The 269,076-nt window shown below is 44.0% G+C and overlaps 11 protein-coding genes, 1 non-coding gene and 1 pseudogene across 25 annotated transcripts; 11 read left to right on the forward strand and 2 right to left on the reverse strand.

Moving 5' to 3' along the window:
• Positions 1-27,593: 27,593 nt before the first annotated feature.
• trnai-aau (transfer RNA isoleucine (anticodon AAU)) lies at positions 27,594-27,667 on the reverse strand. Its single transcript has one exon. It is a non-coding gene; the product is annotated as a tRNA-Ile (tRNA).
• Positions 27,668-28,551: 884 nt separating this feature from the next.
• On the forward strand, positions 28,552-33,552 carry barhl1b (BarH-like homeobox 1b). Its single transcript, XM_028973210.1, has 5 exons — positions 28,552-28,778; positions 29,064-29,151; positions 29,565-30,345; positions 31,735-31,957; positions 32,782-33,552. Exons 3-5 carry the CDS (start codon positions 29,919-29,921, stop codon positions 33,074-33,076), a joined length of 945 nt encoding a protein of 314 aa, XP_028829043.1. The 5' UTR covers positions 28,552-28,778; positions 29,064-29,151; positions 29,565-29,918; the 3' UTR covers positions 33,077-33,552.
• A 28,651-nt stretch (positions 33,553-62,203) lies between these two features.
• gtf3c4 (general transcription factor IIIC, polypeptide 4) lies at positions 62,204-69,907 on the forward strand. 2 transcript variants are annotated; one of them, XR_003749178.1, is made up of 7 exons: positions 62,204-62,643; positions 63,302-64,471; positions 64,781-65,359; positions 66,065-66,195; positions 67,075-67,163; positions 67,960-68,096; positions 69,509-69,907. XR_003749178.1 is itself a non-coding variant. In XM_028973069.1 (6 exons), the coding sequence occupies exons 1-6, from the start codon at positions 62,230-62,232 to the stop codon at positions 68,022-68,024; spliced, it is 2,448 nt and encodes an 815-aa protein (XP_028828902.1). In that variant the 5' UTR covers positions 62,204-62,229; the 3' UTR covers positions 68,025-69,907. The 2 variants fall into 2 exon arrangements, 1 of the variants encoding a protein (XP_028828902.1); XM_028973069.1 differs by having other exon boundaries at positions 67,960-69,907.
• Positions 69,908-101,833: 31,926 nt separating this feature from the next.
• tsc1b (TSC complex subunit 1b) lies at positions 101,834-117,928 on the reverse strand. Its single transcript, XM_028974431.1, has 22 exons — positions 117,851-117,928; positions 114,999-115,224; positions 113,463-113,566; positions 113,228-113,380; positions 113,012-113,156; positions 112,720-112,874; positions 112,384-112,457; positions 112,078-112,256; positions 111,832-111,932; positions 110,827-110,992; positions 110,282-110,397; positions 110,091-110,187; positions 109,916-110,005; positions 109,103-109,763; positions 108,242-108,285; positions 107,309-107,475; positions 106,748-106,930; positions 105,782-105,892; positions 105,462-105,584; positions 104,921-105,108; positions 103,977-104,126; positions 101,834-103,179 (listed from the first exon to the last, which is right to left on the reverse strand). The coding sequence occupies exons 2-22, from the start codon at positions 115,105-115,107 to the stop codon at positions 102,471-102,473; spliced, it is 3,825 nt and encodes a 1,274-aa protein (XP_028830264.1). The 5' UTR covers positions 115,108-115,224; positions 117,851-117,928; the 3' UTR covers positions 101,834-102,470.
• A 2,520-nt stretch (positions 117,929-120,448) lies between these two features.
• On the forward strand, positions 120,449-125,875 carry gfi1b (growth factor independent 1B transcription repressor). Its single transcript, XM_028973974.1, has 7 exons — positions 120,449-120,591; positions 121,116-121,237; positions 122,023-122,214; positions 123,732-123,964; positions 124,046-124,183; positions 124,802-124,967; positions 125,416-125,875. The coding sequence occupies exons 2-7, from the start codon at positions 121,123-121,125 to the stop codon at positions 125,592-125,594; spliced, it is 1,023 nt and encodes a 340-aa protein (XP_028829807.1). The 5' UTR covers positions 120,449-120,591; positions 121,116-121,122; the 3' UTR covers positions 125,595-125,875.
• A 5,478-nt stretch (positions 125,876-131,353) lies between these two features.
• Positions 131,354-140,571, forward strand: gtf3c5 (general transcription factor IIIC, polypeptide 5). Its single transcript, XM_028973785.1, has 11 exons — positions 131,354-131,595; positions 131,980-132,178; positions 132,298-132,496; positions 132,586-132,781; positions 133,052-133,156; positions 134,285-134,399; positions 134,513-134,593; positions 136,448-136,530; positions 137,035-137,117; positions 139,585-139,727; positions 140,356-140,571. The coding sequence occupies exons 1-11, from the start codon at positions 131,458-131,460 to the stop codon at positions 140,505-140,507; spliced, it is 1,494 nt and encodes a 497-aa protein (XP_028829618.1). The 5' UTR covers positions 131,354-131,457; the 3' UTR covers positions 140,508-140,571.
• A 144-nt stretch (positions 140,572-140,715) lies between these two features.
• LOC114786570 (bile salt-activated lipase-like) lies at positions 140,716-147,348 on the forward strand. Of its 2 annotated transcripts, none has more exons than XM_028973783.1 (11): positions 140,716-141,334; positions 141,545-141,695; positions 141,833-141,952; positions 142,044-142,241; positions 142,334-142,464; positions 144,848-144,955; positions 145,077-145,191; positions 145,440-145,626; positions 146,286-146,489; positions 146,643-146,840; positions 147,017-147,348. In XM_028973783.1, the coding sequence occupies exons 1-11, from the start codon at positions 141,272-141,274 to the stop codon at positions 147,198-147,200; spliced, it is 1,659 nt and encodes a 552-aa protein (XP_028829616.1). In that variant the 5' UTR covers positions 140,716-141,271; the 3' UTR covers positions 147,201-147,348. The 2 variants fall into 2 exon arrangements, with proteins under 2 accessions (XP_028829616.1, XP_028829617.1); XM_028973784.1 differs by having other exon boundaries at positions 141,633-141,695.
• A 2,741-nt stretch (positions 147,349-150,089) lies between these two features.
• Positions 150,090-167,688, forward strand: LOC114787130 (cholesterol 7-desaturase). 2 transcript variants are annotated; one of them, XM_028974921.1, is made up of 8 exons: positions 150,090-150,646; positions 158,524-158,712; positions 161,881-162,059; positions 162,278-162,403; positions 162,514-162,633; positions 163,591-163,767; positions 163,873-164,058; positions 165,292-167,688. In XM_028974921.1, the coding sequence occupies exons 1-7, from the start codon at positions 150,217-150,219 to the stop codon at positions 164,032-164,034; spliced, it is 1,383 nt and encodes a 460-aa protein (XP_028830754.1). In that variant the 5' UTR covers positions 150,090-150,216; the 3' UTR covers positions 164,035-164,058; positions 165,292-167,688. The 2 variants fall into 2 exon arrangements, with proteins under 2 accessions (XP_028830754.1, XP_028830755.1); XM_028974922.1 differs by lacking the exons at positions 163,873-164,058; positions 165,292-167,688 and having other exon boundaries at positions 163,431-163,759.
• A 4,302-nt stretch (positions 167,689-171,990) lies between these two features.
• Positions 171,991-199,646, forward strand: grin1a (glutamate receptor, ionotropic, N-methyl D-aspartate 1a). 11 transcript variants are annotated; one of them, XM_028970917.1, is made up of 24 exons: positions 171,991-172,621; positions 175,854-175,988; positions 177,010-177,186; positions 177,340-177,360; positions 179,644-179,706; positions 180,488-180,585; positions 181,050-181,171; positions 182,123-182,297; positions 182,901-183,045; positions 183,317-183,403; positions 183,672-183,819; positions 184,197-184,324; positions 184,911-185,075; positions 185,743-185,861; positions 186,151-186,263; positions 186,486-186,634; positions 187,476-187,633; positions 188,469-188,630; positions 188,904-189,013; positions 189,303-189,448; positions 189,689-189,739; positions 194,114-194,140; positions 194,772-194,882; positions 197,931-199,646. In XM_028970917.1, the coding sequence occupies exons 1-24, from the start codon at positions 172,304-172,306 to the stop codon at positions 197,997-197,999; spliced, it is 2,997 nt and encodes a 998-aa protein (XP_028826750.1). In that variant the 5' UTR covers positions 171,991-172,303; the 3' UTR covers positions 198,000-199,646. The 11 variants fall into 11 exon arrangements, with proteins under 11 accessions (XP_028826750.1, XP_028826756.1, XP_028826754.1 ...); XM_028970920.1 differs by having other exon boundaries at positions 171,993-172,621; positions 183,672-183,807; XM_028970923.1 differs by lacking the exon at positions 189,689-189,739 and having other exon boundaries at positions 171,992-172,621.
• Positions 199,647-205,168: 5,522 nt separating this feature from the next.
• On the forward strand, positions 205,169-219,041 carry entpd2b (ectonucleoside triphosphate diphosphohydrolase 2b). The gene is made up of 9 exons (XM_028973812.1): positions 205,169-205,328; positions 209,269-209,386; positions 211,699-211,849; positions 211,949-212,108; positions 212,663-212,890; positions 215,804-216,073; positions 216,262-216,381; positions 217,206-217,340; positions 217,451-219,041. Exons 1-9 carry the CDS (start codon positions 205,212-205,214, stop codon positions 217,643-217,645), a joined length of 1,494 nt encoding a protein of 497 aa, XP_028829645.1. The 5' UTR covers positions 205,169-205,211; the 3' UTR covers positions 217,646-219,041.
• Positions 219,042-220,450: 1,409 nt separating this feature from the next.
• On the forward strand, positions 220,451-222,385 carry phpt1 (phosphohistidine phosphatase 1). Its single transcript, XM_028973813.1, has 3 exons — positions 220,451-220,687; positions 221,470-221,597; positions 221,669-222,385. The coding sequence occupies exons 1-3, from the start codon at positions 220,543-220,545 to the stop codon at positions 221,759-221,761; spliced, it is 366 nt and encodes a 121-aa protein (XP_028829646.1). The 5' UTR covers positions 220,451-220,542; the 3' UTR covers positions 221,762-222,385.
• A 929-nt stretch (positions 222,386-223,314) lies between these two features.
• On the forward strand, positions 223,315-236,377 carry mamdc4 (MAM domain containing 4). The gene is made up of 30 exons (XM_028974012.1): positions 223,315-223,439; positions 223,851-223,973; positions 224,082-224,255; positions 224,695-224,820; positions 225,327-225,560; positions 225,645-225,764; positions 225,991-226,146; positions 226,295-226,395; positions 228,335-228,490; positions 229,259-229,349; positions 229,993-230,109; positions 230,207-230,296; positions 230,401-230,538; positions 230,774-230,913; positions 231,176-231,284; positions 232,262-232,366; positions 232,547-232,681; positions 232,834-232,961; positions 233,461-233,671; positions 233,819-233,956; positions 234,041-234,165; positions 234,245-234,335; positions 234,414-234,563; positions 234,656-234,781; positions 234,892-235,016; positions 235,228-235,327; positions 235,521-235,699; positions 235,833-235,897; positions 235,998-236,038; positions 236,187-236,377. Coding segments are annotated over exons 1-29 (3,609 nt in total). The 5' UTR covers positions 223,315-223,384; the 3' UTR covers positions 235,999-236,038; positions 236,187-236,377.
• A 21,957-nt stretch (positions 236,378-258,334) lies between these two features.
• Positions 258,335-262,544, forward strand: LOC114785567 (glutamine synthetase-like; annotated as a pseudogene).
• The last annotated feature ends 6,532 nt before the right edge of the window (positions 262,545-269,076 follow it).

The raw sequence follows: 269,076 nt of genomic DNA on the forward strand, positions 1-269,076 counted from the left end.
GCTGCCTTTGATACAGTTAACCATGAAATTCTTCTCACCACACTCTCTGATTTAGGAGTCACAGGAACCGTACTAGATTGGTTCACCTCTTATCTTTACGACAGGTCCTTCAAGGTATCATGGGGAGGTGAGACATCTGTCCTCTCTAGGGTAACCACAGGGGTTCCACAAGGCTCTGTCCTTGGCCCCCTTCTATTCTCAATATACACTCGCTCACTTGGTCACATCATCCAATCACATGGCTTCTCCTATCACTCTTATGCTGATGACACCCAGCTCTATCTGTCATTCCCACCAGAAGATGCTACTATAGCAACAAAAATTTCGGCCTGCCTCTCAGACATATCGGCATGGATGTCTGAGCGACACCTCCAACTCAACCTATCCAAAACCGAGATTCTGATCTTTCCGGGCAACAATTCTCCTCAGCAAAACCTTTCAATTCAAATTGGATCGCTATTGTTAACACCCACGGCATCTGCAAAAAGCCTTGGAGTTTGGATAGATAACAAACTGAGTTTGAACCATCATGTTGCTGCGATCTCCAGATCCTGCAGGTTCACTCTCTTCAACATTCGCAAGATTCGGCCTTTTCTCTCACAACAGGCTACGCAGCTCCTCGTCCAGGCAATGGTCATCTCCAAACTCGACTACTGTAACTCTCTCCTGGCTGGAGCCTCTGCAGTCACCATAAAACCACTCCAGATGATCCAAAATATGGCAGCCCGTCTCATTTTCAATCAGCCAAAATACACCCATGTTACACCTCTTCTTACCTCCCTCCACTGGCTCCCGGTAGCTGCTCGCATTGAGTTCAAATCCTTGATGCTTGCCTACAGGGCTGTAAATGGAACTGCACCCTCCTACATCAACACAATACTACCTAGATACACTCCTGCACGCTCTCTCAGATCGGCAAATGAAAGGAGACTAAAAATTCCTTCTTCACGGGGTCTCCGATTCCAATCATGTCTGTTCTCCGTTGTTGTCCCTGGCTGGTGGAACAACCTGCCCTCCTCCACACGACTAGCCGAGACTATCACCACTTTTAAGAAGAAGGTGAAAACCCTCTTATTCCAAAAATATTACAGACAAATCTAACACATACACATGCATACACATTGAACAAACAAATACAAAATGTATAAATACATTATAATTTTTCTTAGTCTAGCACCCAACACTCTCCGAGCATGCTCTTCAATGACAAGTCTAAGCCTTATCAGGGCTCTTAGTTTGTATACTCGATATTCTATAGAAATCGAACGAGAATTTGCTGGTGTCTTCACATTGTAAGTCGCTTTGGATAAAAGCGTCTGCCAAATAAAGTAAAGTAAAGATGAATCAAATGTTTGTTGGTTCTCTTCTGAGCTGATCCCAGTCCTTATGTTTTATTAAATAATCCCTTATTTGTAAATATCTGTAATGGTCCCCTGAGGGTAGATTAAAGTTGTTTCTTAATTGGGCCAAGGTTTTCATTACAAACCCCCCCTAAAAAGTTGGTTTACAGATTAAAAAAAATAAAATTACATTTCAGATCAACACATAGAAGTCTGATTGTCACGTCTATGGGGGCATGACGCGGCGGGTGCACAGAGAGGTGGACGAAGAGGGACGAGGAATGAAGGACGCTTTCACCTAACATCACGAAACAGGGGTTTCAATGGTGAATCACAGGACAGGGGAGACATCCGAGACGTAGACACTGGTGAACACGGAACATAACGTCAAAGACCTGACAGCGAACAGAAACGAACAGGGCAGCTTTATACAATTAACACAGGTGAAAACGATTTGGGAACATTACACAGGACAACAATTAAACTCCGGCCCGGATCCCGGACCGGAGTAACCCCCATTTCGGACCGGATCGTGACAAAATCCCCCCTCCTATGGCACGACGCCTGGCGGGCCAGACGAAGCAGTCCATGAAGGAGGGAGGAAAGTCCAAAACACAGTCTTAAATGGTCCGAGTGGACAGGAGGAATCGAACGGAATCGATTCGAGTGAACCAGGATAGAAACGATGAGCAGAGATGAATGATTAATGAATGAATGGTCCGGTATTCACGATGGACGAGCGGCGGTTCTCCAGCGCAGACGGCTTCGGGCCAGTTTGGTACCGGCACCTCGTCCACATGCGTCTGCCGCTCCCTGTCAGTCTCCGGCTCGCCATGGAAGGCCAGGGACAAGGAAGCTGGCGGCGTCCTCCCGGCGAGTCGCGGCTCCTCCGATCTCAGCGGGGCTGCGTCAGGTGGCGTCCAAATGTGGGTCAGGTCTTTCTGTCACGTCCATGCGGGCATGACGCGGCGGGTGAACGAAGAGGAGGACGAAGAGTGACGAGGAATGAAGGATGCTTTCACCTGACATCACGAAACAGGGGTTTTAATGGTGAATCACAGGACAGGGGAGACATCCGAGACATAGACACTGGTGAACACGGAACATAACGTCAAAGACCTGACAGTGAACAGAAACGAACAGGGCAGCTTTATACAATTAACACAGGTTAAAACGATTAGGGAACATTACACAGGACAACGGGATCCGGACCGGAGTAACCCCCATTTTGGACCGGATCGTGACACCTCTATGGTGAAGAAGGATTCCATCCCTGCATATGAACGTGTTTGAGCAGTGGCCATTACTTTCCCCTTGTCTTTAACTTGTTCCTGTTTTTGCGACCCCTTACATCTCAGGGATTATGCCATATTGTCTGAGTGAAAATTCGCCGAGTTTTATGCAGTTTAGTTAAGAATTATATTTGTATACAAGCGGAGCAAATTCTTCAAGCTGCTGCTAGCAACATGACGTCATGGCGCAGTTCTTTGAGTAAAAAGACATGTGCCTTCCTCAGACAGCTGAAACTGACGGCAGTTCTGCTGACCTTCATGATGTTTTCCCTCTGTGAGACTGTTGGTTCTGTAAAGCTATTAACAGTGGCAACAGTAACATGACTTTTTTTCGAGCTCGGGTTCATCTGACAGGTTTGATTGTACACCACGTCATGGTCCCATCCATGTAGGCCATGCCTACTTTTATTTGACCTTCACACGCACAAGACATCTTAACAGAACTGTTATACGTTTGAATTATATCATTGAGGGACAACAGAGTAGTGGTGTAGCAGTCTGAGAAACGCCCCACTTCCACACGGGGTAGTGGTTGGCCTAGCAGATAATGAAACGGACCCGTAATTGGAAGTCTATCAGTTTGAATCCAGAACTGTTAAAGTGCCACTGAGGTGCCACTGAGCAAAGCACTGTCCCAACACACTGCTTCATGGTTGCCCACTGCTCACAAAGGTGATGGGTTAAATGAAGAGGACACATTTTATTGTGCTGTGTTTGCTGTGCATCATAATGACAATGACTTTACTTTTATGTTCTCATAATCACTAGAAAACCACGCTGTACGATCAGGACATTTTTCCGCACAATGTCCCATCCTCCTACACACAAAGCAATGCAAATTTTTTTTATATAATTTACTTTCCTTTGCTTTTAAAAACATAATCAACCAGCTTCCTTATCTCATTTTCTTTTAACCTCCCCAAAAGCTGAAATTCTTCTTCCACAACTAAACATATTTCCCAGCTCCAGGAATCAAGCTCTCAACTTTATGACCTTCTTCTGTCAAGTACATTTCTTCATAAAATGAGATAATTCCGGACAAGAGCCCCTAATTGATAAGTTGCTTGGTACATCTCTTTATGGATAAACAACCACGAGACAGAAAAGTTTGTTGTACACACAAACGCATTTGGGAGGCCCTACCATCAAACCAGCAATAAGTCTCAGAGACTCATGTCTCTGCTTTCATTTTATAGTGTCCTGTTATCTATCTGGATAGACAATGGAACAGAATGTTTTCTTCGTGTGCAGTCTTTTCAGTCTTCTTCTCCTGATGCAGACTGCACATGACATAATACAAAGTATATATTTTGTTGAAGCATCAGAACAATACAGGATTAATAAAAAGCATAATAGGATTTCATAAGAGGATTAATCTTCATCATTATTCAAGATCATAAGGCATGAAGTGAAATCAACTTCATAATGAATTTTATCCAACAAGACAAACAAGGAATTTGATTCTGGTTGATGGTGTCTCTACACAATATACTCAAAAATACAAAGATTACACATTTTTGTGATAACAGGTGTAAATAAAGTGCAATTGTGATATGGTAACAAGGGGGTGATGGAGAGGGGAAACAATTTATTTTGTTGGGCTGGTCTTCCCTGCCCGTTTCCTGGTTCTTACCAGTACATACCCATACTCTGTTGGGTCTTTTTGAGGACAAAGGAGATGTTGGTCTCCTACTGAACACTGGACTGTCTGATATGGTGAGGGGGAGCAGTGTTGAAGCACGTCTTCTGAAGTCCACTGTAATCTCCACAGTCTTGAGTGTCTTCAAATCCAGGTAATGCTGACTGCACCAGAATGTAAGAATGGAGTCACCATCGTGAATAAGTTCAATGATGGTTGTGTAATCTGCAAACTTCAGGAGTTTAACAGTGGAGTTCATTGGTGTAGAGCAGAGGTGTAAAGTAAAAAATTACATTTACTCTCATGGTTCTTCAAGTGCCTTTTGGCAAACTCCAGGTGGGCTGCCATGTTCCTTTTACTAAGGAGTGGCTTCTGACTGGCTACTCAACCATAGAGGACTGATTGGTGGATTGCTGTAGAGATGGCTGTCCTTCTTGAAGTTTCTCTTCTGTCCAAAGAGGACCTCTGGAGCTCTGACAGAGTGACCATCAGGTTCTTGGTCACCTCCCTGACTAAGACCCTTCTCCCCCGATCGCACAGTTTAGATGGCCAGACAACTCTATAAAAAGTCCTGTTAGTTTTGGATGCTTGTGTTAACGGGTTAAAAAAGGACGACAAGGGAAGAGCAGGATAACAAGAAGAAAATGTAAATAAGGATCAGGCTTCCTTGGACGATGCAAAAACAGGAGCCGAGTCCTTTTACTGGTAGCAAGAACAAGGACCGAGCGATGAAGAGTGATTTCCACCAGCTTATATCCAGGGCATGTGAACGATGTCACGTTACAGTGTCCAGAGATCTACAACACGACATTATCGTCTTACCAAGAGTTTAGAAACCCTGTATTTTCTGATGAGCCTATGTCACACAAGTGCTGTATTTCTGCAATCACAGCATATCTGATAGAGAAGGGTAAACAGCGCAGCTTCTGGTTTACAGGAGTCACATCAAGCAATATTTTGACTTTATACATGAACCTTGATGTGAAGTCGAGACCAGCGGAGCAGTGGTCATCACCTGAGCCGAGGTCATGGTAGAGGGCTGCACAGTTGTGCCCTTGAAGCACAGGCCTGGGCCAATGATTAAATCCATTTCCAGCAGAGCGGTACCAGATTCGACAATGAAGAAAGATGTCTGACATGTAGAATCATTCCAGAACAGATGACAGGTAAGCAGCCAAGAACTACAATATATAAGCACAAGAGTAAGTCACTAACTTAACTGTTGCAGGTAGCAGCTGTTTTCCTTTAAACTGCTTTTTTGTACAGGCTATGTGTCAGAATGGATACTGAGGAATCTGAATCCACCGTGAGCTCCACAAGAGCAGTAGTAGGGAAAGCAGCAGAAGAACAAGAAGTCGGCACAGATGGTGTTTTAGAAGGCTTGAGCTGCATTTTACATTGGCGGCGCACAACATAGTTAATGAGTTGATATCATTTAAATCCAATAAAAGCTTCCGTTCTGCGGCATATTAGCCTACAAATAATTTTCCCGCATTAGAAATACAATGTGTGGCAGGAGTGCGTGACAAAAGACTAAAAAGAGTGACTATCACGCCCAATGCATGACACTTGAGAGCCCAGCTAAAATACCATAATATTACATGGTCATAATGAAAAGAATGTCACCCTCTACTATGTCCCTCACAACCAGTCTATCAAATAGATATCAAGAACAGAATGGGCCAGATTTGGTACACACCTACTACAATGGCGCGGTGCTGGCAGACATCGGAATGTTGGAACTGAGGCAAGCACAGGAAAGGCCTGAACTATTTCATGCCAGTCTGCACACTTTGATGTTTTGGGTTGATGTGCCCTAACAGGGTCTCTCTTGCCCAGTGGGGAAAATAAATCTGCCTGAATAAGCGTTTTAGTAACATTGTCTGGCTTGAGGTAGCCCAGCAGCAGGCCCGGCCCACGTGTCCACCATGCTATGCAGCCTGTATTTATGTATGGGCACGCATGCATCGGATGGCCTCTCGTTAACAGCCTCAGGGTCACCAACCGACCTGCGGTCAAAATGTCCGCTGCGCTTTGCCGGCCACGGCCTCCCCCGCCGCTCCTTGAGGCACGATTATCCGGAGAAAGTAAGGGGAACGGCTGCAGGACGCGCTGGACTGGCCCGGGACTCCGTATCGGATAATCCGCTTTTAATTAGGCTCAGGCAGGGGGGTGTGGGCTGTGGGACCCCTCCGGATTCGTCTCAGCACATCGACAAAAGCGCCAAGCTGGGACGGGGGCAGCCGGCGTGAAAAATCCCCACTCGCGCCCTACCTGGGATTTCACCTTTCCGCTCCCTCGCCGGTCCCACGTGGTCGTGGAGGATGAGGTACAGACACGCTCCAGCTCTCTGCCTTTCTCTTCCTTGATGCCTCTTAAGGCCACCTTTCATTTCAGATCTCTTTTCATTGCATTTAAAGAAATACATTTAAAAGATGGAGAGCCTGTTTAATTCAACAGCTGTTCCAATAGTAAAACATAACCTTTTTGTGCTGTTGAACTACCAGAGAGATTTAGCAAAACACCCACAGCCTGCTGAAATATGAAAGTTCGTCCACAAGTAACCTACAAATAAGCTGCTTTTACCGTCACTGCCATTTCAAAGCAACAGAGGGCGCTGTTGTCATTTAAACAACTTTTAATACGTAACGCTTCTCCATTAAAAAGGGTGCTTCCTTCATTGAATGTGATGATGATGATGATGATGATGATGGCGTGAGTGTGTGTGTGTGAATTAGAACGTTGAAATGTTTAAAAAGTCATATAAATATAAGGCCGTCTTATGCTGCCATGTATATTTAACTTTTCTTTGCCCTACCAGAGCAATATACCTGATGCCACTCGTTAAACGGGTGTTTGAACATGTGTTGCTCTGCAGAATTCAGCTGTCTCCCCCAGTGAATCACTATTGTGTGTGTGTGTGTGTGTGTGTGTGTGCATGCTTGCTTCCCACATATCTACTTCCCCTTGGACTCCTGTACATAAAACATAAAAGACCTGAATGAAAAATGCACATAGTGCTGCACTGTATCGTTCCCGATGCCCTGTTGCCGATAGAGAGACGGGAGGAAGATGATGATGAAGACACAAGGAGTGGGATAAAAAAATGAGAGGGACATAGAGAGAGAAGAGTTGGTGAAGAAGAAAAAGTATGTGTGCACACATGTGGGTTGTTCTGTACCAATAATGGCATATTGTATGTATATTTTATGTGTGTGTGTGTGTGTGTGTGTTTGTGTCCTGCTACTGCGTAAACATTTACACACCTCTCTCCCCGTGTTTGGCCATGCTGCAGAGACTCACCAATTTCTCTCCGCCCCCAGTCCAATTGCTGGTCGATAATGATATCAAATGGAATTTCGAAGGACGGGGGCGGACAGACAGACACTGTAACACACACAAAAAAGTGCCAATGAGACCGAGAGAGAGGAGGTGTTGTCTATAAATCTGGGTTTTTCTTTCATATCAAAATATATGAGTCAGCTGCTCCGGCTCTGGCAAGATGCATAATGTGGAATGGAACACAAATGCATTGTGTGAGGCAGATTAGAGAGATATGGATGATAAAAAATATATAAAGGACGACAGAAAAAGACGTGGACGAGAAAGAAAGATACATCTGAGATTGGAAATGTCAATGATGTCGCTGTTGGATTTACACACTTTTCTGACTTTTCTGCTTCTCCAAGACAACTCCACCCCACCAAAAAAAAAAAAAAAACACTAAAGAAAACACAACCAGCCACATCAAAATCACCCAGGAACTCCAATTATCCAGAGCCAAAATACTTCAGTGCACCGCATCGACCTGCCTAAAAACACCAGCCAGCAACATCTGCTCAATCAGATACATCAACAAACTGCGTGAGCCCACTGGTGCAGGCCTGTGAGCCCAATGTCCTTGGGGCAGCGAAACTGCCCACGATAAAAATCAATAAGCCCCAAATCTCTGAAACATTCATATCATAAAACATGAAAGAGGGGCACTAATAGGCTATAGATCTTGCACATGAGTGTTGCCGCCACTTGGGATTCTTTGTGGGGCAAAGAGAAGAAAAAAACAAAAGAACGGGCAAATTCAACCCCCAAAGAGCTGTGTTGCTTTGATTGGGGATTAGAGAAAGACAGTCAGTAAAATAGTGGATTGTGTGGTTATGTAGTATGAGGCTACATAATTAATGTATAATAGTTTGAAATTTGTAGGCATGCTAACCAGCAGGAAAAAAAACAGTTATTGATTTTCACAGATGTGAAAATCAATAACTGCTTATTAAATTAACTTTGTGATGACAAGTTACCTATGAACCGGGATGCATTGTAATGTCAGTATGTCAAATGTCAAAATGTTTGTGGGCTGCAATTGCAGAATGCAACTCTGGTTGCGGTATGGTGATGAATTTGACATTGTCATTCAAACCAGATATTATTCTCATACTACTGAGAAGAAGCGTAGAAATCCACGTTCCTCTATCCAAGAACAGGTCCTCCATCCATGTTGGTACAGTGGTTGACCTAGCGTGTAAGGAAACAGACCCGTAATCAGAAGGCTGGCGGCCTCACACTCAGCCTTTCGTGGCTGCACACTGCTCACCAAGGGTGATGGTTAAAAGCAGAGTACACATTTCGTTGTGTCACTGTGTGCTGTGTTTCACAATGACCTGACTTTAAGGTTTTTTTTTTGTTTGTTTTTTTTTTCAAACTTCTTCAAATGCTTCTTTTCTGCCTGCCCAAGCATACACATCCACCCAAACCCCCAGATCATATACATCCTCCTGCTCAAATTCACCAACAGTTCAGCATATGCACACATTCAGATCCATCAGCCATCTGGGCACATTCACAAAATATTAGCTTGCTTCATGTATGAATGTAGTGGAAATTAGGGGGTTAAGGCGTCCAACATGAGGCATAGACACACACACACACACAAGCACACACACACAGAAAACGATACTGGACATTTCAAGCTGAGAGATCGCAGGTCAGAATGCAACAAGACTCAAACGCACCCATCACCAGATTAACCCACACTGTCAAAATATGTCCTCCTGGAATCATGTCAGTCCCCTCCCTTTTCGCTCGCTCACCCACTCAGTCCCCTTCTCTCTCTTCTCTGTCTATTTAGCATTTAGATGGGAGGGCATGGGGGTAACAGGCTTTTCCCTTCTGCTCACAGCAGCTGAAGTGATGGGGATTAAGGCAAAAGAACAACACTGATGAGGAACAGAGAGGAAAGAGAGCGACAGAACGAGAGCGGGGATGAGGCAACGCTTGATTAACCGTGAGCTCATTAGCTGAATCCTTAACAGAAGTGATGTTAGAGGTGATTGGAGATTATCACATTTAGGTGGGTTCTTCATCCCTTTACCCCTCCTTCTCCTGCTCTGCCCTCGCCTGCTCGCTCGCTCGCTCGCTCTCCATTTCATCCAGGTCAGTTTGTTTTCAGCTCGGTCTCCAGGGTCCCCCGGAGGAGGGTGGCTCTGTGATAGGAGCTCCATGCACTGTCTGGTTGATCTCCTAATTCTGCTTCATTTAAACTTCATCAACTCTTCCACTGGACCGGAAGATGGGAAGAATTGAAACAGCTTGTGCTTTTTGCCTCCCTTTTGTTGTCTGATCTGATATTATACCTTTACAAATATCACCCTGCCTTCTGGATTTGAGTCTGTTAACACACACATACACACACTGTTTTGGTACACTTTTTTACAGCAATGTCATATTCTTTTCATACACAACAACACATTCCCACACACCTAGAGTAATAAATTGTGTATGTACTACGCCATCCCTAGTCCCAGCCCTTAACCTAACCAAAGACCAATCTTTTGTAAATATATATTTTTTTCATAGTGGGCACAAGCCATTTGTCCTTTTTTTACTGATGATTTTCCATTAGTTGTGAGAACATGTGGTCCCCACTACAATTTAAATAAAAACCACATGCGGAGGGGACTGTCTCTTTCACCCTTCCACCTGTCCAGCACCAGACAGGGGAATAAGGAGTTAATCCCTTGTCTCACTAACAATGTGTCCTGATCTGTGGCCTGAAAGCGTTAAATTTGCTTGGGCCGACAGGTCCGGGCAGAAAATGAGATTAGTCTATGTAAATGTGTGTGTGTGTGTGTGATGGAGCACTCTGCTCATTGATAGCCCCCCTGACTAAGATACCGGCACAATGGCCGTGCCAAATGTAAGGGTTTCCTTCTTTTTCCTCATATTTTTTTAACCTTCATCTATCTATACTCTTACATTCTCGCCCCTTGGGGATTTCCACCTCTCTCTCTCTCTCTCTCTCTCTCTGACATAAGGGTGATTGCTCATTGAAACCCTAAGCAGAGATCAGCAGAGCTCATTGTTTTTTGATTGATATAATCCCTGTTTCTTAGATCCAGTCCCTGTTCTCCAATGGACGTAGCCAGATGTCCTGCAGTCCATCAGCCAGGCTGGGGTTCCCTCAGATCCTTAATCTTTAGCATGGTGCTCAAACAGAGAAACAGTGCTGTGGTACATTGTTTAGTTATAAGGGTATTACAGTCATCCTGCTGCTGCCAACTGAAGAGATGAATCACTTGTATTTTATAATTCAGATTAAATCAAACGACATGAATGAACAGTATGAACTGTACAGAGTAAAATAGCAAATACACCCATAGAAATGTTAGTTGTGCATGCAACTGGGTGAACATACACAATGGAGTGAACAATAATGGACACGTTTAGTGGGTAAGAATGTTAGAAATAAGTTGAAATAATGTTTCTAAATTGTTGGTCAATCAACCCCCTAACTCCATCGGAAAAGGTATAAATAATTACTTTGTCAAAGTTTCTTTAAATTTGCTAATACAGAAACCTCCTTTAATGCACACCAATGAACTTTAGTCACAATACACCAACCAAACCACATCATCAATGCACCAACCAAGTAAATTGCCCCCAAATATACCAGGTTGTTCATTTAAATATACTAGGCCTGGGATCAGCAGCCTTCAACACTCAAAGAGGCATTTGGACCCAGTTTCCACAAAAGAGAAATCACCAGGAGCCGCATATGAATGCATATGCGGCTGTCAGGAGCTGTGCTTGGGTTTGCCATTGCAGACATTCCTGAAGAGCTGGGTTTGGGCTGAGTGCAGTTGTTTGGGGGTTTTAACAGTTTACCATAACGAGCACGCTGGTCGTCACGGAAGCGCACGGGTTCTAGTTACCGTGTAATCCGTTCGTTCAAAGCGGCGTGCTGGAGGTTTGGTTGGTGGGGCGTGAGCGAAATCGGGAAACGGGAAATCGAATCAGACACAGGGGTAAACCACAAGATGAAGTTCGGGGGCAAATGGGGACAAGACCAGTGTAACAGTAAAAAAAAAAAAAAAAACGCAAGTAGCACACCTCCATACAGAGGACGTTGCAGTTTTTATCTGTTTCTTCGCCCCCAGGGGAGGGTTCCAAGGGTGAAATGTAGAATGTAAAGATGAAAGAGCCGCTCCAGAGCCGAGGGTTGCTGACCCCTGTACTAGGCAAACCCATCCACCCTATAAAATACACCAAACCACAAACCACATCAACTAAATACAGAAATGGAACATAAAGGGGTACAAACAGATATATCCCTGAACATTTTTTATGTATTATGAAGAGGAAGACCTTCAAATAAAAGTGCAACAGGTACCCAGTGCAATTGTATCCAGCACAGAAATGACGTAATGCTTTTTTTTATTAATGAATGTCCTGAATTCTTATACCTTACTAATCTCAAAGAGAAAATATTTAGCAACGTCAATCTGGAATGAGAAACTAAAGTCTGTCATTCAACTGCTTGAAAATGATTTATATAGCATGTCACATATGTGTACAATTAAATTAGAGCCATATATGTTAATCTATTTTTATCTTTTTATTAATTCCCCTCTAGATTGTAAACAGTGACTGGAACTACAAAATAATAACAAGATTACAAGCGGTATACGGTATATCAAGCATGTGTGTGTGTGTGTGTGTGTGTGTGTGTGTGACTGTATGAGAATATATGTGTATTGTGCTGTAATAAAGATGAGCAGTGTTAGTAGAGTAATGCTGCATGTGGTGTTTTATTTCCATTTCTTTTCCCCATCTCTCTCTCGCTCCCTTTCTAGTGTCTCACATAACACTCCATCATATATGGGTTTTGCTGCCCTGGACCCTCCTCCACCATCACACCCCCTCCCCAGTCCCTCTCTGCTTCCCTGCTGTTTTCTGATGTATAGCTGTTCTGGTGCACAGTGACCAATAAATCACCGTAATGCAGCGCAGCCATGATCAGACAACCACACTGATGAAGCGTGAGACAGAAACAGATAGAAGAAGACCTGAGGAAAACAGGAGGAAATGTGAATAAATAGAATAATATATAAAGATGAACAGAAAAAAGCAGAAAAGAATACAAGGGGAGCATGGAAGAGAAAGGAATGATTGAGTCAAATTGAGTCTTAGCACCGTATTGAACTCTGGGTCCTGACCAGGATTTCCTGCTGCCGTCCAAAAGCGTGCAACCTAGGTGGACTAGTGACTCTAAACTGTCCAATCTTAACTGTAAAGCCACCGTGATTAGGAATAAACGATTATGGATAGAGGATGAATGAGTGATATATAAAGTCTGAGCCCTATTTACACAGTGGAATAATAGACATAGCATTTGGAGCTTATTTCCGAATGTCAAGGCAGTATGTCATCAGGTTTGACATAAATAAATAGATAAAAACAAGAAAGAACTTTGTGTTAGTTACAGTATCTGCTTCTTGAAGAGTGATTTTCAGCCCTTTTTATTAAGGAATTCTGTTTGGAATAAGGAATGTGACATTCCAGATAAATTCCTTATAAAACATAAACTTGTTCTTTCAGAAAAAAAAGCATTCCAAGGAAGCAACTGCAAAATTTGGGGACCTGTGACTCGGGGACAGGAGTAGGACGAATGTGCAGAAAGGCCAAGTGTGAGTCAGAGCTGGAAGGATTGATCCATTGTGCAGCAGTATGTTCTGATTGGTCTACATTGGATTCCTCCACGGTCTTTACTGGGCAGCCACCTGGTAATCCAGTGGGCGTGGCCTCCTCAACAACGCAAAATGACCTCTCTAAATCAGCAATTAATGCGTACATATGATTTTTTTAGCTTCAGTTTTTACAATGTCCTGTGTCTTATTTTTTTTATTTTTTATTTTTTATATCCCCCAGGTGGTGAAGTCTGGCGACAGATGTGGGAGAGTCATGACCTGCCTGTCACAAATGGCATGTGTTCGGGACATGTATTTTGTGCGGGCCTTTGCGATGTAGGCCCATTTATCCTGGGCCGGGTTTCAGGTGGTTTCATCAGTTTGGCCGGCCTAGCAGGTGGGCAGGCCGCGTCTCCAGAAGCATCCGAGCACCTTTTGTTTGGCCTTAGTTTACATGCTGTTTGTGGCCTGTTGCAAGCCCTGTTCCGGTTCTCTCCAACATGGCAGGGTTGAGTCAGACAGAAGATGCCATGTTGCGTTACTGAGAAACAGAGCAAGACGGAGCAGACAGAGAATATAAAAGATGAAAATTTGCGGTGAGTGATGCAACTACCTCCTCAGGCTGAGTTGAACATTGTTTCGCCAGTGAGCAGATATTCACCTGTCCATTTCAATCCGTCCGACCAGAGACGAGAGTCCCGTGACTGAAAACTCAGTGACCTCTGCATATCCAAGCAGTAAGCACCAGAGTGGATTATGGGATCAGAGTCACATTACGGGCTTTATTTTAACAGTACTAAGACTCAGCACTTCTATAAAATAAAGTGTTATATAAAAATAATAATAACGTTTAAAATATATATTCATTTTTGTATATGTTTGTATCATGCAAGAAATGACATACCAATTAGAGGAAATACAAATTATGAGAAATACGAGAAATACAAATTATGAGATGCAAATCAGGCTGAGAGAGAAATTGGGGAGGTTCAGACTCACATCCTCAATGCTCTACAAGCTTGCTTGTGCGAAAGAGGTGGTCCCACCCTGCCACTTACCCTTTATCCCTTCGTCTGAGGGTCTCCCTCCCTCCTTTTTTCTCTCTCTCTCTGCTTAATGCCTTTCTGATGAGGGGTGTAGAATAAATCCTGTTCCTTCATTCTTTTTTCTGTGCTTTGGAAGGGGCGGGGTGTTGCCTCTGCAGCTGCTGTGTGGACACAGTAACCAACACCCCCCTCCCCTTCCCCCATACATCACCTCCACCCACACACACGAACACTGCCCAACAAACACGCACAAAGTCAAAAAGACACTTCGACCCTGTATACCAGGTGTGTTATTTATGGAGAGTAGCTGGATCTGGAGCGGGTACAAAATAGCAGAAAAGAACCCAATTTACCAACACATGCATGTGAACATGGTGTATCTGTGCAATTCTGCTTGGGATTATGCGTTTATTGTGTTTATAAATGTGTTTTTGTGTTTGGAGCGTACGTGTGTTCTCTTGCTTCGCCTCATAGTGTTGTCCTACAGTCAAATGAGCAAAGCCATTGTTAAGAGTGGCCTGGCATGTCTCCCATCAGCACTGGAGGTCAGAGGTCAGCCCTTGAGACTGGCGGTGGCCAACCTCTCTGGCAGGGCGGCACATTGCCAACGGCGACAGCTGCATGAGGAGTGGCCATGCGGTGGTCTGTTGGTTTATGAATTTGTATGATATAAACCGTTTTAATAACAATAGCGTCTTTCAATTTAACATTCACATTTTTCTTCACTAGATTTCAGCTTATTTTACAAATCACATCTGACACCATAATATTTATTGTTGCAGAGCCTTAATGTTCATAATGTACATTCAACTGAAAATAACCTTCATAACATATTATAATATTCCATAGGAAAGAAATCTTTACATTAACTGAACATTAACACATTTCACATATTTTTGTATCAGAGCTCATGTAGTCTTTTGTCAAAACTCCTTTTACCAATGAAAGGATCAGAAAGAGACGCACAAAAGGTGTATCAAGTTTATTGTTATTTGTGTTGCAGATTTGTCCTACAGTGCAAACTGAGAATTAGGGCTCTTTGAGGAACTGACTGAAAAACCCCAGGTAAAAAATAACTGGATGAGAAGCAAACAAAGAAGCAGGTTTCAATCATGAACATCCCACCACAAGGATGAGCAGAATGTGAATCCAGGAGTGATGCTTTTGCCGTTTACGACATTTAGGCTGGTAGTAGCCTAGAGGGTTGTAATTTGCTCTGGATAAGGAGTTTTGCTAAATGCAGAAATGGAATGACATCCAATGTACTTATGTCCACCAATCAGAAGTTAAGCAACAAGTGTAACTAGACCAATACTACACTACCACCTTGTAGCTGTCAGTATATTATATTTTGTAGTCAATGTGAAATAGAACAGTTCACTGAAATTTAGTTTTAGTTAGAATGTACGTAGAGTAAGAGCTGTTCAGATTACAGATTACACAAACACACAGAGAATAACATTTTATTATATAGTCGTAATGAAGCATTATTTAATCAAAACTAAGCGTAATTTGGTGTTGTGTTGAACAAGCCCAAAGTATGATTGAGATCTCTGATGAGATTATAATCTCAGAGAAATGGCCGAGACAAATGATTGAGGTCTTGAGGCTTCGCATGTATGAGGTCTCGGGTTCAGTCCCCGGCACAAGGTTTGGGGAAGACTAGCGTTTTTAGGAAGCGGACCCATAATCGAAAGGTTGTGGGTTCGAATCTCGAATGGCCAAGGTGCCACTGACGTGTCCCCACACACTGCTCCCCGGACGCCGGTCATTGGTGATGGTTAAAAGCAGAGGACACATTTCGTTGTGTCACCGTTGTGTCATAGTGTTTCACAATGTCAATCACTTCACTTTCACTTTTTCTCACTTCACAATAGAAAAAACATCTATATTATGATGCACACTGAGTGCTGTGTGTTCATTGTATGTTCTGTCTGTCTGTTGTCCAAGTGGGTGTGGTTGTTCATGACCAGGTTGTAGGTGTTAACCTATTGTTTAGGGGCCGGCAGGGAGTATGTGTGGTTGTTGTGGTTCACACAGACACACACTCCCAGCGAGGCAGCCGTGTACTCACAAACACCCAGTTTATTCCCCACCCCAGAAGTTTAATGAACACTGTGTGTCGGAAGGTATACCATCTGGTATGTCTCATCATAAATGTGTCGCCTTTTATGTGTGTTTTATTGGACATAAATCATGATTCATCAGTGGCACCAAGAGTATCCAGGGACCACATTTATTTTATAATGGTAATAAATTACATTTGTATATAATTTGGTCATGTAGACTACATTCAGTACAAATGCGATTGTGTTGAAACACAATTTGTAAGTATGCATTTTTTTTATTTAAAATACTGCATGGTCTTCGCTGAACAGTTGGTGGTGCTGCAGAGGCAGGTGGCGCAATGCAGAATTTATTTCCACTCTGGGCCATTACACTGTGTGAAGCAATATCTGTCGTGTGTGTGTGGAAGTACATCACTTGCACTTCACACAGCAACACATATAAAATATATGATTCTTCACAACAGACTCCAAAGCAACTAGCTGTTAATTGGTGCGCAATACCGGTGTGAATTTACTTATCAGTTGGATGTTAATCTGCTAAAGCCCATAACAATGATGTGCTTTCCTAGAACAGAAAGTCTTCCATCAATCAGCTGTCAATAAAGTCCACAGCCTCTCAGCTCATTCTAAACAACATGTCTCCCACTTAAAAAAACTGTTTATCAGCAATTTATTATTGACCATAGCAGTCGCACTAAGCATAACCCTAAATCGAAATACTTCAAAGTCTCAGTAAATAATGCACGCACTTCCAGTAATCACTCTAATTATCAAGAATCATCCATTAAAGAGATTTATTTTTTTAAATAATGAGCGGGGTTTTTTTGTATACTCTGCTATTTGTTTACAATGAGATAGAGTGCAATTGTTCATTAAAACCAGAACAGAATGTATTATTAATTAGAATGGATCTCAGGAATCCTGATGGAGTTCTTGGGTGAGTTTCCAGGCTGCCAGCCTGTTTCTTCAGGCCTTGTGTGTGTAAAAGAAGGACACCCCGGGGTGACATTACTGGTAAGAAATCCTATGGGTTTTCTTTCATAGCAAGAACATGAGGATAGAGGTGTATGTTCTTTCTGATTTGTTGTGCTGCACCTGAAGCATGAAGGATTTCATATGAAGGATATATATGTATACACACACACACATGCATGAAGGATATATATATATACACACACACACGCACAAACACTTAAATAAGTCATTAATTAATTAGTTTCACCATGTGCTGTGCTGCAGTGTATCACAATCATTTCACTTTCACTTTCCATCACGCTGAACTTCTGTATAAAATCGTCAAACTGTGTTTGAACATATTTGTAAAAATGATGCCACCCACTTGGTCCCACTAAAGGCTACAGGGCTCAATTCCCATCCTGGAATTTGCATGTATCGTCCTCTCTTGGGAGTGGGAGGTAAATGGGAAAATATGTTGAAACTGGTTGGTTTAACCTGGAAACAAAATCCCTGTAATGTAGACGCTCTGCTCAGAATCTTCCAAAATGTCTTCCTTTAAGGGAAGAGATGTACTTACAACACTTTTCTCTTGAATGGGTTTTCTGTGTCCGCACAGTGGCATCATCTGAAATGCTGTCATCCACACGTAGACGCAGAGAACAGCCCAAAAGTGGTTTTAACCGCTGCCCCCTCCACACCTGTAAGTGGCGCTGTAACTCCCCGGTCTCGCATCGCCTCCGCAGTGAGTTAGACATGTCGTTGTTCTCCAGCCTCGTCCTTTTATAATAAATGTGCACCGTAGAGAGGATTTCTTGTAGTTGATTTATGAGGTTCTGCAGTGGCTGCAGCACAACTATGAATGTTTTATGCACCATTGTTTTATGTATGGCACATTTGGGGTTATAGGTCAGGTTGGGGGTTGGGCTAATTCGTCAGCATTTTCACAAAAATGCTGCTTTATCGTCTACATAGATACGCAGGGATAGAGAAATTCACTGTGAAACCGGTTTCAGGGTCCCCTGAAATGCAGTTTCCGTGTGGACGCAAGGCCAGGTCGAATAGAAATGTTGCCGTTTTAGAGAATATTCTTGTGTGGATGGGGCCTTGGCATTGTGTCACATATTCGCTATAAAAAAAAAAAAAAAAAAAAACACAGAGAGAAAGTGGTGGGGTGGGGGCATTGCAGCAAGGTGAGCATGAGATGGCCGGCTGTTAGCCGACTGTGTGCTTAATTACTCCTCCTCGTGGGAAACATGCACAAGCCCATCCCGCTTCGGCACATCTATGGGGGGTGGCCATGTTCAGGACGCCACACTGAGGGCTTTGTATCTGAGATAAACTGGACTGAATTGCATAGGCTCCTGATGGGTCATCCTTATCAAAACGCACCAGGGAAGAAAGTATTTGAGCGTTTGCCTGTGTGACTTTGTTTTGTGAATGTGTGTGTGTGTGTGTGTGTGTGTGTGTGTGTGTCTGAGGTCAGCTAATCCCAATGACTGGGACAATCCGAAAAGCACACAAGGCGAAGGACAATACACAAAAGAGAGTGACAGAGAGAGTGAGAGTGTGAACAGTCAGGCAGATCATGACCACGGCGCTTTCTCTCCGGTGGCGTCTCACAATCGCCTCTCTCTCCTTCTCCCCTGCTCTGCATGCATAAGTGGGTCCAGTTGAGTTAATTAAAACACAAAGGGGCGTGGAGTGGCCTGTAATCTCCTCCTTGTACGTTTGGACTCCCGTGTCCTCTGCGTCTCCGTGTGTGTTCTTTACGTTGCCAGATATGCGACTGGGCGTCTCAGCGTTTATACTCATGAAGGACACAACAGTTGTCTGTGCATGGTTTGTGCTTACGCGTGTGTTGTCGTTAGAGGTAGCTTTAGGTTAGTTAAAACACATTTAGCATTTTAGAAGATCTAACTATTTAACTTTTAAATGGCCTCCCAAACTTGTATGGTCAAATGCATTTCTGTTTTAGCTGATGCAGTGGATATATTCTCATTTCTAAATAACCCACGCCATGTTTCATAGGGGTAAAAATGCATTAAGTAAATAAAACTAATTTACTCAATTGGTCTTTATTCAACTAATGCTCAGCTGACTTCAGTTGGACAAAATCAAAACATGTAGACTTTAAAACACGCAAAGTTTCACAAAAACATATATGGTAAAGACAATAACAAAAAGTGTCCACTAATTCACTATTAAGTGAATCAATTCAGACATCATTAGGGTCCACTGGGACCTTTTGGTACACACCCACACACACACACACACACACACACACTCATTCCCTCCCCCACCACACTGGCTTATTCTTTTCACACATGACATTTCACAGCAGTCATGCAGTTACACACACAGTGAATGTGTCAAGACATGGCTGTTGTGCTCAGGAACGTCCTAATGGCTGTCACCTCCGCTGATTGATGTTTCCGTGGCAGGTTAATGACAAGCAGCACTCGAGTACGCTGTTATTTCACACATTTCTTACAGCAGCGAATTCAAGGAAAGTGTTTATTTATTCAAGGATTTCAGACAGGGTTACAGACTGTATATCGCTATATGTTTTGTTATTGCTGTGCCACCGGATTTTACACAGCCAATGACAAGAGAACGGAGGCTGGATGTCGAACTTCATTGGACAAGGGGGGAAAATGCCATTTCTATCATGGTGATTCGCTGACTGACAGATAGAGTGAATCTAAGACATTGCAAGGAGTGTTGTCAGCTCCTTGCAGACCTTGCAATCTCAGTGGGATGCAACCACAAACTTTTCTAGGAAATCCTACAGGGACTCGTGGTTTTTATCTGGGGTTCATGTAAAGGATGATCCTGGTATCAGAACAGGTTGGGGTGAATGGCTGGGAGAGGGTAGGGATTTTCACGGCTTCACTTTGAAGAGTAATGGGCTAATATCAGACGCAAATCAGAATCACTTCATCCAATGATTGCTGATTTTTGGATAATTATGGCATTAAATGCACGTCTCTGAATTGAATGGGTTCACTTTCACATGAATGCAGTGACATGGACCAACACCATTTTTTTAGAGGCCATATGATGTGGTTCCATCAATAATTCATTTGTTATTCCATCAAGGGCCACACAATTGGTGCATTACTATTGAGACATAATTATATTGTAATTACTATATTTTTCTAATAAGGCCATCAAATGAAGTGGATGCTGGCACCACGTGTGGCCTCATGAGCACATGTGTAGATTTTGGTGGGCTTGGCACCTACACGCACTTCAGACAAAACCCCAACCCACCGATGGAGGCAACAACCCGCTCACAGAGATCCCTCTTCACATGAAATGTTGAACACGCAGTCGAGAGAACGGAGTCAGGTTACTGTGTAAGGCCCACAGCACGTACAGCTTTTACCACCTGCGAGTTCACATCGGTGCCTTTTTTTACAGGTGCACCCTGTAATTTTGCTCAATTATTCAGCAGAACAATGAATGTTTTAAAATACAAGGAGCTAATAGCCATGATTCATTGGGCTCAGATTTTTTCCCCCTTCCTCGCTTTCTCTCTCTCTCTCTCTCTCTCTCTCACTCTCTCTATCTATCTATCTCTCTCAACTTTGGAAAGGAGCTTAAACTCTTTCCATTGCTGCTGTATGGCTGACACCTTGACGTCCTTGACAGTGAATTATTACTTTTTCATGACGCAACCAGATGCAATTACAGCAACATCCTCATGGCAAACGCAGCCCGACTGTCAGAGATCGCTGGGAATGGCAGCACCGGCGAGAGGTGAGACATCAAGCCCACCCAATCACAAGCTCACACAGACACACACATGCACACCACGCCATATATTTATGGGGTCTGGGCTGCATAGCCATAACATTTGGTCCTTAACACCAATTCCTACATGGAACGTGTAGTGTAACGTGGCTTTTTAGCATTATATATTCAATGTATGCAAATTGAACTTAGATCCTGTTCCCAAACCTAAACCAAGTCTCAACCAAAAAAAAAAAATGTCAATAGCCATTAGAACACACAGGCACACAGACCATTGAATCATAGTCGCTAGTGCTTTAATCACTTTACAGACCTACCTTAATCTCAGCAGCTCGGCTTGAGAAGCCCAGTGGACTGATCTCAGATCTGCTGCTCTGCCGCTCATTCAGAGGGTAACAGCGCTTTAAAGACGACGAGGAACCTCTGGGCTCCTCTTTCTCCTGTGCAGGTGTGTGTTGCCTCATAAACTTGTTTCATCCATGTGTGTGTGTGTGTGTGTGTGTGAGTGTGTTGTGCGTGTCTGAATGCTGTGTGGGAGTCATGAGGGGGACGATCGGGAGGGGATAGGGTGAGAAGCGTGGGGGCCTGGTTTTAAAGAGACGGGTGGATGAGGGGCAACGGAGAGAAGAAGGAACTTACAGACTGAAGAATGAGTTTTCCAACACAGAGACATATCGGCTCCAAGGGAGAGAGATAAACTTTTCTTGTTTCCCCTTGATCTCTCAATTCTGCTCCATTTTATTCAGTTCTGTCTGACTAATCAGAAATTAAATTATATTAATTGTAAATTTTCAATATTAAGTGTCAAGGCACACCGCTTTTTTTTTTGCTTTTATTAAGTTAACGTAATGAATCACACAGAATAACGTGTTTAATTTGGATTCAAATTGTGTTTGATCAACTTCATTTTTAAAAATAAAAAGTTGACCTAATATATTATGAATTTGGACATGCTAAATACACCGAATCATGTGGAACCAATGTCCATGATTCTATTAAGTAAATTCAATGATTTTTTGTTCCAGCGCCGAAATCAGAAGGACTTTAAAAATCCCAACATAACTGAAGAAATGCACAGCGACAGACACACCTCAGTGTCTTCTGCTCTCTGTCTCTCTCCATCTCTCTCCCTGCCTCGAATGTCTTGGCCAGTTGAGCAGCTGAACCACAGATGACGCAGCTAATGACACTTTCCAAGTTCCGGCTCTCCCAGTGCGTTCTCCCTCCCACCCTCCCTCTCTTTCTTTTTTTCTGCTCAGCTCCCCCCCTCGTCACTCCCTCCCCTTTTCTCTCAGTGTGTCAGACACAGATTTATTCTGCCTGTGATGAGAGTAAAGGAGGGCTTCTGAGTCTGAGCCTGTGTGTGTGTGTGTGTGTGTGTGTGTCTGTCTGTGAAAGGGTCAGTAGGAGGGAGGTGTGTGTACAATAAGAGATAAGATCATGGCTCCCCAGGGTCTTGTTTGGCCCTGTACCCGATCCATCAACCACCAGCTCCTGGTGCCAAGGTCAACCCTAATGAGCATTTGCTGGGGTCTTATTCCCAACACCCCATATTCTTTCTTTCTCTCTCTCTCTCTCTCTCTCACTCTCACTCTCTTACACACACACAAACATCACATCACACACATGTGCCCCTACACACTGGACATACATGTACAGGGAGAAAAAAAACACCTGCCTGTTTAAATTATACCAGTTTTCTGAGGAGAGCAGCACCATATCTTCAGAAAGAAAAAATATGTTTTCAAAATACTTTAGAAATCAATGACATTGGTCTTGAAGAATTATTCTTCATTATCCTCATTCTTCAAGTATCCTCTCGATAGTTTCTATTAAATTGAAGAAAGGGCACAGTTCAAAAAGTTATGTAATCTTTGAGACATCATTGAAACCAAACATGTACAAAATCACACACACACACACAGACATACACACACAGTCCAAATGTCCTGTGTGTTGAGTTGTCAGAGTTTTTCAGAGTTTATCAGTGAAAACTTGCTGTCTCAGTTTGAGTGAGTGGTTCTGTGTAACCCCGTAACTTCTCCCAAATGTGGCTCCAAGTGTCAATACGGCTGTTATTTATAGAGTTGATAGTCCTTCAACCCTGACACTTTCCAGTCTCTTGTCTCCTGCACTTCTGCTGCATGGAACAGACAGACCGAGTGCATTGATTTGCAACAGACAGGTCTTTGGCACAGCCAGGTATACTGGGGCAGTTTAACCCATTCAAGTCTGGATCTGGAGTGCTGGTTTCACCTGGACGGCGCTGTGCCTCATTTTCACAACAAATTGATATTTGTCCTATCATATGTGACTCTTGGCAGGGTAAAGATTATGGGAAATAAGGTTACTGTTTAGAAATGACCAGTAATTCCCAACCCTGAGGTTAAAAACATTACATTTGTCGATGCTTTGCTCAGTGGCAACTTGGCGGACCGGGATTCGAACCGGCAACCTTCTGGGGTTGGACGCACAGTGAAACACTGTACTTTAAATGTCCTGAAGGGTCAAGTTCCAGTACCTACAAAAACAGTGTCGATCAATGTGGATCTGTGGATCTGACCTTGTTCTGTTTGCTCTTGGTTTTGTTAATAAAACTTGTTTTACTTTACAATAAAAAATTACTTTACAGTAAAAAATTTGTCATTTTTGTTTTGAAGTGGACTTTTTTTTTTATTCAGCTTTTTTTTCTTCTCCTAATCTTCGAGACGTATGGATGATTTTAGGCAGTCTTTAGCACTGATTATTAGCTTGTTCCCTGTACACAGGATTCACTATTCATAAAGGATGAGCTGCCATGCTGCAGACAGAATGAAACCTTCACATGGCAGACAAAAGGCAGATACCTATCGTTCTATCACTGAAGGCAAAATCTTATTAAAGGCAAAATCTTAAAAGCAATTTAGATTCATAATTAGTATTACAATTACCATAAAATTTTCCACCACCCTTTGTATAATTTTCTGAAATAAAATTTTCTGAATTAAACAGTATGCATTTGCAGTAAAGAATCCAGAAGTGAACGAAATCCAGTTGGGTGATCACCACACGACCATAACAGCAATTTATTTATGTACATTTATTGTCTACTTTGTTTTGTTATATTTCAGAAATCAGAAATCAACCTACATCACTGAAATAGTCGTAGTACAAAACATTTTGATAATTGTGTCCATGAAAGTCATCTGATAAAATAGTCAAATATGTAATAAGTATAAAAATTTCAGAAAACCTATCTGGTGACAATAAAGTGGACTTTGACTTTGGTTTGAAGCAAACCAAAAAAATAGTAGGCAGACGTCTGGATAAATCAAATTGTCATATTGCAGGGAAAATATTTCATATCCAGAGTTCCAAAAGCTACTGAAAAAACTTTGGATGCTTTATCACAATTAATGAGTTGACGGTTTAAGCTTTGAAAACCAGGTACTGCTGAAGAAATGCAGCATCTGGACTCACCCGGTCACATCTGTCCTTTCTCACCCTACTACAAAAGTCCCATATGCCTGTTGTGCCCAAACCTTCTTTCCCATGCTGCTCTCACCAGCGCCTACGCTTCCCATGATGCCTCTCAGCCTGATCATATTTGCCACAGCACCCGGCATTAAACCATCCCGGTGATTTATCGATGTCAGGGCTGCCTGGCAGGCTGATCCCAGGTGCCCTGGTGGAGGAGCGGTTACGAAGGGGCATTCTCGGATTCGCTGCCCCCAGAAGTGTGGGGGGCGCAGGGGGCATGAAGGCCGTCTTCTGCCCTGTCCGACAGCTTGTCTGTGTCTCCCAGTGGCAGCTGGAGGAGACCCCACAGCGAGGCCAGAGGTCCCAGTCATTCGGTAATAACTTCGTTACGGCTTAACATTGAACTTTGAACCCTTAATGAAAAGGAACAGAAAAATGTTCTCCGCTTCTTCTGCCCTCTGCTCAACAAATGTATTGCTAATTAAACATTTTGCGTGAACATTAGAAAAGACCTTCCGAACTGCAACACCTTCAAAACAGAGAACTGGAGGAATGGAAGAAATAAAAACAGAAATGTTGAACGCGATTGGTGGGTGGTGACCCTGGGCGCGCTGCAGTCGGGCAGGAATGCCACAGCCCGGGGAGTAGCTGTGCCAGTATAGCCGTGCCAACTTCTAGTCGTTTAATGGATGGCTGGCATCAGAGTCTCTGTCCCCTCGTGGCCCCTCTACCCATCCGGCCCTGCCTGTGGCTCCCTATTGGCCTCCGCCCTCTACCCTCGTCCCTATTGGCCCACCTTCTCATACCCTTTTCCCCTCATAGGCAGATGTCTTCAGTTACAAACACCTGGCCATGCTGAATGGAGGACAGTGTGTGTGTGTGTGTGTGTGTGTGTGTGTGTGCAGGCCTCACTGATGTGTAATAGTACAATGAGAACCGGCTTCAAGTGTGTTTGGAATTGTGCAGGAATGTGATTTTATCCCATATTTGCAATGAGGGTCAGCTGCTTCCTGTCCTTGGCTGCTGGTCGCTCTCAGAGTTCCCCGTGTTGTCGGATTCAGTCCCTTCTGTCCCATGCGTCCCCCAGGAGGTGAAGTGTGTGTGCGTGTGTGTACTTGGAAGCATAGCACCACGGGAGAGCATCCTGCACCACTCCTGCCCAGATCACTCAGTGATGATTTCCTACTCAAATATCTACACACACACACACACACACACACACAGATTCCCCCGAAGCAATCCACAACCTCTCTCAAACACCCACCCACTGGCTGCTGCTCCTCAATGGCCGGGCTTCCAATTAAATCAAAAGTGGTTTGTTTTTATTGGTCTTTGCGCTGACAAGTGGGCTATCATCCTGACGGTCGGACCTGTCAGTGAACAGGAGAAAATCCTCAGTTGACAATGCCCAATGCTTCCAATTAGGACGGAATCAGACTCCTGCAGCGCAGGCCAGCTCTCCCGGTTCTCCCTCAAGACCCCGCGGTCCCCCACCCCGACACCCCAACACGGCCCTCACACACAACCACAGCCTTCCTTCTCTCTCTCTCTCTCTCTCTCTCTCTCACACACACACACACACACACACAGACTCTACCCCGCCTTGTAATTTCCCAGCCCCTCTCTCTCCCTGGTAGGAATGTCTCGGCTGCAAATTACTGACACGGAGCGGGCTGGCGTGCGGCACCGGTGAGGCCGGCTGGTCCGCGGCCTGTCAGGATTAATGAGGTGATGAAGGTTGCTACCTGACGCAGGCGTGTGCCGGCGTCTTTCTTGTGTGACAGCTGACTGGGAAATGTGAGTTTTAAGCTCATAAAAGATTCAACGCGGCTCATTATTTTCCGTTAAGTCCCGAACCTGATGGATTTAAGGTGCAGCATTTGCATCGCTGACTGGTCTGGGTCGCACCCGTCTTCTTCTTCCTCTCCTTCTTCTTCTTCTTCTTTTTTTTTACAGTTTGTTTGTTGTCTTAAGCCATCTTCTCGCTCCCTCGGTTGGAACTGTATTCCCCTTTCTTCTCTCTCTCTCTCTCTCTCTCTCTCTCTCTCTCTCTCTCTCTCTCATTTGACACAAACGCGCGCTTGTGGCCCAGAGTTTCAGAAAGACACGGGTGCCAAAGTTTATCCCGAGACGAGGCGCTCTATTCTTTATTCTTTCTTTCACGAAACAAATCGGTAGCGTCTATTCGGTACAACAGATAAACAGGATAAACAAACAGGAACGCGCGCGCGCGCGGGGGGCGGGGCGGAGCTGGGCGCGCGCGTGCGTGAGCGCGCGTCCCCGCGCGCGCCTCTGATGTCTCAGTTTGCTCGCGCGCGCCCGAGTGACAGATATCGGGAGAGGAACACGCCAATAAACACCCTCTAAACAACAAACACACCCACACACACACACAAGATGAAAGAAAAGACGCCCCCCACCCCCCCCGTATAACTCACCGCGGCGCCAATTTATTACGGGATTTAATTGGGTGGCGCGCGCTCGAAAATGTTATGCTTCGGCGTAAAAAAAAAAAAAAAAAACCGAGGCGGGAGCGCGAGGCGCGGGCACAACATTAATCACGGCGGAGAACTGACCCAGATGCAGCAGATGAGCTGCGACGGAGTAAACTCGGGGTGCCTGGATCCTGAATGGCCCAAGTGACCAGGGACGCTCACAGAAGAGGAAAAGAATGTCACCACGTGGGGGGTGGGTTTGGGAACATAGACGTTCACGCGTAGGAGATCGACCCAACATCTCAACATCTCCTTGTCGGGTCTCTCAGAGCTCCCTGAACATTTTTTTGTTCTTTATTTTGGAATGTGACCAGGTATATTATCCTGCCGAAAGAGAGCGGTGCCATCGCGAAAATGAAGTGATTGTCATTGTGATACACAGCATACGGTGCACACAGTGAAATGTTTCCTCTGCTTTTAACCATCACCCTTGGTGAGCAGTGGGCAACCATGACAGGCGCCCGGGGAGCAGTGTGTGGGGACGGTGCTTTGCTCAGTGCCACCTTGGCGGACTGGAAACCTTCTGATTACGGGGCTGCTTCCTTAACCGCTATAGGCCACCACTGCCCCAAAATTGTGGCCAGTATGGGGGTCGGACCCGCGACCTTGGCGTTATTAGTGCCACGCTCTAACCAGCTGAGCTAACCGGCCTTGACGAAGGGGATGTGGGTGGTCCGCAACAATCTTCAAGTAGGCGGTGCAAGACACCTTCTAGCCTCCTTCCCATTGTGCATCCTGGTGCCACGTGGTCCTCGGATGTAAAAACCAACCGGGTCACATTCTCCCACTGCCCCACAGCCCCGTCCTGAACGGGAAAAAACGGGGACCGGAATGCTCGGGCCTACTTCTCCTCATCATTTCTGCCGTCCACTGTGCACACAAGACCCGCTGCCCGTGGAGAGGAAGATGGGGTCCAGCCGTACAAGTCGTCCAGATCCTTCTAATTTCTCCTTCAGCTTCAGTAACCGACGACACGAGCTGACCAACACGTTCCTGAGATGACAGTCACGTCGCTCACAGTGCATCACCGTGTCACAGTTCAGGATGACAACACACGTGTGGTAGAAGGAGAGAGGAGGTTAAGAAGATTCATTGGAGGGGTGTAAATGTCTATAGTATCTGTGAGAGCCAGGAAACTTCCTACATAAAAGAGGAAATGCTGGAGATTAAAGAGCCGGGAACGGGACACTGGAAACTCCAGAATTAAAAAAAACGGATGAAGGGGGCAGCCTCCCTCCCATATAAGATTTCCGAAGTGGAAAAAAAAAGTGAAGTGTGCGCGCATCCCTCACTGTCACCGTCCCTGTCCCCGCCCCGTCGTGACAGCTTGCAGCCGTGTCGAGGTCCCCCGGGAGCGGGGAGCGGATTCACTAACCTGCCGGTGTCTGCGGCCGAGTAGCGTCTCCAATCTGGTGCAGTGACGGCGGGGGTGGGTGGGTGGGGGTTCGGGCTCGATTATCGCGCCCCGTCGGGGAAGGAGGGAGGGAGGGGGGGAGGGGGGGTCATCGGGGAACGTCCCGGAGAGAGACGTGAGAGGCAGGACAACGGCGACGCCGCCTGACGTCAGAAAACGCTGCGCTCCCATTATAGCCCATTAGCGCGGAATCCATTACCGCCCGACTATTACGCGACATGATCGCCGCGTAATCGCGTAATAGTCCTCCGCGCGCTTCCCGAGGCAGGTCCCCGTCGTTTACAAACCGATACCTGCACTTCTCGTCGAGGTCGTTCTTTACCACGTTACCATGGTTAAAAAAAAGCGGTTCGTAAAACTTCATTATAAATGTATAGAATTACTACAGACAAACCACACAACAATCTGGATAAATCTGGATCTATTATTTCAAACAATAATCAACAATAATTATTACTATTATTGTTGTTTTTGTGCAGTTTTGCTATTATAGTTAATATGGTTGTTTTTTAGTAATATTAACATTATTAGCAGCAACGCTATTTTTAAATACGAACATTATTATTAGCATTATAATTCAATCCACAATTTATTTTCGCATTTTGATTTCTTCTTATTGCGCCCGAAATGAAGAAAGGAAGGCACCAGAGGAGGCGACTGCGCGACGAGAGCAGACCTCCCGGCGTCGGAGATGAAGCCCATTATCAGCCTCATCAGTGACGTAATGAACGCAAACAGTGTGAAAATTGCCCATAAACACTCGGACCCGAGCCACCTAACGAATCCCGCGTCTCTTTTTAATCGGAGGGACGAGAGAGGAGACGGGTCGGGGGCGTGGGAGGTTGGGGGGGAGGGCGGGCGACACCCCCCCACCCCTCCCCAAAAAGCAGCCCTCAGCCAATGGGAGCGGGTCGCTGGGGACTCACGTGGATGAGACGCCCTTAAAACCTATAGCAAGTCACTTTTCCACAACTTCATGTTTAGCCCCCTTTTTTTCCCCGAGATTAACTTCCCCCGATGTGTCTGTTTAACCCGAATTACCTCGATTCTGCCGCAACTCGTTTCTTCCCTCCTCTCTTTCTCTCTCTCACTCTCTCTCTCTCTCTCTCTCTCTCTCTTGCTCCCCCTCTCCAGCCCGGCGGATCCAGTGTCGATCCCGCCCGGTAACTGCGCTGTCCGCGGTGCTGAACTGGACCCGAGGACGACCGGAGCTGGAACGGCGGTGGGATCCAGAAAGTGAGCGTTTTTAAAAAAAGATTTTTTTTTTTTTGGCAGGGGAGACCCTCCTTCTTCTTTCTGAAGACCGAAGAAGACCAAAAAAAAACAAAAAAAAAAACGAGAGCACGGGTCGATTTTGCTGGTCTTCGATGATTTTTTCCCGTCCCCACCTCCTGGATACTCCGGTCCAATTCCCCTTCCTCCCTCCGCGATTCCAGTGAAACTTTCCCGCCGCATCCCAATGAGAGTTTGAGCCCCGGGCTCGGCACGATGGAGGCGTCCAGCAACGGCTCCAGCTTCGGGATCGACTCCCTGCTCTCCCGCCGGCCCGGAAGCCCGGTCCCCTCCAGAGGGGACAGCGTGGCGGGGGAATGCCGCTCCCCGCTGGAGTTCAGCCCGCGCTCCGACCTGGAGAGCGCCTGCTCCTCCCCGCCCTCGCCGCGGCGGGAGTGCGCCGACGAGGCCGCCCCGAGGGCCGGCCTGCCGCCGCACCTCCAGGCCGGCCAGCCGCGCACCGTCACCTCGTCCTTCCTGATCCGCGACATCCTGGCCGACTGCAAGCCGCTGGCGGCGTGCGCGCCCTACTCCAGCAACGGGCAGCCCACGCAGGAGCCGGGCAGGCTGGCGTCCAAGATCGCCGACGAGATCTTCATCGACAAGATCCACAGCAACTCGTCCTCGGACAGCGAGTACAAAGGTGAACAAAAAAAAGAATCACTCATTTTTTACTGTACGTGGGTTATTCTGGGCCAATAATTTACAGTTCATTCAGAAAATCAAAAATACACCACGTTCTTAGAAAGCGAAAATAGCCACGCGCGCGGACACGAAGGCTCTATTACGCCGAGATTACGGGGTTATGGTGCTCGTTTGGTTTAGTTTTAGTGCTTGTTCTGGCAACGGTATCGAGGTGTGCTGTTGAAATTTTGAGGGGGACCGTCTGAAAATGCTATTAAAAAAATATTATAAACTGCCCCCCCCCCTCCCCTCGGGTCCAGCACCTTTAATCGTGATGACTTTGATGAACGAGTTCTTATTAACGAACGTTTGCTTATTGATGAAAATGAGAGCGAAGCTGCGCTCTTCGCCGTCAAAATAAGGAGGGATGAAAAGAGGAGAGGTCGCCTCCAGTCACATGCCATCAAAGATGAGCATGTAACACACACACACACACACACACACACACACACCTGGCGCGCGCACGCCGCAATTTAACGAGGCAGGGCCAGTAGGCTAATGAATGGGTCGATTATTGGCGCCATTTATTTCCCCGCGTTTATTCAACGTTTGGAAGAGATTTGGAGAGATCACGCGGTATTTCATTCCCTCTCTCTGCACCTCACAAGGTCATCTATCTATCTATCTATCTATCTATCTATCTATCTATCTATCTATCTATCTATCTATAATACTAATAAAACTGTGATAGATGATGCTTCTGATCGGAGCGGCCGCTCTTTATTTCCCTCTTATCCGCGCATCGCGAACTTCCGCCCGTCTCGGCCGAAAAGCTTCCCATCCCCTCGTGGCTCAATTAGGCGGATTATTGTGCGACCCAACTATTCAACTGGCAAGAGCTCTGGCTTCGAGCCCCCCCTCCCCTTCCTCTATTTCAGAGAGAATATATGTTTTTTACCCGCACGGATTAGCAAAAGAAGACAGAAAGAAAGAATGAATGAACGAAAGAAAGAAAGAAAGAAATCGATATAACTAGCTCATTTCTGCGAAAAGTAGAATATGAAGTTCCACCGAAACAGATCACAATTATCAAATCTAAATTGTTACACTTATTTTATTTTTAGCAAATCGATGGGCTATTCAAAAATATTCCGAATAAACATTCGTTTCACCCAAATTTCACTTTTTTTTTTGTTATGTAATTTTTCCAAATAGAAAATATATTTAATGTGCGATTCTGATCGTTCCGTATTGCAGAGTAAATACAACAATAACTCATCACAAAAAAAAAGAAAGAAATTAAGAAAAAATATTTACTGTCCTTTCACATTCATATTACAAAAACCATAGTCGTTTTGGGGACGAAGCCGGGCACCGGGCTGAACCCTCTCTCTCCCTCTCCCGACAGTGAAGGAAGAGGGGGACCGGGAGATCTCCAGCAGCCGGGACAGCCCGCAGGTGCGGCTGAAGAAGCCCCGGAAAGCCCGCACCGCCTTCACCGACCACCAGCTCGCCCAGCTGGAGCGCAGCTTCGAGCGCCAGAAGTACCTGAGCGTGCAGGACCGCATGGAGCTGGCGGCGTCGCTCAACCTCACCGACACGCAGGTCAAGACGTGGTACCAGAACCGCAGGTCGGTTTATATTATTTTCATACTTTATATGTAAATATGTATATGTATATATAAATGGTATGGCATGGTATACCATGGTATGGTATATAAATGGTGTGTGTGTGTGTGTGTGTGTGTACACAAACACACACACCAGGACCACAGATCACTTTATATTATTAACATATACGCATATATATGATACACACACACACACACACATAGTTATTTATTTATTTATTTATTTATTTATTCGGTGTCCGAATCTGTCCTGGAATCAACAGTTAAAGAACATGAACTCATAAACCGTAATAAATAAGCGACATTTGTTCACGCGCATGTGCATTTCGCCACATTATACTTATATTTTTGAACATACATCAACACATAAACCAGCAAGCAACTTAATTCGGCGTTTTTAACAGCGTATAACAGTATATTACGGCCCGGGTGAATTTATACCAGCTAAAAGTTGCGCAGCTCAGCGGCAGCCACCGCATGGATGTGATAACACAACACACTTTAGCATTAATAATGCATTTCCCTCGCATGTACGTTTTATGAATAATTGAGGCAGCTTGCTGTTGCTTTAGAGAATCGTTCAAATGAAAAAGTGAATCATTTATCAGCGAGTGGGTTTTTCACGTGTCCACGTTACACAAACATGGATAATCAGCCGGAAGGAAAGATATTAATTCATAGGCACGTTATTAAATGATTAGCTTCCTCGTGCTGGGTTGTGGCATCAGGAGGGAAACAGTAATAGCACCCTGATTAACTGTAAAACGCATTAGGTCCGTTTTACGTTTTCGATTGACTGTAATATTTTGTGGTGCTTTTCTAAGGACGAAATGGAAACGACAGACGGCCGTCGGACTCGAACTCCTGGCGGAAGCCGGAAACTATTCCGCCCTGCAGCGGATGTTCCCGTCGCCCTACTTTTACCCCCAGAGCCTGGTGTCCAACCTGGACCCCGGGGCGGCGCTGTACCTGTACCGGGGCCCCTCGGCCCCGCCGCCGGCCCTGCAGCGGCCGCTGGTGCCCCGGATCCTCCTTCACGGCCTGCAGGGGGGCAGCGAACCCCCCCCGCCCCTCCCGCCGCTGTCCGGGGTGCTGCCGCGGACCACGCAGCCTCGATGAGCCGCGACCCCCCAAACCCGGCAGCTTGGGACTCAAGAACAAATCAGGTTCTCCAAGTGTGGACGGACAGAACCGGGACGAGGAATTTCAGGACTTAAATCCCGCTAAAGCGCACTCTTACCAATTTATTTATTCTGTCCATATATTTATTTTAATATGCACCCATATATTTATTTACGCTGCGGTTTATCAGCGTTGAAATGAAGAGGCGACGTGAAAATGATAAGAACGCGCAATAACTCTGTCAACTGAGCACAGGTCGTATTGGGCCATTTAACTGTATTATTATTATTATTATTATTATTGTTATTATTATTAATTTAAGACCTCTATCAGTTCATTACATTGAATTTCTCATTCATATCCCGAGACAAGAACGGTTGCCTACATACGGGGCTTTTTGGAAAAAAAACTCAAAACAACAAAAAAAAAACAGTTTTTGAATATGTACAGATTAAAAAAAAACTATTTGTAAATAAGAATATTTTGTGTTATATTTAAAGACGAGATCTTGGTTTAATATATTTTCTCCTCACCTCGTGTGCGTTTCTATCACGACCCCCTCTTCCATCCGAGCGTCTGTGGCGGGCGCGATGCGGATTTCTGGGTGACGACGGGACTGAACTTGCATCAGATTGACTCCAATTCGATAAGCAGACAGTTCGGGCTGAATTGAGCTTCCGTGACAGACGCGTTTTTTTATTTATTTTATTTCTCAAACCGAGATGCGTTTTTCTAGAAAGTTCTCCTGGCTTCTAGACCCCCCCAAACCGGAGGACCTCGTCTGCTGATGGGCCACTTTAAAATTTGCGTAGGTGATGAGTGTTTAAAAGGCACAAATAATATTTCAGAATGGAGCATTTTACCCCCTTTATAATACAACAACGGGTCTGATGAAAATGATGATGATGATGATGATGATGATGATGGTGACGATGGTGAGTGTGTTGCCCGTTTGTCATTGGTGCTGCTGGAATAGGCATTGTGCACTTTTATTCTGTTTTTTTTTTTTTTTGGACCCCTGGAACCATCATCTTAACTCTTTTTGGTGAAGCTGTCTGTTGGAAATGGTCATTTTGTGAAGTGATTCTCGTATTTCCCCGTTTTTCCCTGTGCCAGATTTTTTATGTTATTAAAATAATAATAATAATAATAATTAAAAGAAAAAACCTGCAAACGGGAGATCGAGTGAAGACAAGATACTTTTCTAAATGTGCAAATAAAGAACTTTCATTACATAAGAACCGAAGCCGACTCAGGTGTCCACGCGTGTGTTCCATTCTGGCGGGTGACCTTGCTGTCGCCTTTAGGCCCCGCGCATCTTATCATATCGCGAAACTACATGCTGCGATTATTATGGATTCTTTGCCAAATGATCTGCGAGTGACGTCAGCAGACTTGACGCAGTAATTCGTGCCAGTAGGAACAGGGTCGCTCAAACGCCAGTAATCGATAGTCACTAATAATCAGTCGATTAAGAGATCAATAATTGGACGAGTTGTCCAAATAGTTAGAAACGGCTCGTTTTCCGTGAAATAAGTGTTAACGTTAATGTAATTTCGATGCTCGGGTTGTGGAAATGAAATGAACCTTGCTGGGAAATTCTATTAGTCGCTGTGAATCGTTTTAAAACACGCCTGTCTGACACTTCGCTCGAACCCCGCAGTGTTTGGTTAGCACGGCGGATTTCGTTTGCCTTTCGAACCCTTAAAAAAAAAAGAAAGAAAGTTATTAAGTTTGAGATTAATAACCTTTCGGAGGAGCTTTTTTTTGGGGTGCAGCTTACCCGTCAGCCGGGATGAAAAAAAAAAGCTTAACGCTCTGTCGATAACAGAAATGTAATCACGGCAATACGTTTTATTAACCGATTTCTATACTTTATTTATCGGGGATAAATCTTTCATTCGGCCGTCGCCTTCTCTCACACCCGTTTAAATAATTCGCAGCAATTAAAAATATACTTTTTAACTAATAATAATAATAATAGTAATGAGTTAAAATAGTTAATGACGTAGGTCAACGCCTCCCCTCTATTTGTCCTGTCATTTTATTCGTTTTTCATAAACAATGGCCGGATGAAATATTAATAGGGCGGCTAAGTGTGTCATTGTCGCCGCCCTAAATGATCCCGTTTGGAAGTGTCGCCGCCCTGCTCCTCTGCCAAAAGGCGCCAACAGCTGGTGACCGGGCGACGCCGTCGGGTGGGCCGGACCTGGGTGAGGACAGCTGGTCAGCGCTGCCGACTTTAAAGCGGGGGATATTAAAGGTTAGACAAAAGACTTTAATGGCTTTTAATTGAAAGTCGATAAGCGGTGCGGTCGCGCGCTCCCCCGCCGCAGCTCGCGCGTTGCACCTGTTATTACGCGCGCGCGCGCGCGCGCACACACACACACACACACACACAGCCGAGTAACCATTAAAACAGCGTTACTGCCATTCCTACAGTACCCAGGATACTTCCATACCCCCCCACCACAAAAAACAAAAAGTCGGGGCGCAGAGACCCCGAAGATCGGCCATTAATATAGACGGTGCGGCCTACACTGCGTCCGGGATCAGTATGGATGAAAAGGGGCGATTCTCGCCAGAAAGGCCGAGACGCCGAGATTTCTTTTTGCATGTGAAAAAAAGGCTTTTAGCGCGGATTGTCCTCGGCTCGGGGTTAATGAAGTGCGGACGGATTCTCCCGGAGCCGCCGGCAAACAAAAAGCGCGACACGGAGAGGCTCAGAGCCGGAGGATTATGAATTAAGAGCAAACAAAACAGCCTTCAGATGAAATTAAGAGGCGATCAAAGCGCCATTTGCATCCGGGTGCGAGAGGAGCGCACAGAAAAGTTGTACCAGTCGGCTGGAAAAAAAACCCAACAATTACCAAATTAACAATTTCATTCGTGACAGAATAAACCGTCTTTATTTTGCATCTTGCTTGACCTAGAGAAGTTTAAACCAAGGGTTCAATTTCATTCCCAAGATAAAAATACAACGAAAAGTCACTTTAAATGTCAGACGAATTTGTCGTTATTTGCTCAAGCTACAAAAAAATTCAAAGCAGTAACACCCCTGAAGGACAGATATAAACCTTTCACCTTGAACTTAAACTAGTACAACAGGGTGGAAATTCAGAGCAGTAACACCCCTTAAGGAATGATATAAACCTTTCACCTTAAACTTAAACTAGTACAACAGGGTGAAAATTCAGAGCAGTAAACCCCCTGAAGGACAGATATAAACCTTTCACCTTGAACTTAAACTACTACAACAGGGTGAAAATTCATAGCAGTAACACCCCTGCATGACAGACATAAACCTTTTACCTTGAACTTAAATGAGTACAACACGGTGAAATTTCTGAGCCATAACACCCCTGTGGGACAGACATAAACCTTTCACCTTGAACTTAAACTAGTACAACAGGGTGAAAATTCAGAGCAGTAACACCCCTGCGTCACAGACATAAACCTTTTACCTTGAACTTAAATGAGTACAACACGGTGAAATTTCTGAGCCATAACACCCCTGTGGGACAGACATAAACCTTTCACCTTGAACTTAAATGAGTACAACACGGTGAAATTTCTGAGCCGTAACACCCCTGAAAGAAAAATATAAACATTTTACATTGAACTTAAATTAGTACAACAGGGTGAAATTTCAGAGCAGTAAAACCCCTGAAGGACAAATACATTTTTTTTACATTGAACTTAAACTAGTACAACAGGGTGAAAATTCTGAGCCGTAACACCCCTGAAAGACAAATCTAAACATTTAACCTTGAACTTAAACTAGTACAACAGGGTGAAATTTCAGAGCAATAAAACCCCTGAAGGACAGATATAAACCTTTTACCTTGAACTTAAACTAGTACAACAGGGTTTCATTTCAGAGCAGTAACACCCCTGAAGGACAGATATAAACCTTTTACCTTGAACTTAAACTAGTACAACAGGGAGAAAATTCAGAGCATTAACACCCCTGAAAGACAAATCTAAACATTTAACCTTGAACTTAAACTAGTACAACAGGGTGAAATTTCAGAGCAATAAAACCCCTGAAGGACAGATATAAACCTTTTACCTTGAACTTAAACTAGTACAACAGGGTTTCATTTCAGAGCAGTAACACCCCTGAAGGACAGATATAAACCTTTTACCTTGAACTTAAACTAGTACAACACAGTGAAAATTCAGAGCAGTAATACCCCTGAGGGACAGATATAAACCTTTTAACTTGAACTTAAACTAGTACAACAGGGTTTCATTTCAGAGCAGTAACACCCCTGAAGGACAGATATAAACCTTTTACCTTGAACTTAAACTAGTACAACAGGGTGAAATTTCAGAGCAATAAAACCCCTGAAGGACAGATATAAACCTTTTACCTTGAACTTAAACTAGTACAACAGGGTTTCATTTCAGAGCAGTAACACCCCTGAAGGACAGATATAAACCTTTTACCTTGAACTTAAACTAGTACAACACAGTGAAAATTCAGAGCAGTAATACCCCTGAGGGACAGATATAAACCTTTTAACTTGAACTTAAACTAGTACAACAGGGTGAAATTTCAGAGCAATAAAACCCCTGAAGGACAGATATAAACCTTTTACCTTGAACTTAAACTAATACAACACAGTGAAAATTCAGAGCAGTAATACCCCTGAGGGACAGATATAAACCTTTTAACTTGAACTTAAACTAGTACAACAGGGTGAAATTTCAGAGCAATAAAACCCCTGAAGGACAGATATAAACCTTTTACCTTGAACTTAAACTAGTACAACACAGTGAAAATTCAGAGCAGTAATACCCCTGAGGGACAGATATAAACCTTTTAACTTGAACTTAAACTAGTACAACAGGGTGAAATTTCAGAGCAATAAAACCCATGAAGGACAGATATAAACCTTTTACCTTGAACTTAAACTAGTACAACAGGGTTTCATTTCAGAGCAGTAACCCCCCTGAGGGACAGATATAAACCTTTTAACTTGAACTTAAACTAGTACAACAGGGTTTCATTTCAGAGCAGTAACACCCCTGAAGGACAGATATAAACCTTTTACCTTGAACTTAAACTAGTACAACACAGTGAAACTTCAGAGCAGTAATACCCCTGAGGGACAGATATAAACCTTTTAACTTGAACTTAAACTAGTACAACAGGGTGAAATTTCAGAGCAATAAAACCCCTGAAGGACAGATATAAACCTTTTACCTTGAACTTAAACTAGTACAACACAGTGAAACTTCAGAGCAGTAATACCCCTGAGGGACAGATATAAACCTTTTACCTTGAACTTAAACTAGTACAACACGGTGAAACTTCAGAGCAGTAACACCCCTGAAGGACAGATATAAACCTTTTACCTTGAACTTAAACTAGTACAACAGGGTGAAACTTCAGAGCAGTAACACCCCTGAAGGACAGATATAAACCTTTTTATATTTTAAACTACAACAGGGTGAAAATGAAGGTTTTCTTTCTGAGATAACTGATGAACACATTATAAACTGCGTAGCTGGTGGCTGTAGTTGAACAGAGGGCAAGAGAGGAAGAGGGGGTGCTGCTCTAACACCCCACAGGGAAAAGGGGCAAAAGACACCCAGTGGGGGAACTTCGGAATGTCGGGGGTCAACGCAACATGGCTGGAGAAGCTCTAATTCCCTCGATGTCGGAAAAAGTGGTTTGGTGTTTGAGGTGCACGAGGCCACGCCTGTTTCTAAAGGTGCAAGGAAGTCGTGTGACTGAACCGTAAATGAAGTTGTAAAAGATTTGGGGCGAGATCCCACGTCTTATCCCTGCACGTAAAATGCTCACGCAGCCTGAAGGTGCCCCGGGAGAGGAAACCGTGTGTGAGTGTTCAGGAGGAACCCATAAATAAACGCTCGATGATGGCACTGACTGCAAAACACACACATTCTCAGAAACAGACACACACTCAGACATGCAAGCGCGTCCTCACCGAACCCCCCCCACCCCGTCTAACAACTGCCATGTTGCACAGCAGGGGTGTAAAGGATACTGCTGTTATGTGACAGAGTGATTACCTAATCAATAAAATCACACACACACACACACACACACACACACACACAGACCATGGTAAGTAATATCTGTGGTATTACATGTCAGGGTGATAATCTAATCAATACACACTCTCTCTAAACGGCCTCATATTTTTGCCTCACACACACGGACGCTTACCTCCTAAGCAGTTAAGTGTCTGAAGTGTGTGTGTGTATGTGTGTGAGGACATGATCGCACTTTATGTCCGAATTAAACACGTGCCCGAACTCCAGTGTGTGTGTGCGCATATGGAATCTCGGCGTATAGCAACGCCGAGCTCTGGCGAAAAGCGCAAAACTTGGACTGATATGTATGCTCTCCCCTGTTCTGGGCCAGTGTGAGAGTACATTAATCTAAAGGAAAACACACAAACAGAGAATTTGTGATGCAGGCGTCGGGTTGGACTCTGTATTATTTGCCCTGCAGAGAATAGCAGCGCCGTCCACCGGCGTCTGGCCCTGATTTATACTCCTCCCGTACAACAACATGCTCATAAGCAGCGCCGGCCGGAGCTTTGGGCTCGTTTACCGGGGCCGAGGTCAGGAGAGGGAACTTTCTGGAACTCCATCTCACCCCCTGGGGTCAGGGCCTGGCACTCGGGAACGCTGTGTTCCCCATAAATACAGAGGGGCGGCCATGAATTAGGGATGAGCAAACAAGTGCATGTATTTTTAACGCTTTTGTTGTGTGAAATCTGGCAGGCACTGGCGACTGGGGCGTGTCCGTGTGCCTGTGTGTGTTGTGTTGTGTGCGAGAGAGAGACTGTGTGTGTGTTTTTTACAGTGCGCGAGAAGTGGGGGGTTGTGCATTCACTAGTGGACATCTGTGCATATGTGTGCCCGTGAGTGAATTAATGTGCTCATGTACAGAATACCGGATGTAGGTTCTTTGTGTGTGTGTGTGTGTGTGTGTGTGTGTGTGTGTGTCAGCACTGAGTAACCCTGTGTGTTTCAGCTGCCACAAAAATAACCCCGCCATGGCCACAGGCAGTGCCGGGGAACATGTTTTAGAGCAGCGAACTTCCATGCCGCGCTGCCCTGTTCTGCCCTTAACAGGCCACGGGCTTTTAGCACATCAACCGGCGATTTCAGGCCAGCGCGCCGCAGCCTCAAACCTGATCAATACTGAAGCTGTGTAAAATAAACTGGAAAAAAAGAGCGTGTTTTTCTCCGCCCAGTGCTTTGGAGAGCATGTATAAAGCATTGAAGTAAACTGGCCGCGGCGAAGGACGGCCGGAGCTTTTTCTACGTTGGAACTTGGCTGAGAGTTGAACACTTGATTTGGGGGTTTTAATTGGCTGCATGCATGTTGGTGTAAAGTTCCGCTGAGGACAGGGAAGAAGCGCCATTAAACCGTTTGATTTCAGTGGCATCTGGATTCCTGTTTGATTCTTGTTGTGAACAGTTATAGGCCGACAGCAATGCAGAGGAGTTCTGAGTCATTAACAATCCATTTGCGCATTTACAATTACGGTATTTATCAGACGCCCTTATCCAGAGCGACTTACAATCATTAGCGCATTGGGAGTGTTTAATGGTGTTTAATAGAGTGTTTAATGTGATATCAATATGACAATATGTCCTTGATAAAAAAAAAAAATACTGCGATAAACAATGAGAAAACACTGAGGAGGAACTGACCACTCAATCCAAGCCCGTTTGTTGGAGGGGAGGAGCCTGTATAGATGATTGACATCTCTCACACACCCTGCTTCCTCATTCTGGACAATTTAGATCTGCTGTTTCCAACATATCACATGTGCAAATGTGACAGCAGGTCCCTTCTGGTCCTTTTTTCGTCTAGGTTTTTTTTCTCCCTCATCACCTCACTAACCATATACACATATAGAATTCCAGCGTCTGACATTTGTGAAACATTCTGCACGTCTTTTATGGAACCCCAGAACCCCCCCCCATATATATATATATATATATATAGAAAATGAAATACTATGTGCAATAGTGTTCTACATCAGAACCGGAGGTAAAAATTGTAAAAATACATTTTGGCCAAAGACCCACAGCATTCCTTTGGGCAAAGGTGGGAAGTTGAGTAATTCACATTTTGTACTAATTGTTTGTACAGATTGAAACATTTGTGCAGTCTTGGCGTGAGAGGCTGGCGGCTAAAGGTTGACATAGTCGTGCAAAAACCTGTTGGAAAAATAAAATCTATAAATATGTAAAGAGCCCGCCTTTCGACCCCAAAACAGAAGCGAACTCAGCGGTGAAGAGTGAACATTAGAGATAATCTGACTGTTAATATATCTGAATTCATCTGATGTTCCCTAGACATACAGAGACATGGCACAGTTTCAAATTTATTAACAGAAAGACACAAAATACACTGTGAAAATGAACACTGGCTAAGTAAGTAAGTAACCTGTCACACTCAGTATTTTAGCATTGATGTAATTTAAATAAACAGGTTACAGTTGATCTGAGTAGCAGTGACTTCTCTATTCGACAGACATTAATAGAACTACTACTACTCATTAAACAAAACATCTAGAAATCTTCACTATCACATAGTTATATATGCCATGCAAAATGAAATCCTTCATGCACTTTCGCACTTGTGAAAGACGTAGATAATAGGGTTAGGTTTGGGGTTGGGGGCAAGATCTTTCAGAAATACTGTTGTCATCAAGCCCTTCACAAGACTCTCCCATCTTGGCACTTCAGGTCACTTGTTGGCCTATTGGGCACCTGGTGACAGTCCTTATTCGTGGGGCGGAGGCCACATCTTGGACTGAAAAAGAGGGGGTCTCCTTTGACACATGATAAATCATGAACCTGGACTCCCCCCCAAATGCATCTTGAATCATAAAAAAGCTCCACCATTTCATCCATTGCTTCCCTACATCAACATTAAACGTTTGTTGCGCTTTTTGGCACATTTCTGACCCAGAAACAATTCCACTGGTGAATGGAAATGGAGTCCAAGTTACATTTGCTCCATTTTCAAATTGAACTACGAACTACACTAGATCCCTTGCCTCACGCCTGTGGCACATGTTGAACTGCTGTCCGCTTGGCCTCCCATCACAAACACACCAGTTCGGACTGGGGGGTATGATGGGAGGTCAAGCAGACAGTAAGTAGACCTGTGAGTTAAGCAGTGGTAGGAACGGGGGGGAAAAAAAACCCCGGGGGAGTTATCAACCCTTGACTTCCTGTTTGCCTCTGAGGACCCCCAGGGCTCCCCCACCAGCTGCCCGAAAGATAAGTAACTTCAGGCCACTGGCAGGACGAAGGATAACAAGGGTGCAGGGGAGGGGAGAGAAGAGAAGAGGAGAGAAGAGTCATACTAACCACACTTAGAATGGACAATATGAACCTAAAGAGAACAAAACACAAAGATACAATTAAGCCAGAAGTGTTCAGAGTTTTTTTTAAAGACCTATGCAAATTTTTTAAAGACTAACTGTCTTGAGATTCAATCAGTATTTATGCACAGATGGGAAACAGATTTATTGACTCTGCTACAATAGATGTCAATCTGCTTGTTAGTATTGTGCTTTTTCACCTATTTTTTCACAGACCAAAACTATAGCTCATTTAAGTGCCAGCAAATGCATGTCAAGCAGTGAATCTGATCACGTTTTTTACATTTTAAACATGTTACAATGCACACTTGGCTTATTTAACACATGAAACACACATCATCGCATGTGGTTATGGATGAGGGAATTTTGGAGCGCATACAGGATGCTTAGTTCCATTTACACATAGCTTGACAACATTACCTGGACATCCTAGTCAAATTATTTGAATTATTATTTTTTTTCCCACCATATTCAAAAAAGGACCCGTACTCACTCACCGGTACCAATTCCATTTCTTGACCACGCTGCCTTTGTGTCTGTTGGGAATCCCCCGTGTTTGATCATGGAGATGGTGTTCTTGGGGATGAATGCTTTTCCATTCTTCACTAAATGAAACTGAACATTCCTCTGTCCATACACCTCAGTCTTTATCTCATGCGACCACGAAATTGTAGTGGACTAGGAGCTGTCTTCTTTGTCCACACCGCAAGAAGTAGAGTGTAGCTGTTTTCTTTCTCATTATAGTAGTTAAAAATATATTCATTTGCTCTTTTAAAGTAAGCTGTCTAATTTAGGCTTATGAGGATTTTTTTTTACTTTACTATAATGCTACAGACAGGAGGTTTGTTTGGATTATTCACATTACATTAATGATAAAATATTAATTAATGAATAAATATGACAGATTAATGATTTTTTTTTTAAAGGTTAGCCAATACTCAGATGAGTTTTGAGTCTCAGAGAAGTGAAATAATCCTTGATCTGTTTTTATGAAACCTTGAGATTTGGTACCAAAAGTTATCCTCTCTTGCTACTATCATTGTCAGTAGACATTGCATTTTTATTAAAACTTACAAATAATTGTAAAAAAAAAAAAAAAGTCAGTCAAGTCAGGTATCATCCTGTTTTGTCAAATGCATTTGTCATATCATGGGAAAAATGGTCAAATAACAATTGTGACCCAAACACGGGCCAATGGTAATGATAATACGTCACATTTCACACCCATATTTAAATGAAAAGGCTCAGCAGCAACATTTCTGCAAGCTAATGCTCTTTATTTTCACTGCAGTCATCACTCATTAAGCAGTCACCAAGCAACAGGAGCCAGGGATGAGCGGGTGGGTTCCTCCTGCCTCCCTCCCTCTCCGAGCACGCCGGTGAGTGCCGGCTCTCGGCTCGTTTGAAGTCTGCGGAAGGTGGCAGGGAAGATGAAGACAGAGGAGGCCCGACGCCGCGTTAGACTGGCAGACACGGCGAGGGGGGGGGGGGTGAAAAAGGCTTCAAACGTTTATCAATAAAATTGTCTTTGCCAGGCAGGGCCGTTTAACCTCTTTAGCTCGTCAGTCGGCTCTTAACCAGCTCTGAAGTGCTCCTCACCAGTGTCTGTCTCATGGCTGTCTCCCCCACGACGCACAGCCCGGTGATGGGCTCGGAGAGCTCCCATTCAGGCAGGCGGAAGTCCCTTTGGAGTCACGTTCGGAGCCACATCCACACACACACACACACACACACACTCACAGGATAAAAAAAAAAAAAAAAACCACAATGTCTGTCTGTGTCTCTTATACACACACAGATGAGATAAAAAGTGGTGGTTATGCCGCTCGCTCTCAGACACACAGGTGCAAACACACGTACACAGAAATAAAAATAAGGAGTCTGTCTACCTTCCTTCGCACGCAGGGCTGAAACGGGAGAAGAAAGCTGCAGGAGCGAGCAGCTGAAGGGACAGGCGAGCGGATTCGGCTTCTGCCAGCTTCACGCAGACCCACCGACTCTTTATGGTTCACAGGCTGGTTATATATATATGACTGTAATTCTAAATGTAATTATTACTGCATGTGTTGACATTTTCACACCAAAGTCAATTAACTTTATCAGTGCCCATTTTTGAAAATATGATAAAATAGTAATAAAATAATAAAATAATTAGTGTTATTTATGTAATTTATTAAAATTAAGTAATAGAATGCATACAATGAATTCTGATTGGCATGAAATTCCTTTATTTGCAAAAATACAAGATAACGGAATGAAATGTTGTATGAGAACCAGACGGAGGAGAGGAGAGGAGAAGAAAGGGAGAGGAGAGGAGAGAGAATCTGTCTCAGGAATGAGTAAGGAACGAGTGGAGAGAGAGAGCTGCAGTTCTTGTCTCTCGTTAGGGACACATTTCTCTGTGATCCAGCGCGGAGGCAGGTCTCGCCTGACCACAGTGTTCCAACATACCAACACAATGACACGCACACACACACACACACACACACACACACACGCCGGTCCACCATGCATATACCTGAAGCCGGGCAGGTGTGTAAAATGTCAAGGGGCTGAGATCAGACAAGAGAGGATAACAGGCGTGAACATGACTCGGGGAGGAGTGGACACACTCACACATACACACAAATAATGGACATTCTTCATCACCTTCCCTGTCACAGTCTCTCACCCACAACATTTTTTTTTTTTACTTATGTTCTTGAAATCCAAAGAACGTTCCACTACTGTACTTTAAACACACGGTTATCAATAAATTAGCAGCTATCATGGAAAACGGGAATCACGATTCGTCTCATGCACGGTTTAAAAACGGATGCATGTTTATTCGGTCCTCGCCGGGTGGGGTGGAGGCGGAAAAGGTTAGATTCTTATCCGCCCCTGCGTGTAAAGGCGTCTCCCCGTTAACTTTAATCCTCCCGAGTTTACCGAGCGGAAACTTATTACGGTTTCCATATGAAGCCCCGCTCCCCGGGCGTCCCGGTCAATACCGGCGGCCGCGCCGCTGCCATTTGCCGGCCGCGCCGCTCCGGCTGCTTCCCGCGCGTCTGTTTGATCAAAGTTTATGGGAAATTTCCCGGGGCCGCGGGGGAAGCCCGTCTTTATGAAGTGTAATAAAAAAAGAGTCATTTTGGCGACTCGACCCGAGCAGGGGGAGGATTTGGGTGTTTGCGCGCGCCAGGCGGGGTGTGGTGGGCGGGGTCAGCAACATCAGCCCCGCCCAGCCTGGCCGCAGGGCTCATTTAAGTTCACGTTTTACATTTACATTTACAGCATTTATCAGACGCCCTTATCCAGAGCGTAGTTACAGGGACAGTCCCCCCCTGGAGACACTCAGGGTTAAGTGTCTTGCTCAGGGACACAATGTTAAGCGGGATTTGAACATGTTAACCACTAGGCTACTACCACCCTAGTTATACTTTACTTAATTTTTTTTTTTGACGCTTTTATCCAAAGCGACTTACAGGAGGAAGACACCAGCAATTCTCGTTCGATTTCTATCGATTTTGAGTTTACAAAACGAAGAGCCCTGATAAGGCCCAACTTGTCAGAAAAAGAACAAGCTCGGAAATTGTTAAGTGCTAGACGAGGAAAAGAAATTTAACATTTATTTTGTGCAGTGTGCGTGTGTGTGCGTGTGTAAGTGTTAGATTCGTCTGAATAGTTATCAATTAGTGTCGCGATTAGACACAAGGCGACACAGCAGAGGATTCATTTCCAGGGGAAAAGACGTGTAGGAGGGGGGGCGCACCTTATATGAGGTGGCAGGAATCGATGGGTGACCCGTAGTGACCTTTTCATGACACCAGATGATGCCTCGTGTGGCTGAAACTCCTCTTTACAGCTTTGTGCTTGGATGGCGGCGTGTCGGCGTAAATGACGGCAGAGGTTTGACAGCTTTATCCTTAATGAAAGTGTTGTGGGATAGAACTCCGAATATCCCCCGTTTCTGGTGTGGCGAAGGCTCCGGAATGCGAGAACACAGGTGATATTAAACTGTCTGTTTATTCTAAAGCGCGAGATGAAGCAGCCGAGGCACGTCAGACAGATTCCCGGCACGCCGGATGCAAAATGAGATCTTCAGAGCGGTTTGAAGACAGGAAGCCTTGTTTTGTGACATTGCTTCCTTTCAAACAGAGCGAGGATTCATAAGAGTGGGATCCGGGAAGAAGTGTAAGCCGCCCCAGGTCACCAGCGCCGCAGTGCACATCGCCACCTGATCCACAAAGCTTTGCTGTGACAACATTCCTCTTGTTCTCGTTCGAGACAAACCGGAGGTGTCACAAAATCAATGGCGTGCTTGCCGCTGCTGTCAGACTCCCACGTACACAAAAGCCAGCGCACCCAAATACCCGTATGGGTGCATGCACCCTTACACGGCGGGTGACCGAGGGTCGGAGAACCAGTGGTCCGACACCTGTGCTGTGTGGAGGGCGTCGTATCTGTCTTCGATGCATCAAAGCAAGCTCATCTCAAGCGCTATTTTTCAGTCAGGTCTTCCCGCACACGCAGAGTTCGCCTTGGTTCAACGTATGTTAATGCAACCCGCGTGTGGACTCAAATCCAGAAACGCAAAGCACTGCTCCCCGTGCGCCTGTCGCGGCTGCCCGCTGCCGCCTCAATGCGGAGGACGCGTTTCGCTGTGTGCACTGGGTTCGGCGCCGTGGCGCGGTGTGCCGGCTAAATCCACACTCTGGATTTGCGCCCTGTGCAAGTTTGCTTTGGAAATAACCTAATTGGCGTATTCATTATTGTTGCAGTATTGGTTATCAAAATGTGTTTATTGCGCTTTACTGGATTTTGTAAAAAATATTGTTGTGGTAGCAACGTGTCTCATCGTTAGCAGTGTCATCAACGAAATGGAAATAAAATGTCACAATTTTAGAGTAAATGTAATGAACATGGTGTGAACCATGTTGCACGTCTTTGAACGAGTAGGCAGATCTTAGCTACGTGCATTTATGTGACAGGCATAACCTTATAGATATCGGAACACATAGCCTCACTAACACACACACACACACACACAGACACACACAGACGGCTCATGCCACTCATGCGTGGCTAGATTATTAAGGTGGTGTCAAAGCAGAATAATAAAACAGGCTCTTAAGATTTTAATAAGAATCAAATGAAACAGAAACCACTGTGGGCCAGTAGGGTTAATCCTCACAATATTACTGAAAATATAACAGAGGGAGAGGGAGGGAGGGAGCGAGAGAATTAGAGAGAGGGAGGGATGGAGGGAGGGAGGGAAATGGAGGGAGAGATACTGTTGCTTGCCGTGGCAATAAAAGCAATTTATAAAATATAAACTGGAGATGGATGTATATAGTAATAAAATGAAAAAAAAAAGTGTGCCATGAGAAAATAGTTATTGCTCACACACACACACACACACACACACACACACCAAAAACGATACATATGAACACAGCCACACATCCCCACCCCACACACACACACACCTAACCTCGGCAGTCACCCACCCCCAACACACACATGCATACACACACACGCGCACACAGTGCACAGAAGTGGCAGATGGCAGGAGAGCGTTGGCAGGCTGGCTGCTACGGTCTGTTCTCTAATAACTGTTTAATTACAAGCATACGAGAGAATCAATCCCCATTCACTAATAACCTCATAATAATAACATCAGCCGCGGCGCACGTGCACGCACCGCGACGACACGCGCATCCACAACCATAACCCACGCGTCCAGGCCAATTTCAGAGCTGCGCTCGCATATTCCACCGAGCGCGGGTCGGCCCAACCCACTTCCACAGCAGGTGGGAATGTCATTATGTGGGTGATTATGCGCTAACATTTGCAGCGGCTCTTCCAGAGCACCCGTTCTGATGAGGACAAGGGAGCGCGGTCAGAGATCCCACCCGGCATAAATGTCACCCAGACGGTGGGATAAAGCTCAGTGCTCCGCCTTGCTGCAAACAGGACGCGGCAATGTGCGACTCTTTCAGCTTAGGCTGAACACTGGCGGGGAACTTTACTCCTCCACTGCGTATGCGGTCGGCTTGCGTTAATTCACTTGGAATTATATACGTACACATACATAACCGGGCTGTCAATCGACTTAGCAACCGATAGCAGTTCCTTTTTAAGGCTAAAACTATAATATTTTAAACTATCATTCATTTTGAATGGGGTGACATCATGCACAGCCGAATGAAATTGGTGTTGCTTGTGACAAGCAGAGGAGCAGTCACCAGCCAAACCTAATCCAATTTATCTCAATTATCTTTGGCCAATCAGTCAGCTATGTTATAGTGAGCGAATAATAAATGGTTGCTGCTTGTGTGCGCCCCACACAGAAAACAGGGTGCTGACATCACTTGTATGCAAGATAATAAAGAGCAAAGCAGCTCTGTGAAAAGCATAAATCGATTTTAACGTGCTAAATCAAAGCAATCAACACGTCAGGGTTGACAGCCCTAATATCTATGCAGACACAAACATACAGTGTCAGGTTAAGTGAATATCACTGATTGTCCAGATACCATGGCATCTACCAGTGGGTGGATGTGAACATTGGCTAGGTCTGGGGGCGCACGTGCAGACATAACAGGACTTGGATGGACAGGAGGAGGACTGGGGAATATGGAGCGTGGGTGCTTGGGGTGCAGGAGAAGCACAACAGGTGACGGAGAGTCTTGGGCTACCATGGCACAGCTGTAGATGAAGACGGCTGGCTTTACAATTGTCCGAATTGCAATACACAGAGGCGACGGGTACAACAGAGGCTGAGGCTTGATGATGGTCAGGGATGGAGTGGTGTTCATGTCAGAGGATCAGTCAAGGGGAGTTTGAAGAGAAAGTTATCGTGGTACAGGCAGTCGATATCAAGCAAGTGTCACCCTGTGTTTCAGGGAAGCTCTCCGTATTTAACGCCATCTGATCGGCCGGTGCTCAGTCATTGTTTGTCTCACGATGAATCATGTCATCCCCTCCTGCCTGAAAGTAAGCCCGATTGTCTTCCTTCCTCTCCTTTCTATTACCCGTACCCTGTCATCTAGTCTGTTGTTTCTGTTGGGCGAGTGTCAGCGTCCATGGGTGTTGCAGCGCAACGTGACACATGCTCACAGGTTAAACGGTGGACACTCACTGGCTCTTTGCGCCGCACCACAACTGGGTTACCACACGCCAGCGTGACAGCAAGTTTAATGAATAGTGAATTTTACAGCATTTACCAGACTTAGGGTTAAGTGTCTTGCTCAGGGACACAATGGTAGTAAGTGGGATTTGAACCTGGGTCTTCTGGTTCATAGGCGAGTGTGTTACCCACTAGGCTACTACCACCCCATTGTCGAATTTTTTCACTATTCATTAAACTTGCTGTCACATCTTCGACTACAGCTGTTCCACGGTAACCCAAGCCTCCCCTCCTCTACCATGTGGACGGCCTCCCACCCAGGAGCCGAACTCTGGCCCACATCAAGCCCCAGCGCACACCCTGTGGGCCCCCTGTGGGCCCGGCGGTGGTATGGCAGCCGTGACAGTGCTGCATAGTAAAAGACCAGACTAAGTTCCTACAATGGTCATGGACCACAGAGCTATGGCCTATGGTGCGATGATTTACATCATTGTAATAGCAGGTGTTTACCACTGTTGGCTTGGTATTAAACCTGTTCATATCATGCTAAATTAAAATAATGATGGTCACATGCCAGGAAAAAAAGATTTCCAATGGCTCAGTCACATTGTTCTCCCATAAAATGTCTACAAAAAAATTACCTTTAACCTTAAAATTGCCAACAATGGTGTGCACTGACAGTTTTTCCTGCATGAAGCTTGTAGGCTGTCCACAGACTCACACACACACACGAAAAAAACTCCCAATGGACTGCAGTACAAACACAAGTGTGTGTATGGGACTGGTGGAGGTGTTGCCTGGTTACTGTAAACTCTTGTCTGAATCCCACTAAAGGCGACCTAACCCCTCTGTAACCCTTCAGCAGCGTCCGACAGGCTGGGTGGCAGCAGCGCTCCCTGCCGCAGACCTGCCGCTACCCTGGGGTGGATCCAAAAGGAAATTAAAAGGGGATTATTGGCGCTGCACTCACCAGAGGATCCTCTCGCCTCACTTGCTTATTTGTTTCCCAGAATTCAGCAGTGGGGGTGGCGAAGGCGGGGAAGAGTAGGAGCGCCAGGGAGCCAGCTTACACTGGATCGTCACCTTCATCCCTCCTGCACCGCACGTCTCCGCTGCTTCTGCTGCGTTTTGTTAAGATGTGCACTGCTGTTCATTGTCCAAATGCAGGCCTGCGGCAGAGAAGAGCATTTATAAAAGAGGGTTTTGATACTGTCAACAGTAAATCTGAAGTGGGGAGCGTAGTTAAGGAACCCTGCTGAGGGACGGTCTGGTAGTGCTTAGGCAGCCATCTCCGCAGCCATTTCTAGTGACCTGACTGGGAGCTGAAACTGAAGCATTTCACGGAACCAATAGAATACAACATAAAAAGTGTGGTAGTAGCCTAGTGGGTAACACACTCGCCTATGAACCAGAAGACCTGGGTTCAAATCCCACTTACTACCATTGTGTCCCTGAGCAAGACACTTAACCCTAAATTGCTCCAGGGAGACTGTCCCTGTAAATACTGATTGTAAGTCGCTCTGGATAAGGGCATCTGATAAATGCTGTAAATGTAAATGTAAATAAAATCCTTTTGCTGGCTGGCATCACTCAGTGTTGTCATGATTATGCCACAGAAGATCGAGGAGGGAAATTCACCAGTTGCCATGAACAAGGGAGAATGGATCCCCTGTGGACAATCTGCTTCATGGTCACCTGGGACGGTTGACTCTGAAGTTTACACCACTGTCACAATGGCTGGACATGGCGAGGAAGAAGGACACATATGCACAATGTCACGAAACAGGGGTTTAATACGTGGTAGACAGGACCAAACAATGACCTGATGGCGAACAGACATGAACAGGGCAGCTTTATACGATCATACACAGGTGAACACGATCAGGATACATAACACAGGACGACCATGAATCTCCGGTCCGAACTCCGGACCCGGAGTGGCCCCTGCAGGACCGGTTCATGACAACCACGTTTCGCCACAGAGCACAGTTCCGAATGGCAGAGGGGGCTATGACCGCTCGCATCTGATATAACAGACAGGAGAGCTCTGGTGTCCTCTGACTACACAGCCTCCTTCCTCTGAAGCCAGCGAGGAGAGTTTGAGGGAGGAGGGGCGGAGAGGGAGATGATGACAGTGTTATCAATTATCCAGACTGGAGTCTTCCTCTGCAGCCCTGTGCAGATCTGGTGTTAAATTAAGTTGTCAGCGCTGTCTATGCGATTTCGCCCCTCAGACGGGTAGATGATGATGCAGAGCGACGGCCACTCACCGGCTCGCTTCTCTGGCTGCCTCGCCGAATCGCACCAGCAATTCATCAGCAGTGGAGGCACTGGCCGATGCCGCCAAAAATGCACCTTGCCCACCCCAGAAACTCCTACGGGCAGGGGAATTATCGCTATCTCTGACACTTTTTTGAAGAGCTGGAGAAACAGCCAGTTTTGTGGACAGCTGGGTGAATGTAAAACAGGTTGAGTGTGTGTATGTTCTTGCATTTGTCCTTACAATGTCATCATACAGAAAGCCTGTAAGTGTTGATAATGTGGAGACATATTCTCCTCTATGAACATGACAAAAGCACATAACACATTGCATTTCTTTGTTCTAACATTAAAGTGTCCAATCAGAAAATACACATTACACACCTTTATTCTTTTCATTTCATTATAAATGCCATGCCCACTAGGCAATGGTTTGCAGGCACGGCATTTATTTCCAACATTACACTAGTTTTTATTTTCATTATTATTATATTATTATTACATATTGTACCACAAATTAATGTACAGGTAATGCTTGTAGTATGTGCCCATTCAAGATTTTTAGGCCATTTATCAGACGCCTTTATCCAGAATGACTTACAATTGGTAGTTACAGGGACAGTCCCCACTGGAGAAACTCAGGGTTAAATGTCTTGCTCGGGGACACAATGGTAGTAATTGGGGTTTGAGTCTGTGACTTTGTGGACTTCTGGTTCACGGATGTAGGCTACTACCACTACCAGTTATGGGTAGTCTTAGGTTTAGGCTTAAAAACTCGTTTTTAAGCTCCCCTATCATGACAATTTCACTTTCTGAGAGTATTTAACATTAATACGAGTTTACTAATCTGTCTTAGTCCTGCAATGGCTAGAAATGGTGAAATATTCACCATTCAGAGCGTGGCAGCTCAGATGGAATTTTTCTCCTTATGACGTTGTAAGGAGAAAGGTTACCTCCCGTTTCTCATGCTTTGTCTGCCCATGTTTGGCTTTGTAGGCCAGCATCAGTATTTTGAACCTGATGCGTGCAGCTACTGGGAGCCAGTGGAGGAGGGGCGGTGTGGGAGAATTTTGTCTGCGCCAAACATTGTTGTGGGTGAATGGTGTTGATGATGTAATTTCCGCGAATGACCATCTATAGGCCACTCTCCTCCTTGTCCCACCTCTCTCCTTCTCATTAGCATTTAAAGCTACACACGCCAAAACAGCGCGTCCTGGGGAAATCTCATTGTGGGACTGGATCGAAGTGGTTTGCAATTCTGCACCATGACTGAATTTCACAAATGACACTAAGGGGACACAAGAACGAGATAAAAGAAAAACCAGGTAGTTAAAATTCAATATTATATTGGTCTACTGTGTGTGTTTGTGTTTGGACAGAAAGAAAAGTTATGTGCGTCAGAAGCCACCTTGTGAGAACTGAGAAGAGGGACAGTTTAAAATGCAATTGAACCGTTAGGAGAAGAGGGCAGGTTGGTAACAGAAGGAAGAATAAATGAAAAAGTGAGGCGAGTTGCACTGAAACAGCATGGCGTTAAACGCAGATCTCTCCCTGCTTAACTCTCGCCGTCTGATGTGTGCTAATGTTGACACACTGCCGGCGCTCCCGTGTGTCGGTGGTCGGCGGGAGACATGGGTGTTCCGCGCAGTGGTCTTTCCTGCGCCCGTCTGCCCCTCCCACTGCCCTCCATGCCAGCCAGGCGCAGAGCATTTCCCTTCCCAACGCTCTCTGAATTAAACATTAAACAGCCAGGCACTGATAGCAGTCTGCTGATTAAAGAAAAAGTCAAAAAGTTGGCTGGAGAATTGGACCAGCTGTCACAAATTCATGGTTACCCTAAAAAAAAAAAAAAAAAAAAAAGAAAGAAAGAAAGAAAGAAAAAAGAACATCTCGCTTTCCTCTATTTCCTTCTTTCTCGGGATCTGTCTGGATGCCACGGCAAACGAGGATTGAAATAAAAACACTTTTACTTCAAAAGAGATCTGAGGGTACTGGTTTAATGATGGGCTGATAGTGTGGTGATAAACTGACCTTGGCAAGAAACAGATTTTTCTCTTCCTTTTTCCTTCCACCCGCCTGTTCTCGCTCTAATAGACGGTGTTGCAGATGGTGCTGGTAAATCTTTCACCAAAGCCCACAAAACTCCCATGCCTCCATCGGGGTGCCCTGGGCTCAGAGTGTGTGGAATCAAAATGTGATCACGCAAGTGTGTGTGTGTGTGTGTGTGTGTGTGTGTGTGTGCGTGCGAGAGAGAGGCTGTGTGTGGGTACAGCCAGGCACTGAATCAAGAGCTAGGCCCGCGGTTGGCAGGGTCGAGTTCTGGCAAATCAAGCAGCAGCCAGCTCAGATCCTGCACTGCGATGGTGAGAGTAAAGGGGGGGGGGGGTTGGAGAAGATGGTGCTACTCATCTTGCTCAAGAGGGTATCATAGCGGAAGCTGTTCATGCTAACAGAGAACACACGTCCAGCAAACACGAAGGAAAGAAGCAAAGCGGCTGCTGAATGCCTGTGCTAGTGTAACACTCAGACGTTCCGTGCTTGTGGAGGTCAGAATGAAAATGTCTCCTTCTCCCTCGTGGATGAGAAACGTTCTCTAAAATGCGAGTTTTCTGTAACGAAATGAGTCATTTAGTAAAAAGAACTACAGGTAAATTATGGGTCTACATACATGGGTTTGGCGCATATACGTCTGCATTAAGACAATAAGCGTTGCAATATTTCAATATGTACTTTTTAAAGAAAGTTATCACTCTTGTTCAGTGTTCAACTGCACCGAGCTACAAGTAAAAGACGGAAAAAAAGACCTACAAAAAAACACAAAACAGCCCCACCCAAATGTACACTTGAGGGTTGTAATCAATCAGCAGCAATTTACTTTCTTTTCCTCGCCCTCTCTCTCTCTTTCTCTCTCTCTCTCTTTCTCGCTTTCTCTCTTTTTCCAGCCCATCAAAGCCGGCGTCCGCTAATCCGTCCCTTATATAAATAGCCCTTTGGAGTGGAGGACAGCTAGCGCGTCGCGATCTCACCCTTCTGTCCCCAAAGCTGACGCCAGGAAGCGCCGGGCGCAGGGTTGGCACGCGCCGCGGCCGGGGCCTGGCACTGTGCTGGATGGCCGTGCAGATGGAGGGCAGGGCTGGGCAGTGCCAGTGTGTCAGTCGGATTAAAACGACTCATTTATTCTCCCAAAGCAGCTCACAAAGAGACCGGGGCCGTGGCACGGGGAAGGCGTGGGGAGGGAGGTGTGTGGGAGGAGGCGTGTGTGCACGCTCATGTTTGTTGTATGTGACCCGGGCATTGGGGAAGGGGCTGAGCAAGGTAGATGTAAGATGTGTGTGTGTGTGTGTGTACTGCAAGACTGGCACTCGTGTTGTAGAGTATGTGTGTGTGTGTGTCAGCGTGTATTGATGTGCGAGTGTGTGTAAATGAGGGGGGTTGAAAGAGAGCGCCACTCTAACTGACCTCCATGCTTGTTAACATCCCGCTGATCGGCTCCTCTCTCGCACTTTTCTCCCTCCATCTTGCTACTTATCTTCCCGCGGATGCCAGGCGCATTACGGAGTGTGCGGAAAGTGGGCAGCAGGGTGGCAGCCCCCACGCGCCCGGGTGACAGATTGACGCTCCGCATTGGTGGCGGAGGAGGCGAGGGCGGAAGCTGATTGGCTCCTACAGCCAGGAAGTGAGCGCTGAGAGATGGCAGGATGGACGGAGAGGGAGAAAAAACGAGAGAGCGAGTGGGGGGATGGACAGAGAGAGCGAGCGAGAGAGCGAGGGTGACGGAGAGGTTAGAGAAGGAAAGAAGGAGGTGGAGAAATATGGAGCTCGACAGAAGCTAGAGGAGGAGGAAAGTGAGAGATCCAGAGGATGTGACCTTTCTTACTAGGGGAATTTGTCACGGCCGGTCAGCTTGCGCCTTTTTGGACTGGCCGAGGTGACATAGCTGCCAAGGCATCTGATGCCCGCTCGGATTTTAATGCAACATCTGGGAGGAGGCGCACAGGCATCAAATGACCATCATTAAATACCCTTTAACACAAACATTTAAATACTTCATCTCCACAACACTAATAATTCAAAACCCAAGCTGTACAAAGACGTACAGAAGTACAGAATAATAAGCTGAAATCTGGTCTTTGAGGTAATGTCATATTCCTTCAGTTACTACCCACAAGAAATGTGTGTCTTTTTTGTAACATAATACATAAGATATCACTACCTGCCACTATATTTCACATTAAACCCTTCAAAAGATGCTGCCAGGAAGAGTGGATTTTTTTGGACAGTCTGTTTTACATTTTTTTACTTATTACTAAGTCTGTTTAGTGACTTGAGTAAAACGTTAGGACGATTCTCTACATGACACTCTGAACAAGTGTGGCAATTTACGTTATGACAAAAGCCATACATGTGATGCACGGGACGCAGACAACTTGTCTCACTTGTTAAAACGAACTTCCACAATAAAGTCCATAAGCATTCAGACAAAACTATTGCACCAAATATTTGAATGTATAATGGGTGTCAAAACAGACAAAACACTTCAATAAAATAATGTTTATGCAATACCAATTTTTGCAACTAAAATTACCAAGATGGTGTGATGCACGGGACATATTATATACGGGACAAAAATGTCACTCTATCTGAGAACCCATCTTAAATATTAGGGTATTTTATTATTTTTATCATTAAGTAAAAGTGCAAATATTACAGAGATTCTTTTTAGCATTTTGGTTTCATTTTCCAAAGAATTAACAAACAAACAAAAAAAGTTTCATACACGTGTAACAGTGTCTGATGCTTTTAAAATAACCCTTATTTTGAAATCTAAAATGGTATGTAAGTGATATAATGCAGTACAATTACAACTACTCGTGTAAATGCCCACTTAGGTCAGAACAGTGTTAGGTTTGGCTGAGAGACAGATGAATTTCATTGAAAAATAATTTGGGATCTGAAATAGTTGACAGTCCACCTCCCTAAAAAAAAATTACAAATATATATTTATGTATATTTCAATATTTATCTTGACCCATATATGGCAACTTGGGCTATAAACCAAACTGTGCATTAATTTTCTTTGCTGAAAACCCCGGAATGCTGGTAGATATTTTCCCACTGGCTCCAGGAGCACAGAGGTCCAGGCCGGTCAGGTCAGACAGCTTCATTACTGCACACCGACGCAGTGACATCTGAGCAAAGCCCTGACCGACGCGAGAAAAGGAGGCCTAACACCGAGACCCCGGCGCAGCGCTGCAGGCTGACACGCCATTACTCCTGCCGGAAGAGCGCGCGTCCGCGCCGCCACGCGACGGACGGTCAGAGACGGGCCGTGTCACAGACAGGTTAACGGCAGGGACCCCGCGGGCCAGCAGCCCTCCTGCATTTTAAATCCGCCAATTCGCCGCCACTGCCAGGCAGCGAGCGAGCAGTGTAGGTGGTGGGGGTGATGCCCTGGAAGGGTTTTATCGGGTCTAATTACTCCCGATAGCTCTAATTTACAGGTCGACAGCGGGGGGAGATCGGCAAGATTCACACTTTCCGCGGGTCAGCATCTGTCGCCATTACGACGCGGTCGCCGCGGCGGACCGGGCCGGCCGGCGAGCAGGAGGGAAGAGTAAACAACGAGCGGCATGTGACAGATTAGCGGCAGGGCTAAAGGACCAGCCACTGACACCCCATTTCTCTCGGTCGCCGAGCCTGCCTCGCGGCAGCTGTCACCGATGAAGCGGGGTGGGGGGAGGGAGGGAGGGCTTGTTCCAGATCCGGAGAGGTGGGTGGCAGAGGAGAGAGAGAGATTCCGACTGACCTGCTTAGCCTTTATCTTCTCAAGGAGCATTTGACTGGGAAAGTGGGACAAGGCTGCGATGAATTCTGCTGATTTTTCATAATGACTCTCGTTTCCTTTATAGGCCCAGAGTACAAATTGCCCGTGTCACACTGTCGGGGTAATTTTAGCCGCATTTACATCAGCGTGTGAGGTACTGGGGGGGATACACACACACACACACACACACTCAAACACTCCTACAGGGGGATGCGAGCGTGCGTAATCACTTACAAGATTAAGCGCGAGGTCTTTCCAAAAACTCCCATGTGCTCACCCCCTCGCCCACTCAATCCCACGGCTGCCAGGGCCATGCCAGAGTGCACTGATGCCAGGCCGAGGTGAAGTTCCTGCTCCTCCGATGCCCACCGCGTCCACTCCGTCAGAGAGTGACTCTAATGGGTTCTGGCAGAGCAAGACTTCCTTCACCTACGGCTGAAGGGCATCCGCGCTGCTGTTGTCTGAAAGAGTGAGTGGGTTTAGCGTCAAGTTTGTGTGTTTGTGTGCGTGTGTTGCAACTGGACTCACAACAGAAATTGAGCACTTACCTTCGCAGAAAGTGCATGGATCTTTGGTATCAATTTATAAAAGGCAACTTCATGAACTTTTCACGTAGCAGAGGTTGAGTTGAGCATGCTAATATTTAACCAAAGTTCTATAGCTGAATGTTGTAGCACACTATTATATCTGCAATCAAAAAGTTGTACTATCGTTGTACACTAACTTGGCTTTAATTTACATGTGCAAACACAAATATGTATATGTGGGTATAAAAAAATGGCAAACAACTGAGATCAGGTCACTCACACTACAACGCCCATCCATACTGTCCCAGTCACTACCACTGCTATTCAATTACCCAGCTCATCAATAACACGGCTATCCGGTCACCCATTCCATACCGAACACAGTACTGGTCACTAACCCAGCTGTCCAATCGCTGAACCCATCAATAAAACTGCTGTCCAATCACCAAACCCGAACACCCCACCCCAAACACGCCGTCCCATTTTAACGTGCACTGCTCCCTACTGCTGCTGTCCAATCATTAAAGCAGTCCATTACACTGGCGCCCAATCACTGGGGCCATCAATAATACCACGTCTTAGCGGCATGGCCTGTCCGGCCTCATCTACAGCAGCAGGCGGGCCAGCGGGACTTTGTGCCCTCTGTGCCAGATGGGCAGCTCAGTCCTGCCCCATTAGCAATGGGGAGAGATAGGAGTGAAAAAGGCCCTCTGCCCGCACCCCACCCCTTCCCCTGGCACTGCCACAGGGCATCACCTGTCCAACAGCTGCTAAGAGCACGGACAGGACGCACGCGGACAGACATATACAGGTTGCCTAGTCTGTAAAGATCGGCACAAACATTGCGACCCGGATCATGGACTTACACCAAGTGAGAAAGAGAGCTGGAATCAAACAGAGATTTAGGATGGAATGGAACAAGTAAGAAAGAAAGAAGGTTGAGTCCATGTGTCACTGGATATTACTGTTGTGTTTTGGAGGTAGAACCCCTTATGGGACATCAAGCCCTTTATAATTAAATGCTGTAAATAAATGCTGTAGATAATTAACCATAGAAGGACGCTTCTCGTTTACTTCTTTACAGATTATATTCAAAATTCCAACAAATTCCTGCAAAAAACTGTCTCTGCATCTTGAATTCTGACTGTGAATTCTGTGGCTTACATTTACAATTACGGCATTTATCAGATGCCCTTATATCCAGAGCGACTTAAAATCAGTAGTTACCGGGACAATCCCCTTGGAGACACTCAGGGTTAAGTTTCTTGTTCAGGGGCACAATGGTAGTATGTGAGATTTGAACCTGGGTCTTCTGGTTCATGGGTGAGTGTCTTAGCCAATAGTCTTAGCCAACCTACATCTTACAGAAATGATTTATCCCCAAACCACAGCATCACATACATTTTTATATATAAAATCCTGCTCTAGATGTATTGTTTGGTATATAATGACAGTCTAACTAATGAACCGAGATCTAATCTGTGATACGTAATCATTAAATGCTGAATGTTTTGATAAAAGTACACTCAGAGTAATTCTACATGAGATATTGGCAAAAGCATGTGTGGTTGTAGAGATCCAAGGTCATCCATTTCTGGTCTGGCTTTTCCTGAGCAACACAGCTTGATGAGCGAAGGTAGGAATGACATTTAAAGAGATGCATTTATTGTGATATGAATGTGAAATATTACCCACAACAGGGTTCATGGTGGGAATTAACTATGATATGAACTTTTACATAATTTTATATTAAATTTCCACACCTCCAACTTCATAATGATACGCTTCCATTGTGTAAATCTACGTAAATCGATGCCATTGATTAAATATTCATGCTGCCTTATGTCATTTTGAAACCACCAGTCTCCTCACCATGCTTTCAAGCCACAAGGTAGGTGTCGGTAAAAATGTAATGACATAAACAGCTCACACACTTTATTCTACTCACACCTGAAATCTGACCTGATAGTCGAGTTCAGTTCATTTAATTTATACTTTTAATATCATCGTTAATGTTAAAACCAACGTTTTTACCGACACTGTAAACGGCAACTTTGCAGCACTTGTGACTGGCACTGTTCCGGTAGACTCCAGGAGAAGACAGAGGACAGGGCAGAAAGTGAGCTGCTGTAACCTTGCCCTGACTGGAGGTAAACGCGCCTTTACGAAGGGAAGAGGCTCTATAAATAGGTTTCTGAGCGGTGTGATTCGGAGTGACCGCGGTGACCACAGCAACCAGGCGTCTGGAGCGGCTTTAGCTCCACCTCCAGCCGTGATCCCGGCAGGACCGGCCAGCAGACGCCCCTGACGCGCCGCCGCAGCCAAGCCCCGAGCGAGGCCAACACCTGTCAGGTACGCCCTCGCCGCCGACGGCACGTGGGCCGCACAGCTCCCTCGCGGCCCGTCCCACTAATCTCCGAGCGAACCCCCGAAACGTCTCTTCCAGGAGGGGTCCTGGAGCCCTGGGGGGCCTGTGAGAGCCCACGGCTTCATAACGGTGACTGCAGCAACTTGTGAACGCAGTACAGCACGGGGAGAGCCGTGCTCTAAATCCATTTCATTATGACGGCCATGATTACGCCGCTGATTGCATGCTTTGGGCTTGGCGCGGTCGTGGCTCTCCCATGAGCCGTGTGCGCGCTACTGAATGATTAACACACGCGTGACGAGCCATGCATCACAACGATCCGGTGGGGAAACACGGAGCGTACTCGCACGGGGAGCTCCGGCGAGGGCGCACTTGCTAAATGCAGAAAAATAATCACCTAAAGGCCTGTCGGAATTCGACAGTAACCAGCGCACACCTCGAATGTTTAACCGCTGGGTGTTAACTGGGAGGGAAAAAAACCTGCTCAGAGGGCCTGTGGGGAATTATGGGTAAACGCACATTCATTTGTTTGTCCGTGTAATGAGTGCAGAAGCCAGCCGGGCGAACCCAGTGAAGGCCGGAGATGCTGCGGGCCGCTAGGGCAGGCCTGTTCAGAGCTGATGAGCCATTGCTGAATCTGAGCGACAGGCTTTAATAAATGCTTAATATTACAACCGCACCCAACCCACAAAAGACGCGCAGCAGGTACCTGAAATATTCATACGATACACGCTTCATTAAGGCTCAAATACACCCAGGCCCCCATTTACTAATTCATGTGATTATTGAAAACAAATGACAGAAATGGGAGAAGATGCTACTGTAATAATATTTGTATTACAGATTTGTAACAATTTGTTTCTGGAAAAAAAAACTCGCAGGATCCCACGATCTTCCGCGCAGAAAATTGCTGCGGTGGGTGCGCTAGGTTAGTGGGGCGTAACGGAATCCAGCTCGTATGACCTTTCACCTCTCCTGGGTAGGTTAAACACCTCATTTTTACAGCACGCTGTTTGCGATGACACAAGCAGCAGAGTTTCTACAGGGAACGTGATGGTTCTCATATTTTTACCACAATTAATGAGATCTTATCACACACCATGAACAGTAGCTTCCATAAACGGCACCGTGGCTGCAGATTTTGACAAATTAGACTCATTTATCAAATGAGAAAGTGCCATTGGTATTTCATGTGGAAACAATGGGGGTATATTTAATTAATATTTTATTTTCATCACTACTCATTAAGGAAGTGTAAAATAAAGCAGTGGTTTGTCAGAACAGGCAAAGTGTATTGTGTAATCTAACAAAAAAAGGTAATAATTTGAGGAAGGCCTTGAACAGTATAACACAGGTCTGCACAATTCTTAAGCAAATTCATCAATAAAGTCACCTATAATCTATGAATAAAGTTCCACACTGCCAGAATACTATACATAATACCAACACATTTTCTGAAAATAAATATATAAATAAAAAGGAACGGGTAAACAATTTTACAATGTGTGGGATATATGGTGGGAAATTATAGGCTGTATATTCAAAAATCACTGAAAAATATTAGATTTAAATGATTATTGGTATTAGTTTGAAACCTGTGTCTGCTGAGAATCATTGATGATTTGCGTTCATTCATGATGAGCGTTGATGTTCATTAGGCGTCGACGTCATGTGGTTACCGAAAAAGCGTTTTTTTTTTGTCCTGCGTGCGATGTGTCCATCTCAAGCCGCCGTAGGAGCGGACCGTTTATTATTCGTAATGAAAATGGCGGCCTCTGGTCCGACGTGCGCCGCGGGGGAGACGGAGCCCGAGCCCGAGCCCGAGCCGGCTCCAGGCTCGGAGCAGGAGACCGACCCCTGGTCGGTGCTTGATCCGGTGGTGAAGCGGGAGCCCGCCGTGAAGCTGCTGAGTCCCGTCAGCGGCCCGGAGCCCCTCGCCTGGTCCGCAGACCACCGGCTCGCGGTGGGAACCACCACCGGCTTGTCTGTGCTGGAGCTGGTGTGCGACGTCCAGGTCCAGAGCGCCGGGATCATGCTGCACCGCACCTCGATTCCTCTTCCGGGGGACGTGTACAAACTCAAGGTAAATTGTCTTTTCGTTTTTTTTGGGGGAGGGCTTTCCCTCGAACTGCATAAGAACCGTTGTGGCCATGTGCTGATTTTAGATAATCCCCCCAAAAAAACTCCCCCACTCAGAAAAAGGATCAATTTCGATAAATCACTGGAATGATCTCTGCTATGATGAGTGTATGTAAACCTCTGACCACAACTGTAACTATCATACTTATAAGTTAATAAAGCGAGTGTTGAATTAGAAGGTGTCCAAACTTTTGGCCTGTACTGTGCATTACAGCAAACTAGCAAATATTATATTATAAATACAGTAGGTATGAAAATAATCATTAAAAAAGGTAATTTCAGTAAATTATAACACAGTGTTCCTAAACTAATTTAAGATTGAGATCACATGACCCTAGCCAGCAATAAATACTCCTGTTGTGAGATGAATGAAATTGATGCATCCCAATGTATTGTCAATTTCCCCTGCTTTGAGGAATGCGGTATTAAATATATATATTACATCAGCAATAGCTGCAGTACAGCTGTGTAAAAGTCATTTTAAAACAGCGTTGTGGTTTACACGGACTCGCGTATTCCCCGCTATTTCCCCATTCTTCTCGTCTGCAGTGAAACCATCTCGATCGCGTAACTCAGTCGATGTCTCGTGTGCTTCTGAGCAGGTGGGTTCAGAGCAGGAAGTGGCCAGGGCAAAACGCAAGTTCTCCTCAAGCCCGGACCCTACAGTTAACCAGCTCTTCAGGATGGACAAGGTCATGAACCCCGACGCGAGTTGCCCGCGGGGGCTGAAATACGCGAGCTGGTCCCCCCTGGGCTGCGACCTTCACGGCCGCTGCGTGCTCGCCGCCCTGACGTTGGACGGCCGGCTCATGATCCACAGCAGTCGGAAGCGCTTGCAGTGGACACCGGAGGCCGACCTGACGCAACTGTATGGGGACATGTTGAAGTCCAGGGGCTATTCGCCCTCGCCGCAGGGCACCGTGGACTCGCCACGCGCCTCGCTGGACGACCTGGACGAGCTGAGGCGTCGGTACTACATGCAGACGCCGGTGAGGATGGAGTGGTCCGGCGTGTGCTCCACGCAGCGCGTTCAGACCAACAACACGTGCAAGGATGAGGGGACCGTGCTGCTGGCCGTGCTGATGGAGAACGGGGACGTGGTGGTGTGGCAGTTCCGCCTGCCGCTGCAGGGTAAGGACTCGGTGATCTCTTGCAACACCATTGCCTCAGGAGTGGCGTTGCCAAGCGTGCTGTCGTGGTGGGAGTATGAGCAGGGGGGCCGCAAGATGAGCGGCCTCATCATCGGCAGCACTGCCGGAACGGTGAAGATCCTTCCGGTCAACCTGAAAGCAGTGAAGGGCTACTTCACCCTGCGGCAGCCAGTGGTGCTCTGGCAGGAAGTGGACAAGATCCCGGTGGCCGGCGTTAAGTGTGTGACGCTGTTCCACCCCCACCAGAAATGTAACTGCAGCTTGGTGGTGGCGGCACGGGGATCGTACATCTTTTGGTGCCTGCTGGTCATAACGAAGGCGGGGCTGAACGTGCACAATTCACACGTGACCAGCCTCCATAACACACCCATCATATCCATGAGCGCCTGTCGCCATGGCGGCACCATCTTCACCTGCTCGCTGGACGGTCATGTGAAGAAGCTGACGCCGAAGTTCACCGACGTCGCTGTGGAGTTTAAACAGGAGGAGCTCGCGTTGCCTGAGGGTGTCGCTGGGTGTCGGGTGCACGGCATGAGTGTAAGTGCCAGTGGAGCGTACATGGCTCTGCTCACCACAGAAGGCATGATCAACGGGCACCATCCGGTTGGCCGCCATTACCAGGTAGGAATACGGCCGAAAGTTTTATATATATATATAAAAATCATTATTGCTGTTTGCTGAAATTTGTCAATGATAGAGAATGCGTGCTGATGTATCAATACAGGAACATTAAATATCAAATATTCTGTTTTGGGTGAATTATTAATGTAATATGATCCACACAGATCACAGGGCATAAAATGAAATATAAATAAGCAGACTTTAATCTTGACCGGCATATTAATCTTAATTACAGTATGTCTCAGTGTTTTGAACGCACCACCACTACTGAATGTTAAATATTGCAGTCGTGTTCTGAAATGTGGACAGGTGCAGTTTGTCACCCTGAAGACCCCATACGCCGCTGCCATGCAGATCCTGGAGTCTGGAGTGCCGAACCTCTTCCAGCAGTGGGACCTGCTGGACCTTCTACGCTGGAAAGTTCTGATGGACAAGCGCATACCGTTCTTCCTGCATGACGAGCTGGACGACAAGCTGCACTCCGCTGGTTCCACCTACCTCTGGCGCTTCAAGCTCTTCCTCTGTCGTGTGCTGTACCAGTCACTGCAGAAGGCCCCATCAGAGGCCCGCTGGAAGCCCAGCAGCGAGGAGAGCAAAAGGCTGTTGCTGGATGACGATGAGACTGAAGCGGGGCAGGGGGACGAGACACGGGCCGATGGGGGTGACTGTGAGGCTGTAGAAAGTTCCGGGCCGTCAATAGAAGAGCAGATGAACGAGGTGCTGGGATTGATGGAGGCAGCGGAATCGCATCTGACACGTGAGCACATGAAGCAAGTGCTGGGGGAGGTGTACCTGCACACCCTCATCACCGAGAACACCAGCATACCCACCCGCGGCCTCTGCGACTTCCTCTCGAGCGACGCCACCAGCGAGGACCGCGCCGCCAAGGTGAGAGCAGCTCGGTTCCGACGTTGTGTTACGTTACAGCCTTATTCCAAAATGGATTCAATGCATTTTTACCCCCTCAGAATTCTACACACAACACCCCATAATGAGTATGTGGGGGGGGGGTGGAGTTTTGGCAAATTTATTTTTAAAATAATAAAATTGATTCGCTTTGAATACTTTCCGGATGCACGTTTGTGCCGATTGACAGCTGATTGTTTCAGCCCCAAAATGTCACTAAACACAGATGAAACTGCCATATCTAAGTATTCAACTTCTTAATTAACTTCAAAGAGAATTGGCTTCCTCAATACTCAAAATGCCAAATACAAATGTACCGTGAGTCTCCATCTTTTTGTTGTGACCTAACTGAAATTGGATTTTCAGTTTTTTTTTTTTTTTTTTTTTTTTTTTTTTTTTTAACATGTCAAATGCATCATTATACTAAACCATACGTATGAAATGCTGAAAATTCAATGCGGTGGGCAAAACACGTATTGAGTAACGGGGTTTATTGATGATTGTTGCCTGCAATGTATCTCTTTTTATTTTATTATTTTATTTTTTTGGGGGGGGGGGGGGGGTTGCATCATGATTCATTTTAATTCACGGACAGAGTGTATTGTCTGAACAGGCAGCAGTCATTTGTCATTTTTCTTCTTCTTTGTGTTTTTTTTTTTTTTTTTTTTTTTTTTTTTTTTAATTCAGGTGCTGATTGGCCACATTTTTAAGAAAATGAACAAGCAGACCTTTCCAGAGTACTGCAGTCTGTGCCGAGAGGTTTTGCCTTTTACAGACCGCAAGCAGGCCACTTGCACCAACCGACACATATGGCTGAGGTACTGTAACCCCCACCCCCTCCCACCCCTGTATTGTAGCTCTTTTTTTTTTTTTATTTGTTCAATAATGGTTCCTAGATATTTCCCCCCTCTTAAATAGCAGCTTGTGATGGTGGGAATTAATGAATAACATGTAATGTGATCCATAAATATAATAAGGCTTCTTGGGGTTGGCCCCTCTGCAAACCTAGATCAAAATCATATTTAAAAAAAAAATAATAATAAAAAACATGCTTGGGGCCTGAAAATCAGCAGATGTCATCCTAAAATCACCTTTAGGATTATCAGTTCATTCTTCATCTCTTTTCATTTTATTAATTCACTCTTTGAATGTCAAGAGCAATAATTAGAATCCTACGAAGTGAGGGTGACCTGTGATGCCTCTGTAGGTTTTCTATTGTGGCCTTAAAGGCTTTAAGCCAGAACATCAGGTCTAATAAATGTTACCGCACCGCTTCTGATCTCATTTATTGCTCCTGGAGATCAGAAAAAGCCATTTGTCAAAAAAATAAATAAAAAAAATAATTTGCCAACTGTAAAGTCATGTCAAAATAAGAACATATTTTAAGAGTGGAATCTTAATGGTGCGACCAGTTACATGCTTGTTCCTCAGAAGCACAGTTTTTGAGCTTTTGAGTGGGAAAAGTGGGAAATTTTTCCCATCGCTTCCTCAGTTTTGTCGGGTGGTGTGCGGTGCCCCTATTGGTGGGCCGAGAGAGTGCATGGCATCAAATGGGGGTGGGGTGGGGGGGCTTTCTGTCACCGTGGTGACAGCCTTGCGCCGGAGTAGAGCTCAGTTTCTGTACCATGGGTTGTCGGTGTCTGTCAAGTCACCTTTCAGCCTTTTCTAAGTCTGTCCTGTCTCTCTCTTCCCCTCAGGTGTGTGTTGTCCTATCAGGCATGTCAGTCTATGACGTACAAACGCTGTCTGCAGCAGGACAGTATAGCACGGCTGCCAGGAGCTGAGGGTGAGTGTTTTCATCCTAAACCTGGGCTCTTTTAAATCACAGCCCCTCTAGGTGCAGCTTTTCCAGTCTCTTTTTTTTTTTTTTTTCCCCCGTGCGTGTTCATCCCACCACATGCGCAAATTCTTCAATTAACCACCAGGAACGAATATCATTTGGGTGACTTTATGGGCCCAGTTTTGTGGTACGATATAAGATGAAAGTGAAGTGATTGTCATTGTGAAACTCTGCGGCACAGCACATGGTGACACAAAAAAATGTGTCCTCTGCTTTTAACCAGCACCCTTGGTGAGCAGTGGGCAGCCATGACAGGCACCCGGGGAGCAGTGTGTGGGGACGGTGCTTTGCTCAGTGGCACCTTGGCGGTTCGGGATTCGAACCGGCAACCTTCTGGTTATGGGGACACTTTCTTAACCACTAGGCCCCTGCTAGAGAATGGGAAGATGTATCAGTTATGACAGAAAACAAATGGATACAAACAGGAAATTACTATTTGCTAGATTGTGGTGGGTTATTATTTCTGACGGTAATTTTTTTATATAAACAATCTTTAAAATGTGTCCATAGGGTCAGTTCTTCTGTATTATACAACACAAACACACACAACAAACCATTTCTCTCCTTATTTCCCATTTTCTTTACTCGTAATACACCTCATTCATGGCACCTTCAGCAGACATCTGCTAGATTAGATCAGTGCTAGTAATGGTGAAATGTGCAACATCTCCCCGTGCGCTACGTATTCTATATTGCCTCTGGAATAACGTATGTTGAACATCTTTCCTCTGTGTGGTTTCAGATCCAGAGTGGATCCAGAGGATTCTGCAGGGCCCGTGTCCGTTCTGCGACGCCCCTTTTATCTGACACCACCCATCCATGTCAGGGGGGCAGAGGTCGCGGCATTTGGAGTGATTCTGGATGGACTACAGTGCCACTGTGCGTACACACACACACACACACACACACACACACGTTTTCAGTGTTCTCCATCACCCACCACATAAACAGTACACTGTATCAGCATTGGGGAAACGTGCCATCAGAACGTGGAAGAACCTTGTTTTAGGAAAAATGCAGACAATTCTTAATTGGCTCAGGAATCGTCGCACCACTGTACGTTTCAGAAGGCCACTTTACAGAGAAGGAACGAGATGGAGGGGGAAAGATGAGAGAAGGAGCGAACTGTTTTATTTTACGGACTGATCCGTCCCCATGGGCGGGGTGTAATGAGATGCCCCTATAATGGGAGGGAGAGAGGGAGCAGATGTGATAGTAATTTTAATTACACCATTTGGGGGGACGGAGCATATTGTTAAATAAGATTAACCCTACTTTCTCCCTCTTCCCCCCGCGCCGGACATGTAGCTCCGGTCCCCCTGTGTCGGAGTGTCAGGGCCTCCTGTGTCTTTTTTTTCCTCTTCTCGCTCTGATAAGTGGGGGTCACTAGCTGCTGATCAAAGGCAGGCTGTGGGCCCTTTGGTCCCCGAGTGAGTGAGTGTGTGCGTGCGTGCGTGCGCGTGCGGAAGTGTGCCGGGCCGAGCGCTGTCGTCCGGGGCGACGCGCCTTCCCTCTGCGCCGCTGTCAGCGCCGACGAGGGCTTGCCCTGCGGCAGTGGAGCGGGACGTGAGCCTGTCTAACCGCCGGACGATCCTCCCTGATGAAGATGGCCGGATAATTACCCACACTCCCCTTCTCCGCCTCCTCCCTCCCGTCAGCCGGAAATCGTGCGTTTACCCTGCCGTTACAGACCACAAGGACCAGCGTAAACCAAGCCGTTTTCTTCCACCCCTCGTCTCCAAACCGGTGTCATCAACGCCACAGCGGCCACACGTGGAATGTTGACTCGAGTGGCATCAGCCGTAATGAACCGTCCTTGTTCTTAAACTATCTTGTCACCATCGGGCCTTTCTTGGCTGGGAAATTCTTCGTTAGACGTTTGTCAGGATGAACACGAGCCCTGATGTAGTTGTTGTTGTTGTTGTTCGGTGGCGAGCGGAGACGGTTGAATGCGGCTCGGCGGATCCTCCTACTTCCGTCGGAGTGATAGTCTGTCAGAAGGCATTTGGGCTGGAACGCAGAACCCCCTTCCTCCCTGCTCTTTGTCTCCGCTCTCACAAGACTTCAAACGCGGGATCTCGCTCTCTCTCTCCGCACATCCAATATTTATGGCCTTTGTGTCAGTGAGGCTGATGCCGCGTTCCTCCTCCAGCTCATTTAACGCCCTATTCCCTTGTTTGTTAACATATTCTGAAATGTGTGTGTTTTGTCTTCTCTGGTGAAACCGTTAAGAGTTCCTTGTCAGAGCTAAACACGTTTATTTATTTATTTATTTATTTATTTGTCTTTAGCAAACTCACGGCGGCCGCCTCCGATCGCAACGTTTATGCCAACAGACCGGAAATGTTTTCTTCACTTTGATTCGCTCGGATTTCTAGCTCGACCTGGTGCAAAGCTGCGGATTTTTAACATTTTTTTTTTTTTCCCCAATTTTACATTTGTTCCTTGCTTGGGATGTTTTGGACCTAATTTTCTATTCTGCCTTCCTGCCCTTGATGAGTTACTGCAGCAAAGACAACCCCACCATCTCCAGTTCATCCCAATGTCGCATCTTATTTTAATTTTATTTACATAGGCCTGACCTATATTTCCTGTAAATAAGTATGTTAATAAGAGTTTTGTATACGTGCCTATAATTTTGTCACTCTACTTTTTATTCTGCTCTAAATAAAATGGTATTTATGAATAAAGAGAAATGGAAAAAGTCTGATTTAATTTATCCAATCTGTGTCTCAAATGCTAATTTATGTTCCGCGGGAAAGCGCATTTTTTATTTTATTTATTTATTTCTTCCTTCGTGGTCTCTGAATTGACTTTATGCAAAACGAGGAAATAAATGAAGGAAAGATGTCTGGTGTCATCAATAATACAGCGAGTGGCAGGGATGAGTTTGAGGAAGAAACACACACACTCGCTGCAGGCCCCCAGTGTGCGTGTTTCCTCTGCGGTGTTGAAGTATTCAGTGGAGAAGCGGAGCTTCAAACTTGTCATCAGTAATTAAGCCGCTCCGGCTTACGGCTCACGTTCGCTGGCTTTAACGGGGGGGGGTTTAAATCAGGCTGTTAACGCCGCCTTTTACCTGACACGGCGGCCCCCGCGGGACTCAGCTGGTGACCCGTGACTTGCGGCCATAGCACTGTGTGTGTGTGTGTGAGATGTCAATAGTCCCGATGCTTGTTCAGTTTGTATGGGGCCAGTGAAGTGGAACTAACCCCAGGGCCACAGTCGGTGCAGTGTTTTACTGCAACATTAATTAAACACACAGTGAACCCAACCTCACACACACACCCACCCACCCCCCAAAAAACAGTGATGTGGGCCCTGGGGAGGTGTGTGTGGGAGAGAGAGCGTTACGGGATGTATCATACGTAGGACTGTGCCCACAGGACTCTTTAAATGAAGTTTACGCAATCTGTTAATTTTGCAAATGAGCATAAGTGAGCAATCTGTAATGCAACAATTTAAAACTTCATGTCTTGGCAATTTATTTCAAATTTTTCTAAACTTCTAATGTTGCAAACTAAGCCAAGAACCATTACTGGGTAGGATTTTGTGTGTGTGTATATATTTGTACAGTAATTGTTTAAATTGAGTTAATACTTGTTAATAATGGGATCTGAGTCATGATTAAAGTTTTATCATTTATTCTCATTATGCAGCAGAAACTTTTAATGTGATTTAAACCCATTTAAATCATATCCTGCGAATGTCTCGCCAAGTAATAAAGCCAATACAACCATTTCCGATTCCTGCTGAGGAGAGTTTTCAGAAGTGCCTTTCCAAGATCAACAAGTTAATTGAATGCACACACATACATCGGACGTTCCAAAGTACCAAAGAAATGAATCACGCAAGCTTGTGACGTTGCGTGAGTGTGTGGGGTTAACCTGGCCGTTCACCTTGAGAAACAGTAGCACTGTTATCATCAGCAGTTTCATCAGTGCAAACCATATGGCTCAACATTTCAGTTCAGTGCTTAATTGCCCCAATTTATAACTGTTTAAGAAACCAGAAATATGTATTAGTTAAAAGTTTTTTTTAATTGTTTCATGCTGAACTACTTAATTTAATCACCAGAACCATTGTCAGCAGTTTAAAATGACATCCTGTCAGGATTTTTATTGTGCATTGACTTCATGTATTATGCCCCAGCATAGAAACTGGCTGCTCCTGTTTCCATTATGCTGGTATGTTTTTATTATGCTAATTAGCATAACATGTCAGGGCTGAAAAAAGTTAGGGTTAAAAAGTTTCAGGTTTTTCACCACTGGCTGTTCGGTCCAGCAAGTTCCTTTTGCTCTTTCAGCAAACATTTGAAAACAAACCTTCATAAGTTTTCCTTGGGCTGCTATGTGTGTGTCTGTGTGTGCGTGTGTGTGTGTGTTTTTTTTTTCCAGGGACTGTATATGCAGAATTTGTAATGAGGATCTTTGTTTAAAAAAAAAAAAAAAAAAAAGAGGGAAATACTGGTAATAACTACTATGCAAAATCATTAGAATGAATATTTATGGACTGTTGTTATGAAATATTCATAAAGTCGCTCTAAAAAAGGAACACAAGGAATGAAATTGGGAAGAAAGATGTGACTGAGTATAGTTTTGGTGGGGAGACTGTGTGTGTGTGTGTGTGCACACATGTGTGGGTAGAGTGCAGAGATTGTAAATGTAATCCATAAAATGGCTGCATAATCATTTTAGGAAGACACCCCCCCTCCCACACACACACACACAGTCCAGACAGAACCCCTAGATCCAGTTTCTGACATCTATTAACAAAAGCACCGGCAGCATCCTCCTGTACTTGTCTTTTTATCAACTCACCTTCCCTCTTGCGCTTGCCTGAGGTGATGTGAGTGTCTCCGATCACCCGATCTCTCTCTCTCTCTCTCTCTCTCTCTCTCTCTCCCTCCCCTCAACCTTTCTCTTCCTCTCATCTCCTCTGTTCCATCTGCCCAAATTAAGAAATTAATGAGGGATGGATTCTTTACCCAGCGCCCTCACCATGTTTACCGCTGCTGAAATGATAATGGCTGCCTTGCTGTATAATTTATAAGCCAATTAGAGGAAGTGTTACTTGATTTGATGGGTAGCCGACACACAAAGTAAATTTAACTAATGGAGAGCAAGAGAGAGGGGGAGAGAGAGAGAGAGAGAGAGAGAGACAACATTGGTGATATAGGCCCTGCTCTAGGATTACGTGCCTAATTGCTTGGCTTTATCCATGAGTCAGGGACGTCCATGCATATTTCAGCACTCTCAAACACTTTGATTGTTTGCACTCTTGTTGGGGCTGTAACAAGTAGAGCAGTGGCCAAAGTGGAGTGTACTTAAAGACCTGCTGCACTGGAGGAGTTAGAGAGGAAGGCAGGGTTGGTGGATGGAAAAAAAGAACAACTTGGTCCGTGGGGCTGCAGTAAACCGTCAATTTCATCGGAAATCCTAGGTCGTTACAGCTGTAATTACAGCGGTTTTCCCGTGCCAGTGTATCAAGTCCTACCTGGGTTTTTTTTTTCTTCAGAAAAGCCTGGGTTTATTTGGCTTTTATGGTAAATGAACCTTTACGTCACTTTTTATGTGCTCATTTGCTATGCTTTATGGTGAAAAACGTATATATTTTAATATATGTATTTTAAAAAAAATATTACAGAAAATACAAATAAATGGAAAACATCACAAAATTAATAAGAATACAGTCAGAAATTATAATGTAGTTAAAGTCACATTTGCTGATGGGCCACATACTAGTCTGAAGAAGGCCAGTTTACTCAGTGTTTTCAGGGATCCCATGCAAATAATCAATTAACCTTCTAAAGTGACAGGCTTGCAATAGAGAACGCAGAATTCCCCCGGGACATGAGAGTCAATTTTGCTGATAATGGGTCTCTAAATTTATGCGGATATTATATTCATTAACGGACATTTCCAGCATCCATAGTTATTTACAACATGACTAGGCTTAGGATTTTTTTGAGCAATCTGATGGTAATGGTTTGCTGAATTAACTTTTTTTTTTTTTTAAATGAACAAAAACAACTATTTTGTTGAATGAGTGTCTGTTTTGTTCATTTTTGTAAAATTTTAGTCCATAAAATACCATCATAAAATTGTATATGGACATTTAACACCTCCTATCTTTGTGGCTGTAAGTAGTTTTTTGTGCTTCCTGTATGCTGTGTTTCTACAGCAGAGCAAGCAGGCGAGAGACACGCGGGGAAACGTGGGGAAGAAGAGGCGCGCCTGAAAGCTGAGCGGACAGTCGTAGAACGTGGAGGGAAACTGGAGTCTCAGCATCCTTAATTATCTGATGAAGCCAGTTTATCTCTGCGGTTTCCTTTTTCACTGTTTTTCTTTTCGTTTGCGTTCATCATGGATCAAATGGACTCGCTTTACATAACAAAAGCTCTTGACCTGAATTTTCCTGAAGGTGCTCGGAAGCAGGTGGGCCGTCCTTGACTTTTTGCTGTGGGTCCTGTTTTAATTGAACAAAAAAGCCAATTCATTGCAAGTCAAATTAAGTGTGTTATTGTCAATCATTGTTTTTTTTTTTAATGTTTTTCTTTTATTTATTATTTATTAATTTAGTACCCGTCCTGGTTCCTATAGCATGCGTGCACTCGAGTGGCTGATTAAACCTCTTCATTTGAACCTGATTGGAAAGGTTTAATTATAGCGGACAGAAAGGCTATCCTAAAAGCTCAAGCGGATCCTTAGAGGTCAGGTTGCTCCCTCCCTGATTTAGATGGTGAAATCACTTGATTGAAGCGCAGTAGGGCCGCCATTGTGCGATGGACGTTTTTCCTGGCATTTATTTATAAATTTTTTATTTATCCGCCTACTGGGTTGCGGCTATTTTTCAGTGGTGCGAGGGGTAAACGGATCTGGACCAGCACCTTTCTGACTTATTCATCCCTCCTAAAGTGCGTGCAATGGGAGAGGGCTTAATTAACATAGTTGTCAGGTGCCCAGAGTCCGGTGAACTGTCGCTCCGGTAACAGTACCCCAGCCTCCAATTCTCCCTCCCACGACTCAATTACGCTAATGCCATGCAAACGAGGACAGTGGCTATTAGCCCCCATTCCCAAATCTCTTAATGGCATAATTGGGACATTCCGATGGGCGATTTAAAATTGCAACGCACTTCCTCCCCACCTTCTCCATGGAATTCCGTCATACAGTGGGATCACATTGCTGACCTTCCTGATTCGAACCTCAGGCAGGTTTGGCCAGCACAGAAATGAAGGACCGTTTTGTGAATAACTGAAGAGATTCTAATTAATTAAGTAAGTGCCCTCCTGAGCCAACCATCTCTTTAAACCTGCTGTTTGGCTGGTTAGCGGTCAGTCAAAGCTCACATAGTTTCTGCCTCTTTGGCTAAACTGGCCCGGCTGTGCCACAGGACATCACACTGAGCCCCAGCAGCAGGACTTTAAGCCTGGAAGGAAGAAGGGAGATTGTGAGTTAAATGGATTAACTGTGAATGTACAAATCTGCACTTGTGGGGTATATGTTCCCAGTTGTGGGAAAGTAGCAAAAATACTTTCTCTCACAAACACACATGCACAAACACTAAATCTTTTACTCTTATTTTTAAAATAGCAGCCAGAGTCTCATCAGACCTTACTTTACACAGTGCTTACTTTACACAGAGTTACCATGGCACCTCAGATGGCTGCAAATCATTGTGGTGTTAGAGCCAAGAGGTTTTAAGGGAATTCGCTGAGCCGAGCCCATCTAAAATCTGGCACTTTCCAGGGCAAAACATCGATAAAATACCCACCCAGTGTCCATTGCAGCACGACTCGCCCAAACACACACACACACACAAACAGACCTTAGGCAATACTAATGTAATCCCTGATTCTTCCCCTCCTGCATTTAAGAGTGTGGGATCTCAGGTGTAGGGTCTTTTTTTTTTTTTTTTTTTTTTTTTTAAGAAGGGAAAATAAATGTTAACATATGCTGGTCTGCCATCGACTGCACCGTGTGTGATTAGTGTAGTGAAGCCTCTCCAATCCCAGACTCAGATCGAAATTCGTCCACCTTCAATATGGATGCGGGCCCCTCACCACGGCAACGTCCAGCTGACTCCATTGATTTACACCCCCCCCCGCCCAATTATATAATGGAGGCTGTGTCCGGGGGTTTGACTAAACCACACACATTTGGAGTGTTGACGTTTCTCAAATCAAGCGTTCTCTCTCATACATAATTGGATTTTCATCGGCAGTGTTTCACAGACTCTCCAGAGATACATGTTGTGTGTGTGTGTGTATGTGTGTGTGTATGTATTTTAAGTGAATGTGAGTTTCCAACCTGTGTTTATGACTTTTAGACTTTTTTTTTTTATGAACATCCCCTGCCAGCTGAAGCAGACTGCTGAATTTTTTGTAAACATCCTTGCAGAGTTCTTAGGGTCAGAACAGCAAATTTCATTTTCAAAACCAGTAGATTAATTCTGCCACACATGGCTGAGGACTGTAACCAGAAACAGTGCTGCTTGTGTATCCGGGAACGTTGTGCAAGTCTTTATTTGAGGGTTTGCATTTGCAGCTCGGCAAACTTTGGTCAACCCTTTTTGCTGCTCAGAGGTTCATGGGGGTAAAACAATTTGATTATTTGTATACTGTACATAAGATTTAATGAAGCCATGTAGATGTCAGGTCTACATAATCTGTAATGTAAGGTTGAAATTTTTTTGTTACATAAAATGACCAGTGCCACACAGTAATGCATTAGTTAGCGGGGTGACTTCACACCTTCAAGGTTGTGAATTTGAACCTTGGCTTAGACCTTCTGTGAATAGTGGTGTTTACATGTTCTCCCCATGTTAACATGGTTTTCCTCCGAGTTCTATGGTTTCCACCCACTGTCCAAAGTTATGCACGCCAGGTGATCTGGTGACTCTAAATTGTCTGTTGGTGTCAGTGCGCACAATGTGGTGGGCTGGTGCCTCGTCCTGTGCCCAGTGTCCCTGGATTGGATCCTGCAACCACGATACTGAGAAGGACTAAGCAGTTATGGGAAGTAAGGGTGTATGAATGTAAATGACTGCAAAATGTTGACTTTACTGGTTATTTCTGACTGTGACTGACTTTGATTGTGTAATATGCATTAAGCGACCCGTATGGCATGTATACTTCTCACATGATAGTATATCTAGACCATAGATGCATATCAGACTGTTTCCTGCCATGGTTCCTGTATACTGTGTGTAAGTGAGATTACTGATGTTATCTGTGATGCCATCAGATCTGTGGTGCACTTTGGGCTGGTGGACACTGAGGTGGAAACCAGAGAGTGAGATGCTAATCTGGAGATTTGTGGATGAGTAAAGCTCCTCTGCGTTTGGTGACCCCAGTGTCGTTCAGACGGGGCTATCATTTATTCTTCCTCTTGTGTCCGTTTTTGTATCTCTTAACTTTATTTTTACAGGAATATAAAAAAATATATCAAAGTCCAATAGCGTATATGTGTTTTGCGATGATGATAGACAGAAAACAACTTTCTCACAACAGAAAACAACTCCCTCCACCCCACTCATCCTCTTCTCTTCTGGTTCCCCATCGCCCCTTCTCTCAGTATGCTGAGGCACGTCTGATGGGTGCGTGGAGGTAGGCAGCATGCTTGGGTGGTGTGAGCATAGCTTTAGCTGCTGTAATGAGGACTAATCCCACAGTAGCCCCACGCTGTTTAAACAGCTCCTGCCTGAGCCACCCAGTAATGGAGTAATTAACCCGCGAGACCTTGGCCACTCCCAGACCCACACACACTCACAATCGGACTTGCCTCTCATATCACTCAACCACCCAACACCGCACTGGCAGAGAAAGGGAGAGAAAACCAAGGAATCGGAGGAAGGATGTGTAGACTGACACTGTTAATCCGTGGATGTCTAGTAGAGACTTAACCGTAGCCACATGACAACTTAACCTTTCAAGATAAGGTCCTGAACGCAGGTTTAACAGTCCAAACTATTACTGAACACGGACTATTTCCAGCTTTCGCGGCAAACTCACATCATGCAGTTCCTGTCATTCCGATGGCAGCGAGTAATTTTACTGTAAAATTACTTACAGATACATGTACAAACAAAACAATATAAAATGGACAAATATCATGGATAACATGCATTATCAAGTAATTAATTAGGTGGTGGGCTACCAACTACATCAAATAAACCTGGGTGGTCCAGGCTACAGGAGCTGTGAACTGCTTGCCAGCTAGCCTGTCCAATTTGTATGTTGTTTCTTGGCTGAATAAATGCTTCTGTTGATATTGGGGCTCCGTGTTTTTATCTATATGCTAGATGAGCTTTGGTCATCTTAGCACAAACAAAAAACAACTGTACAAATTCACACCAATATACAGTACAGGCCAAAAGTTTGGACACACCTTCTCATTCAATGTTTTCTTTATTTTCATGACCATTTACATTGGTAGATTCTCACTGAAGGCATCAAAACTATGAATGAACACATGTGGAGTTATGTACTTAACAAAAAGTGGAGACCTGACCTCCACAGTCACCGGACCTGAACCCAATCGAGATTTGGGGTGAGCTGGACCGCAGAGTGAAGGTAACGGGGCCAACAAGTGCTAAACACCTCTGGGAACTCCAACAAGACTGTTGGAAAAGCATTTCAGGTGACGACCAGATCAGGCAGGTTGGATCGTAAACATTGGTGGACAGCCATTTTTAGGTCTCTCCAGAGATGCTCACTTTTAAGTCAGGGCTCTGGCTGGGCCATTCAAGAACAGTCACAGAGTTGTTGTGAAGCCACTAGTTGAAGCCACTATTTCATTATTTTGGCTGTGTGCTTAGGGTCTTTGTCTTGTTGGAAGGTAAACCTTCAGCCCATTCTGAGGTTCTGAGTACTCTGGAGAAGGTTTTTGTCCAGGATATGCCTGTACTTGGCCACATTCATCTTTCCCTCAATTGCATCCAGTCATCCTGTCCCTGCAGCTGCATGGGACAGGTGATGAGCCTGGTTTTGGAGTCCTTCTGGTGTTTCTTTTAGCATTCTCCATGTGGGCTTTCATGTGTCTTGCACTGAGGAGAGTCTTCCATTGGGCTACTCTGCCATAAAGCCCTGACTGGTGGAGGGCTGCAGTGATGTTTGACTTTATACAACTTTCTCCCATCTCCCGACTGCATCCCTGGAGCTCAACCACAGTGATATTGCAGTTGTTCTTTGCCTCTCACACCAAGGTCCTTCTCTGCCAATAGCTCAGTTTGGCTGGACGGCCAGCTCTAAGAAGGGTTCTGGTCATCCCAAACGTTCTTCCATTGAAGGATTAGGGAGGCCTCTGTGCTCTTAGGAACCTTAAGAGCAGCAGAAATCTTTTTGTAACCTTGGCCATATCTGTGCCTTGCCACCGTTCTGTCTCTGAGCTGTTCAGGCAGTTCCTCATGATGACCTCATGATTCTCATTTGCTCTGACATGCATTGTGAGCTGTAAGGTCTAATATAGACAGGGGTGTGGCTTTCCTCATCAATTAGTATAATCAAACACAGCTGGACTCAAATGAAGGTGTAGAACCACTACACCTTCTACATGTCTCCTGGTCTCAGAAATGTGGGTAGTTTGTGGGATCAGGTAAATTTAGGATGTAACATAGAAAATGTTTTCTTGGTGTCGATGATGCAGGCTGCTCTGACTCTTGATTCGTGAGCAACTTTTGGGTGAGACGTTTTGGGATGAGCCAAAAAATTTATGTCTGCGGATGTATTGGTCAGATGGGTCATGTTCAGGTTGATGTTCAGTGCTGGCCTTATTATTGTTACAAGATGAAAAAGACATTCAATCAGCCATATATAAAGGGAAAAGTAGAACCAGCAGCATTCTGGTACAAAAACGCTGCCTGACTAGACAAATAAAATTTTATAGTCAATCACAGTGATAGAGATAAACATGACAGTCACCAACATGGACAGATTGTTCCGAATATTCACAAAGTGCAATTTGTATATCTGCTTTTGTCTTGCCTTGGAAAAAGATATGCAAGCGCGATCAAACGCTACAGGCGCCGCACAGCCACCTATCACACTGAGGGCTTCATCTTCACAGCCACAAATACGTGTGTGTATACATCTGTCCCCCCCATCTCAACCACAGAGTGCTTCAGAGCGCTAGAGAAAGTGAGGACTTGCATGAAGAAATCAGCCAGTGCATATTAGGCTAGATGAAATGAAATCACATATGCTCAGTGAATGCTTTGTGTCATTAAGAAGGAAGGGGAGAAGAAGAAGAAGAAGAAAAAACGAGTGCGGTGACGCTTCAGAACCCTACCCGCCGTCACCGTGTGAAGATTAAGGGATGTTCAGAATCTTGCGTCTGTCACATACTTCAAAGATGCCACAGACAGCCCTTGTTCCTTGCAGCAGAGCAAACTGAACTGTACACACACATATTTACAATGTGTGTGTGTGTGTGTGTGTGTGTGTGTGTGTCAGCCTCCTGACACCACCTTCATCAGATACATACCGCTTGAAAGGCAGGAACAGATAAATAAATCAACAAGGGGCCAATACACACTGCATCGCCACCTGCTGGCTATGGAGTGACATGTCCTCTTCTCTCCTGGACAGGATACCCTCAACAGAAGCATTTTTTTTTTTTAAAGAGAGGCCCATTGTGCCCAAATTGTTAACTACACAGCCCGTGCGCCCTGCTTACAACATTATTATTTATTATCAGGAAGGGTCTAATGAAATATATCCATGGTGTGCACAAGGTAATTAGCCTGTCAGATGATCGGCGCACCAAAGGTAGCGGCTCAAAGCTCAACATCACACAATTTTTTTCTTCTTCTTCACACCAATCACAGCGCGTCATGTTTGTCTGTGTGTGGAGTCAAAATGGAATTGAATTTCAAAGTGACTTGTGCTTGTACAAACAGTGAGATGCGTTACTTTTTCTGATGTCCCCTCCCCGCTCCCGGTGATCCATTCTGACATCTGGCACCATCAGACAGCAGGAAATTGGAAGAACAGAAGAGGACGAATTAAAGCTGATCCTTGTCGCGCACACACACACATACATATACATTATACCGATTAATGTCATCCACATTTATCACCCACTCATATACACACACACACACACACACACAGACAAATGCAAATTGGGAAATTCACATGTGAACATAATAACACACACACATGTGCCACCATTGGAGAGACTTGGAGGCTTACACATACAAGGCACTCTTCTTTGTGGACCCTTCAGGTCTGTTTGAAGAGGAGAGGGGATTTTCCAAAAACCAACAGCGGTGGAAGGTAAGAAACAGAGGCGCAATGGAGAGAAATCTCATATCCAACCTGAGGAGAATTCGGGATTCTGTACGGTCTTCCTTAGAAGGTAGAAAAGGAGGAAATACAAACAGAGAAGGAAAATATATTTGTACAGTTTCACCCATTCATTGGGCTGCTCGGCTGTATTTTATATCCCGAAGTTGTGCCAAAAACAAGAATATTTACATTTAAACCTGGGTTCTGGGTTAGCTTATTTATTTATTTATTTATCTACCTATTTATTTATTGGGACTCTGGCACCTCATACATGCAGCCTTCCCAGTGCTCACGCACGCACACACACACACACACACACACACACACACACTTGTGACATCACACAGAATGGCTGAGAACACAACGGCACTCACTGGCTGAGAGAACAAAGAACAAGCAAACAGAGCCGAGGAGGACAGAGAGGATGGGTAAAGATAGGGATGCAGCAGAGGGATGGAGGGATGGTGGAAAGAATGAAGAAAAGGAAAAAGAAATGTGGGGGGCAGGGTGGTAAAGGGAAAGAAGAAAAAGAAAAAAAAATCATTTCCTGTAAGAAAAAAGTCTTGTGGTACCCAAGGGGTCCCAGTAACTTGTGAAAAATTAAAAGAGACGAATTCAAACTGTCCAATTTCCACATCAAACAAACCCTCGACTCCCTTCTCCTCTAGAACTGGCTCTGTACACAAACACACACACACACACACACACTCACGCAGCCCTGAAAAGGTGCCCCATCCAACCCGATTACAGACACTCCAACACTCACTCACATACATGAACGCGCCCCCACGCGAGCCGCAGTTCCAGCCACACCTTGTTTTTCGTAGCCACCACCAGATCCAACTCCCCAAAGAGCTTCCACTGGTCATAACTGCCATTCTGAGCGTGTTAATCAACCTGTGAATTATTCAACGAGCAAAGATCCGCCGCTGTTAACGGGATCTGACATGGACGAGGGACAGAATAAAAAACAAAAGAGGTTGGAGGGGTACGAAATCATCGAGTACAATCTCACCAAATCCCAAGATGGTCTAACACGCAGATATAAACACACACACACACTGCATATAAACCCTCCTCACAGACAGGAATACCTCCTCTGCACACAGAGAGAGCAGGGGAATGTGGACGGGGTGTGTCGTGTTGTGAAGAAGTGTTGTGTATGTTGTGCGCGTGACCTTGCATGACCTCACTTAATATAAACTAATATAGACCTACATGTCCCTGCATATCCTACCCCGCTGCAGTAATTACAGTGAACCCACCCAACCCACCCAGCGTACCCAGATTAACTTGTAACCTTCTTATTGGCTGACTTATGTAATGTAAGTTATGTATAGAAACTAAAACATAGTGAATTAAAAAGATTGTATTCATAGTTGGGGGTCCTAGTGAACCAGAATTGATCACTTCACTGATTGTAACATGGAAGCACGTTGTAAGTTGCTCCAGATAAGGGCGTCTGCCAAATGCCTTAAATGTAAACCCCTACTTCCCACAAACCCTTCAGTCCGATAATGCCCCAGCGCTCTACCTTCTACAACAAACTGCCATTCCAACGTCTTCCGAAAGCAACTGATGATGGCTGATGGCGCACACACACACACTGCTGCAACGTTTTATGACAGTAAAGTAGCTGAAGGCAGCGAGCTGTGAGCCAGCTCGGCCGCGGGCCATCCTGGGAGAGCGGGGTCCCCCCTGCTAACTCACCGGCCACGGCTCTGGACCAGCGATTGGAGATGTTCGTCTCTGGCCTACTCTTTCTTGATTTTGTATGCTTCTGTTGCTCAGACACACACACAGTTCACACACCAAGACACGGTGGGACTTTGTGGGTAAAGAAGTTGCACAAGCGAAAAAATTCCGAAGCACCCGTCCTCTCAAGCTGTAATCCTGCCGTATAAACCCAACCAAAATATCGTCTTGGGATGCAGCTCATTAAGTCAGTTCTTCTGCTGCTCATTTCCGCGTCTCTGTGAAAACAAATATCTAAATATACATCCATAATCATCTGCTTAAGTCATTTTTATAAATAAACAAAATAAACAAAAACAAAACATGACAAAAGTGCCACACCCCCATCACTTGGGTTCTCGCGCTTCCTCCCTCCATCTGCAGATTCTCCGAGGAGCGATACAGAGGGAGAGAGGGATGGAGAGAGGGAGAATTAGCATATAAACTGCGAGGCAGAGCTTGTCTTCACTGGTGCAGTAGTCGTGGGGTATGCGGACGGAAGACATTTTTATGTGCAAATATTCCAGCGGCATTATTATTATTTCATTATTATTTCATCAGCAGTGGTCGGATGGGAAGAATTCCGCCGTCCCGCAGCACTCTGTCCCTGTGGAATTTTATTTTTTTTTTCCCCTGAATTCACACTCACACACACGCATGTTCACTCACTCATTGTTTACTTCCCAGGCCATATAGATACATTCAGATGCATACAGGCACAGTCGCACATCACACATCCCCTTCCTACCAATACACATAATCATGCTCATACACACACACACACACACACACACACACATATTTTAATTCATATCACACAGTGATGGTGTCTTCTCAGGAGCTGGTTAACGTCTGGTTTTGAAAGTGTGTTAAACATATTGTCTTTTTTTTTTGTTATATTTGGACACGCATTTTTACATGAATGATTGTCAGTCAGTGTGTAATAATGTGTTGCAATAATGCAACACAATACAGCTGAATGAATGACAAAAATAGTTCAATTCAATTTGGTTTAGCAATCACACAAAATATGATGATCTCGTATGAACTCAGATTCTGGGATACTGCAAAAGAAAGTATATATGAAAAAAAAAAACAAAAAAACAGAAAATCGATTAAGTTTGGACACCCACACTGTGAAGATATGACTACCGGCATCTATGCCCACAAGTGTCTGTTCCCTGTCAAACTGATGGGTGCCACACAGTGCTTAGTCTCACATACCCACACAGACTGACAAGAAGACAACCAAAAGTCTTCAAAGTCTGTGAAGAGGCAACATCAGTGTGTGTTTCCGTCTCGTTTTGCCTGGGTAGGAAACACAGACAGGCCTGTTCCTTTATACTGTAACAACGGCACAACACGCCCTATAATCTGGTGCCGGCGTGTAGAGATCCGTTCACTTAGAGGTAACCATGAAGCATGGTGGTGTGCTGCTGTATCAGAGCGCTCTGCGCTGCCAGCTCCCGCACCCCGAGCCTTGCAGACGTGCGGTACCGCGAGTGAAGCGGCGTAATGAAACCCTTCACTCATTCCGTTGCAAGTTTCACGCCGGCGAACGACACGCTGCAGTTTAAAAAATAAAAATCTGCTCAGCAAAAAGCACTCCCATGCTGAGGTCTGAATAGGCAAACTAGACAACATTATCAAGTCTTTTATTTCAGGGGAGGATCAGGCATGTAGGCACTCGCAGCGAAGGGTGGAGTGTGTTCTATCATTCATGACCTTGACACAATCCAGAGCTCCGTTCTCCTGATATTTCCAGAGCTGGAGGTGCTTGTGCAAAATCACATTCTGTGCCTCTCCGTGCGTGTACATATTTCAGGGAGTGAGGCTTGTGTGCACCAGCGATTAAATCCTCTTAAATCTACACCAAACTGACACCCGAAATTAAATAAAATGTTAAAACATTATCTACATTTTGAAACAATATTAAATACACTTGAATAGTTTTATTTTTTAGCAGCGATTACACATGCATGCAAGATTTCAGACACAATTTACTGTACATTTAGAGAAAAATCATCAATGTCTTCTCTAGATTCACATCAGAGGTTTAAGACGCTTGCCACGGCTTGACAAGCAATTTAGTAGAACCAGACGAGACCAAACATGATTACTAAAAACTTGACACATCTCATAAAAAACACTCTTACTATCTGTTAGCAATCTAGTAAGAAATCGAAATGAACTTGTCACGTTTCCACGCATTCCAGGAAGAGGTTTTAATGAATGTTAGACGTGTGTAAGAACACGTATTCAAAATGATAAACGCACGTCATGCATTTCTCACCAGCTGAATAACCGAATTTAAACAACAGCAATTCATTTTTGTACAGCCACTCCAGATGACACCGACTTGAACCCTCTCTGGACACAGCGCCTCAGAGAAGTCACATGAAGGGTCCAAAATGGAAGAAACCTCGGGAAGGAGGAATTGAGAGAGGAACCCCCTTCCAGGGAAGTAAGAGCATGCGGTGGCCGTTACTGTCGGCACTGGGTTAATTTCTAAGATTGTCCGTGCCGATGATACTCAAAGCCAGGAGTCCATTTCTGGGTTGGTGGGGCCAAAAAAATGTATCGATACTTAACATTAACATGACGTGTCAGAGGGAACACATCCCATTTTCTGGTTGGAATAAAGCAGTTAAAACACAACCGATGGGGCTCGGTAGCCATTATTACACTATGACCAGATATGAAATGGCTTTTTTCATGGGGCGGGGCTCCGGCGGCCCACTTTATTCAGGTTGCCGGAGCGACGCTGCCGTAACGGTACACCTGCGCGCTCTCATGATGATAAATCGCCCAGGAGAAACATAAACATAATCCGTTTTAATGAATTCTTCTGTAGTTTAGGTGACGTACAGTTGGCCGCGGGAGCTGAACAGGACAGATGGGGGAGTCATGGTTGCAGGAATTGGGACACCGGAGCACCGTTCTGTACTGTCACCTGGCCATGAGGGACAATGTAAACACAGCATAAAACAACTCTACACAGCGCAATAATTTAACAGAACTTTATTCACGGCGTGTCAGAGACGAAACCCTCGACGATGACGAAGTCCTGGAGCCACCCAACTTCCTGTGTGGGGTTGGTCAGGATCCCCACATAATGGTCGAGTTTTGTGACCAGTTCAGAAGTTGATATTATTTTAGAATGGAGCCGGCAGCAAGAACACTGAGAGGGAGGAAGTTTGTTCCTTTTTTAATTAAACGACAGCCACAATATACACGTGTATACACGAAACATGCTAATTTAAAGAACGAAACCTCTGACAAGATCACTCTGAAGATCTTGTCAGAGGTTTCGTTGATGGAGATGCCACCACCCATCTCGCTGGTCCGACAGCCTAGTGGGTAACACACTCGCCTTTGAACCAGAAGACCCAGGTTCAAATCCCACTTACTACCATTGTGTCCCTGAGCAAGACACTTAACCCTGAGTGTCTCCAGGGGGGGGGGGGACTGTCCCTGTAACTACTGATTGTAAATCGCTCTGGATAAGGGCGTCTGCTAAATGCCGTAAATGTAAATGTAAAATGAGATAGGAACCGCTGCAACAAAGCAACCAGCAGCACACCCACAAGGCCTAATATCAGCCATGGCGGGAGGAGAGGATGGAATGCTCCAAAGCGATCGGAATTCGGCGGCCTGGTAAGAGGCCGCGCCCCGAGAATACGGGCAGGACGCACTTCATCACCCGCCTGCTCCCTCCCTCCTGGGGAGCGTTTGTTTGTAGCATGACCCTCTCAAGGAAGTCAACAGCTGTTTCCTGTCGGAGGGCGCGGCAGCGTCGCCATTCTTCACGGTGAGACGCGCCTCGCCTTCTAATGGATTGCCATTAACTGCAACCTAATTAGAACTAATGACTGGCTCGTTAGGCCCGCAGCTGCTAATTGCCACACCGCACCGCGAGCGATGACACAGCGCGAGCGGGCGAGGATTATTAAGTGCGTGTTGAAGCTAAGCGGGGGATAAATCGAGAGGAGACTGGTGACTTATCAAACCGCATTTTTAATTAGCCGTAATCAATATTCAAGGAGATGGCTTTAAGAGCATTTATATTCCCATCAAGAATCATGAATTCTTAATTCTTAGGAAGAAAAAAAAAAATAGCACACGATATTTTAAACCCAGTGGCATTTACTGTAACCATCAGGGTTACAGTTGGCCAGGGTTTTTTTTTTTTTTGTTGTTGTCGAGAAATCATCTGTGAATTTGCGTTCAGACCACCTCGCAACACCACAGCCGCGATCTTCTAAAACTTCTGCAGGGAAGGCAGGGAGCCGCAGGGCCTGTTTGGAATGCAGGGTCCGTTCCCGCTCTCCGTGTTTCATTTAGATCAAAAAGACTCGGAAACGCAGAGAATCAGAGAACTTCCACAATATCACACAGCTTCCTGTTCACCTCACCTTTGTGAGCCTCAGCAGCCGAGGAGATTCTCATTAAAGATGATAGCAAGAGACAGTCACCAGTGAAAAAGCGGGCGGAGTATCACAAACATTTTTTTCCCTGTCAGGGTGAGGTTGGGGGGTGGGGGGGGTTAGAAAGAAAGAAAAAGAAATGAAGAAGGGAAGCAAGGAGTAAAAAGAGAGAGGGGGGATAGATTTGTCTTCTGTCCGTGTTAGATTGTGTCAAGCCCCATCAGAGTGGAATGGAAAATGACATGCCTGACACAAACACACACACACACACACACTCACACACATACAAAGAGCATCCTGTATTGTTCTTAAATACGTGAGCTGGGAAAACGACTGTTGTTTCTTCTGGGATGTGGGTGGGATGTGGGTGGGATGTGGGTGGGAAGTAGGTGGGCTGGTGTTTGCGCTAAAGCAGCTCCAGTAGGGTTTTGGGTTTGGGGTGTTGGGGTTGCCTGTGGGGGCGCCCAGGGCATCCCGTGTCTACAACTTGGTGGGTTTGCATCTCAGAATGGAGGAAAATACAAGTACACACACACACACACACAAAAGTCCACTAGGACAAAGTTAAAATGTTCTGCCGGCAGATGAGTGGTCTGAACCGGCATTTGTGAATGGCCCACATTTTGAAGTGTGCGTGATCAGAAGAAATAAAGATATTCTCACCACTTTTTGTGGATAGAGGTATACATTTCATCACATTTTAGTTCCCTTAGAAATAAGGAATATCTGACTCCGTACATTCTGTTGAGTCATTTTGACTAATTTGCTTTAGAAATATTTCATTTTGCACACATTAGGAAACTATTAATTATGCCAGTTATTGCTTGTTAACATTTATTTCTGGTGCCTGTTAGCACTGCAGACACATTTGCCTTGTGGTGCTTGGTAATAAGTGAATTCAGCTTGCACGCGGACCTTTGTGTTTGGAGTGTACAGAGTTAATGAACCCACATATTGAGTGTCTGAGTGCTGAGTGATGTTTGCGATCGGGCAGGAGGGCAACTCCTGCTGCATCTATGATTAAGCGGTTTTCCGTCTGACAGATGGGGATCACACTGTGAAAGTGTTGCACAGCCTCTCATTAACACTGGACGGGAAGGGAACTCATTTTGCATTCAGTTGACATATGAAATATTTCCCGTTCTTCTTAATTTATGATCATTTTAAAAATTGCTACACAAATGAAGTCAGACGCATGCGGTTTTACGTATGTGTTGTGTTGATGTTTTCATGGTAATCACACTGTAATTTAAATTTTAAAACACAATTTACGGCAAAATAATCCCAGACCTGTATACGTACTGAGATGTTTGAAAAAATGTCCTCTGGAGCCAACAGCGTGACAATTTACAAAGGAAGACAAGGCACAAAATAGTGCAAAAATAGGACAAAACAACAAGACAAAACAAGTTGGGGAGTGGTGGCCTAGCGGATAAGGACGTGGCCCAGTAATGGGAAGGTTGACGGTTCAAATCCCAAACCGCCAAGGTGCCACTGAGTAAAGCACCGTCCCCACACACTGCTCCCCGGGGTGCCTGTCACGGCTGCCCACTGCTCACCAAGGGTGAGGGTTAAAGGCAGAGGACACATTTTGTTGTGCCACCATGTGCTGTGCTGTATATCACAATGACAATCACTTCACGTTCAAGTTCAAGTAGTGCCACAACAAACAGTGAAATAGTGCAAAAATAATATTTTTTAAATATGCCACGAGGAACATGAGGTTTGTTTAAAAATGCATGAGGAACGTTTTAACAAATATAAAAAAATATTACAAACATTTAAAAAAAATTTAAAAGTTAAAAAGTGCATGTGAGAAGGGAGATATGGAGTAAACATACAAAATAACAGGCAGTGTCATCATTGTTTCAGAGTAAAACTAGCATGATAATGTAATATATAAATCAGAATAACAAGAATTTAACCAATTTAAAAGAATTTAAATTTTTAATACTAGGTGTACTTAGTATTGTAGTCAAAAGGGAAGTATAAGACTCACTAATCTGCCTCCAAATGCCATAAATGTGCATTAAGACGGCTGTTTTTCACATTACAAGGCAATAGTGTGCGTGTGTATTCATTTTAACACACTCCTGCGATATCCCTCAGACACACACACACACACACACACACACCTTCCACTCTGGTTGTGCTGTGGGGGCTCCTGTTCACCGAGGGACTGTGCCAGCTCTGCCACTCCGGCAACATCAGAGGCGGCGCCCGCGCCTGCCCAGGGAGAGGGGCATGCGGTTCAGCAGGGAGGTCGTTATCGGGCCGCTGTTTACGGGGTTTCGTCTTGATGTTCTTCCTTTTTAACATCTGAACAGTCGAGGTCTGCAGTTACGGCTGCTCCAGTTGTTACCTCAGTTCTGGGGGAGTTTGGGGAAACCGGGGCACACGAGGGGGGTATGAAAGAAGAGGAGAGAGAGAGAGAGAGAGAGAGAGAGAGAGACATGCCAAGGGGGGGCTTTTCTCTGCCACTATGACATTATTACACCATCACCCATATCAGCCATACTGCAGTAACACGGCTAACCCTTCTGCTGAGTTAAGTGAGACTCTACAATACATTATTAAAAGTTACATCAGGAACAGAGTTTATTAAACCACACATGTAAAAGGATGCACTCTCTATGGTGAATAATCAACCTCAAATCCAGAAAAAAAAATCAATTTCCTGATGTAACCTAATGCAACGAAACAATGGAAACTCGGAATCTTCTCTGTGAAATATTTCCCACTCCAGGTACCAAACACCAACATAGTCCAAACCGAGCAAACTAAATAAAGTTGAAAATGTCCGTTCCGCGTTGAAAGCAGGGCAGGAGGAGTGAAGGGGAGGGCGACCAAGGCACGGATGAGGAAGGGTCCTGAAATAAAAGTGCGCTTCTGGAGCTCCAGTCTGTGTACCGGGGAAAGAGAGAAGAGTGAAAACAGCGTGCATCTCATTCATTAGGCGCAAATAAAAGAAATCCCCACTAATGGGCCCCAACTCCCTGAGCTTCCCGCGCATACGAGTGGGGAAAAATAAAGAAACAGGAAGAAAGAAATGCGAGAGGCGCCATCTCCCTCAAGTGCTTGTTAGGCCCAAATTATTATCGCAATGAATAATTTTAAAAATAAAATGGGTAAATAAATAAGAAAAAAAAAAAAATCTGCGTAAGTAAATAAGAGGAAACATTTATAGATGTGCGCAGCAGTGATGTGAAGAGCGGAGGGTTTTTGGTGCTGAGCTCTCTGGGCCTATTTAAAACCCGCCTTTGTTTCAGGCTTTCATCTTTAAAAGCTAATCCCTTCATCATTTCACCTGTTCACCCACCCACGCACACACACACACGGCATCATTTCTGTACAGACTATCATTCTCAGGGGACTGTGGAGATGCCCATGATAATAAGAACCAATTTAAACTCCGCAAATGTTTCCTGCTACTACAGGTGCAAACGCTGATACTACGGTAACTAACTCTGGATATAATACAATGTCTCGACAGGTCAGCACCAGTGCTACAGCTACCAAGTCTGCATTAAAGGTACTTTGGCACTCGGTTTTTGGTATTTTATGGGTCGTCCTTTTGAAGATTATAACATCACCCCAAAAGGTTTTTGCCTTTGTTCCTGTCAAAATCAGGCATCAAGGGGAAAAAAAACGGAGACAAGCCCTGGCCCCGTTTCACTGTGGCAGGTTTGGTGTGTTGTTCAGGGGTCGCAGGGCAGGGACACCCACAACAGATGCCGGGACTGGATGTAGGGGGCTGAACGGGTGCAGGTTGGACGGTTGGATGGTCGGATGCAACTCTGGGGGCAGACCAGAGGAGTGGCCCACTGCTGTGGAAAAAAGTAATGCTAAGAGTAACCATAAGACATAGGCCAAGTGTAAGTAATATACCTCATTGTGTCCACGTAGCATCATATTCTCCTCTTTACCTCTTCATATCTAAAGACATTCAAAATACATGAGTTTGAAACATTGATGTTTCAAATTATGCATATAGAGCACATTCTTGGCCAGGTTCATCCATTTATAATAACTGCAATCAGAATAAAATGCATGTTTTAGGCTAATACTAACCCTTTGACCTAAAGTAACTGTGTCCATGTATGTATAGTTTGTGCTTTATTTTTTCCATTTTCTCACAGTCGGCGAGGGATAATCTGGTGTTCTGACATTTTGAATAATTTATGCCTCTTCAATGAGCCCACATTCATTCTGAATTAAGGGCCATGCGAATGATCAGCATGAATAAATTCACAAGGCACAAAAGTAGACCAAATGTTGATTTAATCGTTACCAACAACAGCCATGGGCGAAAGCATTTTATATTTAATTTGTTTTGTTATTCCATGAGTTTTACCAATGTTCACTGATTGGAGGTCAAAGGTCAAGGTCAATAAGGCTTCATTTACCTCCCACCCTTGTGAGAGGCGTTGCTCTCTTTTCACCAACAATGCACTAAACTGAGTGGTAGCTGCAAGTTGCTTATATCTGAGAGTTTTTCATTTAATAAAGGTAAACCGGTGGACACCAACATATGGCAATGCAAAGTAAAAAGGTTGATTTCTAATAAGGTTTATAAGGTTTATAAGGTAATAAGGTTTTAATAAGGTGTCCAAGCTGATGTTATAATGAACTTGTTTCCCCAACACTCGCTACACAGACAGGTACCCACACCCATATTCTCCCGTCCCTGTGCTGCGAAAGGTCCGGAGTCGTTCCTTCCATTCTGTTTCATCAGACATCAAACACACGTATGCACACACACTCCTCTGATGTTGGACCCAGAGACCAAAACATCTGGAAAGGACAGCACACACAAACACACGCATGCACACAAACCTCACATAAACACTCCAAATGTACAGACAGAGGCATTCACCAAACATCTCACAGATGCTTAGACACACACACACACACACACACACACACAAAGGGATGTAATCATCTTGCACTTCAGGTCTGGGGCAGATTTACAGTATTTCTCTCTCTTCTGCCCCACACGCTCAATTGCTGCTGCTGTATTTGAATTCCCTGTTTGCTGCGCTGGATTTTGGCACAAAGTGTCTCTTCCCAAGCTCCTTCCCAGGCAAAGATTTTGCAGGAATACTGTCTGGCATTTCTTCCAAAAACGACACACACACACACACACACACACACACTCTCTTTCTGCAAGGCTGGCTAAATGTAATCACCGAGCGCATTAAACTCTGCCACCACATTTGCGCTCGTTTTGTTGTTTTGTTTATTTGTTGTGCAGACTGATGCATCCCGCCGAGCTGCTCATTACCGATGCACACTGCTTCCGTCGCCCGGGCGACGCCGCTGCAGCCTCCAAACAGCTGTTTTCCGAGGCTGTAAGAAAACCAAGCATTTGTTCTGACACCCTGGATGAGAAAGAGAGAGAGAGAGAGAGAGAGAGAGAGAGAGAGAGGTAGGAGGGGACAGAGGATGTGAGGGTGTGTGTGAGAATTCTGTTATCCTGTCACGTAATAGAGTTATTATTGTAACCTCTGCCGCCGTGTGACAGAAGGAACACATTATGTTGTTGCGCTGCGCGTCAAGAGATGCAGAAGAGAACTCGCCCGCTGCTGATTTATTTGTGTGTGTGTTCCATATTGGCCTATAGAGATGGAAAGAAGAAAAAAAAAGATCTGGGTCAGAAACGCACAAAGTGAAAGTGCTTGAGAACGGGCAGGAAAAGTATTCCATTGTTTGTGAAAATGCACTTTTTGGAAAAAAAGCATTTCTTTCTTTCAAAAAATAAAGAGTTAAAAAAAAAAAAAAAGCCTACCCACTGTCAGAACTTCTGCAGAAGGCACCTGCCAGGAACTTTCAAAGCTGATGTTGCTCCGAGGAGAGGGAACGGAACAAGTTAACCGTACTTCAGAGAGGTTTCCTTTCAGCTTCATCACACGATGGCCACTCTCTACCTAACAGATCTCAGTTTGCTGCACGCTCCCGACGATGGTAGCGTTCTTACGGATATTATCAGTATCCGTTTGCTTTATGAAGGCAAACAGGCCAACGTGAAGCAGCCACGCTGACTGACTTGGTACCTAAATTGCTATTCACTCACCTTGTAGATTTATTTCAACCTGACAAACAAAAACTGTTCCACTTGACTAGATGTTCAAATAATAATAACAATAAATACTAATATTAAATTATACATCTCAATTATACATCAATTATACATACTTCTGAATGCAACGCAAAGTGCTTTACAGCCAGCGCAAATAACAAAAGAGAATCAATAAGAAGAAGATGAGGACAAGCACAACATAACAAAGTAAAAAAAAAAGCAGCTTTTTACAAAAAGAGAAGAGGAGAAGCTGTTCCAATAATATTAAAAACATAAAACAGAATGCTGCTTCTTATTTCTTATTGCCACCTGACATCCTTAAGAACCTGTTTAGAACATATTTGGTCAGATATTGTGCTTGTCTATATAAAGTGCTTGTTCATCTGATAATACTAATTAAATACTAATCAAAGTATTTTTAAAGCTAATTCTAAATGTAACAGTGGACCAATGTACAGAGCTTCCACATTAAGGAGGTCTAACACCAGCTATTTTTAAGTTTTTTTTACCTCATTCTCATCTTGATTCAGTTCATAATAATCCATGCACAAGTCCCTCACTCCGACTATGCAGCCAAAAAGAACAATATTCCCTTAAATGGGTGTTTGGCACAAGACATCTGGCAGGGCAGCATTCTCCGGTCTGTGAGCGAAGTCCCTGTCTTTAGGGAAATTGGCAGATGTTGCCGCCGCATCTCCGTTACATCTGTGACACCGGCCTCGTGCCGGGCCGTGTCGCATCCTCGCTCAGATCAAAGCCGCGCGCAGGGCAGAGGCCTGGGCGCGCGAGAGTGTGCGTACTATCACAGGGCGGTAATGAGAGATAACCTCGCCGAGCTGACTCCATGCATTTTTTATCAGCCGCAATTACTCAGGGACGCGCCGGCGTCCCGGCCCTTTCGTTGGGAGGACGTCATTTGCATTAGCTAACGGGGAGGCGCGAAGGCCCTCAGACGACGGCGCGTGCATGAATTAACCACCAAGCGCATTCCCTGCGCCTCTCTGACAAGACTGATCTGGGCACGTTCAGGCCAAAACAACCCATCCAGCTCACCGTAGAAAGGCCGAAACAACACTGAGGACACTGAACATCACTACATTTAAACATGAAATCTTTCGTGCAGGACAAATAGCGGCCTTGCCTCTCGCATATTTTTTCCCCAGGTTATTTGTATATACATTTGTGTCAGTATGGTCCACGTCCTGTGACGTGTGCAGTGTGACTGTGCCGGCGCGACATCACACACAGACTTCTGGCATCTTAAGATGACTTGAATCTTTATATATTGTATAATGAAAGATCGATGTTCCTGTGCTCTGCTGCAGATTGTGGTGGTTGGAAAACTCTCTCTTTTCAGCATTGCCAGTCCAAACATGTAAAACTGCAACAAACCAGACACAGCTGATGGTCTTTTCACGTCCCAACCTTAATCCAACATAAATGTGATGGAAAGACCGGAAGCAAGCAATTCATGAAAGGAAACGAACCAAATTTAAAACAACTTTTGGCATATTTTTGCCAATTAAAAGACATCATATTGTTTTTCACCACATACTTGACCAAGTATGCATTGCATGAAAGGTGGCAGCAGGTATGAAGAACATAACAACATCCTTTAAACATAAGGATTAAACCTGCTGAAAATCTATTAAACATGATCTTTGTGTGAGAAAACATTTCCACAAAGACTCATTTGCAACAAGACTTTGTCAGTCTCGCTCCTGCTTTTTGCAGTTGGACACTGGCAGCTGAAGCTGCTTCCAGTCAGTGTTCCAATCTGAAGGTTACCTCCAGGCGTCCTCCAGAGCTGAAATGCAAAACATCCAGATTCCCCTTTGACCATATTAGTGAGGCGAGCGGAACAAGTTTTAGCCACAAGAACAAATGAGAATGACATGTTGCAGCTGCCACGCTGGTATTTGTCTTGAGGCAAATTGTATGAGAGTGTGTATGGGTTAATTCTGCACACCAGAGTCTGCACTGTTAACTAGGAGCGCTCACACTGGCCTGCGATGCAATGGTTTCATTTCTTTATAAATCACTCAGATTTACAGGCAGTGATGGCAAGTGTGTTCCTGAACCTTGAAGTGAAAGTGAAGTGACTGTCATCGTGAAACACAGCACAGCACATCACCATCACCCTTGGTGAGCCGTGGGCAGCCATGACAGGCGCCCGGGGAGCAGTGTGTGGGGACGGTGCTTTGCTCAGTGGCCCCTTAACGGCTCGGGATTCGAACCGGCAACCTTCTGATTACGGACATATCTGTAGGTCTATATGGTTGCTTAGGTTTAAATCTCTGCAGTGTACATTCCTGTTATAATGGGTAAATGAGTTCCCCATCAATGCACTTTCATTTTGAAATTCCCATGGTGTACACAGGGTAACGGACCTGTCAATCATCTGGTGACATGACTTGTCATGATGCTGTCGACGTGCATAGATAGACAGATTAAACAGAGGAGAAAAAATCGAATGTTTGGAATCGGCATGGCATTTAACCAGACCATCATGAGCAATAACTTAAAACAAGACGCATTATCAGAGCCTGGCCTGAGGGGACAAGTGCCAGTTACTAGATGAAACAGCACTTATCACCAGTCATCACTCACTTTGAAACATGCCAGGCTGGAGGGAAACAAAACACTCTTTATCTTTAAAAAAAAAGAAACTATTGAATTATTAATCAAAAAAGCAATACAACAAAACTACACTTGAATTATTTCCCTTTCCCTTTTTTTTCTTGCTTTCTTCAATGATCTCTGACGTAAAACCAGAGTGGAGAACAGCGGCCCCTGATAGTAAAGGAGACCCCTCCTAAACACCAGTCTCAGGTCACGGAAGGTCAGGTGTGGGGATCTTTTGTGGTTTCACTGCTTGAGCACCGTGTGAGTTTAGTGGGACACATTTTGACAGGCGTCCTTGTTCTCGGTGACAACAGCAGTCAGAAAAGTGTGTCAACTCCCCATGGGACCAGAGTCCCGGGTGACATTACTCATGGGGAATGCAGGTGTGTGTGTGTGTGTGTGTGTGTGTGTATTGGGGTGATGTCGGACTGAAGAAAGGTGCATGCACATGAAGGATTAACACACTTTTCTAACTGTGTGTGCACAGGTGTGTGAGTGAAGGATTGTGTGCATGTGTGTGTTTGCACTGTGCAATTTCAGTTCCTGCAGCTGTGAAATCCAGTCCCACGGGTATGAAGTCTGAACCGGCCAATCATCTTATCCCCAAGTGTCACATGACCAGCCAAAGCCATTCGATTGTTTCAATTAACAAATGAAAATATATATAAAGAAAGTAAAGATGCGGTGGTGGCCTAGCTGGTTAGGAAGTGGCCCCGTAATTCAGAAGGTTCGAATGCCGATCCACCAAGCGAAGCACCGGCCCCACACGCTGCTCACCAGCGCCTGTCATGGCTGCCCACTTCTCACCAAGGGTGATGGTTAAAAGCAGAGGACCTGTTTTGTTGTGTCACCATGTGCTGTGCTGCAGTGTATCACAACGACAATCACTTCACTTTACTTTAAAGGGACGTCTGGGGACATGGTGGTTTCATTCACTGTGCAAACAAGTCCTGCTAATGACCAATGCTAATGAGCAATGAAGCACAGGGTTACCAGGCCATGCAGCCATTTTAGTTTTTTTATTCCAGTCTCTCTCTGAAATTTTTCGTTTTTCCCCGTTCATATCCACAGACGCCCACCTTCCCTCCCTCCCGCCGTCCCCCCATCTCTCTCGGTGCCCTGAGGCAGTCTGCAGGCCGTCGCTTGTTGAACTCTTTTATCTGTGTTAGCCGGCGGATTAGCATATGCACACTCTCTCGCCTCCTCTGTCACCGAGCGAGCTAATAAAACCTCCGCCGCGATGCCCGCCGAGAAGCCAATCAATCTGCGCCGACACGCAGCGACCCGGGCGCCTCCTGCACCCACGCCAAATATCCAAACACGCACATGTAAATACGGCCCATGCACATACCCACCGGCTTTTTACGCTTTTTTAACGATCGGGCCGCAAGGACACACACACACACACACACATCTGATGAAGAATGTGGCTGAAGATCCTTCCATTCATTAATACATATACAGTTCTTCATGTCTGTTCATAGTCCGTTATGTTTTGATGCTGGTATGACGTCCATTTAAACACCAAAACTCACACAGCCAATCCAAAGGCTCCAGAACGTAAACCATGAAAGCGGATCATTTTATTACTGCCATACTGGAGTCCATGTGATACCCTTGAGGGACATTCGCTCCTTCTCGTGGACGGCCGGACCCGCCTTGTCATGGGTCCTGGTCAACCGTAGATCTGAGCACCGGACTTCACAGTCCGACCCGTCCCCGTTTGATCTCCTCGCGGACAAAATAAAATGAGAGAATTCACTGTATTTATCGTTTTTTTTTTTTTTTATTTCACCGCATTACACACGCAACAGAAACCACCCAACAGCCCTCGCGGCAGAAGCAGCGGTGGAGTTATTAATTAAGGGCTTGCAGCGGGTTTTTGACAGCGGGCCCCGCGGGGCAGACGGGGCGGGTCCTGGCACTGACCAGCGCCAGCAGGGAGCAGGGGCCGCGGGCCGAGGGGGGGCCGGCGTCATGCTGTCTGCCGGCCCGGGAACGTCTGCCTGCAGGCTTTGAAGTGTCACCTTGAGGGAGGAGGAACTGGCCAACCTGCGCCAGGGAGGGGTGGGGGGGGTAGATGAGAGATTCCAGGCCTCCGAGTGCCAGATATCTCGCTTTTTTTTGCTTTTACCTGGGAACGCTCGACCCGGATTGGATTCCCTCGCTCCTGTGGCATAAAACATTACTTTTCCGGCGACTGGACCCAACGGCGCGTGGAGCTCCCTTAAAGAGACGTTATTAAGCATGCCGGTCGGCCCCCCCTGAGCAGAGAGGCGCGGCGTAGGCGAGGGGGCCTCTGTTTGGTTCAGAGACCCGCCGGTGCGGCTGCGACTTCCACCGTAATCCGCCCATCCAATAACCCTGGGATAACCCCGGGTGGGAGAGGCTGATTGTCACCCGCGGAGAAAATCTGATTTATTGCCGCGGCCCGGCATCAAGGAGATGCTTCCCACCGCTGCGTCGCCAGACGCTTGTTTGGGGAGGAATTTGTAGCCGCGCCGGCGAAATGAGCATCCGGCGCGCCGCTTGGCTTGTACAACGCGTCGGGACAATAAAAGGCGTGTTACGGTGGATCCGGGAGTCACGGAGAGACAGAAAACAATGCCGGGAGAGACGAAGAAGGAGATGGGTTTTGATGAGAGGAGGAAGACGGCACACACACACACACACACACACACACTTTCTGCCCACTTGTACAGCCGTCCCAGTTCACAAATAGCAGCGTTAACTCCCTTGATTAGCTTCGGCGTCTGTAGGCTTTTATCTTCCCCCCGTTTTACTTTTTGAATCAGATTAACCCAAACGGGCCTGCTTTAATGGAGCCTTTATGAAGAGCTGCGAGAGGGAAGATAATTAAAATAATTAAACCGCAGGGACTGGTCCGCGAGGCCTACGCTCCCCATCACTCACTCCCATTTCCTTTTTCTCCTCGCTCCTTCTTTCCGGCTTTCTTCTTCTTCTTCTTCTTCTCCCCCCACCCCCTCCACAAACTTTGCCCCGTTTCTGCCCCGCTTACACGTTACACGATCGGGAGGAAAGCGGCCAGAACTTTTATTCATCGCACCCTCCTGCACAAACTGGGCTGAGTGTTCGGATGAAGACTGTCCCGGCGGGGCGGGGCGGGGCGGGGCGGGGCGGGGTGGAGGTAGTGCAGCCAATAAACAGGCCCGGGTGCAGCGGATTCAGCATTTAGTCCGTTTTCTCGTATTAGGCCAAACATGAAAAGAAAGAGGAGGAAATCAGCTTTAATGATTATTTATTCATGGACCTTTAAGCTTTTAATGAGGACAAATGAATTCGTTTTTCGCACTGTCAGTATGAAGCATGCTTACCAAAAACGAACTTGTTTTTTTTTTTTTTTTTTTTTGCATTTTATCTCTCTGGTCCGTGTCCTGGAGGAATAGGTCTAAACATCGAACCAGACGCCAAATTCCGGCGAGGGACCGGGTCCGAGCCCGGCCCTCCAAACATGGATAATATATAGGCCCATACAGCACAGCATCCTTCACTTAGTACCGTTTACTTAAAGAACGCCTGGTTAATTCAAACGTTGGGAACAAACTGAAGGATAAGAAGCAAAGGACTGTGCCATTCATTACATTTACAGCATTTATCAGACGCCCTTATCCAGAGCGACTTACTGTCAGTGGTTACAGGGACAGTCCCCCCCTGGAGACACTCAGGTTTAAGTATCCTGCCCAGGGACATGATGGTAGTAAGTAGGGTTTGAACCTGGGTCTTCTGGTTACCCACTAGGTTACTACCACCCTCATCTTACAGTTATTACTTTTATTGATATGATAAGAATATCAGCCACACAGAAGTCGATTTATTCTGAAATTAATAATGTTTATGTATATATATATATATGTAAAATTAAGGGGACTTTGTTAAAAGTGGAGGCGTATTCCCAACTTTGCACCAAGTTTGAAGAACGGTGAGGATCCCTTTTTTTGCTGCGAACGCTTACGGTTCCCCTTTTAAAATTTCATAGAATCTCTGAGAACATCGGGAAAGCAGTTTTACATTTGCACTGACACCTAATTCCTCAAGTCGGGCCCGAAAAATCACAAATTGCTGTGGATTCCCTCTGCGCCCAATTACCCAGCATCAATTTCCCTGACCCTTCGGAGGGGTGCTAAATTAATCATAACACTATTTCTTTTTTTTTTTTTTAAATCCAGTCGGAAAATACATATTCGCGCGTTTGATAAACTAATCTTTTTCTTTCGGGAAAGGCAGGATCGGGATGGAGCAATTAAATAATGATAAAAACTATACACATATATGTATATACACACACGGGTATGTATGTATGTATGTATTATTATTATTATTAGATATATAGAGGCTACATTTGCGGGGAACAGATGAGGTTCTCGGGCACTGGGGACATGTTCTGCATCCAGAACCGGCTTATTACCGCAGGGGGAGACGTGCGGGGCAAAACTGCCGAATTTCCCGCGCCACGGGACCCGGCGACGGCGACATTTCGGCTAATAAACTCCGCTCCCTTCGCGTCCCCTCGAGTTAATGTTCCAAAGTGATTCCCTTGGTCGCGTCGCGCTGGAGGGGACACGGGCGGCCGGGCTCCTCTCTCTACCTGTTGACGGCGGGCGCGGGGAACGTCGACAGCGCCCTCTGGCGGCGTCTTCGTGCTACGCGAGCTGGGGAAGGACAGTGGGGTCGAAATAGGCCGCTGCCATTACGAATTTTCAGAGATGTGAGAAAATTACAACCCTTTCCATCACTTTCCATACACCTACGTACGCGTGTAATTTTTCTTTCCTGAAATACGCGCATTTTGGCGACTTGACACGGTTTGGTGGTCTACGTAACGTTCCAGAGCGTCCTTTAGAAGCTCGTCATCATCATACTAACAAGAGCCCTTTATATCGGTGTAAGGACGTCCCCTGACGACATCGGGGGCAGAATTGGGGTAAAGTGTCACCTTTGAACCATGTTTCACGGGCCACGGTTTACCGAGAAACCTTTGTATGCCGAACAAGACCTCAATTATATCGCTCGTTAATACCGACACCTTTTTTATTATTGTCCCTCGCTGGAAGAGGCGCAGATTGATGGATCCGCTCTAAATTCCTAAACGAGCAATTAAGCGCGGAAGGCCGGCGCGTCCCGGCCCGCTCTCTCCTGCCCGCCCGCTTCCTGTAGGCATGCCGGGTACCGGCGGTTGTAAACCGCGCCGCCGGGCGTGTTCGCAGCCGCGCGGAATCGGTGCGAGACGAGTGTCACGCGTCGAGCCGTCAAGCCCGCGGTCCGCGGAGGCGTCCGGGATTTTAACAGGGCCGCGCACGGCGGCGGGCTGCCAGAGACGGCCGCTAATGGCTTATTAAATGGCCGGCGCTTGGTCGGGAACGAGGCTTCCCGGCGCGCCTCCGCGCCACGTGAGCGCGCGTTTCCAGGCCTCGGGGGTATTTATAACGACGCGGCGCGTCACGTGGTCGGGCGATGGGACGCCGCAAGCGCTTCCAGCTGTAGAGGATAGAAAAAAAATTATATATATAAATATATATATACACACACACACACACACACACATCAAGATTCAAGCAGGGTTTTCACAGGATCCGACCATCAATTAACAAAAAAAAAAAAAAAAAAAAAAAAAAAAAGACTTGGACACTTTCCCCATCTGCAGTGCAAGACACTGAAGACAACGTTCTTTTTTTATTATTATTATTTCTTCTTTTTTTTTTTTTTTTTTCCATGTCATCGTTCACAGTTAACACAAGCAACTGCTTTGTAAAGAACTCTTCCCCGGCCCTTCCTCCTGATTGTACCCTCGTGTTTCCTACTGTTGGCATTTAAAGTGGATTGTTGTACATGCTTTAGACAGCAAGGCGGGTGGGGGGGGGAAAGACTGCTCCGCCCCCCGCAAGTGGACAACAGGACTCACACACAGAACGCGGGTTCAAGGATTTTCTTTGAATGAAATTATTTTTCAGGATTTTTTTTTTTTTTAAATATATAAAAGGGGCTTTACACATTCAAAAATGGTATGATATGATAGACATAGTTAGGATATTTTTTTTTAAACATCTGAAATAAGACACCAGAATGAGGGCAGGGATGAGAATCTCAAAAAAGGGCATGGCTGCCATAGCAGTTGGCCTACTACGAATGGAGTGCTGTGGATTGTGGGTAAATACTCCCAAAGTTATACCACCCAGGACTAATCAAGTATCAAAACCAGTTCACAGTTTCTTCACAAGCACTTCAATATTCTTGAGTGGTTAATACATCTGTAACAGACATTACTTTTTAAATAAGGTTAAAGTATTGCTCAATTTGAATTTATTTGCATGATTTAGATTTTTATATGACTGAAATGATTACGTTTTCAGTTATACAAAGAAAGAAACAAGGTGCTTAGAGTCTAGTTGAAATAAATAAATATGAGAATGGTACTGAGGTCTTGGGTGTGGGAACGGATGGGAAAAGCTGCTACCGTTGTGTTTTTTTTTTTTTTTTTTCTGCATCCCCCCGTGAATATCAAATATAACCCCTCTTTTGTATTTATTTATTCCTGATGTATGATGCAAGAGCACAAAAAACAAGTTGGGAAGACTTCTCACCCAATTAGTCCTCATAAATGATCAATAAATAAGGGAGCTGCAGAAAAAAACCCAAAGACTTTTTAGGCCTTTCTGCTTTTGAGCCACCATCTTTCCCACCTAAATAATATTGCTTTGGAGCAAATGTCACTTTCACCCTTCTCTAGTCTTAAACGATTACATATTGTGTTTTGTAATGTTTCTGGTAATACAGCCTTTTATCCATTGTGGAACATAGTTGTAACAGGATAGCAACTGGTGACCCAAAAAAACAAGTAATGAAAACTGAGCAGCCAGAACAGCTCTCATGCCCCCTGCTGGTGTAATTTTGACTTTGCGAGAGAGGGGAAAAAAAAAAAAAAAGAAAAAGAAAGAAAAACCTTTAAAATACTTTCCAGTTTTTGCTTCGGAACAGACACACAATTCCTGTTGTCCACTTGAGGGAACGGGACAAATAACACTGAAATCAAAAATAGAGTCCTGCTTTACTGCTCTCATTCTTCTCTTCTTCATCGCTCTCTAGCTTTCGGCTTGAGCCTCATTGTAGTCCATGATCCTCAGCTGCTGTTGCCTGGGCGGCACCTGAGTGGCTGGCACCTTCTTGTGCCCACCCCCTGTTCCACGCACAGGTGTTTCTCGGGTGCTGACTCGTTGCTTGGTACTTGCCTGAGCTTCCTTGGCAGGAGACAAAAGGGCGGAGACTTGAGCTGGGGGCGGGGGCGTGGAAGTGCCAGAGGAGGGTGGAGGTGTTGGGGGTGGGGGTGGGGGTGGGGGTGGAGGTGGTGGCGTGGCGGGGCCTGAAGTGGGTGCAGGTTTGACTCCACCAACACGGGAAGCCGGCTCCAGACACAGCTCATTTTTGAGCGTCTGCGATAAGCTGGTGAGGCGAGGGGTGGGACTTGCACATCGATCCTCCTCAAACTCGTTGCACTGACTTTCGCTCTTGTTGCGGAACAGCTCACGAGCACGCATGCCCAGGAAGCTCCTGGCACTGGGGTATGAGCCCACAGTGAGGGCTGGGCAGGTGGGGTTGGTGTCAGGGGGCAGGGAGCCATCACCGCTGCCATTAATAGAGTTGGCCTTGGAGGAGGGGCAGGAAGATGAGGGTTTGCCCTTGGGTTGCCCTGGAGATAAAGTGCTGGCATTGCCATTTGGTGGGGAATGGGAAGGGGTGGGATCCAAACCTTCTCTGGACGCAGGTTGGGCAGGACCATCAGGAACAGACATGCTGGAGACACAAATTTTGTACACGTTAACATTTTACAGAACACAAAGATTTTAAATGGTGTGAAGTTTAGCTCTGTACTGTTGCCGATTTGTGTCCACTACGTGTTATACTACATGTTACACTCCATTTTAAAAGTTAGAAGGCGGTGCCTCCAGTATGATCAAACACAGCTGGAATCAAATGAAGGTGTAGAACCATCTCAAGGATGGTCAGAAGTAACCTGAGTTCAATATATCAGTGTCACAGCAAAGGGTCTGAATACATGCAGGTGATTGGTGTGTGTGCAAAGCATCACACTGCCTCTGTTGACACTGTTTTCCTATATCATATCCTATAACCTTCCCCTAGGTAAGTGGTAGACACACCTGGTCGTCTACAGAGTGTAAAAGTCCTGATTCTGACTAACTTGTGGGCATTTCAGTGTCAGATTGCAGCCCAATATACAGAACTACAGAGACGCACTGACATGTTTGGTTGAAAGCAGTACACAGTATGCAAGTTTTGACCAGCTCTACTTCATATAAGGCCTTCAGGGGGAAAACATTACGTAGGTGCACACAAGTCTATAAGTAGATTTAAAACCCGTTACAGATATTTCAAATCATACCACTTCAAGCACCAAATGAGACCACAAATGAAGTAAAAACTGTTGAATTCTGGAACGAACTCAAAAGATTAATTAAAGATCATGTAATGTCATCTGAAGGCTAAATCTGAACAAAGAAATAGCCTTGTTTTGTGTTTATACCTGTTCTCAGCAGCCTTTCTGTTTTTTGGGGGGGATTTGTTTTACTTACTGTTCCTCGGAGTTGCCCCCTGCTGTAGTGGTGGTGTGGCCCGAAGCATCCAGCTCCAACTGAGCGTAGAGCTGCAGAAGCTCTGACTGTAAGGCCTGGGTGATCCGGCGCTGTGCCTGATACCGACTCTCACATGCACTCAACTCTCCCCTGAGTACACACAAGCAATATAAAAAAACACAGCTGGTCACCAAACAACCACACGCACGTGAAGGAAGTGCTCTTTAGAGGAATAAGTCAGAAAAGCTGGGTTTCAGTCACATGGTTATGATGGCGTTCGATTTCTAATGGAGGGCACAAAGTAAAAATGGAGGAAAGTATTGTACAGATTTAGACCTAGTGTCTAGATAGTGATGCAGGCAATTCATTAAAAAGATGTTGGACGTGACCCGTATCTCATGAAGATAAGCAACACTATAATTATACTTTAAACCAGTCCTTCAGTAAATAGATCGCTGATATTTTTCACCAAAAGCGTTGTGTGTACCCGGTGGTGGGCCACAGTTTAGAAATCATTGCTCCACTGTTACAGTCTTACAAGGTTTACAGAGCCTACATAAAAGTGTAATAAAATCACATGACATGACATAACACATGGTAGAGTGCATATAAGTGAAATTCTTGCGTGCTTCTCACGCAGGGGTGGCGTTCCAAAAACAATGTTTTTGTTTTATATATGTATATGATGTATCTATAGGCATAAATTGTCTATGCAACAAACAAAATGCCAATTATTAATTATTAAGCTCGTTATTAATTTTTCATTGTTTCCATTTTCATGCCCATGTAGCATGTAATGTGTAAATGTGATAATGGTGTATATGAGCCAAGTAAGGTTTCTTATTCATTGTAACAAATGCAATAATTTTTTAGGTGTAACCATTTTCTTTTCCTCTTGTAGAATGATTAGATCAGCCATAAAATATACAAAACAAGTCTCCTACTTGGCCTGTAGCTTCACATCTTCCAGAAACTTCTTCTGTTCAGCAATCAGGTGTTCCTTCTTGGAGAGCTGGGCCTCAAGCTCAGCCACGCGCTGCTGTGCGACCTCCAACTTCTGGGCCTGAGAGAGTAGGCTCTGCTTCAGCCGCTCACTCTCCCTGCGACTAGACACACGCAACATCTCCAGCTCCTGTGGGTAAGAATGGACGTGGATGTAGAAAGAGCAACGTTTCAGACACCAAGCTGCAGTTTTATTCTATTTGCCCTGCGAATAGAAGTGCTGAAACTGCTACAAAAATTCCCTAAGCATAAGAGATCCATTTTGCTGACATTACTTATAGTATGTTTAAGAACTATAACGCTCTTATGTTTTCATAGAAAACATGGTCCCTTCCTTCCCCCATCCCACAAAAAAAAACTTGCTCATTAATTTTTACTAAGCAGGAAAGTTTTAAGAATATAATACACAACATATCATACGGAACACAAGTCAGTCTATATGGGTTCACTTGAAGTTACAATGCCATCGACAGCCAGCATTACCTTGCCAGACTCAGGACCGGTGTGCTGCAGCTCCTGCATACATAGCCTGTGTGCTTCCCCTAGGAGGAGGAGCTGCCGATGGAGAAAACTCATCTGCTGCTGGGTGTTCTCACTTGAACTCAACTGAGACAGAATGGAAAGAAAACAAAAAATAGACACTAATTTCCAAACATCTAAAGTAAGAGTGCAACATAAACCGGACAGGGTACAACTTATATTGACTTGTGAGCACGATTAGCAAGCGTTACACAGGAAAAGCAAGAAATGCGGGTCTGAGCCTGGCCCTCATTAGCAGGTAGAACACCACCACCACTGTTTACCTTGACAGTCAGCTGGTTGAGTAGGTGACCTGTGTGGCACACTTTACTATTCGCCTTCTGAAGCTCCGCCTCCATCTCACCCATCCGCTTCTGGCACTCCTGGAGTTTACCCTACCCAGATACACAACAAAGAGAGCTTCAATGCCGCGTGTCTGAATTAGACCACACACACTCCTGGAATGTGCGCAATTGCTGCTTTCTCAGACTGTTTGGCTTGAAATGAATTTGGGAGACACCCCAAAACAACATCTGCTTAAGCAGCCGGTGTAGTAGAACTGAGGTCATGGTATAGTTACTGTGATACCCCTTTTCCACTGCTCTGGTTCTCGTGCCGGTTCCCGATTTGGAACCAGTGGCGCGCTTTCCCCAGAGAGAAAAACATGGTGCCGGTGTCCAAAAACAGAGCCAAAGTCCGATAATGTGAAGTGCTGAAGAAATTAAAGCTCTTCTAGCTCTATGGACGTACAGAAATTTTAAAAGAGCACTAGATGATAGTGGATGAGAACTCACACGAACAAGGGAATAGTCAATAAGCTTCACAAAAAAAAAAGGGCAGGGATAAAAAGAACGGGCTGTGTAAAATTGGCAGCGGTGGAGATCCAAAAGATTTCTATTACAATTTAATGGATTTGGTGCTGGGATTTCTGTTCAGTAGGCGTGACCTGTGACGTATTTTCATGCGGCTCGCACTGAGCTCCTGTCTAGTGTAAATGCGATCGGTTAATTGTTGGTTCCCAGTTCAGGACTGGCCGAGCACCAGAACCGGCACCTGGCTCCAGCATAGCAGCACAGCACACGATGGTGTGCAGTGGGCAGCCATGACAGGCACCCGGGGAGCAGAGTGTGGGGACCGTGCTTTGCTCAGTGGCACCTTGGCGGCAAACTTCTGATTACGGGTTCCTTAACCGCTAGGCTGCCACTGCCCCATTTTTTAGGAACAGTATCTGTCCTGCTTTGTCCGTGTACCTGCAGCTCCTGGTTCTTGGTGTAGTAGTCATCTCTGCCCTGCTGTAGTTGCCGGACCTGGCTGTGCAGTCGCGTCACCAGCGTCTCTCTGTCATCCCAGAGCTGTCGGGACCTCTGCTGCTCCACCACCAAACTCTCCCTCAGAGACAACATCTCCACATTCAACAGGTTCAACTGGTCTTTCTACACACAGACAGGCACACAAGCAAACAGAATAAATAAACCTTCCTCGGGAACATATAGGATTATCTCTTAAAGGATTAACTCACACAATTCATGTTGAGGTATTCATCTATGGTTTATCCCAGGAAAAGTTTGTGTTATTATCAATATCAATTTTTCGAGACAAACCCCCTCCAAATATTGTTCTAAAAAGTGTGTTTTATGCCTGATGTATTGGGAATTCTGGAGGCTTAAACACAAATGTTACTCTAAGTGTCTAACTTTTCCCAAGTGGACCCAGAGACTGAACTCATCAACAGCATTCATGCATTGTTTTTTTTTTTTATATATGTAAAAACACGAAATATATACGTGTATAACTGTAAATGATACGTTTACCATAGCATTGTTCTGCTCCTCAAGTGCAGTGGCATTGATGATGCGCCGCAGTAGGCGTCGATTGCGGACGGCATGCTGCTCACGTTTGTGGCGCTCAAACAGCAGCTGACTCTGCAGCAGAAACAGCTGGCTCCTTAGGGTCTGCAGTTCATCCAGAGGAGCAGAGCCTGAACACACGAAAGTGCAAAAATGCGACCATTTTAAACTGAAGACAATGTTCTGGATGCCAGACATGATTACACACTAACTAAAACTGTAGTTTCTATTTCAAGTAAACCAGCCCCAATCTTAGAACCATTTCAAAAATAGTTTCCAAAGAGATTAATACATAACTTAACATACAAATACTTGCCAAATGAGTCTGTGAAAAAAAACAATGCTTCACAATTGTGTAACAGGGATACTAATATTAAGTAATTCAGCTGCATCTATATTATGGAATGTCCTGTCTCTGTGAGAATATTAATAAAATCGATTCTATTTATACTTACAAGATTGAACAAGACCAAATACACTTACACTTCGTAAGCACTGTATGGATGACACAGATCTGGGTTTTTATTATGCACTTTCACTAATCTCATACATTTTACTCATACATGTTGTGCAGCCACAGTTGTGAATTCAATCTGTGCTCAACAGACTTCCTGTATAATCAGAGTCATGCTAGATGTTCAATAGGGTATTGAACATGGGACTGGATGTTTGCTCTTTGCTTTTTCTGCTCTGGTTGAACAACAGACCATCACTGCAAATTACTAACTTGATTCAATAAAGAACAAGATTCAATTTAGTTATATATTTTGGTTTTTGTTTTAGTTATATAAATATTACTACTGGATTTACTCAATTACATCATGCCAATTAGGAGGGGAGACCATACCACCATGTCAGGGGAAAACTGGACAACAGGGGAAAAAACACCCAGCTCACCTCCAAAATGTGTCCAGTCAGCTGATTTACTTGGCAGCGGCAATCTAGAGGAGATTAAAAATACAAAAACAAAATATAGGGGGCAAAGGAAAAATAGTGATGGTCTTGAAATGATAATTCAAAACACAAAAGAGAAAATAGTTTTTTTCCTCTTCTTTATGGGATATTTTATGTGTGTGTGTGTGTATATATATATATATATATATATAAAAACAGTACAGGCCAAAAGTTTGGACACACATTCTCATTCAATGTGTTTTCTTTATTTTCATGCAAAAAAGTAATCAGAGCAAAGGGCGGCTATTTTGAAAAAACTAGAATATAAAACACGTTTTCAGTTATTTCACCTTTTATTGTTAAGTACAAAACTCCACATGTGTTCATTCATAGTTTTGATGCCTTCAGTCAGAATCTACCAATGGTCATGAAAATAAAGAAAACATATTGAATGAGAAAGTCTGTCCAAACGTTTGGCCTGTACTGTGTGTCTCTCTCTCTCTCTCTAATATATATATATATATATATATGTGCACACACACACACACACACACACACACACACACACACAGTTGTCACCTTGTGTAAAATTTAATTCCCAAAACCATGTCAATGGACTGTCAGAACCTAGATTGTGTTAGATTTTTTGTAGGTTTAGGCAAAGCAGGTGTTTTATGCAAGATTTTATTGAGAGGCATGCCCCTCATACCTGAGTGTGGCTTTAGGAGGACCAGCTCATTGCTGTACCTCATGTAACATATTTTCTTATGTCATGTTCATATTTGTCACTTGATATTAGGCATATTTTCTCAGTTCATGATGATTAGAGCATTCTTGCACCAAACTGACCCTTCATAGACTCACCTCTTCAGCAGCTTGTCATGAACATCACTGCCCTGCTGCACTAGCTGGTCCAGCACCTCTAGAGGGGAGGCGGAGACGGACACTCCCTCAACCTCTCTTTCCTCTACCTCCAGCTCGATCAAATCCACAGCCATCCGTGGCCGCTCCCCTGACTCTCCTCTCTTGACCTTCTTTTCTGTGGTGGTTCGCCTCTCGGCCTCTGAGGTCTTCTTGCTGATGAAGAGCGTGGCAGCTCGGGGCAGTGCCAGGTCAAACAGGGCTTCATATGGGAGGTGTGGTGGCTGGCAGGGGCTCGGCGATAACAGACCCAGCTTTACAGCTTCGTCATCAGGGGCGACGGGGCTCTGCTGAAAGGGCGGGATGTGACTCCCTCCACCAGGTGTTTCAATGGGAGTGAAGACAGGTTGGAATGACCATGGCTGCTCTTGACTCAAGCCACGACTGTACCCACACCTTGTGCTTCCACCCCCACACCACTCCACCCGCTCTGGTGTGGACACTGCTTCGTGTGGATGGCACGGGTCTTGTGACAAGAAGGGTTTCTGGTCCTGAGCACCAGTGAGGGTCTCTGTGGTTCGGTAGAATGGAGAGTCGAACTCGCACAGAGCCACCTGATCCCTCTGCTCTGCTGTGAGTTTCTGAAGCTCCTCTGTGATAGCAGCTGAGAGAAGAGAATCCATGAAGCAAGCATGAGAGGAGCACTAACTGACACTATCTCTCCGTGTATCACACACAAAAATTTTCATTCTTCACAGACCAGTGTCACCACCTTTACCAAGTCAAAACTGATCCCTGATCAAGCTCCTCACCCACCTTCCTCCCTCTCTTTCTCGGTCCGCATCTGCTCCTGCTCCTTCATATATACAGAGAGCTCAGTCAGGGTCATGGAAACGCCCTTTAACCCTGGACAAACCAAGCACCAATCAATTGAAGACAAGAGTACATGATCACACAGCTGTCTTAGCTTGTACACCGAGCTCTTTCTCACCGCTGTGATTGTACACCTCCGCACAGCTTCTCTCAGTCTCTCTGATGGGCTCCTGTCTGACCAAAACGGGTTTAGTTGACTCTACAGGTCTGCAGTCCTAAACAAAACATACAAAAAATGGCATATAATATAATGTCAACATTTTCTGTGAAGTTAACAGATCTGGAATTGTACGAACTGCTGTATGTTACCTTGCAAGGGGGACTAGCGGTCTGAGAAAGAGAGATGGGAGGAAACTCATCTGAGAGGGAGGGAGGTGGGGAAGATGCTGCGGGGGTGCTGGAGGACGGGGTCCCTTTTCCACCAACTATTGTGGGGGGAAAACAGGAAAAATGTCTCTAGAAATCACTGCATTTTACTTTATTCAAATAACACAAATACACATTTGGTGGGCTTTATGGTTACTTTGGTAAATCATTCACCACTCAAATATAAAACTACAGTATGGAATACAAGCATTTTTAAAAATGTCAACGATTGAGCGGTTTCTGTTCACACAGTTGAGGATGAATACACATTTGGGAAATATGTCTGAAGTTACTCTCTCTTTCCAGTTTTGTGAAAGTAAATGTATCAGTGTGCATTGATGACACTATTGAAGATCCACATTGTCAGTTTTTGCGCTTCTTAAAGAGCCTGATGTCTGTAAAATCAGTAATAAAAACAGTCCTCAAAACATCCATTTCACAGCATTTATTAAATATATACGCCTCTGATCATCCCCAAATTCACTCACCAGGAGTGTTCTGTAGACGATTCTGGAGGTGTGAGGCACTCTGGGAAAGCTCAGGGTTGGGAGACATGCCACGTGATGATGGGGGGGTGGCCATACCACACAGTGATGAGGGGCTCCAGAGAGGGTCCTTCATGCCACATGTTGAGTTATATTCACAGCTAGAGTACTACACACACACATACACACACACATAAATTCAACAGGTCAATCTAAAGGTTAAGCAGTTTTCAACTTGATATAAATGCCTCAATCACTGGGTGAGACAATAATCCTCACAGTTTGTCCATTTAAGACCATTCCGGACTGGACTTTTATATAATAGCTGTATATTAGCTAGCACATGCTTGTTTCTGTCTGGTAAACAAAACCATACGGTTCATTTTAGCTTATACATATGTTGGCTTATACATTATGGACATGATGTTTTTCAACAAGGCTGATAATGAGGGGGGAAAACCCACTGGCAATATGATGAACTCGCTGACAATTAAGAGTTAATAAGCTTTAAGACCTCAGCACATTAAGCTAGAGATAACAACATTGTCATGGCAACAGGAGCTCCGTCAAATCCCAAGAAAGCTTGTTTTTCTGTTTTTTAAAGGAGCTGCACGCTCAGTCCAAAGACTCGAGATCTGCCCACACTCCTCCTCCTCCTGTCCCGACTCTCCCGCTCACTCAGCTTTCAGGCAACCTCAGGCCTGCTGAAAACAAGGGCACGATTCATAAACTGGGGGGAAGTCAGCCGGGAGGGAAGGGGAGCAGTCAGGCCCGGGTGATTTACGATACATGGTCTGACACGGCCGATTTATAAGCAGTAAACACAGTCCGAAAAAAACAACCACACTGACAATTTAAAATATGCTGGCTGTATGTTGCTAATGATTTAGAACGGTTTACGGTTAACAGGGAAGGACATGGTTTTTAGAAGGACATGGTTGAATCCAGAGGAAACACCTGAATTTATAGCTGGACACTTTCAGCATCCAAATGTGAGTGCAGAATTACCTGCCGCTGGGTGGTTGGGGGACTCCTGCAGAGGGGGGGCAAAGACAAAGGAGGCGGACCTGGTTGCCGAGGGGTGGAGAAATGGGTTGAGGAGGAACTTCCTATCGGGGGGAGAAAAAAAAACACACACACACACACACACACACACACACACACACAAACACACACACAAACACAAGAAGATAAAAACCTCAAACGAACTAGATATTCACAGAGGGTTTTATAGTGAATTCATGGGTGCCAGACCGTAGCTGCTGTGGAGGTCAGTATAAGGGCTGGCAGCGCTGTCGGGGGGACGGAGATGCAGCTGGGCACAGAAGTGTTCTGGCATGGTGGCATAACCCTCCTCACAGGAGGCCTCCTTTGGGTCCAGGGACACTTTGGCACACTCAATAACAATGTCATGGATCTCAAACCTCTTCCACCTGCAGTCACAAACACAAGCGCATTTTATGTTCATGCCATAGTCATCTCTGAGCACTCCAACCTGACAACAGAGTGACCTGCACATCCACTGACTATTACCATGGTAACAGAATCTGAACTGCTCACCTTGTGGGGTCAAGTTCGTGGTCTTTTGTTCCAGTCACTAACTCTGGATGGATCCGAACGTGTTCTAACATGGGCTAGAAAGGACATATGCAAGCACAAGCAGGAACCGTTCATAAAGATCACTTAACCACAAGATTACATTCAGTTTGCATTTGCACAAAATGGCATGGTTCAGTTATAAAAGCATTCACTGCAAAAAGAAATACATGATGCAGATCGCACAGCTGAACAGGGAAAATTCAATGAAGCACACGACCTGTAAAATGTGAATATGTGATTAAAGAGTTTAGAGGGCTTGTATCTGTACAAGCTGCTGGACAGAAATTTGGTCCTCACCTTCACCACCTCCTCAAATGTCTCCATGTTCTCCTTCATGCTGTAGTGAGAGCGCAGGTAGGAGACAAAGTTACAGGGGTACATTCCATAGAGTCGGTGGAACAGGGAGTAAACACTTGCGTGGAGGTGGATGAGGTACACCTCTGAGACATGACCTAGAGAGAAAAGAATAAAGTTAACACAAAGTTATAAAAAGAAAAAAAAAAAAAAAGACGACATAAGAAGAAAAGCAACATGAAACTCTCCAAAATGTGAACCAGACCCGCTGACCCACAGCCCAACCAAAGCTCACCAGGGTTCTTCATGTTCCAGGAGGCAAGGCGTCCAAAGATATCAAAGAACTCATACAGGTGTTGCTTGCCGGCCTGAGGGATCATGGGTAACAGGCTGATGAGCACCAGGACTCCAGTTATGAGCACCACCACATCAGTGTCCGTCTGCAGATACAGACCCTTCATCAGCACCCCAGCAACCTTTCACCTATAAAAACGGCATTTCTCTTGCGTACCTTCAGACATTTCAGGAGGGATACAAGCAGGGGGTATCGTGCCATCTTGTGGATCCAGGACGGCTGCTTGCGGACTACGTGTCCCAGGAGGGTGAGGGTGGGCAGGCGGCACCCCGGCTTGGACATGCACTCGTTCATCTTATCCAGCAAGTGCTGAAATGGAACACTTGATCTCTAAATCAATTCCCACTATTTACTGAAACAGCCCACTTTGTCAAACAGACAAATGACAAACCTTATCGTGCGGCTCTCTCACTGAAGACAGGATGTGCAAGGCCTGGGCGGAGTTAGTCTCCAGGAAGTAGTCCACCAGTCCATTTAACAACACAGATCCCCGCTCTGCAATAGGGTTTGAATAAAGATTCATTACAAAAAACAAGCAAAGCTTAAAGAGCAGGTATTCTGGTGAAATAAAAAATAAAACCACAATGCAATGATTTGCAAAGTTCATAAACCCATATTTTATTCATTAATAGAACAAATCATTTGAGGTATACAAGATTGGAAAATGGGCAACAAACTCTGGAAAAGTAAGCGATACTACAAAGAAACAGATGAACAGTAAAGGTCTGTTATTCCCAGATACCACATTACGCAGAAAAGGGGGGACCTACTCCAGGTTTGGCTTGTGATCATTACGTTATGGCTGATCGCTGGTCACGATCCTAATAAAAATATTTATGTTACGTCCCTGGACGTATGCTCCCACATACGGGGGGCAGCGGTGGCCTAGCAGTTAAGGAAGCGGCCGGTAATCAGAAGGTGCCACTGAGCAAAGCACCGTCCCCACACACTGCTCCCCGGGTGCCTGTCATGGCTGCCCACTGCTCACTCAGGGTGATGGGTTAAATGCAGAGGACAAATTTCACTGTGTGCACCGTGTGCTGTGCTGCTGTGTATCACATCACTTTACACATGTTCTGTGTGGCTGGCTGTGTTTTGTGCCGTGTCTCTTGTAGCTTGACTTCATGGGAGGAACTGGCCTGCCAGTTCCAACTACCATCTGCCTATTGGTCACCTCCACCTATGTAAAGTGACTTCAGCTGATGTTCAGGCTAGGCCCGTACTGAGGTCCCCAGGGTCCACGGAGATCTGCAAGGAGCTCCGTTGGGGATCTCATTCATGTGTTGTTTTGGGTGATAGACCTTTTGTTAATAGTCTCTGTTAGCCTGTTAGCTTTGTTAACTTTTGTGCGTGTTTGAGTTATCCCCTCTGGGCCACCGCTTCCTTTAGGCTGTTCTGATGTTGGTTAGCTGTGCTGAGTCTGCTGTTTTATTGTACCTTACCCAGAGCGACTTACAACCAGTAGTTACCGGGACAGTCCCTCCCTGGAGCAACTTAGGGTTAAGTGTCTTGCTCAGGGACACAATGGTAGTAAGCGAGATTTGAACCTGGGTCTTCTGGTTCATAGGCGAGTGTGCTACCCAGTTGGCTACTACCACCAGTGTATATCTTAGCTCACTGTAAATAAAAGCACTGTTTGTATGCTTTGTTCAGTTGTGTGTGTGTAACAGTGGACCTCCTCCTCTCCACACCCTTGTCACATTGCTTAACCCCTAAACTTAGGAACATGACAGTGATGAATTACTAAAGCTCCTTGTGTCAACATCTCCAGAAAAATAGGAAAAATCAAAGCACATCGCCATTAATAATTAAAAAAAAAAGTCTCTGTTGCTGAGAAATGGCAGCAAGACCCATTGGTTAGTCTTCATTTTTAAATATATATTTAGTATATGGTTTTGTGGTGTGACATGGCCAGTAAAGTGCTCACCTGTGCTCAGGTGCTCATCGATGATGTTCTTGATCTCATCCAGCTGTCGAATGTCAGAAGTTTCGAGGAGGGGCAGCAGATCCCCCACACTGGGCTGCTCCCGGGCCATGGCGGGGTCACTGTGAGTGAGGGGGGAGGGCGGGATGGTTCACTGCAGGTCCCCGGCCTGCAGTCCTGGGGGTTGTGGGATCCTGAGGCCGCCAGCCAATACTGTCTCCTGGCACCACTAAGGGGGAGGGGCAACAGTCAGTGCAGCTCTTAACACTCAAAGGGAAAAACACAGCCCTACCCTTAACACCAACCTGAAGCAGAAGGTGCAATCGTGGTCCCATGACCACGTTCCAATCCACGAAAAACAGAGAGAACCAACAGAGTTTCAGCCTCCATTATCCAGTAAAGAAAGTTAAAGATTCTAGTCTCACTGCCCACACCACTGGTCATATCCAGCTTAAATCAGCAGAGAAATTCAATAACATTTAACGCTTTACACATGCTCAAAAAAAGCAGATTGTGGGATACTCCTGCAGAGAATTCCACAGGCGAGCATCTCAAGGATCCATCTCAGGAGTGGCAAGGCTAGACGATTTACCTTAGCTTCACCTATACCAGGGGTCTTTCATCATTACAGTGCGGCTCCCTCTGGCTTTGGAGAATATCATTTTATATTTAATAGCATAATATTTAGAATAGAATTTATAATTTAATTGAAATTTGAAGATCATTATGATCTTCACATAATTTTTTTTTATCGTATAAAAATATGCGTGACAAATGCCCTATATGCGTATATATATGGCCACCACCCTGACTGGCCACCCCCACCAAAGCTGTTAATCAGTTTGTTCAATTTGTTTCAACGGTTCAAAAGTAAACAGCTCTTTACACATTTCTTTTATATACATGACATAAAAGTCAAAATAATATATGCAGTGTTGTCTTCATTTTACGTGTCAAAAGGAATTTGTGGCTACCTTGGCTTCCTCTTTTGTGGAAAAGAGCCATTTGGACCTGGGTGAGGGTTAAAGGTTGCCAATCCTGACCTATACCTCAGAAAAATTATCATAGTTTTCATAGTTTTGATGCCTTCAGTGAGGATCTACCATGTAAATGGTCATAAAGAAAACACATGGAATGAGAAGGTGTGCAAACTTTTTGTGTCAAAACTTTTGGCCTGTCCTGTATAATTATGCTAAAAGGCAGAACGTAATTAATAAAAGTATACACACATTTAAATTTGTAATGATTGCGTGACCAAACCCTTCTGTAATTGGTTGTGTAGCTATTCTTTGTGACGTGAATTCCTTTGTGGAGAGGAATATGTGAGATGTCAACATGATTCCATTTTAGAGTTTGCAGCTGCAACTCGCATTCTGTAGGGTTGACAGTGTTTGCCAAATGCTCCACCCACGCAACTACTCCCCCTGCAACAGAGCCGTCCAGAGCAGCACGGCAGCAGAGAAACACCGCCATATGTGACTTACCAAGATTTTACTTCCTCTGTTCTTAAAATGTGTTGTCACAGCAACACATCCATAGGCTCGATCCTACTTGGGAGCAGGTTTATTCAGTGTAAACAAGATCAGATGACGGACTGGAACAGAACAAGTCTGCGACACTGAACAAAACAACGCATTCTCACGCCTCGCTGCAAATTTAGCTTATTCAGAATGTTACATGACATTCTAAAGGACAGAACAGTCATTTTGATTCTAATCTGGAATGATCCGTCATGCTATTATTTATGGCTAGTGATAAAAGATTCGAGAAATCTGCTTATAAACAGAGTCGCAATAATAACGATGATCCACACAACTCCACTCAAAACTTATTTTACTGCAGACCCGGATGCTCTCAGGGGTCAGCTGACCGACGGGCGTCCTTCGCTGCCGTGGCCGGCAGGCTCCTGACAGACAAGGGCAGCTGTGCCCCCACGTCACCACGCAGGGCGGCGGGAGGGGAGGCCGAGATCGTGCACGCTCAAAAAATAAAAATAAAAAATAGGCACTCGAACCCGAGGAAGGCGTGACACCCCCCCATCCGTGAATGAGCAACGGACCACAGCCAGAGATACACACAGATGCACCATGTGGGCGACGTGGAAAAACCGAATTTGAATCGCTCACGCGTAGGATTCCGTCCGTCTTGGGTTCACAGACACAGATCAGGTGCACTATAATAAACTACTCCTAAAACAACAAGGAATGGTTACATTTCACCACTTTCTGCTCTGTCTGCCATTAAAATGTTCAACTTGACCCCCCCCTCGTTCCCCGGCATGACATTATCGGGCTGAAACGCACTAGACAAACATATTGTTACAAACAACTCGCAGGTTCGCCAAAAGGTCTGCAATTGTCCAGCATTGTCTGTTGAAAAGCGTGAAGAAGCCGTGTGAGTGGATCTGTGCGCGATCGTGCCTGCCGGGTGAGAAGAGGGGGCAGCGGCGCGCAGGACGCGCAACTTCGGCGGCGTCTGGCCTCGATCCGCGCTCCCGTCGTAAACAACTCCCGACAACAATGGGGGTGACTCGCCGAACTAACGCCCGGGCTTCTCCCCGCGGCGCGGCGGGCTGGAGGTCGGGGACGGGGCCGTGCCGCTGCAGGGAAACGTTTCGCAGCAAACGTTTCATTGATGTATTATTAACCTAAAGCTGGAGAACGGGGCAGAAATTCGCTCAGTCCCAAGTCCTGGGGAACACGGTCGCCAGCGCCGAACAAAAACGTTTGCAGATTTTGTCAGTCGTGTCAGAGCACAGAAAAACGATTTGCCCACCGCGGCCTAAAAGAACGGGTCTGCCACACGCGAAATGTTGCATTTTATTTCCAAATACGCCAATAAATGGACCTGTTTACCTGTTAGAGTAACTGCAGTCCACAGGGCGCCGCCATCTTGAGAGCCGCACAACCCCTCCCTCTGCCGTCACCCTCCGCCGTCGACAGCGTAAAGTAATCCCTGAGAGCAACCCAGAGCAAAAGAAAGAAAGAGAGCGTTCACTTTGCCGGACCAAATTGTAACGGTGACTACAAGCCTTTTGCACACTTAATGCATAATTAAATCTCATACATACTATACATCTTAGGTAGAATCCTGCTAAAGAAAATCAAGCCAAGGACTGAAATACAAAATTGTTTTTCTGAGGAGCGGAGGGATGTGTTGAATGTAATGCGGTTTTCGCGTGACTCAAGTGTCTAGCGCATGCGCAGAACACCATGCCGACCAAAACCCTCTGAAAGCAGCTCTTTAATTCCCCAAAAAACAAGTTCTCGGAATATGATTGGTGTAGAGGACTGGCTTGACTAATGATTGCCCAAAGTAGAGATACTGCTCCTGTTTACTTGCTTTGAAATGGACTGAGAGCAGCAATAGAGACATTTGCTTCTTCTCCATGCAATAATGCCTAAAATCCCATATTTCTGGAAGTTTTCAAGTATGGCACTTGTGTAAGTGTACAACAAGTTATGCTCACTGGTCACAATGCAATTATTCCAGTGGATTCAACTGGATCAATCATTGTTTTTTGCATGTTTAGAGTTTGATTTACAGTTTGTACACTTGTTTTTTTGGGTTTTAAGTTCAGCTGTCTGGATTGTATTTAGCGTTCCCTTTTTCCATTACATTTATTTAGATATAGTTTCAGGGAACATGGATTCTACCACCAAAAATACGCTCAGTGCCACAGCTGTGCCGCTTGCTACACGATCACATACCGTCACACTATGCGTCACGTATTTAGCCTGCATTGCCAGCCAGATCATGTAACAGTGAGTAAAAGTTTTCTGGGACTCGTCAATGAAACCTGGTTTCCCTGAGGAGTACACAGGTTAAGCCAAAGACAATGAAAAACTACTCAAATGTTCAACAGAGAGTACAGTGTGCAGAGATTCACAACACAACAGCTGAATCAGAATCGTTTTTATTGGCCAAGTATGTGCAAGCACATACAAGGAATTTGATTGCGGTAGATGGTGTCTCTCAAGCACAACAATGTGTTTTTGCTCCCCTTGCTCGGCCATATTTGCTGTTTTGCTGGGGGGATTTACGTGCTTGGGTCCGGCTCAGCAAAGTGAGGCTGTCCAGGAAGCCAGCAGCCTGGGGCAGGGGAGAGTCCAGGAAGCCAATGCTGCCATCTAGTAGAAAAGACACCATACTGCTTCGCGCTCTTTACAAAGAATCAAGTACACGGAAAAACATGATTCTCTTGTGGAACACTGCAGCACAACACACGGGGAGCAGTGGGCAGCCATGTGTGGGGACGGTGCTTCGCTCAGTGGCACCTCAGTGGTACCTTGGCGGATCGGTATTCGAACCTGCAACCTTCTCGTAGGCCCCAAACCTTGAACACACAACCTTCCAGTTATGCGTCCTTGACCACTTAACACTAACCGCTGCCCCAATCTATCGGAATGCATTTGCACTAGATTGCAAATGACAGTGACAGTGTTTTTGGCTCCAACCTTTTGGGGTAGTAGCCTGGTGGGTAACATACTCGCCTATTAACCAGGAGGTTCGAACCCCACTTACTACCATCGTGTCCCCGAGCAAGACACTCTCCAGTGGGGGGGACTGTCCCTGTAACTACTGAGTGTAAGTCGCCCTGGACATGAGCGTCCGGTAAAACGCCATAAAAGGTTAATGTAATTGTAAATGTAAGGCACCAATATTATCTAATGGAACGGGCAGGACTGATATCAGCAGCTCTTAGAACCGTTACACTCAAGGTCTGTGCTAAATTCCCAAGTCTTCTCCATTCGGCCACGGGGTGGCGGCCGTGCGACCGAGCGACATCTGTCCCCCGAGCGTCATTTTCGCTGAAAAGCATCATTCAGCTCTTCTCGTGAGGACTTCCAGCTCATTCGCCCATGCATACGCGCTATCGAAGGTTCGCGGCTCTCTGCGTCCATTGGAATGGAAATCTCCATCGTTTAAAAATCCATCAGCCTGTAAAAGCACTCCAGCCTTCACAAGATCCACTTCTGTGCAAACACGACTGTGCAAACGCCGTTTCGCCGCAAGAAGACTGGTTGGGTGTGTGTACAGGGATGAAGCTTGTAAACTGGCGTGTTTGGTTTGCTCGGCCCTATACTGTACATTTGGCTGCCAAAAAATCACCCGATAATCTTCCCTTGGGCAAATACATTAAACAGCCAACGAACGTACCAACTCTACGTTTCTAAATGCGCGCTGTCGTCATCCTTTTTTTTTTCAATAAAGATCGCCGAATTAACCACACTGATCTATTTCTTTTTTTTTTTGTAATTGTGGTCGTAAATTTTAAAAATGCCGTTTGTTTTTGTGCGCGTGTTACGCGCAGCGCCGAGGAGCGTCGTCGTATGCAAATGAGCGCTCGGCAACGACGCGCTCCCATTGGTCCAGATTCCAGCGCACTCAGATTCCACCACAAATTTATCTGATTTCAAATCAGGGAGGAGAGAAAAGGCGTCGCTGCCCCCCAAAAAAACTCCAAACTCCACTGACACCGCGGAGGGATTTTACATCTGGACGGCCAAGATTTCTCCTTCTCTTTCTTTTTTTAAAAACTATTATTACCATTATTATTTTAAAGTATTTGTAACATACGTGGAATTTGGACTCAGTAAGTTTATGACGTGCATGAAATCAAACTTTAATGAAATGTTCTAAAAGTAACATATGGAAAGAAGTTGCGTTCGAATTTGTACGTAAGGGTTCTTTGCAATGTGTTGTTCTTGGTGAATTGAATATTTTAAACCGATGCCATTTTCAATTTGCACAAATTGCGATTTGCAGGTAAACTCAAGGTCCTAATTAATTGAGCCGCCAGACTGTAGCCTTCATTCAACACGGATGAACGAGTGAATCAAATCAAGGCGAAAATAGAAATGTGGTGAAATAAGTAGTGACCGATGACAGGCGACGAGTCATTTTCCATTTAAATTATTTTGATGCAACGATCGTAAGATTAAATACCACGAGCGTTTTTTTTTTCTCTTTGTAAAATTCTAAAAATAAGAAAATACATAGTGTCACGCTGTAGGCCGCATCTCTGACTCCCTGTAATGACAATTTACAATAACCGGGTGTGGTGTCATCAAAAACGAGCGTGCCACAAATCTCCGTTCTGTTCTGTCTGCCCCGAAGATCCGCGATGCCGCGCTCATTTCTGGTGAAAAACAAACGGTGCGTCTCCTACAACGTCCACCGGACCGGCCAGGACCAGCGGCCGCTCGAACCCCAGCTGACCGACGTCGCGACGGCCACAGGTAACCCCCCCCCCTCCCCTTTATTACGGACACCCCGCAACTTCACACTCTTCACACACTTTTAAATCCAGCAATTCCGTCGAGGGGGCACGAAGTCACAGTTTTATTCTGACGCACCTTGTAATGGAGACGTTTGCTAAATTATCGTCCAGACTGGAAAAGGAGACGGATTTCCGTTCACGTTTTTTTTTTTTTTTTTATTTGTATTATTATTCGGTGCTTTTGTACCCGCAGCCCGGCATTAAATGACTGTTTTAGCGGAACCGGGGTTTTTAATGAGTTATTTAAGTGTTTGGGCCCCCAGGCCACGCGCGCTCCCGAGACAGTTACCTGTCGGCGCGGACGCGCGCATGAAAATCCTCGTACCGGGCGGTTAAGGGTGGGTTTCACGGATATGCAAATTGCGCATTCAAATCAGGGGCCTTCAGGGTTTTTTTTTTTCTTTCTTTCTCTTTCCCTAAATCGTCACAACAATTATAGTTCATTGTCGTGACTCGTGGGGGGGGGGAAGCATTTTTTCCCACCCCAAAGCAAACCTGGGAATCAGTGATTTTGCGTTTTGCTCCACCTATTTACTTTCAAATAAACTGTAGCATCTTATATATATTTAGATATATAGATATATTTCTATCTCTGCTTAAGCCACACCCACTTTAGGTGACCATGACAAAAAGGGGTGTCATGAAAAGGGGCTTTCATTTAAAATTTTGAGGAGAGCTGGAAACTCTCCAAAGCTGACAGACGTCAACACTGCTCATCCCAATGCTCCTCCTCCCCATGACCAGTTGCAACAGTACTGGTGGCGGCGGAGACGACGAGACCAGGTCCAGACAAGGAGGTCCGTGTGCGGAGCCCTCCATCCCCTCCGGGGCCCTACTCCTTCATCAAGTGCAAGCGAGATCCGGAGGGCATAGATCCTTCCCCCCCAGAGTCCAGGCAGCCCACTGTGGTTCCTGCTCGGCCGTTTTACATGTCCGGTGAGACACGACTCCCTTCACACTCGTCTGACACAGCGCACTAGTTCAAATCTGCATTATACACTGAGCGAGTGAACCCGAGTTTGAACCTGGTTTGATTAGGTTTGCATTAACTAAATCAGACCCCTGATCTTTATTGTCTCTCTCCTGTTCGGGACGTCTGCCAAAGCATACTGGAGCCATTTTAATGAGTTTGAGCACCGATAAGCTTTTTTTTTTTTTCCTGAGCTGCGAGATGATTCTGCATGACAGCTGTTATACTGACATACTGGTATGTATGTCAGTTCTGCGATGCATCTAGTCATTTACATTTACATTTACAGCATTTGTCAGACGCCCTTATCCAGAGCGACTTACAATCAGTAGTTACGGGGACAGTCCCCCTGGAGCAACTTAGGGTTAAGTGTCTTGCTCAGGGACACAATGGTAGTAAGTGGGATTCGAACCAGTGGTCTGTAGCAGTTGCAGAAAGCATTTCACTGCACATCATACCGTGTATGACTGTGTATGTGACAAATAAAATTTGAATTTGAATTTCTGGTTCATAGGCGAGTGTGTTACCCACTGGGCTACTACCACCCTAGTCCTAGTCCACTATCTTGTTTAGTCCCATAATGTTCTGTATGGTTTTTCTTCTCCCTTTAGTCAATGATTTGTACGAAACTTTCCTTAGAAAACTGGGAAGGGCCATTTGATATAAAATGCATATTTTCAGATGGCCTACACTGATTCATGACCCAAAACTATTTAGTTAAAACAATGATGAGCACTTACGCGACTCCATGCTGTCAATTGGTCACACATTTATGGAGATAAATGTGCAGCACAGCGCACGGTGACACAACGAAATGTGTCCTCTGCTTTTAACCATCACCCTTGGTGAGCAGTGGGCAGTCATGACAGGCGCCCGGGGAGCAGCGAGTAAAGCATTGACGGTGCTTTACTCAGTGGCACCTTGGCAGATCGACATTCGAACCGACAACCTTCATATTGTGGGGCCGCTTCCTTAACCGCTAGACCACCACTGCCATTGTGGGGATTTTTAGCTGAGTTTAGCTTTTTAGGTGGCAGTAATGGCCTAGCAGTTAAGGAAGCGGCCCCATAATGAATAGGTTGCCGGTTCGAATCCCGATCCGGGGGATTTTTAGCTGATTTGAGCTTTTAGGCGGCAGTGGTGGCCTAGCGCGAAAGGACGTGGACTCATAACAGAAGGCTACTGGGTTCAAATCCAGAACTATCAAGGAGACGTCCCCTTCAGCAACACAAAAATGATTAAATGAATAATGTAAGGCAACCTGCTGCAAAGCCTGCTGCAAAGTTCTCTCAGCTTCACACCCATGTAGTTGTGAACTTGCTTTGCATCGGGTTGCCTTAAGTGTCTCCCCAACTCTTTTTTTTTTACAGTGAAGGCACCGTCCACACACACCGTTCCCCGTTCCCTCATGGTTTAAAAGCAGAGGACACATTTCGCTGTGTCACCGCGTGCTGATAGTTTTGCTTCTTTTCTCCCTTCTCAGAGCCGCAGCTGGCAGAGTTTCCCCCGTACTACAAACCCCCGTACGGCTGGGAGCCCCTCCCTTCGCGGTACGACTTTCGGCAGATGGGTTTCCCGCCTTCGCTGCTCCACCACGCGAGCAGCGTGTACAGTTCACACGTGAAGCCGAGCCCCCCCGAACCCGTCCAGCCCCTCGACTGCACCACACACTACTCGCCCTCATCCAACACGTACCACTGCATCACCTGCGACAAGGTACCACCTGCCAGCGCCATCATCATCTACTGAAAAGCATTTTTTGTTTCATTTTTGAAGTAAGAACTGCTGTCCTCTCAGGTTTTCTCCACTCCTCACGGTCTGGAGGTTCACGTCCGGCGCTCCCACAGCGGCACAAGGCCGTTCGGCTGCGCCGTGTGCAGGAAGACGTTCGGTCACGCCGTCAGCCTGGAGCAGCACATGAACGTCCACTCGCAGGTGCGATACCCACAACACACCAGGTGGTCTCATTTACATTTACAGCATTTACCAGACGCCCTTATCCAGAGCGACAGACAACCAGTAGTTACTGGGGACAGTCCCCCCCTGGACCAACTTAGGGTTAAGTGTCTTGCTCAGGGACACAATGGTTGTTAGTGGGATTTGAACCCGGGTCTTCTGGTTCATAGTCGAGTGTGTTACTCACTAGGCTCAAGTGTTGGGCCTACAAAAATCTATGATCCACATTCAGTCAAGTCCATTTAGTCCAAGCATAGTTCAAGGCTGTGAATAGTTAAAACTTGAGGTATTCAGAAAAATCGCAGATGGAATCTTTTAAGATCTCGATAGTAAAACATTAAAAACATCAAGATTAGACTTCTATTTTGTTGGCAAATCTCATAAAAGTCATTTATTGGGAATCAAAAGGTCAGACAGTGTGTTTATTCAGCAGAATCCCCAACACGAACCTAAATGTTATTCAACCAGGAATGTGTTTTTAAGATTATCTTCATGTATTACCTTCACTTTTAATCTGAAGATGATTCTTAAGATCTGAGCTATGTGTGGACAATAAAATGCTCTTCCTGTTCTTATGTTTGTGTGCACGTGTGACAGGAGCGGAGTTTTGAATGTAAGATGTGTGGAAAGACCTTCAAGCGTTCGTCCACTCTGTCCACCCACTTGCTCATCCACTCAGACACACGGCCCTACCCCTGCCAGTACTGCGGCAAGAGGTTCCACCAGAAGTCCGACATGAAGAAGCACACCTACATTCACACAGGTGTGTGTGCGCGAGATCGGGGACATTTCCTGTACCGGGGTCCCCACGTTCCCTGAGTGGCAGAATTCAAGCCTTTTTCCCCCTACAAAGTGCTTCCAAGAAGAATACGAGAGGATATAAAAAAGAAACAAATGTGGGGGGTCAATTTGCATATCTGGGTTTCCTGTTGAAGATGCAGCGGCTGGTGTTTGAGATGTCTGATGCAAAGCTGCACAAATCTGAGATCGGAGTCATGCAGACGAACGTTTGTTCGGCCCTGCCTGCTAGAAGTGGCCATCAAAACTTTCTAAAACAACGAAGCTGCTTTCTCAGAATTAGCAGGGCAGAAATGCAAACCTAGCCCAACGGTTTGGTAAATAAATGGAACATGATCACATGATATGCTGTTACATATTGCCTGGAGTATGTTTAGCCAAGCAGCACGTGTGTGTGTGTGTGTGTGTTGTAGGTGAAAAGCCCCACAAGTGCCAGGTGTGTGGGAAAGCCTTCAGCCAGAGCTCCAACCTGATCACCCACAGCCGGAAGCACACCGGCTTCAAGCCGTTCGGCTGCGAGATCTGCGCCAAGGGCTTCCAGAGGAAGGTGGATCTGCGGCGGCATCACGAGAGCCAGCACAGCCTTAAATGACCTGAAAGCACATGCCGCGTACACACGCGCACAATGCTCACGCTCGCCGCGGTCGCCCACGCCGTCCACCGCAGGACTGGTCTGAGCACCGTGCGGAGGAGAGGTACTTTATTCCAGGTGCCATGAAGGCCACCGGAGAACACCTCCAAGCGGTGGCGTTTCTCCATGGTTTTCTATTCAGAAGTACTTTTAAACACGCGAATGAAGCTGTGTTCTACATGTTATTTAAGGTTCTACGATAAGTTGTCAGTAAAAAAAAAAAAAAGAAAAATTATTTATGTTCTCCGTCGTTTGAATGCATTGCAGCTTTCTGAATAAACGATCCATTTTTTTTTTTTTTGGTTTACGTCTTTGTCGTGGTCTTTTACTGCTTAGACTTGCACCCTGATTACGGCGAGCTCTTAAAACGGAAACGTTCCGCGCGCAGAACAGTCAAACGCGTTCTTCCAGACCACAGCCACAGGGGCTGCAGCCGCTTAAATCACACCCGCAGCCCAACTGGAAAAGGTGTTACTTGGAAAAACAGGAGATGAGAAGGCAAACAGTGTCTCTGTTCTGCGCTGTTTGCTTTGTGTGTGTGTGTGTGTGTGTCCGCCTCCTGAAGGATCCGGATGCTGACATTCCTGTCGCCTGCTCCACGGCTGTCGTGCGGCGTTCGGCAGGCCGGAGGTGTGGTGAAATCTCTGATTCTGCACAAGATAGCCTCGCATTCAAATATGTCCCTGGAACTCCATGCAAATCCCCCATCCTGAATCGGGGGAATTCTGTGGAAAGGGGAATTGTTGTTGTGTGTTGCCTTTGTTGACCGAGGGATTTTCGGAACCGTGTCTGGTTTGTACGTGGATGACAGGTCTGCAGGACCTGCGCCTTGTAGCAGAACGTGGCACGCCTACGATGAGAACAGTCATATTGAGTGAGTGAACGAAAGCCGCATGGCTGTAGCTGAGGTTTTTATCCCGCCATTAATGTGCCCCTCCTCTACCGATGGCCTGTCTACTTTGACAAACAAATTTCTGACTACACCTCTATAGCACACACGCACCCACAGAAGCATATATAACATCAAACAAATGTACCAGTTAGGCTATTTAAATCTGACAGCGACGGAAGAAAACATCAGGGCACTTTGACATGAGTTCTCTCTCACACGCACACACACAGCATCTGATACATTCAGATTTCCCATCTGCACGTCCGAAATCACACCGCAACTTCAGTCGTATCACATAGTGGCTTCAGGAATAGTCGTGTGCATGGACTCATATAACAGGGTCACTAATTTTACTGCACGGATGGCTACAAAAACCGAGTAATTCCAGTGCAGCACTGCATGCATCCATGCTTAAGCAGGACTAGATAAATAAAGGAACCTTAATGTACAGAAAAATACAATATATTGTATAAAGTATTTTTTAAATTTGAACCACGCCTTGGAAGAAAAAAAAATAAAGGTCACATTCTGAAGATGCTAAGTGTGTGATAACAAGAAGTATGTTTGACAATCATATCATGTACCTACTGTGTGTCTGATGACTTCAGTGAACAGGAAAGTGCTGCAGGGTAGTTTGCAGGAGCTCTGTATTCATAATCCTATTCATAGGCAAGATCTTGTTCTCTTGTGTTCAATAAGTGAGGCATACACACACACACACACACACACACACATTCATTTTATAAATTGGTACATAGGCTGGTGGACATGGTGACAGACAGCGTGCGGAGAGGATTGTTGAAATCAGTGTCTGTGTGCGGTGTGCACCATACGGTGGTCCACTCTCAGGTACAGTTGGTAAACAAATCTGCGGTGGCCATGCAAATGCCTGTTTATATTTCCGCAGCGCCAGAACACGAGTTTCTGGGACAGTTACGGCTGCATCCTGGTTCATGGGAACCAAGCAAATCAGAATCCTGCACAGACGGCCAATCAGGGAGCCATGTGGGAGATGGGTGGGAGCAGAGCAAACACTAGGGGGTGTGGCTCCACCCCCACCCCCACCCAAAGGAGCGAATAGGGGGAAAAACAGGGGACGAGTAAGCTCTCACCTACCCTCTGCCTCCTTTTCTCTCATTCACACACAAAAAGAGGAAGTTGACAACTGGTGTCTGTGCGTGACTCAGTGTGTGTATGTGTGTGTAGTAACATCCTAAATTAGATAGTTATGCCTTTGTAAAAAAAAAAAAAAAGTTTTCTAATTATTAGTAATAAATTCTCACAAAAATCGGAATACAAATGGGTGTGTTCTGTGCACATGTGTGTCTGCCTCATATTCTTGTAGATCATAGAGTAGAATAACTCAAATTCTGCAGCACCACAGAACACACATATACACACATTCACACAAATTCGGACAAAATATCGACCACATTTTACAAAATCTGATTTACCAATCAGGGCCCAAATCACACAAACACACAACAGACTCTTACACAGTAACACACAATGACACACACGGTCTCTGTCTGAAAAGATGAGGAAAAGGCTGCGAAGGGAGAGTATTTGCTAAGCAAATGAGCTGCATGCAAATCAGCCAGGTTTGGCGTGATGGAGGTGTGTGTGTGCGTGTGTGCGTGAGCTGTATTACGTACTCACACACACTCACTCCATTTTAGACACTATGGAAGCTTCTCTAATGGTGGTTGATGTTCATGAAGTAGCCAACAAATCAAGAGCATCTTGCTTAACGGCTGTATGCTGGAAACGGAAAAAAGGCCTGCGCCAAATCTATTCTTCCCTTTTTATTTTATCTGTTCTATTAGAACATTTTGTGATACGCAGCACAGCACATGGTGGCACAACGAAATATGTCCACTGCATTCAACCCTGCATCACCCTTAGTGAGCAGTGGGCAGCCATGAAAGGTGCCCTGGGGAACAGTGTGTTGGGATGGTGCTTTGCTCAGTGGCACCTCAGTGGCACCTTGACGGTTTGGGATTCGAACTGGCATCCTTATGATCATGGGTTCATTTCCTTACCCGCCAGGTCACCCCGTTACAAATGCTGCATATTGCTCATACTGCTGGTACCCTTGACTTATAAAGCCTGAAATGGTCTAGTGGGAACATGAGGCGTGTGAGAGAGGTGTGGAGGGCGGAGCAGAGCCAGAATACAGTCATCCCAAACACACACAGATTATAGGCAATCTTTATTTAAATTCAGGGCGGTCAGTGAAATGTCCACATCAGGATGCGCCTGGGCCTCAACACAGAGGAGCTGTATCTGCCCTCATTTTACTACAGAGAATCCCTCTTTTTCTAAACTCACACTACTATACTGACACAAAACTCACTTTAGGACTCTAAATTTAACAAGACTTGAATGATGACTGGCAAACAGCAAAAAACCCCCGCAAAATATAACACATACAACTACTTAATACCAGAAGGACTTTTCTTCTGGTATGTCAAAGCAGACATGAGCACATTTCTGTATCAGTTCAGATTCTCAGATAATGCAACAGAGGTGCAACAAAAAGCAATGAAGGCAGAGCCAGGCTGCTGAGTTCCCTTCGTCCTGGACACAGGAAGCATCTCTGGTCACATGACTCGGTGGCTGGTTGGAGATACTGCAAGATTGACAGATACCGGACAGCCGAGCAGGAAGAGCTTTCTAGGAGCCAAAGGCATGAGGCCAGTACTTTACTAAGCACATACAAATTTCTAAATCTTTATGAGGGCCTGAGGTGCTAAATTTGTAACATCTTTCATGTCCCTTTAACAAGAAGTCATTTAAAAAAAAAGACAAATAATTTTGTCTTTTTGTTATTTTGAACATTTGAATATTTTGGGGGTTTGTAAATTAGGGAGGAGCAAAATAGCACTTTTTAAAATTGTCTATGCGAGGACAATTACACAAGCACAAACTGTCAGACTCTCAGCTTGACTATTCTCCTCCTCATATGGCTTCTAGTTACAGTCGATGATACCATAACAGTTACCAAATATGGTGTCATCTTTCACACAAGGAAAAACGGAAAGAAGCATTGTGGGAAAGAAACACACACACACACAAAGAACAAAAATAGATGACAAGTAGAGGAGAGTGGAGGAGCAGAACGAAATACCAAAATCTTCATTGGGGTTCATTAGCAGGAGTCATGATGTGTGGGTGATAGCTTTATCACGGCCGCCACACACACCAACGGTCAGCCGAGCAGCACCATGAGGGGGTGGAGCCAGCAGCCGCACTGCCAAGATAGAGACGCACTTGGCAGTATCAGAAAGACACAGAGAAAGAGTGTACAGAACACACACACACACACACACACATATATATACATGCCCACAAAAGCTCAAGACTCAATCACATACACCCACCCCAAAAACAGTGGCCAAAGACTTTAACATACTTTAACACTAGAATCGTGGCAGGCAATACACAGATGTAGACACTCCTACCCACATATTGTAAAACACACACGCATGTCTGTCAGATTGTCATTCATCATATGTCTTCACCCACAAAGCTCAGAGCTTCAAAACAGGGTGCAGGAAGACCCCGACTCCTTATCTCTCCTTCTCTCTCTCTCTCGCACACACACACACGTACAGACCACATCAGCTGTCACAACCAAAAAAAAAAAACCTGTGTCAACTGCGTTGTGTTTGAAAGGCTAAATTCATCGGAGTATCTGTACGGGTGCAGCAGTTTTCCTGTGGTTCAGATCAGTAAGAATCTCTGTTCTGGGTGTACTGGGAGGGGAAAAAAGGGGTAATCAAACCTAAAACTCGACATTACATGACAACATTTCACAATGAGCATAAAACACACACACACACACACACACACACACACACACACACACACACACACTTATATGCATGTCAAATCACCCATTATTTAACACAGTATGTAGGCTCAGTCAAAGATCTCGCTCTCTCTCTGTCACCCGTTGACACTTTTACAGCTTTATGGTGACAGATTACCTGCCCTGACCCCTATCTCCTCTGACAGTGGTGGCAGTTCCGCACAACCCCATTTTTCAGGCCACAGTTATGACCGGATGATTTAATCTCAGGAGTACTACGTTTACCTGACGCGTTTAAACTGTGAACATAACACATTGTGAGAAGAACTACTTTACATGTCCAGAGTGGGTCATTTGACCCCCCAAGAGATTACTGTTTTTTGCAGGACCGGCTTTGTTTCTTCAACATAATCCACTCTGAAATCTTGGAAGTGGGCGGAGTTGTTCTAAGAGCCTTCCAATTTGTAAGTAGGCTTACAGTAATACATACGTAGTTCTGATTATATAGTTATAATAACAATTGTTCATTCCTAATTTGTGGATACAAAGTTTGCTCATTTTTAAGAAATACACCACAGGCCTAGTTCAGTACAGACAGATTTGTGAAACATTTTCATAAACAAAAATAGACATGAAGAGTTGACTTAAAGTAGGCTTTGTTGTCTATTTAAATCGTATCTCAGCCAACATTTTCAGAGCTATTGTTCGATAAAGCTCGAACAGAAAGGGACACCCCAAACACACCTCAATACAAATCCAGTCAAACACCGCCACCATGTGGCCATACATAAAAACTGCATCTAACGCTACCCGTATCGGGCAAATGTCCTTACACGTTTCCAAGTTCCACTGGAAGACATTCTCACTTACATCAACAGATCATTTATTTCCACCCCATTTTAATGAAGTATGACACTTCATAAGTAACTTAGTTGCCTGTAGAAATGATTTGGGATTGTACCGTTACGGTGCGGAACTAAAATCTCCTCCGTGTTGCCGCACGGCTTAGTTCCGAGCAAAGGACCACACGTTGTTTCCCGTTCCTTTCTGTTTGACAGAATAATGCAAAACTCGATTTGAGCGCTGGTGTTTGTTCTCCGATTGATAAGAATCGCCTCATGATGGCGGGAACATCCAGGGGTTCGGCGACCCTGAGGCTGCCCGACACCAAGCTAGTCTGTGTCGAGTATCCAGGTTATGTCGCAGATGTGCAGAAGATGCTGGATACGATAGGGGGAGAGAAGGGAATATCCAAGGTAGGAGATGCTTTAGGATATATGAATATTTCTAACATGCAATTAATGTGCTTCCGTCCAAATGTCAGTTTCGTTTAATTTCATTTCAGCCTTTGTAATAAAGTTAGTGCATTCGTATTAGGCACAATATCTAGATGGATCATAATTATTTCGACTCACCAGAATTGACACCATTTATCATTTTAAAGCTTCATCCCAAGCCTTCACTCACCAAACATTTTCTCCAAATTGATTAAAAGCTGTCTTATTTTTCACTACGTCGGAATGTAAGGTTGTGTGCAGTAGAAGCAGTACAGAAGAATAATAACAGACCATATACGTATGGTATGGTTAGATCCTTGCCAATGCACACCCCTAATTGTTATAACCACTTTTCTTTAACAGACATATTCAGACCCCTCAAAGCGCCTTGAGCTGCACTATCGCCCCCAAGATCCCTACTGCCACCCTGTGTGTGGGAACCGCTACCCCTCCACCAGTCTGCTGCTGCGGGTCCGGAGAAGGGTCCGGAGAGGGAACCCTGAGGATGTGCAGCTCACCGTGGACGCCCTGGGAGTGATTGAGACAACGTACAGGTTTCAGGGTTTGTACGTTGTGCTTTGTTGTGCTGATTCAAGCGAAAGGGCGAATTTCTCCAGTGAAATCGGCCAGTTTTGTGTGTTACTGGGTGACTGATGCTTCTGTTGTGTTGCTTTTCACCAGCCATGGCCGACTTTCAGTATCTTGCTGCACATTCGGAGCCAGATTGCTCCTGGACGTCGCTGTACAACAAAGTCATTCTGCAGAAGCCAGAGAAGAAGGATTTCTTTGACCAGGATGTGCCGCTCTTTCTCCCACCACCGATATTCTCTCGGCAGGACACTGCCGTAGATTACTACTACCGGCCTGATATACAGCACCGGTGAGGTTCTGTTGTATGCCAGTGTTGAAATATCTGCGCGTTTCTGTGTTGGTAACTGAAAGCAATGTTTAATGGAAATCCGTCTACAGGGAGGGTTATCAGCCTCCGGTGGTGTCGGGGGAGAACCTGATTGGCATGAGTCGTGCCCGACGGCCACACAACGCTATCTTTGTCAACTTTGATGATAAAGAGGTGCCTTCAGAACCATTGGAGGCAGCCAAAGTCAACTGGCAGAGAGTGTCTAATCACCCAGCTGAGGCCAAGGCTGAGGAGGAAATGCACAAGGTCTGTGTAGGAAAAGAATTTAACGCAAGTTAGTTTTAAAAACAAAGTTGACTATTTTAATCAGCAAAAGCATTGAGTTTGTTAATCATTTTTTCATGTCTACTAAAATCTTAGAACACCCAGCATAAAAAACATTCAGTGATTGCAGATCATTCATTGTAACGGTTCATGTTTATTTCTGTATGTAATAGGCAGGGTGGAGGATGCGTGTGGTGCTCTGTGACACAGGCTTTCAACCTTCATCAATAACAACATTTCTCCGTCTGCTAGCTGTTTGAGAGGCGACCTGTCTGGTCCCGAAACGCAGTGAAGGCCAACGTGGACGTCCACCCTGAGAAACTGAAGTTGCTGCTGCCGTATGTAGCCTATTACATGGTGAGGGGACAGTAAATCCAGAGTAAAGATGGAGGCATGGGTACCGTGATAAATGTATGTCTGTCTGCCGTTGCAGTGTTTATCATGAAGGTGTCAAGCACTAGTGGACAAGGGTAATTGTAATTGTTATTTTGCAATTGATTCTTTTGATTCAAAGTAACCTACAAAGTAACTTTTTACATTATCATGCTATCATTCAGTTGCTATGGATGGCTGTATGTGGTCTGAATTAATATCATCCATATTTGACCTTCACATCAATACATTATCCACAATTGTTGTTTCATACACTCCTTAAAGATGCTGCCTCATGTGTACAACCTGTTAATAGGTGCTACTGCAGAAAATTAAAAAATATATGAGGGTGTTACTAGCCTAGGGGGTAACCCCACTTTCTACCATTGTGTGCCTGAGCAAGACACTTAACCCTGAGTCTCTCCAGGGGGTCTGTTCCTGTAAATTCACTGGGGAGATAGTCCAGAAGTTGTTTGAAAAGTGCTGGAGTGTATTAGAGTTCTGTCCTATGTAGTGTTGTGGTTGTTGAGAACTCGTATAGCCTGCGGGAAGAAGCTCCTCCTCATTCTCTCTGTGTTGGCCTTCAAGGAGCAGAAGCGCTTCCCTGATTGCAGCAGAGAGAACAGAACATTGCTGGGGTGGCTGAGGTCCTTCACGATCTTTCTGGCCCTGGTTCAGCACCGCTTGCTGTAGATCGATTGAAGGTCAGGGAGCTTGGTACAGATGATGTGTTCAGCTGATCGATCCACCCTCTGTAGGCCTCGTCTGTCCTGCATGGTGCTGTTCCCGAACCAGGTTGAGATGTTTCCCATCAGGATGGGAATCTATGGTGCAGGAGTAGAAGTTCCTGAGCACCTTGGAGGGCAGTCTAAAGTCTCTCAGGCATCTGAGGTGGTAGAGACCCTGCCGGGCCTTTTTCAGGTCCTGCGTGATGTTAACACCGAGGTATTGGACACTGTCCACTCTTTCCACTGGGCTCCTGTTGATGACCGGGGTCTGGTAGTTCCAGTTGCTCCATATAAGGGTGTCTGATAAATGCCTTAAATTTATTTTTGGCTTATGTTGATGTTCCATGTTGTGTGTATGTGTGTGTGCCTGGCTGTTTACACACAGCTGACAGGCCCCTGGAGAAGTCTGTGGGTGCGGTTTGGTTATGACCCTCGGAAGATCCCAGAGGCTAAGATCTACCAAGTGCTGGACTTCAGGATTCGCTGTGGGACAAAGCATGGTGAGTTTTTTATATGTTCTACAAATTATGCTGGTATCTCTATGTTTGGTTGTGTGGACAATTGTGTGATTCTTGGACGTGTTTATTGTATCTATCATCTGTCCTGTATTTAGGATATTCTTCAAATGACATGCCAGTAAAGGCCAAGAGGAGTGCGTACGAGTACAGCTTACCCACCACAATCAACAAAGCAGGTGGGCACCACAAAATGAATGAAGTGGACACATAGAATAAAAAATAGCATTGAGCAAAGTAAGGAAACTAGGGGTGGCTTCAGATCCTCCCCTTGGTTTTTCTGCTTTGAAATAGTGTTTCCTCATATGCAGCGTATTGATAATAATTCATCAAAGGAAGTATCATGATATCAAAAATTATTTGTCCGTGAAAGTGAAGTGATTGTCATTGTGATGTTATTGTATCACTATGTCTATCACTATGTGTCACTATGTCTAGCAGCTTTAATCACAATCTGTGCTTTACTGAAATATATGGATGTGGTCATTAGGGATGTTGAAATTAATCGTATAATCAATGCATCGATGCAGTGCAGAACATAAACGATTATATCATAATGATGTTGCTTGGTGATTTTCTGGCGGTGGCATAAAAATTCTCTTCTCTTTAAAATTAGTGCTGGTATTGGCTGTGGTACAGTGCTGCTCTGGGTAGGATTTTCGTGCTGTGCGTCTACAACATGACAATATCATCTTACAGAACTTTCTCCAATGAGCAGAAAAATTGTCTTCGCTCAATCCATGCTCACCTGATGCCACGGATGTCTGAACTAGGCGTTCTGGGGTTTCTGACTCCAGGCTGTAACGGATTTGGGTCTCTGTTTATTATGCTTACAGCACCTCAGTTCCCAGGTAAATGTCAGTAACCGCTCATACACGAGTTGAGGACATTACAATACAAAATGAAAGGGCCCTCAGGAGCTTGGACCAGTCTGCTCGGTTCATCTGCTTGGTTGCAAGTCGATCTGCATCTAACTCCGCCCACAGCATAGTCCATTTGCATTTAAAGGACTCCTGCTAATATATACAACTGTTACAAGGTGAGCTTGGACTGAACGTCAACAGTTTTTCTGCTTATATTAGCAAACCAAAGAGTCCACACAGGTGTACGAGAACTTTACTCTTGTACTTGGAAACATTGTGTGACAATCTAGAAAATTTACGAGATGCATTGCGATGCATTGATATCGAGGCTTTGATAATCGTAATTGAATTGTGAGACCAGTGAAGGTTCACACTTCTAGTAGCTATAGTGCAATTATAAAGTACAACAATAAGTTTCATACAGTATCAGTAGTCCTGTGTGTACAATAGTGAAACTTTCTGTAACATCTAAGTACAGTAGAGGCCAAAAGTTTGGACACACCTTCTCATTCAATGTGTTTTCTTTATTTTCATGACCATTTACATTGGTAGATTCTCACTGAAGGCATCAAAACTATGAATGAACACATGTGGAGTTATGTACTTAACAAAAAGTGGAGACCTGGCCTCCACAGTCACCGGACCAGAACCCAATTGAGATGGTTTAGGGTGAGCTGGACCGCAGAGTGAAGGCAAAGGGGCCAACAAGTGTTAAAGACCTCTGGGAACTCCTTCAAGACTGTTGGAAAACCATTTCAGGTGACGACCTCTTGAAGCTCATCGAGAGAATGCCAAGAGTGTGCAAAGCAGTAATCAGAGCAAAGGGCGGCTATTTTGAAGAAACTAGAGTATAGAACACGTTTTCAGTTATTTCACCTTTTTTTGTTCAGTACATAACTCCACATGTGTTCATTCATAGTTTTGATGCCTTCAGTGAGAATCTACCAATGTAAATTGTCATGAAAATAAAGAAAACACAGAGAAGGTGTGTCCAAACTTTTGGCCTGTACTGTATCTAGCACTGATGCATATTGCTACCAGATGAACACCTCTTCCTATGGTGGTCATCATTTAGCTGGTGTAAGATTCAAAATGTCTCTTTGGTTGGATTTGCTTGGCACTAGTTTAATTGGTTCTGCTGAGTTGGGTTTCACTGCCTCTTTGTTTTAGCCCCCAAGCCAGCCAGTTTGAAGGAGATCATAGAGGAAGAGTCTCCCACATGTAAACCCCCAGAACCTCGCTACCTGCTCAAGGTATATCGCTCACCATTTCTCAAACTGCAATATACTGAGGGTCAAAATGCATTAACTGAGAAGGTAAATTTCATGAGAATTGCATGGTCTTACACTTATAGTGATTTACCAATGTAAACATATTTTTTTGTTTATTTAGACCGAAATAACCAAATTGGAATGAATTGGATTGCAGTCATTTACATTTACAGCATTTATCAGACGCCCTTATCCAGAGCGACTTACAATCAGTATTTACAGGGACAGTCTCCCTGGAGCAACTTATGGTTAAGTGTCTTGCTCAGGGACACAATGGTAGTAAGTGGGATTTGAACCTGGGTCTTCTGGTTCATAGGCGAGTGTCTTACCCACTAGGCTACTACCACCCCTTAACATCCAGGTCCCATTAACATCCAGTCATAATTTGTACTGAAACACTCACGTCATGATTTTATCTAAGACTGCACTGTTGCTTTCTTTGGTGGATCATCATTGCATAGTCTTCCATCTTGTTTCCCTTATCAGGAGTCTATGTATGTGTTTCGAGATGGGATGCTACCGCCTTTCAGACAGATGTTTTACCAGCTTTGTGACCTGGATGTTGAGAAGTAAGGACTAAATAAAATGCACAAATGTATAAACAAGAATATTGTTATATAAGTGCAAATTGTCAAAGAATTGGAATTTACCTTGTATGAACAGAGCAGTAACAGAGCTGGGGTCTGTTGCCAATATAAACAGCCATGTAAGGGTAACAATTTTTTATTGATTGTATAGATTTTGCCTTAACCAGTGTGCAGTTAGCCCGGCCGGTTAAGAACAAACTAGCACAGTTTATTATGAAATGAGAATGGGAAATGAATGTGGGCACTAGGGCTGCAACTAACGATTATTTTAATAATCGATTAATGTGTCGATTATTTTTTTTGATTAATCGTAGAATCGGATAAAACAAGAAAAGCATTAATTTCCAACCCTTTATTCAAAAACAGAACCAAAATCTTTAGAAAGTGCACAAACATGTTGCTTCTTGAGCTGTTATAATAATAATAAAATAAAATAAAAATTGTCTAACACAAAAAAGATACACATGTATGCTTTACATCTGCCAAATATAGACTTTTTTTTTTAAATAAAGTGCCACCTGAGCTACCAGAACAATAAATATTTTATAAAAAAAATAAAGAACAATACAAATCAGAAAATTTAACAGGATATGTCTGAACTTGTTCTCTACACTACATTGCAGATGCACACACTCGCAGACGCTCACACTCCCAAACTCTCACACTCCCAAACTCTCACACTCACAAACTCTCACACTGACACACTGCAAAAAATGCTTTTCTAACTTAGTAGTTTTGTCCTGATTTCAGTCCAAATCTCTAAAAAAATCAAGATACATTTACTAGACACATGAAATAGCATAAGAAATGATGTCTTGTTTTCTGATAAAACATCTCAAAATTAAGTGATTGTTTGTTTAAAACAAGCAAAATTATCTGCCAAAGAGGTAAGAAAACTAATCTTAATGAGATATAATCTCAAACAGAAGTTTTAAGCATCACTTAATTTTCACATGCCATTTTTCTTGTCTAGTAATCTTGATTTAAGATTTTTTAGATATTTGGACTGGAAACGAGACAAAATTACTATGTAAGAAAAGCTTTTTTTGCAGTGTATCTACATGACAACAGATTGAAAAATGAATGGTCCGAAAAAGGCTAGTGAATAAAAACATGTCTTTAGTCTTTTAATGCAAAGTAACTATAGCACCCCTGTATCCTGCACTTGCTGCTTATTGCACTTCTGGTTAGACCTAAACTACATTTCGTTGCCCTGTACTTGTACATGTGTAATGACAATAAAGTTGAATCTAATCTAATCTAATCTAATCTGCTTTACTACTGTTATTAACAAGCTAACGCTAACTTGACATGCATGTCAAGCTGGATGACGGGTAAACATTTACATTTACAGCATTTATCAGACTCCCTTATCCAGAGCGACTTACAATCAGTAGTTACAGGGAGTCCCCCAGGAGCAAGTTAGGGTTAAATGTCCTGCTCAGGGACACAATAGGCGAGTCGTCCACGCGGAGATGCAGAGAACGGTCCGAACGCTGTTTCATCCCCCCTACACACCTGTAGGTGGCGCTGTAAATCCCCATCTAGTTCTCCTCTGCGGCGAGTTAAACACCAGCACCAGGGACATTACGTTCCTCACTTCAAAACGGAACAAAAGTAGGATTCTGTAGCGACTTACCCTGCTGCTGAACTCCCTTCTTGCTCCTCAAACACTCCAACACGTTTCAGGTGCTGGATCATTGCTGTGGTGCTCCTGTGCCGTGCCATGTCGCTTTTGCATATTTTCGCGCAGATTTCTCTGCCTCCGCCATGTATCTGTCCTCTACCTCTGGTCGTTTTTTTTTTTTTTCTTTGCTCCGCGCTGTCTATGAGGCGCCAAAATCAGCTTGCATCTGTGCGCGAGAGAGACTGAGTGTGTTCACTCCGCTCCGTGCTCAAATAATGTTTTATTTTTATAATAATCAAACGTCTCCGCGTCGCACGACATAACGAATCGATTAGGAAATTCGTTGCCAACTCTTTTAGTAATCGATTTTTATCGATTCAATCGATTCGTTGTTGCAGCCCTAGTGGGCACTTTGAACACACTGTGCTGGGGAAGAGGCGGAACTAAGCATGTTAGTTTGTAATAATTAAATTGCACATCCATCTAACAATAAACTGTTTCAATGTTTATGTGAATTTAATTCATTATTGTCTGTCGGATAAATGGTTTGGTCTAAGGCTATAAAGGCAGGAGATTAGTGTTGATGGGTGATTTTAGAGGGAAGTTTGAATTACGGTTTATTCTTAATGTATATGGTTTTTTTTTTGTTTTTTTTGTCTGAAGATCAAATATAATAAATGGAGTCTGCCTCCAAACGACATCCACGTTTGTGTCATCTGCCCTACCACCATCACCACTAAGCTGTCCAGTAGTGGCAGTAAAAAAAAAATAAAAACAAAACTGCTGTAGCATCCTTATAACTTATTGTCTCGATTCTCACAGGATACAGAAAATCATCCACCAGAATGATAATGAGGAAGCAGTGTGTGATGAGAGAGATGGCTGGTGTGTTCCACGAACAGCTGAAGAGCTAAGGGACATCATGTCTTCTATGATCATACAGGTGGTGCGTGCCAAGAGGACAGGTGAGTGTTTGGGAACAGTGTAAGCTGCTTTCCCACGATAACAAGGCAGCCGGTGTATTTTCCTAAATAGATATGGACCTGCTATGTTTGTTTTCTGCCCAAGAGCACCAAAATGGAAAAACTGTACAATTACTAGAAAACACATAATTTGACACAATCTGTTAATAATACAGTTGCTACTTTGGCCAGCATAGCATGGGTGTATGCAGCTATATTATATAATGCCTTCAATAAATACATTCAAAGTCTGATGTTAGACTAGTGTGTAATTTTAAAGAACCATTGTTCCTTTTGAATAAAAAGTGAATTTTGGTTTGTATTACTGTGGGGAAATGCAGACTACAATAGTCACCTCACCTGGTCAAATATTAACCAATAGCCTTATTGCAGACAGACCGTGATCATATAATATTAAGATGGACTCCAGTTTGAAGGAAACATCAGTACACTAATTAAAAGTCAATTCATACCTGATTATTTTCCTGATATTTTACTATTTATAAGTATTTATGACTGTATGACACCAGCTATAACAATTAGATTTTCTGCTTGTAGTTTAGCTCTAAGCAGAGATTAACCATATTTGATTGCATTTGTTGATTAATTTGCTTAATTTATATTGTTATAGGTGTCTTACCCCAAAAATTTAAGGATTCAACTGATCATAGCACTTCTTACAAGGAGGAATTTGAGGAAGATGAGGAGGAAGGCGATGATGAGTACCAGCCATTAGAAGGGAGTGAAAATGAAATGGAAACTGAGATGTTGGATTACATGTAATTTGACATATAATAGTTTGCTTTTTTTATGTGCATTATTGAAAAATAAATTTGACAAATTTTCATCTGGTATTCTTGGTTTTCCTGGCTGCATTTGTTTGAGGAAATTAATAATTGGACCAAATCAATGAATCTGGGTTAAGGTTAGAATTTATTACCTGTTATAGTAAAAGAGAATAAAACTTAAACTTGAAGAAATGTTATCTTATTTCTTATGTAATCCTATTATTACATGTTTTTGTTAGAATTTCTATAAACAACAGTTCTTCTGTGCTACATGAGTCTTGAATTAAATAGTTTCAAGTTAATGTGCAAGGATTTTAATCTACTGTGTGAATTTCCATAATTATACTATATTTAGCATATTATTAATGCTTTCTCTTTATGTTACCAGCATTTAATCATGCAAACTTAAAAAATAAAATAAATACTGTGCACGTTTGACCACAACAGATTTTTCAGCACCATCTCATAGGACTTTCTGTGGAAAGAAACTGATCTTACTTCAAATCCTGATGCCATAGTTAGCTGAAGACAGCTTGCCTTAATTTGCAAAAGAACTTATGAGGACAGACCTGAGCCATTTGGCCAAGTGACAGCAGAATGTCCTTTTTCCATCGCAGAGGGATTTTTTTTTTTATCTGTAGGCCAGCTGCTCTTGAGCAAACCTGGCTAAAAGTGGCTATATTTGGCAGAAGGTGTTAATATAAAAGCTGAGTGAGGAGCCTTTGCCGCTGTTGACTGCCTGTTCACTGACCAACAGTCATGGCCATGTTGGGACTACTGGTGGCTGCAGCCTTCTGCCTGGCCTCGGCCAATGCTGCCTCTGTGAGTTTCATTTGTTTGTTTCATGTAGCAAATTTTCATGGAGAGCCTTGGATTTCAGTCCCAACATTTATAAACCTCTGATACTTTTCTGAAGGTTAATATGCCCCAATATCATTTTCTTTTCATCCTGTGATATATAAATTGTTGCATTAGCTACACGGTTGATTTTAGGCATAACAATGAACAATAAAATGGTTTTCCATTTCACAGCTGGGAGTTGTGTTGACTGAGGGAGGTATGGTTGAGGGGAAGACTTACTCTGTTTCTGGACTTTTCCGTTATATGGATGTGTTCCTAGGAATTCCTTTCGCTGCTCCAACCAAACGCTTCGAGAAGCCTGAACCCCACCCTGAATGGAGTGGTGAGCAGCTGTTCTCCTTCTATGACTATGAAATGCTTTGTACTTCAGTGTAATTAAATGTATTGTATGCATAATGAATTCTATGGCACTGTTAGTCTAGTTATTAAATTCTTTGTACTGCATTTGTATCTGTTCAGGTGTTCTGATGGCAAAAAAGTACAAGTCAAGGTGCATGCAGATGAATCTGCTGCAGTCTGGGATTCGTGGTAGTGAAGACTGTCTCTACCTTAACATCTGGGTGCCACATGGACGCACATGTACTGTTCCGAGTCTTTTTGTCCCACTTTAAAACCATATTTGTCTCAGATCCTGACAGCTTAGTCATTTAATCATATTATTTTGTAACAGTGTCAACTGATCTGCCTGTGATGGTGTACTTGTTTGGGGGTGCATTCCTCCTCGGAGGTGCACAGGGTGCAAACTTCCTGGACAACTACCTTTACGATGGGGAACAGATTGCCAACAGGGGCAATGTCATTGTGGTGACAATCAACTATCGTGTGGGAACTTTGGGCTTTCTTAGCTCAGGAGACTCCAAAGCTCCAGGTAAAGATAACCCTTTGGAACAGCATACAGTATGTTTGAATGAAATGTATAGGCAACCACAACCATAACTGCTGATCATCATGTCTACCCAGGTAACTATGGACTGTGGGATCAGCATGCCGGGATTGCCTGGGTCCATAGAAACATCAAGGCCTTTGGCGGAGATCCTGACAACATCACTGTGTTTGGCGAGTCAGCTGGAGCAGCTGGTGTGAACTTCCAGGTGAGACTCTCTTCCCAGCATACAGCTTGGTCTGTTGCACAGTAGCAATGCAAACTACTCTGTTGCAGCTTCTTCCATTTTAGTGTGTGTGTGTGTGTGTGTGTGTGTGTGTGTGTGTATATATATATATATATATATATATATATATAAAAATGGGATTACTCTAATGGGGAGCAGTGTGTGGGGATGTGACACCTTCACGGTTCGGGATTCAAATAAACAACCTTGTGATCATTAGTCCAGTTCCTAACCCAGCAGGCCAAATGCTGTAAATGTAAATGTCACTGCAATTTTGACTCTAAAGCAAGATTACACTAAAACTGATATGTTCGTCATTAATTAGTGAAATCTATGTGTGTGTGTGTGTGTATATATATATATATATATATATAAGAGGTGGGCATAGATTAATTTTCTTAATCTAGTTTAATCTAGATTGATCTAGATTAAAATGGCTCGTTTGAATTCTGCCGAATGCATTCAGAATATGTGTGCTACCCAAATAATGACTAAAAGTAAGTCTTTGAGAACGGGTTTCTCAAGACCAGGGGTTTATCTCCTGTTTCCAAAATGCATAACAAACTCCTTGAGAAAGCTGTTCTACTATGATAATTGGTGATGAAAATAAATTATGTTCAATAAGATGTACTTGTGTTTACCAACTGTTTATTCAGTTAAATAGCTGCATCCATGTTACCACGTCACGTTTGATGTGGTAATTTCACAGTTCGAAGACTCGTTCTCGCCTCCTACAGTGCAATTCGGCTAGGTATACATCTGCGCTAAAATATAAAGGTGAAAGTCATCATAGTGTAGCGGTTCTTCTTCTGCGTTGTGATTTTTGATTTCGTTTCTTGAACCACAAATGATGAGCTGACACCCAAGAGATTTTCTGTGCAAAGTGTATTCTGTACAAAAAGCAAGGTCGCGTCAGAACATCGTCACACATCACGTCTTTCTGCACCTCTCTCTACAATATACAGTATTAAAAGAACATAAAAAAATATTCACAAAATAACACACATGCAAAATATTCCTAATATGTACATAAATTAAATTGAAAGAAATAACTTTTTGCTCACAAACCCCACGCAGCTCACACAGCTCACGCCATGTGTCCAAGAGACCTGAACCGGGTCTCAAAAACAAAATAAAAGAAACTAAAAGACAGAAGAAAATAAATATACTTATAAATCTAGTGTAACCATTTAACTCCGGCACAATAGCTTGCATAGTATAGACCCAGCTCCCAACCCAACTTTGTGAATAGATTAACGGCGATATTTTTTTTATCGCCGATAAGAGTCTCACGTTAACGCAGCACGTTATTAATCGCCCGATAAAAGTCTCGCGTTAACGCAGCACGTTAACACCGATAACGGCCCACCACTAAAAAGAACATAAAAAAAAATATTCACAAAATAACACACATGCAAAATATTCCTAATATGTACATAAATTAAAATGAAAGAAATAACTTTTTGCACACAAACCCCACACACCTCTCACAACTCACGCCATGTGTCCAAGAGACCTGAACCGGGTCTCAAAAACAAAATAAAAGTCTTTAGGAAATAAGAAACTAAGACACAAGAAAGAAGAAATATACTTATAAATCTAGTGTAACCATTTTACTCTGGCACAATAGCTTGCGTAGTATAACGCAGCACGTTAACGCCGATAACGCCCCACCACTAATATATATATATATATATATGTCTGTCATCATATATATATTAGAGGTGGGCATAGATATATTAATCTAGATTAAGAAAACTAATCTATGCCCACCTCTAATATATATATATTAGAGGTGGGCATAGATTAATTTTCTTAATATATTAATATATATATTAGAGGTGGGCATAGATTAATTTTCTTAATCTAGATTAATATATCTATGCCCACCTCTAATATATATATACTATATATATATATTAGAGGTGGGCATAGATTAATTTTCTTAATCTAGATTAATTTCACTGTAATCTTGGAATATATATATACACACACACACACACACACACACACACACACACACACACACACACACACACACACACACACACACATATATATATATATATATATATATATATATATATATACACACACACACACACACACACACACACACACACACACACACACACACACACACACACACACACACACACGAACCAAAATTGACTGCTATGCTAACTTTCTTGCTGGAAAGGGAGCCAGAGGAAAAAGGCAGTCACAATGACAAAAATTTCACTTTCCAAGAAACTGTTATTTTCAGTTTGTGTTAAATTAGTAGGTGTTGTTCAGCTGCTGACACACTATTGCCTGTGTACTCTTGTCTAAAGAAATGCTTTGTGTATTTGTGTCTGTGCCACAGCTGATCTCACCCCATAATAAGGGGCTAATTCGCAGAGGAATATCCCAGAGTGGGGTGGCCCTGTGTCCCTGGGCTATCAACAAGAACCCCAGAGCCTTTGCTGAACAGGTGAGGCCAATATCCTGCATCCTAGTGGAAAATTGTAAAATATATAAAACAGTAGTTTTGTGTATGGGCTCATCCTGCATGATGAACTGCTTTTCAGATCAGTGTGCCATGTTTCTAACAGATTGCCAAGAAGGTTGGATGCCCAACTGATGACTCAATGGTAGACTGCCTGAAGATGACAGACCCTGAGGCACTCACCCTTGCTGGCAACCTGAACCTGAATGGTTCTCCTACTGGTAAGGATTTCTGTGTGGGTTTATGTAAGCGCTGGAGATGACGCAGTAGACCAGCAACCAATTGAGTCATTTTTGTGATCTGTATTATTTTGAGTAATATGGAATAACAGTGTTATTTCAGTTAGTGATTGATGATTTGAGTGAAAATCACACTGATTTCTGCCAAACCATGGATTATTATCCATGGTTATCCTTTTTGTGTGGCTTCCGAAAGGCTTGGACCTGAATTTAAATTGCATGTTTTACAGATCCTATTGTGCATAACTTGGTACTCTCCCCGGTTGTTGATGGAGACTTCCTGCCAGACGAACCCGGCAAACTGTTTGTCAATGCTGCTGATATTGATTACATTGCTGGTGTAAACGACATGGATGGCCACATCTTCACTGGCTTGGATGTGCCATCAGTCAACCAACCCATCTGGCCTACACCCGTGTAAGCTACTGTGGGGTAAATACATTTTCAGGGGATAGTTTGTAGTTTTGTGTGCGATCCACGTAGGGCAAAAATACACCCATGGTGTGTTTTAAAATACTAAATAATACAATGGAGCACAAGGTTGCACAGCGGTTAGTGACGTGGCCTCATACCTCCAAGGTTGTGTTTAGAGTTTGCATTTTTTTTTACCTCCAAGGTTATGTTTGGAGTTTTACATTTTTGAATTTAAAATGTAACAAGAAATGTGTTAAGAGGGTTGAAACTGGAATAAATATGTGTATTACTACATTAAAGAGGTGATATTTTTCAATCGCCAATACTGAGTTTTGTAATAGCAGAATACAATGTAATTGCTAATTATTATGTACATTTCAGATGCTGTATTGGGGAGAACTCAATTTAAATGTTTAATGTTAGCTGATATTACATCTGATACGCATGCTACCCTACCAGGATTTTGGATTAACTTTTCTACCTAGTGACAAAAAAATTGTCCTTTCTGTAGTAATTCAGCAACCAAAAGTATGAAGTTTTTTAATAAATCCGTCACATTAAAAATGTATTTAATTTGTCACAAATTGTGTCTCGTATCCAAATTGATGTAACAAGACACCAATTCTGATTTCGATATTTTATTCTCTTTTCTCACTCTGCAGGGATGATGCTAAACTCCTGATAAATGCCCTGACTCGTGACAAGGGTGAACAGGGGGCTGAGATGGCATATAAGGAGTACACCGCCAGTTGGGGGGACAAACCAAGCAAGGACGAGATTAAGAGGACCATTGTTGAATTAGAGACCGATTACATCTTCCTGGTACCAACCCAGACTGCCCTGTACCAGCATGCCAGCGTTGCGAAGTACGCCAAAACATCTACACTCTTTATATTGAATAGGGGACATGATCATTTTGTGCTTATTGTATTTTCAGAATGTTTCTGTGCCACAGATCACAGTTCATTGGCACCCGCCTGTTTGAGCACTGAAATATTTTTCTTCCCTGATCTCCTCAGAACGGGCCGTACATACTCCTACCTGTTCTCTCAGGCCTCTCGCATGCCCGGCTTCCCTAGCTGGATGGGTGCCGACCACGCAGATGACCTGCAATATGTTTTTGGCAAGCCTTTCACCAACCTCTTGGCCTATTGGCCCCGGCATAGAGATGTCTCTGACTACATGATCTCTTATTGGACCAACTTTGCCAAAACTGGGTACGAAAGTCTTTTCTTTGGTTTCTCTTTATACTATACAGATGGACTGCTGTGTAAATTTCTCTCCCTTCCATGCCTAGAAACTCAAGAGTGAGCACAAGTGTTAAAAAATAAATTATGATCATCATTATTATCTTTTTTTTTTTTTTTTAACACCTATCTTTTCCTTCCTGAAGGGACCCTAACACAGGTGAGTCCAAGGTCCCTGTCCACTGGCCTACTTTCACCACATCGGACCATCAGTACCTTGACATAAACCACAAGATGAACAGCAATTCAGTCAAACAGAAAATGAGGCTGCGCTTTGTCAATTTCTGGGCTAATGTTTATGCCAACTTGCCCAATGTGAGGGACTCTTGAGAAGACTTAACACTACCTGCAGAAAACCCAAGAGTTCTGTAAATTCTGAGACAATTTCATGTAACTCAACTCTGATATTACTCCTGTTTAATCATGGTGGACAATTGCCAGATGCAATAAAAATGACCAAAGCTTTTCTTTCTTGAAATCATGAGTAATGTCTTTTTTTTTTTTATTAAACATTTGCTGTTATTTATTTATTTATTTATTTATTTATATAAGTATGTCAGATGCATTATTTGAAGTCTTTTAGAGCTCACAAATTGTTACCATGCTTACATTTACATTTACAGCATTTATCAGACGCCCTTATCCAGAGCGACTTACAACCAGTAGTTACAGGGACAGTCCCCCCTGGAGCAACTCGGGGTTAAGTGTCTTGCTCAGGGACACAATGGTAGTAGGTTGGATTTGAACCTGGGTCTTCTGGTTCATAGGCGAGTGTGTTACCCGGTAGGCTACTACCACCCTGTCAGGCTTTCATGTGCCACTTAAGACACCTCACCACTTTTTATGCATCCATAATCAAATAAACTTCCAAAAATTATTAAATGCATTGGAAAAAAAATATCTTGCTGAAATCTTTAGCAAGCATCATTAATTCCATTGGGTTTATGGATACAAAAATTTAACTCAGCCCCAAGTAAGGGAAAGTAATTTATTTATGTGTTACACTTAAGTACCTATTAAGTTCAACACTCCAACTGATTTATGTCTGTTAAGGAACAGACATAAGAACAGTCTGAAGAGGGACAGGTGGTCTGTTCTTTTTTACAGTTAATATTAGAAGGCAGTATTAGTACAGTGCCCCTGAGCAAAGCACCATCCCCACACACTGCTCCTTGAGCGCCTGTCATGGCTGCCCACTGCTCACCAAGGGTGATGGTTAAACGCCGAGGACACATTTCGTAGTGTGCTGTGCTGTGTTTCACAATGATATCTTCATTGACTCTGATACCCAGAACTTCAAATAAAATGAATAAAGGACAACAGTAAATGAATAACTGGTTAAATGGATATACAGTGGGTACTGAAAGTATTCAGACCACCTTAAAGTTTTCACTCTTTGTTATATTGCAGCCATTTGCTAAAATCATAGAAGTAATTTTTTTTCCTCATTAATGTACATATAGAACATATTTCTGAAAAACACAAAAATGTTGATATTTTTGCAGATTTATTAACAAAGAAAAACTGAAATTTCACATGGTCCTAAGTATTCAGACCCTTTGCTCAGTAATGAGTAGAAGCTCCCTTTTGATCTAATACAGCTTTGAGTCTTTTTGGGAAAGATGCAACATGTTTTTCACACCTGGATTTGGGGATCCTCAGCCATTCCTCCTTGCAGATCCTCTCCAGTTCCGGCAGGTTGGATGTAAATGTTGGTGGACAGACATTTTTAGGTCTCTCCAGAGATGGTCAATTGGGTTTAATTCAGGGCTCTGGCTGGGCCATTCAAGAACAGTCACAGGGTTGTTGTGAAGCTGCTCCTTCATTATTTTCGCTGTGTCGTTGGGTTGTTGTCTTGCTGGAAGAGGCTTCCATTGGGCCACTCTGCCATAAAGCCCTGACTGGTGGAGGGCTGCAGTGATGGTTGACTTTCTACAACTTTCTCCCATCTCCCGACTGCATCTGTGGACCTTGTGATTCTTGTTTGCTCAGACATGGCAAAGATGCTGAAGTTAGCTCATTATTCACAGTTGCTTATTCAATTTGTCTCTGCCACCTTAAATACTGCAGGCTGCAATACAATTTATTTTACATTGAAATGTGAGCAATAAGTGCATGTGAGCAAAGTTACCAGGTCTATTTTACAGTGAAACGTGTTTTGGGCCAGACAAGTATTAGTTGATACTGTTTCTACACATCCTATTTTACCCTTAACAAGTGGGTTTTCAGTTGCCCATGATCTTTTAAACTTTGGGTTGTTTTGTAAGAGAATGCCATTCATCATTCCAATTCACCTTTCCCATGTGAAATGTTCAGTGAAAACAGTGTTGGGCCAGACAGGTAACACGTGATACCATTTCTGATAGTTCAGGATGTTGAGTGGGCAAGTATTGCAGCCTGCTGAGCATTATTTACGGTGGAACTGACAAATCGAATAAGGAGCTACTTCACTTTGTGAGCTGGTTATTAGATACCACTACAGCCAGCTCCACTCCAGCTGCGGTTTTAACAGAACAGCATTGGGTAATATGCATGTGTCACGCGATCACAGATGTGTCTATCATTCTATCATACCACCGAAAAAAAATGGGTAGGGTTAGTCTTGAGGTAATGGTTAGAGTTAAACTTAGGGCTATCAGTTTACTTTACCTGTGTACTATTCTGACAAACAGATAGAATAGAAAACCGATTGGTGGCCAAGCAATCATGTTGTCAGGGCAGCATGGGTGAGTTTGGATGCAAAAAAAAAATTGCCCATGATGCCACGCCCACCACAATGCTGCCCTGGGCAACCACCCATGTCACCTGACAATGGTAGTGGGGTTTGAACCTGTGACTTGGTGTCCTTCTGGTTCACAGACGGGCGTCTTACAGACTAGGCTACTACTAACTATGCTTGATGAGTAACAATTAATTCAGTAAAAGAAAAACATTCATGACAGTTGGCCATATTCTGATCATGTGGGACCGATGTACATGTTCAATTTTTTCCAGTGTATATAAGCCCCTAAATGAGTTGGTACGTCAGACCAAAGCCATATAGATGTAGTGCAAAAGTGTAAAAAAATGACACACACACAAAAAAGAAGATATTAATGGGTGCATCGCCATCAAACTGTCTCTGCAACGGCGCGACAACGCACGCGTCCTGCCACCCGGGGGCGCAGCGTTCGCAGCATCCGGCGACTCCGCGCAGCCTCCAGGCACGTCCCGAACGGGGGATGCACGCACGTTGCACGTCGCAGTAGTTCCTGAGCCGTCCCGCCCTCTGTCCTTATCTAATCTCACAGGTCAAACATCGCCGTGACAAGTGCGACACACGCACTACACCGACACATGCACGGCCATGGAGTGCCATGGCATTTCCACGGCGGGCAAGGTGGTCGCGGCGATCGCGATCAGCCTCGCGGCCGTCCTCGTCATGCATGTGCGGGACCCGTCCGACACTTTCCTCGGGGGAGGATACCCGGAGCTGTGGCGCAGGACCGGGCTGGCCGGGGCGCCGGCCCGAGCGGTCACCTGCATCCTGGCGGGGGGCTTCCTGCTGGCCCTGGGCTGGCTGTACAGGCTGCTGTTCGCCCCGCTGGAGCTGCTGAGGACCGCCGACGAGGTGGGGTACATCGCCGAGGACGGCCGCTCCCGCGCCCAGGCCGCCAACGAAGTGCGCCGGAGACGCAAGACGGGGGAGCTGCCGCCCGTCTACCCCAACGGATGGTATCGGGTGCTGGATTCTCACATGCTGGACCGAGGGGACGTCAAGAACGTGACCGTGCTGGGTACGTGCGGTCCCCACGCAAACACACACAGGTTGTATATTTCACGGTTACCACGTTTCATTCGTTTTGTTCTTTCGCGGAAAATGAATCAAGTGACTCTCACGTCCAGGTAAGGTTGCCAAGGTCGCGCTTTTCACACCCTGTTGAAAAATTTTGACACGGTCGTCTCAAATTCACTCCAGACTCTGTTCTGTACACGAAAGTGTAATTCAACACTAAATCGAAAGTGATGTCGAAAAGTGGCTCACAATTGTTTGATTAGGTTGGGGAATCCGGTCGTGACCTGGCAACCCCGGTTCCAGTTGCATGGCGCGCACCGGCCGCGGTTCAAGTCACCGCGATACGGTGCGGATGCTGACAGCGCAGGATCTGTCAGGCTTCCTGACGACGTGCTCATCTGGCGCAACCCGAACCGCATTTCTCCATTTCAGCCCGTTTGCACTCTAACCCAGGTTGTTCAACCGTTTACCGCAGTCGTGTCTGGCCAGTGAAATCATGAAAGTAACTTTATCACGTCTTCTGTGTCCTCAGGTGATCTTTTCTTAAAACCTAATTTGCCCATGTCATGTCTGAAACCGTTCACTGTATCTGATGTCCAAACCAAACCGTTCTTTGCTGTGATGTATGTTCTTTTTGAATAAAATCAGATCGACATAGGGTCAATGATAACCCAGCCACCAGGGACATAGAGGACATTGTATTTGTTGGTGCTGGTCCCAAGCCTCGGATATATGGGGAGGGTTGCATCAGGAAGGGCGTCCAGTGTAAAACCGGGTGTCCGATTGCGCGGACATCCAGAAGGGCTGTTCCGAAGGGAAACAACGACAACATCAGGGCCAATGATAATCCCTAATTGTACTGGTTAGCAATGTGACCTCACACCTCCAAGGTTGTGAGTTCATATCTCGGCACGCACCTTGTGTCTGAGGATTTTGCACCTCCCAGTGTTGGATCAGGTCTCTTCCACATTCTGTGGCATGTACACTTGGTGAATTAAATTGACCGTAGGTGTGAGTGTGTGAGTGAATAATGTGTGTGTGCCCTGTGGAAGACTGGCGCCCCGCCCTGGGTGAGTCCCTGCCCTGCGCTCAGTTTCCTGGGATGGTACCTGCCATTCATGACCCTGAGTAACAGGAGTATGCAGTGAGTGGCTGAGAGAGGAAACATGGGTGGTAGTATCCTAGTGCTTAAGACAGGTTCAAACCCCACCTACTACCATTATGTCCCTGAGCAAGACACTTAACCCTGAGTGTTTCCAGGGGGACTGTCCCTGTAACGACTGATTTGTAAGCACCTCTGGATGAGGGCGTCTGTGATAAATGTAAATCAGATTAAAGAAAAATAGGGGTGACAACAAAAAACATTAAATAGTTTTTCAGCCCAAAAATAAAAACGTACATACTTCATTTTTTACCACTATCTGTGAAACCTTGAACATATACTTTATTTGTTTTTATATATTACAGGCCAGCATCCTATGACCCCCAAAGATAGTGAAGGGCAATAAAAACTTGGCTCTGATCAGACTCTGTTGCATATCACCTGAATTTTATAGTCAATGTGAAATAGTATCCATATAAGGGACGATTTGATAACTAGACACTGGTGTGTCTGAGCTTCCTGTGTCCGCATGCAAGACAGAGAATTAATATTAATGCCAATATATAGACACCTGATACTGTTACCAGAGAACTCAGAACATTCATATGAACCCTTAATAGAATAGCATTATGTCATTGTATTAAATATGTATTTAATGACCATGAATGTCTGGACTTAATCAATGCAGCTATGTACTCTGGACTGTTGTGTTTTTAAACCATTGTTTCCAGGCACTTTACTCTCTGCACATACGCACTGATTACGAAAGGCGGAGCTGCAACTGAGTCTCTCCTGATCAGCTCTGAGTGTAGAAAAAGTAGGAGAGGGCTGAATAATTATAATCTTGCATGCATGTTCAGACATTTTACACTTTTCCAATCAGCAGTTGAATGACTGGGAACGACTGTTCCCAGTCTGTGACTACTCTGTGAATAGGTGTTTATCAATTTGCTGATCAAGATTTATTCTTTGAGGTGTGTGACACATTTATGTTGCACATTGTTTGCAAGAATATCCATATGGGCAGATTTCTTCAAGTGCTGAATCATTGTGACCTTTCAGTTGAGTTTAATCTACTGTTTGAGCCCCTTTGAACACCTATATTGTAGGCTGTATTGTTCATTGTATACATTTCCTTGTCTTTTCCTTTCAGCGATTAAAACTGAATCACTTGGTCTTTGTTAAAATCCCTGGTTACGAGGAAAGGCACTTCACAGAAACTGTCAAACAAACAGTCATTGTGTTTCTGTCTCAACATCTGAAGTCTCATGTGTTATGGGGAACAATTGAATTCGAAAGGTCAGACATGCCCAGATCACTTCATTTTGGGTCTTTCAGTGTTGTATGGTTGCCTTGGAAACACATATTAGATTTTTCTCTTTGAGAAGGTACTGCAGAATGAATATTAGAGATTTCAACAATAAATTTGAAGTCAAGTAAACAAATTGACATGATGTCATCTGTGCATGTGCAATTCCACCTGTCAACTCATAAAAATATATATATATTATAATAAAGCAATAATGCTGTAACACACACACTGGAAGTAGCTTTGTTTTATTATTGAGTTAACACACACATTGGGAACTGAAAATCCAAAACACAGACTCCTAAATGTCCTAAATGTCCGAGGCAGAAGTTGAACACCAGAACAATATTATTTGAAATGTATTTTTTCTGTGAAATTACTGTCATTGAACAATGTACACAGAACTTATTTACAGGAAAATTGTAGATGCAAAATGTTCAGAAACATTGTTCCAATGCAAAAATTCAAAGGCTAATACAATTTCTAAGTCAGATGGAACAGGTTTTCTTCCATACAAAGGCAGTATGACTGGGCATGCACAGCTCTTGACATGGCATTACAAATATTCAAGTTTTGAAGACACTTTTAAAGTACTATGTTTGGGGTTAATGAAAAATCCGAAAGAAATTACAAGTAGCAGAATAAGGGGAAGAATTTCAGGATGCTTTTTCAATGGTGGATGTGTTGCATTTTACCCAGATACAATACTGCTTTTTTTCTGATTGGCTGTTGTCTAGGCCCTTTCTTTTTTTGATTGGCTGTAAGTGACAGGCCCTAGGACCCAGCAGAGACACGCAGGTTTCATAGGCTTTTTAGTGGCATAATTTTGTTTCATAGGCATATTTTGAGGTATTTTAGCCTACAAATAATTTTTCTTCTTGAGAAACACAATATGTGGTGTGTGTGACAAAAAACTAAAAAGAGTGACACTCGAGAGCCCAGAACATTCTCATGTTAGGCTAAAACAATTAAGAAACTCCAATTTAAGTTTGAGAACCTGTTATTGGCCAGCATATTTACAAACCTGTTTGGAATACTCATCTTCAACGTCTCCAGACACGTTCTCTTCTAAACAGCCGATTGATCCCACTTCCAATCACAGCTTCTTCTGTTGCCTATAACTGCAGCATCATTAGCTGCGCCACCTCCAATAGAGGAGTGTGTACAGGAGCCAACGCCTCTCTGTCTGTTCAGCTGTGCATAAGGCATAAATGATCGATCGCAAGTGGTGTTTGCCCCTTTTGCAATAAGCTGCCAGGTCAGATCGATAAAATAGATTTCCATCGTGAGAAATCCGACGTATGGCTTGAGTGTGAAGACAGTCAGATGCATGTGTTTCAAGGTCATATGTGTGTATGTGTGTGTATACACTATTGGATACAAAAATGTAAAAAAAAATACAATGGGCGATTCTACTTCATAATTTGTATGGCATCTAATGTCAAATGTTTCCAAACAATAACGTGCAGAGAGATGCATGTTCTTTGTGAAAGATAACGTGCCACCAGTCAGATCAGTCAGATTTCTATTTATTTTTTGATAGTTCTCTATTCTCTTTTCTTGTTCTTGCATTCTTTTCACATGTGACCTTGTAATTGTACTGTTCTTTCTTCTTATTCCTTTTTGTCTGGATATAAAATTCCTGCTTTTAGGGTTAATGATAATCTCTAATTGTACCTTTAGAAGATTTACAATCATGTTTAATTGCCGCTCACTGTAGAAAGAATTTGATATTATATACTGTAGGTTATCTACGGTAACTTTTATCACAATCTTACACACCAGCATACCTGGTGTTATAGAATCAGCATGTCAGACATACTAATCAGACAAAAGTGATCAACAGTGAACAACAATGCTATAAAAGCACAATGAAAAACATAAAATCACCCATTTTGGTAGAGCTGTGCACAAATGTGAACAATATACAGTACATGTAACAGTACATACAGTATTGTACAGTACTGTAACATACAGGTACAGTTAGTCATTCTGGCACATCCAGACGTTCCTGTCTGTCTGGCCACATATTTTCATCTACATCACAACGGATGTTATCCCTCGCAATGCAGCGAGGAAAGTATCTTCTGGAGTGGTGAATCCATCCTCTACAGGACTCCAACATGCTGCATCCATGGCTGCTAGCAGGGCCATTTGCTAATGTGGATGCCGGTCATAAACTTTCTACCTCCAGGCAGAGAAAAACTCCTCTATTGGATTAAGGAATGGGGAATATGGAGGGAGATATTCAACCAGCATTCTTTCATGTGCTGCAAACCACTCTCTGACCAGATGGGAGTGGTGAAAACGGACATTATCCCAGACAACAACATACTTGCGGAGTTGGCCTCCACCCCTCTCATTCTCAGGGACTAGGTACCTGTAAAGAGTGTCTAAAAATGTCAGGAGATGTGGGGATTTGTATGGACCAAGAAGGGGGATATGGGTGAGGACGCCGTTGTCTGAGATGGCTGCACACATGGTAATATTCCCTCCGCGCTGACCAAGGACTTCAGTGGTTGCTCTCTGTCCAATGCGATTTCTTCCACGCCTTCTGCCTTTGGCCAGATTGAAACCTGCCTCATCAACATATATGAATGTGTGCAGTGGTTCCCTGGCTTCCAGCTCCAGTACACGCTTTAGAGAGAGACAGAAATGCAATTTCACAACTGTCCTGTGAACAATAACAAACAATAATGCATGCATTTGGTAAAACACATTGTAGAGTATGTTTTGTAGAATTGCTAGTGTACTGCATGAAACTACAAAGTACTGTAAAGAAGTTTACAGTGCTGAACATAGAAGACCTGCTTTACCTGCACATACTGGTGACGGATCTCCTTCACCCTTTCACTGTTTCGTTCAAATGGCAGTTTATACAATTGCTTCATGCAGATTTCATTTTTTTTGAGAACTCTGTCAATTGTTGAAATTGAAACAGATTCAATATTGCCAAATACCGTGTTATTCTCTATGACAGCGCTTTGTATTTCTCTCAACTTCATTGCATTGTTTGCAATGACCATTGCACAAATGGCAGTGGTGGCCTAGCGGTTAAGGAAGCGGCCCCGTAATCAGAAGGTTGCCGGTTCGAATCCCGATCCGCCAAGGTACCACTGAGGTGCCACTGAGCAAAGCACCGTCCCCACACACTGCTCCCCGGGCGCCGGTCATGGCTGCCCACTGCTCACTCAGGGTGATGGGTTAAATGCAAAGGACAAATTTCACTGTGTGCACCGTGTGCTGTGCTGCTGTGTATCACATGTGACAATCACTTCGCTTATTATTACTTATTATACTTATTCCTCTTGCTTGGGGTAAAAAGGGGCCCTCTTCCACCTCCGCGAGGTTGTCTTTCAATCCTATGTGGTGCAGAGTAAAATTACAGTAAAATTACAAATACAGTACAGTAACATGAGATATGTATGAGATGGTACAGTACAGTAAATTACTGTATGCATACCTGTTTTCCCTACGGAATGTTTGAATGATTGAACTGACAGTAGTTCTTCCAATATTGGGTTGCACCCTTCGACCAGCCTCCTCCATGGTGAGGCTGTGATTGACAACATGGTCCACAATTGTAGCCCTGATTTCATTAGGAATTTGCCTATATCTGCCTCTTCTCCCTCTTCCCCTTCCTCCCTGCATCCTCACCCCTCTTCCACGATGCTAACCTTCCATTTTGTGTCACAGAAGTGTAGAAATGGTACACACTAGCTCCTGCTCAGTTCATATATGCTTGCCAATTGAGGATTCACAGGATTCATCCATGATTGACAGTGAACAAGTTGTTTGTCATTGGTTACAACTAAAATTTCACACACCTCCTCATGAGTGACAGCTGAAATTCACCTGAGATCAATTGTTCAATTTAGGAGACATTTCCAGGAAAAATGATAAAGAAAGGTATAGAATTTGCTTGACAGATGACTAATATTTGACATTTGATAACTAGGTCAACAATTTTGTGTGTAATGACTCAAGCAATGAAAGTAAGACTATTAGTTTTATTGAGAACGACTATTCAGCATCCATAAGTATAATTCATTTTGACTGACATGACATAAGCAAATGGAAATGTCAAAAAACAGCAGAGAAATGTATGAAAGCAACTGATACATGTCCAAAATCATTTGCAGTTTGTTCAGAGAAAGGAGAAATTGCTACGATGATGTGCACAAATGACTAAATGTTGTGGAGGTTGAAATAATAGTTATGAGAATTTTAATTCTGATCTGAGAAACGCACCAAAGCGACTGAGAAAAACTGTAAATCCCTGTGTTTGTGAGTCATGCGTTTGCTTCCTTTCTTCCCTGTCTTGAAACATTTTTACATGTATTGCATTTAGCAGGCACCATTATCCAGAGCGACAGGACAGTCCCCCTGGAGACACTCAGGGTTAAGTGTCTTGCTCAGGGACACAATGGTAGTAAGTGGGGTTTGAACCTGGGTCTTCTGGTTCTTAGGCAATGCAACTACCACCCCAGGTCACCCTGTTTCACTACAATCTGAATGTAGTGACTGAATGCTGTAATTAAATTACAAAAAAAAAGTTATTTTCCTGAGGTAATGCACACTTTTTATATCCACTGTAAATTGCAGTCTACTAAGTTTTAAAAGTCTGACAGACAGACAGACAGACAGACAGACAGACAGACAGACAGACAGACAGACAGACAGACAGACAGACAGATAGATAGATAGATAGATAGATAGATAGATAGATAGATAGATAGATAGATAGATAGATAGATAGATAGATAGATAGATAGATCTGCATGTTGTGGCCTCTTTAGTTTCTTGCAGCAGTTAATTCTCTGTCCCAGATTTGTTTGACCTAATTGAATTTGAGCTACAGAATCCCCTGAGCATAATTTATTAATTCATACCCCTGGCAATACAGTGGAAGAGCCAGAGGCTCTTGAGGGAAATGCAATTTATCTAGTATTAGACTGTAATTATGCCAACATCTTTGATAATCCCCACAATAACACATTATAGAGAGCAATACATAGATAAATTGTACACATAGATACATAGATATATAGATATATATAAACAATACAATAGATAAACAATATTGATACATTATATAACAGAATAGATTGTTTTATACATCATTTTAACATTGTGGGTTCTCAGAGATTCTAGTGAAAAAAGCTAAAATAAAAAAAATCCAGAGCAGCAAACAAAATAAACCTTCTGTCTGTTTCTTATAAATGTATGATTGGCTGGTACTATTATTATTCAATATTGTGCTGCACATATCGTTGTGGTGCCATCTATTGGCCACTGAAGGTTAAGACGTCTGTGTAATCAGAGACAACAGAGCTTTTTGTTCTTTACAATATCTAATCAAATGATTGAGTGTAATGATTGCAATTTTTGTTACCTTTACTAAGTAATATTTACCAACTGAACAGCATCCCTGAACAAAATTTCTCTCTGCCTCCCTCCCTCATAGGAGAACAGTTGGCTGTCTTTCGGGGTCTTGATGGGAAGGCATATGTAGTGGATGCATATTGCCCCCATTTGGGTGCTAACCTGGCAGTGGGAGGCCGTGTGGTCGGGGGATGCATAGAGTGTCCCTTTCACGGCTGGCAATTTCGTGGAGAGGATGGAAAGTGCGTCAGGATTCCATATGCAGAGAAAGGTAAGAGACTTATTTTACTGACCCCTGCAATAGTTGACAGATGACAACCATTATCGCAGGGTTCAGAACTGAGCTCAAAAACTGACACGTGTAGTACATTCAATGTGTTTTCTTTATTTTCATGACCATTTACATTGGTAGATTCTCACTGAAGGCATCAGAACTATGAATGAACACATGTGGAGTTATGTACTTAACAAAAAGTGGAGACCTGGTCTCCACAGTCACCGGACCTGAACCCAATCCAGATGGTTTGGGGTGAGCTGGACCGCAGAGTGAAGGCAAAGGGGCCAACAAGTGCTACACACCTCTGGGAACTCCTTCAAGACTGTTGGAAAAGCATTTCAGGTGACGACCTCTTGAAGCTCATCGAGAGAATGCCAAGAGTGTGCAAAGCAGTAATCAGAGCAAAGGGCGGCTATTTTGAAGAAACTAGAATATAAAACATGTTTGAGCTAGTACATAACTCCACGTGTGTTCATTTATAGTTTTCTACCATCTACCAATGTAAATGGTCATGAAAATAAAGAAAACACATTGAATGAGAAGATGTGTCCAAACTTTTGACCTGTACTGTATATTCAGTAGGGCTGCACGATTTGGGGAAATGCAGCGTGTCATGCGGCGTCTAACCATATGTCTCCGAAATGAAAGTCATGTGACCAACACGTCACATCCGACTGAAGTGAAACTTCAGTGAGCTCGCAAACTTGGAGAGAATGAGAGAATGGATATGTCGCCGATCCAATCCATGTACTAATCATTTAAATTGCACAGACTGACATCGCAATTACGATTGCGATTAGATTAATCGTGCAGCACTAATATTCAGTAGGGCTGCAACAACGAATCGATTGAATCGATAAAAATCGATTACTAAAAGAGTTGGCCACGAATTTCCTAATCAATTCGTTATGTCGCGCAACGCAGAGACGTTTGATTATAAAAAAAAACTTTATTTGAGCGTGGAGTGGAGTGAACACACTCGGTCTCTCTCGCGCACAGATGCTAGCAGAGTTTGGCGCCTCATAGACAGCGCGGAGCAAAAATAAAAAAAAACAAGCGGAGGTAGAGGACAGATACATGGCGGAGGCAGAGAAATCTGCGCGAAAATATGCAAAAGCGACATGGCACGGCACGGGAGCACCATGGCAATGATCCAGCACCTGAAACGCAAACATGTTGGAGTGTTTGAGGAGGAAGAAGGGTTCAGCAGCAGGGTAAGTCGCTACAGAATCCTACTTTTGTTCCGTTTTGAAGAGAGGAACGTAATGTCCCTGGTGCTGGTGTTTAACTCACCGCGGAGGAGAACTAGATGGGGATTTACAGCGCCAGGGTGGTAGTGGCCTAGTAGGTTAGACACTCGCCTATGAACCAGAAGACCCGGGTTCGAATCCCACTTACTACCATTGTGTCCCTGAGCAAGACACTTAACACTAAATTGCTCCAGGGGGGGACTGCCCCTGTAAATACTGATTATAAGTCGCTCTGGATAAGGGCGTCTGATAAATGCTGTAAATGTAAATGTTTACCCGTCATCCAGCTTGACAAGCATGACAAGTTAGCGTTAGCTTGTTAATAACAGTAGTAAAGCAGGGTGCTATAGTTACTTTGCATTAAAAGACTAAAGACATGTTTTTATTCACTAGTCTTTTTTGGACCATTCATTTTTCAATCTGTTGTCATGTATAGCTACACTGCAAAAAAAAACTTTTCTTACCTAGTAATTTTGTCTCGTTTCCAGTCCAAATATCTAAAAAATCTTAAATCAAGATTACTAGACAAGAAAAATGGCATGTGAAAATTAAGTGATGCTTAAAACTGTTTGAGATTATATCTCATTAAGATTAGTTTTCTTACCCCACTGGCAGATAATTTTGCTTGTTTTAAACAAACAATCATTTAATTTTGAGATGTTTTATCAGAAAACAAGACATAATTTCTTATGCTATTTCATGTGTCTAGTAAATGTATCTTGATTTAAGATTTTTTAGAGATTTGGACTGAAATCAGGACAAAACTACTAAGTTAGAAAAGCATTTTTTGCAGTGTGTGTGTGTGTCAGTGTGAGAGTTTTGTGAGTGTGTGCGTCTGCAAGTGTGTGCATCTGCAGTGTAGTGTAGAGAACAAGTTCTGACATTCAAACAAATCCTGTTAAATTTTCTGATTTGTATTGTTCTTTATTTTTTTTATAAATTATTTATCGTTCTGGCAGCTCAGGTGGCAAATGTAAAGCATACATGTGTATGTTTTTTGTGTTAGTCAATTTTATTTTATTATTATTATAACAGCTCAAGGAGCAACATGTTTGTGCACTTTCTAAAGATTTTGGTTCTGTTTTTGAATAAAGGGTTGGAAATTAATGCTTTTCTTTTTTTTTTTTATCCGATTCTACGATTAATTAAAAAATCGACAGATTAATCGATTATTAAAATAATCGTTAGTTGCAGCCCTAATATTCAGTATAATGAACCATGGCTGTTGCATTAATTATGGATCTGATGGTGAGGCACAGCATCTTTAAAAATCTGAATACAAATAGATATGAACTTCATAAGACCTGGCAGTCATTCACATGCACTTTAGTTGATGAACTCATACACAATTACAGACACAGTTCCCTTAGGGCAGATCCACCCAGAGACAGACCTCTCTCTCTCTCTCTCTCTCTCTCTCTCTCTCTCTCAATCTCTCACGCTGTTCCTTCATTCTCTGATTTTGTATGCATGATGTGTGACTCAGCATGTAGTCAACAGTAATTGAATTATTAATGCATCTCTGAATAAATTATTTCTGGAAATAAAAGCTCGGCTGAGCTACAAATTGACATTTGATTTGACTTAAAATGTCCTCTGGTAAAATGAAACTCTGAAGGGTTTCTGAACAGTGTATTAACTTCTTCTTCGGTAGATTATGCTATTTTCCTTTTTTATGTAGGTTTGCTTGCGAAAAAAAATAACAATGAAATGTAATATAATTTATAATATACACAATATGTACCATATGTTCATAATAATATATGTACCATAACTGGTCGAATGTAATTCTTTATTTTATTATCAAACAATTTAAGTGTCTGTTATATCTGAATACTTGAAAAAGTTTCATAGTTTTCATAGTTTTGATGTCTTTTTTGCCCTATCTTTGGTGCCATGTTTAACCTTCCAGTGCCAGAGTTCGCGAGGGTCCGCTGTTGGCCAAACTGTGAGGTGAATGGTCAGATACTGGTGTGGTTCCATTGCGATGGCGTGGAACCTGGTTGGGCGGTCCCGGAACAGGAGGAGATCAAACGGGGGGAGTGGGTCTACCGTGGACGTACTGAGCACTTCATCAACGCTCACATTGAGGTAGGAGGGGCTTGTTACTGTATGAACCATGGTTTGAAATGTGTGTAATAAGAGGAGTTTTTTTCCACTAGAACCTTACTGTACTGCATAGTAAGAGTATATATTTGGTGTTTTGTAATATATTTTGTAGGTTTGCTTTTGTTGGAAAACAAATACCCTAAGATTCTGATTATAATGTTCTTTGAGATTCTAATGAGTTATATTTGCCCTTTTTGCAGGAGATCCCTGAAAATGCAGCAGACATTGCCCATCTGGCCCACTTGCATACCCCCGGAATTGTCAGTGGAGTAGACCTACGCTACACCAACAGCAAAACCTGGGAGTTTATTCGTCATGACTGGAAGGTGAGTGAGAGTGTGGGACGCAGACAGAAAAAAGGATAAAATGTCTCATGTGTGTAAGTATGATTTAGAAAGTTGGAGTTTATGTTCTGTGAGTTTAATGTCGTTTACAGGTCGAGTGGATGCCAGAGCCAGAACCCGACAGGCATTGCTCTCAAATGCTGGTGAAACACGCACTCACTGTGTTTGGCCGCCACTGGCCTCTGCTTGATCTGGACGTTGTTGCTCGACAGGTATGAACTGATTTGCAAAGCACGCCGTCCAAAACACACAGTGAAAACATAACTAATTACAACATGCCTCTGATTGTGAAAAAACAAACTGTTTGCTGGCCATGTTGTGAGAGAATAAATGGGTTTCCACACAGATAGACAGGGGGAGGTAGTGAGTCACATTCTGGGATTATTACAGATTGTTGCAGATTATTATGTTACAATATGTTGCCTCATGCCTCAGTGATTATACCAAAAAATACAAAAAAACAAAAAAAAACCTGATTCCTAATTTTGTGCACCGGTTCCCTCTTGTATATTACTGCCTAGTTTGTGTCATTGGGTCATTGTACGCGGTCTCTTCTAATGTTACTATTTGTGTTTTGTTCTATGTTTTGTGAATAAACCCCCCTTTTTTGTATAATCATGTGAATGCGTCCTCGCCAGCAGCGGAGCTTTGACAGTTTTTTTCAAATAATCAATTAACCAATAAATAATCAATTTAAAGAGACATTCTTGCATTAGTGAACACAGCATCTATCAGAACTGAAAATAGTTACTGATAATGGGTCTTACATGTATGCAGATATTTAACTCATTAACAGCCATTTCTAGCTACCATAGACATTGATAACATGAACATGTCTGGACTGGATCAATTTGATGTAAATAGGATTATAACAAATTGTCAATAATAATCATATCTGAATAGAAGTTGGTGGGAAGATCTCTGGTATGCAGAGGACCTTTTCATTCAGTGATTTTGTGTCTGCAGCATATATTTACCTCATCCTTTTATCCTTTTGTATGTATTGCAGATTGGTGAACTTCTTCTGAATCAACACTTTGCTTCCATAGCAACACCCATCTTCCCTACAGAAATTCTGAAACTGGCATTCTGTTTTAGAATAGGTTTTGAATGGCTTTCCACCAGCTTTCATTACATCACTTTTTATTGGTGTGTGTCTGTGTTTTCAGGTGGGTCCAGGCATTGTGTTTCTTCTGTTTAATCACAGCTTTTTGGGTCGTGGCGTCATCATGCATTGTGTCACGCCGGTGGAGCCTCTGCTGCAGTGTGTCTCACACACCATCTTTTATCAGAGCAGCATTCCACCGCTCATCCCCAAATTCATTCTACGGGCCGAGTGCATACAGGTAACACATAAATGTTAAATAATGTATTGTAAATAACCTATTGTAGAATGTTGCAATATTTTAATTCCATCTCCCAACGTCCTCTGACACTGTGTTGTTCTGCAGTTTGAGAGGGACGTGATGATCTGGAACAATAAGACGTATGTCTCCAAACCCATGCTGGTGAAGGAGGACTCTGCCATTCAGAAACACCGGCGCTGGTTCAGTCAGTTCTACAGCGAGAACAGCCCCAGACTGCGCTATCAGCACGATACGCTGGACTTCTGAGCACAACCAACTTCAACATCACAGGTGATACACACACACACACAGAGCTGGACGCTGCAAAGAGGGAGAGAACTATGGAAAAGAACAATAATCACTAAGAAAGGGTGATATTCCTTTGCTTATTCAAAGCCAATTCAGTTGCAGATAATTATTTTTCCACAGTGTAGACAACCATCATTGACCTCAGTCTTTGACCTTTGACCACTAAAGTGTAATCAGTTTATCGATGAGTCTTATTGTAGAACCCTTATTTGCAGTAGCCTCCTTCTAACTTTCTCGCACTTACAATCTTTCTGAATTCTAGATCCAAGTGGACAGGTTTTTGCACAAATCATTATTTTGCCATCGGCACGCTGAAGGGTTCATGAGCGTATACTTAGCAGAAGAGAAATCCGCTCACAAATGCAAACATTACATGATCATATCATGACTGACTCACTAATTCCTGCCCTGATTATGAGGGGACAATGTACCAACTGCACCAAATATGATTGGTGGAATGTTTGATTGGTTTTCTAAAAACATTGGCATAAAATATGTTTTTTTTTTTTTTTACAGTAACACTGTAAATATCAGAACAACGTTATTGTGTAAAAAATCCACTAGCATGATTAGGGGAGCAGGAAGCCCATGACGTGACAAATGTTTAATTACCTCAAAAAGACAGACAGCTTTGTGATTATATTGGGGGGCTTATATTGGCTGGATCTGTTTTTTGAAGGGTCATGACCCCCCCTGCAAATTACTCCTATGACAGGAGGTAACAGTGGCCTTGATCATTTATCCTTGACCACAAAAATCTAATGACTTCATGTTCAGATTTGTAGAAATTAGTAGAAATGTGACAACACCCCTAGCTACATAGCTGAATGACTCATGCATGAATTATAATTCGCATTACAGACAAAAAATGTTCATCCATACGTGAGAATTCAAGAAAAACACATGTAATGACCCACTTTCATCAGGAGATGAGGAGGGAAAGAGAGGGAGGGAGAAAAATGAAATCTATCCAGCCTCCAATTACCTTACCCCGGAGCTGGAGGCTCATTTAGTCTAATAGCTAATTACCCATGGATCTGCTGAGCTGTAGCGCCAGAGATCACGCTGGCATCCGCCGCTAACCAAACCAGAACACTTATATTTATGAGAGTGATAATGAAACTTTAATTACAAAGCTCATCTCTGCTCCAGCACAGCTCCGCGGATGAGGGGAATTGTATTACTAGTTTTTTTCTTGTCTTCCTTTTTTTGCAGGTGCCAGGCAGGACTGTAATGAAGTCAGCGCTGTTGGCGCAATTTTGGCAATTTTCCCTCCCGAGGGATGTTTTTTCTCGACGAAGGGATGCAAATATTGAAACACTATGAAATATATCGAATCATATTTATAAAAGAATCATACACCTGCCTGCTTATTCTCTATACTGATGGGAACATTACTGTTCTTATCGAAGTGCCTCTGAAAACTGGGACGTTTAACTATGTTACGCAGTTTTCCAGCAAAGATCACAATCTTCAATAGTAATTCTACACGGACATAAACATGAATAGTGTTTATTGATCTTAGCACAATGACAAAAAAATGCTTGTACGGACATCTTGTTGCCTAGCTAGAGATCATTATTCAGTTTTATGGGAACAGCATCTCAGTCTTGACTTCTGTGTGATGCATCATGTGATTCAGTGACCTCTGATAGGAAATCCCTATCAGACTATCTTTGATAAGACTGAGCTGGAGTGCAATTGGCCCTACAGCAGCAAATACTGAAAGCCTTAATGTTTAACCACACCTGGGTCTTTATCACATCTGGGCTGTTGCTTGTGACCACCATCAAGTGGGTTTGTACTCACTATGCAGCACTGTCTTAATGGTTCCCTATCATGAAAATTTCACTTTGTGAGATTATTTGTAAAGTGTAAAGAGTGCTTTGGCCATTCTGGTTCACTGTTTTTTTACTTAATTTTTGTCTGGAAAAATGCAGACACGACTTCCTGTCTGCGCCAAACATTGTTGTTGGTGGATGGTGTTGATAACGTAATTTCCACAAATACCCCCTCAACTTCTATATTCCACTCTGCTCCTAATACTTTATATTAAATGTACTAATCCCTATTAAAATGTTAGGTTTCTGACAACAATAAATTATTTTAAAATGTTTCCCCGTTTTAATGCAGCCTATAACCTGGGCAAAAAAAATCACTAAACTTTTAAGGAAGAAAAATACAAGATATTTAAAAAATGTCTTTATGCACTCTTCCTTGCAAAAGAATTCCAAATCTGTGAGATTGCGGGGGGGGATCTCTTGTACACAGTCCTCTTCTTTCACTCCACAGAGTTTCTATTGGTCTTGGTCTTTTCAAAACTTTACTTTTCTTTTTGTTGATTTGGATGTATGTTTAGGGTTGTTGTTGGGTTCATGGTTTTAACAATAATTTTATTTGTGACAAAAGTTGCTTTAATATACAAAAATCCTAAAAATGTTCTTTTTGTTTCTATTGTATAGTATTATGCTATTTGGATTTGTAAGCATTTTCACAAACATCTCCAGCAAACAATGTTGTTTCCTAATTATTATTACATGTTTACCAGGGATATCATGGGGGGCAATAATACATAGCTGAGACTTGACATCCACTGTCAATCTTTTCCCTTCCTTTTTACTGAAACATTTAGTGGAAGATTTTGGTGGAATTCTTTGAAAGACTAGTCTTCCTTTGACAGATAGGCCATTTTTGATCCGTTAAAGCATAAATGAATATTTTGTTGGTGCTAAAACTTGCAATCATGTTCATTTAGAGCATGCAATGCTCTGGTACCGAAGAATACCATGTAAGCTTTAAAATTTTAAAGACCTTATCCTGTAATGCTCTGTCCTAATGTCATATAGAGTTTGTCTCATGATCTTCAGTATGTAGCAGCACTGCAGGCTTGTCTTTTTAAATGTGTCTAACCAGCCTCACTGAGTGTGGGTCAACCTACATAAGAAAACTGCTAGATCTTAACTGTTCAGGAGACTCCACAAGCTCAAGATCTATACAACTATATTTTGCAGTTATTTTGTAAACAAACAATATGTAGTATATTCCACATAAATAATCTCAGCACTGTACAATGCTGAGTACGGGGACTGATAACAACATATATGAATACACTGTTGGTAAGTGATAATAGAAAAATATATTTTTGCAAAGAAAAATGCAATTTAATTTAGTGAAATAAAAAAAATTACATTTTACATTTAAAAATGTGCTCCAAATTCCGGTGGGCAAAACAGAAATATTGCTGGTTTTGTTTTTGTATTTTAGTATTTCACACAACAAGCCTGACAACAAGCATGAAATGGGATTTTAATTTCGCACAACTGGATCCATAGGAGGTGTTGTTTTATGAATAACATAATGCACTTTACCATTTGCCATTTGGCTGTTATCTACCTGCAGTATCATGGACAAAGGAGATACTGAAAAATGCACATTTGATGTCATACCAACCTACATAACTGTGGAATTGTGCATATAGAACATAAGCTACTCCTTTGGTGCACTACCAATATGAATTCCATGTTACAAATGATTGTAATAGAAGGAAAATGCATATTATTGTTGTTGTTATAAGTCTTAAGTTTCGGAATTAAATAGTCTTTTTATTATGTTTTCACTGCATACTGAAGTGTTTTTGCTGTCTGCTATTTTTCCACACATGCCTCAGGTGTATTGGACCTTATCGCTCAGTCACTCAATGTGGCTGATAAGATAAAGACATTAGTAGGCTCCAGGTGAAAACTTGCAGCTCCGTTTGTCGTGAGTGCTCGACAGTGGCAGCAGTTTGTATCTGAGAAATGCAGGAAGCCACGGAAGAAAAGACGAGCATCATGGAGAGCAGGCCTGAGCCTGAGGAGTATCCTGATGTCCTTCTAACATATGGGTCTGAACTTAGGATCCTGAACACAGATTTACCCAGCGCTGAAACCGAGCCGCATCATGACTCCATAGGGCACACCTCCTGCACGCACTTGGAGAGAAGAAAACTTCTCGAGCCTGGATTTCGACTGCAGTGTCCCCTCCCGTTGGGACATAAAGAACCCGGCGCTGAGTCTGAGGACTGCTTGGTCACACTTGGCCTACTTTCAGGACATGCTGACCTGCCAGAGGAACCGGAGCTAACAGATGGACTCAGCTACCCAGCGACAAGCCCCGACTCCCACGGTGAGGCTGAGCCCTCGAACCCTGACCTTCACAGAGCAGCTGGACCAATGACTCTCGGCCTGCACAGTTTGCTAAATCCTGACCCCCTTAATCCACCAAGTCGTGACCTCTACAGGGAGATCCGGTTGGCAAGCCCTCGTCTCCAAGCCCTCACCTCCATCAACCCTGACCTCTCGGATGCCGTGGAGCCTGATGAAGAGAATTGTCTGTGCCCAGTCTGTCACGAGGTTTACAGCAGTCCCCATGATCAGGTGGCCTTGCTGAACTGCGACCACGCTGTTTGCCACGGCTGCCTGGTGAAGATGCTCCGGCGGGCAGCGGACCCCGGCCGCGTTCGGTGCCCCCTCTGCCGACAGCACACCCCCGTCCCGCAGTGGGAGGTGCGGAGACTGCACCACGACGTTGGGTGCCACACGTCCAGCTCCGACGCTCAGGCAGCGACCGTCGCTCTGGATCCCGAGCCGGCCGATCGCTCAGGCCAGGGCCGGTGTGCGGCGTTCGAGCTGTGGCTGCTGTCTCGTGTAGAGGGGCCGGTTGCCTGTGGGTGTTTCTCGCACCCGCGCTGCCTTCTTCAGGCTGTCCGCCGGCCACGTCAGGGGTGCCGTTGTTTCTCCGTGACGCTGCTGGCGGTTCTGTACATGGCGGAGCTCAGCCTGCTGCTCCTTGTCTTCCTCCCCATTGTGGTTTTAGTGCTGCTGTTCACACTGACCAACAGATAGAGTCACTAATCCTGTATTATGGTGAGATTACTACTGTATTATGGATAAAACAAATACGTTTGACAGGTCTAAAGATTTGTCAATTACAATAAAACAATAACACCTAATCAAAAAAGGCTTGTGTTGTAAAATTGCTTTGTCAAGTTAGAGATTATAATGGTGAAATCATTTTTCATCGCTCTCAACGTGCATTCATGAGTGACTTTCTCTGTCATAATGCAACAGTCATTCATTCGCATGAGGAAATATTCATACTTCATGATGTTACTGTTATATAGGTCAGTGCTTACCTTTACGTGCTGTTTGAGTGAGAGCTGTGGCTGGTGTTTTAGAAGGAAGACTTTGGTCTTCGGTCAGACTGCATGAAGCCTTTTTAAATTAATCCGCCCAATGATTGTTTGCAAAAGATATCTGTGATGAAAATTCTGTCGGCTAAAAAGCTGATCATCTGTGGATCATGACATGGCTGGTTGTCAGTGTACATTTATAATGTAAAAAGAGAATATATCGGGACTCAGATTGCATTTGCACTACAAACATTGAGTCTGTAGCCGCAAAAAAAAAAAAAAAGCAGCAGCAGACTGCAGAGGAAGGTACACACTTTCTGGTGCACCACGTTGCATGGCCTGAAATCCCTGGCTTGCTTATGCAACGTCCTACTTTTCAGAAGAGAGTCTTTTGCCTCATACTGTAAATAGCCATAGCAACCATCTAGATTCTTTTTTTATTTCTGCGTTGATGGATGCACATGATGGACTACAGCCTCCATCTCAGCTTACTGAACAACCCTCAAGGGTTTAAAAGTGCCAGTGGATGATTCATCTTTTGTTGGTGGCCTGTGACTGTTTTAGTGTTAGTGATGCTGATTTCAGGATGATCTCAGTATGGCAGTGCTCTGTATCTGGCAGTGTTGCCTGCAGCAGGCAGCATGATGATCTCAATGGCTCCACCAACTGCATGTGTACAGTGGTTTTTGAAGGTTTGTCCAAATGTGACAAAAAATTGACATGATTTGATTATCAGATTGTGCAGATGACTACCAAAATAAATCAAAATTAGCCCACTTCAGACATCTGGAAGTGGCAAATGTATATGAACCTCAGGGATTAGCAGTTCATTTGAGGGTGAAATTTGGATTACATGCTGTGACTGGGTGACCTGTTTTACAAAGTCTTAAATGAAAGTTTATCACGGAAAGCCACGTCTTACCAGTCTTGGTCTTACCAGTTATATTTTGTACAGATTCAGCACCTTCCAACCCTCCCCAAGAGTAGTGACACTCCAGAGGTCAGGCACGAGCCCTGTCAGCAACTCTGATTCTTCACGAATCCATCAACAATGGGCATGCCATGGCAGGAAAAGAGTCCTGCCTCTCCAAAAAGAACAGTGCGGCTGGCCTACAGTTTGCTACAGACCACGTGGACAGGCCGGAGCACGGCTTTTACAGTGTAGGTGAGAGCAGTTATGGCTTGAACGCTACACCCATGACAAAAAAGCTTTCAGAGCCTAAGCAGGTCGGTGATTTTTGGCGGGTTTGCAGTTCTACTTGGACCCTACCTGGCACTGACTATTTGTGTGTGTGTGCATGTGCGTCCGTACTAGTGTGAGTGTGCTCTGGTGTTTTGGACCCAACCTTCCGGTAGACGTGGTAGAGTGATAGTGGACTCTGCTATAAATAATACACTCCCCCTCTCCCGGTCTGTATACGTACCAGGCGATATAATGGCGCTCACCACGAGTCACCTGAGAGAGAGAGGCGGCGCACATTTACGCTTCACAGTTTTCACACAGGACATTGCATAGCAATATTTATTGCCCTAGGTTGTGTTTGCTGCTGTGTGTGTGAGGGAGAAGAAATAGATTTATACATCAGCAGGGGACCAAAAAATGTGAATCTTGTGAAACCACGAGAACAAGATTTAAGGAACAGATTTCAGTACAGAATATTTGTGTGTGTGTGTGTGTGTGAGAGCGACCGAGAAGGTCCTATGGCGTTTGCAGTGTTCCTCATTGCTCGCCGAGGTGAGTGTTATATTGTGACCGGGCTTTCCTCTGGTGGCCTGTCTGATCTTACATAATGGCCGCATTGCAGACCTCCCCAGCTTTATTGATGTGTGTAGCTGAGCGAGGGGGCCCTTGTCGCTCGGCCAGGCTTTTGTTGCTCTCACAGCAAGCGGGAGCCCATCCAGCTACTCATAACACTTCAGTCAGTGAGACTGCACGCCGCTGGCCGTGGCACTGAGCATCATAGTGGAAGTCACTGCTTTCCCATCTGTCACAGCATTCTCACCGGCGTAATAATCGTCATATATACTTACTATCGATGTATGACACAGAAGAAGCCTGGCCTGAGAAGATATTTCAAGCCGCCACCAATGCATAATTTATCGAGCCGGCCAGATCAATCACGACCCAATTTTTTAAAACCCTCCTTCGTCCCGCTTCCACTCGGCTTTTTGACATTCGTGATGTAATATTCATCGCGCATCGATTACGGTGAGAGTCGGAAATGACGAACGGAGATTTTTCGGCGGTTCCTGTTCATTGCGCGTTTTATTCCCCACGAACTCGCCATCCGCGTTAACGCCGACCTTATTAATATTCGGCGTCGCTCGTATGGCCGCGCATGCAGTCACAGTTCTCAGCAACTTCACACTCGGGGGAGAGATGCTTGTTTCCTTGGTAACCAGGGCCCGTTTCTACGTTCTTATTTATGAGTGGTTTTTTTTTTTTTTCGTTTGTTTTTTGGAATAATTTGAGCGCCCGAACATTCGGAAAGCAAAGCCCGGGGGATTATCAGACCACTCAAGATTTCTTACGTTTGCGCGAATAAACTTGCGTGTGTGTGTGTGTGTGTGTGCAGAGACGTGGGGTCAGTGTGGGTTTTTTCACGATCGAAGCGGTATTGCCCTTGCATAATTGATTGGCTGCGTGGGAGCACAATCTCGAGGTTCCCGAGACATTGGAACTGTGGAGGACAGTCCACCTTTTTATAATAAATATACAGTATACGACTGCTACTTATTCCACCACACACTCTGTCGTCAGAAATCGCCACAGCGCAGCCGGACGACTTCCCGACTTTCTCTCCGTTTCCCCCCGCGGCGCTTTTCACAGATGGGCGGACTAAAACGTGTCACGAAAAAAAATCCCCTCCCATTCCACGCACATGCCTCATTTGCCGCACATAACGAGCCATCCGGCACAACGCCAGCCAGCCAGCGCCGAGACCGGGACTTGCGTCGGGAGCGCGCGTGGCGCGGGCACGCGGACGCGGACGCGGCAGTCAGCACCGAGGACAGCGCAGCCCGAGAGAGAGAGAGGTGGGACCGGGAGGCGGGAGGATGCCGAGGGCGCTGAGACCTCCGCCACAAGCCCCCGCGCCGTCCGCGGGCATCTCCCACGGCCGCGCGATGCGCCTCTTCCTCCTCGCCGCGCTGCTGTCGTGCTCGTGCGCGCGCGGCCGCTGCGAGCCACGCGTGGTGAACGTCGGGGCCGTGCTGAGCCAGAAGCGCTACGAGCAGGTGTTCAAGGACGCGGTCACGCAGGCCAACCAGGTGTACGGCCGCGAGCGCTTCAAGCTGACCGCCATCTCCGTCACGCACAAGCCCAACGCCATCCAGATGGCGCTGTCCGTGTGCGAGGACCTCATCTCCAGCCAGGTGAGTGGGCGGCGATCGGAGACCCGCATTCCGTCCTCAGAAGTGGAGATCCGAGGGCGAAAACGTAAAAAAGTCAAGCAAATGTATGCGTTGGTTAATTATGACGGTATAATGCAGTGTATCACTGTCACGCACACACACATAAGGAACATGCCCCACATGCAATAAATTCATGCATGGAGAGGAAACGAAATGCATGGTTTTATTTAACCTGTTTAGCGATCCCATTGGGTTACTGTAGTGACCCGAAACATTCTCATTTCATAGGCGCCTTAAAACATCAAATAAAGGCACGTATTTTATAGCAATCTGTCGAAATGCGTTCAAGGAACTGAAAGCATTGTGGTCTGAAAGAAGGGCCTGTTTCCATACATTAGGCCACGGTTGGCAGGGCTGCCGACGGAGCGGCGAAGCCGCAGCTGCTGCCATAGGATAACGCGCAGCCCGAAAGGAGGCCAACATGGCAGCGTCTGCAGTGGATCTCCCCTCCCGCGGTGCGGGACAGCGTGCAGGGAGATGTGAGGGTCAGGTGGATGCGCTGTGCACGCCATAACATTACCACCACCGACAGAGGCATAACGCTGACTGTCACATCGCCTATCGCGGTACCTGGCGGTGGCTGGGGAATCAAGGAACTTTTCTCATTCGGATTTTAGGCAGCAAGTGAACAGTTGGTCCTGGTTTGAGTAGGAAGCAGAAAAGAAAAAAAAAAAAAAAAGGGAAATTGTGAGGATTTGAGTTACTCTGAAATGGGCCAACATGTCTTGGCCATGCAGCTGCGCCACAAAACCTCCAGAATTGCAGCTCTTGTGGGATTTTGCAGGTCTGTGGTGGTCAGGACTCACCAAAAGTGGTCCAAGGAAGGAAAACTGTCGAACTGAAGACAGGGTTTGTGGACGGCGAAGACTCAGTGATGCAGGCTTGTGTTGCGTGATCCAGTTGAGAAGGTGTCTAAACACAGAGTTCTTCAGTTCACCCTCAGAGTGCCCAGAGTGAGCATGTGAGCATTTTAATTGGACAATGGCCATGTTTTCTTGGCATCGGGATTTGCTATGGCAGGACAGTGGAAGCACTGTAGGTTCTGCTGGGAAACCATGTGGATGTTACTTTGACAAGTAGCACCTTCCTCAACGATGTTGCTGACAACACTTTATTGGATGATGCACCCTGCCATACACAGTAACACAACAGAATGTGTCCTCTGCATTTAGACCATCACCCTTCGTGAGCAGTTAGCAGCCATGAAAGGTGAAGGTGCCCGAGGAGAAGTGTGTGGGACGGTACCTTGATCAAGAGGACCTCAGTGGCACCTTGGAGGTTTAGGATTTGAACCTGAAACCCTTCGTTTAGGAGTTCACTTCTTTAGCCGCTAGGCCACCACTGCCCCGATGGGCAAGACCATGTAGATCCCAGCTCCTGTATGCATGACTCCAACTCACCTGACTTATCCAGAACAACATACAATCAGTAGTTACAGGGACAGTCCCCCTGGAGACACTCATGATGAAGTGTCATGCTCAGGGACAAAATGGTAGAAAAGTGGGGTTTAAATCTGTAACTCTGTGGTTTTCTGGTTCAGCGGTGACGGTTTTACCCACTATGTTACTACCACTCCAAACCTGGTCCTTGTATAGTTAGTCTGTGTGTGTGTGTATATATATATATATATATACACACACACACACACACACACACACACACACACACACACCAGAGTGAGCATGTGAGCATTTTAATTGGACAACAGAGCAATGTTTTCTTGGCATCGGGTCTTGCTATGGCAGGACAGTGGAAGCACTGTAGGTTCTGCTGGGAAACCATGTGGATGTTACTTTGACAAGTATATATATACATACACACACACACTTACACACACACACACACACACACACACACACACACACACACATACAGCAATACTGAACCTATACAGGTCACATTTTAAGGTTAGAGGCTTTGATTTATCTTTGTGTCTGCTGTAATCTGCTGTAGGATAGATGGCTATGGGGATTGGAAGAGAGAGAGAGAGCGAGAAAGAGGGAGAAGTGCTTCTCTCAGCACTTTCTAAATGACATCATGGCTGCTAAAAGCACTTAAACTCCAGCATTAATTTGAGTTGTTGGGATTGCGCTTTTAATGAAGAAACTCTTTGGCTGAACAGCTCCCGCGGGAGGTTTAATAGGACTGTGCAGACTCTTTGTGACTGAAAAATAGAAATAAGGTTCCCTATCAGCAGTCATGTTAGGGCAATGACTGCCTTGTAGTATGTAATGAAAGTATTCAGAGAATCAATCAGTCATTTGGTCACCAGGAATCCCCCTATGGTCGCCAAATTGAGGCATATTGAAGCGTGGACAGCACTACAGATAACTGGAATCTTCTAGGCCTGACAGAAGCAGACCCTTTTGCAAGATGGTGGCTCATTGGATCTGACTTATTTTTCCCAGCATTGCCCAGCATGCTTGATTCAATTTTGGAGGTCAGTTCAGCTTGTTCTTCAAACGTTTATCAAACGTATATACAGCGGTGGAAAAGCGAGTAAGGAAGTGGACTCATCCAGAACTGTCAAGGTGCCACAGAGGTCCCCTTGATCAAGGTACCATCCCCACATGCTGCTCCCCAGGCACCTGCCCACTACTCAGTAAGGTGATGGTTAAAAGCAGAGGACACATTTCGTTGTGTCACCGTGTGCTGTTCTGCAGTGTTTCACAATGACAAAAACAATCACTTTCACTTCACTTTCATTAGCCTGGCTCTGATTTTGAAGAACAAAAACAAAAGCGGAAGCCATCTGTTAGGAGAACCATCTCCATATCCTCCTTTGGTTTTCGGCCCAACCATATGGACATCTCCAGCACAAACCCAGTCACGCTGGCAGTTCATGTCAGCTCTCGTTAACTATCTATCTATCTATCTATCTATCTATCTATCTATCTATCTATCTATCTATCTATCTATCTATCTATCTATCTATCTATCTATCTATCTATCTATCTATCTATCTATCTATCTATCTATCTATCTATCTATCTATCTATCTATCTATCTATCTATCTGTCTGTGTGTGTGTGTGTGTGTGTATATATATATATATGTATGTATGTATATGTATGTATGTATGTATGTGTTTATCTGCATGCTTGTCGCTTTTTTTTCTGGGTTTTGAGCCATATGAACCACGTGACAGTTCTCTTTTGTTCATACGTTTGATTGAGTCATTTCCTGTTTACAGGTGTACGCCATCCTGGTGAGCCACCCACCGCAGTCCAGTGACCACCTGACCCCCACCCCGGTGTCCTACACTGCAGGCTTCTACCGCATCCCGGTGGTGGGGCTGACAACCCGCATGTCTATCTACTCTGACAAGGTGAGATGATTTGACTGGATTTTTTTATTTGTGTCTTAGAATTGGTTTGATTTTTTTTTTGGTTTAGTGACTTGCAGGTCGATTTCATTATAAGAACAATGGTGCTGATTTCACCTTTATTCACAACAGGGGGAGATGCCACTTTAATCTTAGTTGTATCTTAGGCCATGAATTTATCATTTTTCAGACAATACATCAAGGTCAATACTTAATTCATGCTATCTGGCCTTAAATGATTTTTTGTCGTATCAGTGATGGATAATAAGTGAAATTACATCCACAATTGTACAGCCTTTTTATTGGTGGAATGCATCACACTCTCACCATTCACTCACACACTCACATCTACATTTAACTTAGAGCTGCCAAAGTATGTTGTCTGCATGCAAGTATGTTGTCTGGACAGTGGGAGAAAACCGGAGAACCTGGAGGAATCCCGCACCAACCAGGGGAGAGCATCAAACTCCACACAAACGAAAGTCAGAACAGGGATTCAAATTCACAGCCTTGGCTAACACCATAGCCTCACAACCTCAGAACAACACAAATGCCCTCATAAATCTACAGTCCATAAATGTAATATGATTCATAGGACAAATTTATTGTGCATTTGCACAGTAGTCATATCTGAATATCATATTCGGCGTATGTTCTCACACGGGAGGCAATAGGACGAACACTACAGACACTTTTGTATGATTTTAACATGCTTGGCGAGGCCGTTTATTTGGGGCGTCAAGTGTAAAAGCAGTGAAGGTGAGTGCTGTGTGGTGCCTTTGTCCCATGTTCCTGCTCCTCCAGCGCAAATCCTGGCCTTGTGCTCATCCAGAGTGGGAAAATGCAGCTTTTTCTTCTTCGGCGATTCCTTCTATCTGCGCCAGGCGCTGATGGCACCGTGATGCACTGCCAGCCCTGGCTGATCAGAGGCGGAGACTTGAGGTCACCGTGTTGGCACTGCAAACCCACAGCAGTGGTGCTGAAACCGTCGATGACCTCCCGTTGTCTCCCTGCTTCGTCTCAGAGCATCCACCTCTCATTCCTGCGGACCGTGCCCCCGTACTCCCACCAGGCGCACGTGTGGTTCGACATGATGCGCGAGTTCCGCTGGAACCACATCATTCTCATCGTCAGCGATGACCACGAAGGCAGGGCCACACAGAAGAGGCTGGAGACGCTTCTGGAGGAGCGGGAGACCAAGGTGAGAAGCGCACACACCCAAACACACACATACCCAGAGTGTGTGAGCAGGAGTGTGTGTGGGCGTGCATAAATGTGTAACTATGTGTAATTCTTTCTTTTCCATTGTGTTAACACATCTCTCATCGTTTTTGTAAATGTTGCCTAACTCTAGTGTGGTTTTAATCTGACCCGAGTTTGTACATTTTTTACCCATCTCACATTGCTTTTCGCCATAGTCAGATTCTCCTGTGTCTTTCCACAACGGGAGCAAAATGGAGACTTAACCTGGGGTTCTGCAAATCATCAATGACTCCCTGAACAGGGCAAACTCACACAGTTCTTCCACAAGAGCTTTAGGGTGCCACCGGATGGACATCGTATTTCAGCGCTTTTGTGAATGAGCCATGTGAGGCTGCCGCTGATACCCATAAAGATGAAAGTGCTGCTGTAAAACTCTTCCTGCGGAACGTGACGACATGTACCTTCAGCGAGCACTGTGTGTGTGTGTGTGTGTGTGTGTGTGGGTGTCTTTAAACTTGATTAGCCTGCGTTTTGGCTCACAGGTCCTCAGGGATGAAACGGTAGAACTTCAGACATCCTCGGGGGGAGTTCCCTCATTAATTACCGTCTCGCGCTTCTGAGGGATATGTCATTAACAGCATGATCTTCTGGGGTTTGGCTTTGGACCCGGAGGGCTAGTGGAGCCGGATGGAGTCATGCTGTGCTGTTAAGAGGTCAGTTGTGTATATTGGGCAAGCAAGGGCACTCTAATCCATAGACTTCTGGAGTTTAAATTCAGCCCCGTGTTCTAATGTCTCCTCTTCAAATTTCAGATCATGTGACATCAAGTTAGCTCTGTGACAAATGGCTGTGACAAATGGCGTGCATGGCTTGATTAACAATGCTTGACAAGCATCCACTAAAAGAGATCAGAATGATTGCTATGCTATAATCCTGAAGGAACTACTGCTTTCCTACAAGGACTATAAACCTTAATACATATTAATCTACAGTACATGAAGGTGGACTTGCCTATTTAATTGTTCATGGAGAAATAGGTTATTCTCCTTCTGCGGTTTAATTCAGTGAATAGTTGAAGTGGAGCTGTCTGTGGTGCTGATCTTTGGTTGCTTACCCCTTAGTACTCAAGATGTGAGCCTCTGTCTATTCAGAAACTATATGTGATGAAATGCATGGCATGGCGGTGTGGACCTAGGCATGTTAAGCAGGTTGTGTGAAGGGGAGGATGTAATTAGACAGATCTAGGAGCATCCCAGCAGAAAGCTGTACTGAATTTTTATGCAGAATTTGCCTGCATGCCCACATCATTTATTCATATTTTTCTAAGTTGCTGCCATTTTGTGGCCCTCTGAGACTTTTGTTTAACAGAATCTCCATCAGGCAGCTGTGCTCCCTGGATCTCTTCACATTACAGAGGTCTCGATAAAATGGTTCATCCAAGCTGGCAGCATGTAGGTTCGCTGCAGCATGCAGTCATGAGAGAGGCTTTAGTTTTCCCCAGAAATGTCACATCAAGCAGCATTTTAGAATATGGTGCATTACTGCTGCATTTTAGCTGTGGTGTGTAATGTGGAGCTGTGAATAAATGAGGATGACAAAATAGTACTCTGCACAGACGTTTGTGTGTTGGATAACATTCGGATGTCATAGCGAATTAATAGAGATTATTCCAATAGCGTTCAGAACTCATACGCTGCCTTAGTTATATTAGGACTGGGTCCTTAGGATCTAGGGGTCTCACTGCTTTGTGTTAACACTACGTGGTATACTTAAGACTTTGAGCAGTGGACGTGATGAGGAATCACAATTCCTCAAATGAAAGCGATGAAAATCCATCGGACATTGTCCCACGATGACCATAACAGAGGTTAATTCTGTGATGTACACAGACGCAGTCATGATCAAGTTTTATAATGAAGACAGAAACCAGAGGATAAGAGGATGGAGGAGGCAGGATCTTATGCTCTGTGTTGCCAGATATGGCAGTTAGATAACCGGCCTAGAAAGCAATTCTTTCTTGTTTTTAGCTATATTTATTTACATAATTCCGGAGGACGCTTTTTATTACTTGCTGTTGACACTTTAATTCAGGTTCATACGGCTGTTTGTTATGGGTTGAAAATCTCTTACATCAGCCATAAAATACCTGACACTCTTACTTGATCATGACATTTAACCAAAAGTGACTGGGGCATTGTACATTGGTTTGGTTCTGAGCATTGCAACTCTTTTTTTGAATAATTTTTCAGTGTATTGTAATGTGGCAAATAAAAGGTATCGTAAGGTTTCATGTAGGGAGTCTGTGGTTGTCTTTGATGACTTTTGCAAACCCCAGAGTTAGGAATTCAAATTTTGGAGCAGGAAAGATTTGTTGGATGCTTTACTGCTCGTCATTTCAACTGTTTATAATACTCTTCTGTGTCTGCATATTTTCTCTGTGCACATTATTCATCAGAATAAAAAAAGGAACTATGAAAACCTCGACCAACTGTCCTATGACAACAAGCGAGGACCCAAGGTATATTTGCATGGTCCATGCACGCCGCCCCCCAACTTTCTAAAAGTAGCAACTAGAATCCAGCCAGAACAGTCACCGGCCAACCCACAACTGCCCTTATCTTGGAAGCACGTACTATTTTTTTCCCTCAATTTTTTGGTTATTTAGTTTTTTTTTTCTTATAATTTATATGAAGAATGGAATTTGTTTTGAACTACTTTTGATTTCGGTTTCAAGAGAAAAAAAGAACCTGCGCTCCGCTTTGATCATTTTCATTTTTTTCATTTAATGAAGGATTGCATGTCCTCAGATCCACAAGAGAAAAAAAAGAGTTTGCAAGCCTCTTCCTTTGCAGAGATCTGGTAGTGTGGGACCCAACACTTTCCCAGATACAACTTTCTCCCTTGTCGTAGCACTTCCTGATTTCAACTGTTTTTTTTTTTCGTTGGGGAAATGCGTTCCCCCCGTCACCCCTTCACCCAGTTTACATTCCGACTGCATCGGTCTTCTTCCCCCCAGCCTCTAACATGCACGTCCTTTTCTGGAGTCTTGATAACCCTCAGTTTGCATGCAACGAAAACTGCAATTTTTTCTTCCCTCAAAGCTTTTTTCTTTCTTTCTTTTTTGATTAAATCAGTTTTCTTGGATCTCTTCCCCTTTTTTCTGCCCCTCTCTCACCTCCAACTCTCCTCCAAAAGGAGACAAAAAAAAAAGAATAAAAAACAAAAGAGGTTCAGAGGTCACTTTCTTGTGAGTGGCGGGTAAGTAAAGCAGTTTGACTGATTCTGTGCCCCAATCACAGGCAGAGAAAGTTCTCCAGTTCAACCAGGAGACTAATTTAACTGCACTGCTGCTGGAAGCCAAAGAGCTGGAGGCACGGGTCATCATTCTCTCCGCCAGGTAAGGTTAACATGCTGACACTCCACTACACGTCTGTACTCATTGGTATGTTATACCTGTTAGCAAAAAAAAAAAAAAAATCACTCTTAGTTTTCATTAATACAAATGATATGAATTTAATTAATTGTCCCTTTGTTTCTGACACAAATTGCACAATTATAGTAAATCTTTGTAAAGAAATTGGTTCAGTCTGGACAAAAAATGTGCATCACTGTAGTTGAGAAATAGCATCTCATTCACCTAGTAGGTGAGTAGAGCAATTTAGCCATTTTAAAGAATAATTTAATCTAACAATGCTCTAATCAATTGGCCATGGGTTATTATTATGAAATGATTACCTTAAAAGTGTTGCAAAGCACAGTGCAGAAATCAAAAAAGCACAGTGCAGAAATCAACAAAGAACAAAGATAAAAGCAAAACCTTTGTGTCCCTGTGCTGTTTTGAACACGTGTGTCTCTCTCCAGTGAAGAGGATGCAGCTGCTGTGTATAAGGCTGCACGTTTTCTCAACATGACCGGCTCGGGCTACGTTTGGCTGGTTGGCGAGCGAGAGATGTCCGGTAAAGCCCTTAGCGAAGCGCCAGACGGTACGTACCACCTTGCATCCTGAACGCCCCTCTACAAGCCTTCAGGAGACTAAGGTGGATGCCAGGAGCACAAGCAAATTTTGGCTAACATAACTTTGTGCGTTCAGTGTTTTAGTGCTGTGGTAGAACACAAAGACCATTGTAGTTATTCAGTAACTGTGTGTTAAGCGTTTAAACGTTTAAACATTTGACATGTTTAAAGGTTTTTAAACGAACCCCAGTAGAACACACTTCAGCAATTAAGCAGGGAACGTGTGTCTGGATAGGTTTGTCATTTTTCTTTTTTTTCCTTCTAATTTGTCATTGTTACATAATACAACCCTACATATGTTTTTGGATTTTAAATGTATGTTGGGTTGTAAATAATTTAACTTGCAATTACCCTGCTTGTATGTGTATGAGATATTAATAGACTGGCTCTCATGAATTTGGAAAGGGTGTTTTACATCCCGCACCCTGATGTTTAAGTGGTAAGGGTAAGCTAACAGACCTTTCTCTGTTCTGGCTAAGGCACAAGACCTCACTTGTGGTTGGTCATAGTCACTTCCAAGCACGCAATCACAAAAACCCTTGTCCAAAGTTGTTGTGTCATCCATGTCTGTAATGGCTATGTGTATGTGGTACATGTATGGCAGATACATGTGTATATACATGCATATATATGTTTACATATATATGAAGGCATATTGTATGTATGTGTGTATAACTGAATGCTCTATATATGCATATGTATGAAATTTAAAGTTGCTGTGATACATTTCTTGAGTTTCTGGTACTTTATGTATCGATGTTGCAAGTGATAATTAATTTGGATAGATAGAAGTTCAGACGTAAAAATTTCCAGTTGTTTCTGTGTTGTGGTTTTCCTTTCACACTGAAAACTAGGGCGCCTGGGGGCATGCAAGTGGCTGCATTGGTAATTTAATTGTTTCTGTTGTGGACGCGTGTTAGGTCTGATTGGCTTACAGCTCATCAATGGGAAAAATGAGTCAGCGCACATCACCGATGCAGTGTCTGTGGTGGCCCAGTCCATTCAAGAACTATTTGAGAAGGAGAACATAACTGAGCCTCCACGGGGATGTGTGGGGAACACGAACATCTGGAAAACAGGCCCACTGTTTAAAAGGTGAGACATCTTTGTACATTTCTCCTTGATCTTTTCTACTCTTCACCTATTGATAATAATTGCAATTCAGTTGCAATTCAGTAAATAGGGACATACGGACATACAGGAGCACTGATCATGTCAGGATTGACTGCGGCTGGGCTCATCACCTGTGGCCAATCCTGACGGCACATAAAAGCCGGAGATTTCCGCCCCTTCGGAAGCTCCGGAATTTTCATGAACTTGACTTGGCAACCGTGTATGTGTTTGTATTTTGAGTTCTGGCAATCGCCACATGCCTGCGGGTTTGTTTACGTTGTCCCCCTTTTATTTCCCTTTCAGCCACCGCGTCATTGTTTATTTATATTTATTTATTGTTTATTTGTAATAAATCTTGCTTGTTATTGTTGCTTTTGGCTTGCTTACTAAAGCTTTTAACCCCATATCCCACTCATTTGTTCATTCATGCAAAGTGCTTTACAAATACAGATTGGTTGATGGTATAAGGTTCAACTGATTTTGTATAAATAATGTTTTACATATATACATTAAGAATATTTTGAGAGCTATCTAATTGTCTTTATTACCTGACAGAGGATAACTCAGGGTTCTTCGTTCTTTAAGGGTTCTGATGTCATCAAAGTACCCTGAAGGTCTTACAGGGCGCGTAGAGTTTAATGATGACGGAGACAGAAAATACGCTCATTACAGCATCCTAAACTACCAGAAGAGCCGGCTTATTCAAGTTGGAATTTACAATGGAACACAGGTGAGAGCTGAGGTCACCAATGGACTGACCTCTGGGTTACTTCTCTAAAATGGACTGTAGAATAGTTGCCAATACAACCTGCAGTTTACAACCGGTTAACAACATATCAGGTAAATCTTGGAGACTTTAAATTTAATTGAAGTCACATGTAAGTGGTATGTTCGTATTATTTTGTATTTTTTCAATTAAAAAAAATGAATTCACACTGTCTGTCAGTAATGTCTTTATTCACATGAACTTTTTGGCTAGAATTGGTTTCTTTTCCTGACAGGTGGTGATGAACAAGCAGCGGAAGATCATCTGGCCAGGTGGAGAGACAGAAAAACCTAGAGGCTTCCAGATGTCAACCAGACTTAAGGTACACGGAGCTAAGACCTTGAAAGCTCAGCAATAATGTGGCTGGACTTTTCTCAACAGAATTCCAATGACAAATGTAGATTTTAATTTTTCACTGATATTTAAATAGCTAGATAATAATCATTTGATCCAAATATTCCTGCAAATTTGAAATTAAAACATCAATTTACTAATCCTATTAGTCTCTGATCATGTAAAAATTTAAAAGTGCCTTCTTTACAGTGATCCAGCACCTTTTCTTCTCTCTCCCTCTTTTTGGTGGTACGTAGATTGTTACTATTCACCAGGAGCCGTTTGTGTACGTGAAACCTACTCTACTGGATGGCACGTGTAAGGAAGAGTTGACACCTAATGGAGTCCCAATTAAAAAGGTGATCTGCACTGGGCCCAATGAGACCATCCCAGGTAACATCACAGGGACGTGTGCCATGCTTCTGTAGTTTTCTACCAGCCAGCTGGAATGCATACATATATATGCAGTAGGTATCTATATATGTATGCAGCTACATGTGCCTTACGCTGAGTGTGTGTCGTAGTGTTTGCTTTCAGTGTGTGTATGTGTGTGTGTTTGTGTGAACGCTCTTTGCAGCCTTAGTGCTCATTTGCTTTGCTATGTTTGTAGTGCAACATAGAGTATAGTACAGAATAAGCAGTGTGTGTGTGAGTGAGGGAGAGATGTGTACGTGGGATTGGTTGTGTGTGTGCATGTGTGTGTGTGAGAGAGAGAGAGAGAGATTAAAATTCCATTTTTACCAGATGTGATTTTCAGATGTAAACTTCTGATTGAATTACAGGACGCCCAGTAGTCCCTCAGTGTTGTTATGGGTTCTGTGTCGATCTCCTGATAAAACTGGCAATGACTATGAACTTCACCTATGAGGTACATCTTGTGGCAGATGGGAAATTTGGAACTCAGGAGCGGGTGAGTTGCCATGTGGGGAAAATCCTTGCACCTCACTGCACTATTTAACTATTGGATGTAAATGAAATGAAATTCCTTTGGTTGACCTTCATAACCTTTCTGAGAAATACTAATGATGAAATTTTAATGTTATATACATTTTTAAAATTAATTCCTCTTTATAGCAACCATGAAGGAATTTCCTCACTCGATTTAGCAATATGAACTGTTATGAGCACTAACTGTCCCTTCTAAATGCTAATAATCACTAACTAGCTCACAGCCTGCTGGTTTGAAGCACACCCACGACCTTGAGAGGAGTTTAAGCATGAAGTGTTTAAACCCTGACAACCAGGAAATGGGTAATGGAGGCACTGTGGTGTTAATGGGCGACGATCATGGTGTGATGTGAGGTGAAAGGCATGGTCAGAGTGCATGCAGGCACATCCAGTCAGTTTTTTTAATGCTTGAAAAGGAATCCTGAACCACTTGACTTGTTGTGAGAAGTATGTGCAGAGTAACAGCTCTACCTCCATCGCACAGTAGCGATTCAGCACCGCGGCTTCCTTCATAATGTGTTCCTCTCCCCTCTCTTCCTTGGCCTCAGGTGAACAACAGTAACAAGAAGGAGTGGAACGGTATGATGGGTGAACTCCTGGGGGGGCTGGCAGACATGATTGTTGCTCCACTTACCATAAACAACGAACGAGCCCAGTACATAGAGTTCTCAAAGCCCTTTAAATATCAAGGCCTGACCATCCTGGTGAAAAAGGTCGGTTCCCTTCTTTTTCATTAACAGCTTACAGCATTTGAAGGTTCTCTTTTAAATCTAAAACTCACTACAGATCATTAAGCAACACTTTATAGCAACGCACAGAGGACAGTTCAAGTTTCTGCAGTGTAGTGGTTACACGCGAAAGGTCCTCTGTTCGATACCGGCCAGAAATGGGCAGTGGTGGCCTAGTGGTTAAGGGAGTGGTCTCGTAATCGAAAGATTGTGGGTTCAAATCCTGAACCCCTGGATCAAGGTACGGTCCCCACACACTACTCCATTTCATGGCTGCCCACTGCTCACCAAGGGGGATGGTTAAATGCAGAGGACACATTTTGTTGTCATAAAAAGAGACTAACTTCCTGTAATAAGATGTTAATACTCATCACTGCATTAATATTGTGAAGATTTAATTATAAAGAGTTGTTTAAGGGTACATACATCATAGTGCCATATCTATTTCAATTTGTAGGTTGTATATAATATTTGGAAAGAAAAAGATTAGAATTTAGAGCCTGGACAGCAATCTCTACAAGACTTAGATATGTGTTGCATGTGTTATTGTGGGTGGACATGGACTATCTGTGTGTATGGTATGGTTTGAGTACATGTCATTTTGTTGATTGTGATTTGGGCATGTCCTGACTATGTGTGCTGTGTGTTACAGGAAATCCCGCGTAGTACACTCGACTCGTTCATGCAACCGTTTCAAAGTACGTTGTGGCTGTTGGTGGGTCTATCGGTGCATGTGGTGGCAGTGATGCTTTACCTACTAGACCGGTTCAGGTACAAAGAGAGTGTCTGTGTGATTCTTTCTCATTGTGTGTTATTCAGAGAGAATTTAAATGTATTCCTGGAGGGGAATTGACCGTGTGTCATTGTCTCTGTCACTTTGTCAATGGGGACACTGTGAGACCATTCACTACTCTGTTTGTCTTTCTTTGTCTGTCTCTTTTCAGCTCCCATCATTCGTGTTTCTCCTGCCTCTTTTGTTAAGATTGTGAAAGTTCGGTGCCTTTTTTGGCAGGGGTTCTTGTTTCCACATTCTCATAGTGTTGCCTGGTTCTCTTTCCAGCCCGTTTGGAAGGTTTAAAGTGAACAGCGAAGAAGAAGAAGAAGATGCCCTCACCCTGTCCTCAGCAATGTGGTTCTCATGGGGAGTACTGCTGAACTCTGGGATTGGAGAAGGTACAGAGACCCACAACTACATCACTGTAATACAAATCTGGAGAATATACTCCTGTTTGACAATTTTTCAAAGAAAATACACACTGGCATTTGGAGTGGTGGTGCTCATTTGCATTTGCCTTCATTTGTCTGTCTGAACTGCGTGTATGTTTACGTGTGTGTTTGTGTGAATTTCTGTATGTTTGTATGTGTGTCTGCGTGCTGCTTGCTCTGTTTGAACAGGCGCCCCGCGTAGTTTTTCAGCAAGGATTCTGGGCATGGTGTGGGCAGGCTTCGCTATGATTATAGTGGCATCGTACACTGCCAACTTAGCTGCCTTCCTGGTGCTGGATCGGCCTGAGGAGCGCATCACTGGCATCAACGACCCACGGGTGTGTCTTATAAAAGAAACATCACACTTACAGAGTTGCTTTTTGTGCTTTGAAGAAAACTGTCCCTAACATGCATTCCTTCATTTTCTGTGAAAGACGGCAAACAATTATGCAGTTTGGTTGTGCATTGTTTTAATTATTTATGCTTGTGGTAATTAATAACAGATACATAAGTAGCGTGTACCTCTAGCAGCTTGTACCTCAAGGTCAGATTTGATGTTTGTCATCATCTCAAATTGTGTTTTACTCCAGTGTACAGAGTGCAAAAAGGTGGGAGGTTTGTATAAATTAGGTCTTGTGGGGGGGGTGGACATTTAAATGACACAAGGTGCTATTCCCGTATTTTCGTGTCCATGCACATCTATTCTTTGTGCAACACGCAAAGTCAGTGCAGGAATAAGCAGTATGAATTAACCACCACAGTCGCGAACATTGTCTAAGGGTTTAAATCCACCTCCGAGCACTAATGCGATGTGGAGTCACGAGGGCTTATTTTATTGCTGCATAGATGGAACAAAATCGCCCTCGACCCCCAGAAGTGGAACATCTGTGGTTTTAAACAAGAAGACGTTAAAGGTCAATAAAGGGATGGGACAATTTTTTTTTTATTTCACCCCGTTTGTATATGCATAAATGTTTTTTACCAGGTATCCTGCAACACGTCTTCCCAGTCAAGCCACCATGCATATTTATCTACAACGTAGCGTTAACGTGTTCCTTCCCAAAAGGGCTCATGATTTAGGATGTGAGACATTCGAACTACGCTCCCAGGGATTTAAGATAGGAGAAAACATGAAAGTCCATTTTGAAGCCGTGTGTTTGTTTTCCTTTGAAAACACAGTTGAGGAACCCATCAGACAAGTTCATCTACGCCACAGTGAAGCAGAGTTCGGTGGACATCTACTTCCGCCGGCAGGTGGAACTCAGCACCATGTACCGGCACATGGAGAAACACAACTATGAGAGTGCCGCTGAGGCCATCCAGGCTGTTCGGGACAAGTGAGTCGCTGATGGTTTCAGCGAAAAGCGTCTGGCCATCAGTCCAAAGGTCCCTAGGCTTTGACCATAAGAAGAGACGTCTCAGTCATGTTAACGTCTCAGTCATGTTAACCTTGATAATGTTGGCCGGAGAGCCTTCCTCGGGTTTAACAAGACGAATAGAAACTTATTTTCCTGGTGCTGAATAACACTGAAGACATGGGGCTTGTAGTTTAGCAAACTGCAATGCGCAGAGGACAGGGGTTCTTGTACGAGAAGAAGGGGAAGAAGACAAGGAAGGGGAGGGAATGGGATTCATTGTTGACTGGGTGAATGCATGTCTTCTTTGTGAATAACACACATAAAAGAGCCGAGATTGCCCTTTTTTTTTAAGTGGACCTGTCAATTAGTTCATATCCAGAAGACATGAGCAAACAGGCATTAGGACATGACCAAGTCTTATTTACCGCCAGGAAAATACGGCCCAGTGAAGTGAGGGCGAGCTAAGCAGAGAATGAATGAGTGTGAGCGAAACAGAGTGAGAGTGAAACGAGAAAATCCAATGGGGGACAATGTGTCACTGTTGCCGTGCCAGACCATTGTCCAGTATTGGATTTTTCTACCCAATTCATGTAATTGTCACAGCCGACAGAGAAAAATAATGAGTGAACACACACACACACACACAGTCGCAGGCGGAACAGAAAGCCAGGGTGTGGTGCCAGGGTGGGAGGGGTAATCCTCAAGGCCGTAAGTGTTTTTTTTTTTTAAGTTATTTTCTTTTTCTGTTTCTCACTGTACTGTTGCATCGTAACTCGCCCTCCTCCCCCGTCCCCTGCCCCCTGCCCCCCCACAGCAAGCTGCATGCCTTCATCTGGGACTCTGCGGTGCTGGAATTTGAAGCTTCGCAGAAGTGCGACCTTGTGACCACGGGAGAGCTGTTTTTCCGTTCGGGGTTTGGCATAGGCATGCGCAAGGACAGCCCCTGGAAACAGAATGTGTCCCTGGCCATTCTCAGGTCTGTCCCAGCCGAAGCTGCACTACCAGTCCTACAATTCTGATTCTTTTTCCTTTCTTTCTTACTTCCCATCCAGCATTCGGTTCGAGCTGTCACCCATCATATCTCTGTGTATATTTCTCTCTTTTCCACCCTTATTTGTGTGTGCGTGTCACTCTGTCTGGGTGTTCAGTGTCTTCTGTGAAAGTGAATCGCTGCTCATAACGTCTGCATTTTACGAACCTGAAGTAACTTCTACCTTTTTCATAACCCACACCCCCCTACCCCCTGCAGTTCCCATGAAAATGGCTTCATGGAAGACTTAGATAAAACCTGGGTGAGATACCAGGAGTGTGACTCTCGAAGCAATGCCCCAGCCACACTCACCTTTGAGAATATGGCAGGTATGGCCTTTTCTGGCTAGAAATCTCTTAAGAGATTGGACAAAAACTGCAGTGGTAAGGTACTGTAGCCTTTTTTTGTCCAATTCCCTTTTCTTATATATGTACAGTGTGTCCAATGTAGTACTCTTTTCGCTCTGAATACGGAGGTTTTTTTTTCTGGTGGTAACAATCAGGATGCAGTTGGTGCAAACCGCAAATGGCAAATGGACGGATTCCCAAGTGTGTTTACATGTCTTGGAGACTGTGTGTGGGTATGAAGGTCACATCTTCAGCTCTCTCTCACTCACAGGAGTTTTCATGCTGGTGGCTGGTGGCATTGCGGCTGGGATCTTCCTCATCTTCATTGAGATCGCTTACAAGCGCCACAAGGATGCCCGCAGGAAGCAGATGCAGCTGGCCTTTGCGGCTGTTAACGTGTGGAGGAAGAACCTGCAGGTAAGGCCCTCTTCCTCGTGCAGCACTGGCGATGTCCTTCTTTGCCAGCAGACCCTCTTCTCTCTTTAGCCCTGTGGCTAAAGGCCACTCACCTAACCTGCAGTACCCTTCCGAAAGCGTGCTGCCGAAGGCCCATGCCCACTGCCCACCAGGGTTAGGCTGCGTGTGAGTCCACATGGGATCATTCCAGATAGAGCTCTGTAGGTCAATGTGAGTCCTGTCTCTTGTCTGTGCCTACAGGACAGTAAAGAAGCTTCTGGAAGTCAAGTTGCAGCCGTGACCCCGTCTTTAGTACGTAAATTAGTAGCAGACGCATCTTTTTACCATGTCACCCACGTTAAGTAGAGCTGAAAAAAATCAAATAAATGCAGTTCAAAATGCAGTGTACATCATAAGCAGAATTACATCTCAGATCCATGGCAGTTCATGGTATTGCTTCCACTCTGAAGTATTACATGAAAGACCCATATTATTTTTGTACAATTTTTCAGAACAGGTTTTCAGGAAGGTAGCCAGTCTTTTTCACGAAGGGCTTATTTATGAATGAGTTCTCTTACCTCATAATATCTTCGTGATTTGCTTGAGATGACAGAAACAGATCTGTTGTTTTATGTTGCTCTTGTCGTGTTAGACCAATTAACTTCAAAGTGGACATCCATTGCTATATGTAAATATGACAAGTTTACATTTCTATACTCAAAAAATACAGAAGTGTCGGGAAACTTAATTTTAAGGTGTTCTTGCCATAGAGAGCCATAACATATCAGACTCGCCTTACAAAGGCTCATTGTCATCTTCTTTAGGCTTCACTTTTTAGGGGTCACTACAGCAGATCAACCAGTCTGGTTATCTGTATAAATGATCTGGCAAGTTTTCTGGACTCCCTTCCTGATGCAACCCTCCCCATTTATCCAGGTTTGGGACTGGCTTGTGAAAATACACTGACACTTGCATCCCCAGTGGCTGGGTTCACCTTACAAGTAAACTGAATGATTTGCAGAATTTTCTGCCACACAGTTGGTTTGTTTGCTTGGTTGTTGCAAAAGGCATGAACAAAATGAAAATTGCTGTTTTTGAACGTATTCACTGATATGCCTGCGACTACAGAGAATCATGTCTAATACAGAGAAAACACAGAGAATCAAGAAAACATTATTTGTTTTTTGGAAAGGTGACATACAATTGCTTTCTTATCCGCATCACCTTTTTTTGAAAGTCTAGATTGTTGGGTTCTTAAAGGTCCCCTATTATGCTTTTTTTGCTTTTATATTGGTCTTAGTGGTCCACTAATATTGTATCTGAAGCCTCTTTCTGTAAGCCAAGACATGACATTTCCCCAGAACATGCTGTTTCTGTGCCTGTTGTTTTAAATGCAAATGAGGAGAGGGGCCTATAGAAGTGAGCGGGCATTTGCAGAAATAAAGTCATCAACAACATTCACCAACCACAATGTTTGGCGCACACAGGAAGTCGTATCTGCATTTTTCCAGAAGAAAAAAGAACCCACTGGTTCTTCAGAGTCTTGCGTGACGGAACTAATAAAATACATTTGTGCTCATTTTTACTTCCAATTACCAAGCAACTGCAATGCTTCACATATTTTCAAGCCATGACGGTCGGTGGAGCTAACTTTTTAGGGGAGGGGTGTGAAATTATCAGGCCGAAAATAGCATGAGAAGCAGGAGGTAACCTTTTCCCTTATGATGACATAAGGGGACAAATCTCAGATCCGACCGTCTAAGCTGCTGCCCTCTGAGCATTGAAGCAGAATGGCCAAAACAATCTTTACACATCACCATTACTAGCCTCTGCTAGGGGGACTCTTATTAATGTTAATTTTAATAATAAGGGACCTTTAATGGAAATAATAATTCCTCTTTATTGTAATTTTGGCCTTACAGCATTGTTCAGTACTAATGTTGTGTTTTTTGTCAATGGATGTGATTTCTGTCCATTATAAATTTGCATTAGCCTCCTGTTATTGCATAACGTCCCATCTTGAACAAGACTGGTTGCCTGTCATTTAAATATCATTCACATAAATATTCAGTAATCTAATTAATCTAATTGTATGTTTATTAGTAATATATGACTATCAACTATACTACTTTAGTGTGTATGCTGAATTTAATTCTTCATACAGTTTAGAAATTAAATAGAAAAAAAAATAGCAAGTAAATCGACGGCTTAATAAATCTTTTAAAAATTGCACCTTGCACAACTAGCGTGCCAGCCAGCCCTTGCTTTTCTGCCCCCATCCCCATGTCTCCATATGGGAAGAATTGGAGGCACCAGCCCCCAAGCCCTTCCCTCTCTTAGTGCACTTCTTAACTACATCAGCTGGGGGGACATGTAGTGGCCACCACCAGACTGTGATCATGTGGGCAATAGAGCTCCGCCGCCCACTGTCCTTTTTGCACACTCTGACAAAAGGCTCCCCTGCTGCCACTGTTGAAAAAGCAGCATGGCAGAGGGAAGGTAAGATCACAGTCTCTCATCTGCTTCCCCCACACTGGTGTCTCCTGAACCAGTCTCAGATACTTCCACAATGTGCCTTGCGTGTCTCTTTTTTGTGTGTCTCTATGTCTATTTTCGTATGTAAACAATTCACAGGAGATGCATGCAGATTGCTGCAAAGAGAGAAAGAAAAATGTTCGCAAACTGCTGACCTGTGCAATGTCATTCAAGCAGTTTTTAAATGTAATGAGAATATTATAAATGAAAAGCAATGTTTAGTGTAAACACCAAGATTTGTGGATATGTTGGATGATAGCAAGCCACGTCACTTCAGATCAATAGTTTGTGATAGCTCTTACTATCTTTGCAGAGAAAAAGCTATATATTTGCCTCTATGTCAGTGAGTCTTTATATATATATGTGTGTGTGTGTGTGTGTGTGTGTGTGTGTGTGTGTGGTGTGTGTAAGTGTATATTTGTGTATACCAGTCATATATCTGGTTGTTAGATGAGGTGCACTTCTGAATAAACAATAGCCTCATGTAGCCATTGGAGCACTTTGGCAGTGTAGTGTTTACCTCTTACAGTATAATTGTGTTCATTCTGAAGTGTGCTTCTTCTTATTATTATTATTTTTTTATGAATTTGATGTGATTTCTAAAGGGTCTCCAAAGCTATTTAGCATTTTTTTTACAAAGATGCCATGTGCACCTTCGGTTTCACAATGGTTACATTGTGTGAAGATTTTGTATTACCCAAAATAGTGCGTATTATGGACCCCTTCAAGAAGGTGCTACGAAAATGTCAAGATGTGTCTTGAAGGCCTCATCCAATTTTTCCAAATTTGAGCTTCCTGTATTTCTTACTTCCTTAGGAAGTTGATCATTGGTATTTGGCTAACCACCAAATCCCTGTCAGTGCAATCAACCACATAATGCTTGTTCTTTCTTCATATGCATTTTATTGTTTATTGTGCAGTTGAAGTTAAATATTTTTTGTGCTAAGGAAGTTTGAACAAATGGAACATGATTAATTTAGAGATTTGGATAGTCCAGCTTTTGAGGCAGAGCTGACTGTGCTGACACAGCAACCATCAATTGGTCATAAAAACACAAAAATCATACAGTGTAACGCTAGCTCCAATCTATGTAGCCTTGACATATGATAGTGTGTACACATCTCATTGAATAAATTAATTTAATTAATTGAATAAAGAAATTTAGTTTACATGCTTGAACCCTATGGATAGAGTACTTTTTACCACAATGCCCTCAGAAAGAAAAATCCACAGCTCTTTCTCATCTACTGCATTTTCAAATGTTTCATTCTTCTTTAATTCCTCTCTTTTTAATATTTCTTATAACATCATGAGTTGATTTTCTACTCCATGACTCATGAGGGCAGTAGAGTGCAGTACCATCCCATCTACTGCTGCATTCAGCTGAATATTTGATATCATTTACCACAGACTTTGCTTTGCCCAATACCTCTAGCTGCAGCTCACAACATTCCCTTCCACAAGGCCAGAGAGATGAAAAGGTTCATGAAATCAGGTTGATCTGATCACATGACCTGAAGTATGGGTCCAGGCCTGGCCTGGGTCAAAGCCCACCATTTGTTCTGCTCTTCCTTTAAACCACCCCCTTTACTGCATGTGTCAGCTGAAATTCACACCGCACAGCCAAGACGATGTTATAGATCACGTGCTAGTTTAGCCCAGTTAAGGCCTTTTCAACCCCTACCTATACCCAGTCACATATAGACGGCAACTCAGAATTTTCTCAAACGCTTTGCACAGATTCTCCATAATTCTCCAATTTATTTGCTTTATATGCACTGTCTGTACACAGTATGACTTAACCAATGGCATTCCAGGGATTAAGTAGCGCCCTGCTGCATGTGTGATGTGAATTTCCATTATACCCAGATCGTGGGTATAATGTTTAAAGGGGGTTTTAACCTTCTTGATATTAAACTGTTTATTTGTCTTGTAATTATGCATTCTTACTGCTTCCCCATGCTGTGCTAGATATGCTATTTATAAGTACTGCTTGGCTTTTGATGTTGTAACTCCTGCAGCAAATAGCTGTTCCTTTTTATTTCCTGTTCTTTTGTGCACTTGACATTTGCTTATGGATCTTAAAGTATAATGATCTTATAGCAAAGAAGATGAATATTCATTTATTTTTCTTTTTCCCCCCCAATGCAGCCCTCTTCCTCTCTAGAGACACAGGATGTAAGAATACCTTAATATGAGCTTTTTTTTTTGCACACTAACACACCCAGTCTTGGTCGGTTCCCCTCGTTCTGTATCAAGAGGTCTGAGAGTAGCCGTGGGGCATTTTGACGTCAGAGGGAGGGGGTAGGAGCCAGACTTCCTTGGAATTCGTGTTAACAATGATTAATTCGAACATTAGTCTGAGCTGTCAGTGGGGGAGTGACTTCAGTGACAGGTTTTAGGTCCCGTTGCTGATTTATTGTAGCACTTAGACTTATTAGTTTTTTGCAGCTATGGAAGATGCTGTACTCTCCGTGTGATAAGAGAGAACAGATCAGAAATTTGTGAAGATGCAGAGGGATGGCAAGATATTTGTGATGAGAGGATTGTCAGTCACAGAAAGCTTTTTGGTGCAAATACAGACTTCCATAAAACCACCCTCTACTTGTGTAAGCTTGTCTACCAGTTGCCATTAGATCTGCTTTATATTGCAGTTCTAACGTAGCATAAAGTCATCAGAACACTTTACCCACTCCATTCATGAAAGAGAGTTAAGACTTATGAGTTTGCGTGTTGGCTAGAGGGTGGAGAAGTGATGGTGTGGCGAGCCCCAGAATATGAATAATTGTTCTACATATATTTATTTTAGGATAGGAAAAGTACTAGAGCAGAGCCCGGCCCCAAAAAGAAAGCCTCTTTTAGGTCCATCAGTACCTCCCTGGCCTCCAGCATCAAGAGACGTAGGTCCTCCAAAGATACGGTAAGAAGAAGACCAAACCCCACCTTCCCGTTTACTTCCCTCTAACTCTCTATTCCTCCTTCTGTCTCTGTTCTCTCTCCTGTATCTGTATCTCTCTCTCTCTCTTTTTCTGTCCTTCTTTTTTGCCATCCCATGTTTTTTTTTTAAATGGAGAGAGAGTCCCACCACTCTCCACTTGCATGGCGAGTGCAGCCATGTCCACCTGTCTGTCATTCCGCCATCGGTCCGCCATCCAGACGCCGGTAAAGATCAGGCAAGCAACAGGGTTAGGTTCTCAGGACTCAGGAGGCTGCGATTGGGGCAACGGTTCGGACGTGAACGTAGCTCATTTATACCAGTACATATTATAATACGATTTTTCTGAGGAAGGGGCAGCCGGGGTCGATGCCTCAGCTGTCTGAGCTGCTTCACTTTCTGGTGCTAACCCGATGTATTAGTGATGTTGATTTGGTGTTTTGGTTGTTGTTTTTGTTGGTATTGTGTATGTGTGTGTATTTGTGTGTATTTCCTTTACACCTGCTTGGTTATCGTAAATGTTCAATTAGTTTTATTTCTCCTTACAACATGACTTATTTTGCTTGTGTGATGGTTGTCTGGAAACGCATGTATTAGTGTTGTGGTATTGGTCGTCAGTTTTAAAGTTCTGTCCAAAAGAAGACCCACAGGCCTGTGAAACTAACCTCATTACTTCAACAGCCTGTCACCTTCAGCAACCGGCTCGTCACCGTTTCCCTCACACCACTGACCTGGATTCAGAGTTTGTTGGTCCGGCTTGAATTGCCCGTGACCCCTCCAAAATCTCACATTCTTTGAATTACATATAAAGAAATTTCCATTTTGTAGACCTTTGTAGGAACATTCTCGACTCTCTCAGCCAGTTCAGAGTTCTGCCTGTTTCCTGGTGGTAGAGCTTTCTATGTGACATCAGCTCCCTCTTAATGTGTTACCATGGAGACTGGCTTCTTTGTCCCATATATCCGACCCTGGAGCCTGTTCTGCCGCAACACAAGAGGATTGTGGAACCTGTGTTTGAGTTTGATTCTCTAAAAGCACATTATATTACAGGTAAAACAATATCAAGACCAAGCCCATTACCAAAACTCAGACAATGGATGACTTCTCAAAGGCGAAATGATATATTTTGTTTAATTCGTCTTTTTGATCCCCAACATTGCAGAGGTTCATAATGTATACATTTATTATATAAAATTTATTTTTGTGTCCTGTTTTACATTTTTTTCTTAAGATTTTCCATGAGTTTTTGTGTGTGGATATGCAACACAACCCTCCAGGTGATGTATACGCATATGCAAATAGTTATGGTAGGGGCGGAGCAACTTAATCAAACAAGCTACTGTGAGAGGAAGGAACCAAACCAGGTGATGACTCTATATGAATTTCAGCCATCCCTAGTTAACACATCATTTTCCTTTGATATCAATGTTGTTGTTTTTTTTATATAAATGGATTTCTATGGATCTCTGAGTGTCAATGTCCCTCCTACATGCCACACAGCTTCTCTCTCCCTCTGAGTGCATGCTGATCTCTGTGTCCGGGGCGTGGTGGTCTGGTCAGGAACAGCAGTGGTAGCAACCCTTCGTTGTAGTGACAGTGACCTGTCTGGTTTCTTTTTGCTGACCCACTGTCTCAGCAGGGGACAGTGTAGGCTGTGATTGGGAATGCTGACAGTGAGCCTCTCCAGACATGAACAAGCACTTTTATTGACAGCGGTACCGAAAGCATTCAGACGGTGATGATGCAATGCTGCAGGTCTGAGGAAACAGGCTTGTGAACACCAGCCAATGCTAGCAATGCTGAAGAAAAAAAAAAACATGCACACATATGTGTGTGTGTGTGTGTGTGTGTGTTTGTTCTTTCTGGCAGCATGGGGCTGGTGTTGCACTGTGGACTCTCAGGGTGTAGCTGCTGCATCACCTCAAATGTGAACAAGTGTCAGCTTGTGTGTGGGCTATAGTAATACACTCCATTATGCAAACCACTGCAGATGGAAAAAGGCTGATAACACTATCCGCTTTATAAAAAAAAAAAAAACTTCAGTAGAAACTGAATCTTGTATTTTTGTGAAGAAATTAAGTAGCTTTGCTTCCTAGAACTAATATTGACCAAATATTACAGAATACTGACACCATTATGCTTTCATTAAATGTTTCTAGCATGATATTTAAAACGTATGTAGTAAGTATAAAATACGCATTTAGATACTTTCATTTAGATTTCCGTGCTAGAAACATGCAGGAGTGCCGAGGCTGGCACCTACATGCAATTTCACTAAAATCAGTCTTTGAGCAGCTTCACAAAAAAAACACTGTTGTGATAAAGTGCTTCAGTGTTGTACCACTTTTACAACAGACAAGGAATCAGCCAAATGCGGTGTCTGCCCGGAGAATGGCTGTGGCACTAGAAGCATGATCCTTTCTCTTGTAAAGGTGGTAATGGCCACCGCGCTGTAAGGTGTGTGGTGGTGGCGCTTTTTGTGCAGGAACAGCGTGTGGCGGACGTGGAGGTAAAAACCCGCTACTGCATGAAATCCAGCTTTGCCAGCGTGAATTTAGACGTCTGAAAAGGCTGCGCGGGAAATGAATGCCGGGACTCCCATTTGTAAAGCAGTTGCAAACCCCTTTTGTGCAGAAAAGTTGTCCTTTTCTGAACAACTGGGGGGTGGGGGGTGAACATATGAAGAGGAGGAAAGATCGAATCTGCTTTGCGAAATGGGTTCCTCATCCGTGTTCCCGTGGCAAATTTTAACCCCCCTCAGGTAGTGGTGCCCACTGCTCTGGAACAGGAAACTTGGTTCTATTAAGTGCAATTGCTCAGGGCAGACACTTCGGCTCATGAATACATTTTTATTCAATGCTGCACTGTTACTGTGCGGTACGACTCAGAAGGATGCTGCCTTTGGTGGGGTTAACAGGCATGTTGGCAGCTGAGGGAAGGTCACTCCCGGCAGACATTCTGACGGTGTGTGTGTGTGTGTGTGTGTGTGTGTGTGTGTGTGTGTGTGTGTGTGTGTGTGCCTTTTCTTTGCAGCAATATCCGCCCACAGACATCACCGGCCAGCTCAACCTGTCCGACCCGTCAGTGAGCACGGTGGTGTAAAGGCCGAGAGGCGGAGAGAGGGAGAGGAGCGCAGGAGAGAGGAAGGGGGAGACGCAGACTGGGAGGAGAAGACATGGGTCTTTCCTGGACGTTGCGTTTGGACCTGAACTTTACTCGTCTACCAACTGCATGTATTTACAGAGGAGGTGTGGAGAGATCAGGATGAACCTGAAGACTGTCATAACCAGGCTTTAAATTGCACTGTTCGCTTGCACACACACACACACCCACCCACACAAAGGCCATCCCTGAACTCACTGAGTAGGTATTAGCACATTTTAACATTTAATTTTTAAGGCACAGACTAATAGGTTATGTATGCAGCCAGTTATAAACTGTCCACATTCTACCCATATGGTAGAAAACAATACGTAATACTTCAGTTACTGGATGTGTTTGGTTAGGTGTGTAGTAATGCTGTTTACTGGTGATTCTTTCACTTTTAACAATTTGCTTTATATTGGGTGGCTGGGTGAATGCTAACTTCTATTTTTTTTTTTTTTTATGTAAACTGTATATCAGTAATGCCAAAAAGCAATGCATGCAAACACTCTTCCATGGGTCAAAATAATGGAATCTAGTGCTTTCTCTGTTTATAAGATATTATTAGTTTCATAGCACGCTGCTGAACGTGCCGTGCTTATTCCATCCTGATGTACACTCCACGCACTCACTTCCCTTGAGACTGACCTGTCTACCGCGAGCAATGCCCTGCGCACACAAGCACACCTCTACCTGATCAGACGTGTGTGGTGCGGCTTCTCCTCTCTCTCTTTCTCTGCGACTTTCATCAGTCTTTCTCACCTTCAGTCGTTTGAGGGGTGCATCAAAGGGCCAGGTTTTTCTATCCAACCAGCACTCGGTCCTCCATGCCAAACTCTCACTGACCCAGGGGACTTTGGCATGGACTTAACCAAGTGGAGATTGCAACGTTGGGTGACTTTTCCCCCCCCCAACTTATTTTGGTTGGATCCAAAAACAGGCCGTTTCCCGGGGTCTGGGGCTGAGAAACTCTACAGCATCGTTCGCGTGTGGCAAGACGCACTTTAAAATGAGGGCTTTCCTAAGTCATTCTGACAACGCGCATATTCATTTTATGCAATCAGAAATGCATGTCAGCAGGAGGGTATGCGAAATGCTTCTGAACTGTGCGTCCAGGTCATATTATACCTGTTTTTATACCTAATATTAAAATCTTGGTCCAAGTCTGTAATTACTACATTCCTTGGTCTGGTGTATTGGAAACAGTTGGTTTTTATTGGACAAATGTTTCAGTTATTGTCAAATGTGATTTCTGGAAATGAATGTTTTGGCCATCTTCTCACATGGACTTGCATGTGTGCTTGTGAGATTGGTTTGCTTATGGCTGTAATGAATCTGCCCTTAGACACACACACACACACATGCACACACTTTAAAACACTCTTCTTATTATACATAATGTTACTGGTTCCTAGAAAACAAACCCTGACATAATCTGTTTTAATCACACACTCACATACACAGAAAGCTGTTTGTTTTCCTGGTTCATTTCCAATTTAATTGTTCTTGATTATAGCTTGGGTATCAATACATTTGTAAAAAATATTAATGTAAATAATATGTATTTATAAAATGCATTAAAAAAAGCTATGTACCTCAACTGAATCAAACTGTTCAAGTCAGCTATGTTATGGGATTTGGACGTTTTGTCCGTGCACTTATTTAATCTACAAAATCATTGACACCAGTCTGTGTGTGTGTCTATGTAGCCCCCCAAAAGCATGTCTGAGTGTCAGTCAATCTATATATCTATATATTAATTCAAAGTAATAATGAGTAAAAACTGGGGCTGAAAGCCGAGGCCTTAAAAATGTTGCTGGGTGAGTGTGTGGTGCCGTGTCAGAAAGGAAACCGGACTGGCTCTATCAGATAGGCTGGCCCGCGGATGGGTGGGGCGGGCATGCTGAGAGATATGCGTGCGCCGACGCACGCACACACACAGTCGGGCAGTTTAAAGCTACTCTTGTGGTGTTTGCCATAATCTGTCTGATCCAAATAGTGACGAGTCAGTCTGAAGCCCGGCGTCATTGTTGTAATTATTGTTATTAAATGCATCTATATTTTAAGTTCATCCTTCTTCTGGCCAGGCTCACAACTGCAGGTCCCTAACGGTGAGTATTCCATTACCTTCTTCCATTAACTTTTCAAGCCAGACTGAGCTGCTTCTGCTCCATGGCTTTTGACACAGTGTGATTTGTCCTCAAGTGTGATGTTTGTCGTTATGATATTGTCATGCTGGCCTATTGTGGTGCGAACACGTCGCTACTTTTTCCTCCAATAGACCTGCTGCTGATATTTTCAGAGCAATGTCTTGCATCTAAATTTCCATTTAAACTGACCTGTGTGTACATGCCAAAACGACAATACGAGACTTTAATTATGATTTCGTTGCAGGAGAGGCCATGGAAACTGGCCCGCTGCTCCTACCCTCCCCGGTTCTCAGTCGTCCCGGCTCCTGGATGAAGTCCCTCTGCCCCAACAGCCGGTCGCTGTGTGAAGAGGGCGTGGCTCCGCGACGCCCCTCCCACCGCGAGCACGTGGTGCTCCTGTTGGCCGTGGCCGTTCCGCTGGCGCTGGTTGCCATGGTGATGCTGCTGCTCTGGAACTACTATTGTAGTATAGTCTGGGCTCAGTGTCGTGAGGAGGAGTACGTGCCCAAACTCTGGCCCTCGGCGTCCGTGGAGAAGAAAGGCGACTGAAATGTCGGTGAAATTGTTTTACGCCCTTGTGATGAATGGCACGGAATGTTTGAACTTCTCGCGAGAAGACGAGTCGGAGGTTCTGGCGTCCAGTTCTCCAGATCTCAGTTGAATCGAGCAAACCTTCAGGGCCTCGTGAAGCTCATGCCTCGACCAGTCGGGCCTGCATTTATTGGGGTGGTCATGATGTTATGGCTGAATGGTGTATCGTGACTTGCATGCAAGAATCAGTCCAATTGACAGGAACATGCAATTATTTATTTGTTACATGGCCAAAACTGATAAAAAAATCACGCTTATTACAAAAGGCTTTTGCTAAAAATGCCAATTGCTGATAAATGCTACTAGAGGAAAAAAAATACGTGATATGGCAGCTCATGGTCCAGTATAGGGCACCAAGCTTGTTTTTTGGACAGAATAATCAACTAATGCAAGTAAACACTACATTTTTGTGGACACGATTAATGTGGAATTGCGCATGGTGCCCAGTGTGAGCAGAATTAACTAACACAATAAATCAATTCAAATGATTTGTGATGCTAGGTCATAATATAATACAATATAAAATGTGATATATAATAACATAAAATATAATGTCATGGATGTAAAATTCCTTTATGTCCACCAGAGGGTGCTGTAGACTATAAACATGCTCTATATGTGTTGAAACCAAGTCTCTAGCATTTACTGCAACATAGAAAGGATGAGCCTCCCCCGACAGATGTTACAGGCCCCTCAGGTAATGTGAAGGAATTTCTTAATCACATTACTCTGTCCAACATGGGCAGAAATTGCATTATTGCACGGTGTCCCTCACAGCCTGCTGCAGCTCTCCAGAGAGTCAGAGAGTTACGCTCTTGTCATGCATCTGTGCGGCCTGAATGAGATGGTTGGGATTCCCCTGTATTGGTGGTTCTGGACACTGAACCGCTTCTCTGTGTACTGTAGTAACTTTGATCTGCCTGCCCCCTGGGCTAGGAGCAGGTCCGCTCTCTTTTCTAAAGGCCATCTGCTGTCTGCAACATATAGGGCAGACAGGGCCTTGTGAGCCACACAAGGGGCTTCTGTTTCGGATGGAAACTCTTACATTTAATCAGGGTATCTGTCACTGTCTCTTCGCCCTGGGGCAGGACTACCAACCCCATTCTGCAAGGACACTCAGACACACAGGCATGGATACAATATAGAGAGACGCACGCAGCCTAAACACAGGCGTGTACAGATCGACACACAACACAACACAACCACACTCATATGTATACTAGCCCAGCAGCTCACATGAACACTGCCACATCAGACACGCTCAACTCAGACTGTATTGTATTGCTGTCTCTACTGTGCAGGGAGTGGGGCCTGTGGGAAGTGCACCATCGAGAACCACCACAAAGATGGAGACTGGATAATAATGGTTACCATTCTCAGTGGGAGAACTAATTAAACCAATGATGGCGCCATCCCAAACCATAATTACACCGGAACTATACTTTCATTAAACCCAACTCATGTCTTTAGAATTTAGTGGGAGAGAAGGATGTCTGATCAGACAAATGCAGCAGACGTCAAGTCAACACAACCGGAAATTTGCTCTTTGTCAAATGTGAAGAACAAAATCAAGATAAATCATTCCAAACAAAGTAAGATAACCAACTCGAGATAACAAAAATGTATCTCCTGTTTATTCTCATTTTTGTTTTTCAATTTTTTAAAGTCACTGTCATTTCTCAATGACTTTGTAACAGTAGCCCCACTGCTGCTGGTTTTGCTTGTCTGTCCTCTTCAGCTGACAATTTCATTCTGCTGAAATGGTCCTGGGTCAGGATTCAGGGTACAGAACGATGACACCGATACAGCCCTGTTCTCTCACACTCCCGCCTGTGTAATGCACATTTCTTCATGTTCCTTTTCTGTAATATTTATTGCTATGTATCACCCATAAGGGCTACGTAAAATCGGCTCCAGGGAGTGGGACACAGCCAGAATAAGTGGCATCCTTATGGAAGTAACAATAATGTTCTTTGTGAGCCTGAGAAGGGTTTTGAGAGTTACACACTCCACCATTGTACTTTTCATTTCAGATTTTAGATATCTGTAATGGAAACTGAAGTGTCGCATGGTCTTATACCAGGATACAGAATGAAATTGTGACTGGAAATCATGTTTGGGCAGAAAGTAATTGCTAATGAAAACTTTTCTCACCAAACCTACCGGGCACAGTTGTAGAGTGGCATTTATTTAAACTGTTCTTTTTATGGGGAAGAATGTTCGTTTCACATACATCTTTAATGATTATTAAAAAAGATTTGGCAAGAATATGAAAAGAATGTGTCAAATATGTTTGCATTTTTTTTAATATTTGTATAATTAAAAAAAAAAGATACACGTTGTCTGAATTACATACACACCCAAAACAATATTTCAATGTCCAATGTTCAATGTCCCTTAGCAAGTTGTACCTTGACCAGCTATCAACAAGCCTCTGGCATCTGGTTGGACATTTGGCCAACTTTGTTTTCGGTTTCCTGTTATAGCTTAATTTATACAAAATTGTATCAGTGTTTGCAACCATTGTCCTGTCATATCACCAAATTGTTGATTTGAGGTGATTTTGAAGAATGTAGAAATAGTCCTCGATCTTCATTAAAGGAGCATGAAGCTACCATTATAGATGTGCAAAGCATTCACCATTCTTATAGCTGTATTTGTATTTGTATTTGTAGTTCATTTGGATTAAATCCAATAACAAGAAGTCAATAAAGGGACAGTGGTAGCCTAGCAGTCACACACTGCTCCCCAGGTGTCTGTCATGGCTGCCTACTGCTCACTAAGGGTGGTGGGTAAAAGCAGAGGACACGTTTCGTTGTATCACCGTGTGCTGTGCTGCAATGTTTCACAATGACAATCACTTCGCTTTCACTTTCAGTAGGCTTGGGCCTATTATTTTTTTGAACATTCAACACCACTTATTAAAAAAGGTTTATTTATGTGTGTATAATTAAACCCCCAACCAGTACAGATATGTAATGTACAATCATTACACCCCAGAAAAGGAAAATCAAAAAATCATTGGAGCCCACATTTCCCAAGACACTCCCGTGCCCATGATGCTGTGAACGTCTGACCACAATTTTGCCCAGTAACACACAGGTCACACACTCCTAGTCAGACCCCTATGTTATGTTTATGCTTGAACATTCTTCATGATGTAAATTTCCCACTTGTGGGACTAATAAAGGATCATCTTATTTTATGGTGTTCTTATTTGTCTCATGGGTATGAGGAATAGGAGGCATTTCAAACTATCCATCAAAAGTGCTCAAATTTATAGTATGGTACCATAACTAAACTCTGACTTGAATTGCGCAACAGTGGAACTGTGCATGCCAGCAATGACTGAATTATTAGAACAGAATGTGGTCTTGGTATACCACTACTTTTTTTTTTTTTTTTGCACAATACAATAGGATAATATTGATGCATAGGATGCAAGAGTTTATGACTGCATTTTATTCTGTCATGGAAATCAAAATCAAACTGGCCTGCAAATTTTAGGAAGACGATTCTAAACTGGTGGCATGGCTGCAATCCAGACCTTGCACCAAATCACTAGAAGACCCAGGACTGTTGAGCGGATCTAAATCAGACCCAAACCTCCAGCAACTGACCTGCTTGTGTTTAAGGGCCGCACAGTTAAAAGAAGAGGGGATTCTGGCTCTTTTTTACCTTCATGGCTGATTTGTTCACTATTGTAATCATCAAAAGCTCTTCATTAGATGCTCATTAACATGAGTGAATCCTAAGAAAGGGTTCTGTATAATAAACCTTCATGACTGTTGGAAACCGTCCCCGTTGACGAACTTAATGTGGTGGAGAGTGTGAAATGCTGCAGTCACAGCAAAAGCTGCCTGATTCGGAGAGATGCAAATCTGCTCGTCTACAAAGTCCTACAATGTAAAAAATACAGGTTGGCATAGTGGGCAAACACCTTTAGAGTAGGAATAAATGTTCCTTCTAAACTACGTTGAAGGACTTCACAAAAGTAAGAGTGACTTCTGTTGTGTTCAAGTTCAAGTTTATTGTCATTCCAGCTACATGCATGTACACAGTGAAACCGGAACCAGGTGCTACATGGAACAGAGTTACACGATATCGTCCATGCAGCGTTATTAATATTTTTTTTCGCTGTGATATAATCCACTTGCAACGGTGGGAAGTAAGGTGCGTTCGTCCCGAGAACTCCTACAACACGTCCCTGCAAGTAGAACCCCGAGGCATTAGCAGACGGGATTGCCTGACCGAATGCAGCTCCAATTGAAATTCAGCACGGACCCAGGAGCCAATGGCAACCGACGCCCCGCCCCCTCTCCGCCCACGGACCCCGCCCACCCCGTCCGATCGCCCCCTGAAAGCGCCGCGTGGGGCGCAGGCTCTGCACTGCGGGCTGCGGCCGCTGGGGAGTCCGGAACCCGGAGCCATGGGGAAGATGAACTCCCTGCTGGTGTCCCAGGTCGCGCTGCTCCTTTTTGGGATCGTGGCCATCGTGCTCCTGACCATCCCGATTCTGGACGTGAGTGAGCCGCCAGGGAACATGGTAAGGACGATGGACGAGAGCAAAAAAAAAAAAACGTGCACAGCTTCTTACAGGTGTGACAAGACTGAACTTGCAGAACAAGAAATGCCTTTTTTGTGGGTTTGCATTTCATATTTTATTGCTTTTTTTCATGTCATGTAAAACATCTACTCCTATTCGCCAGTTTCACACTTTTCATGGTTGTTTGTTCTCCAGTCGATGGGGGAGATGATGTTTTCTCCCTGTGCGCCCATGTGCAGGTCCTGACCAGGTTCACTTTAAAACTTCATTCATTCGCTTTGGAGATTAACAACGTGTAATCCTCCCTGAACCCTGTTTTCATGACCTGACTTTTTTTTTTGGCGAGTTGAGGTACTTGCATGCATGGGGTTGGACTTCGGTCTGCTGTGGTCTTCTAGACACCCTTGTTCTTCAGAGTGTCTGAACTCGGTTCCTCCCGGCACACACACAGGATGTGCTCATCAAACAACCCCCTTTAGAGCAATGCAACATAACTTTCCAAACAGAAAGTCTATTTAAGAATGGAACGGTTGGAAAATATGCTTGCAGTAGGTGTGTTTGTGTATTCTCAGTGTGTGTGTGTGTATTCTGTAACGGTTCTCAGGGGAAGCCAGATGTGAATGCTATTAAAGAACTTTCTTCAATCGAATTCCTGCTGCTTCCATGCAATGAAGATTCATGGGAAGCCATCTGCCAAAGATGATCTGTGTGTTAAGGGTCCTTGTGGAACTGTAGGGATGGTCAGGCATTCCTCACTGGTGTCTGCTTGTTTTGAAGTCTGGGGAAAATCAGTCCTGTTCCTACAAAATCAGTGTGCACGTGCTTAGATTTATTTCATACTTACATGCATCTGCTTGATTATTTGCTAGAATTTAAGAATATAAGATGTTTGACATGAAAGCATGTGGGTCAGATTGCGCTGTCATGTATTACATGTCCAATGAGAAGAAATTACCAAAGTCCAGTGCAAAAACTAAATCCCTCATCCCAATCCTTTCACATTAAATTGAAGAGACTTTGACTGGTCATAATGATGTGAACCTACACAAGGAAAGGTGAAAGTGAAGTGATTGTCATTATGAAACACCGCAGCACAGCACACGGTGACACAACGAAATGTGTCCTCTGCATTTAACCATCACCCTTGGTGAGCAGTGGGCCCCCATGACAGGTGCCCGGGGAGCAGCGTGTGGGGACGGTGCTTTGTTCAGTGGCACCTAAGTGGTACCAACTCCTTAAACGCTAGGCGATATAAACGCTAGATACTGAAGCACAACTGTCGGGGGGTGAGAGGTGGAAAGGAGTGGACGCAAACGCACAATTCACAAACACAGGGATTTAATAGTAAATAAACTGGGCTTGGGGGCTCTCTCACTCACACAAGAAAAGCAGGGTCACAGACAAAGAGAGAACAAGGACGGGACACAGCAAGGATGCATTTATACACATAACAAGAGGTGCACACAATCACAAACTCAGCAAAACAAGAAAACCCGGTCCAGGGTAGTGGAAAACATCCAGACATCCCCACCCCTGAAAGCATCACACCGGGGCGCCCAGAGAATGTGAAGGAGGACAGCAAACAGGTGAGGAGCGATAGGGCAGCAACAACAGATGTCCATCGAGTCTGAAGACTCAGCATGCGCCCGACTGCTCACTCGTCCTCGTCATCGTCCTGAAGACTGCACGGGGAGACAGGCATCCGTCTCTCTACCCGGGATTATGTGGTGAGAGCTGGATCCTGGCAAGCTGAATGGGCGTCAAACACCATGGACTGCACTCAACCTTGCCTGGAATCACAGAGATTCCAGGGTTGAGGGAAGCCAAGATGTCACACCTGACCACGGGGCTGAGACGGCTGCATCCAAGTGGTTCTGTCATCATGACAAGCCAATGGAAGAAACTGTACTGTTCTCATGTGGCACAGTGACAAGTTCAAGTCCCCGACCTCTGTGAGATTTGCTGGGAAAATCAGCTTAATCCATCCATCTAGTATTAGATTGTGTAAATAGTCTCACATCGTACTAATTCATTTCAGAATTCAGTGGGTTGAAAACATCTTATTTGAAGTGGAATTTGAGTAGTTAAGTGACATTAAATATTTTAAGCAAGATTGTTGTGTTCTTTCCAAGTTTTTGTTATATTTACAGGTAGAAAATACTATAAAATAGTTGTGAGCGTAGCATGTCAGTTGATATTTGGAGTGACAGCACTTTTTGTTGACATCTTTCACCTATTTGTCTTCGTTAAAGGCTGCTTAATTCTGCATGGTCTTTGGGACGCCATTATCCAGTGTGATGATGACAAATCTGCAGGTTGTAGACAAAGCTGGTCTAAACTCTTTCAAATGACCTCACATGCAGTGTAGACTCACACTCTGAGAGGTATATCATTATTTATTTTAATAGAATATTTTTTCTAGTCACACTGTAAGTATGATTTAAATATGGAAATATTTTTTATAGACTTGATGGTATCAAAGTACAGACATACAATTTTTCATTGAGGTTATCCTAATTTATACCTTGCCTTTTATTCTGAGATGTGCACTTTCAGTGTGGTCATGAGTTTCAGTACTGCTGCACCGCTCTGTGCAGGACTTTACTTGCAGGATCACACGTTCTGTTGCAGCAGAATACATGCCACCAAAACCCTGCTGTAGACAGTAGCTTGTAGATCTCCATATTTTAAGCAAGATTGTTGTGTTCTTTCCAAGTTTTTGTTATATTTACAGGTACAAAATAATATAAAATAGTTGTGATCGTAGCATATCAGTCGATATTTGGAGTGACAGCACTTTTTGTTGACATCTTTCCCCCATTTGTATTTGTTAAAGGCTGCTAAGTTCTGCATGGCCTTTGGGACGCCCTTATCCAGAGCCACTTACAATCAGTAGTTACAGGGACAGCCCCACTCGAGACACTCAGGGTTAAGTGTCTTGCTCAGGGACACGATGGTAGTAAGTGAGGTTTGTACCTGTGACCCACTAGGTTACTACCACACAGATCATTAAGTAGATTACATAGTCATTATGTAATCCTCTTTTTAATGACATCTTTTCACAGATTATGTGATTGCTTACAGAATTAGCTAGCATTTCATTTATTTTTACCTCTCTTAATATAAAAAATTCCCTGTGTCCCTGTTGTAAAGTTCTTTTCTCCTAAATGTTACTTCCACCGTTCCCTACCATTTCTTAACAATATTACAAACTGCGGAAATGGCTACCAGAAGAAAGCTTTTGCTTTCATTTTGGATCCTTGTTTTTATTTTTCAGAATGGACAGTGGACAGTGGAACAAACTTGAGAACTCACTGAGTTTATACGGCTTTGAAATCATAAGAATGACTGTGAAAAAGTCATAACTCAATAAGCTAATTAGTTACCTGAGAACCCAAATAAATTGGGGTGCCTAAATCTTTGGATTTTTGTTTTTTGTTGATGGTGTTTTTATTATTATTAATAAATTGTGCAAAACAAAATAATGTATCAACCTTAACTACACATATTTTGATGATCAGTTCGTCTGCTGATCACTTGCCCTTTCACAGTGACGGACATTTTAAGCAAGGGTGCCCAAACTTTTGCACACCACTGTAGCCACAGCTGCCTGTTTTCTGTTGCCTCTGACAGCCATCTTGTGCAGTTTAGAGACCTTCTTCATTACCACAGACATGTTATTACCATGCTAGCATGATGTTATGTCTCTGTTTTCTCTGCACGCTACGTTCTTGCTGCTAATTTCTGTTTGTTACTAATGGCACTATAGGTGTGGCCCTTTGGCTGCTGTCAGCAGTTCATCTTTTGCCCTGACTCACCAAACACTTTACTTTGCGCAAGGAACATATTGCATTGTTTTAAATTTGTTATAATTGATGAAGTGAGTGAATTGGTTTTATTAATAATGATTAACTTTTTCACTTTATTTCCTTTTCTTTAGTATGGCATAGTGCTGGACGCAGGTTCCTCCCACACGGCCATGTTCATATATAAGTGGCCAGCAGATAAGCAGAATGGCACGGGCGTGGTCACCCAACACAGCGAATGTCACGTCAAAGGTCAGTGACCTCTGACCTTTCTGTCTTATGCACCATAAAATATGTTGTCCCAATCATAGAAGACTGCTTTGGCACAGAAGAGTGCTTTTTGCCACAGAGCTTCATGTATTTTCTACCAGAAATTGACCTGTTCCGGGCAGTGGTCACGTTTACAACAGAAAGCTTTGCTCTGAAACGCTAATCTGACCCAGAAAATGTCTACTTTCAGTTTCATAGCAACCAGATGCAAAACAGAAAATTGCTCACCTTCATTAGCAATGGGAGGTTTGGCAAGGTATTATCTAAAGTGTGTGTGTGTGAGTGTAGTGTGTTCTTCATCTGGATCTATGATCTGGATTGGCCAGATGTTTCGTTGCAGGGCTGAACTGTGTTTACTCTTCCCTGTCAGGCGTGATGATGACAAATCTGCAGTTTGTTGAAAGCAGCGGTTGTAGATAAAGCTGGTCTAAACTCTTTCAAATGACCTCACATGCAGTGTAGATTCTGAACTCACACTCGGAGAGGTATATCATCATTTATTTGAATAGAATAATATTTCTAGTCACACTATAAATATGATTTAAATATGGAAATATTTTTTATAGACTTGATGGTATCAAAGTACAGACATACAATTTTTCATTGAGGTGTGACAGTTATCCTAATTTATACCTTGCCTTTTATTCTGAGATGTGCGCTTTCAGTGTGGTCATGAGTTTCAGTACCGCTGCGCCGCTCTGTGCAGGACTTTACTTGCAGGATCACACGTTCTGTTGCAGCAGAATACATGCCACCAAAACCCTGCTGTAGACAGTAGCTTGTAGATCTCCATGGTAACGGTACCGAATGGTAACCAAAATTCCTGCCGGTCTATCATTCATATTCATATTATTTTCACAGTGCAGTATAAGACATTGTGCATGGGGGAGTGTTTGCTAATGTTACATACAATGCCGATGGCCTGTGTGAAACTAGCATGCATTGGGCATCCTCATCTCCAGGATACAGTTAAATAGCAAGTTGCTTTTTATCTTGTTTGTATCTGTTTATTGTGTTGTTGTGACATTAGCAAACACTTCCCATGCACTGTGAGCATGTAGTGCCACGAAAAGCGGGGCCTCAGTCGAAGAAGGAATCAGTCGGTGTGTGCTGTTCTTGTGGTTTCCTTTTGTTTTGCCACTTCTTTCGTGTATAATATTGTGATGATGGAGGATAAACTGGTGTGAAAAACAGATTACATCATGCTATAGTTACAGGGGTTAAATATGGGCGTAGCCTCATATCAGCCATTTACCTGATCTTTCATCCCAGTACATAAATGAGATGGCGAAGCTGGTTTAAAATGATGACACGTGTGGAGACTGATTAATTTATCTGTTCCCACAGTTTGTGCTCTATGTGCAGGAACCACAGGTATGCTAATTGTGGGAAAACCAACAAACGAGAATCCCTGGCAAATCTGTGTTGCTGCGGTGACTCACTTGCCAGACTGGCATCACCCTCCCCAGTCCGGGTTCTTCCTGCCTCTGGTTCTATGAAACAGTGTGTGTTGAAATAGTATGTTATTCCAATGTAAGGGTTCTTTTGCAAGCAGCACCCATATCAATGTAAAAGAATATGCAAACGATCCCTTATTGTTAATTATGCATCCGATCATTCTGGCACCCAGCTTCGAGGAGGCTTCATTTAGATCAGTGGTGTTTAGAAATCCTGTCCATGCAGATGATTCTACCTTTTCACTGGCTCTCCAGGACAGAAATCCATGCAGTAGAATCAAACGAGAATCAATTGAGAAGTATTGTTTTTTTTTTTTGACAATGTTCTTTTCTACAGGAAGACTGTAGTATATGTGCAACTGCATGTGGTTATTTTTGAATAGCACCTGTTTTAATTTTGCATTCTCTATTGTTATATATTAAAAAAGTACCTTTAGAACAAATCTGAATGCTCAGGATTATGAAAAGTAAACAATTATTTGATGCATTTTTCACTGTTGGCTTTTCTCTGCCACCAAGCCAATGGAGATGGTTTTCCGACAGTCCTGAAAGAGATCCTTTTTGAACAAATCATGTAATAAAGCAGATTCCTCAATATTATCACTGTCACAGTTTCCATAGAATCTGAATTTGACAGGCAAGGCAAAGGATCCAGACCCTCCGTATAGGTGAGGGGAATCCTGCTCGGGAATCTGTCAAGCGTTAAAATTTACTGTTTGCTCCGAGGCCACATGTGGAAAAAGCAAGTCAGGGCTCTGGGCTGCATGCGTCAGCTTGAGTCGGCGTGGGGAAAAACTGCCGTTACTGTTTGCGTGTGTTTGTTTGTGCGACCTGCAGGAGGGGGTATCTCCAGCTATGCTGGTCAGCCAGGGGGAGCAGGGCGGAGCCTGGAGGAGTGTCTGAACCAGGCAGTCCAAGACATCCCCAAATCTCGGCACCAGCAGACGCCGGTGTACCTCGGCGCAACAGCTGGGATGAGACTGCTAAAGTATAAAGGAGTGTGTGTGTGTGTGTGTGTGTGTGTGTGTTTGTGTGTGCTGGGCTTTGATTATACAAAATGAGCAACTTTTTTTTTTCTTTCTCTTAGCATGTCCAACTCTGCGCAGTGCACACAGGTCCTTGAAGAAGTTGGCGTGAAGATCAGGTCTTACCCATTCAACTTTAAGGGAGCTGCCATCCTAAGTGGGCAGGAGGAAGGAGCCTATGGCTGGGTCACAGTCAACTACCTGCTGGAGAACTTCATAAAGGTCCACTGGCAGAGCATCACACACCACACCGCAATCCGATCCTGAACCCAAAATCAGGGGCTCATGCTACCACATATTGGCATAATTTATTATTATCGTTCATTATTAAAATGATCCTGCTTATGCATTTTTGTTTTTCTGTCTTTTTCTACATATAAGTGTTAAAAACCAGTATAAATATTATAAAATTGGAAAATAAAATTGGTATTGGTAACTTTCATTTAGTTTAAGCAGTTAATCTTCTAGTGCAGTAGTAAAAGTACTTGTGTATTAAGTGTATTAATAACCGGCAGGACATTCTTAATAAACCCTTCATGGTGTCAGTATTCAGTTTTTGTTGCTGTGTTCACGAAATGGTAGGTAGGTAGGTAGGGTGGTAGTAGCCCAGTGGGGGTTCAGGTTCAAATCCCACTTACTACCATTGTGTCTCTGAGCAAGACACTTAACCCTAAGTTGCTCCAGGGGGGGACTGTCCCTGTAACTACTGATTGTAAGTCGCTCTGGATAAATGCTGTACATGTAAATGGAAAATGAAATGTGTGTTGCCTCTGCAGTATGGTTTTATCGGCCGCTGGCTGAGCTCTGGGAAGCAGACGGTGGGGGCACTGGACTTTGGTGGAGCCTCCACCCAGATCACGTTTGTGACGACGGAGCCGGTGGAGGACGCGCAGGACGGCATGACGCTTCGTCTCTACAGCCAGGACTACAGCCTGTACACCCACAGCTTCCTCTGTTACGGACGAGACCAGATGCTCTACAAGTTGCTGGCCCACCTGGTGAAGGTGCGGTGTAACACAGATTATTTACACTCATACACATGTTTTCCATGAATGCGCCATTAGGCTTTTTTTGTCATTTAGGTGTATTGTTGCCAAACTCTTGATTTTAAAGCCGAAAGGGAGAAGGTTGGCAGTTCTTCCTGATGGTGTATGAGAATGGCATTGGGAGGGTGGGGTAGGTTGTCAGGTCTCACAGTTTTGCTTGTAATTTGCCAGATGGCAAGGTAGCAGATGATCTTTTTTTTAAAGTGTTAACGCACTGGATATGATGTAGGCTTGCACAGGATGTTTCTGAACAGACGTCTGCTCCACGGGTTTATTGTGCAAAACAGATGCTGACGGTTTTGTTTGCTCTTGAAAGAATAAAAGAGCAACCACGAGCACAAATTTATAGAAACAATCATTTAAAATGGTGAAGTGTTGAGAAAACCAAAATGATTTGCAGTAAATTATATTCAATTTAATTTATTACCAAAATCTTCATGGTCTTATATTTTAGAAAAAGATCAAATCATGAAATCATGCTTCACTCCCAGTCTGCCTTTTCCTATAAAATAATAATTTTTAATCAGTCGTCAATCCTTATACAGGAGCTCAGGGTTTTACCCTCTTGATGCCAGTGTGTGATCAGTGGTGCAGGTGCTAGTAGCCTAGTGGGTAACACACTCGCCTATGAACCAGAAGACCCAGGTTCTAATCCCACTTACTACCATTGTGTCCCTGACCAAGAAACTTAACCCTAAGTTGCTCCAGGGGGGGACTGTCCCTGTAACTACTGATTGTAATTCGCTCTGGATAAGGGCGTCTGATAAATGCTGCAAATGTAAATGTGTATACTCCAACGTTCAGAGGACCCATCCATGCGATCCTTGCAAAGTTCTTCACTGTGTGCATTGTCAAAACCATAAGTTCTCATTTAACGAATCTGCCACAACATAGCAAGCAGTAAAATGTAAGAAATAGTCTAAACATTCCCGCTGTCATTAGCCTCATTACCCTTGGAAAGACTGATGTCTGTTATCATGTGCGGCATCTTGTTTTTATGCTAAGTCAGCTTAGCATGAACCCCTTTGTTTTGTGTGCATTCACAAAAAAACTTTCTTGATGTCACTTTAGTAATGGACCTGGGATCACTTACTGGTCTAACTGGTCTAACTGTCAGTCAGATTTCAACAAAACGTGACGTTATGTGAAAACTGAGACTATTCTTTTTCATCTAGGTGTGGTCATTCTTGTGCTTGTTATAAACTCCTCATATGAAGACCCTCCACTTCAGTTTAGCCTTCTACTCTTTACTCTTTCAGTTGCATTGTCTGTATAATTCCCCATTTACCCAGCAGGCAACAGTCTTTCATCCGTCAGGGATGTTATTAACCCAGACAGAGGCAACACCCCAGAAAAGGTCACCTGTCTGGGTTTATTAACACTACCAGAGAGGAGCTTGGGACCGTGAGTCAGCACTGCTGTCTACACCTGACTTATTTCTTAGTCTGTAGGGTAACGTGTTGTTCCTCCTTGAGGAGGCTTAAGGGACTAAGCTTTGTTGAGCAAGAAAACAGGCCAATTTGACTGTTAACCGCAGTTACCTGTTAACCGCAGGTAACAAATTGATGTTCAGTGCTTTTATCTTTTTAACCACGCCGCTGGTTGCCATGTGCTACATTAATTGCACTTTGGAAAATAAAGGGTTTTGAAGAATTGGCATCCGCTGTATTGGGGCCACAAGTTACACGGTAAAAAAAATTATCTCAAACGATCATTTCTACAGCGTAATTCATCTTTTGTTTTGTCATGATCGGCATCGCCCTACCTCTCCCACCAAAGAACTTTAAAGGTCCTTTATTATGAAAATTTAACATTCATATGAGTTCCCCTAACCTTTTCTTGCAGAGGCAGGAAATGGCAGTAGGTGTAAAGAGTGCTTTGCCCATTCTGCTTCACCATTCAGAGATTGCCAGTTCAGATGGTCAGATTTTAAATTTGTCCCCTTATGACGTCATAAGGAGAAAGGTTACCTCCCGTTTCTAAACCAGCAGGATATATATATCAAGTCAATGTGAAACACTGCAGCACAGCACACGGTGTGTGCCACCCAGAGAATTTCCCACCCCTAAATTTCCCACCCATAAACTCCATCTACCGTCATGGCTTGAAAACGTGTGAAGCATTGCAGTGGCTCTGTGATTAGATGTGAAAATGAGCACAAATGTATTATTTGTTCAGTCACGCAAGATACTGAAGAACCAGCAGGTTCATTTTCTTTCTTTCTGGAAAAACGCTGTTTTTTCCTGTTTGCATCAAACATTGTGGTTGCTGAATGGTGTTGATTACGTCATTTTCGGGAATCCCCCCTCACTTCTATAGGCCGCTCTCCTCCTCGTCCTGCCCCTCTCCTCCTCATTATCACTTAAAGCAACACACACCGAAACAGCGCATCCTGGGGAAATCTCATTGTAGGACTGGATCAAGTGGCTATAGTTTTGCACCACAGCTGAATTTTGGAAAGAGACTTACAGTAAATATACTGTAAGTCTCTTTCCAAATTTCATCCATAGTGCAAAATAGAATTAGGGGACATCAAATTATTTTACACTCATACACTCAAGCAAAAAAATGTTCATAATAGTGGACCATTAAGTTAAATGAGCTGACCTGCACTGTTTAAGTTTAAATCCAGATCAGATTTAGTAAACTTTAGTCTTGCATTTCTTGAATAATGAGATTATGGGAAAGAAAAATGAAAAATCTGGTTATAGATCATAGCTTTGAGTGGAGGTGAGGTGTGAGTTGGTTACATTGTTGCATTGTTGATTTAGTTTATTGGATGCACAGATGGCTTTATGATATTTTCTTTTCTCCATTTACTGTTGTTTCGGGTGGTAAGATTTAATGATGCTTCCTCTGTTATGCCTCCAGACTCAGAATTACCCTGCGGTGGTGTCACATCCATGTTACCCAGCAGACTACAAAATAAACCTGACACAGGAGTATGTCTTCGACTCGCCTTGCACCGCATCCCTGAGACCGACGACTTACACCTCCCAGGCCAAATTTACTGTGGTGGGGAGCGGAAACTACAACTTCTGCCTGGGAAACATGTCTGAGATCTTCTCATTGAAGAGCTGTCGATTCTCTAAATGTTCTTTCAATGGGGTCTTCCAGCCCAAAGTTACAGGAAACTTCATAGTGAGTTGCCACTGTGACCAAATGTGAAAATCATATTTTTGTTTAACCTGTTTATATATATAAATATAGATATGTATTTTTTTTTAACTTAAAATGATTTAAAAATAAACAGGCTCTCTATCTCTATTTCTCTTAACATAAAATTTCTCTATCTCTCTCTCTGTCTCTATCTATCTATCACATATCAGGCATTTTCTGCTTTCTTCTATACATACTCCTTCCTGCAGCAGGTCACGGGCATTACTGTGGCCACGCCCTCTGAGATGGAACAAGGAGCCAAGGCTGTCTGCAGTATGACGTTCCAGCAGGTAGCAACGCTTCTCACACATCGTTCCAACTGTGCAGGATGTGCTATGCTGTAGCCTGTTTGGTGCGAACGCTTTGTCTGTTTCAGCTTAAATACTGCTCAGCAGATGAGAAGCCTGCAATACTATTTATTTTTTTACGTTGAAATGTCCATATTCATCATAAATCTATGTGCACATGAGCAAAGTTCCCACATCAGTTTTACAGTGAAAAACAGAAAGGTTTGGGTAGATACTATTTCTACACATAACTAGATTTCTAATAGTTCAGAGTTTTGAGCGGGCACAGAGATCATATACACCATATACAGATTTAAAAACATTCTATCTTTCTGAGACAGATTTTCTGGCTGTAAGCCTCACTGAACGGGTACTGCAGCCTGCTGGCCAGTATTTAAGGTGGAACTGACAATTCGATTGAGGAGATAACGTCAGCATTTTGTGAGCTGGTTATTACATGCCGCCCTCTCCCTCTGCAACAAGCAACAGGCGCCCTTTCTCACCACAAGCTGGAAATAAAAAACTGATCGCTGCCCATGCAACATAATGTCAGGGCAGGCAACAAAAAAAAATTCCGATGCCCTTGATGCCGCCCTGGGCAAACGCCTGTGTTGCCCATATCGAAAACCGCCACTGTTGGGGTGCATGTGTGCACAGCTCTGGTTTCCCCTGTGGACGTTGGCTTATCTGGAAGACGAGTTACTCTCTCTGTGTATGTGTGTCTGTAAAAGACCCCTCTGTATTGAAATGACTAGGTTCCTCTTCACACATCAGCTAAAGCTGTGAGTGTGAGTTCCTGTGCCTCTATGTGTGCGGTTTCTCTGCAGATGCTTGCTAAAGCTCCAGATCAGAAGTCCCGTCTTCAGGACTACTGCGCTGTCTCTGTGTTCATTAAAGAACTTCTGCAGACTGCATACGGATTTGATAATCAGACCTTTCCACAGATTAGTTTCCAGAAAAAAGTAAGTCCACACATGACACAACTCATTTACTCATAGATTCTAAACTGTGAGTTTATTTCATGAACAGTGTGAGATTCGATGATAAAGATATGTTTCATGTGTGTGTGTAGGCTGGTGATACCTCCATTGGCTGGGCCCTGGGTTACATGCTGAGCCTCAGCAGCTTGGTCCCTGCAGAGAGTGTGTCTCTCAGGAAAGCCATTCAGCCAGGAGCCTGGGTCCTCCTCCTCTTCATCATCTCGTTGCTCCTCATCATCACCCTCGGCTGCCTGGTCTACCGGGCCTGCGGACGGAATAAAGATTAAGCCCTGGACCAGCAGTCAGAAGCTCACTCCCCTGTTCACCCGCGCGGGGCTATGCACTGATATCTGGAGGTGAACTCTGCAGAGCAGGTTTTTATTACTGGATGACAACACAGCTTCAAAAAAATTGTCAATTTCCACTCAGGTGCTGCAGCCCCGGGTTTAACACGTTTAACCTGCATTTAGCTCAGGAACTGCATACTAATGGCATGATTAGAGTTGTGTTGGGCTGTGGTAAATCCAAAAACACACACAGGGCTGTGGCCTTCTTAGGTGCAGAGTTTCACCTGCCAGTTTTAAGGAAAGGAATGTATGAGACAGTGAACTCTAAAGGTCACTTGTCAAATAGTTGCTTACAAGCTCAAAACATGACCAAACATTCCGTTATTTTCTCGAAAAAAATCATAGAAGCACATCAACAATTGAACAATAAAATGTGTCATGAATTAGATAGAAATTAAAACATCTTTAATTAATTCAATACATGAATTATAAACACAATTTATTTAATTTGGGCACATTCAGCTCATCAGTTACTTGAACTTGTCAGTCTGACCCACTTGGGTGGGACTATCGCTGATTTAGCCTGATCTTGTACAGATTGCTTTGGTCTGAAGCTGTGTCCTTTCCAACATGGCACTGCCATCCACTTGTGATTTTCCAACAGATCAGCAGAATATATTTACATTTTACAGCATTTACCATATACCCTTATGTAGAGCAACTTACAGTCAGTAGTTACAGGGACAGTCCCCCCCTGGAGACACTCAGGGTTACTCAGGGACTCAATGGTAGTAAGTGGGGTTTGAACCTGGGTCTTCTGGTTTATAGGCGAGTGTGTTACCCACTAGGATATTACCACTACTTTGAAGCAGGGGATGCTGAAGATGAATATGTAGCAGGTAAAGCAGAGGAATTTATTCATGTAGTTGTGCCCAAATTAAATAAATATGTAATAAATATTAAATAAATATTCCAATATCACACATTAAATACATTATTTTTTATTTCACTTTTTTATTCCTGTCATATTGAATTAATGAATTATATTTTAATGTCCTATTTTTAATAATTCATGACACATATTATTATTTAGGTTTTGCCCTCTAATGGTATATTTTTAGTTTCTCTTTTTGTATATTAATAAACCTGTTCAGATTTCACAATTCGTCTATTATACCACATGTATAGGCTTACACAGAGCTGTTGTCTGTTTAAAGACACAAAGAAGAGAACCTACAAATCGGATGTTTTGCTTGATTTTTGCTTCGGTTTGGCTGTCAAATATACGCACACACAGCAGAAGAGGTTTTATATACATATATATAGTACATAATAAAGAATACAAAATATAACAAATTTTAATTAATAAAAAAAGGAAAAGGAAGCGGCCCCATAATCAGAAGGTTGCTGTTTCGAATCTCAAACTGCCAAGGTGCCACTGGGGTCCCCTTTAACAAAGCACCGTCTCCACACACTGCTCCCCGGGAGCCTGTCCTGGCTGCCCACTGCTCGCCAAGGGTGATGGTTAAAAGCAGAGGACACATTTCGTTGTGTCACCGTGTGCTGTGCTGCAGTGTTTCACATTGACTTTCAATGTGAAACACACATACACCACATCACATCACGGCTACATTTGCATGTCAGGCTGGCCTGTAGTTTGGTTAATGCGTAGATGCCTGGTCTTGCTTTGGCAACTGGTACTAAGGCAGGACGAGATCTGCATCCTGCATCTGAATCCAAGCAACCAAAAACAGTGTTTACATTCTGTTCTTCCATGTTCTATGCTACCTGCATGGTGAAATGTGCCATGATTGAAAAAGTCAAACCAGCTCAACCCAGTACTGAATATTTCAGCAAAGTTCAGAAAAAAATATATATGGACATTTGAAAGGACAATTTATGGACAATTTTGACACTGAATTTCATGTCAGGTTGTATTATTACACCTGATTCCTTTTTTATATAACCACTGTTTGTAATTCATTTACACATGAAAGAGACTTTTCGTTTATTAGCCACTGCCATACTCGGCCGGATATTGTGTGTTTGCTATATTTTTATGTGTTGGGATAAACCACTCAAAAAAGTTAAACACGAATGCTATAGGAGTAGCTGCTCAGTTGTACTGGGAATTGAAAGTCCACTCTGAAGGACAGAATGATTTATTCCACTGACTAACTCGTGTCATTTTTTATGGGCCAGTTTTCGATGAATGAGTTTTAATAATTGCATTATAATGGATTATTCTATGACAGCCAGATTTATAACAAAGCAGGGCACAGGCCTTAAAATCTTGTCTGAGAAAAACGGTTCCACAAGGTTTGCTATTAACCAAATGTAATGTAAATGGCATTATTTGTCTTAGTTAAGTTTTTAATTTGCTGTTTGTTGTAACAATTGAACAAAAAATATATATATTTCAAATAAAAATAACATCATTGTTTAACCAATGCTGAGTAATTTTGTCTAATTTTGTCTTTGTCAAAATACAATTTTAATTGTCTTGCAAAAAATAAATAAGAAATAAAATGAATAAAATCTGTATATTTTGTATAATTTTGTATAATCTGTATAACATGCAAATTTACACATTGCTTGCTGTGAGGTTGAAAAAGGAACGGCAAACAATGAAAAATCACAGTGCAAATATTATGAAGCCATATTGTAGTAGCCAATAATAACAAGTTGTGGATATGTTTCACCTACTGAAATTCAGTACGAATTTTTTTTTCGTGAAACAAGCACCGGCGAACTAGCTCAACTTCTGCGGAAGTTCCACGGCCATCCGGCAGGGGGCGGTATACGAGAGTCGGTCATGACGCCCTGTGACAGACGAAGAAGAAGAAGAAACAGAAACGAATGAAACAAATTGATGAAGGTGCTTGTAGTTACATGTAATGGCTTCTGCGCGTCTTGCAAGTATTCCCGAGGTGGCCATTGATCCGGACGGGGTGTTCAAATACGTGCTCATCCGAGTGCACAACACGGAGGACGACTCGAGCGTGGACGTCGTGCGCGGCTTCGCCTGGGCTGAGTACCACGGTGCGACAGTAAAGAGGGATGCGCCGAGCTCGTTCAAAGGAGCAAAAGTGACAAATGTTATAATGTCGCCACGTTTGGGCCGGTCCCTTTGACAGAGAAACTGCTAACTTTACCGAGGTTCGGATAAAAAAAAAAAGGCAGCATGCACCGATATTCTTACGAAATAGCTTTTTATCCTGGAGGCTGGGCTGAATAAGGCTGTTTTGGTTCACTTTTGATCCTGAAAAAGCTAGAAATGTGTTAAGTAATGCAAATCATTGCAGTATTTGCATTCAAAATACTTTTACAGCTGTCATCTGTAATTTCACTTTTAATTGTTTTTTATTTATTTATTTATTTTACTGTACTTTTACAGGACATATCAGCATCAACATGAACATTATCTATTACTCACTGTAATCCACAATAATTAGTAGAAGTAGTATTTTATTCTTTTAAAGTAACATTTCTAAATACATCCTTTTAAAATGAATGTGAGCAGAATATTGATCAAACCCATGCTGCTTTTTATGATTTATGTAATCTGTCATTCAATAACAACGTTGTTGTTAGGTGTTAGGCATAAAAAGTAAATTTCTTTCAAACAGAATATAGGATTTCCATCTACACTTTTCATTTGAAAGAACATGGTGCAGCCTGTATATAAACCTATTTAACGTGGACTTTCTCAAAACGTTCTATGAGAGTAGACTAGAGTTTTTCTTCCACCTCAAGCTAATTCAGTCAATTGTTACTTACTTGCCTTAACTTATGAGTGCATTTGTGCATTTTTTTTTCTTTAGCGGACATCTACGAGCGGGTTGCAGGAGAGCTGGAGAAGGGGCGTATCTTCGACTGCGAGTGCCTTGGTGGTGGGCGAATCAAACACGACAGCCAGGCAAAGAAGATCCATGTTTATGGCTACTCAATGGTAGTTGTCTGCACAGGCACATTTTATTTCATGATATTTTCAGATTTTTTAACAAACTGATCTGATTTCAGGGATTTGGAAGGGCAAAGCACTCTGTGAGTACAGAGAAGCTGAAGGCCCACTACCCTGACTACGAGGTGACATGGGCAGATGAGGGGTATTAACAAGCTCACAGACTGAATTGGAGACCTAGAAAGCCACGTCTCTCCATCTCTTCAGTGACAACAGAAGGGAAGACCCAGGAATGTTCCAGTCTAAATGAATGGGGCACTTGACATCGTCCTCTGTATTTATGATGGTTGTGATTTTCTGTGTTTATCACTGAATCACGTAGGTGGTTCTGAGGTCAGAGAAATGCACACTTTTTCCAGACATTGTTTCGTTCAAAGTTTATAAAAAAAAAAAAAAAAAAAAAAGAATGTGAGTGTCAAATTGAAAGTTTTTTCTGGATTTCTTTAAGACCTAATAATACATTTTTGGCAATGAATCTGTGGCATAGCCAAAAACATGGTAGTGCTTAATGGTATACTAAATGTAGTGGTCATTTTTCAGATGGTATATTTGAATTATTTACAACTTTTCATTTGTGCAACATTTTTTAAGGGAGTAATTGTTAGGAATACAAAGTTGGATTAAGAAAGTGCATAGCCCTTGAAGCTTTTAGAAAGGCACTGAAACAAAAATGACCTGTAATGATTGGAACGGGGTATTGACATACAACCTTTTGTGGCATTAAGTGTTCTGTCCATGCTGGATTGCCAGAAACAATAAAAGAAAAGTCTTATATGTCTCCCTCCAGCCTTTTCTGCGCTTGAAATGAGTGGCAACATTCAGCTGAGTTTGGAATTATAATTTTTTTACTTTGGAGGTATTAACCTATTTCTGCAGGGTAAGAAATTAAATCACTCTCTCAAACTGATATTCCTGAATTTTGCTGTAGAAAAACACTGTAGTTACAGTATTCTAAAAGTCAAAATTTCAACCATTTTTAACCACTTTTACATTTTATGTTTTTGTGATTTAAAAAAAGCTATGTATATAGTATGCTTATGTAAAATAATATATATGCAATGAAGTGTCAGCAGTCTGGTGGTTTGGTGGATGAAACCATCCCACATTCAGCTGGCCTGCGATTTCCACCCTATAGTATATATTTGTCAAATATTAAGTTTAATTGGTCTCCCCTATAGGTTTCTAGCAAAAGAGTTTTTTTTTCTGCCTGCAGCGGCAGCCTAAAACATCGGCATGTGGTAGATCAAGTTGCATGATGTGGCCATTTAAGACGGCAGTGAAAAATAATGAACCGTTCTCTACTCTTCCTACTAACTGGTCCAAAGGACATTCATTTGGAATGCCGTTCGCTCACCAGGTTAACGCCGTGTGTAAAGGTCGAAAGTCTTCAGTGACCTTTACCTGTTAGTACTGGAAATGATTGGCAGATTAGGGTGTGAACATGGCCAAAAAAAACAGGGCACCTCACATTAAGAGCTGTCGAGGCTTCCTGAAGATTTACCCCATGGGATTATCTGTTTAATGGGGGTTGAGGAGCAACGGTGTGGCTAAGCCTGTATGTTGATATTTTCATGAATATTGTCACAGTTGTGTGTGTGTGTGTTCTAACTTAGAAAGATCACTCTGTGTGTAAAGTCCACTTGTTATCTGTGTATATGAGTTTGATCAGCTCCACTGCTCCATGAGATGCTGGTGTAATGTGTAACACGTGGAGTGTCTGGGACTAGACGTTGGAAAGGCAGAAGAAGGCTGTGTGTACATGAGAGTGTGTGAGAATGGGCCGAATCCTCAGGCTGGTGATAGTGTGTGTTCTGCTTCAGTTGCAGCTGGGTGAGTTTGCGGTCCCTTTCTGCGCATGGTTCTTCGTGGATCTAAAATATTATTTTATTTATTAAATAACACCCTGCTGCATTATATACTGACATGAGACAGTGTTGTGGCACTTAATTTTTAACATTATTTTGCATCTAGTTATATGCTTGAACTAATTGGTCATCTTAAACATTACTAATTGAAGAAAGAGGGTTAAGATGGCGTCTACTTTCCACAGAACCCTGTTCGGTGCATTGTAATTTCCTCCGGTACAGAGTTGATTGGTAAAAGCGTGACCTTTGAATCCTGTTGAAAGGCGAGGGACCATGCTCACATCCTCGGAAAAAGACTTTTCAGTATGACGCTCTGTGTTGTATCTGTGTGAACTGAGGAGGCGCCTGGACCATCGTGGTATTTGGTGTTTTGCAGCAATCGGTCAAGAAAGGTATGAGTATGTGACTGAGCATGGACGGCTGGAGTGTGTGGTCACCCAGGAGCAGAAGTGTAACTTTGTCTGTGACTGCAGCGACTGCCGCGACGAACGGGACTGCGGTACGATTTTATTAAAGGAGGTCGTTTGTGTGGGTATGAGCATGAGCATTTCTTCTTCTTTCATTTCTGTGTGCTACTGAAAATGGCTTGTGTTCTTGCATGCGCCAGGCTATAAAGGTCAGGGGTTTATATGTGATTTTGAAGATGCGAGTGTGTGTGGCTGGACAGACGTTTCATCTCAGAGCATCTACACGTGGAAGCAAATGCAAAGTGGACAAACGCACACACACACACTCCCCAGCAGCGGCCCCTCCTGTGACTACACCACAGGCAGCTCCACAGGTAAGTCGGTCAGGTTCAACCTATAGACTCATTTTACAAACTAGGGTTCAAATAAGTGTACAAAAAGAGTTTCTGCACAAGTGAAATATTTCATTACAAAAGTCAAGTTGCACAAGATGCATTTTATTTGCAGTAACATTGTCCACAAAAGCATGAAAACAACAGGCATACATTCAGTTCAAACAGAATGATTAATTATATGTTGGAAACCTTAATGTACCTCATTACACAGATAATATGTAATTAAGATAATGTCTTAACGGTTTCGTTAACTTAACACCCAGTTGATTTGAGTTAGATGTGTTAATAGAGACTAACCCCCCCAAGTGTGCGGCATAAGTTTTTTTCGCACACTTTTTGTGGACGAAATACTGCTAGGAGTGTTTTTGTACATTTGTCACCATGAATATTGTCATACTGTGTGTGTGTGTGGGCATAGGCAGGTTTATGGGTGTGACCAATGTGACAGCAGAGTCCCCTCATAGCGCGGTGCTGAAGTCTCCTTTGATGCAACAATCCGCTGCCACTTGTCGGCTGATAATTCGATACTTCTTGTGGGACTCAGGTAGGACCACACCTCCTTATCCATTGAGGAATGAATTTAGTTAAGGACCAACTGCCAATCTGATTGGTTGTAATTTCTGATCTAGCTTTTTTACCTTTAATCTACCATTTTACCTTTTTACACAATAATCTGTCTTAAGAAATGGTCTTCTGATAGATTGACAGGCTGATAAACTAGAAAATTCAGTCTGGACAGATGCAAATGAAATTTTGTGCTAATACTTATTTATCTGCCGCCACATATTATTTATCTACTTCATACATATATTTTGAGTGTGATGGTGAGGATGATTTAACATTTCACATGTATTTACAGCCTTTAGCAGATACTCCTGTCCAGAATGACTTTCAAGTGCTTTAAGATAGCAATCATTGAAATGCCTCTTTGGTTCACTAGGACCAGATCTGCAAATAGCATTAGGTTAATATCTCAGAACCCAACTTTTTAAAATATCGACTATACACAAGAGCGCTATTTAATGTAAGTATATGTTATCTGCATTTAAGGAAACACAGGCTTTGGTGATGTGCCACTCTGGGCATCAGTGTGGCGAGAAAACTCCACGCATTCTGTTGTGTGGCGTCCTGAAGCCACAAGTGTGCGCAGCTGGAGAGAAGCTGTTGTTTTTCTTGGACGAACTAACACCCCGTTCTACATCCAGTTGCATTCAACTCGAAGTGTGGGCAGCTATGGAGATGTGGCTGTGGACCAGCTAGAGTTCCGAGACTGCGCTCTCCCAGGTATGTGTGTCTTTCAGTTCTCTCATCTCCACGTGACCTGAAAAATACTTATTCACAGATTCTCCCCTTTTCTCACTCTGACAGTGTCTGCAGGGGGATGTGATACAGGTTTCTTTAACTGTACACAAGGAAACTGTGTAATGCAGCAACAGGTTTGCGACGGAACAGATGACTGTGGTGATGGCTCAGATGAGCTCATGTGTGGTAAGAGGAATAACACAGGAATTCTACCACCGCAATTCAATTTACATAAATCACTAACAGACAGGTGAGTGATTGAATTAATGAATGAATGAATTCATTATGAATTAATTCATGACGTACAGTGTAATCCTGGTGAAGGAATTATGAATTACAAATATCCTGAAGAGGTGGAAATCTGCAATGAAGTAGTAAGATTATTCTTCTGGTACCCTCCTATTCTTTCCAGATGGGTACTGGCGGTGTGACTTTGAAGAGGGACTTTGCATGTGGGATCTAAAAATTATGTCCCCCCTGAAATGGAACCGAACATTACAGACCAACCTAACAACATCTGACCACAGAATAGGACCTGGGAGAGATCACTCCGAAAACACTGCCTCAGGTGGGAACAGCTGTCTCCATGGGAATAGTGGGTGTGACCAAGTATGTTTATTTCTCCATTTTAAACAGAGGTGAAAAAAAAAGCTACACCCAGTTCAGCCTTAATGTATATATAATGCTGTATAATAAAATATGCTTTTGGCTGACAGGTCACTTTCTGTATCTGACCACATCTGAAAACACGACCGCGGACTGGTCAGCGTTTCATAGCCCTCTGCTCCAGCCGACCACACCTGAACATCCATGTGAGGTATGATCTATGTCTGTGTCCAAGAACCAGTGGTGGACAGAAACAAAGTAAATTCGTCAGTAAATTCTTCACATGGTCCTAAGTATTCAGACCCTTTACTAATGAGCATACCACATATATAATCTAATACATGTTGCTTATATTAAAAACTCAAGCTGTTATATTTTATAATTATTACACATATATTACATTACACATAATACAGTAGTAGATTAAAAAACAAAATGTCCATTAGTCCATTAAATCTCTGCATCAGTTCTCAATATCGGGGAGCACTCAGTAACTCACACTAAGTACTAGCATTCAGCGCTACAATTTTCACAGATTCAGCTTCCAAAGACTTAGTCTGTGCCAAAAATATATAAAGGTGGTCTGAAGCCACAGTTCCTGAGCAAGGCACTTAACCCGGAGTGTCTCCAGGATGACTGTCCCTGTCACTACTGATTGTAAGTTGTTCTGGATAAGGGTGTCTGATAAAGTAATTAATGGCAGAGTAATTAATGGCATTCCACTAAAAATGTATGTCAAATATTTACCTAAAATTAATCGATTTAATTAAAATGAGACATTACAGCCACAATAAATCACTGTTCTTTTACTTTTGATATTTAAGTACATTTGAAGACAAATAACTTTGTACTTTTACTCAAATAGAAATTTTAATGTAGGACTTTTACTTTTACTGGTGCAATGTGAATTTGTATTTTTTCAAGTCAGGCCATCAAAAATGACCCACGACCCTAACCCAAAAAGACACAAAAGTGATGATAATGTGCTGGCCCTCACATGACAACATTTTGTTACAAGTGGGGTGAGATCATGGTTAGTTACAATGGTCTCAACCATTTCAATTTCCCCTTGTCCTCTGCATCTTCCTCTTTCACACCAACCACCTGCATGTCCTCTCTCATCACATCAATAAACCCCGTGCATCCTTCTCCCAATCTCTCCAAAACATCAAACCCTAACTGTCTCTTTAATGCACTCATTCCTAATCCTAAAAAATTCAAAACTCAAATTTTATTTGTCACATACATAGTCATGATATGCAGTGAAATGCTTTGGCGACTGCAAATATTGCAAGTATTCAATGAAACAGTATGCAAATGTTGCAAACATAACCAAATATTACACTTTTATGTCTTTATGTCATACTATTTCACTCTCCGCTTGCCCTGTTACTAACTTACAGTGTCAGAATTTGACCTTCAGCATTCCTCTCTTTGACACTGTACCTACTTTCCTTCACCAACATGCCGATTGAAGTTCAATCCCTACGCTGTCCCCTTCAGCACTGCTTCATCCATTTTACTCCAGAACTAATCTTTCTAACCTCTCACACCCAACCTGTGGGGCATATGCACTCATAAAACCCTCACACTCATCACTCTGTCTGGCACTCTCTAGAACACTTTTAAAGGTCTCATATCATGAAAGTGTCCCTTTGTGAGATTATTTTACATTAATAGGAGTCCCCTAGCCTGTCTAGGGTCGTGCAGTAAATAGAAATGGTGATATGTATAAAGGGTGCTTTGGTCATTCTGCTTCGCCGTTCAGAGAGCGGCAGCTCAGATCTGGAATGTCTCCCCTTTTGTTGTCATAAGGTGAAAGGTTACCTTACCTCTTCTCCTCGTCCCGCCTCTCTCCTCCTCATTAGCATTTAAAGCTACAGTCACCAAAACGCCCTTATCCAGAGCAACTTACAGTCAGTAGTTACAGGGACAGTCACCCTGGAGCAACTTAGGGTTAAATGTCTTGCTCAGGGACAGAATGGTAGTAAGCGGGATTTGAACCTGGATCTTATGGTTCATAGACGAGTGTGTTACCCACTAGGCTACTAGCACCCCAGCTATCAGCTACTTACATAGTAGTAGTAAAGTGTGTAAAACACATTCAAATGCTACATGTTGAATACAGATGTGTTTATGCATGTGTGTAGATGGTGATGTACACTCACCAGTTCGGTCCACGCAGTGGGGGTGTGTCCGTGTTGGTGGCTGAGCATCAGATCTACCCTGTCTGGGAGAGGGGAGGTGCTCTGGGTGACCTCTGGGTCCGGGCCAAGGTGGAGTTTGTTGTCAACAGCACCTTCCAAGTATGGGTAACAACACATTGCATGAGAGTGTATTGTGGAAAAAAATCAGCATAAGTCTGGCAATTGAGAAAGAAAATTGTGCTGTTTGCTTGTTTTGCCTGGTACATCCTAAATCATACAAAAATGTAAAAATCCAACCATACACATCTAGTGGAGCAGTGGAGAATTAATTGAGTGTGCATGCCTTGTTAAAAGATTTATGACATATTTAAAAATATACATAACATCTCCCTTTTAGAGTAAACTGCATGTTAAATGATTCCACATGATTCCAATATGTCTGACATTTGCATTGACTGTGTATGAGTAAAATCACAGCTGAAGATCACAAAGTGCAGCGCTTGGTATTTTTGGACCACTTCATCTTGCAGGTTCATTGTGGAAAAGAGGAATGTGTTATTATGTGTGCTTCGTAAGCTTGGCCTAACATGACTAAAGCATTTCAGAGCTGCTGAGGGCTTTTCTGTGCTTGTTTGAGTTTGCCTACACCAGTGTAGCCAGAAGGCAGGGCCATTCGTCAGGAGTCCTAAACACAGAAACTACCAGTGCATTTCAAAAATCTGCTCCAGTCCAGCCAGATTAATGGTGGGCTCCACGATTAACAAATGCACTTCTCAGAAGAATGTGGCTTGAATGTGGTAGACCATAAAGGCTGGTGGTACCCCCGGACTGATAATTAGCATTGGTTGGCTAAACTCAATGGAACGAGCAGTGACCCTTATTCACCCCCTTCCCCTCCGTTCTGTGTTGCTTTCTCCTTCTTTTCAGATTTTATTTGTTGGTGCGGTCAGAGATGGGGCATATGGGGGCATTGGAATCGACAGCATCATTATGTCTCCTGGTTGCCGCTTTTCCAATGGTGAGGATCCCAAACCCACCGTTCTGGTTTTCATTTCCCTGTGTTCTGCTGATTCACCCATCTTGGCCTAGCTCCATCTAAGGCCACACAGGGATTTCTGACATGGTGCGACTGGGGCACTGATTTCCAGGGGTTTGTATATATTCTTCTGATGGAATTAAATTACACTGGAGTGTAGGCAGTAGACACAACTTGCTTATGAACCAGAAGACAACAAAGCCACAGGTTCAAACCCCACTTACTACCATTGTGTCCCTGATCAAGACACTTTTAAGTGAAAGTGAAGTGATTGACACTGTGCACACTCTGCTTTTAACCCATTACCTTAGGAAATTAGCAGTGGACTTGTCTCCAGGGGGACTGTCCCTGTAACTTAATGTCTCTCTGGAGACTGCATGTGATAAATACAGTAAATGTAAATGAGTGCTGAACTGTCATCAGTCAGACTGACTCCTATCCTGTTCCTGAAACCGTGCAGAAAAATGTGCAGATCATATATCTTTACTCCACAAAAAATATTTTGTGTGATGAATTCATTATTTCTTAAACAGTGTGAAAGAGTGCCCTCTAGTGCAATAGATTCACCCAGAAATGAGACCTGGTATTATGCAGATGGTAATCTCATGTTATTTTTTTCCTGCAGAAACAGCACCCAAACCAGCTCATCCAGAGCCCCCTTCTCACCCCTGCACAGATGAAACAGAGCTGCTGTGTGACTTTCACCCCGACTGCAGTGGAGCTGAGGATGAAGGGGCGTGTGGTGTGTTTGTGCATTCGTTCGAAATGGCAGATATACAGTTCGTGTTTTTTTTTTTTATTGAGATTCTTTGTTATGTAATTTCTTTGTAATATTTCAGGTGATTTCTCATATGCTTGGGGCAGCTCTGGTTGGACTGACAGCAGTGTGGGCAGTCAGGGTTGGAAGCTGCTGCAGAATACCTCTGCAGGTGAGTATTCTCTATGTGTTCATCTGTGCAATAACTTTGACAATAGATTGTTTGTAATGTGACTCTGTGTGTGTGTGTGTGTGTGTGTGTGTGTGTGCATGTAGAGGAGTCTCTCTTTGTATCAACCGCAGACGGCCAGCAGCTGACTGAAGCCCAGACTCGCACTCCTCTGCTGGGGCCTTCCGGAGTGTCCTGCTCCCTGTCTTTCTCATACAGTCTCTCTGGCACTAGTCCCAATATTGGTAACCTACCTTCCACGTATGACTTGTACAGATCACATTAGTATTGATTGTCTTGAAAAAGGCCCCTGCACAAAAAAGCCACAGCTCAGACCTCTTGGACAATTTACTCACACACTATTCATTACCCGTAACTCCCAAGCAGGGTCATGTCCAGAATCAAGGTCACGACCTCATGAACATTTTTGATGTTGGTGATTTGAGCATATGTTGTGCTGTTGGTGTGTGTGCGCTGTAGGTGAGCTTTCACTCCGGGTGATTGACAGCATGCTTGGCCCTCAGCCTAGACTGTGGGAGTTCAGTGGCCGGAGCTCCGAAAAGCCAGGGGAGTGGAGTAAGCAGGATGTCTACATTGGAGAAAGGCGGCATCGCTTCCAAGTACAGTCTTATGTCATTAATCGTTCTTTTAAAATATCTATAGATATCTATAAACCTAAATACTACTACAAACCATGTGCATGTGTGCATTACTCAATGTAATGCTGTGTAACATGTGCTGTTTTGTTGGCCTCAACCCTTCAAATGAAGGGCGAGCTGTATAAAATAGTTGGTCATAGGGTAAGTGGGGAGGCTATGTCACATGTTCTCTATCTGTTTTATTCTCTCTGTGTGATTTGCCTTGATTTTATCTGTGCCCCAGCTAGAGTTCAGTGCTTTGGCTACAGAAATCTCTTCAAGCTCCCAAATAGCAGTGAAAGACGTTCGCTACATTAACTGTCATCCCAGCTACAGTCCAGATATTCTCAATGGTGAGTGGGAATTTCTTTTATTTTATTTAATATTAAACACCTCTATAATTCATAGTAAAGGGGTGCAGTCTTGCTTGAAAGTCTTTTCATTTTTCCAGATTTCTACCTAAAGAATATATCTGACTATAAATAATTCAAAACCAGGTCCTGGTGACTATAGATTAGAATTTCTCATTGTAACCCATTCCTTCATACAGAACAGCTCCAATGATAAAATGTTGGTGGGTTTCCTCACATGAACTGGTTACTTCAGGTCCTTCTACAATAGTGTCAACTGGATTAAGTTCAAGACTTCGACTTGCCCATTATGAAAACCATCATGTTTCACAGATGGAATGTGTCCTGGAATGCAATGTTTTCCTTTTCTAAACACTCATCAGTCCCATAAAGATGTTTACAATAGCCTGAATTTTCCACATAAGAGCAATGTTCTGTGTCTTTCCACCTACACACAACCCCATGAACAGTAACGTTAATTTGGTTTCTGTATTTTGTTACACAGGGATACACTCAAAACATTATAATTACATTTACGGCATTTATAAGACGCCCTTATCAAGAACAACATACAATCAGTAGTTACAGGGACAGCCCCCCCAAACATTTCCCATGTTTCAGGACAGGGCACCCACCTGACTAATTACACCTTCAAACTGAGCTAAGAGGTTCACATACTCACAGATCTCATATGAGACAAATGGTCTCGTTTGTTTGTCTTCCTGCTTGCTCATCCTGTTAAATAAAGTTTGTGTTTGAGCCTTGCTTAAGTGTTCTGTCCCATGAAAGCAGGATTAAATGTATTTTTCACTCTGGATAGATTTCATTACCACTGGCCATTTCATTCTTCATATGTAAAATGTTTTTATTAAAGAACATGGAAAGGCTGTCTAATGTGGTGCTAATTCCTAAGATTAATGGGGTACACAATAAAAGCTTTTGAGTAAGTCCCTCAGAAGTTGTATTTGTTTTACTGGCAGGCCTCTTTTGTAACTTTGAGGAGGAATTATGTGGCTGGTACCAGGACCAAACAGATAACTATGACTGGAAGCTGGTTGCTGATGGGGATCACACCACCGGATCAGGTCAGCAGGGAACTGAAGGTGTATACTGAAGGCTTTGGCCCTCACTCTAGAACAGAAAAGCACTAGAAAAGCTGTGATTTCTGTGTGAGATCTTGTGTTGTATTCACATTTCAGCTGCATCCAGCAATACAAGTGTTGAGAGCCACCCCCATCTTCTCCTCTCTATCGATTGATTTATAGGCTCTAGTCTGGTGGTAGAAATGTGGACTGCAACCCTACTTGGTCCATATGGACGACTGGTCTCCTTCAGACATCCATTCACGCCAAGTCCTCTCTGTTTATCTTTTTACTACAGAATGTATGGCCCGGACACAGGTATGTATGGAGTGCAATGCCAAATCTTTTTATTTTACGAGGCACATCTGGAAATTTGGTATTATTGCCAGGGCTTCTTTCCACGCAGATGGTTTTTTTGCTTTGTGTTGGTGGGCATATTGGACAACTCTCTATATTTCTCTCTCTTTCAGGAACTCTGAATGTTAAGGTCCTCTACCCAGATGGCCCAGAGCAGTTACTATGGACTCGAAGTGGTGGCCATGGCAACAGATGGCATGAATCCCTGTGCACAATATCCCCCCAGCTCACAGCCTTCCAGGTGCAGCCACAGAGAAACATTAGGGCTAGTGAATGCATATGTAAAGAACAGCAGCACTTTTCTTCACCAGCAACTATGGTGTCCTATGCAAGAACTTTTTAAAATCTTAATTTCATGTAGAATAATATAAATCCTCATATAAAAATTCCATGTATAATAAATTATTATTTTTAGCAAAAACTCTTCTAGACCATACATTTCTACATTGCGAACCCTCTCGTTATTTAACATAATATTTCCAGATCATCCAGGTTGGTTAGTTATGTCTTTGTCATGTCACCTAATAAACCCCACAGCTTTTAATGGTCAGGGACTTGAGATGGCCATGTCAAAGCTTGATTATGTGGTCACCCAACCTTTTTTGTGTTAACGCCCTTGGGCCATGTGCTCAAATATGTCTCATAAAGGTTTTCACAGAATTCAGATAAAGACTGAGAGCATGAGCAGAAACATTCTAACACTTCTGGCTTTCTTTCTGCCTCTTGTGTGCTCTCCTCAGCTGGTGTTTGAAGCAGTACGTTCAGGCTTTGATGGCCTGGTGGCTATTGATGACCTTGCACTGGTGCCTGGGGCGTGCTCTGTGCCTAGTTCGTGCTCGTTTGAGGCTCAGAGTTGCGGATATGCCTCCACAGGCTCCACCCTTTGGGTACGCCAGCGTGCAGTCTCTGGCACTGGCCCTAAAACAGACCACACGCTAGAGACTGAGAATGGTATTCTTGTCTACTACGCTTATAGTGTAGAATGCAACTGAACTGTGTTGATGTTTTTCTTTAGTGTTCTGAACATGTGAGTGCGGGCCTGAAATAATATTGGTCTTTAGCACTATATATGTGATTTTAAGAGTATGGTGTCTGCAGGGCACTACATGCTGGCACACACAGGTGAAGATTTTCTCCCACAAGGTAGCACATCAATCCTCACCTCATCTGTCCACCCTCCAAATCCAAACACAGGGTGTGTAAGCTTTTGGTACAGCATGGATGTAGTCACACCAGGTACTTATGATAACTGATAAATCAACTATACAACATAAAAGCAACGTATAAGTTCAGTTGCCTTGCATGTGGGCTGTCATGCAGGTTCTCTTACTGCATTTATTAAGCCTCAGTCAGGAGAAAGGACGAAAGTCTTCAGCAATGTCCTGAAACAGAGCGGCACGTGGCACCATGGCAGCGCTAATATCAGCTGCTCTGAGAGCTGTCAGGTAGGAGGTCCAAGGAGCCTTTATTGTGCGTCCCCCCTTCAATTCATTTCAGCTCTCAGTTTATTTATTCCTGCTTCAGATTGAGTTTGAAGTAAAGGGTGGTGGCGGAATTGGCTCTTACATTGCCATTGATGACGTAAGCTTTTCAGCGCATAGCTGTCCGTCTCCAGGTGAGTGGACTCATAGTTCACGTAGACCTTTAGTACCGTGTTGGCCAGCAAATTATGTATATTTGTTGTATATGCTAGGTGCTCTGTGTGACCTGGAGCATAGACCATGTGGATGGTATAACACCCCAAACTCTTCCCTGGACCAGCTAGACTGGGAGGTGACCAGTGCTGCTATAGAAAAACACTACCCCACACCCCCGCATGACCACACTTTGGGCACAGAGAAGGGTGTGTATGGACTTGTGAGCTTCCTTTCTGCTCACCTATGTGTAAATGAGCAAGAGAGATTTACCTTTCTGCTTCTGTCCCTCAACGTTTAGGTCACTTCCTCTTCCTTCCAAGCAGTCAACAGAACACCTCCCTTTTCAGCGCCTGCCTCCTGAGTCCTGTACTGCCCCCTACTTATCAAACTTGCCTGCGCTTCTGGGTCTACATCCCTGCACACTGTAAGTAAAAACATTTGCACTTGCACACAAACACAGGCATCAGCACACAGTAGGAACTGTGTTACGGATCAAATGCAGGGTTGGGGGGATGATGAACCTTTTCGTTACAGATGATGGTGAGCTGCGAGTGCTCAGTTTGGTGGTGGGGACACAGGAGCGGCTGCTCACTGTCAGTGGAGGAAAATCGGAATGGAAGAGATATGAGCTCAACATCACCTGTACACAAGAGTACCAGGTAGCACACACAAACACAACACATGTATTCACACCCCACCCACATACATACACAAAACACACACAAATACAATAACTCACATAGAAAAAATACATTTATCAACAAAACTAAACTCAAATCATGTAACCTGGATGCGGTTATTATTATGTGTTTATTAAAATTCATGTAAGTGTTCCTGTTCATATGTCTATGTATTTATGTGTGTGTGCAGGTTGTGTTTGAGGGTGTTAAAGGCTCAGAGGGTGTGTTAGCCCTGGATGACATAGAGCTCAGGGAGGGGATGTTCTGCACACACTCAGATCTTCCAGCCTGTAAGAGCCCAGTGCAGATTTTCACCTTTACCAAAACTATCCAGAGATCAATCTTTTATTCTGTATAAGCATTATGGCAATCCATTACTGGATTAGTCTGATCATCAGAATGTTCAGGAATGTTACGCACAGATGAGTTTTTCTCATCTGTTCATTGATGTATCAACAATATTAACATTTCTGTTCTCTGTAGCACCTCATTCCCCAGATAACACAGCAGCCATAGCTGCCTCCATTGCTGTGGTTGTCTTGCTGATTGCTTTGGTGGTCGTCTTGGTTTTTTACTTGCGTGGGAGAGTATGGGCCTCAGACTCTGCCCAGAGAATGTCATTCTCTGACTTCGGAAATGATACATTTGACCCAGAGCTGACTGTGAGTCTTGAGCAGTGCTGCCATATTAACCCTGTTCACTTTTCCAAATATCATACATTTCTTTTGAAAAGTTTGGACTGATGGGTTTTTTTATGTGTGCGGTTGTGCGGGTGTGTCATTTTAAATCCTGCAGCAGGACTGTGTGAATGTGCCCCCAAGAAATATGTCAGAAGTGGACCTGAGTGATGATTCTTATTGGTGAGCATAATCCTTATATAATTTCATTTCTGTTGCTGCAATCTCACCCAACGTGGCAGTACATCATTGTTCTTCCATATTCTCTTTCTTTTTTTTGTAGATTTGATTACTGGATGGGACTACAAGAAAGATATAAACAATGTAATTCTAAAACTGTACAATATTAATGTATTTATTTTGGACAATTTAATGCCAACCTAAATTGCCCGGTAATTTAAGATAAATTACAACAGTGGATAAAAATGTATATTTATTATTCCCTTATTATATATTATTGTCTCTCTTTCAGTGCTAAATTTAAAAGGAATTGGATTTTTAAGACAGGATCTTGATCTTGTGATATCTACATCAGGCTCTGGAGCAGAATGCCATGGACCAGTGCTAACATACCAGATATCTGGTCAACAAAGAAAAGGTCTGGAAACTGGGCATAAATAATAGCAGTATCCTGTGAATGATGTAATATTGGTATTCCTGAACATGGACCACTGCTGATCTGAAAACTGCATCAAGGAATTGTTCAATAAATGATGAATCGGTGACATCCCAACTGTGTCACCCCTGCAGCCACCAGAGGGTGCTGTCATCATGGAGCTGTGAAGGGGCATTACTTCACTGTTTGTCAGAATGTTTGCCTGTTCCATCTGTCTCAGCCCTTTGTATGCCCCTTATATGTGCCATTTATCTCCCTTATACAGGAGTTTGGTCCTGTTTCTGGCATTTTTGCTTTTGTCTTGGGCTGCATCCCCTGTTCCTTTGTGGTCTTTTGTCTAAATAAAAGTGTCTCATCTTACTACTACATTCTGTCCCTTCACTCCATGTACCATGACACAATCACCATAAATAGGCTTTAATATGACATATTGATATTCTATAAATCCATCAGTGTGTGTGTGTTAAAGTGCAATCAAGAAGAACCGGTGGATTAATTATATTTTTCTGGAAATATGCCAACACGACTTCCTGTCTGCACCAAATATTGTGGTTGGTGAATGGAGTTGATGACGTTATTTCTATGAATGCCCCTTCAATTCTATAGGCTGCTCTCCTCCTCATCTCATCTCTCTCCTCATTAGCATTTAAAGCTACAAACAGTCCCACAATCTCATTGTGGGACTCAAAGTGCCGTCAATTCTGCACCAAGGCTGAATTTCAGAAAGAAACTTCAGATACAGTATTAGGGAACCACTAAGACCACTAAGAAGAAAAATTCATGTTATGGGACCCTTTCTACATTAATCTCAAATTCAGAGGCTGTGGATATAAGGAACATTTTTTATTTCAATATTTAAACTAGAAACAGAAATTTGTGCATGATTCATAACACATATGTCAAAACGTCAGTCAGTCAATCAGTAAACATAAATTTATCTTTGATGGTGAGTATGTAAAAGTTATTTTTTGGACTAGAACATTAAAACTTGTATCCAAAAAGGAAACTTGTATCCAAAAATTCAAACACCCCAAGAGCCAAAGGTGACGATGAGAATCATAAAACAGGATTTAACAAGGCGCTTCATAAAAGATTGTCAGATCGTTATATTGCATTAGCCTGTTGAATTCATAATCGCAATCTTAAACTCCAATTGGGGCATGAGCGACAGCTAAAAGAAGAGCTTAAATGTGAGCTCAAAAGGCAATTCCAGGAGCTAAAAGAGACACAAGTTCAAGACAATGAGAATCCTGAAAGTGAAGAACTCCACAGAGAGCTGGAAGCAAACAGCTGCCTCCAAGAGGAAACCACTCAGCTACACATGGAGCTTATCGATGATGCGGATGGACCAGAGGAAGCAAAGGCCTTGGCTAATCAACTTAAAACATGCCAGGTCAGCTGGCTACTTGTCGATTAAAATGTCATCAGTTTTCGTTGACTGAAACTAGATTAATAGTCATGGATAATTCTGACTAAAGTAAGACCAAAATAGTTTTAGCCGACTGAAACTTGACCGCACTAAAATGAGAATGGACATGACTAAGACTAATAAAAATTAAAAGTTAAAAAAACAAAAATTCCAGAGCAGGCGGTCAAGTGAAACTTGGTGACATTTGGAGCATGTTAAAAAATTGCCATGTTAGCATGCTAATGATATCATGCTTATTCCAAAAATGCTAACAGGGCGTGGCCAAGATGCATCACATAAAATTTGGTGACGTTTGGACCATGTTCAAAAATTAGTACGTTAGCGTGGCGAAGGAAGGAGGAAGATTCTATCATAAGTAAATTCCTTTTCCTGATGCTGCACTTATGTTATGTTGTGCAACTGAGCGATTGAGGTAACACTGTTGGAAAGCATGAACTGATGTGTTCAGAGCTTCTTGTACTTCATTGGTTAGAACAAAAAAGCATTTCTATCTTATTGTCTAACTTTCTCGGTTGATAAAAGTGCTCATGCAGATGCAATTTCTGAGCAAAATCCTCAACCATTTCATTGTATAAAACCATGTTTTTTTTACTTACTTGTGACTATAGTTACTCATCCCAACCTTGGCTGTCAGTGGGTTAAAATATTTCATCGCGATTAATCTCATGTTTAACGCAATTAATCTCACCTGTCCTAAAAATACTGTTTTTACATAGGAGTAGACAAATATGTTTATCTTGTTTACCTGTTTTCCTTGTGCAGACTTATATTTATTAAATGACAGTCAATAATAAAAAAATTAAAAATACATTTACACTAAATTAGCAGTAAAATATGAATGAAATATTGAAATGTAGAATTAAACTGATAAGATAACTGTGTGTCAACGTGCGAGTTTGGGGACGCACTTGCAGCATGCTTGGTGCGAGGGGACAAGTTGTCGTACGGGGAGCGGTCACATCATTGACTAGTGCCTGGAAGGCGGCTGGGCTTTTGAATAAGCCAAAGTACTCAACTATGACCAAGTACTTGTAGTGTCCGGATTTCCGGTTTTCCACTCGTCCCCCTCCCATATATGAACAAGGTGGTACACATTTTGGAGGTCCAGCTTGGTTAAGATGGTGGCCCCTGCCAGGAATTCAAAGGCTGTGTTCAGGAGTGGGAGGGGGTACCAGTTCTTCTTGGTCACCGCACTCAGCTTCCGGTAGTCACCATCCTTCTTACCCACAAAAAAGAATGGGGCTGTGGCGGGAGAGGTGGAAGGACAGATTATGCCACTAGCTAGGGATGACATGATGTATTCATCCATTGCCCTTCGGCTTGCAGGCGTGGCTTGCCTGGGTTGGTGGTGGACACATTGACGTTCCCACTGTCTGATGGTGCCCGTGGTCCAGTGGATTTGGGGCTCGTGGACGCTCAGCCATGGGTAGCCTAATACAATGGGGTTATGGGGAGTCGTGGTGAGATAAAATATTGTGGTTTCATTATGGTTAGGTTCAAGGCAGATGAATAGGGGTTCAGTCTGAAAAAGTACCTGACCCGAGCCCAGTGGGCTACTGTCCAGTCCCATGACAGATCGAACCGTGGCAGATCAAACCGTGTGATCAGAAGATGAAGCCAGGTGGCCAGATGGATGTCAATCAGATTCATGGCCGCCCCGGAGTCCACCAGCGTTGCCCATGATGTTGGCCGGGCCTGGGTTTCTTACAGCAGAAGCGAGCAGTGGTGGCAGAGCGGGGGGGAGGATTTAGACAAGAAGACGGCATTGTGTGATGAAGCCCCGACAACTGCTGGGATGACCATTGTAAAGCGGGTGTGGGGCGAGACCCGCGGAGGTGGAAGTGCGTGGAGGCAGAGAGTGGAAGCCTAAGGACGGGGACAGCTTGGCTGATACTGCAGTGACTTGTGCAGCAAGGTCAGTGAGAGCGGAGCTGACCTGGAGAAATGCGTGCTGCTGTTGGCACTGCGTGTCATGTTTCTCCTGGAGAGGAACGTGCTGCAGCTGCAGGGACGTGATCAGCTGGCCCAGCGTCCCTTGCATGGTCTCCATGTCTGCTGCACCAGAAGATGGCCCGCTCTTACTGTCAACGTGCGAGTTTGGGGACCCACTTGCAGACATGCTAGGAGCGGGGGGACAAGTCATCTTACGGGGAGTGGATACTGGCGAGGAAGGAGCTCTGGTTCCATGGGGAGCAGTGGGGAGGGAGGTGAGGTGATGAGGCTGGGGTGGACCGGGGCAGAGGAGAACAGGAAGATGGCTGGCTTGAGGAAGGTCCGTGAGCATGGGTTGGATGGGAGGGTGTCTTGGGTGGCACCGTTGCTTGGCACCATAGTTCACTTCGATTGGTTTAGCCATCTAAAGTGAAGTGATTGTCACATGTGATACACAGCAGCACAGCACACGGTGCACACAGTGAAATTTGTCCTCTGCATTTAACCCATCACCCTGAGTGAGCAGTGGGCAGCCATGACCGGCGCCCGGGGAGCAGTGTGTGGGGACGGTGCTTTGCTCAGTGGCACCTCAGTGGTACCTTGGCGGATCGGGATTCGAACCGGCAACCTTCTGATTACGGGGCCGCTTCCTTAACCGCTAGGCCACCACTGCCCTGTATAAGCCGGGTATTAAGCGAACTAACATATAGCACGATTTGGCTGTCAACATCCTCGCCCACCACTACTTAAAATTGTAACTTTCTGATACACCAACCTAGGAAATTTATGGGCAGAGGGACGACTTTTTAAAAATTTGACATCATATGTATATTCTATATACAGTGTGTGTGTGTATGTGTGTGTGTATATGTAGTGTATGGGCGTTTTCACCTCAAGTTCTGCACACAGGACATGCTTTTCATCAAACGAAGATTCAGCAGGATGTATGGGCGTTTTAACCTCAACTTGGAGATGCTTTTCATCAAATAAATTTTCGAAGATTCATTCAAACTGCTTACCTACGACAGAATATCCAGTATTCTCGTTTAGGATTTTTTGGTTAGACAGCAGAACTCATGGTTTCATTAATCATAGCAAGAATTCCTAGTCCTGCAGCAGCAATACAGCCCCAGACCATCACAATGCCACCACCATATTTTACTGTTGGTATGATGGTCTTTTTCTGAAACGCAGTGTTACTTCTACACCAGATTCTACACACACACACACACACACACACACACACACACACACACACACACACACACACTCACACACACACATCTTCCAGAAAGTTAAACTTTTGTCTCATCAGTCCACAGACTGTTTCCAGAAAAGTCTTGGGGACCATCAAGATGTTATCTGACTAAACTGAGACACGCCTTAATGTTATTTTTGCTCAGCAGTGGTTTTTGTCTTGGCACTTGCCCCAAGTCATGAACTTTGAGCTTAACTGAGGCAAGTGTGCAGTCTGTATTAAACCCCTGTCAAGTGAAGTCGTGCGTATGCGTCCTCCTTCATCACCATGTCCAGCCCAACGTGACAGAATGACCCGGCCACATGTGGACGCAGCCGATCGACGCCCCACTGAGATCCAGGGAGCCGTGGTTGGTCGGGAGGACGTCTGCCCCGCAGTTCCATGTCCAAGGTTCCATGTATGGACATCCCCCGATGCTGCCGTCTCGTCCGGATTCCAGCGACGCACCTCCAGTAATCGCCAGTTCCCCGCCATGATCCATGTCATGTTTTATCGGTTTCCCAAGCTACCGTGGGGTCGAGAGGATCTCTCATGCTGTCCATGTTCTTTCCCCCTGGCGATTCTGGAGGCGGGGAGTACCGACGAATTTGTGCGGTGGGACTTTCATGGCCTACGAAAAGCTACCGTGGGATCGAGGAGACCAGTCGCGCAGTTCCGGTGCTCCCGGCGTTAACCGAGATGAGGAGGCCAGCGGATTTTCCAGCGGGGCGAGCTGGAAACTGACCAGAGTGACAGGTGCCTGCGGAAGGCGGACAGGATGCCGGACCCCCACCGACGAGCCGTGCTTTGTCCCGGGCCTGACGTCGCCGGTGCAGGACAGCCACCACTCGTCCTTATGGACTCCACCCCCCCCTTTCATGGACCGTTTTGTGGGGCACCCCCGGAGGTTGTGCCTTTCAGGGGGGGGGGTACTGTCATGATCCGGACCGGCAGGGGTTACTCCCTTGTTCCCTGATCGTGTTCACCTGTTGTATATTTATATAATTGTATAAAACTATCCTGTTCTATCGTGTCTGTTCGCCGTCGGGTCATTGCGTGTTGATGTTCCCTTGTCGTGTGCAGTCTGTATTAAGCCCCTGTCATGTGAAGTCCTGCGTATGTGTCCTCCTTCATCGCCATGTCCAGCCCACCGTGACAAGGATGTGTAGAGTCCTTCACAATGCTGGTGGCTTTCCGGATGCAGCGTGTGTTGTAAATATCCGTTATGGAGGGAAGAGAATTTCAGACCCTATATTTTTAAACAAAGCATCTTTTAACCTTGTTTTACCACCAAAAGATCACTGCTGTCTGGTGTATACTAGCATGCTTTTAAAAGATTCATCAGGGTGTACCGTTTTGTGAAATAGTGATACTGCCTATTTTGGTTACATGGTGTCATGTCAATATCTCTTCCAATAAGGAAGGAAACCAATGTGTTTACGACAGCTTAAACATTCATTAAAATATTTTCACGCATCTTAATTACACATTGATTACATAGTTATGATATACTCTAAAAACATTTTACATTGATTACACAACATGGTCTCTATGATTCTATGTACACTTTCAAGACAATTTTTTTGTCAGCACTTACACGTTTGTACAAGATTAGACCAAAACTCAGAAATTCTTCTGGCTAACACCATATGTTTTTGATTGGTCAAATGTTTGCAAGATGTAAGATGTGAGATTTGTGCACATGATCAACTGCACAATTAACCAATTGTCAATGGGAAAAAATAATATTTAAAAAAGAAAACCTGGAATTTGAAATTGCTTATAAAGCACACACAGACATCTACAAAATACAAAGTTTAATTCCTTCAAAGTTCATGAATGTAGCTTAAAAACTGTGGGCGTATTTGCAATGAGAAAAAACGACAGGGAAAATTAATGTACATAATAATCATAAGAAGAAGAAGAAATAATAAAACAAAACTATTTGTTAAACAGTATGTTCTTCTTGACAAAACGTCCTTGCAGTTGCAATTTACACAATTTGTCTAAAATGGTATAATGTTTTTAAATGCATGGAGCTGTGTACATTTATGCAAATCGCTTTTCTTTTTTTACTTATTTTACAATATCTCAAATATTACATGCACCTAATTGTAATTTTCTGCGCAGAATGCTTCATGGAAGACAGCTTGCGAACAGCAGTAATGCATATAATACCTGTGGTTATTGGCGAAATCTCTCCTAGCAACCAGCTTGTCTCCACAGCAACATCCTCCTCTGCCTGGTCTGCAGCCCTTCTTTACCTCCAAACCTCCACATCACATCGTTCCCCTTTTTGCCTTGTTGTGCCTTACTGTTTGGGAAATGGAACTGGAGGGGGTGTAAACGAGGTGTGGTTTACGCAAAGGCTCAGGCGCAGAAACGAACAAGTTGTGTTGTATTATTGGCATCTCTGTGCATTAATCGCCTCCCACGCGCTTCGCGCCCGGCCAATCTGCGCCCGTCTCGCTCGTCTCCATTGACAACCGGCCGCTTCCGCGGCTCCATCGCCTGCAGACGCGGAATAGCGGCACAGCGCGCCCATGCCGCCGAGATGGAGCCGGCGCTGCTGATCTTCCTGCTCTACGTGATGATCGCGCATGAGCTCGTCTGCGGCTGGATGCAGTACCGGAGACAGGCGGCCAAGCCGCGCAAACGCGCCGCGCTCATGTGGAGTTCCAGGTGTGTGGTGCATTCTCTCTCTCTCTCTCTCTCGCTCTCTGTGTAATCTGATGCTTCTCTCCTCCCTCAGTGCTCGTGTGTGTCAGGGTACCTGGCATGTGAGTAGCCAGACTGTGAGAGCAGAGAGGGGAAGAGACTGGAAGAAGAGTGGCCGCATCGTCAGGAAGGCCTGAAAAACACACACACACACACACACACACACACACACACACACACACACACACACACACAGAGGGACCATGCAGCAAAATAGACTTGTCTATGAAATGCAACAGTCCTGAAATGAAAACTATGCCACTGACTGCCTTTGTCCTTTCACACCAAACACACATCAGCCAACGTGTCCACACATGCCAAAAGGTTTCCACACTGTGTTTAACTGTGTCTGAGAGTGTCCTTGCACATATTTGCACATGTATGTATATTGTGATGTTCCTGGATATTAAAATATATGATGTGACATCGTAATTGACTTGATTTCTGCTAATTAAAGTAAATAAATAAATGAACGGAGATAAAAGGAGAATGAATGCCCTTCAACAGGGGCCAGCAGAAATTGATGGTGTTCGAACTTTGGTGTTTGTGTGGGGTCACGGTAGATGGTCTGCTCATTTATCATAAAAGTATTTTAAGCATAAAATTAATCTCTCAGCTGCATTGCGCTCTAAAAAAATACTTTACTGGTCTAACTTACAAGGTAATAACTAGCATTGATCTTTTAAACTTTTTGTTGATTAAGTACAACAATCTTTTTAATAGTTTGATTAATTCAATCACTTTAGTCAGGTCTATATATTTTTTAAGCATATGTAAAATATTTAGTTTTATTCATTGTGCAAAATATTTAGTTTTATTCATTGTTCTTCAGTGTCTTATTCATTTGTCTTGATTTTGTTGTCGCTGTACTGTTTGCTTTAGCATGCGGACATGACTCTATAAATGTCTTGAGTTGTGTGTCTGCACATCAGACAAGGTCCCTGATGTCCTTACTGTTCACCTGCTGGAGTGAAAACTGGTTCCAGTGGCTCTTACTCAGATGTACTGTGTGCGTGTGTCTGTTGTTTTGTATAATGCAAAGTGAACAGTAGGTGAACTGAACACCCAGACTGAGTAGATCTCTGGACCTCTTCCTTAACCTTTTGTTCATTCCGCTGAATGCAATGTTAATGTTAATCTCCTCCAGATAGGTTTGCAATGATTAGAAATTTTGGTGGCACATAGTCTTTATTGTCTTGATTATTGTATTACCACATCTACATCACATATACACATTAAAAATAGGTTTTGAACTTCAGAAGCTATTTATTGCAGCTTTATTGCGGCTAGAAAAATAAAATGTGCAAATAAAATAAAGGTAATTGCTGTACACATCTATAGGTAACACAGCTCATTAACAAAATAATAACGTTAAACCTGTCTAGCTTTAACAGTTCATAATTCAAACCGAAGTGCAAAAAGGTGAGCAGGTTCACATCTTGCGGGCATGTCTGGTCACCCTACTTAATAATGATCGTGATTAGCAGACAAACGAGACAAGTGATCAAGCACAAGTAGGCAGAAATGAAAACCCCAGTGCGGAGTAACGCAAGGAGGCAGGTGAATTTTCACCAAGTTGATCTGCTGCAGCATCATTTGAGAAAACAGGCAAGACAAAGGGAAGGCTTTGACGATGATGAAGGCCAATTCTTTCGCAGGCAAAGGCAAATAATGACTGAGTGACAGGAGGCTCCATCTTGCTTATAGGAGTTGGAGTTTATAGGAGTTGCGTCACCCCATCCACACTGTAAAACCCGACTATCAGCCCAATAACGGAACCTGATACGACGGTGAAGGGTTTAGCGTGTATGACGTTTTTTGACGCAAAATAAAATAACGAATCTACCGTTATTCAACCGGATAAATAGTCTTAGATCTGTATTATCTGACTCCCATATAGCTACCAAGACTATTCACTTTAGATGGGTAGTTGGAATGAAGAGGACAATAGGGACTGAAAGTTAGGGAGAACTAAAGACTCTGCAAATTTGCATTGACTTAACGAATCTTGATCAGCAAAACAGTGGCCAGTTAATAAATCAAGTATAATTAATAAAATAACTTTCTACCATGCGGATTTGCACCGACTGACAGGCTGATCACACCAGGGGCAGGAAGAAAGGAACTCTCTACGGTTCACATAAAATACCTGCTTACGTGCTATAGGATCAAGAAGTTCTTTAAACATACATACATAAATACGATCAGAAAGTTCCCCCTATAACCAAGAACTTTAGTTGACAGAATATTCTATAACAAGACGGGAGATTAAGGATATCAATATTTACATTTATTATGATACATAATCTTCACAGTTCTACAGATATAGTAAATACAGTTCCTTAATTGTCCAAAACAAGATAGAATGATAGAATGAAAATCAATTCAACATACCCAACAGATGTTACACACAGCACTCGATAAAAGACAGGTAGCAAAGTTCTTAAAACCGCAGCATGTGTGGGAGAGACTGAATGCAGTAACTCCCAGATTGGCATGTGACCTTCCCTTATGTATCCTCGATTTGGATCACTTTGGGGGGGGGTCACTATACGACACCCTCAAGTGTTGGAGACCTTTGATGTTGTTTATGGTTTGGTTTTAGTACTAACATATTTGTTATATCTTATATCTGATGACAGGGGACATTGAGCCAATGAGAATAAATCTAAACACGCATGTATTGTCATGATACCTCCAAATATATATTGTACTCAAATTAAACACCCAAGGAACCCTTCTGCTTCCCCCAGAGGTGGGAGGGGCTTTCCCGCCATCCTCAGGATGAAGAGTCTGTGGGAGAGATCTCATCCACCCGTTCTCGTGATCATTTGGTAATAATTGTCCGTGGGGGTCAATCTTTGATCTTGTGACCATTTGGTAAATAATAGTCTGTGGGCCTGGTTCTCGTGGTTTTTCTGAGGTGTCAGGATGTCCCCTGCCGGGACAGGCCTGGTCCTGCCGGGAACCTTACAACACAAACGCTTTGTGGGAGTTTTAGGACAAGCGGGAAAGCGGTGAAGGAGGCAAAGCAGCACTACAGGAAGAAACTAGAGTCACAACTCAAACACAGTGACTCTAGGAGCCTGTGGCAGGGAATAAGGACAATAACGGATTATAAAGAACCAACATCCAGTATGACGAATGCGAACGTGTCTCTGGCAGATGAACTGAACACATTCTATGCTCGCGTCGAGGCTGCAGATAAAGACGCTGGTGATGCTAAGGCTAGAAGTGCCTACCGCTGCAGACAGGAAGCAACTGCCAGCACCAAAAACATGTTCATGATCACTGAGAATAATGTGAGGAGAGTCTTCAGGAGAGTGAACACCAGGAAAACAGCAGGACCACATGGAATCTCATGTAGATTCCTCAGAGCCTGCGCAGACCAGCTAGCACCTGTGTTCACAGAAATATTCAACCTCTCTTTATCTCAATCGCCGATCCTGTGGAGACTTGCTTCAAGAAGTCCATCATTGTTCCAGTCCCAAAGAAACCCCATCCTGCCTCCCTAAACGACTAACACCCTCTAGCCCTCACCTAAGTAGTGAGGAAGTGCTTTGAACGACTGGTCAGAAACTTCATCATTTCTTCACTGCCAGACACACTCGACCCACTACAGTTTGCCTACCATCCAAACCGCTGTACAGATGATGCCATCTCCCATCTCCTCCACACAGCACTCACCCACCTTGACACTCCTAAGGGAGATTATGTTAAAATGTTTTTCATTGACTTCAGTTCAGCATAATCCCTTCCACACTCACAACCAAGCTGGTGCACCTGGGACTCAGCTCATCTCTGCATCAGTTGATCTCCAACTTCCTAACTGGGAGACCACAAGCAGTAAGGATGGGCAGACATGTTTCAGCCACCATCAGTCTCAGCACTCAGCTGTGTTTTGAGCCCCCTGCTGTACTCTCTGTACACCCACGACTGTGCAGCCACTACTAACTCCACCACCATCATTAAGTTTGCTGACAACACTGTCCGACGAGACGGCCTACCAGGAGGAGGTTGAAATCTGGAGAATTGGTGCCAAAGGAACAATCTCCATCTGAACGTCCGCAAGACAAAAGAGTAAATAGGGGACTTTAGTACCAAGCAGGAGAGGAACTACCAGACCCCTGTCATCAACAGGAGCCCATTGGAGAGAGTGGACAGCTTCCGATACCTTGGTGTTTACATCATGGAGGGCCTGTAATGGTCCAGTCACAATTGATGCTGAGACCATTGTAAACTTAATTCAAACAGCTGAGCCAAGTAGACCGCATGGTCACTTGAGGACGGGTGGTACAGACATAGTGCTCCCGGCTGGTCAAGTCACCTGTGTGAGATGCCGGGTCCCACCGGACAGGCCCCCCGAATCCGCAGCGAGATGGTCAGCCAAGAGCAACATACGAATCATTGATCCAACTTGATCGCCACCTGCTGGCTCTCCCAAAAACAGCGGCTCCGACTCCAATTGTGCACTGGATCCTTTGACCCCCATTTTCATCACCTCGAACCACCGTCACTCCTCCAGACAATCGGGGGGAACCCATTCAGCTTGGACAGGAAACAACGCTGAAACAGCTGCAACGGTTTCTTGGGTTTGCGAATTTCTATTGTCGCTTCATCCGTGGCTACATTACAGTCACAGCACCACTTACTGCTCTCACCAAACCTTCTACACGCCCTCTACCTGACCACAGAGGCCATCCATGCCTTCAAGTCCCTGTGCCTTCGTTTCACCACCGCTCCTGTACTTCAACATCCAGATCCTTCACTTCCATTCGTTGTGGAAGTGGACGTGTCAGAGGTGAGTGCTGGCACTGTCCTTCTTCTCACGGAAGTTCACTCCGATGCAGCAGCGTTACAGGGTGGGGGATCATGAGCTGCTAGCAGTCAAGTGGGCACTCGAGGAGTGGCGACACTGGCTGCAAAGCTGTGACACCCCCTTACTGGTCTGGACCGATCATCAATACCTAATCACTATCAAAGCTTACAAGCAACTCAATCCCCGTCAGGCGAGGTGGGCCATTTTCTTCAAGCAATTCCCAGTTCCACAAACCAAAAAGCCAACCCACTGTTCAGACAGCACACTCCAGATTCCTTATACTCTGACCCCGAACCCATTCTCCCACCTCATCGCATCTTGGGTCCTCTCCGGTGGTTCCTGGAGACTAAGGCCCAGACATCCGACCCTGGCCCAGCCTGTACGTCTTCAACACCTGCCGGTCCAATGTGCTGCACTGGGGCCACTGCTCTGTGTTCTCTGGCCATCCAGGATGCCAAAGGACCCTCTCCTTCGTTAAGGTGGGATGTACAGACGCCTGATACGTCTGTGCCCGGGTCAAAACTCCCAAAACTCCTGCTGTTGGTCCCCTGCATTCTCTTCGTTGACCACTCATCATCCCTGGACCCACCTCGCCTTGGACTTCATCACCGGTCTCCCTGAAGCCAACAGAATGACCACCATCCTGACCATAGTGGATCGCTTCTCCAACCAACAGCTGGGACGATACCTGGGGTGCTTTGAGTAAGACCATCAACGCACCTGGCCTGGTTAACTCCTTTGGGCGGAGTCCGCATGTTTCCTCCGCCACTGGACATAGCCCATTTGAGGTCTGTTACGGCTTTCAACCAGTCATCTTTGCCCACCAGTTGCCTGCAGGTGGGGTCCCTGCCGAAACAGCTGGAGAACAGCGTGGTAGGCCCTCATCACCGCCACCTGCAGGACGTCCACCCAACATGACCGCCGGCACCCACGCTGACTGTGCTTCCGAGTGGGACAGAGAGTCCACCCTGTGGGTCAGCCCTGAAGGGGGGGGTATTGTCACGTGATTCCATCCATGTGACTGGGAGCAACACGGAAACAAGGTAACTTGACTCCTATAAATTGGCATGATAGCCACTGCCAGCCACTCAGTCATTGATTGACACCCGTCAGACTCGGCTCATCTTCTTTTGTCCCAAAGTAAGACCGTTCCTGATCTTCTCCTATCCTCTAATCTCAGCTCCTTCCTCTTGTCCTGCCCTGTACTAAATTGTACTTTATCTCCCGCCGGTTGCGTCGCACCGCACCGGGGTTCCTGGTCTCCTCCTACACATGCTCACATTCTGGTTCTGTGGACCGTGAATAACCCCAACAAGTACAATATCACTCTCCCATGGAAAGTAGTGGTGGGCCTGTTACAGCTGATTGAGCTGTAGTCCACAGGCAGAGTCCACCCAGATCATCATAATCAACAAAATGACATTGAAGCCCCCGGGGCTAACATCCCTTTGGCACCCCACAGTGAATCTCGACCACCTGGAGGAGGGTCAGAAAGAAATCGTAAGGAGGAATCCAGGGTGTTAGTGAGAGACGAGAATGAAATTGGGTGTATTCCAAGCCTGCAGATGGTGGTTAACTTAAAAGATATCCCTGTCCAGAAGGCCTACACCCCCATACTCAATCCACCATTCAGAGAAGTCAAAGAGTACATCCATGACCTTGTTATGAAGGGGTAAATAGTCAAATTGAAGTCCGCCTATTCTGCTCTAGTGTTGTGCATGCGAAAGAAGGATGGGACTTTACGTCTCTAGACTATTGCCTCATCAATCAGAAAATAGTACCTGATAAACACCCGCTGCTGCAAATCAGAGACCTGCTTCACACTCTAGGGGGTTATGCCAGGTTTTCTATTCTTGATTAAGAGAAAGCCTACCACCAGGGCTTCGTGGCCAAAGTGTCAAGGCATCTGAGTGCTTTTGTCATGCCCTGGGGGCTTTATGAGTGGTCAGGTCAACGGCCTTTCAAACGTGCCATTGAAATCCCATAGTATGGAAGACATGTTGAGTTCTGAGATGAATGCTGTATACCTTATCTTGATGATATCTTGTGGTACTCCAGATCATTTGAGGAACATGTGAAAGTGGTTTGAAAGGTACTTAAAGCTCTTCAAAACCAAGGAGTGAAACTCTGCCCTGAGATGTGTGAGCTGTTTAAAGGAGAGGACTGCTATATGCAAGTGGTGTTTAAATTGACCCTAGTTGACCTCGTAGCTGTGCTGTCTTTGAAGGATAGACCACCACAAAATGTAGGCAAACTCAGGAGGGTCCTTGGCTTCCTCAGCTACTACCACTCCTACATCCAAGATATCTCAAGGATCGCTCAACCATTGTATGAGTTACTACAGGAGAGGTACTGTTCACCACCACCACCACATGTCCGCCAGGGTAAGTAGACCACTAAGTACCAAAGCATACTGGAGAGTTTGATTACCATGTTAACCCATCCCGCAGTCCTGGCCTACCCAGAATTCAACCAGCCATTCATTCTGCACACTGACACATTGACAACGACAGGATGGGATGTTACGAGTCAATGGATATGGATCGTGGACCTTGACCCCAGCAGAGCGAAACTACCACCTGCACAGTGGCAAACTGGAGTTTCTAACCCTGAACTGGGCTGTGAGTCATAAGTTTCATGACTATCTTCTATGCCCCACAGTTTACCATCTACACTGACAACAATCCCCTCATGTACGTGAGTGGGAGGGAACCCGAGTGGCCCAGGACAAAGATGACAAATAGCCATGCTATTTGTCTCTTCCCAGGATGTTGCACCACAACCTTCTGATGCCTTTCCCACAATAGGAAGGGATGAACTTGTCCAACCACAGAGAACAGATACAACAGTTGGTGAGATTATGAGACTAGAGGATGGGATTTTGTACCACCGAACACCACAAAGGAAACAGCTTGTCCTGCCCAGCTGCTACCAGTCCATCATTTTGCAACACCTTGATGGCCAAATTAGTCACGTGGGGACTGAGTCTTACTCCATCTTCTCATAGAAAGATTCTATAGGCCCTCAATGAAGCAGTGTGTGGTAGAAAGAAAGTCCAGTTGCCATGACTCAACTTTCAGACAAATTCACCTGGATGACTGAAAATCTTCACAGACATGTGGTAGACTATGTGACCAAGAAGTGTCATTGCATCCAACAGAAAAAAAACAATAGTCAAGGTCTGTGCACCTATGATTCACCTGATGTCCAGTGTAGCATTGTAGCTTGTTTGCATTGACTATCTGCACCTTGAACGGCATAGAGGTGGCTACGAGTACATTTTGGTGAGCGTTGAAAACTTCACAAGATTTGCTTAGGCCTAAAAAATCTGGGCACACAGCTGCAGAGAAAATTGAAGAAAATGTGACTTTATACCTTGCTTTGGCTTTTGTATAACTCCATCACGACCAGGGGTGGGAGTTTAAGAATGAATTATTCCACACTCTGGGGTGATTGTCTGGGGTCGGCCACTCTCGAACCACCCCATACCATTCCCAAATTAATCCAGTTGAATGGTTCAATTGCACTTTGCTGCAGATGTTACATACTTTGGCTGATCAAGAGAAAGAGAGGTGGAAAGATCACCTCCATATAAGAAAGATGGTACAATTGTACCAGGCATGAATCCACAGGCTATTCAACACACTTTTTGCTCTACGGGCAGTACCCCTGTCTCCCAGTAGATCTATTGTTTGGACTAAATGGAGAAACTGACAAAGAGACCCTTACAGATATGTTGAGAAATGGCACAAGAGGATGTCTGAAGCATACAGGATTGCTAACAGAACATTTTCTAGTGCTAATAACAAGTATTACTGTGACAGGACAGTGAAGGGAGTTGTTCTCAATGAAGGGAATTGAGTGTTGGTGAAGAATCTAGGGAAACCTGGTAAGATTTATGTGGTCATGGGGCAAATCTCTGATAATCCAGTGTACATTGTCCATCCTGAGGGTAATGAGAGGGGAAGGACAAGAACATTACACAGGAACGTGCTCCTATTGGTGAATGACCTTCCCTTGGAAATGCTGTCAACCAAGCCAGTCCCAGGTCAGACACCCAGGCCTACGAAAAGATCGAGTACCAGTGACTGACAACAGAGACTGAACAAATGACACACAGGCCTCAGACTCAAATGATGATGTTTTCAAGAAGAGTGTGGCAACCCCAAAATGGTATGACCACAAAATTATCTTACATACAGGAAGGAATTGTTTTGGGAATAGTTAAATGGTTTTCGCATTTAATTAGTTAAAATGAGATGCGGTAGACGAGACGAGAGGAGGTGCTAGGTCCACAGCTGGGGACGTGGAACGGTTGTGCTCACCCTAGTTCCTGGGGGGAAACCTACTGTTGAGCACTGAATCACGGTGTTGCGTCAGATGCGACCGGGTGAGAAGTGAAGCAATAGCGTGGCTTGATTTCTTCTCTGCTTCCTGCATTATACAGATTGAGACACGACATTTTACATGCAAAAAGAGAATTTTTAACTTAAAAAAGCTAAATTTAATTTGTTATTTGTTTATATGACTCTTTATCTATTACTTTTAATTACATGATACACATTTTCTGGCTGTAATAATGTGATGGGCATAAATAAGTGTGATTGTCATTGTGAAAAACTGCAGCACAGTACACATGCACACAACAAAATGTGTCCTCTGCTTTTAACTCATCACCCTTAGTGAGCAGTGTGTGGGGACAGTGCTTTGCTCAGTGGCACCTCAGTGGCACCATGATGGCTCGGGATTTGAACCGGCAAATTTCTGATTATGGGGCCACTTCCTTAACTGCTAGGCCACCATTGCCCTGAGGCGAGTGGACAAACAAAAAGATTCTGATAAACTCTAACCAATGAAGGAATGGGTTGCCATCAGTCGGGATTTGGCCCAGAAGTTGACTGACAGCATGCAAGGGCGAATTGCAGAAGTCTTGAAAAAAAGGGCCATCATTGCATATATTGATTCTTTGCATAAACCTGATGTAATTGTCAATAAAAGCCATTGAAACTTATAAAATGCTGGTTATTATACTTCAATACACCTTAGAAATAACTGCAAACTGTGAAATTCAGTATTTGTGTCATTCTCAGAACTTTTGCCCATGACTACGCATTTTGCCATCTTCCGGTGCTCCAGTACCAGCAGGGCTGACTGTGTTCAATGCCTATGCTTCCAATTCTGCCTGCAGGTGAGAAATGGCTTGAGTCATGTGATGTGAATAACTGGAAGGACCCGGATGGACGGAGGCAGTTGAAGGCGGTAGGTGACTGGGTTAATACGGTGTTGGCTGCGGTGCATTGAAAGTGAAAATGAAAGTCATTGTGAAAGACTGAAGCACAGCACACAGTGCACACAACAAAATGTTTCCTCTGCTTTTAACCAATCACCCTTGGTGAGCAGTGGGCAGGAATGACAGGGGACGGTGCTTTGTTCAGTGGCACCTCGGCGGCTTGAGATTCGAACTGGATGTTCGAATCCAGCAGCCTGTACACTAAGGAGTGACAACAGAAGATGAAAGAGAAACAGAGAGGAGAAAGATGGAGGACGGATGCGAGGTGCAATAGATACATAGCTCATGTATTTATACCCTACAAAACATATTGCATTAGTGGGAAATGGACAGTGACCCATTACAATAACGTATCTTATAGATAAATTACGAGCACGAAAACCGAGCGGTGAATCAGACGCCGACGCGGCACGTGGGACACAGAGGGGAAGACGTGGATGTCAGGACCGATCCTGAGGTTTCTTCATGCGGTTCAGTGGATGACAGGATAAGGAGGTATTGAGTATATTTTTTTGCTTTTGCTCTGCGAGAGTGAAGCAGCCATTTTATGTTTCGGCTACCACGCACCCGAGCAGACTTAGTCTTTTTGAGTTTTGAAGACTTTTACTTTTGAGTTGTTATATATTTGTTGAGTTTAATATTATTTTATCTAATTGTTCATGTTGTAATCATTAATATAATATGGAAATATATGTAGTAAATTCTTTGTTTGTGTTAGAATACTTGTGATGTGTTAATGTGTGAATTGAGTGGTTTTCTTTAATGGTAAGTGGTGGGAGAAAATTAGCATATCCAAAAAATGAGGTTCAGATGGAACCCAGGGAGCGTATCCCTGGCGGGGCTAGGGGCGCTACATCTCTAAGCACGGATCAGCTCATGCCGCAACACCCACCGGCGTCGGCACTCGGTAATAAACAATGCAGATGCTAAACAACACAGGCCTAGCGGTTAAGGAGTCGGCCCTGTAATCAGAAGGTTGCTGGTTCGAATCCCGATCTGCCAAGGTGCCACTGAGGTGCCACTGAGCAAAGTATCGTCCCCACACACTGCTCCCCGGGCACCTTTCATGGCTGTCCACTGCTCACTTAAGGACCAATCCTCACTTAAGGACCATTCCAACCACCAGTCGAGGCTCATTGTTGTGGAGCCGGAGGAGGAGGAAGTAAGAGAGTTTTGGAGTGTTGTAGAGTTGGAGATGAGCCTTTTTTGTTAGAGTAGTTAGTGTTGTTAGTTGTGACTTTGTTGTGTATGGTCTCTCCTTTCATGGTGTGTTGTCCTCCTGTGGATTGTTGTGTTGTTGTTGTATATAGCACTTTAGGTTTGGTTGGTTGTTCACTACTCACTGTAAATAAAAGCACAATATTTCACTTGGGCCTGGTATCTGTGTATTCATGCCGCACACATTCCCCTCATTTGTTGTCATGTTTCCCAACCCCTAGACGGGCACGTGGCTAGTGGGTTCTCATCCAGGACAACACACCATGAAAGGAGAGACTATACAAATACACAACAAAGCCACAACTAACAACACTAACCACTCTAACGCACAACAAAGGCTTATCTTCAACTCTACAACACTCCAAACTCCAAAACTCTCCTCCTCCTCTGGCTTCACAACAATGACCCTCGAATGGTGGTTGGAATGGTCCTGTGCATTGATTGGCTGGCAGTTGACGAGAGATCCCAATCTCCGCCCAGCAGAGAGCTTAAAAGGGAACACGCACAAACACTGAGCACCCCAAAACCATTCTACGGCCTTAAGGACATAACAATCAGTAGTGAGAACTTTACCTGTGGAAGGTATAGGACACTAGCTAAAATGATGGAGAAATTAGCCAAGCTACAGGAGAACATGCGAAACCTACATTTAATTAGACAGTCAGAAGTCTTCCTAGACTTATTTCTAGCCCTGGATGCACACCAGCCTAGTCAGTCAGGAACCGCCTCTACCCCGGCGCCGTTTCCAGTAGCGCCCTACAGACAGCAGGGCAGTTGAGTGATGGCTTGGCATAAATCACGCAAGTGAGTTACTAGGGCAACCCAGCAAGCTCCCCCACCACCAGGCTGCCACTCACTGGTTTGCATATAGAACCGCTTTTCCGACCTCAGTGAGGCATCCGCTGAGACCTACAAACCACCAGCTCTAGTCATTGGCGACTCCATAGTTAGAAACGTGAGGATAGTGGCACCAGCAAATAAAATTTGATGTTACCAGAGCGCCGACATCTGCACAAATTTAAAAGTGCTGGCAAAAAATAACCATAGATATTCTAGTATAGCTATTCACGTTGGCGCTAACGATGTCTGGTTTCGGCAGTCAGAAATAAATAAAGATCATTTTATAAAGATGCTTGTTGTAGCCAATTCAATGTACTGTCTGCTGCTGCTTTTTGTTCTCTCAGAGGCACTGAATCAAGCGTGCAGACAACCTGCTGAATAGAAACAATGTTAAGCTCCCATAGATCAAGATGGCTGTTGGCTGTTTATAGTCGATGTCGAACCTGGCCTCATCCACTTCCGGGTCGTTGGCCCTGTGGGTGGCCACGCACCACCTGTGGCCCCTGGTAGTGGAGCAGCAGCAGTGACATTACTTGTTCTCAATAACACTGGGCACACCTGCTGCAGGCCTATAGACTGGAGGTCAAATGATAAGATGAATGGTATCAACTGGTAATACATAACCGGATCATGCTCGTGAAGCAAAACTGAAACAGTGATTTGTCCAGAAAGGTGCATGTGAAGTGTCCGTCTTCTTTCGTTTGTCAAACAGGTCCAGCCAGAACTGAACACCAGCGCACAAGAAAAATTTTAATTGCAAGGACTAAAATCATAATCACAAGAAATTAAGTAAGAAATACAATAAATAAATTGTGAATTGCAGGAAATGAAGTTGGAATTGCCAGAAATTATGTCAGAAATCTATTTTTTTAATGTGGCGGAAACGGGCTTCCATACGTTTAACCAGTCAGACACCGTGCTCTTAATTTACCAAAAATCGTTTTCCTGTCTGGATTGAATGAAGCGCTTATAAAATATTTCATTTATTCATTGTTTATACAGGAATTTCATGAATTTGCATTAGCATGCGGACATAATTCTATCTTAATTCATAGACATATTTTGCTAGGCCTGAAACAAATCTTGAATAGTCTCTATAAGTCCACTGATGCCTTAGATTCAGAAATGATTGAATTGGATTTATCAAATACATGTGACAGTCTTTTTTGTTTATTGAACTATGGTCGTCTTTGTATGGCACAGATGATTATGAGGGGCCGTTTAGGAAATATTTCAGACTTTTGTTACACAAACACATGTGAAACACACACACATTCACATATGAAACTGACAAGCATGCATTTATACTACTGAACACTCACACAGATACAGGTGAAAAAGACACACACACACACACACACACACACACACACACACATATGAAACGCTCACACGGATACATGTGATGGACTCTTATGTAACAAACAAAAAAATCAACTTTTCACTATGTCCATAAGTCATTTCAGTATATCTGGAAGGCATTTCGCTATATCCGGAAGGCGGTTCTATGGATTCTATTTTGGCGACCCGATTTAAAAAGCGGTAATTGTATTTTGCTCTTGCGCAGTCCAAACCAGGTCGTGACGCTGCTTTCCCTTCCTGACGGAAGATTCTCTGTCTCCCGAGTGCCACAGCGCTACCAGCCACAGCTCTACCAGCCACAGCGTGCCTCCTATGAATATTCAAATCTTTTTCATCTGTTTTTTACTTAGCTCATGGAGCAGTGGTGGCCTAGCGGTTAAGGAAATGGCCCCGTAATCAGAAGGTTGCCATTTTAAATTTCCCGATCTGCCAAGGTGCCACTGAGCAAAGCACCATCCCCACACACTGCTTCCACACACTCCCCAAGTGTGATGGTTAAATGTAGAGGACACATTTCACTGTGTGCACCGTGTGCTGTGCTGATGTGTATCACAATGACATTCACTTTACTTTTTATGGGCCTTTAACACAGTTTAAGTTTAATTTTTGTGTGCAAGTGTTTCATACGTGTGTGTGCGAGTTTTCAGTAGTATAAATGCATGCTTGTCAGTTTCATACGTGAATGTGTATGTGTTTCACATGTGTTTGTGAAACACAGTTGATGCTTCATAGATGACATGTATCCCAGAAGAATAACATACTACATCACAAAAAGACACAAAAAGAGAATGAGCAGCAAAAGATTATATAATTTGGTAGGCGTTCCCTTGGAGGATGTCTTTCAGATCACGTGTCACGGACCAGTAAGAAAAGCAGGCAGAGGAACCAGAGTTTCAGTATTCCCATTAGAGAGGACGACCGTTCAGGGGAGTACACCACAGGACTGGGGCTTTTAATCACAGGGGCATTTGAAACGTTCAATAGTTCATTTACAATATGTAAGGTAAAAGCTAACAAAAGAAATGTAATATTGCTACAACCATCCTTTGTGTTAGAATGTTCTACACAAGTTTATCAGCTGTAAATTCATTCACTGCACCCATAAATATTTTGGGACTCGTGACATGCTGTATTTTTCTTTCCAGATCTCTTTTCCATCATGTCAGTGTCACTCAGCTCCCAGTTAAGTAAGGCTCTGAGACAAACCTATCTAAGCCTGCCACAGGGGTCTCAGTGCATGGTGACCTACATCTGGATTGATGTGACAGGAGAGGAACTACGCTGCAAAACCCGAACTCTGAAAGATGAACCACAGGGCCTTGAAGGTGAGGAGCTAAGCCAATGCTTCCAGTAGCAATATTTACATTTAAATTTACATTTAAGGCATTTGGCAGACGCCCCTTTCCAGAGCGACTTACAACGTGCTTTTATGTTAAAATCAATGAATTGATCAATTCTGGATCACTAGGACCCCCCAACTATGAATACAATCTTTTTATTCACTCTGTTGTAGTTTCTATACATAAGTCAGACAATAAGTTACAAGTTAATCTAAATATTCTTAAAGGGGGAAGGTTTGAAAATACTCAGTGACTGAGCTGTTCATTCCACCAACGAGGGGCCAAGACAGAGAAATGAGTGTCATCCTTTTACCTTCAGAGATGGAGGGAATAGTCGAGCAGTACTGGAAGCAATATGTCTCCTAGTCCCTTCACAAGGGACCCACTCCTGCCAGTGCAAACATCACTATGTTACAGCTGCACGTCTGTGATAACGCGTTGCAGTGGAATCAGTTGCTTAGAAGTTCCTGACAAGTGATTTGGGAACTGCATATGACCATAGTGGTCACAAGGCCAAAAAAAACGAGCCTCCAGTACTGCTCGCCTGGTCCCTCCATCTCTGAAGGTAAAAGGAAAACATTCATCTAGACTCTTCTCCGTCTTGGCCCCTCAGTGGTGGAATGAACTTCCCCTCGAGGTCAGAACAGCTCAGTCACTGAGCACCTTCAAACGACAGCTCAAGGCCTTCCTCTTTAAAGAATATTTAGATTAAATTGTAATTTTCTTGTTGTCGAACTTTGTGTACAGAATCTACAACAGAGTGAATAAAAAGATTGTATTCATAGTTGGGGTCCTAGTGAACCGGAATTGATGGTAACTTAAGCACGTTGTAAGTTGCTCTGGATAAGGGCGTCTGCCAAATGCCGTAAATGTAAATGTAAAAAAAAAACAATGTCCCTGAGATGACCAGATGAAATAAGACTGAGACTTTAAATCTATTGAAAGCTGTAGACAGTTTATTAGAGCAGTAGAGCAGTTTATTATATTTTCTCTTTATCTTTTCATCTTTCACCTTTTCAGTTGTGTTTAGGCATGCAGTTGTGTGATAATTAGTGTGGTTGATTTCAACAGATATCCCTGAATGGAATTTTGGTGGCACCAGCACTGACTAGTCAAACAGATCCAACAGTGACATGTTCCTCATTCCTGTCCGTCTGTTCAGGGACCCGTTCACTCTCGACCCAAACAAACTAGTTTTGTGTGAAGTTCTCAACTCCAGTCGAGAACCAGCGGGTTAGAGTTCTTCTTCAACACCACTCATAGAACACAGCTCATCACAATTTAATACAAACCAGCAGTCCACTACACAACACACATTAACAACACCTCAGATGTCAGCACCATGTCAGCATCACTCTATAATCTTGACACATATCGGTGATTCTCTCAACAACATAGATCGATTTGCATTCAACAACCTTCATCTTCAAATAAACAACTAAATAGTAACATTTGGTTAAAATATGTATTACTCTAATTACTTATTTAATTATACAGCCACAACACTCAACTGTTTCAAGGCCCAATAAAATTCAGCGTATTTCATCAATCGGTACAACTGTCCAGCTCAATGCAATTTTACTCATCCATCACTCAACATCTTGTCAATTTTGCCGCAGAAACAAACCGCCGTCGTTGCTGCATCCAGGTGATGGAGAAGATTAAGGAGCATGAAATATGGTTTGGGATGGAGCAGGAGTACACCCTGCTCGGCGTAGACAAGCGCCCGTTTAGCTGGCCCACAAATGGCTACCCTGCCCCTCAAGGTACGTTTTGTTAGTGTTTATTTGTGGTTTCTCATAGAGCTACTTCTTTACCATGTTAGCTCTCTGTGCTAAGAATAAGACTTTGTAAATTATAAGATAATAATTATTCAATTCGATTTTACAATCTTGTTAAATGATCTTAGGCCAGTTTTTACCCAGTAGGTTATTCACACTTACACTGTAAAAAATAAAAAGTGGGGAAAACTTAAGGAATTTAAGGCAACCGGCTGAGATGCATTTTTAATTTCTCTCAGCTTCACGCACATGTAGTTGTGGCATGAGAGAACTTAAAATGCTTTGCAGCTGGTTGCCTTACATTTTTACGTTTTCCGCACTTGTTCTTTTACAGTTTAGTTGACCCAAATTTAATAGTAAAACATGCATGAATGGATCTTAAGAGAATGTATGAGTTTGTCACCTGGACAACAATATATAAAAATGCATAAAAAGACTGGTTAAATACAGGCCTCTTCATCAGATGGCACCATGTCATATTTTTTGTTAAGTGTGTGCAAGGGAAACTATTGCACTGTGCCTTGCTCATTTTCGTGCGTGGAGTTTCTTGTACAGAATATCTGTTGTTTACCAGCTCACACCCAGGCAGCAGGCTGCACCCCGGGCAGAAAGTTTTTTTTACAATAAAGCTTGGTGAATCCAGTTGACCGTTTCCTCATTGTGGCTTCTCAGATGCTCAGCACTGGAAAGATTTCCACAACATGTGACACAACACAAATATTTAAGTATTTAAACTAGATACCACCTAAAGTTGCAAATATTTAAATACCAAGATATTGTATTTGCATAGTCCATGTCATAATGAAAGGGAAATGTAATTAAAAGGTTTTATGAGAGTGCGTGTGTCCTCCATCAGGCCCGTATTACTGCAGCGTTGGGGCAGACCGGGCTTTTGGCTGAGACATCGTAGAAAGCCATTACAGAGCCTGTCTCTACACTGGCATCAAAATCGGTGGAACCAATGCAGAAGTCATGCCATCACAGGTAGATACACTGCCACACATATATGAAAGGATGAATGGATTTATACACTCCAATCAACTTTCTGCCTAAAACCCCCATTATTCAGCAGATGTTGAGGTGGCAGGGCCTTAAAATCATTACTGACCCAATTCTTTGTGAGGAGTATGACTTGGTGCTTTCAGCTCGGAGATACCCATTGAGCTGTACAAATAATTCATACAAATTTTTGTTAGTTTCACTAGCTATCAAACTATAAGAAAATAGTTGTGGAGTGGGTGATTTTAGGCCAATGTGCAGGTAATAGTGTGGAGGGCAGTGGTGCCATGGCATCTGCATAATGCTATATGCAATATTTTGATGAAGGGCATTAGTGCAATAAAATACAGAATTTATGGTGGCACTGGTATAGATGTAGGGCTGTAATGCAATAATCTGTTTAAGACAATTGTCTTCAAGGATAACTTAACCTAATTAACAGAGATATAAGCCCTCAGATGTATAAATTACACAAGACAAAGTCACACACACATATGGCAGGCATGCATACATGGCTGGATGAATGCAAAATCCACAACTTGACCACTGCTTGAAAGATAATGAATTGATAGCTCCTTGTTAATGCAGGGTTCTGTATTGGACCCCACAAAAACTACAGAATATCAGTAATTAAGCCTCATTGCTCTCTGTAGGGGGAGTTTCAGGTGGGTCCATGTGAAGGAGTGGAAATGGGCGATCAGCTCTGGATGAGCCGCTTCCTGCTTGACCGTGTGTGTGAAGACTTTGGGGTGATCGCATCTCTGGATCCCAAATCGCTGAAGAACTGGAATGGAGCTGGCTGCCACATCAACGTTAGCACCAAGTCAATGAGGGAGGAGGGAGGGCTGACGTAAGCAAATCATGTGACATACATACAAAAATACATCACAATTCTACAAATGAATGGTTCATTTAAAAGCTCCAAATACATGTAATCCACAGCCACATAAAAGCAGCTGTAGAAAAACTGAGAAATAAACACCAGGAACACATCAGCGTGTATGACCCCCATGATGGACAGGACAACCTACGGCGTCTCACTGGCCTCCACGAGACTGCCAGCATCCACGAGTTCTCCTCAGGTGTGGCCAACCGTGGTGCCAGCGTTCGCATCCCACGTCATATGGCTCAGGAACAGCGGGGCTACTTTGAGGACCGTCGACCTGCAGCCAACTGTGACCCCTACACTGTAACATGCGCCATCATCCGGACCTGCCTGGTGCCAGAGGAAGATGAACAGGGCTCCTGAAGGAGATGAAGGCTCATGAGAACCTTCCCTGTAGTTCATTAGTGCCTTCGTTTTGTGGTATCAAGTGCTTAGGGCTTCTAGTCACTTCTGAAGCATGGGCTTCTCATTTATTCAAAATAAATGTAAATGTAGTTAATGTGCCTTGAGTTGATGTTGTCACGATGGCTGGACGTGGCGAGGAAAAAGGACGCATACGTACAACTTCACGAAACAGGGGTTTAATACATGGTAGACAGGACAAGGGGAACATCACCAAACAATGACCTGATGGCATACAGACATGAACAGGGCAGCTTTATACAATCATACACAGTTGAACACAATCAGAAAACATTTCACAGGACAAACATGAAACTCCAGTCCGAACTCCGTACCCAGAATAGGCCAAGATCATGACATTATCCTCCCTCCTAGGCACAACTCCCTACACGCCATCCAAAATGGTTCATGAAAGGGGTGTAAGGAAGTCCATAAGGACGAGTGGTGACTGTCCTGCACTGATGGCTTACGGCCCGGACCTCGTCTTGGTTATCGCCAGGAACAGCTGAACGGTGTGACTGGTCTCCTCGACCCCACGGTACCATAAGGCAGCAGGAGAGGCGGCGTCAAATTCGAAACATGGCGGGAAACGGCTCTTTTCAAGTGTAAAATGTAAAAATTTGGTACCTACTGAAGTAGTATGCGACGCATAATAATTTAGGTTCCAAGCATTTGTGTGTCCAAATTTGACCAATGAGATGGGCCCTTACTATCTTTATACCCACCTCTCAAGTAGGTGATATAATGCTATTGGCTAGACCGGGCCATGTAATGTTTACATGTTAATATAAATTTTTTATTATGTGAATGTTGACAATATGTTTGTGTTTCCACAACAATATGTATATATGCAATTGTATACAATGCAAACACCTTTTTTCTTATATTTAATTATATTTACTTATATTCCCCACAGAAGAGCATTGACACAATATAACATATATATAGCACATTGTGATAGCTCGTCACGTTCAACTTCATTCATTTTGGCAGTCTTCACACTTCCTTCATCTGAAAACTGTGTGGATTAAAAATGCTAATGTAATAAACAAACAAATAAACAAACAATTGTGGGAAAATAAATCTAATGTTTGATTGGGTGATGTTGTATAATTTTCATTTTCTTTACAATAGCCTCCATAACTTTGGTTTGTGGAACATATGTTCTATATTCATAACCACTTTATACACGTGCATATGTTCCATATTAATAACATTTATGTATTCATATATTCTATATTAATACCAGTGCAATATACATATTGCGTATTACTAACTGTTCTATCACTTTTTTAATAATCATATTTGTTCTTTATTCAACTTTGTATTACTTACTAGCCGTTGATACAAGCTGGACTAGGGGCTCCGGCCCATAACAAAAGAAAGGACAAAAACGAAAACCTACTATGATGAAACGAAGAAATTTAACAAGTATTTTATTAACAAATAAATATATAAATAAAGAAGAAATATATATGAAATGAATTACAACGAATAACAACAAACAACTTGACATTGTAACCGTGTGTTAGTATTTTCAGTTCTGACAATCGTCACACGCCTGCGGGTTTGTTTAACTTTATTCCCTTTTATTTCCCGTTTTGGCCACCGCGCCATTGTTTATTTGTATTTGTTTGTTTATTTAATAATAACAAAACCCTTCCCAGCATGTCAGACATCTGCGCTTCCTTCCCCCGTAAGTCCGTAGTCGTGACAGAATGCCAGAGACCCACCCAAAAGCGCAGAGGTAAAAAACAGAGGAGAAGAAATGCCGCGAAGGGCGCAGCCCGGCGCAGCGAACGCGGACGCCAGGGGAGAGACGCGCCGCCCGTTCTGGTGGAGCGTTTTCTCCCCGAGAAGCCGTGGTACGCGGCGCCGCGTGATGACGTCACCCCCGGGAAACTCCGCGAAACCCGGAAGCGACAACGTCGGCGGGTGAGTGGGCGGAGCGAGGACGTTGGCGTCGGCAGCAGCGAGGAAGTGACGTGGGCAGCGAGCGCAGAAGATGCGACCCCCACGATCTTCGGCATGTCGAGCCAAGAACTCTGCGCTCTGCTGGCAAGGCTCCCCGTGGACTGGGACGACACGGACGACGACGAGAGCACGGGAGACGAGAGTTGGGCTCCGCCCATCGCGCCAGTCTGCGATCATCGCAAGGTCCGTGGGGACCCACGTCACTTCCAGGGGGGTGAGAAGCGACAACGGCGGCGTCCCTCCAGCGAGGAGGTGGGCAGGCTCCAGCCCGAATGGCCACAGTACTGCCCATGGGAGTTGATCGCACCCTGGGTCCAGGATGTCCGCAGGGTGGACGACCCTCGGAGTCACCAGTGGGAGGACACGGATGACGAAAGCGACAATGACGTGGATTTTCGTTGGGCAGTCAGGGCCGGGATGGCTCCAACCAGCGTGCGCGTCCGGGATTGTCGCGACATCTATGAAGATTCACGTGACTTCCGAGGGTACGAGGTCGACACGGACTATGACGAGGATGACGGCAATTGGGCAGTCGGGGCCGGGATGGCTCCACCCAGCACGCGCATCCGGGATTGTCGCGACATCCATGAAGATCCACGTGACTTCCAAGGGTACGAGGTCGACACGGACTACGACGAGGATGACGGCAATTGGGCAGTCGGTGCCGGGATTGCTCCGCCCATCGTGCCCGTCCATGATCGTTGCGAGGTCCGTGGAGACCCACGTCAGTCCCAGAGGTGCGTCAACAGCGAGGAGGAGGACAGCGATGCGGGGGTAAGCTGGTGGAACAGGGCGACAGGAGGTCGCCAGCCAGCAACTTCACTGCCGGAACTGCCTCACAGGGAAGATGCCCTCCCAGTTCCAGTCGCCGACCCGCCTTCCCTCTGCTCGGGCGTTCCCCAGCTGAACGGCAGCGCATCACCAGCGCCCCCGCATGCTGGAGAAGACGTCCACCACCCCCCACGCCACACGCCCCCCACCATCTCCAGCGACGTGCCCAGCCCCGTGTGGGACAGCCCAATGGTCCCAGGACCCTTCAGTGGGGCAGCAGACACGGATGAGATCACCACCATCCTCACGTGTCTGACTGGATCAGCATGGGGCTGGAGCGCAGTCCTCTGGCAGCAGGGAGAGACCAACAGGAGTTTTCGAGACTTCCAGCAGAGACTGAGGGCGGAGTTTGATCGGCCAGAGCCTGAGCCAGGGATCGAACTCTGCCCCTCCACCACATCCAGCGCCAGTCAGGATCCGGGGCAAGAAGACCAAGCACTGGCGGGCGACGAGAAGGTCGCGCCTCCCGAGATCCTGGCTGTGCCCCCTGAGGAGGTCCCGGAGTGCTCAGAGAGGGAACCAGACGACCCTTTCTTCTGTCTGTCTCTGTCTGTGTGTGTGTGCGTGGTATATGTGTCCGTATGTCGCCCCCACTTCCCCTCTTTGTGTCCACCAGATGGCGACCGAACCCCAGGGAGGAGGTTCCTGACCTGAACGTGCTGGTCCAAGGCGAGGTGGACAAGCCCCAAGGTACCCCTAAGTCCAGCCGGGGGGGGTGCTCCCCCAAAGAATTTTTTGGGGGGGTGCAGTTCGGGTTGGGGACTCCTCCTGAGGGGAGGGTAGGTGTGGAAGCGATTGAGCTGGGTCCTCCGGTAGCCGGTGAGGAGGGTGGGCCAGGCATGGGTCTGTGTCCGCCTCCAGAGGGGTGGAGCGCCATAGAGCCCCCGGGTAGGCATGAGGACCCAGCTGGGACAGGCAGGAAGAGGGCCTGCTTGTCCCAACGGACGCAGAAGGGGCTAGCCGGATGGTCTGGCAATGCCCCCCCCCTTGGCACCAGGGCCGTGCAGCGAGAGGGGCTGCATAGTCCCAGAAGGCACCAGCCTGGGGTGCCTGGAACAGTCGCCGGAGGCTCTGGGACAATCAGAGGGGACGTGTGGAGACAGGGCCCACACGTACCCAGATGGATCGGCCCTGATTATTGTGTGCAGGTACGGGAGTCCGGGGCCGCCATGCGGGACCATGCCGGGGAGCCAGGCTGAGGGTCCGGGGCCGCCATGCGGGACCACGCCGGGGAGCCAGGCCGAGGGTCCGGGGCCGCCATGCGGGACCACGCCGGGGAGCCAGGCCGAGGGTCTGGGGCCGCCATGCGGGACCACGCCGGGGAGCCAGGCCGAGGGTCCGGGGCCGCCATGCGGGACCACGCCGGGGAGCCAGGCCGAGGGTCCGGGGCCGCCATGCAGGACCACGCCGGGGAGCCAGGCAGAGGGTCCGGGGCTGCCAAGCGGGACCATGCCGAGGAGCCAGGCCGAGGGTCCGGGGCCGCCATGCAGGACCACGCCGGGGAGCCAGGCAGAGGGACCGGGTCCTCCAAGGGGAGGATACAGCAGGGCAGGAGCCCTGTGGTTGCCGCCGTCCGCCCCGCCGCCTCCACTGATGGTACTGTTGGGGCTCCGAGGACGTAGTCCTTGGAGGGGGGGCTCTGTCAGGATTGCCTGCAGCTAGGGTCCACACCTGACTCCAATCTGACGCCCCATAAATGCCGGATGTTTCCGCCCCTTCTAGATCTCCGGCATTTTCGTGAACTTAACATTGTAACCGTGTGTTAGTATTTTCAGTTCTGGCAATCGTCACACGCCTGCGGGTTTGTTTACGTTTATTCCCTTTTATTTCCTGTTTTGGCCACCGCTCCATTGTTTATTTGTATTTGTTTGTTTATTTAATAATAATAAAACCCTTCCCAGCATGTCAGACCTCTGCGCTTCCTTCCCCCGTAAGCCCAAAGACGTGGCAGAAGCAGGCCAAGACAACAAGTTGATGCAAAAGGGAAATGGTAGGGAGGCAGGCAGGCGGCACGGCAAGCGTAGCCCTGAAAAAGGAGACTGAGGCTCCTTTTATTCTGTCCACAGCAGGAACAGATGGGCTGTATTTTTAATATCCAGGCACCTGCAAACACAATACAAAACACAGAACAGAAATACCAGGACGTAACACCACATATTTTATATGTACTTGCATCTTGTTACTGAGTGAACTCAAATATTGTGTATTTTTGAGAGACTCTGTCTCTTCACACAGTTTATTGGTGAAGTAACTCCCTGCAAACTTGCTGATGCTTTGGAGCGCATTCAACACTGTCTGGTAAACTTCTTCTTGCTGTTCCAGCTCAAGCATGTTTTGATGATCTTTATTTTGGTCTAGTTTATTAAAAGTGATAAGTGATGAGCCAGTGATGAGGGGTGTCAGAGATGGACAGGATCATGAATTCTTCTTTTGATTTGGCCAATTAAAAGCAATGGAATGCGTGGGGTTTCACTCCTACTGGGAGCCGCCATGTTTGCAGAAGCTCTCAGTGGGAGTCCATATGTGTACATCAGGGAGCCACCATGTTTCAGTGACCACACCTAGTTAATTTATCATTTGAAACTGCCTTCATGTGACAGAGTGTCATATTACAGACATTCATCTTTAACCGTATCAGATGATGCTTCTCTGATACCTGAGAACCTACAGCACACTCCTGAGTGCTCCGGCCGGCCGCGCACTCTCCACGCCGCGATGGGGAAGCTGCAGGAATTCAACGTGTCTTTCACCGACAACAAGGTGGTGTACGGTGTGAGGGAAATGTTAAAGCAAAGTGTTTTAATGTAAAAGAAAAGTGTTTCTATTATGTGCTTCTAATCCAAAGCCTGCAAAACAGAGTCGTAAATCTTTGGGTCTGACAGCTTTAATTCTGTGGAATGTGTAAGATCCTGCTCTATGCTGGCACAAAGATAAACATCAGTGCTTCACCGACCATATATATATATATATATATATATATATATACACACACACACACACACGTCACTGTGTTCAGACCTTTGGGGATTCAGTTAGCAAGTCTTCCCATGCGCGCATGTAAATAAAACCTGACTAAATTCATTAAGCTGTTTCTCATTGTGACTCCTCAGACGCTCAGTGATGGAAACAGCTTCCATGACAATTTGGTGTCAGAAGTGGGATCGGTTATGCCTGCCAAGACCTGATCAGAGGGACTGATCACCTGGATTTAAAAAAGATCCATCTCCAATCCTCATTTAGGGTTCAGAGTGACGGAGACTCTGGTCTGAGTTCTTGGCTGGCTGCACCGAAATCTACTTCTTCATCTGAGGACACGGTGAGCTAAAATAATTAAACTAGAAAATACTTAATTTCTTAAAATTTTAATTAAATCATATTTGCTTGACTCTGTGGTTAACTGAATTCAGTCAGGTGAAAGGAGTGATATTTTCCCATTTGTGTGAACAAAGTACTCTGGCGCTATACTGTGACATAATGTAGCATGAAATAAGGGTGCGAGATAAGATTGGTTTCTCCGTGAGTCAAAATCACCGGGCTGTTTCGTGGCTGTGAGCCTGAGTGACAAGACCAGTGAAATGGGGAAAAAGAAGCTCCTATTATTTTTTTAACTTATATAATGATAAAAATGATAAAAGAGAATGAAAACCATGGTAATTCCTGTCTGTGTATGAGCACAGACACTCTCTCT

Source organism: Denticeps clupeoides, chromosome 3 (genome assembly GCF_900700375.1).
Source record: "Denticeps clupeoides chromosome 3, fDenClu1.1, whole genome shotgun sequence".
Lineage (NCBI taxonomy): Eukaryota > Metazoa > Chordata > Actinopteri > Clupeiformes > Denticipitidae > Denticeps > Denticeps clupeoides.

Coding starts and splice junctions, on each gene's coding strand:
- mamdc4 (XM_028974012.1), top strand. CDS start 223,385: ATGGGCCGAATCCTCAGGCTGGTGATAGTGTGTGTTCTGCTTCAGTTG. Junction 230,914..231,175: donor AAAGGCGGCATCGCTTCCAA/GTACAGTCTTAT, acceptor TCTGTGCCCCAG/CTAGAGTTCAGTGCTTTGGC. Junction 234,166..234,244: donor GCTGCTCTGAGAGCTGTCAG/GTAGGAGGTCCA, acceptor TTCCTGCTTCAG/ATTGAGTTTGAAGTAAAGGG.
- LOC114786570 (XM_028973783.1), top strand. CDS start 141,272: ATGGCCATGTTGGGACTACTGGTGGCTGCAGCCTTCTGCCTGGCCTCG. Junction 144,956..145,076: donor CCAGAGCCTTTGCTGAACAG/GTGAGGCCAATA, acceptor TGTTTCTAACAG/ATTGCCAAGAAGGTTGGATG. Junction 145,192..145,439: donor CCTGAATGGTTCTCCTACTG/GTAAGGATTTCT, acceptor CATGTTTTACAG/ATCCTATTGTGCATAACTTG.
- LOC114787130 (XM_028974921.1), top strand. CDS start 150,217: ATGGAGTGCCATGGCATTTCCACGGCGGGCAAGGTGGTCGCGGCGATC. Junction 162,060..162,277: donor TCATCAACGCTCACATTGAG/GTAGGAGGGGCT, acceptor CCCTTTTTGCAG/GAGATCCCTGAAAATGCAGC. Junction 162,404..162,513: donor TTATTCGTCATGACTGGAAG/GTGAGTGAGAGT, acceptor TGTCGTTTACAG/GTCGAGTGGATGCCAGAGCC.
- phpt1 (XM_028973813.1), top strand. CDS start 220,543: ATGGCTTCTGCGCGTCTTGCAAGTATTCCCGAGGTGGCCATTGATCCG. Junction 220,688..221,469: donor CGCCTGGGCTGAGTACCACG/GTGCGACAGTAA, acceptor TTTTTTCTTTAG/CGGACATCTACGAGCGGGTT. Junction 221,598..221,668: donor ATGTTTATGGCTACTCAATG/GTAGTTGTCTGC, acceptor ATCTGATTTCAG/GGATTTGGAAGGGCAAAGCA.
- gfi1b (XM_028973974.1), top strand. CDS start 121,123: ATGCCGCGCTCATTTCTGGTGAAAAACAAACGGTGCGTCTCCTACAAC. Junction 121,238..122,022: donor CGACGTCGCGACGGCCACAG/GTAACCCCCCCC, acceptor CCCCATGACCAG/TTGCAACAGTACTGGTGGCG. Junction 124,184..124,801: donor ACATGAACGTCCACTCGCAG/GTGCGATACCCA, acceptor CACGTGTGACAG/GAGCGGAGTTTTGAATGTAA.
- barhl1b (XM_028973210.1), top strand. CDS start 29,919: ATGGAGGCGTCCAGCAACGGCTCCAGCTTCGGGATCGACTCCCTGCTC. Junction 30,346..31,734: donor CTCGGACAGCGAGTACAAAG/GTGAACAAAAAA, acceptor CTCTCCCGACAG/TGAAGGAAGAGGGGGACCGG. Junction 31,958..32,781: donor ACGTGGTACCAGAACCGCAG/GTCGGTTTATAT, acceptor TGCTTTTCTAAG/GACGAAATGGAAACGACAGA.
- gtf3c5 (XM_028973785.1), top strand. CDS start 131,458: ATGATGGCGGGAACATCCAGGGGTTCGGCGACCCTGAGGCTGCCCGAC. Junction 131,596..131,979: donor GAGAGAAGGGAATATCCAAG/GTAGGAGATGCT, acceptor TTTCTTTAACAG/ACATATTCAGACCCCTCAAA. Junction 137,118..139,584: donor TGTGACCTGGATGTTGAGAA/GTAAGGACTAAA, acceptor CGATTCTCACAG/GATACAGAAAATCATCCACC.
- tsc1b (XM_028974431.1), bottom strand. CDS start 115,107: ATGGCCCGGGAGCAGCCCAGTGTGGGGGATCTGCTGCCCCTCCTCGAA. Junction 113,567..114,998: donor CGATGAGCACCTGAGCACAG/GTGAGCACTTTA, acceptor ACCCTATTGCAG/AGCGGGGATCTGTGTTGTTA. Junction 105,893..106,747: donor CCAAGAACCAGGAGCTGCAG/GTACACGGACAA, acceptor GTATCTGGGTAG/GGTAAACTCCAGGAGTGCCA.
- gtf3c4 (XM_028973069.1), top strand. CDS start 62,230: ATGTGGTTACCGAAAAAGCGTTTTTTTTTTGTCCTGCGTGCGATGTGT. Junction 62,644..63,301: donor GGGACGTGTACAAACTCAAG/GTAAATTGTCTT, acceptor GCTTCTGAGCAG/GTGGGTTCAGAGCAGGAAGT. Junction 67,164..67,959: donor ACGGCTGCCAGGAGCTGAGG/GTGAGTGTTTTC, acceptor GTGTGGTTTCAG/ATCCAGAGTGGATCCAGAGG.
- entpd2b (XM_028973812.1), top strand. CDS start 205,212: ATGGGGAAGATGAACTCCCTGCTGGTGTCCCAGGTCGCGCTGCTCCTT. Junction 209,387..211,698: donor CAGCGAATGTCACGTCAAAG/GTCAGTGACCTC, acceptor TGCGACCTGCAG/GAGGGGGTATCTCCAGCTAT. Junction 216,382..217,205: donor GCAGTATGACGTTCCAGCAG/GTAGCAACGCTT, acceptor GTTTCTCTGCAG/ATGCTTGCTAAAGCTCCAGA.
- grin1a (XM_028970917.1), top strand. CDS start 172,304: ATGCCGAGGGCGCTGAGACCTCCGCCACAAGCCCCCGCGCCGTCCGCG. Junction 172,622..175,853: donor AGGACCTCATCTCCAGCCAG/GTGAGTGGGCGG, acceptor TCCTGTTTACAG/GTGTACGCCATCCTGGTGAG. Junction 186,635..187,475: donor CTGGCATCAACGACCCACGG/GTGTGTCTTATA, acceptor TTGAAAACACAG/TTGAGGAACCCATCAGACAA.